Below are 288358 nucleotides of genomic sequence, written 5' to 3'. Positions count from 1 at the left end.
ATATGTATGAATTTTATATGACAACTCTATCTGTAATCCACAACTTCTACTACCCAGGTTATTTGCTAATTTAATTTGTCCAGGAATAATTGTCTAAGGAATAGATGGCCCCATCAAAGAAGTGGAAGCTTCCTTAAATATCTGTTTTGAAGCTTACAAAATTTGTCATCATCTTGACACTACCCAGCTTATCCCAAAATATCCAACAGATTCTTGTCAAATTTTACAAGCTCAAAATAATTCCTTTGCACATTTAAACAAAAAGGTTTGGTAGTACCTCAGTTATTCTTTCAAATAAATTAGATATCTTAACAGATATCTCTGTTTAAAACAAAAACAAAACAAACCCAGTGCCATCGAGTTGATTTCGACTCATAGCGACCCTATAGGACAGAGTAGAACTGCCCCATAGAGTTTCCAAGGAGCGCCTGGCGGATTCAAACTGCCGACCCTTTGGTTAGCAGCCATAGCACTTAACAACTACACCACCAGGGCTTCCCTGTTTAGATGCCTCAAATATTTGTTGTACAACTGCAGATAATAATAATTATAATCACCTCAACTAACACTTGTATAATACTTTAAAAAAAAATTTTTTTAGAGTTTATAAACTGCTGTTTATATTTTCTAATTAGATTGCCTTATTGAACACAATCCACGAAAATTCTATAAAATAGTCATTTATTGCCATCACTTTTATTAAGTGAAATATCTTTGCTATTTTATTTTATCTCTATTATATAAATTCTTGCCTAACAGGAGGAGTTTAGAGACATTAGGTGTCTTGTTCAAGATCAGCACAGCTGGTAAATGAGAAAACTAGGTCTCAGACCAGGATCTCCTGAGACTAAATCCTAGGCTTTTTCATCTCCACAGACGCCTAATTTTAAAAATAAAAAAAGTAGATAATTAATACATAACCATTGCAGAAAATTGGAAAATACGGATTAGGACAAAAAAAAATTTAATGTATATCACCAGACATATTACCTTCAAAAAATAACCATGGTTAAAATGGTAAGAAATACAAAAGAAAACAATCACATGATCATATCAATCAACACAGAAATGGCATTTGACAAAATCCAGTACTCATTCCTGATAAAACTCTCAGCAAAATAGGAATAGAAGAGAAATTCCTTAACATAATAAAGAGCATTTATGCAAAACAGACAGCCAACATCATTCTAAACAGAGAGACTAAAAGCATTCCCTTTGAGAACGGGAGCCAGACAAGGATGCCCTTTATCACCACTCTTATTCAACATCATGTTGGAAGACTTAGCTAGAGCAAATAAGGCAAGAAAAAGAAATAAAGGGCATACAAATTGGCAAGAAGTAAAACTATCCCTATTCACAGATGATATGATCTTATACATAGAAAATCCAAAAAAATCCACAAGAAACCGACTGGAACTAATAGAATATTTCGGCAAAGTAGCAGGATACAAGATTAAAATATGAAAATCGGTTGGACTCCTCTACACCAACGAAGAGGAAATTAGCAAATCAATACCATTTATGACAGCCCCCAAGAAGATAAAATACTTAGGAATAAATCGAACCAGGGATGTAAAAGACCAAACTACAAATCACTACTGCAAGAAACCAAATAAGATTACATAAATGGAAAAATATACCATGCACATGGATAGGAAGACTCAACATTGAAAAAATGTCAATACTACCGAAAGCAATCTACAGATACAATGCACATTCTTCAGATACAATCCAACAGCATTCTTTAATGAGATAGGGAAACAAATCACCAACTTCATATGGAAAGGGAAGTGGCCCTGGATAAGTAAAGTATTATTGAAGAAGAACAAAATGGGAGGCCTCACACTACCTGATCTTAGAATCTTTTATACAGCCATGGTAGTCAAAGCAGCCAGGTAATGGGCAACAACAGACACATAGGCCAATGGAACAGAAGTGAGAGCCCAGACATAAATCTATCCATAGATGAGAAGCTGATATTTTACAAAGGGCCAAATCCATTAAATGAGGAAAAGACAATCTTGCTAACAAATGGATGTTTGCATAACTGGATGTCCAGCTATAAAAAAATAAAACAAGATCCATATCTCACACCATACACAAAAACTAACTCAAATAGATCAAAGGACTAAATATGAAACCTAAAACAATAAAGACCTTGGGAGGAAAAATAGGAACAATGCTAGGGGTCCTAATACATGGCATAAATAGTATGCAAACCATAACTAACAATGCACAAACACCAGAAAAGAAAATAGATAACTGGAAGCTCCTAAAAGTTAAACATTTATGCGCATCAAAAGACTTCACCAAAAGAGTCAAAAAAGAACCTATAGACTGGGGAAAAAAATTGGCTATGACTTATCTGACAAAGGTCTAATCTCTAAAATCTATAAGATATGGCAACACCATAACAATAAAAACACAAATAATCAAAGTAAAAAATGGGCAAAGGATATAAACACACACTTTACCAAAGAAGACATCCAGGCAGCTAACAAACACATGAGGGAACACTCCAGATCATTAGTCATTAAAAAAAAAAAAAACCTGTCGCCATTGAACCAATTCTGAATCATAGTGACTGTATAGGACAGAGTAGAACTGCCCCATAGAGTTTCCAAGAAGCACCTGGTATGTTCGAACTGCTGACCTTTTTTGGTTAGCAGCCATAGCTTTTAACCACTATGCCACCAGGGTTTCCATTAGAGAAATGCAAATTAAAACTGCAATGAGACACCACCTCACCCCAACAATACTGGCACTAATCAAAACAGAAAATAACAAATGTTGGAGAGGTTGTGAGGAGATTGGAACTCTTCTGTACTGCTGGTGGGAATGTAAAATGTTTCAACGACTTTGGAAAACAATATGGCACTTCCTAAAAAGCTTAGAAATAGAAATACCTTAAGATACAGAATCTCACACCTAGGAATATATTCCAGGGAAATAAGAGCCATTGCCGAATAGACACGCACACCCATGTTAATTGCCTCCCTATTCACAATAGCAAAAAGATCAAAACAACCTAAATGCCCATCAACAGATGAATGGATAAACAAGTTATGGTACATGGACACCATGGAATACTATGTAACTATAAGAACAATGATGAATCCAAAAACGTCTCAAAACGTGAATGAATCTAGAGTACATTAAGCTGAGTGAAATAAGTCAGATACAAAAGGGCAAATACTATATGAGAACACTACTATAAGAACTCAAGAAAATGTTTACACACAGAAAAAACATTTTTTGATGATTACAAGGGCAGAGAGGGAGGGGGCAGAGAAATAACTAAATAGATGGTAGACATGTGTCCACTTTGGTGAAGGGAAAGAGAACACACAATATAGGAGATGTCAACATGACTTGACAAAAGCAAAGCTGTAGAAGTTTCCTAGATATAACTAAACACCTTGAGGGACTGAGTTGCTGGGGTGGGAGGGCTGGGGACCATAGTCTCAGTGGAAATCTAGGTCAATTGACATAACATAGTTCATAAAGAAAATGTTCTACATCCCATCTTGGTGAGTAGCATATGGGGTTTAAAGGCTTCAGAGCAGCCATCTAAGATGCATCTATTGGTCCCATCTCATTTGGAGCAAAGGAGAATGAAGAAAACCAAAGACACAAGGAAAATATTAGCCCAAAGGACTAAAGGGCCTCTTGAATGAAAGACTTCACCAGCCTGAGCCCAGAAGAACTAGATAATGCCCAGATACCACCGCCAACCACTCTGACAGGGAACACAACAGAGAGTTCTGGACAAAGCAGGAGAAAAGTGTAGAACGAAATTCAAATTCACAAAAAAGACCAGTCTAACTGGTCTGACAGAGACTGAAGGAAGAAAACTTAAAACTATGACCCCCGGACACTCTGCTGAACTGAACTCACTCCTGAAGCCCACTTTTCAGACAAAAATTAGACAGGCCTGTAAAAAAAAAAAAAAAAAATTTTTTTTTTTTTTTAATAAAACAAAAAAATAACACATGTAAGGAACATGCTTCTCAGTTCAATCAAATATACAAGACCAACTGGGAAACTCTCACCCAAAAGCAAGACCAGAAGGCAGGAAGGGACAGGAACTCTATGAATGGACACAGAACCTGGAGTGGAAAGGGGCAGCATTCTGTCACATTGTGGGGATTGCAGCCAATGTCACAAAACAATATGTGTATACATTTTGAATGAGAAATTAACTTGAGCTATAAACTTTCAACTAAGGCACAATAAAATTTTTTAAAAATGGTAGGGAATAACTGTATTTCCCTCCAGATATTTTCCAATACCAAAGACACAGGGAAAATATTAGCCCAAAGGACTAAAGGACCACATGAACTTTTTTTTTAAAAAGTTACTATCGAGTCATTTCCAACTCAGAGCAACCCTATAAGACAGAGTAGAACTGCCCCATATGGTTTCAGAAGAGGGGCTGGTGGATTCTAACTGCCTTAGCAGCTGAGGCCTTGACCACTGACCCACCAAGGGCTCCCCAACACAGGTAGACAACATATTAACAAGTGTTGTTGTTAGGCGCCATAGAGACGAATCTGACTCATAGCAACCCTATATACAACAGAGCGAAACACTGCCAGATCCTGTGCCATCCTCACAATTGTTATGTTTGAGCCCGTTGTTGCACTGACTCTCTACTTTACCAAGCATGATGTCCTTCTCCAGGGACTGGTCCCTCCTGATAACATCTCCAAAGTAGGTGAGACGAAGTCCTGCCATCCTGGCTTCTAAGGAGCTTTCTGGCTGTACTTTTTCCAAGATAGAGTTGTTCGTTCTTCTGACAGCTCCAGATATATTCAATATTCTTCACCAACGCCATAATTCGAAAGCATCAATTCTGCTTTGGTCTTCTTTATTCATTGTTCAGCTTCCTCATACACATGAAAAAAAAGCAACTGAAAATACTGTGCCTTGAGTCAGGCACACCTTAGTCCTCAAAGTGACATTTGTTTTTTAAAGTCTTTTACAACATATTTGCCAACACAATGCATCATTTGCTTTCTTGACTGATGCTTCCATGGGCATTGATTGTGGATCGAAGTAAAATGAAATCCTCGAGAACTTCAATCTTTTCTTCATTTATCAAGATGTTGCTTATTGGTTCAGTTGTGAGCATTTTTGTTTTCTTTATGTTAAAGCGTAATCCATACTGGAGGCTATAGTTTTTATCTTCATCAATAAGTACTTCAAGTCCTCACTTTCAGCAAGCAAGGTTGTGTCATCTGCATGTCTCAGGTTGTTAATGAGTCTTTCTCCAATCCTGGTGCCCCATTCTTCTTCATATAGTCCAGCTTTTTGGATTATTTGCTCAGCATACAGATTGAATAAGTATGGTGAAAGGATATGACCCTCACATCTTTATGATTTTAAACCATGCAGTATCCCCTTGTTCTGTTCAAACAACTGCCTTTTGGCCTATGTAAGGGTTCCATACGAGCACAATTAAGTGTTTTGCAATTCCCATTCTTTGCAATGTTATCCATAATTGGCTATATGCACGTAACCAATAAAACAGAGGTAAACATCTTTCTAATATTCTCTGCTTTCAGCCATGATCCATCTGACATCAGCAATGATATCCCTCTTCATACATCCTCTTCTGAATCTGGCTTGAATTTCTGGCAGTTTTCTGTCGATGTACTGCTGCAACCATTTTTGAATGATCTTCAGCAAAATTTTACTTGTGTGTGATAGTAATGATACTGTTTGATAATTTCTGCATTCTCTTGGAACACTTTTCTTTGGAGGGGGCACAAATATGGATCTCTTCTAGTCAGTCGGCCAGGAAGCTGTCTTCCAAATTTCCTGGCACAGGTGAGTGGGCACTTCCATGTTTGTTGAAACGTCTCAATTGGTATTCCGTCAATTCCTGGAGCTTTGCATTTTGCCAATGCCTTCAGTGCAACTTGGACTCGGTAGCATCGGTTCTTGAACATCAACCAAGTCTTTTTGGTACAGTGACTCCATATTCCTTCTATCTTCTTTTGATGCTTCCTGCATTAATATTTTATTGCAACTCGAGGCTTGAATTTTTTCTTCAGTTCTTCAGCTTGACAGTTGCCAAGTGTGTTCTTTCCTTTTGGTTTTCTAACTTTAGGTCTTTGCACATTTCACTTGTCTTCTTGAGCTGCCCTTTGAAATCTTCTGTTTAGCTCTTTCATCATTTCTTCATTTTGCTTTAGCCACTCGACATTCAAGAGTAAGTTTCAGAATCTCTTCTGGCATCCATTTTGGTCTCTTCTTTCTTTCCTGTCTTTTTAATGACCTCTTGCTTTATTCATGTATGATGTCCTTGATGTCATTCCATGATTTGTCTGGTCTTCAGTTATTAGTATTTAATAAGTCAAATCTATTCTTGATATGGCCTCTAAATTTAGGTGGAATATACTCAAGGCATACTTTGCCTCTCGTGGACTTGCTCTAATTTTCTTCAGCTTCTACTTGAACTTGCACAGGAGCAATTGATGGTCTGTTCCATAGTCAGCCCATGGCCTTTTTCTGACTGATATTAAGCTTTTCCATCATCTCTTTCCACGGACATAGTTGACTTGATTCTTGTGTATTCAAGGTCCACTGCTATAAAAAAAATATATAGTCATCATTTATGTTGGTGAAAAAAGGTATTTGCAATGAAGAAGCCATCGGTCTTGCAAAATTCTATCATGCAATCTATGGTGTCATTTTCTACCACCAAGCTCATGTTTTCCAACTAATATCCCTTCTTATTTGTTTCCAACTTCTGCATTTTAACCATCAATTATCAATGCACCTTGATTGCAGAAGTTGGTAAAAATCTTCAATTTCCTCATCTTTGACATTGGTGGTTTGTGTATAAATTTGAATAATACTCATATTAACTGGTCTTCCTTGTAGGTGTAGGAATATTTTCCTATCACTGACAGCATTGTACTTTAGGGTAGATCTTATGATTCTACTTTGAGGAGGCAGATTTTCCCCAGTTGTATTTTGAGTGCCTTACAACCTGAGGGGCTCATCTTCCAGCACTATATCAGATAATGTTTTGCTGTTATTCATAAGGTTTTCAATGACTAGTTTTTTCATAAGTATACCACCAGGTCCTTCTTCCTAGTCTTTCCTAGTCTGGAAGCTCAACTGAATTCTGTCCACTCCAGACAGACTAGGAGGGAGGAACCCGCACATCTGTCAATTTGTCATACTGTGGTGACTTGCCTGTTGCTGTGATGCTGGAAGGAAACCCTGGTGGCATAGTGGTTAAGCGCTACAGCTGCTAACCAGAAGGTCAGCAGTTCTAATCTGCCAGGTGCTCTTTGGAAACCCCGTGTGGCAGCTCTACTCTGTCCTGTAGGGTTGCTGTGAGTCAGAATTGACCCAACAGCAATGGGTTTGGTTTTGGTTTTTATGCCACTGGTATTTCAAATTTTATTCGTATATATGTACGCAAATATATAACTGATCTTTCTGCATACTCTGGCCTATTCACCACACCTTGTACTTTTCAAAATTTCAATCTTATCATGTAATTACCCCAATTAAAACTCTTCAAAGATTTCACCTTTTTTAGAGATAAAAACTAAAATTCGTATCATGACTTACATGGCCATGGACTGGCCGAAGCCTATCTCTCCAGGCTCATCTTGATCCAATCTTCTCAGAGACATGTCTCCAGACACATCAACCTTCTTTCACTTTGCTAATCTAACAAAAATGGCATTCATTTGTGTCTTTATTTATACTTAAACAATTATTGGAACCCTGGTGGTACAGTGGTTAAGAGCTCAGCTGCTAACCAAAAGGTCAGCCATTCGAATCTGCCAGCTGCTCCTTGGAAACACTACGGGACTATGAGGGTCACTATGAGTCAGAATCAATTTGATGGCAACAGGTTTGAGGGTTTTTTTTTTTTTTTTTGGTTATACAATTATTACTAAACCAAAAACCAAACCCATTGCCATCAAGTCAATTCCGACTCATAGCAACCATATAGGTCAGAGTAGAACTGCCCCATAGAGTTTCCAAGGAGCACCTGGAGGATTCGAACTGCCAACGTTTTGGTTAGCAGACGTAGTTCTTAACCACTATGCCACCAGAGTTTCCCATACAATTATTAGTGAGCTTTATATTTTTTTACATGATGGTTGGCAATTTTTATTTTTGCATGTATATGAATTTTCTATTCTTCTTCCACTCAGTTTTTTACTAGTGCCTTATCTTGTTCTTATTGATTTGTGAGAGCTTTTTATATATTAAAGATGCCAACTCTTTGACATTTAAATTGCAAATAACTTTCCCCATAGTAATCTTCTGTCATACCAACGTTTTAAATTTTAATCTAGTTAAATTTACAATATTTTCCTTTATAGTTTCTACCTTTGGTGTCATGCATAGAATAGTCTTTTTTACCCTAAGACTATATATATATATGGAAACCCTGATGGCATAACAGTTAAGTGCTACAGCTGCTAATCAAAGAGTCAGCAGTTCGAATCTGCCAGGTACTTCTTGGAAACTCTAAGGGGGAGTTCTACTCTGTCCTATAGGGTCACTATGAGTCAGAATCAACTTGGCAGCAATGGGTTTTTTTTGGTTGTATATGTATATAGAGAGAGAGAGAGAGAAAACTTTTATTATTTTCATGTATGTGTGTGTGTGTGTGTGTGTGTGTGTGTGCGCAAAAATATGGGTATATACAACAGATTTTCCTTCTCTTGAGCTTTCTAAATTACATTTAATGGTTGAAGCAAAATTATAACTGTCTGATGTAGTTCTCAATATATTTAGAGAAAATATTTTTAAAAGATATAAACGGGGAGAGCAAAGGGACATAAAGGAGCCCTGGTGGCACAATGTTTAAGCAGTCAGGTGCTAACCAAAAGGTTAGTGGTTTGAAACCGCCAGTGGTCTGAGGGAGAAAAGACCTAGAATGTGCTCCTGTAGAGATTACAGCCTAGGAAACACTATGGGGCTGTTCTACTCTGTCATACAGGGTAACTATGAGTCATAATTGACTCAATGTCACACAACAACATCAAAAGGAACATAAAGGGAGGTAAGATTTCTATATTTCACTCAAACTGGTAAAACATTTATATCAGCAGATAGCTACAAGTTATGTACATATAATGTAATACCTATAGCATCCACTAAGGTCCCTAGGTGGCTCAAGCAGTTTGTGCCCAACTACTAAACTAAAGGTTGGTGGTTCAAACCCAGCTGATGGTACCAAAGAAGAAAGTCCTGGCAATCTGCTTCTGCAAAGGTTATAGCCAAAAAAAACCCTATGGAGAAGTTCTATTTTGATATACATAGGGTCACCTTGAGTCAAAATCACCTTGACAGCGAAGAGTATAGCATCCACTAAAAGTGTTGTATAAAGAGATGCACTCAAAAACACTACAGATAAAACAAAATGGAATTTTTAAAAATTCCTTAAGTAACCCACAGGAAGGCAGGAAAAAGAGAACAGAGAAATGAAAAACAGAGACAAAAAACAAACAAAAATAAATTAAAAGGCAGACTTAAGTCCTAAGATATCAATAATTACATTAAATGTAACTTATCTCAACATGCCAGTTATTTTTAAAAATGCAAAGCTTGGCATACAAAACCAAACCCGTTGCCCTTGGGTCAATTCTGACTCATAGCAACCCTATAGGACAGAGTAGAACTGCCCTGAAGGGTTTTCAAGGAGCAGCTAGTGGATCTGAACTGCCGACCTTTTGGTTAACAGCTGAACTCTTAACCACAGCCCCACCAGGGCTTCAAGCTTGGCTTAGTGGACTTAAAAAAAATGGTCCAACTATATGCCGCCTAGAAGAAACTCAAAGTTTTAATAACAGGGGTAACCTAAAATACTAAAAGGCTGGAAAAAGATATAACATGCAAACATTAATCAAAAGAGAGCAAGAATGGCTACATTAAGATGAGAAAAAGTTAGACTTCACAGCAGAAAATTACCAGAGATAGACACAATGATAAAAGGAACACTCCACCAGGAAGACATTGTTGTTATATTGTTAGGTGCCATCAAGTCAGTTCCGACTAATAATGACCCTATGTGCCACAGAAGGAAACACTGCCTGGTCTTGCGCCATCCTTAAAATCACTGTTATGCTTGAGCCCATTGTTGCAGGCACTGTGTCAATCCATTTCGTTGAGGGTCTTCTTCTTTTCCGCTGATGCTCTACTTTACCAAGCATGATGTCTTTCTCCAGGGACTGATCCCTCCTGACAACATGTCCAAAGTATGTAAGACGCAGTCTCGCCATCCTTGCTTCTAAGGAGCATTCTGGTTGTACTCCTTCCAAGACAGATTTGTTTGTCCTTTTGACAATCATGGTATATTCAATATTCTTTGCCAACACCACAATTCAAAGGTGTCAATTCTTCTTCAGTCTTCCTTATTCATTATTCAGCTTTCACATGCATGTGAGATGATTGAAAACACCATGGCTTAGGTCAGGCACACCTTAGTCTTCAAGGTGACATCTTTGCTTTTCAACACTTTAAAGAGGTCCTTTGCAGCAGATTTGCCCAATGCAATGCGTCTTTTGATTTCTTGACTGCTGCTTCCATGGGTATTGTTTGTGGATCCAACTGAAATTAAATCCTTGACAACTTTATCATGATGTGGCTTATTGGTCCAGTTGCGGGGATTTTTTGTCTTCTTTATGTTGAGGTGTAATCCATACTGAAGGCTGTGGTCTTTGATCTTCATCAGTAAGTGCTTCAGGTCCTCAGGAAGACATAGCAATCCTAAATGTGCATGCACCAAACAACAGAACTGCAAAATAAATGGAGGAAAAACTGATAGAACTGAAAGGACAGATAGACAAATTTGCAATTATAGTTGAGACTTCAGCACTGCTCTCACAACAATTGAGATAATAGTGAGGCAGAAAATCAGCAAAACTATAGAATACTTCAGCAACACCACTAACCTACAAGTTCTAATCAATATTTATAAAACATTCAACCCAACAACAGCACAATACGCATTCTTTTCAAATGCCCACAGAAACTATACCATAAAACTATGCCATAAAGCAGACCTCAACACATTTAAAAGAACTGAAGTCATACAGAGTATATTCCCCAGCCACAATGGAATCAAACTAGAAATCATAACGGAAAGGTAACTGGAAAATCTATATATACTTGGAAACCAAGCAACACACATCTAAATAATCCATGGTTCAAAGAAGAGGTCTCGAAGGAAATTAAAAAAAAAAAACATTGAAATGAAATGAAAACAAAGGTAGAATACATCAAACTTTGTGGGAAACAACTAAAGCAGTGCTGGAAAGAAAATTTGTAGCACTAAACATTTAAATTAGAAAAGAGGAGATGTCTCAAATCAATCATCTAAACTCCCATCACAAAAAGCCTGGAAAATAATAGCAAAATAAATTCCAAGCAAGCAGAAAGGAAAAAATAATAAAGAGCAGACATCAATAGAAATAATGAGAAATATCAGAAAAAGATATACAAAAATAAGTGAAACAAAAGATGGCTTTTTGGAAAGATTAATAAAACTGACAAAATTCTAGCGAGACTGACAAAAAAAGAGAGAGAGAGAAGACACAAATTACCAATATCAGGAATGAAACAGGGGATATTACTTCAGGCCTTGTATATAATAATAAGATAAAATAATAATATAAGGAAATACTATAAACAACTCTACACATATAAATTTGACAACTTAAATGAAATGGACCAACTCCTTGAAAAGCACAAACTACTACAACTCACATGATATGAACTAGACTATTTGAATTGCCATTATAACCCTTACCCACACCCATTATAAACCTTAAGTAAATTAAATTCATAATAAAAAATTCCCAAAAGAAAACTCCAGGTCTACATGATTTCACTGGATTAGGCTACCAATTGTTTAAAGAAGAAATACCACCAAACCTACACAATCTCTTCCAGAAAGTAAGGGGAGAGGGAACTCTTACCAACTTACAAATTCTTTTTATGAGCATGGTATTATGCCTGATACCAAAAGCAGACTAAGGTAATACCAAAAAAAAGAAAAGCACACTATAGACCTAATAACTCTCATTTATTTAGATGCAAAAGTCATTAACAAAATGCTAGCAAATAGAATACAGTAATATATAAAAATAATTATGTCATGGATTGACTTGCATCCCCCAAAAATATCTGCCAACTTGGCTAGGTCATGATCCCCTTGTATGATTGTATGATTGTCTACCATTTTATCATCTGATGTGATTTCCCTGTGTGTTATAAATCCTATCACTATGATGTAATAAGATGGGATTAGTGGCAGTTATATTGATGAGGTCTATAAGACTAGATTGTGGCATAAGCCAATCTTTTTTGAGATATAAAAGAAAGAAGCAAGCAGAGAGAAATAGGGACCTCACACTACCAAGAAAGCAGTGCCAGGAGCAGAGCATGTCCTTTGGACCTGAGGTTTCTGCACTGAGATGCTCCCAGACCAAGGGAAGACTGATGTATCACAAGGACATTCCTCCAGAGCTGACAGAGAGAGAAAGCATTCCCCTGGAGATAGTGTCCTGAATTCAGACTTCTAGGCTACTGGGCTGTGAGAGAATAATCTTCTCTTCGTTAAAGCCATCCAACTGTGGTATTTCTGTTACAACAGCACTAGATGACTAAGACAAATTATATACCATGAGCTAGTGAGATTTATTCCAGGGATGCAAAGCTAGTTCAATATTGAATATCAATCAATATAATCATGATATTGGAAACCTTGGTGGCGTAGTGGTTAAGTGCTATGTTTTCTAACCAAAAGGTCAGCAGTTTGAATCCACCAGTGCTTCTTGGAAACTCTATGGGGCAGTTCTACTCTGTCCTACAGGGTCACCATGACATTAACAGGCTAAGGAAGAGAGATCACATGATTATATCAAATGATGCAGAAATTCAAAATCCTTTCATGATAAAAACCCTCTGAAAACTAGAAATAGGAATTTTCTTAACTTGATTTAAAAAATGTACCAACAAAATACCTACAGCTAACTATATTTAACGAGGAAAGACTGAATACTTTACTCCTAATATTGGGAACAAAGCAAGGATTTCTACTGTCACCATGGCTAGTCAACATAATACTGGAAATTCTAGCCAAAGCAATAAGGCAAGAAAAGGAAATAATAGAAACAGAGATCAGAAAGAAACAAAACTACCTATTTGCAGATGACATGATCATCTACATAGAAAACACCAGAGAAATCTACAAAAAAAACCCTCCTGGGACTAATAAGTTTAGCAAGGTTGCAGACTACATAGATCAACATTTTAAAATCCATTGTATTTTTATATACTAACAATTCTTAGAAATTTAAAATACATTATAATTTACAATTTCTCAAAAATATTAAATACTTGGTGTAAATCTAACAAATGATATATAGAACTTACATACTGAAAACTACAAAACACTGATGTAAGAAATCAAAGAAGATTGAAATAAATGTAAAGATACAGCATTGTCATGAATTGGAGAATTCAACATTGGTGTAGGAATACACACAAATATCAGTGGAACAGAACAGAAACCCACAATTGCATCTAACTGCAATTGCAAAAGCAGTTCAATAGGGAAGAATAGTCTCTTCAACAAATGGTGCTGAAGCAATGGAATAGTCATGAGCAAAACAAAAAAAACCTTGACCTAAACTTATATCTTATGCAAAATTAACTCAAAATGGATCATAGATTTAAATTTAAACTTAAATTTAAGTCTCCTTTCATTGCTAGGAGAAAATATTCAGAATTTTTTTTAAGGCAGAGCCTAAGGTGACGACTTCATAGAGATGACACCAAAACCACAATCCATAAAAGAAAAATCAATAAATTGTTTTTCCTCAAAGTGATAAAGTTTTGCTCTGCAAATGACTTAAGATGAAAACACAAGCTGTAGGCAGACAGAAAATATTTGCAAACCATATATCCAACAAAGGACTCATATCTAAAATACATTAAGAACTCTCAAAACTCAACAGTAAAAAAGCAAGAAATCCAATTAGAAAACAGGCAAAAGATAAAAAGAGACATTTCACTGAAGAGGACATAGAGATGGCAAATAAGCATATAAAAAGATGTTCAACATCATTAGTCATCAAGAAAATACAAATTAAGACCGTGATGAAATATTACTACACATCTATCGGGTCAGCTAAAATAAAAAATAGTGACAATACCAAATGTTAGCAAAGATGTAAAGAAACCGGACCTATCATCCATTACTGGCAGAATGTAAAATGCCCATTTCTAATCAGATTTCAAATTGAAAAAACATGTGTTTTCAATTAGATGGATTGCCACCGTGGCTGCAAAAATGGGCTCAAACAGCTATAATTGTAAGAATAGCACAGGACTGGGCAAGTTTTATTCTATTATACATAAGGTTGCTATGAGAGCCACTGCCTCCACCAGCCTGAGCCCTGAAGAACTAGATGGTGCCAAGCTACAATCACCGATCACTCTGACAGGGATAACAATAGAGAGTCCCGGGCAGAGCAAGAGAAAAATGTAGAACAAAATTCGAATTCACAAAAACAGACCAGATTTAGTGGTCTGACAGAGACTGGAGGAACTCCCAAGACTGTGGCCCCCAGATACCTTGCTAACTCAGAACTGAAGCCACTCCCAAACCCACTTTTCAGACAAAGATTAGACAGGCTTATAAAACAAACAATAGCACACGTGAGGAATCTGCTTCTTAATTAAATCAAATATACAAGACCAAGTGGGCAAGTCCTGCCCAAAATCGAGGCAAGAACGCAAGAAGGGACAGGAAAACTGGACAAATGGACATGGGGGAACACAAGCTAGAAAGAGAGAAGGTGTTGCCACATTGTGGGGATTGCAACCAATATCAGAAAACAATACGTGCAAAAAGTTTTGAGTGAGCAACTAATTCGAGTGGTAAACTCTCACCAAAATAAAAAAAAAAAAAAAAAGGTTGCTATGAGCTGGAACCCCACTTGAAGGCGCCTAACAACAACAGCAATGCACATATGTATATTTGTTACATTGTTGTTGTTGTTAGCTGCCATCACCTTGGCCCTCAACTCATAAAGACCTCGTATGTCACACATATTTGGGCATATATTTTTGCATGTATATCCATATACAGTCATGCCTCACTTAACATCCATGATATGTTCTGTGAAATAGGATGTTATGTGATTTGGACACTGTGTGAATACCATATTATATCCAGGGCACCCTCAAATTATAAACAAGGTCCGTTCCTAATCTGTCTTTAAGCCAAATTTGTACATAAATCGAAACAGTTAGGTACAGTTCATACCTAATGTCAGTTAGTCAAATATTTGTCTTATTACATAGTTTTTAGTGTACCTTTCTATGCATAAAAAAAAAAATTGAAAAAGCACTGCCAGATACACTAAAATATCTTTAACATAATAATATGGTAATAATAATGTTTCAATCCGAATCACAAAGTAGCTTCTGTTATTATGAACCATTATATGTACTTCAAATTTTTAATAGGCTGGGACCATGGGCGTATGTACAGTCAGACATTGCCTGAAGGGATGTTATGCTGCGTATGACTGTATTTATAATCCTTACAACTGGGCCCATGACAAATGCTGAAGAAATTGACATTGTCGAGAATTTCATTCTGCTTGGATCAACAATCAACGTCCGTGGAAGGAGCAGCCAAGAAATCAAACGATTCATTGCATTGGGCAAATCTGCGGCAACAGGCCTCTTTAAAATCTTAAAAAGCAAAGTTGTCACTTTGATGAGTAAGGTGCACCTGACCCAAACAGTGGTATTTTCAATCGCTTCATATGCGTGCAAAAGTTAGACAATGGAGAAGGAAGACCAAAGAAGAATTGTGGCATTGGCAAAGAATATTGAATATACCATGGACTGCCACATGAACAAAAACATCAATCTTGAAGGAAGTACAGCCATAACATTCCTTAAAAGTTAGGATGGCGAGACTTCTTCTTGCTTACTTTGGACGCGTCATCAGGAGGGACCAATTGGAGACAGATGTCATGCTTGGTAAAGTAGATGGTCAGAGAAAAAGTGGGGAGACCTCAATGAGATGGATTGCCACAGTGGCTGCAACAATGAACTCCAACATAGCTACAATTGTGAGAAAGGCACAGTACTGGCAATTTTCTTTCTGTTATACATAAAGTTGCTGTGAATCAGAGAGAACTTGAAGGCATGTAACAACAACAACATATTTACAAATACATGCAAATCAGTGGTGAATTAGCAACCAAGGAACTTTCCCATGAGTAAAGCCTGTAGAGGAAAGTGTGTCTGTATTGTAATGGGAGTTGTCTTAATTATTTAGTGCTGCTACAACAGAAATACCACAAGTGGATGGCTTTAACAAGCAGAAATTTATTTTCTCACAGTTTAAGAGGCTAGAAGCCCAAATTCAGGGTGCAGGCTCTAGGGGAAGTCTTTCTTTTTCTGTCAGCTCTGGGGGAAATTTCTTGTCTCTTTTAGCTTCTGCTCCTGGGAGATCTTCATGTGGCTTGGCATCTCTCTTCTGCCATCTCTGCTTCTCTGGCTTGCCTGTTTAAATCTCCTTGATCTCTCAAAAGAGATTGACTCAAGACACACGCTACACGCATCTTGCCTCATTAACATGACAAAGACAACCTATTACCAAATGGTATTATAACCACAGACATGGAGGTTAGGACTTACAACACATTTTGGGGGGACACAATTCAATCCATAAAAGGAGTCTTTGCAAGTTACCTCACATTTTAATGGCATAATAAGATATGGATGATGGTCAGGGATGAAAACAATGATTGCACCTTTTTCTTTTTAAAAAAACAGAAAGTCAAAGGAAGGTTTGACAATTTAGAATGATATAAGTTGTTTGTCAACACATAAGAAGAAAGGAGATGCCAATTCAGTCTATTTAATTCTACAAAGTCTCCTCATTTGTACTGGTAAATCAGTCAATAAATAGAATTATGGATTATTTTGCACACGGTCCTGTGTTAGTAATCTTTCAATTGCCAAGTCCTCCCCCCCCCAAAAAAAATCAAGTTAGCTTAATAAAGGTACAGTTGAATCTAGAAGTTCATAACATATCATCAAACTTCTGTCATCCCTCATTACGTGGCAGGCTGTCTCCCATGGGTAGGATCTAATGGCCTTCTGAAGCTCAAGGTTTACATCCTACCAACTTAGGAACCCCAATAGACTTGGTTTTTTCACTATTAGCTCTTGGTAGAGAGTCCCAGGAAAACTCTGAATGGGTCTTTGGATTGGCAAAGTTTGGAACACTTGCTCCAAGGAAATGGGTGCCCCACAGGAAAGAGGATCCTGTCACAAGTAGCGGGATCAACCCTCAAAAAAGTCCTCTGAGACTTAAAACAGAAACTGCAAAATGGTCTCTGCCCCTGAAGACTTTATGTCTCCAGGAGAGAGACAAGATAAACCCAAATATACAATTTATGTATGAACACAAGAGATAGAAGATTATAGATATACACTTATTGAAACTCAACTTTAAGAAAAGACATTGATCTAAGATGTCAGTGAAGTGTGAATAGAGAGATGTTGAACTGATCTCTGAAGTGACTGAAAAGCCTGAAATCATATGATTCTAGTGTGGGGAGGCTGTCGGGAGCAGTTTCAAAGAAGGGAAAGTATGAAAAACATTTGCCCCTCTAACACACAAGGTTGTTGGGAGGATCAAATGAGATAAAAGATGTGAGCACTTTGTAAATTGTAAAATGCCTCACAAATAGTTATTACTGCTTATCAGAAGAGTGGGGAGAACATTCTAAGCTTGAAGAAGAACACAATGAGTATTTCAGAGTTAGCCTGGCACAACAAAGAGACTATAAACGTTGAAGCTAGAAGACCTGAGTTCAAGTCCCTTCTGTAAAATTAGGTAAAAGGATAAGAGATAATTCACACAAAGTGCTCAACGCAGTGCCTGGTACATGGTGAGAGCTCAATGAATGATCTCTATTAATAGCTGAAGTCAACATTCACCAATGTCAGGTGTGCAGAATCAAGAGGAAGCAAGTCTAACTAAGTTGGGGGTGCTATACAGGAAAATCAGTGTAGAATGGGATTGGACTACCAAAACTCTGAGGACCATTCTAACTAGAATGCCTAATATTTTATATAAGAAACTTTCAGTAAATACTTATTAATCAAATTAAATTGAAACCTGGAGTGATAGAAATGTTCTGAATTGGTCGTGCATCCTCTTTAATATGGTAAAAACCATTAAATTGTACACCTTAAAAGGATGAATTTTATTATATGTGAGTTATATCTCAATTTAAAAATAGCTCAATAGGTTTCAGCAGAGAGCATAAGTCAGAACTGGGCAGGAAATGTAGATTTAAGTTAAAGGCTGTCCCAACAGACAATTTGTTTTCAAATTGTCCTCACCTCTGCCCATGCCCCAGGGACATCAGGCTATTCTAGAGTGGATGAGCTCTTCTGAAGACTCAGGTCCAAATACAGTCCCATCCCCACCAGGTGCAGGCCTTCTGGTCCTGAAGGGATATTCTAACTGGCAGAGTCATGTCACAGGGGAAGGAGCTGCCCACCAAGTACAGCACAGCCATGAGCTCCTGGGCCCTGGAGGGGTTCATGAGATGGCCTGCCCACACTTGACTGCAGCTGCCACCGGTTTCCTGACCTGGACACAGGTTGGCCTAGGTGGTCAAAGCAGGGTCACTGAGCTAAGTGCAAGGCTCCTCCCCTGCCCACAGCTAATAATAATAATAGCTAATGGGTTTTTTTTATGTATTTTTTAGCATAGGGTATTATTATATTAAGGATTTCTATGTAACCTCTTTTAACCTTTACAGGAACCCTATGACATAAGTATTATTTTTATTCCCATTTTAAAGATTTGAAAATTGAGGCTTAAAGATGTTAATTTGCTCATACAAGAATAAGAAACATAATTTCTGGAGACTCTTAATTACATGCTCAACATCAAACATTCCAGCAAAGGATGGTCCTTATAAGGGAAGTCAGAATTTAATAGCTCTCTGCTGGGGGGAAGGGCAGATGGTGAGGATGAGTCACTTTTTACCTTCTACTGGACTTTTAATTTAAAAAATGAGTATATAATACTTCTATAATGAAAACTTATAAAAATTGTGTGTGTGTGTGTGTGTGTGTGTGTGTGTAAAGAATAGGAAAAACAGACTTCAGACAGGTGTTCCTCAGGAGGTGTCTCTGCTCCTCTCCTTGGTCTGGATTTTGAGGGATTTTTAGAAAATTCTTCCGACTAGTTTTATTAGCAGTTACATCATCCTTACCATCATTATCATTTCTGGAAGCTTGACCCTCTGGCTCAACAGGACAAGTCTGTGAACATATGAAACAATAAGCTCTTTGCCATGGAAGAGCACACTCACAAGTAGCCAGCACAGCCATTTCTCTAACTCTACACCCAAAGCCCACCTGGTGATTTCTACCAGTCCATGATTCCACCCTCCACCACCCTGGGCAGTCAAAACAGCCACTGCTGCCATCATTTAGAGGCCTGCAGTGCTCCCATCCCTTCCAGGGAAAGCTTGCTCCAGCCTGGGCTCAACCAATAGCACCCTGAGCAAGGCCTCAGAAGAGTGGAGTCTCAGGGTTCTCAAAATACATAAAACCTCTGGAAAGTCTGAAACCATAAGGAATAAAAATGGGATTTTCTGTCCCTTTCAAAAAATTCAGAAAGGTAGAAAGAAATGAAAAGACATGGAGTTTCATTAACACTCCCATGATTGCTTTTTTCTCCTTAATTTAGGAACACAAAAATGTGTTATCTATGACTTGTGTTTTTTCCTTAATATTGGTGGCCTGGGCAATAACATTGTAAGGTGCCCAGATTCTTGTGGTTACCTGCAGAGGACTAAGGCAAAGAGATGTTGGAGCTGAAATTCAAACACGGGTGCTCTGGTTACTGCACTGGGACATCTGAAATTACCCTCTTTTATCTTTTACTACAGACTTGGGTTTTCTCTCTGCTCTGTTCTTATTGAGCTATAACTCATATACCATAAAATTTATCCTCTTAAATGGTTTTTCATATATTCATGAGGTTGCACAGCAATTACCACTATCCATGTTCCACCTTGTTCCCTACTACAAAATCATTCTTCCACAAAACTTCTCAGCAGCCCTTGGATAGTACCCCGAATGGAGTAAGTAGTTGTTGCTGCTCCCAGTCCTTTGCTATTTAGATGGGAGGATGGAGACCCCTTCATCAAATTTTAGATCAAAACTCCCTGTAAGAGGAACCTACCTGGGAACAAATCCCTTCTCCACTGAAAATGACAGTGCCCCCTGGAGACAGAAGACCTGGCCCTGCTTTTGCATCTGTGTGTTATACTGTTCAGCTTATTCCTCAGAATTTTTAATAATCTGACGCCCCAGGGAGTGTTACACTAAAATCTTCCTGTGGAATAGTTTCTGCAAGTCATGTGGCAGGGGAAGGGTGAAAGATAACAATAAATGGACACTTTATTCATCACTTATAAAAATATTCTTAATAAAAATTTTTACATTCTTGACCTTATATTTTCCCCTTTTTCTATTGGGTTTTCATCTCTCTGGTTCCTTTTCCACCATAGATTTGTTTGTTAATATCTGACAATTCACTTAACATTCCTGTTTCAGTTTCCTAGTCTACTACAATTTGGAAGCAAGTAGTAACTTGTCCGTTAACCCCCTCTTTGCAGAGGTTGTTATGTGGATGTAGGGAGACTAAACACTGGAAAATATGTTAAAGCATAAAGGAATTGTTATTCTTCTTAATCTTTAAGAACTGTCTTTGGAAGATTCTGATTCCAAAGGAAAGAACTATCCTGAATAAAGCCAGGCATGAGTGGAGGGGGTGCCCCAGCAGCCCTGTCAAGAGAGATCTGGCTCATTTGTTCCTCAAATCACACCACAGCTGTTGCTTTCAGTACAAGTATGCATGGTGCAGTCCTGCAATCCTGGGTCATTTAGGGGGCAGCAAAGTGTGGTGCCCTGTAGAAGTGTCCATATATGGAATATAGAGCAATGAGCTCCCACCACCAGGAGTGTCCAAATAGAGCATAGATAATCAATCCCTTGCAAGGGATTCCTGTTTTAGGTAGGAAATTGGAATTCTGAGGTCTCTTCTAAGAACCCATTGATTTCTTTATTACTGGATTAGGCATCAGTCAATGTGGAATCCAATAGGGGCTCTACTATTACATGTACGACTTGACCATCAGCATGTTACCTAACCTCTCTACGCTCTGTTTCCTCATCTGACCAGTTGCCATCCAGTTGATTATGACTCCTAGTGACCCCACGAGTGTCATAATAGAACTGTGCTCCATAGGGTTTTCAATAGCTGGTTTTTCGGAAGTAGATAGCCAGGTCTTTCTTCTGAGTGCCTCTGGGTGGACTCAAACCATCAACCTTTCAATTGGCAGCCAAGCACACTAACCATTTGTACCACCTAGGAACCTCCTCGTCTGGGATAATAATATATAAGCTGCCTACCCAATAGGGCTGTTGTGAGAAGCCCAAGAAATAATATATGAGCATGTACTTTGAAAAATCTGTTATTTTATGCTGCCGTACTAGTTGTAGTGATACTGCCATTAGTAGTAGTGGTAGTGCCATTATTACTCTTAGAAGCCAATTGCATGACTTGAGCAAATACCATGAAGCAGTCCTCTCCACTCAACCAGAAATGCAGGACTTGTGTCTGAGAGACTTTGGGGTAGAGAAACCACATGCTGTGACTTCAGCATTTTTCCTTGTGAATTGTGATTTTTTTAGGTTTGATTGACATCATTCCCCGGTCCTTCTGGGTGACCTTTCAAAGCATCTCTGGAACCTCATAAATATTGCCTTTAAAAAAAAAAAATCTGCCCAGAGCTTCATTTCCTAACAGGGTTTCCTTCCACTTCTACACATACCAAAGGGGGGAAAAAAAAAAAAAAAAGACTTGCTGAATTAATGAACCACTTCTCTTATCTACTATTCCTGTTATCTAATTCGAGGGGAAAGCTGGGAGTTCTGAGGGAGTGGGGAGATAGCTCACAAGGCTTCCCTCCACTGGCTGAGAACAGCCTGGAATCACTCAGACTGAGACTGTTCCTGAGCATTTCCCTCACACCAGGCAGAGAGGAGCCACAGGGACACAGCTCACAGTGGGTGAGTCTCCTTCCTGGTCCTCCTGGTGACCCGTGAGTCAGGGCAGAGAGAGGAACATACCAAGGAAGATGGGGAGGAAGGACAGGGGACCAGGAGCAGCAAGCCTCTAGGAAATGGAAGACCCAGTGGGAAGCACACTAAATAGCAGACTGTGGGGAGGGGAGAGGTGGGGGAAAACAGAAGAGGGAAAGGGCTCAGGATGTAGGAGAGACTGAGCCTTTTGAAACAAGAAAAAAAGATAAGGTTCTTCATCTGTTTCAGAACGTGTTGACACAGAGGCAGGGCTTCTTTTTCCACTTTCTTTCTCTGGGTCATTCTCTCTGTTTCTAATTCTTAGAGTTAGGTGGCATTTTAGTTTCTCTATTTCCCAGTTCCACTTCCTGCTCTCACAGTCTAAAGTGGATGGGGATGGTTGGGCTCTCAAGGAAAAATAAACGTGTACCACACAAGAAATCAACCTGATTTGATTAGGTGTCACTGGCCCTCTGATCTTTGCCCCCTCCAACATAACCATATTGCATTACTTTCCCAGAGGTCCCTGCTGTTGTAAGTCTCTGTTTTGAGAACCCTGTTGGAAAGCTTAGGACAAGCCTACTGACCCAGTCATACTTAGAATGGATGAGTTTTTCTGGGTGGTGAGTCTCCAGGACGTTTCCTATTGGCTTCATTAGTCAGTGAATAGGCCTCACTTCAGGATCTGGTATATCTTCTCTGCCTTTTCATAGGCCAAGGGCCAGTCAGACTTAGCTTAGGGTTTAATTTCCATTTCTTCTGGAGCCAGACATGTGGTGGGAAGAAGGTTGTGGGTGTAGGCCTTGCAGGTATACCACAGTGACTATGTTTTGCTTCCCAATGTCCAGCGTGCTTTGACGAGCTTGGTTGCAAATGCTTTTGGACTGCAGAGAGGCTGCATGTGAGTCAAAATTACCTCTGTTTCCTACAAATCCAAATTTGGAGCAAATGAGCTTTGAATCTCACTCACACCTGAGAAGCTGAGAGAAAAGCTAAGTACAAAAGAAAAGGAAAAGGAGGGACAAATGTAGTTAACGTCACTGAACTAATAATAAGAGTAAAAATGGTTGAAATGTTTTGTTGCATACATTTCACCACAATGAAATTTTTTTAAGAAAGAAAAGGAGGGACAAAGGTAAACACAGGAGGACAGCTTTGAGAAGCTACAGGTGGAGAATGAGGAGACCCAGAGTTCAGTAAAATATTGCTGTTCCTACACATCTAAGACTCCAGAAGAGTTTGAAAACTAACGGTTGTCTGTGCCTCCACCTGCTGAAAGGTTACAAACAATGGCATATTTTAACTCTGTAACCTTAGGAGAGAGGAGTACTGGTGGTACAGTGGTTAAGTGCTTGGCTGGTAACAAAACTTAAGTAGTTTGCATCCAGCAGCCATGTGGCAGTCTGCTTCCCTAAGAACTGCCTTGGAAACCCTGTGGGGCAGTTCTACTCTGTCCTATAGGATGCTATGAATAGAATTCATCTTGACAGCAGTGGGTTTGGTTTTTTTGGTTTTAGCCTTAGGAGGAAATGTTCCCCTGGAATTGGACAGGTTTTATCGCAAAGTCTCTTGGCTTCCCACGCACTTACTACCAGTATTAACTCTGCCAAGCAAGAATGGAAAGTTGTTGCCTGCTGATACCTTTCTCTCTCCAGCAGCCACCTTCTCAAAACTTCTCATCTGCTTTACTTATCTTCCTCCTTCCCAACCCTCTTGGCTTTTTTACCCCTGCTAGTTTTCCTGTGGTGCTGATATTCTTATTCCTCTGTATATTCTCCAAAATTGGGGAAAATTGAACAGTTTTTAGCTGGGAAAATCAGGGAAGTGCTGATCTGAATTGAGGGTAAGCCTGACTGTGTAAAGCTGCTAGAATCCCATAACGTATTATCACAAAATTGATTTGGATTTTTGTTTCTTTTCAGTAGTAGCAGTGTTTTTGTTTTGTTTTGTTTTGTTTTTGATAGTCTTATTTGGATAAATTGGCCAGAATAATATGTTTGAGAGTCCCATTTTATGACTTGTTTTTTTAGAGCTCATTAAATTTTAACCACATAGACATTTCCATAAATTTCCTTTTTCTTCTAAAAAATTCATCTCTGAAAGCTATTTTGCATTAGTGACTTCAGTTGGCAGGAAAAAAAAGCTTAAGACAATTTTGTGTGGTTGGTATTGAGGAAATGTTAATAAATTGCTCTTTATCCCTGGCATATTTCTGAAACCCAATAAAATATCGGTTTCAAATGGCTTTCTAATGCTTTGTTACATTCGTGAAATGATTTATTAAAAAAAAAAAAAAAACCTGTGGCCGTTGAGTCTATTCCGACTCATAGCGACACTACAGGACAGAGTAGAACCTCCCCACAGAGTTTCTAAGGAGCGCCTGGTGGATTCAAACTGCCAACTTTTTAAGCCACCAGGGTTTCCCAAGTGATTTATAGGACAGAAAATTATAATTTGCAAGTGTGAAGTACTTTCCTTCTAGTAGTATGGAGATGTTTTAGGGCTGGGAACAGAACACAGGCTTTGTGTGTGAAGAAATTCAAGCGATCCATCTCCAATTGTCTAAACACAGCACGAAGTGGAGATTTGAGACAATTAATCGAATAATTAGGAGGGGTCCACTTTCGCCTGAATTATCTAGATTATAAAATAGGAGAGAACGGGATGAGAAAGGAAAGTTTTCTTTTTAAAAAAGCTTAAAAGGGGCTCTCGTGCCGCTGGGTGGGGGGGGGAGGGGAGGCAGTGCGCCGCGGGGTGCCCCTTGCCGTGTCAGATAATGCTCCAAAGAGGATCGAAGGTCAATAAACTCCACGGCGTCAGGCTCGAGCGTAGGGTCTGAAAAGACAGACGCAGGAGGCGAGGAGAGTAGTGCTTAAGGGTGTCGGCTGCATGAAAAGCAATCGGGAACTGCTGAGTTTCAAATCCGAACATTGGTGTCCCGCGCGCAGGGCCCGAGCCCTGGGCGAGAGAGCCGCAGCGCAGCCTCGGAGGGCTGGCAACGAGAGCGCGCGGGCTGGAGAAGCTGGTGCCGTGGGGCCTCCGGCCCAGCCCGGACCCCAGAAGACGCCGCGGCCACCGTGCTGCCTCGCGGCCTTAAAGAGTCTCCAGGCTAGGCCTCAACGGGCCGGGTCAAGGGCAAACAGTCCTAAGCCCGCTGAAACTTTGGAGACGCGAACCAACAAAAGTAACATTTTTTTAAAGATGGGGGGCAATGGAGACGTAAATAATAGGGACACATAGGTAAGCCTCAGGGACTCCTAAAGAGCAGAGAGTTGTCCCAAAATTAGAAAAACTAGAAAGAAGATGACAGCGTTACCAATTTGTAATCAGTTTTAATCCTCTTTGTATGGCGCTTTAAAGTTTACAGAGTTCTTTTACTTCGGGATTTTGTTTGTTTCTCCCACTCCTCGCAGGACGATAAGAAAGAAAGATTGGGAAAAGTTAATCTGTCCAAAGTCACATCGCTGGTATGTCACACAAGAGGGCTCAAACCAGTTGCTAAATTACGGCACCATGCACAGAAGGTCTTCTCAAAAGAGTTCCTGCATCAAAAGTATGCAGCCCCCGCAGAAAACTGTGCACCATAGCCTAAAAATAAAGGCTGGTTTCTCATCGGGTGCTTTGGGGCGGTTTAACTAGCGAAATCTCTCGGAAGGCGGAGAAGACGGGTCAGGGCGAAACTGAGCCTGATCGGGTGGGGGGCGGAAGAGGGTGGAGGAGAGTTCTTTCTGCAACCCGCGGGCGGTTCGGGGGCCTTCCGAGCGGTCCGCACCAGAAAGCTCTCTAGGCCAGCGGATATTTGCAAACACATATCAGACCCGTTTTTTTTTGTTTGTTTTTTTGGTTCTTTTCCATTTTCCTAGGCTCAGTCCGCAAGGCCACAGAGCCCTCTCTCATTTCCTCTTTATTCCAGGCGAGACCAAGGCTTGTATTTTGTTTGAACGTATTTTGACCATCATGGCTCTCACGTGGCCCAAGGTCACTGCGTACGGAGTGTCGCGCTCGCAGTTACCAGGGTCGTGTCTCCAGGCCCAGAATTCCAGGGGGGAATAGGAGGGCGAGGAAGCCCAGGCTGCAGGCGGTAGGGTCAGTCGCGTGGCCTCGGGTCTGGACCTGGCGGTTAGGAACGAAGCCCGGGCTGCTCTTTGAGCCAGAGATTCTTGCTGACAGAGCAAAGACGGTGGGGCAGCGCCTTACCGCTTGCTGACAGCTGTGCGCCGAGACTACCCAGGATGGAGAGGAGAAAGCAAACAGGGCTTCCTCTCGCCTCCTGCGCACCCTTCTTCGTGTGCCGGGCATTCCCGGAGCCTCGACCAGCTTCTCTTCCTTAGCCAACGGTCGCTACGCCTATGGCTTGGGCTGCGAAGCACACAGCTGAAGTGCCCTTTTTGCCGTTTCTTTCCAGTTGCGACCGCCTACTTGAAGTCCCTAAATAGGCCATGGATCCTAGACTACGTAAGAGGTGTTCCATCAATATGGTTATTATGTCCCTCTGTTAGACTGTTCTGGATCTCAGTATTTCCCAGCGGAGAGCCCCCCCCAACCCCGAAGTAGAGGGTCGCAGCGAACCTCACTCTGGCCCGCAGGACATCGGATCAGACCTCCTTTCTCCGGGCAGATTTGGAGGGTTATTGAGGTGCAAAGCACCCCAAGCTTGCGGGGTGAGTGGCCACTAAAATCGGGTCCAGGGAATCTCAGCTCCATTCAAAGAGCCTTAGGATTTCATAGCGCCCTTAGAATTTCAAGCAGAATCTCAGGCCCCGGCGGGGACTGGAAGTAGAGATTTTGACTGCTTCGGGACTTGGAGATTGTCAAGAAGCGACCGTATTTGCAGGCCTCAGTACCGCTAAGGTTCAGCAGAAAGGCGCTGTCTTTTAACAATTTTTTTCCCCGGGCCCAAACCTCGGCAAATTTCCAGCGCGCGTCCTCCTCGATCTTACAAAAAATCCTGGCAGATTCTTTGAGTATCACATGCTGCTAAACACGCGGCAATAGCTGCAATTTCCACGCAAATGCCCACACCAGGGGCCAGCGTCCGTGGGAGCTCGGTGCGGCGATCGCTGGGATCGTCACCGCTGGTCCCATTCTGCGAATGGTTCCTGCATTTTCTAAAAATTCGATTTCTCCGTTGTCTGCTCCCCAGTTGTTAGGGATTTTCTTTATTCGTTTAGTATTGTCTTTTCTGGATTTCTCTTTTGCTTTGTTCCTCTTTTTTCTTTTCCTTTCTCACCCTCCTTTCCCTAATTGTTTCAGAGTTTCCTTTTCTTGCTTAATCAAAATCCCCTTCCTTCCTTTGATCTTTATCGATATAATTTATTCTTCTTTTTTACCTGTGTGCCTTTCTGTTTTAACCGTCCTTGGCCGGCTGCAGACCTAGCTGATTGAGAGGCTGCGAGATGTTGTCAGACATACGTTCTGCCTTTAAAATTTCCTCTGCGCCTGGCTTCGTCTTTTCTCATCCCCATCCTAGGCCCACTGCTTTCATAATAAATCCGTTTTTTAAAAAATCAATTAGGGTGTACTGTTTGCGTACAGAAGTTACCCGATAAAGATGTCTTGTTTGATTAATCAGCACTGTTTCTGTTGGTGAATTATTTTAATTTCTGAATATTAAACTACACAGTAGCTGTTTTGTTTGCCCTTAGGAATTTCTTAAATTTCCACCTCTAAATAAACAGCCCACTACAGTTCAGCGGCTAGGTGGGAATCTAACGAGATTGATTCACTTAAATAGGCGATGGAAAAAAAATTATTTTTATGATGTGGAAACTTTTTAAAAAGGAGCCAGACGATTTGTCCTGCCAAGCAGTCTATTATGGCTTCCCACCGACTCCAGGGATATAACAGGAAATTGATAAGGTATAAAGAGATAGCTTTCTGTTGTCGACGGCACTGGGTTTCTGTTGTTCACCAGCTGAGGTTTTATTTGCTTTCTGTTAGATCACACTAGTTCTGTCATAATAATGAATAGAACAATTAGTCTTTCCTTGTAGATAATAATGATTTTGAGTGTTTATTAGTTTGTTTATGTAGACTTTGTTGTTATATCATACATAAAATTTTCATTTAACAATAATGCTTATTATTTTGCTCTTAGAAAATAACTGGACACAGAAAGATTAGATACTATGAAAAATAGTGGGTTTTTTTCCAGTTGTTTTCTTTTTTCTTAAACAAGATTATTAACAGGTACAAAATTTGACCATGAGGAATTCAGAATAGAGGTCGTAAAGTCAGTCGTGCTTCCTCTACAGTGACTCAAGAACAACAAAAATCAGGAAAATTACCACCCTAATGGTCGGATGTAGTGGTCCCTGTTTGTGTAAATGCACCTCCCAATTACTTAACTGAGCGTAGCGTGCTCAAAAATGTTCATAACTTCTCAAAGGTTGTCAAGTAGAATCGAAGAGTTTCTGTCTTAAAACTACAGTACTCCCTAGAATACAGCACATAGTAGTTACCGCCCACATCCGGGTACCTGTTTCATAAATGCAGTAAGGAGGAAAGTTAAGATTCAGTGTAGAACTAGGAAGAAGAGCGAAGTGAAAACAACCGTGGGGGTCCTCATTCCGTCTAGATTCCGCAGTCCTTCCCACAGGACTGCCTTAGAAAGCTAGGCATAGCGGTAGTTTGGGTTTGCCGTAGCCCGGATTACGGTGGGGCTCGCTATCTAATCTGGACAGCAGCATGAACAATTCATTAGACCTCAGCATTTGCCCGGGGCGGGGACGGGGGAGTATCTGAGGCTGGAGTGCCCAGAGCAGGCCCTGGGAAGCGCTGAACTGCCCAGTTGGCCTCGGCGGCGCTGCAGTGGGCAGGAGGGGCGGGGGGGAGGCGGTGAAGGGGTCGGATTAATGAAACAGAGCTCTGTGTGGACTCAAAACACATCACTGCATATTATGATTATTGATGTTGGTAAATTATAATTTTACCCATTGTCGGTGTAAGTAAAAATTAGAATCCCTGTGATTTGGGAGGAAACCCTGGTGGCATAGTGGTTAAGAAATATGGCTGCTAACCAAAAGGTTGGCGGTTCAAATCCACCAGGTGCTCCTTGGAAACCCTATGGGGCAGTTCTGCCCTGTTCTATAGGGTTGCTCTGGGTCGGCATCCACTCAATGGCAATGGGTTTAATGAGCTGTGGTCTGGGGAGATCACATGTTCTTTTAAGAAATTCAATATACTTTACATTGTCTTATTCAAACTCCACGACAATCAAAGGGAACTGTAAAATTCCAATTTTCACTAGTATTTCTTGAGACTCTGGGAGACTTAAATACATTCATTCATTCCTCAAACATTTACAAAGCTTTACTTTGCACCAGGCATTGTGCCTTGCACTGACAGGTTAAATTTTATTTGCCCAAGATGAGAACTATGCTGGCGACTGGGGTGGGGCCCTAAATCAATTATTCCCACTTCTTTCCCTCAAGATATATAAATCATAGACTTTTGGAGTTGGAAGGGCCCCAGAGGTTATCTGGTCCAGCTTTCCATTCAATGCAGGAATCCCTCCCCAGAATCTTCTGGAGAGGCCCCTGCTTCTACCTCCTACCTTCTGTGGATGCTCCCAGGATACTGTGCTCCCACCTGAGCTTTTCACTTGAAAGTAGCTCAACAAACTAAAAGGTCTTTCCCTGAGAACTCCGTCTCTGCTTCCCCAACCTCAGCCCCTCCTGCTGCTGTGAATTCCAGGTATAAGCTTTATACTTTAAAAGTAAGGGCTCCACAGCCCAGGAGCCACCCATTTCCTCAAGCTCTGGGGGCAGGCCTCTAACTACACTGATGCTGGTCCCTCTCTTGAGCCTTCCCCTGGAAATGGAGATCCCTGAGTTACTGGACAATAAGCCAGTTGCTGACGAGTCGATCCGTCTCATGGCACCCCAGTTTTTGGAAGTAGATCACCAGGCCTTTTTTCTGAGGTGCCTCTGTGTGGCCTCCAACCTGCCAGCATTTCCTTCGTGGCTGAGCTTGCTAGTTAACAGTTTCCACCACCCAGGATATCCTACTGGACACAAACCCCTTGAACCTTTCAGGGCTTAGTCAAGCTACGGTTCCTCTACTGCACATGGGGGATGTGTGCTGCCAAGTAAGGAAAAATACTATAGGCAGTAGCCAAAGTGTTGCCAAAGCCTGGATTCTAGCCCAATACAGTAATTATCCACAAGCTGGATGACTTTGATCAAGTTATTTCACTTCTATTTCTAGCACATCCTGGAAATAAGATGTATAAATGTACTTCTCAATAATTGAGGATGCCACCTTTTTCAAAGCTAAAATTCCTCCTCATAAATACTCTAAGGTTATTCTCATTTGCCAGTTAAAAATTTTAAAGCCAGAAAAGGCAACTTCTGGATGATAAACTCATCACAAAGAATGTTCTGAGAACTTTTTCATGTCCAATGAGATACTAAGTGCACACTGTTACTGGGTCAGTATAGAGTTTAGATTCTGATGTTAGTGTTAAAATAATGTGGCTTGAAGTTCTTCTCCATTACTTATTAGTCGTGCTATCTTGGGCAAATTAATTAACATTTCTTTGCTTCCCACCAAACCCAGTGCCATCCAGTCAATTCTGACTCATAGCGACCCTGTAGGACAGGGTAGAACTGCCCCATAGAGTTTCCAAGGAGCACCTGGTGGATTCGAACTGTCGACCCTTTGGTTAGCAGCCATAGCACTTAACCACTACGCCACCAGGATTTCCATTTCTTTGCTTAGGTTTCTTATATTTTAAAACCCTTACAATCCTTAGACAGTTATTAGGATTAAGTAAGAAAATGCATACAAAGTGCTTAACACTGTGCTAGTTATAAAGTAAGTACTCACTAAACACAGTAATGTTGCCTCACTTGTTATTATCATCATTTGGGGCAATGTTCTCTTTAAGAATGTAGTTAAAGCTACAAACCTTCTCCCCAGAAAAATATCCACATTTTCATGCCCAGAAATAATTGTAAATAATCTGAAGGTGTCCATAGTCCCTCAACTTCACTGACAAACGCCAGTTTAAAAACGGGTAGCCTTGCTCTTTATGGAGCAGTGCACTAAGGGCAGGCAGGGCTTCTCCACAGTCCCTAAAATAATCTCCACATGTGATGTGCTCACTTAGGCATTATTGTCCCCCTTTCCAACCTTCTTCCTTGCAGGAAGGTTTTGTTTCTTTGTTGTTGTTTGGCTTCCTTTGTTTTGTTTCTTAATTCATGATATCAGCACTCCTTGGAGATTAAAGATTAGATAGGAAATTTAGGGGGCAGTGAGTTTATGTTAATGATGGAGGAACAATTCATAAAAGGAGGGTGAGAACGGTCGAGCAACTTGAAGAATATAATCAGTGTCACTGAATTGTATGTGCAGAAATTGTTGAATTGGTGTATATTCTCAGTCATAACAACAAAAAATAATTTTTTTAAACTTAGAAATTAAATATGTCTGATCAGAGGTAGAAATTTACCTAACAAATCGATAAATATATTTTTAATTATCTTACCCAAAACTGAGTGTCATGGTAGTCTCATGGTCTGTTGGTGGTAGTGGGAATTTAGGGTACAACCTTTCTGAAAGGCAATTTGGCAATAGATACCAAAAATCCTAAAAATGTTCATATTCTATGATCCACTTTTTCCAGTAATAGAAATTTACTGTAAAAAAATAATCAGAGGTTTAAAAGATGTTTTATTTGTCAAAATTTATGTGGATTTAAGGATAATCATAAAACATTTACTTATTGCAGTGAAAACAGAAAATAATCTAAATGTTGAACCATAAGGATCTTCTTACATAAACTATGCTAAATCCATAATATAGCCATTAGTTTTTGCAAACCATTAAATTATGTTTTCTTAAAATATTTTATGACATGGAAAGATCTCAACGTATTTTTTAAAATAAAAAGTAGGCTGTAAAACATTCTATGCAATATGAAATAGGTATTTAGCAAGAGAGAGAACAAATAATACTTCCCATGGTTCTTTGCAGGTGGTAGGGTTAAGGATGATTTTGTTTTCCTTTTATACTTTTCTATATTTTCTGAATTAACTACAATGGGTTTGTGTTTACTGGAAACAAAAAAAAAAATATTTTGAGCGAGATGGGACAGAGGATTTACCAGAGCCAGAACATGTCTCACTTCCTAAGATTTTGTAACTGCTTCACTTTTATGACAAAAGATTATCAGTTTTAAGGAATTCAGTTTTAGAGTTCCCCCCAAAATCAATGAACTCAAACTCCAGTAGTCCAGGACTTCTGATTCGCAGATAGAGATATTCATAATTGGTGGGAGTGATTTTTTCACTAAGAGGTCCTCCCCGCCCCACTTTAAAAAAAAAAAGGTTTGTATAGCCATCTAGATTGTCTCAGAATTTCACTTGCAGCCTTGACAGTTTCTGATATTGAAAACAATAGTCTAAGTTCTTGTAACTTTTTCATCTTCTCAAAACTCCCTTTGCTGGCAGCAGGATGTGGGGAAATATAAGTCCAAGTGCCTGTGTAGCTGCAAATAAAAGCTGCTTCCAGGCACCAGGCCAAAGGAGAAGAGGAGGGATTTGGGCAGGAGAGGGAACACAGACTGTTTAGTGATGGCCAAAAAGCTGAGAAGGGTGCTCAGAAGGAAAGACCTCTGATTGAAGGCCAAAGTGAAGGCTAGGGAGTTAAACGCTAAGAACCTGACCGAAGACCAAATGGATTACAAGACAGCTATTAATAAATTCAGGTGCCATTTTTGAAACTGAAATAAGTTTAGCTTGTAGAGAAATAAGTCCTGGTTTACAGAGACGAGGGCTGCATCCCTTCCACTTTACAAGAACAGTATGGGAATGGGGGGGCGGGGAGAGCTGGTAACAAAAACAAAAGGAAATAAAATCCCTATACACTTATGAGACCTTCAAGACATCCTCTACTGAGATTTTCATTTTAATGCAACACATCTCAGTCAACAGAAGATAAAAGTAGCATGGAGCTAAAGCCTGGTTTCTTTGCCGTTAATTAGCAAATAAACATTTAACAAATAAAAATTTGTGTTCTGAGTACAATAGGGATATGGACTTATAATACCACTTCCATCCTCTTTCTCTGAGCTCTATACTTTTTGTTTTTTTTTTTTTTTTACTTTGAGGTTGGCTTTATCTGGTTAATTAATCAGTTGGTTGTTGGTAAAGGGAAATTAAGAGTATTTTTATGAGTCGGAAGACTCGATGGCAATGGGTTTTGGGTAGTTTTTTGTTTTATTGTAGGCATTAGCCAGCCCCCACCCACCTCAGGTCATCTCTGCCCTTTTCTGGCTACAAGGCAAGCAGGATCCAGTCAGCCTCTTTATTTTTCTTCATGTCACATTCATCAAGCTCCTACACTGTACAAGCATGGTGGCAGAGCCTAGCAAGGCAGGGCAGAGGTAGGCACTTGCCCAAGGCGCAATATCAAGGGTATGCCAGAAAAGGCTTGGTAAGACATCCCGAGGCACCACAAATATGAAAGGCACCTGACTGAGGCAGCTGGACAAGAGGGGGGGAAGGCGTTTCTGCTGATGCATAGCTGCTATCAACATCTATTCATCTTGAAATTGGCGGGGAGGGGGGGAGGGCGCAATTTGGAGATAGCCCCTGGGCACTCATTATCCTCCCTAAGCCCCTGCATAGTAGTAGATGCTGTCTTGAGGAATGATTCTCACAGGACCATGTTCCTAACACCTTTGCTGACTGAATTCTCTACAATAAAAACCACCAGTTTCTATGCATATGCCTCTGAAATGGAACAAAACCCAAAGCTTTAAGCAGACTATATTTACCTGTGGTATTAGAATTATACATCCCAAAGTAAGGGAACTAGAGCTGGAGAAGGTATATATGTCTAATGCCTTTGAAAACACTTTCTTCTCTGCTAGCCAAGAGTTCCTGAGTCTGTGAGTCAGTGTGAAAATAACTTACTTTCTTATTGTGCATTTAGCATTTCCAGAACTGTCTGATCAGACACAGGTTTATATTTATTAAACACCCACAGACCCCAGAAAAGTATCCTAGATATTCAGTCTTTACATAAATTTTTGTAATGTCCACGTGCAATCAAAAATAGAATGAGGAAAGTCAAACTAGATAGCCTTTCCTTGGCCCTGCTGAAAAACAAACAAAAAACTGTTGCTATGTAACCATGTGTGTCAGAGTAGAACTGTAATCCGGAGGGCTTTCTATGACTAATTTTTTGGAAGTAAATCACCAGGCCTTTCTTCTGAGGCACCTCTAGATGGACTCGAATCTCCAGCTTTCAGTTAGCAGTGGAGCACCTTAACGGTTTGCACCCTCAAGGACTCTGGCTCTGCTGCTAACTACTTGACCAAACAGTACCTCTACTCTCTCATCTGTAAAACATGACCATGAATAACATTTATGGTTTATCAAAGTGCTTTCCTATATACATATATATGAACCTCTGGGGTAAACAGTGTGGGTATTATCAGAGTATTACGCCCATTTGATAAAGGAAGAAATCGAGATTCAGAGATGTTGTATCACCAAAGGTCCCATCACTAAAAAGTAACAGAATTAAACTCAAAACGTCCTGTTCTAATTACCAAAGGCTGCTTCCCCCACGCTCCAGGGATATTCCAAGTATAAACGAGATAGTCCATACAAACTATTTGTAATTGCTCTAATAGGTATTATCAGGATCCCTTAATTTAGTCATCTTAAAATCATGGAACCAAAGAATGTTAGAGCTACAACGACCTTAGAGCTGATCTAGTCTCCCCTTTTATTTTACAGGTGAGCTAAAGTGACTTTCCAAAGATCACCCCACAAGTCGGTGGAAAAATGATCAATGTGATTTTTAAAAATTAGTTAAAAGAACTGCCTACCAAGCCCATTTTTATGGCTTATTTTAAGCAGGTTAATAAGTATACCAGATACAGCTTTAAACCCAACTGAGTAAATGCTGACACTAGTTTATAGATTCAGCAGATAAGTAGCAATAAGGAATTCTTCATCTCTCATTTATCATCCAGCCTCTCCAAGGTGCAAGTTATAAAGTGAAGCAAATAGCAGTTTAAGAGCCCCACACACGTGAGATCAAAACAATCTAAAAAAAGTTGTTTACAAGCCATACATTTACAATGTGGCCATGCCCAAGTTTTTCCTAAATGTAAAAAAAAAAGAAAAATATTTGGGAAAATTATTTGCATTTCACAAATAGGCAAACTTCTTATATAGAACTCCTTATTTGTGAAGCACAGCTCTACTCTGACACACATGGGGTCACCGTGAGTCAGAGTCAACTCCACAGCAATTGGTACTGGAGGGGATTATGACATCCAGAACTTCATATTTGGTATCCAGATTTATTCAATCATGAATTCATTCCACTGAGTATATATTGAGCATCTACTGTGTACAGAGGACTATGAGACTTGTTAAATACTATCCCAGCTATCAAGAACTTTTTAAGCTTAATGAAAGGTGACAAAACAAAGTGCACACACACACACATGCACACACACTTCAGTATTGCATACCATGAATCTGGGCCTGTTCCTTCATGATTGAGCCATTTGTACAATACCCAGAGTCAGCAGATGTAAAAGAATGTGTGCATGGGAATAGGAGGACAGGAAAGGGAAGACTGCCTGACAGTTCTGGGATAACCCTAACAAGGAACACACTGAGGAGATGGCCTTGTCACAACCTTGTCCTCAACATTTCTTTAGCATGGGAGTGGAGTTGGGACAGTGAACTGACAGTCCCAATTAAGAACCTAATCCAAAAATCCAGTTTCTTCCATTTAGCTAGATGTTAAATAAAACCTGATGGAGAGATGGAAGGGGGCTCATAGGATGCAAATAGTGGTTGTAATACTTGTAATATATGCCTAATGGCTGCTGGGTGGTGTAAACTGTAAGCATTTAACCACTAAATGAAAGGTTGGTGGTTCAAATCCACCCAGAGGCATCTCAGAAGACAGGCCTGACTATCCGCTTCCAAAAGGTCACAGCCTTGAAAACTCTATGGAGCAGTTCTACTTGGTACACATGGGGTTACCACAAGTCTGAACTGACTTAACGGCAACTAACAATATATGCTTAAAATGTATGCAAGTAATAGATGACTGGCTGATTTGGGAAGTGAGCTCTAATGAATTCTCACGTTATTCAGAATGGTTTGTTTTTTAACCAATCCCAATTTGTCAGTGGTGAACCTGAGGCTCAAAGTTCAGTGTCAATAACAAAGTATTCGCAAATCCTCTAAGTGACTTTTTTCTCAGGTGCCCAGACAAGAAGCTTTAAGGTGCCTCCTGGAGCCTTACATGGGCTGATTCACCTTCCTTCCCCAGGCTTCAGTCAAGTAACCACGCATCTCTGGGCCTCATATTCATAAAATTGAAGTATTTTCCTGTGTAAAACCAACTTAGAAGACATTTGTTCAAAACCCCTCACTTCATAGACTGAGAAACTGAGGTTCAGAGAATTCAAGTGACTTATATACAGGGTAACCATATGACTTATGTGAAAATATGAGAGTGAAGGTGGGCACTACTATGGTGGGTATACAGAACAGTAGGCTTAAACTGGCTGTCCCAGGCAATGCAAGACATATCATCACCCTATCAAACAATGAGAGTCACAACAAGGACCAACTCAGAACCGTGCAAGTTATGCCTCCCACACTTTGTTACTTTATTTTCTTTATCTTGAAGGATGGAATTTTTATGAGTCCACAGGACAGTTGGGAAGATATTCAGTCTAGAAATTTAATGTGTGCTTAGGGCCAATTCCGGCTTGATTTATTTCTAGCCTAAGAAGCGTTTGTAAAGGCTATGACTTTGAATGTTTGTGACTCTTGATCCTTTACCAGCATCCTCATGCCCTCATCCCACACCCACCCCTGGCTGGGCCAAGATCACTGTTTCTACCTCCCTGCAAAGGGCAGAGGAACAGCTCAAACCAGGTTCCCAGACTCCTAGGCTCTAGGACCCAGAGCTCAGACTTGCGTTATCACTAATCCTCTCACCCACCCTAGCGATTGCATCAGGGTGAGGAAAGTTTGGCCTTGGGATTCAGATTTATAGACAGGAGATATTAGTATCTACAGCAGCACGTTGGAGTTGAAGAAAGTAGGGCATGACCAGAGTCTCAGGAAACCTAGTTCTGGCTGTTCCACTAATTAGCTGTGTGTCTCTAGCAAATTTGTAGCCCTTTCTGGGTCCTAATCTCCTCATCTATAAAACGAATGGATTGAACCAGAATCTCCTGGGTTCCCTCCAACTCCAACATTCCACATCAGTGTCAGAGACAGGCCATCCTGTAACTGATAAGTAGGCCAAAGGTACCTGGGGCCATGGTCATCCCACCAAGAGGGGTGCTTGTGCTAAGATGCTGATGAGGCATCATGGCATTTTCTATACAGAAGCCTCTATATGTTTGCACACAGTGGAAGGGACCATGGCACATGTGTTTTTAGGCACATCCCTGATACCACATCTTCAGTAATGAAGGATAGAGATTTACACTGTTTACGGACAAATCAGAAACTCCAATTTTCTAAATTCAACAAGCTGTTTTTCTTTTTAATCTACTACATGTTAGAAACTATGAAAGATACAAAAACATCAAGCAAGGTTTTTGCCCTCAAAGAGCTTGAAATTTAACAGAGAGAAATATATAGACAGGCAGATATGTAGAAAGATTAAACTGAAATACATTATGTTAAGGCTATGGTACCAGAGGAAAAAAGGGAATTGATTCTGGAATTGAGATGGAAAGTTTTCTTTCTTTTTTTTTTTTTTAAAGGAGGATATGTAAGAAAAAAATCCTTAGTTTCTTCATTTTTATATCACAGTACCAATGCTTTGCCCATAGTGGTGGTATTTTGGGTTCTGAAATAGAATTTAAAAACCAATAAACCAAACCTGTCGCCATCAAGTCGATTCCAACTCATGGAATCAAATTACTTGAGTTTAAATCTTAAGCTCCACCACCCATTAAGCTGGGCAAGTTACTTAATTTGTGCCTTCGTTTCCTCATCTGTAAAATGGAGCAAACAGAGTGGTTGTGTAGATAAATGAGATAATCAATCCATGAAAAATACTTGGCACCATTTCTGGCATATACTAAATGCCCAGTGTTAGCTATTACTCAATACATGTTTGCTTAGTAAATGGACTGATGTTTTCTTCTGCAATCCAGGCCTTTCACCATACACATTCAGATAGGCCTCACATTTTGAGTTCCTCGCTGAGCACACTCATTATCTGTGGCTAAGACTGGGTTCAGACTTAGAGGTCCACTCTTCCATTGTACAGGAACAGGAATGAACCCTAGTATAGAACCATTTGAGGCATAGAATGGCATGATTTGTTGATATTCATTTTGGAAGACCTAAAGTCACAGAATGTTCTTTTAGGACCTTGGAGATAATCTAGTTCAGTCTCTTCACCTTACAAGAAGCACTGGTGGTTCAATGGTTAAGGAGCTCGGCTGCTAACCAAAAGGTTGGCAGTTTAAACCCACCCAGTGGCTCTGTAGGAGAAAGATGTGGAAATCTGCTTCCCTAAAGATTATAGCCTAGGGGCGGTTCTACTCTGTCACATGGGGTCACTATGAGTTGGAATTGACTTGAGGTCACCCAACAACAACTTCATCTTACAGACAGGAAACTAAGGCTTAGAGAACTTAAGTGACTTTCCTGTGGTTGTGCAACTCAGTGGCAATGTCAGGGTTAGAACCCAGGACTCCTGACTTCCAAATAAATGAAAGTCCACCATACTCACTTGTTGACTAAGACCCTAACCTTTATGGCCTAAGCTGCATTCCACAATGAGCGTCTTGAATAACAGCAACCTTGGGTCGATTTCCAATCCTTTATACCTTTTCAGGAGCCCTGGTGGTGCAGTGGTTAAGAGCTCAGCTGCTAACCAAAAAGTCAGCAGTTGGAGTCCATCAGCCACTCTTTGACAATCTTGTGGTGCAGTTTGCTCTGTCCTATAGTGTCACTATGAGTCTGAATGGACTCAACAGCAACAGATTTTGCTTTTTAGTTTTATACCTTTTCATGGCACCAGATGAGTCACATCACAGGCTTCACACAGACATGGGAAGAGAATTCCCATCTTAAGAATTTATTCAAATCTTAAATGTCCATTTTCTTTTTTGACATGATGTTTCTGTATGTTTTGGTCTGTATCTTTTTTCTCCTGCCACACTTTCTACTGTGCCACAGAGAAAAGACTGTTTTCCAGTGTCCATGTCTCATCTGAGAACTAGGACCATTACTTGTCCAGGGTAGCTCTTGACTCAAAGGGGGTGGGGGGGAAGGAGACACGACACAAAAACCAAGTTCAGCCCCTTAATGTTCCATGTTAAATTGTATCCAGGGTTGACTTACTCCTTTAATTCTCACGAACTTAAAGTGCTTTCCAAATAATGTTCCTGATCCTTTTACTAGTATCACCAGCAGAGAAGGTGCCCTTGTCGGGCTTTCATTACAAGGGGCAGGTAAGGCAGGGAGGAGCAAAGGCAACCTGTTCGTGCCCTCGGGTCTGCCAGATCCTCAGATAGTAATAGCCTGGCCAACTTTCTTCCCAATCTAAAAAGGCGAAGGGAAGAAAAACAAGGCAAGAACAAGATGGAGGAAGACCGGAACTACAGAAATTAAGCGCAGAGGTTCAGAATGAACGAAATGCAATCCCATCTTTTCAAGCAGAGCAATTTAAAGTGTTTTTCACTATTATAGAAGAATTCTTGCTTAATTAGAAAAATAGAAATCTACAAGAAGACGAAAGAAAAAAACTTTACGTGTAGGTACTTTTACTTACCTATCTTATCTATTACTATACAAAAATTTTAATGAACTCAAATTGAATACCTCATGTGCCCTGATTTTTCACGTATATCGTAATTCCCGTGAAACTATTCTCATTCTAAACTGCTTTGAATTTGATACTTCTGGCCTCAGTCCCCCCCTCCAACGGCGCGGCACCTTCACGGGGGTAAGAAACTCCTCTCCCGGAGAAAGCCGGACAAGGGCCGCGGGCCTTGGAAGCCTCTGGGTCTTGTCAGGAAAGGACGAAGATCCCGGGCGCAGGGAGCGCGAGGGAACCGGACGTTGGCAGCAGGGAGAGTGGACGACTCAGGCTCGCAGGCCCGCAGGGCTGAGGATGACCGCCCAGAAAGGGCGGCGGTGGGAGGGGCACCGGGCTGCTGACTGCAGGAATGGGGTTGCGTCCGCAACACCTAGGGAAGGGGGCACGGGCGGGCAGACCTGCAGGCGGAAGGGTAAGGAGCAGAAAGAGGAGGCCGCAGAGGAGGAAGCGGGACGGGTGCACTGGGGGCCAGGGGACACGGAGGCGCTTCCGGTCTTCGGGGCATTCTCCGCCCCCTCTGCGGAGCCAGGTCCCGAGCCACACAGAAGGGGCTGGGGGAGCCGGGCCAGGGGGCGCTGACCCCGAGCGCCGCAGAGTCTGCGCCTGGCGGGCCGCGCCGCGCCGACGGCTTGGGGCCTAGCCTCCTGCCGCCTCGGGTTACGCAGCTGCCGTCAGCGCGCACCTCATTAATAAGGCCTGACTGGCGCCGGCTCCGCGGCCATCCATCAAGCCGGCTAGCGCGATGCTGCGCGGGGCGGCGGGCAGAAGGGAGGGGAGGCTGCGCTGGGGCCAACGGCGAGCGGAACCCAGGAGCCCACGGCCTCTCGCTGTAAAGATAAGGAGCCTCTTCCTCTCCTGCGTTTGTCTCCGCCTCTACCACACACCAGAAAAAAAAAAATTTTTTTTTTTTTTTTTTTACTCAAAGTGTCCGCAGTAAGCTCCTGTGCGGGTTTGACCAGGCTGATGTTCACTCAGGAGTGGGATCCACTTTATGCCAGCCCTCAACAGACCAGCGTGACTCAGAGGCAGCATTTTTCCATCAATCAACAAATATTTGACTTTATTTCCTCTCTTAAACTTAGCGTCTTTTAAGTACGTGTTCATTTGTTTTTCAAGAGCCGTAAGGAAGCTTACAAATGATCTAACACAACCCTTATGTTTCACAAATGAGGAAACAGAGCGAGCCAGAGTGGGAGCCGGGCATGCCTGAGGTCACACGGCGGGGTGGTAACGGAAACTAGACTAGAGCCCAGATCTCACTAAACTTAACTTCCAGCCCAGCGAGCAGTCCACTCTGGCACTTTATAGGACCCATGCCTGATATACATGTTTGGGATCAAAAATGCGAAATTGAGGGAGTCCTGCATGTTGTGGATTCTAGGTGTGCCTGTCAGTTGCACGAACCTTACGGGGTTTGCATGATTCCTGCCCCCACTCAGCCCACCGTGTGTGTGTGTGTGTGGGTGGGTGGGTGGGTGGGTGGGGGTGTGGGGGTGTGAGTCAGGGGTCAGGAAAGCAGTACAGGAGGTAAACAAACGTACACAAAAATAATACCCGCTGCCATCGAGTGGATTCCGACTCATGACCCTATAGGAGGGAGTAAAACTGCCCCATACCATAGGGTTTCCAAGGAATGCCTGGGGGATTTGAACTACTGACCTTACGGTTAGCAACCATAGCTCTTAACCACTAAGCCGCCAGGGTTCCCAAAATAATGCAGTTCCTTGAATTCATTTACTTGCTCCTCCCACATACCCTATTCCCCCAAGAAGTTAAAATGGTTTGCTTCATGCATTTGTCTGTTCTAGCACTTTCTCCTGCTGCTTGTTTGCAGGACTGGTCTGAACATTTTGATGGTAGAGACTTTTCATCCTTGTATCTCCAATTTTTTCATCGTGTCTAGTACCCAGTAGATGCTCAATAAACATTTGCTATGTGGATTGCAACACTTGTAAGGGAGTTGAAATTAGGTTCAGAAAACATCGAGGCTGAAAGAACTCACAGATCATGCTGCCCAATTTCATTTCATAAGAGGGCATCTGAGGCCTACAGAGTTGCCTTTGATTTCCATTTACCCAAGGCCTCCCAAAAGATGTCCTGGCTCCAAGGGCCCTTTTTCTTGTTTTCAGAACATTGCCCTGTGACCTCGCTCTCCTAGTTGTCCACTTCTGCATCCTTTTCACACCTTTCTTTCCCTTTCCACCTTTGGGTTCTTTTAGGGCTTAGTTAGCAAGTTCTTCAAGGATGGGGATGAGAGTATCAGGGAAATTGACAAAGCCAAGCTGCTTTGTTTCTAGCTGGAGACTCAATGTTTTGGGATATTTTGTTTTGTTTTTGTTGTTGGTGGTGTTTTTGTTGTGTTGCTAAGTTTTTTTTTGTTTTGTTTTTACTTAAATTTGAAGAATGAGACTAAGACCAATGACAAAAATAGAAAACAGTGCTTATCTGGGGGTGTCTATTAACCTTAATTATTTGTTTTTCTTCATTACCACAAAGGTTTAACTGAAGTTAGAAACAATATTGTCAACAGCTCTGGGAAGGTAGAAATGATCATAGATGCACACACACGCACATTCACAACACACACACCACTTGTATTGAAGGAAAAGGGCAGCAAGGCATCCTGTGGCCCCAAGTGCTGTCAACTAGATTATGATTTCCGTAAATACAAGTACACTTTCTTCCTTTTACCATCCACTTGCCTGTTAGCCCATCTGTGTGAACATGATAAACTGCAGCTGAGTGTAACAAAAAGCAGAGACATCAAAGTCAGAGCAACTTACTTTTCCTGAAGAACGACTGTGAGGATTTAATATTTTACCCTTGGCCCACTAGAAAATGTGGGACTACTTTCAGGGACAAACTTTTTCTTTCCAAGTCTAGACCTTGGCTTACACTTGCCTCATGGGACCACCTCGGCAAAATCCAGTCTCAGCTGACTGACTGGGTTCTGGCCAACTGAGTCTCCTTTTACCCCATCGAACTCATCCAGGCAGCCAGCAGGTTGCCTGAGGAGTGGCAAAGTTGTTGAAAGTTGACTTAGCAATTCCCAAGCTTCTGCTGCGTGGCTCCAGGACTCCCAGGAAGAGAGAGCAGGATAACCCTTGTTTGGATATTACCCTCCCCATAGCCTGCTGGGAAATATGGGTGCACATGTGCTTGTGTTTTAGTGTCACGTATGTGGGAGATAGACAGTGGAGCTGTGCCCAGGGTGCATTGCTGTGGCCATTCCTGTGAATCAAGTGGAAAAGATGAGCAATGGGCAGAACTAGCCTTGGAAACTGCATCCTTTAACAAGAAGTGTAAAGCTTTCTTTTGTGTATAAATTATTCTTCTGAAAGTATTTTGTGGGAGTTAAATATGTACTAAGAATTTGTAGGCTAAAGGCTGGGAATAGGAGTGGAGAGAATGGGGGCTGAAGAATATTACCCAAATAATATTCTTTCTCTGCCTTTTTTTTTTTTTGTAAAGTCAGATATAAACCAAAAAAAACCAAACCCAGTGCCGTCGAGTCGATTCTGACTCCTAGTGACCCTATAGGACAGAGTAGAACTGCCCCATAGAGTTTCCAAGGAGCGCCTGGAGGATTCAAACTGCAGACCCTTTGGTTAGCAGCTGGAGCACTTAACCACTATGCCACCCGGGTTTCCAAAGTCAGATATAGAGAGGTATAGTTTGGATATTTATCCTTTTTAATGTACAGTTCTATGAGTCTTGATCAACACACAAATCGTGTAACTGCCACCATAATAAAAATATAAAATAATTCTAGCCTCCCCCCCCACCCCAATTTCCTCCTCCTGATTTGTGATAAACTCTCTTCCTATCTCTAGTACCTGGCAACCTCTGATCTGTTTTCTGTTCTTACGGATTTCCCAGTTTCAGAATATCATATAAATGGATTCAGTCAGCATACAGTCTTTTGAGTCTGGCTTCTTTAACCTAGCCTAACGCATCTGAGATTCATTCATGTCGTTGGGTGCCTCAGTACTCCATTCCTTTTTTGTTGCTGAGTAATATTCTATTAAATAGGTATACACAGTTGAGGACCATTTGTGTGGTCTCCAATGTTCGGCAATTATGAGTAATGCAGGTTTTGAAGATGCCAGAATACTCTTTTATAGATTAAAACACTATTTATTTAGCTTTTTTCATCCTAAGGCATATTGCAAATTGTGCATCTGTTGAGCCATGTTCAAAGAGTTTGGGGTGAGGATGTCACAGTCTCTGACAAAAAGTGGTATATGGAGGTGTGTGTGTGTGTGTGTGTGTGTGTGTGTGTGTGTGTGTAGAGAGAGAGAAAGAGAGAATATGAACTCAGCTTTGAAGTGGGGTAAGACAAATTTCTCACATAGTGATTGAGAAATTGACCACTTTTGACTGATTTGACTATGTCTTTTACTAACCCTGCTCTGAGCCCTCCACCACTATCCCCCAAGCAAAGTATGAGTAACTGAGACTGAGCATCTCCAGAGACTTCATATGGGGTGGGAGGGAGAATTCTGCCTATCATAAGGAAAAGCCCCAGTACCCGTGATGAGGTAACGTGCAACAGAGGAGGAAAGAGAAGTTCAGCAGAGAACCCCACGTTAGCTCTCTCTACATCTTCGTAAGTAAAATCCTGCCAACTATCCTATATGCCATTTATTCCATCTCACTCAGACCCTTTGCCTCTAGGTTTTCCTCCCTTAGTTCTTATCCTCTAGCGATTTGCTGTTCATTAGCACTTCTTCTGAAGATGGAATGGGGCTGTGGAAGAGGTCAAGCTTTAAAGGTAGAGTGCTCTTATCCTTCAATTTAAAAACAACAGCAATACAAATGAAAGTTGAAACCAGCTATAAAGAAACGATGTTCAAGGGATCTTCCTGTCTTTTTAGTCACTCAAATTACAATACAGTAAATACTCTCTTACAGAAAAAGAAGTCTAGCTATTCGAAGCTTCATGCCTCCCCTTTCCTCCTTCAGTGTTTTCATAAGCAATTAATAAATGCTTCCAAGCTTGTCACCTTTTTCCAAGCTTGTCACCCCAGCGAGTATTAGGGAGTGGGCAGCCCACTCTCCTCACACATAGCCTCCCCCAACAGCAGCACCCCAACTGCTGTAGTTGGGGAGGGGGCCTGTGAGGAGAGGTTGCTGTCCCTTGATAAGGAAGCCTGGCCTGCTTTAGAGCGGGACCCTCTCCTGGGTGAGGAACTTCAGGGGCTTCCAGCCCTCAACACTCCCAGACCCGCTCCACTCCTGACTTTCCACCGCCTTCGCAGCCCCAGGTCCCCAACACTTGCTTGGCGAGACACTGTTTTCGCACTTGGGTTTAGCGCTTCCTTGACACTTTCCTGTCTGTCGCTCAGGCCGAGCCAGGTTGCTGCGCCTGCTTGGGCATCTTCCCCAGCTGAAAGTCACCTTGGCCTTCTAGCCTACAGGAAGGGTTCAGAGGTCAGCGGGGCGTTCCCGAGACCTCCGCGCAGGGAGAGGGGGACCTGTGAGGAAATAGCCCCCACCTGCTACTGGGAACACGTCTCTGGAGACCCCACAAGTCCACTGACAGGCGTGTCGGGGTCCAGAGACTTGCCGTGCTCCAGCCATTGCGCTCCCCAGGAGTGGTGGGGGGAGGGGAACCCCTCAACTCTGGCTTGGCCTCGTCCAAGTCTGGTTCCCCTCTTCTCCAACGGCCTGGTCCCTTTTGTTCCCATTTTCTCTCGCTGGCTTTCTCACTTCCTGGGCATCCAGGTCAATCTTCATCCCTGTCTCCAAGTCTCTTGGTTCCTATCTTTTCTTATTTCTCTGAGTCTGTGCATCTATCTCCTTTAGTCTCCTTTGGGGCAGCCTAGATTTTGGCAGGCAATTTGTAGGCATGAAGGTGCCAGCTGGGCAGATGAACCTGCAGTAGGGATTGAGTGACCTGGAACTGGCCACACCCCCTGAATCTAGCTTGAACTTCAGTGTCCTACTCTGAGAAATAGTGGCAATGCTGAACACCTAATGTGTGTTTTATCTTGAACGTTTCGTTCTGCATCTTTCACTGGTGCTCTTAGAAACCTTGAGGGATGGTATTGTTGTTGTTAGCTGCCACCTGGTTGCCCAGATTCATGGCAACCCCAGGCACAAAAAGACTGAAACACTGCTTGGTTCTGGGCCATCCCCACGAGTGATTGCTGGTCAGCTATTGTGATCCACTGGGTTTTCACTGGTTGATTTTCAGAAGCAGATCCCCAGACCTTTCTTCCTAGTCATCTTATTCTGGAAGTTACTCTGAAACCTGTTCAGCATCACAGCAACACACAAGTCCCCACTGACAGTGATTGTGGCTACAAATCAGGGGCTTTGGCAAGGGACCAAACCTGGGTTTCCCACTTGGAAGGTTGGAACACTACCACCAAACCACCACTGCCACCCGAGGGCTGGTATTAGCAACCCCTTCATGTAGTTTCAACAAACATTTATTGAGCACCTAGTTTGTGCTAACCATAGTCGCTGCCCTCATGGGGGGGGTGCGGCTGGAGGGTGGGCAACCAACCACAGATTAATTTATAACTCCAGGGAATGGCGAAACCTATGAACATTGTATATATTCAGAAATATTTGTTTGTGTTCCTGCTCAAATCCCTAACCAGTGAAAGAATGATGCTGGGGGTGGGGTGGGGTGGGGTGAGGTGGGGTGGGGGCTCAACAAGAAAGATCCCAGAAGTGGCAGCTTCAGTTCCAAAGAGAAACCCCCTCCCCCGCCTTCTCCCCTGCCCCTCGCAGCTCAAAGAGCCCGCAGTCCCTGAGCGAGACAGTGGGTACTGGTATTTCCCCAATTGCTGCTGTTCTTGAATAAGGAGAGGGAGAGGGATCCGAGTTGGAACGGGAAAACAGAACCATACTCAGGGACTCTCGGCCTCCGCGCGGCGGCGGTCAGTCCTGTGCCAGCGCTTGCTGACACTAAGGCGACTGTGCCTGGTCTTGCAGAGATGGGTTTCGGTCCTGGCCTCAGCTGCCCTAGGACCTGAGGAGTCCCCTCCCTATTCAAGTATTTGGCATCCTTCTCTAATATTAAAAGATTCCTTTTCCTTCCCAAAGGCCCTTAGATTGTGAGCCACGAAATGTTTTTATATTAAATTGATTTAATTTTTTAAATGTCAGACAAGCTCATTAAAGGAAAATTAGAAATTCTAAAAAAGTAAAACGACCGTTGAAAAAGCAATTCATGTAGAAACCGATATTTTCAAAAGAGGGATGAAAACTAAGACTCAGGAATCTAGATTCAAGATCCACTTCTCGGGGTGCACTGGCTTTGCCACTTCCGACAAGCGGCTTAACCTTTCTGATCTTGTTCCTCTCCCGCGGTAATGTTGTTTCCTAAAGAAAAACGGAATTTGAGTGTTCTGTAATTTGTAAATGACTATAAAATAGGAGGGTATGTGCCACAAACTCCAGTCCACAGGACCAGAAGCACGTCCGTGGGGGAGAGCTTGGATTCGCTTTGCAACATCGAATAGTATTTTTAAAAGCAAGGCAATTTAAAAAGCATTACTCTTCTTTCCACGCTTTTGCCGGCTGGAGCGGAAGATCTTACCCTGGCCCAGAGCTGAGTTCCTCGTAGAAGGGGGCGGGGCCTCAATGCCTACTCGCCCCCCTCCCTAGAAGAATTCCTGGTGTTTGAGGCACTGGCTTAGTTAGGTGGGGAGGAAAGGTTGTGTCATCTTACAGATTAATTAGTTCTCCATTTTCCTATGGCGGGAACTGACCCGGCTCCGCACGTTGGTTCCTGGTGCTCCGGTCTAAGCGAATTGTGCAGAGGGCAGGCCGCGCGGGTCAAGTCAGAGTGTCCGAACGGAAAGGGTGAATTGTGCCCACGACGCCCAGGTTTGGCTGGGGGCGGGGCGGTGGGGGGGAGAAGATTCCAAGGGCGTGTTGCTACAGGACCCGACATTCGTTCAGCGCAGGTCGCTGTGCGCGTCTGTCCTGGAGCCCTTTCGGACATGTCAGCAGAGGCAAGTCTACATCATAGAGAAATTCTTTACACAGGACGAGGGGTGACTTTCGCGGCCCCTTCTCTCGTTCTTTCTCTCTTCGGGTTTCTTGTTCCTGATTACAAGATTTTGACGACCTTTGAGGCCCCGAGTTTTCTTGGGCATCGTTTTCTGGGTGCAGCGACAACAAAGGCTGATTCCTGCGGGGTGCAGAGCAGCACATACCCACAGGAACTTGAAATTGTGGCAACCGACATTGTGCTCTGCTTTAAGCAAATCTGCATTCCACCACGCAATCGCAGGACCAGCGCGGGGATCCCCTGACTTTCTCTTGAACTCCAGTATCCGCCATTTAGTTATCTTTATTTTTTCAGGAAACTAGAATTTAGGTTTCTCTGTACACCGTGTTCACTGGAAACCCTACGAGGCAGTTCTACTCTGTCCTATAGGGTCGCTATGAGTCGGAATAGACTCATGGCAATGGATTTGGTTTTCTGGGTACACGTATTTAGCTGGCAATTGCTTCTCTAAGGTAATGGACAGGCCCAATGGATAAAATCAAGGAAATGCAATCTAATCTCCTATCTTGGAGGGATTAAAAAAGAGAGACTACAGTACATCTAAATAATTCTTAGTTGCCTAAAACGTCAAGAACCGACGTTTCATTAGACACAGGCCCTTAATAAAAACAGATCAAAGAGGTCCACAGTGTTCATTTCTCCCCACAGACTTGGGGAAAGAAGGCGTCAGTGGGGTTGGGCCATGATCCCAGGCCAGACCAGGACCATTCTCCTTAAAAATAGGTAAGAATCAGAACCACCCATCCCCGTTTTCCCAGTGGCCTCCTGAACAAGTGAGAAACTTGGGAACCTAGCTGCAGCAGGTAGACCTCCTTGGTGTGCTGGGCATGTGAGGCCTTGAAATGCTCCTGGCTTCTTGCAACGCTAGATGATGGTGGCAGACCCCTACTCCCCCAAGGGAGGGAGGCAGCCAGCAAAGAAGGGAAGGAGAGACTAGAGTTAGGGAAAATAGAACATGCTAGAAGAGCAGACTCCTGGACAACCACCCCCTGACCTGTCCTTGAGTCTCTTTTGGGGAGAAAGTTGGGGTGCTAGGCTCAGAGAAAAAAAGCCACAGGAAATGGGTACAAACTTCTCTGTCCTGGGCTCCTTCTCAGGGCCATGGGCTCCTACGTTTCAGCCCACCAGGAGAATGCCAGCCAGAGGCTTGGGTAAAAGCTAGCTCCAGAGCCTGGCAAGAGCTGCTGTCCCCGGGGTTCCTCTAACACAAAATTCTTAGAAAGGGGAGGCTCTTCCATGCAGAATTTCACAACTATCACATAGAGCAGGACTTGTTATTGCCCCGCATCAGTCCACAGGGGAGGAAACTGAACTTTGGCAAGGTTTGGGGGGCTCGCGGCAGGTCACCTAGCTGATGAGAAGAGCCCAGGCACACCATCCCTCTCTTGCTGTGGCTCACCCAGTTTGGGAGCTGCCTTTGTCCTTGGCTCTGGTGAGGATGCTCAGATGGCCACTCAGCCAGACACTAAGCCCCAAGATCCTGGCTTGTTGCTAAGAAAATTCGCTGCCATGGGATCGGGGACCTGGAGGGAGTGAGAGAAGATGGTGAGCACCCTGGTGAGCAGGCCTTGCTTCAGTGAGTTGTGAAGAGCTGCCAGTTGTCTTCCTCCAGTTGTCAGCATGGTATTTGCTCTTCAGCCATGCCAAGATCTGAATCAAAAGAGTATTTTTAAATATCCATGATTTCTTCCTGTAATGCAGCCAGCCCTGATGGGTTTGTTAGTACCCATTGCTGGGTCTCCCAAGTGTACTCATCTAGCTAAGTTCCCAGACCTGTTTAAACAAAACCCTATAATGCAGGGAAGCTTCATGGAAACTGCAGTGGATAGAATCAAGAATAGCCAGGACTATCTCTCACAGAGTATCACCCTCTATGCTTAACATTCCATATACCTGTAGAGGCAATCTGTTGAAATAAGAAAAGAAAATTTCATGCACTGATTTAAAACAAACCAAACAAAAAAAAAAAAGAAAAACAGCAACAACAAAAAAATCCCCCCTCTCCTTCCTAGCTGAACAAAAATATGTAGTTAACGCTTGGCACTTGATAATGTAGTAGTGAATGTGGAATAGAGCCTGTCTGTATATCTGGTAGCTTTTTCTTGCTTTGTTTTTTCTTACCAGTATCTTGCTCAACGTTTGCTTCTGTGATATTGCCTAGCAAGCACACCCGTGGTTGTGAAAATAGTATAGCAAAAAAGAAAAAAAATTCCTGGTTAGTGATGTACTAGATTTGTGTATGTCTTTTAAACAGTTCTAGTTTCACCTTACATGGAATAATCCTGAAAAGTATAAAAAATCAAAAGTGAAATAAAAAATTTTATCGGTTTTAAAAAAAGGAAAATTCGGTGCCCAGTCCCCAGGCTCAGAGCTTTTGCTGATGGTCGGGCGTGGAAGGCAGCTTTAGGGCCCTAGGTATCGCTAGATCCACAAATCCCGGTGGAGAAAAAAGAGGTCGGGGCAGCTTCCCATTTGCCTAAGTCCAGACTTTCAATTCTTCAAGAAACCCGTTGTAGAAGCTTTATGCAGGCGATTGGCTTCAAGTTTCGCTCGCCAGGATAGCTAGGCCTGGGTAGCTTCTCTGGTCCACCCCAGGTGAAGAGGTCACCCTTGCTCCTACCAATAATGGTGAGGACCTGTTTCAATCAGGCAGGGGTGGTATCCTTCTGCTCGATTGTGCCTGAAGGTAGGCTGGTTGGAGTGTGCTCCTGAAACCGCCTTTTCCCGGCTCTGGGAATCTAGGAGCCCCTTCCTCTTAATTTCCCAGCCCTTGAATCTGCCGCAACAAATTCTGCGAAGGTGCCGGACGTGGGGGGTCGGAGCTGGAGACAGACCTTATGCACCCTGTTCCAGCTACCCTGGCGCTGCAGGGCCTAGCCCTCAGGGACGAAGGGGGGCGGTGTCGGTGCCTCCAGCCCTCTCGGCGCCCCAAACTGCCGGTTTACTCTTCTCCGCTTGGACCCCTCTGGACCTTCGCACCTCTGGTTCATGGAAGAAAATTCCCCCGCAGACGCGCTCAGACCTCCCTCCAGGATTTTCCTGAGAATCCCCAGGAGTTGGCCATAATTCGATCGGGGGTGGCGTCTCCTTCCCATCAGCCCTGCGTTCTAGCTTCATCCTCAGCGCCCGCGGCCTGGGAATCCACAGCTGATTTCCAACTCCGGAAGCGGGTGTCGTCCCTACTCTTCCTTAGGAGCCACACAGGTTTTGTGCAGGGTGATATCCCGGCCCCCTCCCTGGCCCTCTAATCTGGTAGGAGAAACCTGCTGGAGGAAGCTGTGCCCAAGATGACAAACTCAGCCTTAAAAAAAGAAAAAAAAGTTTAACCAAAAGCGTGAGCGCCACCGGTCAGCTGTTATGGGGGCTGAAGGCTGCGGTAATCGATGGGTTATTTTTACGCAGTAATAGAGCCCTGTGATTGCTCTATTAACCTTTAGACCTGTCTGAAAGACTTTCGGCTCGCAGTCCCGCTGCGCAGGGGCCTCCAGGCACTGACGCCAACTTCAAACTCAAGCCTGTCAAGTCCCCACCTCCATTCCAGGGAGGGGGTGCAGTAACTGGAAGAGCCACCTCCGCGGGAAGCTCCCCAAGACTGGTGAGCTCCCCAAGTCTCTGCCAAGTCCCTGGGATTGATGGTGCGGTCGCCACAGGCTGGCAGAGAAAACAAGAAAAGATGAGAAGGATGGAGGCCGCGGGAGATGCGAAAAGTCTCCAGGAAGGGGTGCAAGTTTTACAAGAATACACACAGTTGAGGGTTGGACCTGGCTGTCTCGGCCCCGGGCTGCTAGGAAGGCGAAAGGAACGCTTCGGTCTCGGCTCTCTAAATTTAGTGGTCCAGCCCCTTTACCTCTTATAAGTCCTAGGCTGGGAGGATCGCCGACTACTACCGCCCTGAAACTTCCAGCCAGCCAGGCACACCGGGTGACCCAGTGCCCCACACGCGATCTGGGGGCGCACCCGAGAGGTCACCTTCCCCTCTATTAGTCCCGCCCCTTGCCCCAGCGTCCTGAGCCGCGGCTAGAAGTGGACTGCCGCGGGACACATCTCATTAATAAAACTAACACTTGGTAAAATTGTAAACAGAATCGACCTCAGGGCGGCGGATAAAGCCATTCGTTTTTGCTGTAGCGCGTTTGCGTTTTCCAAGGAGATCCCTGCGCCTGGACTTTGCCTGTTGGGGGAGATTTTTTTTTTTAACAGTCCTGCGGCCGGGGGCCCAATGGTAGTGGAACCGCTGCAGCGCACCCCCACCCCCCGCCCCTCCACGTGACTCCCAAAGGCCAGTCAGCGCTGGGCGAATAGGGAGCGGTGGAGCGAAGGGAACGAAGCCGCGGACTAAGGGGACTCGGAGGCGCTTGGCGCAGCGGCGGTGAGAAGCTCCGCGTTAGCAGCTCCGGTCCCTGCAGCCGCCGGAGTTCTGGAGGCGGCCAAGGAAGCGCGCCCTTAGCGCGCTCGGCTCTTCGAACGCCCCGGTGCGCCGGCCTTCCAGGAAACTCGGGTCTCGGTCAGGTATGTTTTTTTTTTTTTTTTTTTTTTCTCTCCCTAGCTCACCCTTCGCTTCCTTCGGTCCCAGAAACTCCGAGCCCCTTCGCGATTGTTTGCCTGGGAGTGAGAGGTACCTAGTAGGTGAAATGGAGACATCAGCCACAGTCACAAAATTGGCCAAACTTGGTCTGCTTTTGACTAAGCAACTTCTTTATATTAAATTAAGGTTTGGGCAGAAAACGGAGAGGGATATTCGAAATGTGCTTAAATACTTTTTATGTGAACTTGAACGCTTTTAATCCTTCTTCCCTACCCCCATGCGAATTGTCCAGCCCCTTCTTTGCACCTCGCAGTCCCTGTGATGGTGGTGGCACTGTGAAATGACCGGCTGACCCAGGACAGGCCGCACACGGCTCTCACACGGAGAGGCGCGCACGGATGGGTGTCGTCCACCAGTGACTCGGTGGACGCCGAGTGGCCGCGGGAGGCCTCGCAACTGGGCCTCAGGCTCCCGGGAGGGCCCGAGCTGCCGCTAAGACGCAGGGCTTTTTATTCCCTTTCTAGTCAGCCTCCTCACCTTCCTGCTACCGTCCGGGGAATTTAACAACCCCCCACCCCCGACGAAGCTAACAATCCCACCCCCACCCAAACTGCTTCTTGGTGAAACTAGCCGATGATGCCCGGAACGGTTACGGGGAGCAGTGATGTACCTTACCCTGTGATGTACCCTGCCACTGATAGGTTACCTTATCGTCGGTAGTATGTTACTTGGCTTTGAGTGGGGAATTTTTCCTGGGGATACACGGACACCTGGGTGGTGAACTGCAACCAGGGTTGAGGGAATGAGAGTCCTTTCGGTTAGGGGAAGTGGGTGGAGAGGAACCCGAGACCGGCCGGAGTCCCGGGACAGCACAGCCCCTGGCCGCCAGGAAGACTGGGGTGAAGCGCCTCGGGGAAGTATTTCCCTTGTTTCTCAGAAACCAGACGGTCAGCCAAGAGCAGCTTTGGGCTTTTAAAGAAAGTAAATTATCGCTGGGGCGACGGGCACATGTTCCTCACGCTTCAGAGTCTTCACATCCCCCGGTATCGGTCGATGCAGTATTGCCGGCTAGTCTGTGCTTTGGTGCCGAAAGAGCAAGGATTGCCGGTGAAGGGTAAATGACGGCGAACGTTCGAGCGCTTTCAATCCTCCTACTCCCAGAGATAGATCGGAAAAGAGTTATTGGTTAAATCCTAAAGGAAGAAAGCATTTCCTGTCGGCCTGCAAATTTGGGGTGAACTGGGTTGAACGATCAGGAGAGGGAATACTGGGGTGCTGGTCTGGGCCCCTACCTGGAGGCCAGACCTCATCTCTCCTCTGTCAGTCTCTCAGGAGCTCGCTTGGCTCCCTCTGCAGACCCCTGGACCGAGGTTCGATTATAGGAACAAGGGTCGTTTTAAGGGAATAGTTAATTTCTTGCCTTTCCAGAAATGTAGAGGGGCATTTTCCTCCACCTGTTATTGTTCCAGTAATCCAACTCTAAAGCAATGTATCAGCCATTTAAAAAGGCAGAAAATGTAATAACAAGTGGTAGATCTATAGCATTTTTAGCGTTTACATTTTAAAGCTTGGAAGTTAGCACCTGTATGTACACTGGAAGTTGGATTACAGAATTATAAATCTCCTTTTCCTGCAGTTACATGAGATAAGAAAATTTAGGACATTATTTTTTAGAGCCGCAGGAGTTGGGTATTACAGAAAATCAACGAAATAGTCAACTATTTGGGTTAAAATTAAATAATGGGTATTTTATTAAGGTAAGCCTATGTATTTACTTATTGAGTCCCAGAGATTCCTAAAATGAAAAGAAAAAAAACCAAACCCATTGCCATCTAGTTGATTCTGACTCATAGTGACCCTATAGGATAGAGTAGAACTGCCACATAGAGTTTCCAAGGAGTACCTGATGGATTCAACCTGCCGACCTTTTGGTTAGCAGCCATATAGCACTTAACCACTACACCACCAGAGACTCCTAGGAGGTGTTAATTTTTTGCCTTCATTTTCAAAGGGGAAAGTTGGTGACCTCATATCAAATTGTTTGTATCCACCCTCTAACCAAACTTCTTGCTTAAGGAAAATGTCCACCAAACCAATAATTTATTGTGTATTTTTTAAAGCAAATAATAAACTGTTAGGAGTTACCATGTGACTATATAATACAATGTTATTAGTTTCATTATTATTTCTTTAATTATGTTGCAAAAATGGTAAAAGGCATTGCATAATGTGTATTAGAGATTCCAGTTCTGGAATTTTACAATAAAGATGATCATTTATTGTAGCACATATTACATCTGACACACATTCTTATGATACATTAGAAATCTGTAATAATAATAAGGATAGCCAACAATTATGTAGAACTTTCTTTGTGTGAAACCCATGGGACGGGCAACCAAGAAAGGGGAAAATAAGGTTGTGTTTTACATATATTCATTTATAATTCTCACTCGTAATCTTCACAATGACTCTACAAGATTAAAAAAAATAGGTACCTTTAATATCTGGATTTTACAGATGAGGAAACTGAGGCACAGGGAGGTTAAATAACTTGCCTTAAGTTATTCATTCAGTACATGGCAGACCTGGATTTAGTATATAGTTCAGTTAATATCCTTGTAAGTCTACTGTTGCAATAAACAAAACCCACTGTTAAGAGTAGCTACCTCTGCCTAAGCAGAACAGCAAAGGCAGGTGTAGTGGACAGTTTCATTTCATGCAGATCCATTTCCCACACTCGGCTAATTGTACTTCAATCTTAGACAAGTTTCAGAATTTTCCAGTGCTCCTGTTCCCTCTTTTATAAAATGAGCAGAGACACCTTTATTTAGTGGAGTTGTGGAAAAAAGTGTCTGGAGCAGAGCAGGTGCTTCAGAACTTGGAGCTCTTGTTTTATCTGAGAAATTTCTGGTAAAACCAAAACACTCTTCTTTCCCAAGCAGTTTCATATGTTTTCTGATTCCACAACTCAATCAATTTGAATGGTTCAGTGAGTGTAAAGTGGCCATGTCACTTTTCTGGTCTCAATATCTATTCTGTAAAATCTCTAAAGTAGAACTATTTGCAAGCAATATATCACTTGTCTGATTTGGCATCCACATGGTATGAGGGGTTTCACAATCCTTTTCACAAGATTTAGTAGATAACTACCTGACAGTTAAAAAAAAAATTACAAATCAGGTTTCTTAGGTTGCTGTTTTTTATAAAGTGTGTTGGGCTGTTTCCCAGGCAATCAAGGCCAGAGATTTTTGGGGAGGGATAGAGAAAACAGAGGACATGAGGGAGATTTGGGTGCCAGGCACTCCGTAGACACTGGTGGAATTATAAAATACTGTGGCAAAAAATGCTTGAACAGTAAAGTAAAATTAGTCCTGCCTAACAAGAAATACAAAAATATTTGACCTAGATCACAACCAATAATTCCCATGCTCAAGATCCGAGAAGCCCCACACCCCCGGGACATCCCTCTTTGAGGCTCCCTTCGTGCAGCCTGATGCCAGGGCTTTAGCAAAACAATGGCCTCAGCTTCCCACCGCGCAGCGTGGCCTCCCGAATCTCGCCCAGAGAGTGGCGATTTCGTTTGGTTTGCAGCCTGGGAGAGGCAACCAAACACAGGGAAAATAAGGTCTGAAAACTCCGGATAAACTTCTCTCTCCATTTTTGTCGTTCCTCATTTAGAACCAGCTGCAAGAGCCCTGGGCATTGGGAGTCAGCCTGCAGGACACGGCCGCGGGTTCCCTGGAGGCGGTGCTCAACAACGCGGCCCGACTTGAGGAAAGCCTCGGGGCGTGCGAGTGGGGGACCCGAAGGCCCATTCCCCACACCCTGCGCCTAGGAACTACCGCGGCTGGTGCTGCCAGGACGCTTGGCTGTCTCCTGACACCGTCTCCGCCACTGTAGGACTTTAGGACCTCCAGCGCCGGAGGTGCATTCCGCCCCCTTCGGCCCCACTGTCGGGAAAAAATCAGAAATTTCAATTTAGGATTTTTCCTGAGTGAACAAGAGCCTAGAGTCTTTTGTTCAAGCCTGGATTTAATTCTTTGTTGTGTGCCACGTATATGTTTTTGAGGAATTTGTTTTTTTGCCTTTGATTTCTGATTTTCGTTTTCTTGACAACCCTCACCTGTACATCATCATCATCATCATTATTGTATTATTATTATTTCCTTTCCTCGCATTGAGCTTTGGCCCGCGGGGGAGAGGGAGGACTCAAAAGCGGAGAACACGAAGGAACGATGTACCAGAGCCTGGCCATGGCCGCCAACCACGGCCCCCCTCCCGGGGCCTACGAGACAGGAGGGCCAGGAGCCTTCATGCACAGCGCGGGCGCTGCGTCCTCGCCGGTCTACGTGCCCACGCCGCGGGTGCCCTCCTCTGTGCTGGGTCTGTCTTACCTCCAGGGAGGAGGCAGTGGCTCCACATCCGGAGCCGGCTCGGGAGGCAGTTCCGGAACTGCCCCGTCAGGCGCCGGGCCCGGAACCCAGCAGGGGAGCCCCGGCTGGAGCCAGGCAGGAGCCGAGGGAGCCGCGTACACTCCGCCGCCGGTGTCGCCCCGCTTCTCTTTCCCGGGGACCACCGGGACCCTGGCGGCCGCCGCCGCTGCCGCCGCGGCCCGGGAAGCAGCGGCCTACAGCAGTGGCGGCGGGGCCGCAGGCGCGGGCCTGGCGGGCCGCGAGCAGTATGCGCGCGCCGGCTTCCCGGGCTCCTACTCTAGCCCCTACCCCGCCTACATGGCTGATGTGGGTGCGTCCTGGGCCGCAGCCGCTGCCGCCTCCACCGGCCCCTTTGACAGCCCGGTTCTGCACAGCCTGTCTGGCCGGGCCAACCCCGCAGCCCGCCACCCCAACCTTGGTGAGTACTGAGCGTGGGCTCGCTGGCCTGGGAGCGTTTGCGGGCGGAGCGGAGGCGGGCTCACACCCAGTTTGGAGCGGGTATTTTATTTTTCGCTAGTAGGGTTCAGAAGAACGTTGATGCCATCGAATTTCCAAGGAAGGTAAACTGGAAAAAGAAACTGGCCGCATGGGGTAATTACGGTGGTGAAGGTCATAGCACCTAGGAAACCAGATCTTTGTTGCGTGAGGGAGGGCCTGCTGGTGAGATCTCTTGAAAGCGAGAGAAGGCTGGACGGTGACACAGTCTGAATGACCGCCTTCGCTGTGTGTCGTCCTCCACTGTGCTCCAGATGTTGGGTCTCTCTGGGCCCAACGTGAGCCTGGGCAGTGGCTGATCCCTAGGTGACTCTGGGAGGCCAACGGAGTTCACAGAGAGACATGCGAGATGCGGGCAAGATAGTTGAGTTTCTGTTCCCATTTCCTCCTGGTCCTCCTCAGGGACCTCCACGGGGAACTGACTAAACTAGCTTGGGCTGGAGTTCTTCTGTGCCATTTGTCGGCCCAGTTGGAGGATCCCTTGGGGTGGCAGATAATTTCTCTGTTGGGGATTTCACACTGGGAACAAAGGAGGGTAGGAGCAAAGGAGAACCCACCTGTGAAGTGGGTTGAACTGTGGCTGGCACCATGTGGGTGTCTTGGGGTTGTGCTGCCTGCCACAGGCGGACTCGACACAGGGCACATGTATCAAAAGCCCACTGCTGTCAATGGCCAGAACACAGGAAGCCCAGAGGGCTTCTTTTTAATGCCTGAGGTAAATGAAGACTTAGCTGCATGGATGTGTTGAGTCCTTGTCCTGAGGTCTAGGGTTAGCGATAACAGTAGTGATGGGAGCAACTTAGTATTTCCATCCAATGGCATACCTCGAAATGACTCCAGATATGCCCCCTTTCTCCTCAGTTTACAGGTGAACAAACTGTGAGGTATGAGAAAGGGCCTCTACATTGTAGGCTAAAAGAGAAAGTGAAGAGGCAACCACTAGTTCAAAATAAAGAGGACTTCTAGTCTTCTGGAATTTTAGGGAGGGAGGGGAAAATTGGGTTTAGGCTGAGACTGCTTTTGTGGGGGAGGGAAAACTCAGGCTGGAGAAGCAAACTTAACATTTATTGACTACCTACTAAGTGCTAAAATCTTTTTACATTTGTTCTCACTTTGAAGAGGAAAGCCTATCCCCCTCCCAATTGCCAGTCTTGGGCTGGCTTAAAGGAGGGCTCCAACTTTGAAGAGCTTTTAAATTATCCTCTGACCCTGGGCAGCCATGGAAGGCCCCCAGGACGTCCTTGTCAAATACACATCCCAGGTAAACTGATTAACCATGGAAGTGGCGCCGGGGCTGGGCCTGTGGCTCCCAGTGTGCCCCTCCCTTCACAGGGAGCCAGACGGCATTCCCCAGGGAGGAGGGGCAGTCGGCACCAAGCCTGGTGGGAGGATCTTTGTGAGATAGCAGTAAATAGTGCAGTTCTCCATACAATGGCAGCTGGAGGTGGAAGTGTTGGGGTGGGGACACTTTGCCCCTGCAGCCTTAGAAACTTCTCCCTTGGGCCTCTGATTTAAAATGGGGAGAAGTGGCCCCCATAGTTGTACTTCTTTCAGTTTAGGGGGTTGCTTTGTAACCTCTATAACCCAGAGTGAGAATTTGGTGTCTAGTTAAGGAAAAGAGAAACACAAAATCCAAAGATACAGGATACTTTTTGGTCGTCAGAGTCACAACTGCAATAGTGTAAAAAAGCATAATACTCACTGTGTCATTTAAAAATGTGACCCATAATGGGGTGCGTGCAAGTGCTGAAGTAGTTTCCCGAATTCCAGTGTCAACAAATGGCAAGCTGACTTTGAGGGAGCTCCTTCCTTGCCAGGTGTGGCCTGTCTCTCACCAGTTCATGAAGTCGCACCTGAAGAGAGTCCCTTGGGTCTGGCCCAGCAGTTGGATTTTCTCTTCTGCGCATAACCAAGTGTCTTGAATGGTAAAGTCATGAAGGCTTTATGTCATCCTTGTGAGAAAACACAATGCATGTTGAATTTGTTGGCATTTAGATCTTCAGCATGCTCTCTGTGTGTTACTTACATAAAAGTGACTATAACTGCTTTTTATATGTTCTTATCACACGGACCTTCCTGTAAATGCCTGGTAAGCCTTTGCAAGTACTAATTCCTGCATATTAGCAGACATACGTTGAGTGTTGAAGGATGATAATAAGTGACTACTAATTCTATTATATTTGTGTGCTCATTATATGTTGTTACCACAGGGCCCTAAGACGCAATGTAGTGTGGCAGTACTTTTGGAGTCAGACAAACTATGTTTAATTTCAGGTGCCCCATGTGATCTTGGGCAAGTCACTTAACCTCTCTCAATCTTGCTTCTTTTTCTGTAAAATGAAATAATCAATTTTTTTTTTTTACTTTTAGTGCTGTCTTATATTTTAAAAATAAGGTGCTATCGATGGCATTTTCTTTTTATTGATGAAGTACCTGGTTTTGGCCTCTTGAAAATGACAGCTATTTTATTAAATAGTTCCTTGGGGCACTCCCTGTCATGTTGTGTGACCAATCCTAGTTCTTCTGGGACTGAGGTGTCCCCAAGGACATGGGATTTTTAGTGCTAAAACTGGGACAGGGCCTGGCAAACTGCGATGGTTGGTCACAACATGTGAAAATGGATAAATGACCTAGAGAAGGCAGAAGGAACCACTAGATGTCTAAGGATCTGGAATTCTTCACCAAAGTGGTGACACTCGCATTTGGTCTTGGAGGATGAGTAGGAGTTTGCCAGGAAAAGAGCCTGAAATTAAAGAAGAAAAGATATGTCCTCATTTATCTACAGGCTCTGTAGTACAATGAAATAAATACAACACGGCCTCACTTTTGTTTAAATAAAATATTTATCACCATGGCTAAATCGGCACAGACTGGTTTACCCCCTTAAAGTCAGAAAATGTTTTTACTTTCAGTGAGGAGAACTAAGAGAACACTTTTCTTTTTCTATGAAGTATTAACTGCTTCAGTAATAAAAATAGTTAATATCTTGCTTGAATTGTTATACTGGTTATTGGAATAAGGCAAAAATCAAAGTAATAAAATCTATCAAGGGCATCTATAAAGTCCTGCGTTTAGGTTGGAAGAAATTATTCTGTCTTGGCTATGATGTATGTGGACTTTAACTGATTCCAAGCTCAATGTGAGCTAAGACCGAGAAACGACTGTTAAAATTGCTCATTAGGCTGCATTCATGGAATTATACGATTTTACTGAGGGCAGGTACAGAGTCTTACTCTTATTTAAGTGCCTGGCACATGCTGGGCACTTAGCAAATATTTGAGTAGAGATCTAGGAGGTAATTACCCAGGTACTCTGCCCTGGCCAAACCACATACAATGAGTTGTTTCTGGTACTTAAAGAGGCAAACTGGAGAGCTGTCAGGGAAGAGTGGCTAGGATGGGGGCCAAAGGTTCTGGAAACCTTTGGGAACCACTGAAGGAAGGAGGGCTGTTTAGGCTACAGAGGAAGTAACTAGGTGAATAAGAGAAGGACAGGGTGATTGTGTAAAGATATTTAAAGGAGTAAAGGCTATGACCTTTTAACTTTGTGTTGCTCTAGGTGAGCCGATACTAGATTTGAGAAGAACATTTTCTCATACATAATTGTAGTTGTTTGGAAATGGAATGGCTCGTCTTAACACTGGAAATGTTTAAGTAGAGGCTGCACAGCCATCTGCCAGAATTGCTGTGGAAGGGAGTTCTTGCATTTCAAAGGGGTAGGGTCCATTTCAATTGTGTGCCAGTGAATTATCTATAGCAGGATAATATAGCTGTCTGCTTTTATGGAACCCATTCCCATCAGTTACACAGGCATATAAATTTGTCAATACTCACTGAAATGTACTCTTTAAATGGAAGTATTTACACCTCAATAAAGTTGGTTTAAAAAAAAAACCAATTAATACATGTGAATACTGCTGAAAAGAGACTGAAATGGAAATCATATGTAAATAATACTTTGAAGGAAATAGCATGGTGATGTTTACTGGAAAGACTATGAAAATATATTTTACAGTTGAATAACAATTCTTTTGAGTAATAAAGAGACAAGCAATTACTTAACATTGCTTTTTCAAAGGATCTCAAAAATTTCGAATCATTTAAAGGGTTAATTAAAATAACACAGTAAAATACATATGTGTTACCCAAACAATTTCTTTAAAAAAATTTTGTCTCTTTAGGTGGGGAGGCATTTAGTGTTCTAAGAGTTCTAAGGTATAGGTCAAGGGAAAACTCTGAAGTATTTTCTGAATCCTTGGGAGGACTGCTTATGGACTAAACTAGTTGCTTTCTGAGGCAGTTCATTTACATAGGGAACTTTGTGAGATCAACTTTAAGTAGCTTGTTTGGCTGAAGAATGATTTGTCAGTCTTTGGGACAACCAATGTTGTTTAACTTTCCAGTTACCACCCTGGGTAGGTCAGTCAGAGTTGGACCTGGTTTGTGATGCTAGGTTGAGAACCAATTAAATGGGCAAGGTGTGTTGTTGAGGTGGACAGGGATGTGTCACTGGCTCTGGTGAGATCTGTCACTTGTCCATTGTGTTCCATCAAGTGATTGGGCCACATTTGCTAGGACTTTGTAAGCACTCAGGTGAAATGATACATGGAGACAGTTTTTGATAACATTTTCTTCTGTATCCCTAACCATTTTTGTTCTTATTTAAATGTATTAGGAAAATAAACATACTCAGAGATGTGGAAAATAGAAACTCTGATACGTGTAGGTGAAAGTGTAAATTGGTACAACATTTATGGAGAGCACTTGGTGACATCTGTCAGATTACAAAGTATATACCCTTGACCCATAAGTTTGACTTCTCGGAATTTATTCTAGAAATATACTGACACATTGTTACAGCACTGTTTGTAATCACAAAAGTTGGAAAAAACCTAAGCATCCATAATTAGGAGGCTGTTTGTATACATTATGGTACGTGCGAACAATATTTATGCCTAAAATGTAGGCATAAAAAATTAGGATGTTCATTATGTAGTGGTATGAAATCCTCTCTAGACATTTGCAAGCGCAGGATGTATGTGTTACACTATATGTAAAAAAGGAAGAAAAGATTGTATTTGAAGATTTGTAAATTATCTCTGGAAATATTCACAAGGAGTTTGTAACATTCATTGTCTGTGGGGAGGATAACTGGGTAGGTGAGGGTTAAGAGTGAGAAAAAGACTTTGACCGTATACCCACTGGAACATTTTGAATTTTGAAACATGTGAATGTATTATCTATTTAAAAAAATATTTTAAACCAATTAAAATTTTAAAAACAGATACATAGCATTCATGAATCAACTTCCTGAAATACTCTTTTTTTTTTTTTTTTTAAAGAATTCTGTATTTATTGTTTACGGATGCACAGAAAAAGTGCTTTAAAATATAGTTTATTGAATTTGGCTTTTGAGTCTTGCTTAGCCAATAGATTGCTTTACTGAGGTGGGGTGGCGGGGGATGTGTGAAGGGAGGGACTTATCCTAGCTTCAGTAATGCCTACTTGTAATAGATCTAAGTCAGCAATTGTCAGACTTACAAACTACACAAACGCCCCCACCTCACACTGATGTGGCTTCCTAAGATCCCCTTGTAGGTGTATCTTCTCCTCCATACCTTATAGTCAGCGACCTTCAGTGACTTTTACTGGTGGGCAGTTATCCCTCAGGTTATTTGGGGGCTGGAACCAGATGGAATACCTAGGTCAGTGATGGGATTGTGTATGAAGAACAATTAACCTTCTTCCATTGGCAAGGTGATTCTGTTGTTGTTGTTAGTTGCCATACAGTTGACTCCGGCTGTACTCCTTAGGGTTTTCAAGGCTGTGACCTTTCAGCAGCAGATCACCAGGCTTGTCTTCCCTTGCACCCCTGGGTGGGTTGAAACTGCCAACCTTTTACCTAGCAGTCAGCACTTAACCATTTGCACCATCCAGGAACTCCAGGTGATTCTTTTAAGCCTGTTCTTTTTAGCCAGTTGAGCGGTACTGAATTTAGACTTGAAGCTGGGTTGCAAATTCGGCTTCTATTTGCAAAAGAAAGAGGAAGGACCCATGGTTTTTCCACTACCTTGCTCTAGAAGAGGATGATTATTGCAAGCAGAGGCTGCTGCTTTAAGAACTTGTAGGGCCCTTTTGACATCTTGTGGTAGAGGTCAAGAGCTCGGCTGCTAACTGAAAGGTCAGCAGTTCAAATCCACCAGCTACTCCTTGGGAACCCTATGGGGCAGCTCTATTCTGTCCTGTAGGATTGCAATGACTATGAGTCTGAATTTACTTGACAGAAACGGGTTTGGTTTGGTCTGGTTTTGGTTTTTGACATCTGAGAGGGGCCCTGGTGGTGCAGTGGTTAAGGTCTCAGCTGCTGAAAGAAAGCTTGGTGATTCAAACCCACCAGATATTTCAAGGGAGAAACATGTGGCAGTCTCCTTCCATAAAGACTACAGCTTTGGAAACCTTATGGGGCAGTTCTACTCTGTCCATGGAGTCACTGAGTCAGAATCGACTCTATGGCAATGGTTTTTTTTTTTTTTTTTTGACATCTGAAATTATTTGTCTTTCGGTGTCTTTTTCGGTCTATACATCCTGCAGAACCAGATGATAAGGTGCTCTCAAGGCTTGTAATGGGTATTACCCTATTATACTGACCTTTGATGGACCATGACATGGTCTCATGTAACATAATCTGTAAAAATGGATTTTAAAATATTTTATTGGTTATCTATAGAGCTACTCCTTTGTCTCCTCCTAAAGAAAGTAGATTAGTGGGGTTATAATAGGGATATCTTCTAATCTGTTTTCATTTATACAAAATAAATTCATAAGTTTTGATATCTTAATGTTTGGAAACTAGCTAACAACCTTTTGGGGGTAGTGGCCTGTATCTTGGATGATATCCCTTTGTGAATAATAAGCTGGATACTATAGAAAGGGTCAGTAAGGAAATTGTCAGATGCCCTTCTCTGTTTTGTAGGAGAGGAAACTGGTGCTCAGAAAGATTAAGTAATTTGCCCAAGTTCTCACAGGTAGAAAACAACAGCTCTGGCTTAGATCCCAGGTAAGTCCAACTTCAAGGATAATACTTTTCTCCACTTGCCAAATTTGAGATTAGGGCTCTTAGTGCTTCAGAACCAGAAGGTAGGTTGGTGAAAAGAAAAAAAAAAAAGTTTTTTTTTTTTTGTTGGTGAAAGGCTCCATCAATTCTTAGGATTGCCTATTGTTTCTCCACCAGCTCCCTTACCCAATATAGCTTGTCTTCCATTACCTGGGAAACCCTGGTGGCATTGTGGTTAAGTGCTATGGCTGCTAACCAAGAGGTTAGCAGTTCGAATCTGCCAGGCGCTCCTTGGAAACTCTTTGGGGCAGTTCTCCTCTGTTCTATAGGGTCACTATGAGTTGGAATTGACTCGACAGCAGTGGGTTTGGTTTGGTTTTGGGTCCGTTACCTGCTTTCCACCTTTGTCTTTCCAGGTGTGATGTCTTCCTGAATAACCTTCTATTTCATTCTGATACAGCAAAACTTGCAGTTGCAGAATGCAGTGGTAGAAATCCCTACCTTGCACAAACTTCCTTTTCACTCTCCCAATTCTTTTGTGCAGAGCATTAAATAGAGATTGCCCAGAATTCAAATCTTCCAAACTAGAGGATTCTTCTAACTCCGAGGGAACTATTTGCTGCATAAGAAAAGCAAAACCATATGGCTTTCTCAAAAATCATTTTCCTAGAAGAAATGTATAACTATCTTCTCTGTATTTCCTTCTCTGAAAATTTTAAATGTATTTGTGGTAGAAGAAGGGGGGGGCAGAAGCCCAAGAATTATGGTTTTAATAAAGATGAGAATAGTGGCATGGATCAAGACAATAGTGAGTAAAACCTCAGGTAAGAAGAGCCACATGGAATTAAAGCTGAACACAGAAGCCTGTCAGTGCAAGGCTTCTTGTTTCTGGCAGGTGGCCTGTGGTTTTATCTATTACTGCTCTGTAATCAGAATTGAGCAAGGATAGTCAAGCTTCTTATCTGAACGAAAGGAATTTGGTTTTCTGGCCTTCCACATTTTGCAGGAGCCCCAAATTTGACTTGAAGTTTTTAAATATCTTTTTTCTCCAAAGGAGAAGAAGTAAAACCCAGACAGGTAAGCCACTCCATAGTTTAAAATCATCGAAAAACCTCTGCGAGTAGAATGTGAGGCTCTTTCACTCAGTGTTGAATGGCCACAGATATACTTTACTTTGAAGGATGAGAAATTCAGGAGTGGCCACCAGAACTTGGTGGGAAATCTGAGGATTATTAATTCTTTAGTAACAATTAATTAGATTATTAAACCATGGACTTTGGGGACCCTGCCCTAATCACAGGTGCAGTTTTGCTTCTTAAAATTGAATTCAGTCCTTAAATTATTTTTTTTGTCTTCCTTTTTCCCCCTAGATTAAATCTCCATTTCTACCTCTAGAAATCCAGTCAGATTTTATCACTTCTATTCAGAATAGATCGATAGCAACTGGTGAGTAGGTTAATTATAATCGCAGAATAAACGCTGAAGTCTCAAAGTTCACCACTTTTGCAATGTTTCAAACCCCCTCGGGGGCCATGCCAGGAGGCTCTCATTGACCCATTCAGAGCAGGTGTGGGAGTTTGAACCAGGGGCAGACAATCTGATCTGATTCAAGACTATTCAATTTGGTTTCTTATCTGCAGCTTTTCCTATCTTATAGTGTCTGTCATTTCCGATAAAAATAAGTTCAATCAATTGAACTGGGAAATGGCAAGTTACATTTTCTTCTGATAAAAGTTTACTACTTGTTTTTATCAGATTGGGTTGAAATTGTATGTGATTTTGTCAAGGTCTACAATGACCTTTTAAGATATTTTATCTGATATTAGGTGGGGGAAACCTTGTTTGTTTGTTTGTTTTTTCTTCAACTTAGCAAAGAATGACCTGACTTCCAAGATCATAAATCAAACCAGGTAAAGAGAGGCAGTAATACAAGTTACCCCTCAAAATTGAGTAGACAGGGAAAAACAAACAACAAATAAACCCTTTCCCTAGCATATAGAGAGAACTTAACTTGACCCTAAATAAAGAATGGGGTTCCCATGGGGTGTACAGTTAATAGGAAAATACCCCTTATTTGGGAAAAATAATGTTTTCCAGCTTAAAGATGGTTTCAGAAAAACAAATAGTATCTTTTAAAAGTGGTATTTGTAAAACTTATTCTTATGTTAAACATGTAGGTTTAAGATGCAAAAATAAAAAACTCAGATAAACCAATACTCAAATAATTGTTTATCTTACCACCCAAAGATAAACAGTTTGTCTTCAATTCTTAATGTTTTAGTTACCATACATATACAGACATTTGTATAATTAAATTTTTTTACGTAGTCATAAAAGTTACTGTTTAAAATCTACTTCAGCATTCGTGAATTTTTTTGTAAGATTAGTGACCGAGACTGGCTCCTGAAGACTGATTCCTTAAAGTGAGCAAGATAGGCAAATGACTGAAAGACCTGCCAATAATTAAATAGCCAAGGAAATAGAGAGTTGTGTCTAAAAACATCTTCTCAGCCTTATAGTATATTATTTACAGCCAATTCAAAACTATTTAAATTGGTGCCTCTTGAAGTGAGGTGGCCAGTGGTAGGATTTTTTGGTTTGTGAGGTGAAACGTAAGCAGTAGCTTTCAACTTCTTTTTAGGAGACCCAAGAGTCTGTTGGCCACATAGAGAGGTGAAGCATATCAGTCTGGCCCTTAAGACTCTTGACGCCTGTCTCATGCTTTAAGGTACCTGCTGTATGACTTTGGGCAACTCGCTATGCCCCTCTTAATTTGAGTATCTACATTTGTAAGGTTAAGAAATCAGGCCAGGCTCAGAAATGGTATGACAGGTACTCCAGGGCCCTTTGGGAATATTTAAAATCTAGAGCTCATGGCATCCCACATAATAATAATTCATGTTGGCTTTGTCTTTCTCCATACCTTAGCTACCATGTTAACGTTCAACATCCATAGACTTGCCTAGTCATCAAACTTGAATTCATCTAGTCTGTATAAAGTAGGTTGCAATGGCTACCTGCCTCGTTCTAAGCAATAGTATCTGAAATCTTTGACCTGGTATGTGTCTTAGGCTGGGTTCATTAGAGAAGCAAACAAATGAAGCATATATAAGCAAACCAGTGAAGCATGTGTGTGTGTGTGTGTGTGTGTGTGTGTGTATGTATGGATACATGTACATACGCATATAGCCATATATATATATATCTATATATATGTATGTATGTATATAGAGAGATATTTATCTCATGGAAATGGCTCATGCGGTTGTAGAGGCTGGCAAGTCCCAAGTCAATGGGTCAGGCGTCAGGTTGGAGGCTTCTCCTGACTCACATAGCTATAGGGGCTGATGAGCCCAAGCTTGACAGATCAGGTGGCAGGCCACTGGCTCACAGGCCGCAGAGGTTGATGAATCCCAAGGTCAACAGGCACTACGGAAGGCAGCTGGCTCAAATCCTGAGAACTGAAGGTCAGATGATGATGAACTGGATGCAGGATCCAGAGCAGGCAAGCAAGCTTTGCCAGAATGTTCATATATATATTGGATGCAGGCCACACCTCTGAGGAAACTCTCCTTACCATTGATTGGCTGATCACATGAGATCACATCATGGGGAATGACTACATCATTACATAACTGCCAAATTACATCATTACATAACTTTCAAACTACATCCTTACAGAACTGCCAAACCACTGAGAATTATGGCCCAGCCAAGTTGACAAACAACTTTAACCATCACGGGGGTTAATTTTATTTTTTTCTAATACTTATTAAAATTCTTAACTACTAAAATGTGAAATAGCTTTGGGAAACCACGAGTTAAGTGACAGCTTACCTCAGAGTCAGTTGGTTTATTGTTTCTTTGCTTTGGGTTTTCTGTTATTAATAAATCTATTCAGTGTCTGAGGTTCAGGAAGCCATGGAGATATATAGACAGTAGAGCCACTACTAACACGAGTACCAGCCACATTTTTGCTTCATCAGTCAACCAACAAGTATTTTTACCCATTCCCTGTGAGCTAGGCACTTGTTGTACTTCGGAGATTAAAAAAACAAAAACAAAAGAACAAGATGCTCCTCATCCAAAAAGTTTACAGTTGCTAAGGAAGATAAAATTGAATATGGAATCTCAGTACATTGTACTAAGAGTTGTAATGGGGATAAATTTGGGTTCCACGGGAGCCTTTAGGATACCTAAACTGGCCTTAGTAGAAGCTCAGGCCAGGCTTCTTTTAGAAGGGGACTCCCATGTTAAGACCTAAAGGATAGTTAGGAGTTCACTGCACAGTGGGAGGGACATTACAGGCTGAGGAAGCAGCATGGCTGTTCTGCAGCCTGAAGGGGGAGGATGTGAGGCTTCAAAGCAAGCACGGAGGCATGCTAAAGAGCATGGACTTTGCCTTGACAGTAGAAAACTTAAAGGTAGAGCAGTGGAGTGGGCAGATTAGAATACCATTTTGGATATATCCCTTTGGTTTTAGTGTAGACAGGCTAAAAGTAGTAGCTGTTAGTTTTTTGTCTGGTTGGTTAGTTGGTTTTTGCCTCACCCATGCAGGTTGGATGACTCTTCCCACCATGTTTCTATACCCATTTTCATTAGAGAAAGAACTCTGTGATTGAAATGAAGTGACACACTATTAGCATATATTATGTGTACGTGCTTTAGCAGTAGGGATCACTGTGTAGTTTGTATCCAGGCTAAAGGAGAAAGAGGAGACAAAAACTCAGGCCAAGTTCTAATCCCCAAACTTGGAGCCCTGGCCTGGGAAGGAAGAGGCTGGTCATGGAATCTGACTCTGGAGGCCAAGCCTTTTTGTAGTTCTCCCCTCTTCTTGTTATTTGTCTGAAATTGAGGTAGGTTCCAGGAGTGGCCTTCAATATGAATACATACAATTATGGGATAAAAATATTGTTTATGCAGATGTGCATCGCTAGACCCTATTATGGGATGGATTAACCAGGTCAGAGGGGAAGATGAATGGCTCGGTGTTAATCTGCCTTTCTCACTCATTTTGAACCTGTCTCATTTTGAACCATCATTTTTTCTTCTTCAGTTCCATTCTTGCCTTTTAAAGACTTTTTTATTGTGAAAAATTTCAGACATATGCAAGAGTGAAGAGTAGAATATCCATCCTTCACCCTCAACAAATTGCAACTGGTGGCCAACCATATCTTCCCCCATACCATGTTATTTTGAAGCAAATTCCAGACAACATATTTCATTTATAAATACTTCTGTATAGATCTCTAAGATATAAATACTCTTTTTAAAAACATAGCCCCACTGCCATTATTATCCTGAAACAAATCAATTATGACTTCTTAATATTAAATATTTAGCTAGTGTTCAAATGTCTCTGCTTATCTAATTTAATAGTTTGTTCAAATCAGGTCCTAAATAAGGTCCATGTGTTGCCTCTGTTGATCTACACTGTCTCTCTTAAGCTTGTCTTAATCTATAGGTTCCTCTTCCGCCTTTTTTCTTTTTCTTGCCATATATTTGCTAGAGAAATGTTTGTTTTTCCTGTATAGTTTCTCATAGGCTGGATTTTTAAATTATATTACCTTTATGATAATTAATATGTTCCTCTGCTCACTGTTTTGCATATAAACCTATGATCAAAAAAATACGTGTGGTCAGATTCAGGCCTCTGATGGTAGTGGCCATTGATAGTCATTGCCTAGATCATTATTTCATTGCCTTTGAGCCAATTCTGACTCAGAGAGATCCTTTAGGATAGAGTAGAACTGCCCCCATAGAGTTTCCAAGCCTGCAATCTTTACAGAAGCAGACTGCCAGATCTTTCTCCCTCGAAGCAGCTGGCGGGTTTGAACTGCTGACCTTTCTGTTAGCAGCCAAATGCTAACCATTGCACCACCAGTGCTCTTTCATCAAACCAAAAAAACCCAAACCCATTGCTGTCTAGTCTATTCCAACTCATAGTACCCTATAGGACAGAGTAGAACTGCCCCATAGGGTTTCCAAGGAGCAGCTGGTAGATTTGAACTGCTGGCCTTTTGGTTAATAGCTGAGCTTTTAACCACTGCGCCACTGGGGCTCCCTTATTTCATTCCAAACCAGTTATTGTTAAGTCGGTTCCAACTCATAGTGACCCTAAAGGGCTGAGTAGAACTGCCCTATAGAGTTTCCAACGAGCAGCTGGTAGATTTGAACTGCTAACCTTTTGGTTAGCAGCCATAGCTCTTAACCACTACGCCACCAGGGGGATGCAAAATGATGATACTCTAATGCTGTCATTCCTTCTTCATTTATTAGCTGTGACACTTCTATAAAGAAATTCAGCTTATTAAATACTTGGTTACCCTGAGGTATAAAAAGGCAAGCTAAATGCTTGCTTCTTTCTCTTTCCTTTCCAGTGCTCAAAGTAATGAATTAGCTCCCTAGCATCCTTCAAAGATCACCAATGAAATGATTTTTTTAGTATCATTAAGAACACATGGATTAAAACATATATGAAGTGTTTTAATCCATTGTGGTTGTTATTCTAATTGATACCCAGGTTGTCCCTATTCTTTACCAGTGGGGACATGTTCAGGTTGGCTCCTGAATTCTTTTGACAGTCTTAGTAATTTAATAGCTTCTTATACTACAAAATGTTCCAGACTCTTATGCATTTTCTCCTCCCACACCTGGATTTGATCATTTCTCAAAAAAGCTCTGGCTCCTTTTAGTGGGGAATGGTATTTGAAGACTACTTGCCTGGTACTGTTAGTACCAAGAAACTAACTCTGTTGGTTGTGCTTATTGCTATTGGATTAGTCATTCAGTATACGGAGTTAGGAAATTCTCCCTCCCACCCCCTGCCAAATAAAGTAAGATACATCATGTCTTCATTCCTATACTTCCAATTTAAATGTAGGACTAAAAGGCTTTTACTCACCTTCATACATCTATTAATCCTTTCACTCACACCAAAAATCTTGTTTCTCAACAACCCCAACATAATTCCTTATTTGCTTCATGCCACAATACCTGCAGAGCCTCAGAAAAACAACACCAACATTTTCACCACCAATGATTCCTAAAACTGGTTTTCTTTGTGTCAGTCAGTCCTTGTCTTTTGACATAGGTTTTATTTCTACGCTTCTACCTCTTGGCTTTGGGCTCCTCTTCAGTTGCCTGAACTGGGTTGCCTATGACTGGCTCCCTCTGCTTCTCCCCCTGATGCATATGTTCCACCCCAGATGGCCTCTTGGCCACTCATATCTCAGGCCTCTGTCTACCACTCCAGCAGCTGGGATCTCCTTTAGGGGTGGCAAGGTTGACACAATTGGGGACAAATATGGAGGACCTTGAAAATCAGGCAAGGAGTATGGGGCTTTGTGAATGGAGGGCAAACATAATTGAATCAGTAAATTAGGAATACATACACACAGAGATGTGTGTGGTGTATTAGCTGGATCACTGATATGAAGACTGAAGGCAGGGGATTCGGTACAGAGGCTGCTGGAGGAATCGTCTAGCCTTGAGAGTGAGTGAGTGATGGTAGAGGAAATGAAAGGAAAGGCAAGGAAGGAGAATGGTGAAGAAATTGGTCATTATCTTCTTGAGCCTCTGTAGCCCTATGTGCCTTACTTACATATCTGCAATTTATGGGGGCTGAGGAGTAAGTAATCCTGAAGTTGCTTGCCCAGAGGTGGTATTAGAGTTTGCTTCATTTCCTTTGTAAACCTGGGCTATCTTTCCATGTTATCATGGAAGGAATCACTGTTCCCACTATGTAACCCTCTTGCTTAGCTGATCACTACAGGGCATAGGGGAGGGAAGAGGAGACATACTGTAGTAAATGAGACACTGAATCAAGGCAGGAATCCTAGATGTAAGATTTCACATTACTGACCAGTCATGTGACCCAGGCCAATATCAGTTCTTCACTTATGTGGGATTGTACTTCCCCCTTAGGAACTCATGCCCATTTTTTCCCCCAGTACCTTAATTTGTTAGATTGAAAAAGCCTGGAGTAACTTTTGAGTAAGGAGTTGACTAAGTTTTGAAGGTTGTTGAAGTTACCAAAAAAAAAAGTCTTACCCCACTGTCTTAGTCATCTAGTGCTGCTATAACAGAAATACCACAAGTGCATGGCTCTAACAAAGAGAACTTAATTCCCTCATAGCCTTGTAAGCTACAAGTCCAAATTCAGGGCATCAGCTCCAGGGGAAGGCTTTCTCTGTCGGCTCTGGAGGAAGGTCCATATCATCAATCTTTCCTTAGTCTGGGAGCTTCTCTGTGCAGGAACCTCAGGTCCAAAAGACTTGCTTTGCTCCCGGTGCTGCTTTCTTAGTGGTATGAGGTCCCCATGTCTCTCTGCTTGCTTCTTTCTTTTATATATTAAAAGAGATTGGCTGGGAGGCAGGGCCAAGATGGCAGAGTAGTCAGACGCTTCCGGTGGTCCCTCTTACAACAAAGACCCAAAAAAACAAGTGAATCAATTATACATATGACAGACTAGGAAGCCTGAGCATCAAAGGCAAAGTTAAGAAATCGGACTGAGTGACGGGGGAGGGAGAGAAGGTGCAGAACCAGTGAAGAGTCACCGAGTGTGTGGCAGTGCCCCAGTCCTGATTCCCTGGCGCGACTGTGGCAGGGCTGATGGTAGTTTTCTGGGATGCGGCTGCTTCAGTGAAAGAAGACAAGAGAAGTGGCGCACCCCGACCCTGTGGCGCAACTGCAGCAGGGCTGGCCGTGACATTTAGGATATGGCTGCTTCAGCGAAAGAAGGCAAACACAGGGACGCAGCCCTGACCCCCTGGGGAGATTGTGGTAGGGACCCAGCCAGCGCATACAATACATACATGCCTCCAGAATGTGACATAAAACAGCACTCTTGGCACAAGATAAGTGCTTTTGTCTAATTTACCATCCAGATCTAATAGCTCCTGTTTTTGAAAGAACTCTCCTATCTGTCTGACCCCTCCTCCCTCTGCCCCAGCCAGCTTCATTAATGGTTGATTTCCCTGGGCCTAAGTAGGTCCTACAGTGCTCCCTGAGACATTCTCCTGACCTTGTTTTTTTTTTTTTTTTTTTGAGAAGGAACAAATTAAGAAATGGGGGAAAAACACTCTGCCAACTCCCCTAATCTGGAAACTCAGAGTAGAAGTGGCTCCAGTCCAGGCACAAGCGATCCACAGACTTTGTCTTTCACCCCTGCATGGATCCAGGTGGCTCCATTACACCAGATAGGATCTGGCTGTTATATTGCAGGGATGAATCTGTTTGAGGTCTGACTGTAACTGTTTCAGCTGTGTGGTGGAGAGGGAGTTTTTTGATGTTTAATACCTCTCTACCTATTAAACAGGGCCCTCACCTACCCACAGAAGCCCTGGTGATGTAGTGGTTAAGTGCTATGGCTGCTAACCAAAAGGTCAGCAGTTCAAATACACCAGGTGCTCTTTGGAAACTCTATGGGGCAATTCTACCCTAACCTATACGGTCGCGACAAGTCAGCATCCACTCGATGGCAATGGGTTATTTTTGGTCATCTTTTTTACCCACAGCAGGGGTCTGAGGGCTGGAGGCTACAACCATGCCATCTAGCCACCCACAACAGAGGCCCAAGAATAAGTGGAGCCTACCATTCCTTACAGTTAAAAGCACTGGGTGCCTATGATACGGCTGCAGAGCCCAACCACCAGAGCACTGTAGGGAACAGGGATGTACCTTCCTCACAGACACTCGGGGGAAGGTTGTCAGTCCCTGGGCTTTCTCAGAGTGTGGCTCCCTGCTGCTACCAGAAACCTATGCATACACCAATCACCACTGCACCTCTAAGATAGTAGGTAAGAGCCTGCATCACACACTAGTTGACCGACTACTGGAACACCTAAGCTGAATCTGTACAAGAATAGTGAATGGACTCCTAGGTTCATGTATCAGGTAACAGATCTAGCCATCTGGTAAAAGGACATTAGTGCTTCAAAGGCTCCAATAATCAAGTTAGCGCACTCTAATAGCCTATTTGCGTATATCAAAACAAAACAAAGCAAGAAGCTAGGACACAGCAAACATAAATAAATTAATTGAATAACTTATAGATGACTTGGAGACATCATTCGATATCAAACCACATAAAGAAGCACACTATGATTGCTTCAACAAACTCCCGGAACAAAGAATCAAGGATTCTCCCAGATGAAGATGTATTCCTGGAATTACCAGATGTAGAATACAAAAGATTAACATACAGAACTCTTCAAGAAATCAGGAAGGAGATCAGGCAAAATGCAAAACAAGCCAAGGAGCACACAGGTAAAGCAGTTGAGGAAATTAAGAAGATTATTCAAGAACATACTGAAAAACTTAACAGGCTGCAAGAATCCATAGAGAGACAGCAATCAGAAAGTCAGAAGATTAACAATAAAATTTCAGAATTAGACAACCCAGTAGAAAGTCAGCAGAGCAGAATCGAGGAAATGGAAGTCAGAATTAGGGGACTGAAGATAAAACACTTGGCAACAATATATTCGAAGAAAAATCAGAGAAAAGAATTTAGAAAAATGAAGAAACCCTAAGGATCACATGGGTCTCTATCAAGAAGAATAACTTATGAGTGATTGGAATATCAGAACAGGGAGGGAAAACAGAAAATACAGAGAGATTTGTTGGCAGAAAACTTCCCTGACATCGTAAAAGATGAAAGGATATGCATCCAAGATGCTCATTGAACCCCATACAAGGTAGATCCCAAAAGAAAGTCACCAAGACGTATTACAGTCAAACTTGCCAAAACCAAAGATAAACGTAAAGGGCAGCCAGAGATAAAAGAAAAGTCACCTACAAAGAAGAATCAATAAGAATAAATTTGGACTACTCAGCAGAAACCATACAGGCAAGAAGGCAATCGGATGGCATACATAAAGCACTGAAGGAGAAAATTTATGGACAGAATCATATATCCAGCAAAACTGTCTCCCAAATATGAAGGTGAAATTTGGACATTTCCAGATAAACAGAAGATTATGGAATTTGCAAAAACCAAACCGAAACTACAAGAAATACTAAAAGGAATTCTCTGGTTAGAAAATCAATAATATCAGACATCAACCCAACACTAGAACACAGGACAGAGCAACCAGATATCAATACAGATAAGGAAATCACACAAAATAAATCAAGATTAAAAAAATGCTCAAAACAGGGAATCAGCGATGTCATTATGTAAAAGATGACAACATTAAATCAATAAACCCCAAAAAACCCATTGCTGCTGGGTCGATTCTGACTCATAGCGACCCTAAAGGACAGAGTAGAACTGCCCCATGGGGTTTCCAAGGAGCGCCTTGTGGATTCGAACTGGTGACCTCTCAGCAGCTCTAACTCTTAACCACTGTGCCACCAGGGTTTCCTAAATCAATAAAGAGAGACTAAATCTTCCATATGGAGAGGAAATCAAGACAATATAGGGAGATACAAGTTAGGTTTAAACTTAGAAAAATAGGGGTAAATATTAAAAAAAATATATATACTTATATATATAACCACAAAGAAGACTAACAATCCAACACATCAAAATAAAAACCAAGAAAAACATAAAGACTCAGCAAAAACAAAATCAACTACAATGAAAAAGAGGAACACAATTTACAAAGAAAAACTACTTGGCACAAAAAAAAGTGGGAAAATGAAACAGTCAACACACATAAAAAGACATCGAAATAACAGCACTAAACTCATACCTATCTATACTCATAAAAAAAAATGAATGTAAATGGACTAAATGCACCAATAAAGAGACAGAGAGTTACAGAATGGATGGAAAAAAACAATCCGTCTATATACTGCCTATAAGAGATGCACCTTAAAGACACAAACAAAAACTCAAAGGTTGGAAAAAAATATATCAAGCAAACAACAATCAAAAAAGAACAGGAGCGGCTATACTAGTTTCTGAGAAAACAGACTTCAAACTTAAATCTACCACAGAGGACAAGGAAGGACACTATATAATGATTAAAGGGACAATATACCAGGAGGATATGACCATATTAAATATTTATGCACCCAAAAACAGGGGTTCAAGATGCATAAAACAAACTCTAACAGCATTGAAAAGACAGATAGACAACTCCACAATAATAGTAGGAGACTTCAATACACCATTTTCAGTGAAGAGCAGAACATCCAGAAAGTAGCTCAGTAAAGACATGGAAGAGCTAACTGCCACAATTAACCCACTTGACCTCACGGACATATAGAGAACACTCCGCCCAACAGCATCCAAGCATACTTTCTTTTCCAATGCACATGGAACATTTTCTAGAATGGACCACATATTAGGCCATAAAGCAAGCCTTAACAGAATCCAAAACATAGAAATATTACAAGGCATCTTCTCTGACCATAAAGCCATAAAACTAGAAGTCAATAACAGAAAAATCAGGGAAAAGAAATCAAACACATGGAAACTGAACAACACTTTGCTCAAAATTGATTGCATTATAGAAGAAATTAAGGATGGAATAAAGAGATTCATAGACTCCAATGAGAATGAAAACACTTTGTATCAGAACCTTTGAGACACAGGTAAAACAGTGCTCAGAGGTTGATTTATATCAATAAATGCACACATCCAAAAAGAAGAAAGGGCCAAAATCAAAGAACTATCCCTACAACTTGAACAAATAGAAAGAGAGCAACAAAAGAAACTTTGAGGCACCAGAAGAAAGCAAGTAATAAAAATTAGAGCAGAATTAAATGAAATAGAGAACAGAAAAACAATTGAAAGAGTTAACAAGACCAAACCATGGTTCTTTGAAAAGATAACAAAATTGGTAAACCATTGGCCAGACTGACGAAAGAAAAACAGGAGATGAAGCAAATAACCCATATAAGAAATGAGATGGGCGATATCACAACAGACCAAACTGAAATTAAAAGAGTCATGACAGTCTACTATGAAAAATTCTACTCTAACAAATTTGAAAACCTAGAGGAAATGGACAAATTTCTGGAAACACGCTACCTACCTAAACTAACACAAAAAGAAAGCAGAACAACTAAATAAACCCATAACAGAAGAAGAGATTGAAAAAGTAATTTAAAAAGAACCAACAAAGAAAAGCCCTAACTCTGACAACTTCACTGGAGAATTCTATGAAACTTTCAGAGAATAGTTAACACCACTACTACTAAAGGCTTTTCAGAGCATAGAAAAGGATGGAATAGTCCCAAATGCATTCTGTGAAGCCAGCATAACCCTGATACCAAAACCAGATAAAGACTCCACAAAAAAAAACAAAGTTACAGGCCAACATCCCTCATGAACTTGACGCAAAAACCCTCAACAAAATTCTAGCCAATAGAATTCAACAACATATCAAAAAAATAGTTCACCATGACCATGTGGGATTCATACTAGGAATGCAGGGATGGTTCAACATTGGAAAACAATCAGTGTAATCCATCACATAAATAAAACAAAAGACAAGAACCACATGATGTTATCAACTGATGCAGAAAAGGCATTTGATAAAGTCCAACACCCATTCATGATAAAAACTCTCAGCAAAATAGGAATAGAAGGAAAATTCCTAAACATTATAAAGGGCATTTATACAAAGCCAACAGCCAACATCATCCTAAAAGGAGACTGAAAGCATTCCCCTTGAGAATGGGAACCAGACAAGGATGCCCTTTATCACCACTGTCATTCAACATGGTGCTGGAGGTCCTAGCCAGAGCTATTAGACTACATAAAGAAATAAAGGGCATCCAAATTGGCAAATAAGAATTAAAAGTGTCTCTGTTTGCAGGCGATATGATCTTATACACAGAAAAACCTAAAAAATCCTCAAGAAAACTACTGAAACTAGTAGAAGAGTTCAGCAGAGTATCAGGATACAAGATAAACATACATAAATCAGTTGGATTTCTCTACACCAACAAAGAGAACGTCGAAGAGGAAATCACCAAATCAATACCATTTACAATAGCCCCTAAGAAGATAAAATACTTAGGAAAAAATCTAACCAGGGATGTAAAAGACCTATACAAAGAAGACTATAAGACAGTACTACGAGAAACCAAAAGAGGTCTATCTAAGTGGAAAAACATACCTTGCTTGTGGACAGGAAGACTTGACATTTTTACAAGTCCCAAGGTGATCTGTAGGTACAATGCAATGTCGATCCAGATACCAATGACATTTTTTAATGAGTTGGAGAAACAAATCACTAACTTCATACGGAAGGGAAAGAGGCCCCGGATAAGTAAAGCGTTATTGAAAAAGAAAAACAAAGTGGGAGGTCTCACACTACCTGATTTTAGAACATACACCACCACAGTAGTCAAAACAGCCTGGTACTGGTACAACAACAGATACATAGACCAGTGGAACAGAATTGAGAATCCAGGCATAAATCATCCACATGTGAGCAGCTGATATTTGACAAAGGCCCAAAGTCCATTAAATGGGGAAACGACAGTCTCTTTAACAAATGGTGCCAGCATAACTGGATTCCATCAGCAAAAAAATGAAACAAGACCCATACCTTACACTATGCACAAAAACCAACTCAAAATGCATCGAAGACCTAAATATAAAACCTAAGAACGATAAAGATCATGGAAGAAAAAATAGGGACAATGCTAGGAGCCTTAATACATGGTATAAACGGTATACAAAACATTACTAAAAATGTACAAACACAAGAAGAGAAATTAGGTAACTGGGAGCTCCTAAAAGTCAAGCACCTGTGCTCATCCAAAGACTTTACCAAAAGAGTAAAAAGATTACGTATGGATTGGGAAAAAGTTTTTAACTATGACATTTCCAATCAGCGTCTGACCTCTAAAATCTACGTGATACTGCAAAAACTCAACATCAAAAAGACAACCCAATTAAAAAATGGTCAAAGGATATGAACAGACACTTCACCACAGAAGACATTCAGGCTGCTAACAGATATATGAGAAAATGCTCACAATCTTTAACTATTAGAGAAATCCAAAATCTTCAAAGGTCAGAGTAGCAGGGATGGTGGTCTGGGGATCATGGTTTCAGGGGATATCTGGGTCAATTGACATAACAAAATGCTTTAAGAAAACACTCTGCATTCCACTTTGGTTAGAGGCCTCTGGGGTGTTAAACCCTAGTAAGTGGCCGTCTAAGATGCATCAATTGGCCTCAACCCACCTGGAGCAAAGGAGAATGAAGAACACCAAAGACACGAGGTAAATATGAGCCCAAGAGACAGAAAAGGGCCACATAAACCAGAGACTGCATCAGCCTGAGACCAGAAGAACTAGATGGTGCCTGGCTACCATCAGTCACTGCCCTGACAGAGAACACAACAGAGAATCCCTGATGGAGCAGGAGAACAGTGGGATGCAGATCTTAAATTCTCGTAAAAAGACCAGGCTTAATGGTCTGACTGAGACTGGAGGGACCCTAACTGAGACTGGAGGGACCCTAGCAGTCACGGTCCCCCGACCCTTTGATAGGGCAAGATTGGAACCATTCCCGAAACCAACTCTATACACAGGGATTGGCCTGGACTATAAGATAGACAATGATGCTGGTCAGGAGTGAACTTCGTGGCTCGAGTAGACACATGAGACTATGTGGGCAACTCCTGTGTGGTGGTGAGATTAAAAGGAAGAAGGGGACAGGAACTGGTTGAATGGACTTGGGGAATACAGGGTGGAGAGGTGGCATATGCTGTCTAATTAAGTGGAGACAGCTGGGAGTGCATGGTGATGTGTGTATGGCTTTTTGTATGAGAGATTGACTTGATTTGTTAACTTTCACCTGAAGCACAATAAATAAATAAATAAATAAATAGATTGGCTGAAGGCACTGTCTAATTTTGTAGATCTCATCAATATAACTGCCACTAATCCTTCTCATTACATCATAGTGATAGGATTTTCAACACATAGAGAAATCACATCAGATGACAAAATGATAGGCAATCATACAATACTGGGAATCATAACCTAGCCAAGTTGACAGATATTTTGGGGAGACATAATTAAATCCAAGACACCCACATTCCCATTTAAGCCTCTTCCATTGACCAAAGGCTGAGGAACCTGGTTAACTAGGGGTTAATCACTTCCCCTTTTTGTCAGCCTTGTCTCCTGATTGGAAAAACAAATGGTACTTAAAAGGAGGGGAATATGCAAGAAGTGGTAGGCTCTTATTTCATTGTTTTCCTATTGTGAAAGGAGCAAATTCTATTGTATTTCTGTGGTAGAGCCCTTGGGTATTAGTGTTTAGGCTTTGTTGATCCTTGGTCTTTGCTGAGAAGGCTAAGATAATTGGTACTTCTGAGCCTAGTTCTTGACTTTAGGGGACAGGCTTATTGTTGTCTGTCATGGTGGTTAAGGGCATGGAAGCTGGAGCCCTGGCACATGGTAAGTGCTTGTGATGTTAGCCATAATTATTCGTTAGCCATTATTATTCAGCACCTTTGTAATCCATCTGGTACCTAATGGCCTCTCTATTTTTTTTCCTTCCCTACCCTGATAATTCCATAATGGCTTTTTATGCAGACAACTTTTGTCTCTTGTCCTTTCTCACCTGACTATGGAAAAACTGGAAGCAAACAGAGGAAGAATCAAAGAATTTTTCCTCTTGGTACCAGAGAGGGTGGCAGAAGGTGGATTGATGTTGTGTTAGGAATGCATGAAAGTTGAGACTGATATGGGATGCTTCTCTGAATCTCTGTGTGATCGTGTCTCTGCTGGCAGCCTTTTGGTATGTCTCCAGGCAGAATTCCACATACTCAGCCCATACCTTTGCTTTCACTGTATCTTATGGTGCTATGCTTTGATTTGGATTATATAGTTCACTGGACTGAAGGTTTTCCTCATTCATTTTTGCATCTGTAACACAATTACACGGTTAATGTTCTTGGCTGCTAACCGAAACGTTGGCAATTCAAGTCCACCCAGAGGCACCTTGGAAGAAAGGCCTGGTTATCTACTTCCAAAAAAATCAGGCATTGAAAACCCTATGGAGACCAGTTTTACTCTGGGACATATGAGGTTGCCGTGAATCAGAATCACCTCAGCATCGAACACCTCTACAACACAAATAAATGTTCATTAACTGAGAAAATAAAGTCTGGAATTCATCTTATATGACCCTTTAGCTCACATATTCATACCTGCAGTTTGGCAGGGAGGAGTGAATGTATAAAACAAGCAGAGAGACAGAAGTAAGGATGAGTATGTTCTGATCCATGATCAATTTTATAGGGGGAGGGATCCTGAAAGAGGAGAGGGGAAAAGAGAGAAGAGGAAATTGGGGAGTGTAAGAATCATGCAAAGGTGGCCAAAATCTAGAAGGCCAGGAAGTGAAAGAAGAGCATAGAAAACTGTTGGTGTCCTCTCAAAAGTAAAAACAAACAGGACACCTAGAGGTGGGACCAACACAATGTCTTAGGGTGGGTCTGAGACATGTGGGAGGGACATCCAGGTAAAGACGTCTAGGAAGCAGGTAGTGTGATGTGTTGGAGTCTGAGGGTCCTGGTCTACTAGGATAGCTGTGGGGATCATTGCCTTGTGTTGAAGCCTTGAGAACAGAAGAGAGTCCTTCAGGGCAATGGGGAGAATAAAAAGGAGGCTGAGGAGGAACTCTGCAGAGCTTCTAATGGGATGACAGGGCAGGCCCCAGAGATGCTGGCAAAAAGGAACCAAGAGAGGAAGCTGAAAAAAACGGATAGTTATCCGTCCGTATTGTACCTTGTGAAAAACCAACTGGACTCATTTCTTGATCCCATGGTACTCTGCTGGGCCCTGGCAGTGTCCCCTTGAGTCTCCTAAAGCCCTCCAGTCCTGTCAGTTTTCTGGATCCTGAGCCAGATTTGTTACAATCTTTTCCTGCCAGTTTATAGATTTTTGGAGGTGACTTTCATTAAGTTTGTCCTTTCCCCTTAGTTGAATTCCTAAATCCACTCTATTTTCCCTTCTTCTTACTTTCAGTAGATTCCTTACTACAACCTACCTGAGATCCTTCTTGAAGAGTCACTTGAGGCACAGAGGAGCGTTTTGTATATACTAGTAACTGCTTCTCAATCTCAACCTAGCAAAAGGTGTTAGGAACTCAGAGTCTCTGTAGAAACAAATTCCCTGTCCGACTGTTGAAAGCATGTATGTGCCTGTTGATTTTAGAGGATATTCTCTCCTTGCCTGAAGTGCTTTACAGAAGTGACAAGACACTATCCTTTGGGGAACTTTGATATTAAGTTTCCTGCCCTGTGTAAATGCATCTTCAGGAATGACATTAATAATAGCCACCAGGACAAAGGAGAAAGGGCAATGACAGGAGAAGTAAGTGGAGGGCCAGAACTGTGCTGGGAAGGGATGATATGGTAAAAATGATGATATGATCAGCTGCTTATGGTAAAGCAGGGCCCATCTGCAGACTTTCTGCCCTTTGTTTTCAGGACTTTTGCTTTTATTCCTGATGGGACCTTGTTATGAATTAAATTATCTCTCTCAAAAGTGTGTGTTGTAAATCCTAACCCCTATATGTCTAGATGGACCCCTGGTGGCATAGTAGTTAAGAGCTTACCTAAAGGTCAGTAGTTCTAATCCACCAGCTGCTTCTTGGAAACCCTATAGGGCAGTTCTACTCTGTCCTGTATGGTCACTGTGAGTCAGAATCACCTTGATGGCAATGGGTTTGTTTTTTGTTTTTGTTTGGTATACCTCTGGATACAATCTCATTTAGGAATAAGATTTTCTTTATTATGTCAATGAGGGCATATCAATGTAAGGGGTGTCTTAAACCGGTCACTTTTGAGATATAAAAGAGCAGATTAGGCACAGAAACAAGGAAGCACAATTGGGGGAAGATAGGTGCCATAACACATGAAGATCACCAAGGAACAGAAGCTGAAGAGAGGCAAGGACCTTTCCCCAGAACTGACAGAGAGAGACTTCCCCTAGAGCCAGTATCCTGAATTTGGATTCCTAGCCTCCTAAACTGTGAGAAAATAAATATCTGTTAATTAAGACCACCCATGTGTATTTCTGTTATTACAGTACTATGAATCTAAGACAGACCTCCAACATTTTATTATTTGGTAGCTGATAAAGGAGAGGCAGTAGAACATTGTAGGTAAGGGAGCAGTGTCTGGAGTCAGACACCTGACTCAAAAGTCCATCTGTGCCCTTGCAATGCCCCCCAGTTTTCACATCCATAAAATTGGAATAGAAGCTACTGCATAGGGTTATTGTGAGTTCTAAGAAATAATGCTCTTAAAGCATAGTTCTTGGCATACAGTAGGTATCTGTAAACATTAGTCATTGAAAAAAAAAACAGTCACTCATTAATAAATGTTAGCTATGAGCCCTGGTGGTATAGTGGTTAAGAGCTAGGCTGCTAACCAAAAGGTTGGCAGTTTGAATCCACCAGCTGTTCCTTAGAAACCCTATGGGGCAGTTCTACTCTGCTCCATAGGGTTGCTATGAGTCAGAATTGACTCTACAGTAACAGGTTAAGTTTTTTGGTTTATTATCATTAAAGGAGATATTATTGAAAATAGGATCTTTTTGTTTCTACTAATAAAGGGTTAGGTTGGGCAAGAGGCTGCCAAGTTGAATTAAGTGAGGGTTTTGTATTATTTGGCATTTGCCTTCTTTCTCAGTATTAATCTACATTTAGGGCATAGGCAACACACTGTCTATAATTCCTTCTACACAAGGCTGACACATTTATGTAAACAGATGCTGATTGGAGTTGTAGATGCCTGAACAGTGACTTTTGGCATTGCTGTAGACTGTTTTAAAGATCGTTTTAAGGGAGTTGGGACCGGTGTCTTCAACGAAGTTTGAACAAAAGCGGGGGGAAAAAAAAACACAGAAAGGGAAAAGAATTGTGTGGTACAACTGTGAGGAATGTATTCTAAGAAAGGCAGGGAGGGTCTCTGGCAATTTCTGAGAATAAGTGAGAACCTCTTCCACGTTAAATCGTTTCAAATAGTTTCTGCTAGGGTCTGACTCAAACATCACTGATGGTTAACATTATGGTACTTAACTGTATTTGCTGAAAAGCAAGGGGTGAGTGGACTCTGTGAATTCCTCCCAGGAAATGCATCTGACCCATGGTGGTTGCTGGAAAGGGATGTGAAGAGAGGAGGAATTTATTAGTTTTTATTGATTTTTTCTTAATAACCCAATATATGGCCCTTGCTGAGTGTTCTTACCACTGACTGGTTTTATGGGTTTGAATCAGGATCCGAGTTTCTTTGTGCCTCTGTCTCTACTGAAGGAGTGATATGGACTTGGTGTCCACCTTAGAGGAGATAATCAGACTATGTATTAAGGAGAGTTGTTGGAAACTGCATCATTCCTGTGGTCTTCTCTAGTCTTTAGATTCCTTTATAAAAATGAATGAATTGACCCTCATTCATTGCTGGGGGATTGTAAAATGGTGCAGCTGCTGTGGAGAACTGTGGCAGTTCCTAAAAAAGCTAAACATAGAGCTACTATATGACCCAGCAATTCCACTCCTGTGTATATGCCCAAAAGAAATGAAAGCACGGACTCAAACAGATACTTGTATACCAATGTTCATTTCAGCAGTATTCACAATAGCCAAAAGATGGAAACAACCCAAATGTTCATTAACAGATGAATGCATAAACAAAATGTGGTATATACATGCAATGGAATATTATTCACCCATAAACAGAAAGTTCTGGTAGGTGCTTCAACATGGGTGAACCTTTAAAATACCGTGCTGAGTGAAATAAGTTAGATACAAAAAGACATATTGTATGATTTCACTTAATGAAATATCTAGAACAGACAAATGCATAGGGACCAAAGTTTTTTAGTGGTTACCAGGGCTAAAGGGGAGGAGAAATGGGGATGTATTGCTTAAGGTACTGAGTTTCTGTTAAGGGTGCTGAAAAAAATTGGAAACAGATGATGGTGATGGTTGCACAACATGGTGAACGTAATTAATGTCACTAAATTGTACCCATAAAAATGATTAAGATGGGAAATGTTTTATATATATATGTGTGTGTGTGTGTGTATATAAATAAACCAAAACCAAACCCATTGCCGTCGAGTCAATTATAACTCATACCGACCCTATAGGACAGAGTAGAACTACCCCATAGGGTTTCCAGGGAGCGGCTGGTGGATTTGAACTGCTGACCTTTTGGTTAGCAGCCTGAGCTCTTAACCACTATGCCACCAGGGCTCAATATACATATATATATACATATATATATATATATATATATACATATATATATACATATATATACATATATATATATATAAAACAATAAAAATTTTTTAAAGAAACGAATGAACTGAATCAAATACCTCATATCAATGGGTCCTTCTATGTCTGGCAATATGTGACAGTGAGAATAAATATTTGTGGGGGAACTTTTTTAAAATTGTTGTAAAAATATAACACAATATTTGCCAGTTCAACATTTTTCAGGTGTACAATTTAGTGATATCATTATATTTATTAATCATGTTATGCAGCCATCAACCATAGTTGTTGCTAAATTTCCCATCACCATAAGCAATGATGCTTGGGGGGGCGTGTTTTAATAGTGGTATCAAAACAAGAATAGAATGTGAAAGAAAAAGTGAAGGATGATTATTTGTGGTATTACTATCAAGAGCTACTGCTTCTCGCCCCCACATGAGAATAGCACTCTAGCACAGATACGAGTAGCAAAGATGATGAAGCTTGGCCATGTCCAGCTTGTCCAGCTTAGCAACATACGGTGGTGGCATTGAGGGCCAGGGAATACTCTGAGCATGTATGATATGCCAGCTGTTCTCCTCTGGGATTGTGTTATTTATTCCCAATAACTGTCTCGTGGATAGGAGTTAAAATGTTCATTTGGTGTGAAGCACAGGTTAGAGGGACATACCCAAAGCCACAAAAAGGGTGAAGCTGGAGGCATCCAGGTCGGCCTAGAACAGTTCATTTTTTTTTTCCCTGTATGTCAGCCCTGCTGAGTAATGCACATCCTTCCATTTCGGGGGTTTGTATGTGAGGCAAATTGCACCTTCAGTCCTATCTTTTCTTTTTTCTTCTTAATTTTTCCACCTCTGGTATTTTTACTCTTGTTCAACAAAAACGGAATACTGTAGTTACTTCTATCTATGAGTTTCTTTCTAGATGACCTTGCCACAAAAAGTCTCCCCACCTGGGTTAGCATACAGGAGTCACACTGGTCAAAGTCTGATTGACCGCTTTTGCTGTTCAATGCACATGCATTTGTTCCTACTTTTTATTTGTTTAGATGAATACACTATTGATTAAAAAGAGATTGTAAAAGAATGGCAAGTAGAGCATACCAGTAAAAACCTCTCTCCTTCACCCCATTCTATTTCTCTCCCCGAAGGTATAAAAAAAAAAAAAGCAGTATTAATGTAAGTTAGTAGTGCTATACTTCCAGAATTTGTTTTATAAGATTTTTTTCTGTCACAGCTTCACACTTTTCCTAAGATGTCTGTCAAGTACGTGAAGGTTATTTGTAAAGGAAAGATTGAATTACTAGACTGTTTCTCATCAAATGATGCTCCAGGTCCCCTGGGATTCAGCTGAGGTGCTTCATGTGGGAGGAGGAAAGGCCGAGGTTTAGGCTTTGTGCTGCCCCAGTCCAGCGATGCTTCACCTCATCTGATTTAGATTTGATTTATAAATGTTTGCTTTGCTAAAGATTTCTGAGGATAGAAGGAAAAAAAGAGAAAGAAAACTAATGCAATAAATAATATATAAACTATAGGAACAGGAACCCAAGGTAGAAAAAGGCTGGCATTTAAGCATTGGTTGCTTTCAAATATCAAAGTACAGCTAAACAACTGCGGGAATTGTGAAATAGAATGTAAATGTTATGTACCTTTACAATGTAAAACTAATAAATACTCTTAAGAGAGTGAAATATTCCACATACTGTATGAAAAATCTCCAAATATATATGTTTACGCAAAGAAGCTAAGCTACAGGAGAGTATGTGTAGTAAGATCCCACTTGTGTTCAGGACAGGTTGTACTATTCTTCTAGGGACCCCTTCCTGGGGCAGGTTATATCCCCCACCCTGATGACGTAAGCTTGGCTAGGAGACTTGCTTTGGTCAATGACATGTGAATAGAAGACACTTATGCAACTTCCAAAAAGAGGCTTTAAAAGTCATTATGTTGCTTTGCCATTACTTTTTGCCATTGCCACAAGGTTGTCATGACCCAGATAGAGGTTGTACCTGCTTCACTCCAGCATCCAGGCTGAAGGCACAACCTCTCTTTAGATAGCAGAACTTCAGCCAACTAGTTTCTGACATGTAATGTGAACAGAAAAAACAAACAAGCAAGCAAATAAACATCTTTAACGTAGTAAGCCAGTGAGATTTTGTGGTTGTCTGTTACCTAGAAAAAGCTGACTGATGCAGTGTTAAACCAAAAAAAATAAATGTTTTATGAATATAGTTTTGTACATGGTTATAGGATGTCTACTGTGTCCTAGAGAAACTTTTGTCATGTGTATAAGGAGATATGTACGAGAATGCCTATTGCAACATTGCATGTTACAGCAAAAATTGAAAACAACCTGAATATACTTCAGCAAGGAAGTGATAAATAAAATGTGATATATTAATATAATGGAAAACTGTAAAGCAACTAAAAGTAGAACCACATGTGTCAACTAAAACTTAAAAGTATAATAATATGCTAAAAAAAACTTACAGGATACATATAGTATGTTATTATTTCTGTGAAATTTAAAACATGCAAAATATTATATATGTATATATATATTTTTTAAATATACACATATATTTCAAGAGTAAAAAAACATTCACCTGAACCATAAGCATCAAATTCAGGATAGTGGTTATTTCTGTGGAAGGAGAATGGAATGATGTGATATACAGGGGAATCAACAGTATCTGCAATGTTTTATTTCTTTAAAATATCTAAAGCAAGTATGGTAAAATGTTAAGATTTGACAAAGTTGGGTGGTGAGTTCAAGAGTATTATATATGTTTTTTCTCTATGATTGAAATACTTCATATTTTTTAAAAAGTTGGTAAATACTATATACAGTGAGAGGACATTCATGTGAATTAAAAAAAAAACACAAAACAATCCTTATACTGTTCAGAGGTATGCGTATATGTATGTAAAAGTATAATAATGAATTGGAAGGGTATACGCTAAATTTAAAATAGTCTTTGCCATTTGGGAAGGGGGAAGATATAAGATAGGAAATGGTGAAGGAGAATAAAAGGGATTGTTAAATTATTCTTTGTACTTTTCTGTAATATTTAAAGTTTTTAAAAATTATAGTTAATATAATAGAAAATACCTGGAAAATAGAAAAACTGTTAACTACTGTTGCCTCTGGGGAGTGGATAATGGTGATGGTGGAGACTGTCATTTTTCATGTAGTATTTTTCTATTTTTATAGCAACGGTGAATTATATACGTTAAAACTTAAAAAAAAAATGTATATAAATGAGGAGAGGTACAGTGTAGAGCCAAGTCTGATGATTCTAAAAGTAGAGAGCTAGAAATCATCTTTTCTAAAAACTTCACTTTAGAGTTGTGGAGACTAAAACAAAAAAGACAAAATTACCATTGCTAAAAATTTCTACCTCCAATTGCTTCTGGAATTAGTTTCCATTGCCCCCTATCTTTAAAGCCTGGTAAGTGTAGTTTCTGATATTGTTTGGACCACATTCACATTATTGATAGAGTCCTGTGTAACACTCCTGCAGCTATGCTCATGGAACCCTCTAGGTGTTGGAGCCAGGACCTGCACTGGACTTTGTCCATAGGGTGTGTAGAGAGGAATGTCGAGTGGGGTGGGGGGAGGGGTGGGAGAGGGTGGAGGGGTGTTGTCTGGCCTCCTGGGCCATCCTTTCACCCTACCAGCTGTACTTCTCTGCCTTACGTTGTTTAGGTGCCATCGAGTCGATTCTGACTCATAGCAACCCTACGTACAACAGAACGAAACTATGTCCAGTTCTGTGCCATCCTTAACAATTGTTGTTATGCTTAAGCCTATTGTTGCAGCCACTGTGTCAATCCATCTTATTGAGGGTCTTCCTCCTTTTCGCTGACCCTCTATTTTACGAAGCATGATGTCCTTCTCAAGGGACTGATCCCTCCTGACAACATGTCCAAAGTATGTGAGGCATAGTCTCGCCATCCTTGCTTCTGAGGAGCATTCAGGTCGTACTTCCTCCAAGACAGATTTGTTTGTTCTTTTGGCAGTCCATGGTGTATTCAATATTCTTCTCCAACACCATGATTTGAAGGCATCAATTCTTCTCTGGTCTTCTTTATTCATTGTTTAGCTTTCATATGCGTATCAGGCACACCTTAGTCTTCAAGGTGACATCTTTGTTTTTCAACACTTTAAAGAGGTCATTTGCAGCATATTTCCCCAATGCAATGTTTCTTTTGATTTCTTGATTGCTGCTTCCACGGGTGTTGATTGTGGATCCAAGTAAAATGAAATTCTTAACAACTTCAGTCTTTTCCTTGTTTATCGTGATGTTGCGTATAATCCATACTGAAGGCTGTTGTCTTTGATCTTCATTAGTAAGTGCTTCAAGTCCTCTTCACTTTCAGCAAGCAAGATTGTGTCATCTGCAAATCGAAGGTTGTTAATGAGCCTTCCTCTAATCTCGATGCCCCATTGTTCTTCATATAGTCCAGCTTCTAGGATTGTTTGCTCAGCATACAGATTGAATAGGTATGGTGAAAGGATACAACCCTGACACACACCTTTCCCGACTTTAAGTCACGCAGTGTCTCCTTGTTCTGTTTGAACGACTGCCTCATGAGCACAATTAAGTGTTCTGGAATTCCCATTCTTCACAATGTTATCCATAATTTGTTATGATCTACACAGTTGAATGCCTTTGCATAGTTGATAAAACATAGGTAAACATCTTTCTGGTATTCTCTGCTTTCAGCCAGGATCTATCTGACTTCAGCAATGATATCCCTTGGTCTACATCCTCTTCTGAATACAGCTTGAATTTCTGGCAGTTCCCTGTCGATATACTGCTGCAGCCACTTTTGAATGATCTTCAGCAAAATTTACTTGCATTTGTTATTAATGATATTGTTTGATAATTTCTGCATTCGGTGGGATCACCTTTTTTGGGAATAGGTATAAATATAGATCTCTTCCAGTCAGTTGGCCAGGTAGCTGTCTTCCAAATTTCTTGGCATACATGAGTGAGTATTTCCAGTGCTGCATCCATTTGTTGAAACATCTCAGTTGGTATTCTGTTAATTCCTGGAGCCTTGTTTTTCACCAGTGCCTTCAGGGCAGCTTGGACTTCTTCCTTCAGTACCATTGGTTCCTGCTCCTGTGGTACCTCCTGAAATGGGTGAACACCGACCAATTCTTTTTGGTATAGTGACTCTCTGTATTCCTTCCATCTTCTTTTGATGCTTCCTAAGTTGGTTAATATTTTCCCCATAGAATCCTTCAATACTGCAACTTGAGGCTTGCAGTTTTTCAGTTCTTTCAGCTTGAGAAATGGAGAGTGTGTTCTTTTACAAAGAATGTCGCTGATGAGTTAACTCCAAATTTACGGCAACGAGGTGAAATGTGTACTGCCCAGGGTCCATTGCTAAGGAGGGACATAGTCTCCTGGGTCTGCTGTTTTGTTTTGTTTTGTGTTAACCATCCATCTTAGTTAATGCTGCTGTAACACAAATACCACAAGTGGGTGGCTTTAAAGAATGGAAATTTATTTTCTCACAGTTCTTGAGGCTAAAAATCCAAATCAGGCCTCCACCCTCAATTCCCCCCTCGTCAGCCCTGGGTGTTCCTTGGTCTGTAGACAATACTCACATGAAGTCTGTCTTTCCCCATGTGCACATGCACCCGTTTCTGTGTCTATTCTGTTTTTTTTTTTTTTTTATATAACTCAGAACTGATTACGTTTAGGGTCCAGCCTATACTAATACAACCTCAGTAACATAACAAAAGAAAAACGTTATTTCCAAACAGGATCACCTCCACAGGTACAAGGGCCAGAATTTAATACATATTTTCGGGGGACACAATTCAGCCCGTACACACCATCCTTGAAAGCTAAACAGCTCCCCTGCCTTAGACTCCATTTAAACAACTTTTGCAAAGTAGGTGATTAGCAGAAGAAGATGTAAAGTGCTGGCGATTGGAGCTTAACCTTGAGTTGATTAAGTAACCCCCAAGAAACCCTCAAGAGGGGAAGATAGTCCCCAGATATGTTTCTATACCCGTGCTGCCCTCCCCTCCTAAAAGGCGTAAATCTCCCCTGAAATGCCTCCTTAACATTCAGGGCAATAAAGAGGTCACCTTATATCTCTATAAATCTCTGAGCTGGCTGGCTAGCTGCTGCCATTCCTCCAGGTGAAAGGGAAATAATTTCCTCTTGACAGCTACTGGGCTGGGAGGAAAAGCCTTTTTCTCTCCTGATCCATTGTCTCTGTCCCTGGGGAGCTGTTCTGGCAATTTGTTAGGTATTTCCTCTCCTGTTTCCAGCTTGTAAGAAGCTGGAGAGGGTTGCATAGTCAAATAGGCTCAGATTGGCCTGGTTTAAATCTCCTCAAATGGCCCGAGAACAGCAAGAGCGTTTGATAGAGGACCTTGCCAAAGCTCCTTTTGAGTCTTCCTAATTAATAGAAGGAAACCCTGGTGGCGTAGCAGTTAGGTGCTACAGCTGCTAACCAAGAGGTGGCAGTTGAAATCCGCCAGGCGCTCCTTGGAAACTCTGTAGGACAGTTCTACTATGTCCTATGGGGTCGCTATGAGTTGGAATCGACTCTGGCAGTGGTTTTGGTTTTGGTAATTAATAAAAGGGGCAAGGACTAAACTGGCTGTATGCATGTACATAACTGAGCAACAGAAGCCAAACCAGAGCCATCTGAGTCTGCCTGTGGAGACAGGGCTAGGCTGCGACTTGTGCCAGCTGGGTGGCTCCCTAGGACAAAGATGTAAAAAATGAGAGCCGAGAACTTCTCGGCAACTTTAGGAACACAAGGAGACTGAGGACTACTTTGAGAAATAGTCACAGATGAGTTGGTTTTATGGGAAAATCAGAAAATGAAGTTTGCCAGGCTTTGAATTAAAAAAAGAAAAAAAGTATTACTATGTGAAGCGGTGGTACATTGGCACACTTGCTGGTCCTGCACACTTGTGGGAGGGGCTTTCTCGGTCCCTTTGTGGAATGGGAAGAATTATCAGTGCCATAGTGGATGCCTGAGCCCAGATAGAAGTGCCCCTCTAGGAGAGGAGGCACCTGGGCCCAAGGTGGAAAAGGCACTTTATTATTTTTTTTTAATAATTTTTATTGAGCTTTAAGTGAACGTTTACAAGTCAAGTCAGTCTGTCACATATAAGCTTATATACACCTTACTCCACACTCCTACCCACTCTCCCCCTAATGAGTCAGCCCTTCCAGTCTCTCCTTTCGTGACAATTTTGCCAGTTTCCAACACTCTCCACCCTTCTATCTCCCTTCCAGACAGGAGATGCCAACACAGTCCCAAGTGTCCACCTGATACAAGTAGCTCACTCTTCATCAGCATCTCTCTCCAACCCATTGTCCAGTCCCTTCCATGTCTGATGAGTTGTCTTCGGGAATGGTTCCTGTCCTGGGCCAACAGAAGGTTTGGGGACCATGACCGCCAGGATTCCTCTAGTCTCAGTCAGACCATTAAGTATGGTCTTTTTATGAGAATTTGGGGTCTGCATCCTGCTATTCTCCTGCTCCCTCAGGGGTTCTCTGTTGTGCGCCCTGTCAGGGCACCATCTAGTTCTTCTGGTCTCAGGATGATGTACGTTTCTGGTTGATGTGGCCCTTTCTGTCTCTTGGGCTCATAGTTATCGTGTGACCTTGGTGTTCTTCATTCTCCTTTGATCCAGGTGGGTTGAGACCAATTGATGCATCTTAGATGGCCGCTTGTTAGCATTTAAGACCCCAGACGCCACATTTCAAAGTGGGATGCAGAATGTTTTCATAATAGAATTATTTTGCCAATTGACTTAGAAGTCCCCTTAAACCATGGTCCCCAAACCCCTGCCCTTGCTCCACTGACCTTTGAAGCATTCAGTTTATCCCAGAAACTTCTTTGCTTTTGGTCCAGTCCAGTTGAGCTGACCTTCCATGTATTGAGTATTGTCCTTCCCTTCACCTAAAGTAGTTCTTATCTACTAACTGATCAGTAAATAACCCTCTCCCACTCTCCCTCCCTCCCTGCCTCATAACCACAAAAGTATATGTTCTTCTCAGTTTACACTATTTCTCAAGATCTTATAACAGTGGTCGCATACAATATTTGTCCGTTTGCCTCTGACTAATTTCGCTCAGCATAATGCCTTCCAGGTTCCTCCATGCTATGAAATGTTCCACACATTCGTCACTGTTCTTTATCGATGTGTAGTATTCCATTGTGTGAATATAACACAATTTATTTAACCATTCATCCGTTGATGGACACCTTGGTTGCTTCCAGCTTTTTGCCGTTGTAAACAGAGCTACAATAAACATGGGTTGTGCATGTATCTGTTCACGTGAAGGCTCTTATTTCTCTAGGGTATATTCCGAGGAGTGGGATTTCTGGGTTGTATGGTAGTTCTATTTCTAGCTTTTTAAGAAAACGCCAGATAGATTTCCAAAGTGGTTGTACCATTTTACATTCCCACCAGCAGTGTATAAGAGTTCCAGTCTCTCCGCAGCCTCTGCAACATTTATTATTTTGTGTTTTTTGGATTAGTGCCAGCCTTGTTGGAGTGAGATGGAATCTCATCGCAGTTTTAATTTGCATATCTCTAATGGCTAATGATCGAGAGCATTTTCTCATGTATCTGTTAGCTGCCTGAATATCTTCTTTAGTGAAGTATGTGTTCATATCCTTTGCCCACTTCTTGATTGGGTTGTTTGTCTTTTTGTGGTTGAGTTTTAACAAAATCATATAGACTTTAGAGATCAGGTGCTGGTCGGAGATGTCATAGCTGAAAATTCTTTCCCAATCTGTAGGTGTTTTTTTTACTCTTTTGGTGAAGTCTTTAGATGAGCATAGGTGTTTGATTTTTAGGAGCTCCCAGTTATCGGGTTTCTCTTCGTCATTTTTGGTAATATTTTTTATTCTGTTTATGCCTTGTATTAGGGTTCTTAACGTTGTCCCTATTTTTTCTTCCATGATCTTTATCGTTTTAGTCTTTATGTTTAGGTCTTTGATCCACTTGGAGTTAGTTTTTGTGCATGGTGTGAAGTATGGGTCCTGTTTCATTTTTTTGCAAATGAATATCCAGTTATGCCAGCACCATTTGTTAAAAAGACTGTCTTTTCCCCAATTAACTGACACTGGGCCTTTGTCAAATATCAGCTGCTCATATGTGGATGGATTTATATCTGGGTTCTCAATTCTGTTCCATTGGTCTATGTGCCTGTTGTTGTACCAGTACCAGGCTGTTTTGACTACTGTGGCTGTATAATAGCTTCTAAAATCAGGTAGAATGAGGCCTCCTCCCACTTTCTTCTTCTTTTTCAGTAATGCTTTACTTATCTGAGGCTTCTTTCCCTTCCATATGAATTTGGTGATTTGTTTCTCCATCACATTAAAAAATGTCATTGGAATTTGGATCGGAAGTGCATTGTATGTATAGATGGCTTTTGGGAGAATAGATATTTTTACTATGTTAAGTCTTCCTGTCCATGAGCAAGGTATGTTTTTCCACTTAAGTAGGTCCTTTTTAGTTTCTTGCAGTAGTACTTTGCAGTTTTCTTTGTATAGGTCTTTTACATCTTTGGTAAGATTTATTCCTAAGTATTTTATATTCTTGGGGGCAACTGTGAATGGTCTTGATGGAAAAGGCACTTTAATTAATTTATTTTTTTAAATTCATTATTTGGTGAATTCAAATAGTGTTTTTAAGGAAAAAAAGCCTAAGAACATAATCTGTATAGTTGTTTTTGAAAAAATTAACGTGATACCAAAACCAGGCAAAGACAACACACAAAAAAAGAAAACTGCAGACCAATATCCCTTATGAATATAGATGCAAAAATTCTCAACAAAATTCTAGCTAATAGAATTCAACAGCATTTCCAAAAATAATACATCATGACCAAGTGGGACTCATAACAGATATGCAAGAATGGTTCAACATTAGAAAATCAATGAACATGATCCAGCACTGTGATGGTTAAGATTGTGTGTCAACTTGGCTGGGCCGTGATTCTCAGTGCTTTGGCAGTTGTGATGTTGTCATCATTTTCTTGTTGAAATTTCATATGTGATCACCGCCATAATGGAATCTGCTTTGTGGTACCCGCAGGGGCAGGGCCTGTGGTGGCTCACCACCCCCTCAGCCTTCACTTCTCCACCCTCTGCCTCCTACTTCCTTCCTGCTCACCTTGCCAAGGCTTTTGGCTGGTTCTGAACCTGGAAGCTGCCTCTTATCTTCTGACCTCTGGTTCTTGGGACTTGAGCTAGTAGCTTACCTGTTGATATTGGGACTCGTCGATCTTCACAGCCTGCAAGCAAAAGTCCTGCTCCCCAGTCTGCCAGTGTTGGGTTTGCCAGCCTCTGCAGCTATGTGAATCAGGAGAAACCCTGCTTTGACCTTCACAGCCTGTGAGCGGGAGCCCTGCTTTCCAATCCGCCAACCTTGGATTTGCCAGCTTCTGCGGCTGCGTGAGTTGGGAGAGCCCTCTAATCCTCATCCATGGACTCAGGATATTCCAGCCTTTACAATCGCATGAGCTGTTTCCTTGATATAAATCTCTCTCTATATATATTTGGAAACCCTGGTGGCATAGCAGTTAAGAGCTACGGCTGCTAACCAAAAGGTCAGCAGTTTGAATCCACTAGGCACTCCTTGGAAACTGTATAGAGCAGTTCTACTCTGTCCTATGGGGTCGCTGTGAGTCGCAATTGGCTCGATGGCAACGGGTTTTTTTTTGCTTTATATATATATTTATACACTTTACTGGTTTTGCTTCTCTAGAGAACCCAGCCTAAAGCAACCACATAAATAAAACAAAAGAATCAAATCACATGATCATCTCAATCAACACAGAAAAGGTATTTGATAAAGTACAACACCCATCCCTGATAAAAACTCTCAACAAAATTGGAATAGAAAGGAAATTCCTTAGCATAAAAAAGGCTATTTATACAAAACCAACAACCAGTATCATTCTCAATGGAGAGAGACTGAACGCATTCCCCTTGAGAACAGGAGCTATGCTCTTTATCAACATTCTTCAACATGGTGCTGGAAGTCCTAGCTAGAGGAATAAAGCAAGAAAAAGAAATAAAAGACCTCCAAATTGGTAAGGAAAGAGGTAGAACTATCCCTATTTGCAGATGATATGATCCTATACATAGAAAACCCCAAAGAATCCACAAGGAAGCTACTGAAGCTAATAGAAGATTTTAGCAAAGTAGCAGGATACAAGGTTAACATACAAAAATCAGTTGGATTCATCCTCAACAACAAAGAGAACCTCAAAAAGGAAATCAATACCATTTACAATAGCCCCTAAGAAGATAAAATACTTAGAAATAAATCGAACCAGGGAGGTAAAAGACCTATACAAAGAAAACTACAGAATACCATAGCAAGAAACCAAAAGAGAGGTACATAAATGGAAAACATACCATGCTCATGGTTAGGCAGGCTCAACATTATGAAAACGTCAATACTACCCAAAACAATCTACAGATATAATGCAATCCCAATCCAACCAAATTCCAACAGTATTCTTTAACAAGATGGAGAAACTAATCATCAACTTTATATGGAAAGCAAAGAGGCCTCAGATAAGCAAAGCATTATTAAAGAAGAAGAACAAAGTGGGAGGCCTCATACTACCTGATCTTAGAAACTAGTATACAGCCACGGTAGTCAAAACAGCCCGGTAATGGTACAACAACAGACACATAGACCGATGGAACAGAATTGAGGGCCCAGACATAAACCCATCCGTCTATGAGCAGCTGATATTTGACAAAGGGCCAAAGTCTGTCAAATGGGGAAAAGATAGTCTCTCTAACAAATGATGCTTGCATAACTGGATGTCCATCTGTGAAAAAATGAAACAGGATTCACACCTCACACCATACACAAAAACTAACTCAAAATGGATCAAAGACCTAAATATAAAATCTAAAATGATAAAGATCATGGAAGAAAAAATAGGAACAATGCTAAGGGCCCTAATACATGGCACAAATAGAATACAAACCATAATTAACAATGCAGAAACATCAGCAGAGAAACTAGGTTAACTGGGAGCTCTTAAAAATTAAACACTTATGTTCATCAAAAAACTTCACCAAAAGAGCGAAAAGAGAACCTACAGACCGGGAAAAAAATTTTGGCTACGACATATCTAACAAGGGTCTAATCTCTAAAATCTACAAAATGCTCCATACCTCAACAACAAAAAGACAAATAATCCAATTAAAAAATGGGCAAAGGATATGAACAGACACTTCACCAAAGAAGACATTCAGGTAGCTAGCAGAAATATGAAGAAATGTTCACAATCATTAGCCGTTAGAGAAATGCAAATCAAAACCACAATGAGATACCATCTCATCCTGGCAATACTGGCACTAATTAAAAAAAAGAGAGAGAGGTTGTGGGGAGATTGGAACTCTAATGCTCTGCTAGTGGAAATGTAAAATAGTACAACTACTATGAAAAACAATATGGCGCCTCCTTAAAAAGCTAGAAATACAAATACCATACGATCCAGCAATCCCACTCCTAGGAATATATCCTGGAAAAATAAGAGCTGTCATACAAATAGACACATGCACACCAATGTTGATTGCAGCATTATTCACAATAGTAAAAAGAGGGAAACAACCTAAGTGACCATCAACAGAGGAATGGATAAACAAACTTTGGTACGTACACACAGTGGAATACTATGCAACAATAAAGAACAATGAGAAATCTGCAAAACATCTCACAACATGGGTGAAATCTGGAGAGCATTATGCTGAGTGAAATAAGTCAATCACAAAAGGACGAATGGTGCGTGAGACCACTATTAAAAAAACTTAAGAAAAGGTTTACACACAGAAAGAAACCATCTTTGATAGTCATGAAGGAGGGGAAGGGTGGGGAGGAAAAAACACTAACTAGACAATAGATAGTGGTAACTTTGGTGAATGGTAAGACAGGACACAATACTGCGGAAGTCAGCACAACTTTACTAAGGCAAGGTCATGGAAGCTTCATAGATACATCCAGACTCCCTGAGGGATGGAATTACTGGGCTGAGGGCTGGGGACCATAGTCTCAGGGGACATCTACTTCAATTGGCATAATGTAGTTCATGAAGAAAATGTTCTATATCCTGCTTTGGGGGGTTATGTCTGGGGGTCTTAAAGGCTTGCAAGCAGCCATCTAAGACACATTATTGGTTCTATCCTGTCTGCAGTAAAGGAGAATGAAGAAAACCAAAGATCAAGGAAAATATTAGCCCAAAGAGCTAAAGGACCACATGAACCACAGCCTCCACCAGCCTAAGTCCAGACCAATTAGATGGTGCCTGGCTACCACCATTGACAGCTCTGACAGGGATCACAGAAGAAAGTCCCAGACAGAGCTGGAGAAAAATGTAGAACAAAATTCAAATTCACACACACAAAAAAAGACCAGACTTACCGGCCTGACAGAGACTAGCAGAAACCCTGAGACTATGGCCCCCAGACACTCAGAACTAAAGCCACTCCTGAAGTCCATTTTCATATGAAGATTAGACAGGCCTAGAAAACAAAACAATAACACATGGAAGAACATGTTTCTCAGTTCAAGCAAATATATGAGACCGAATGAGCAACTCCTGCCCAAAAGCAGGCAGAAAGGGACAGGGAAAATGGAAGAATGAACATGGGGGTCCCAGGGTAGAAAGGAGGAGAGTACTCTCACATTACAGGAATTGCAACTGATGCCACAAAACAATACGTGTATAAATTTTTCAATGAGAAATTAAGTTGAGCTGTAAACTTTTACCTAAATCACAATAAAATTAAAAAATAATCATCTTAAATTTCCATATGTGTATATATATATATATATTTTTTACTGGGGCTTAGTTGTATTAATCATTCCCTTATCATTCACCATTTAGGTGGTTTCCAGTATGTTGCCATGAACATTTTAATAATGAACATTCCCTCCTTCCTTTTTCTGGGATCTTTTAATTTGTTTCAATTAATTATTAGAGCAGTTTTATGGCAAGCAAGAAATTTTATAGAAAGAGTGGGCTGGTTTTGAATGCAATATGGCATACTTTTCCATATATATGCATATGTAATTATATATATACATGTGTAATTATATGTACACGTATGTAATTATATATATGTGTGGGTATATATATATATACACACACACATTCTATTTGTGGATATACACACACACCCCACAGGCCCTGCATAGACAACACTCAGCCAAATTATTATGTGTGTCCAGAAACGGAATCAGGTAGACAACTAGGCATAGTGCTCAGATTTAAACCATCCTACTGGCATTATTGCTGTCTCACCAGATACTTTAGGACACTGGGTTTTGTTAAAATCTGATCAGAAAATATGTATTGAGTTTCTACAGATGGGATGCTATAGCTGGAGAGGCAATGTGGTGGCTGCAAAGGGTCACCTAATGTTTGTAGGACCTTAGGTGAGTCACTTACCATCTCTGGACCTTGGTTTCCTCCTCTGAAAGCACACATAATTCACTAAAATATCACTTACAGGATTTAAAACTGTGTGACATGTGCTACCTGCCCTCTAGAAGCCTTGTAGTCTTCATTGAGACAAGCTAACATAGATGGATGGTTCAGTGCAAACTGAACAAGGCAGGAATAAGAAGGGAGGGTGCAATTTGGGCTTAGTGCCTGTCTTAGTCATCTAGTGCTGCTATAACAGAAATACCACAAGTGGATGGCTTTAAGAAAGAGTTTATTTCCTCATAGTAAAGTAGGCTAAAAGTCCAAATTCAGGGTTATCAGGCCAGGAGAAGATTTTCTCTGTCAGCCTTCTCATCAATCTTCCCCCAGACTAGAAGCTTCTCTGTGCAGGGACTCCAAGTCCAAAGGACACACTCTGCTCCTGGCACTGCTTTCCTGGTGGTATAAAAAAAAAAAAAAAAAAAAAAAATTTTTTTTTTTTTTTTATGAGGTCTACCTGTCTCTCTGCTTGCTTCTGCCTTTTATATCTCAAGAGATTGACTCAAGACACAATCCAATCTTGTAGGCTGAGTCCTGTCTCACTAACACAACTGCCACCCATTCTCCCTCATTAACATCATAGAGGCAGGATTTACAGCATACAGGAAAATCACACAATACTGGGAATCATGGCCCAGCCCAAATGATACACTCATTTTTTGGGGAGACATAATTCAATCCATGACAGCACCCAAAGTCCAGTAAGGGTCAAACATTTCCAACTGGCCATAAGTGACCATAAAGCTGTCAGCCTAAAGTCCAGGGAGCTGTGAGATGTCAATGGCCAACTTCTGAGCCCAGCATTTAGTGCAATTTTGTGCACCTCTCTGGTGACAGGATTCTCTTCCTCCCCTCCACAGAGGTTCCTTGCATTCTGTTTGTGCCTTGTCTGTTGTTGTTATTGTTCTTAGGTGCTGTCCAGTCGTCTCTGACTTATAACAACCCTATGTACAACAGAAGGAGACACTGCCCAGTTCTGCGCCATCCTCGCAATTGTTGTTATGTTTGAGCCCAGTGTTGCAGCCACTGTGTCATTCCATCTTGTTGAGGGTCTTCTTTTTTGCTGATCCTCTACTTTACCAAGCGTGATGTCCTTCTCCAGGGACTGGTCCCTCATGATAATCTGTCCAAAGTTCTTGAGACGAAGACTTATCATCTTTGCTTCCAAGGAGCACTCTGGCTGTATTTCTTCCAAGATAGCCCATGGTACATTCAGTATTCTTCACCAGCACCATAATTCAAAGGCATCAACTCTTCATTGGTCTTCCTTACTCATTGCCCAGCTTTTGCATGCTTATGAGACAACTGAAAATCACGGCTTCGGTGAGGCACACCTTAGTCCCTAAAGTGACATCCTTGCTTTTTAATAGTTTAAAGAGGTCTTTTGCAGCAGATTTGCACATGCAATATGTCGTTTGATTTCCTGACTGCTGCTTCCATGGGTGTTGATTGTAGATCCAAGTAAAATGAAATCCTTAGACAACGTCAGCCTTTTCTCTGTTTATTATGATGTTGCTTACAGGTCCAGTTGTGAGGATTTTTGTTTTCTTTATGTTGATGTATGATCTATATTGAAGTCTTGTCTAGGAGTTGGTAAGTCAGCCTGACTGTATGTCACATGGTGACACTGGGGAGAAAAGTGGGAGTGCCGTCAACTGCAAAGAGAGCAAGTTTGTAGGAATGTAGGTCTCACGTTCAGAGGCCAATCCGAGGGCAACCACATATCTCAGGTTTAAGCCCATTGTACCAGAATAATTAGTAATATGCTATGCCCCCTTCACCAGAAGTGTTCCATTTTGGATGATAAATTATTTGGTCATCCTAATCAGTCCCAAATGGTGGGCAAAAAAACCCCCCAAAACAGCTAATTGTTCCCAGGTGAAGGGGCCTGGGGTCTGGAGGACAGGGGATCTGGTTGACACAGCAACCTGTAGTGACCCTAGCTCCCTCTGCGTGACTATTCTTAGGTCCCACACTGCAGGGTACTTGACGATTTGGGGTAGGAAGAAGGAAGAGGGCAGGGGCCCAGGAATGGTCCTCCCTGAACACCAAGGGAACTGAAAAGATGATGAAGAAACAACTAGGCAAAACAATGTTTGTCAAAAACTCATTATTATAAGGGCAAAACATCAACATTACAGAAAGTTTAAAAAATAGAACTTTAAAACACAACAGAATCTTTGCGTATTCCTAATTTTTTTTTTTAATTTTTATTGAGCTTCAAGTGAACGTTTACAAATCAAGTCAGTCTGTCACATATAAGTTTATATACACCTTACTCCATACTCCCACTTTCTCTCCCACTAATAAGTCAGCCCTTCTAGTCTCTCCTTTCGTGACAATTTTGCCAGCTTCCAACCCTCTCTACCCTCCCATCCCCCCTCCAGACATGAGATGCCAACACAGTCTCAAGTGTCCACCTGATACAAATAGCTCACTCTTCATCAGCATCCCTCTCCTACCCACTGTCCAGTCCCCTCCATGTCTGATGAGTTGTCTTCGGGAATGGTTCCTGTCCTGGGCCAACAGAAGGTTTGGGGACCATGACCACCGGGATTCCTCTAGTCTCAGTCAGACCATTAAGTCTGGTCTTTTTATGAGAATTTGGGGTCTGCATCCCACTGATCTCCTGCTCCCTCAGGGGTTCTCTGTTGTGCTCCCTGTCAGGGCAGTCATCAGTTGTGGCTGGGCACCAACTAGTTCTTCTGGTCTCAGGATGACGTAAGTCTCTGGTTGATGTGGCCCTTTCTGTCTCTTGGGCTTATAGTTATCGTGTGACCTTGGTGTTCTTCATTCTCCTTTGATCCAGGTGGGTTGAGACCAATTGATGCATCTTAGATGGCCGCTTGTTAGCATTTAAGACCCCAGACGCCACATTTCAAAGTGGGATGCAGAATGTTTTCATAATAGAATTATTTTGCCAATTGACTTAGAAGTCCCCTTAAACCATGGTCCCCAAACCCCTGCCCTTGCTCCACTGACCTTGGAAGCATTCAGCTTATCCCGGAAACTTCTTTGCTTTTGGTCCAGTCCAGTTGAGCTGACCTTCCATGTATTGAGTATTGTCCTTCCCTTCACCTAAAGTAGTTCTTATCTACTAACTGATCAGTAAATAATCCTCTCCCACTCTCCCTCCCTCCCTGCCTCATAACCACAAAAGTATGTGTTCTTCTCAGTTTACACTATTTCTCAAGATCTTATAATCGTGGTCGCATGCAATATTTGTCCGTTTGCCTCTGACTAATTTCGCTCAGCATAATGCCTTCCAGGTTCCTCCATGTTATGAAATGTTCCACACATTCGTCACTGTTCTTTATCGCTGTGTAGTATTCCATTGTGTGAATATAACACAATTTATTTAACCATTCATCCGTTGATGGACACCTTGGTTGCTTCCAGCTTTTTGCCGTTGTAAACAGAGCTACAATAAACATGGGTTGTGCATGTATCTGTTCACGTGAAGGCTCTTATTTCTCTAGGGTATATTCCGAGGAGTGGGATTTCTGGGTTGTATGGTAGTTCTATTTCTAGCTTTTTAAGAAAACGCCAGATAGATTTCCAAAGTGGTTGTACCATTTGAATTCCCACCAGCAGTGTATAAGAGTTCCAATCTCTCCGCAGCCTCTCCAACATTTATTATTTTGTGTTTTTTGGATTAATGCCAGCCTTGTTGGAGTGAGATGGAATCTCATCGTAGTTTTAATTTGCATTTCTCTAATGGCTAATGATCGAGAGCATTTTCTCATGTATCGGTTAGCTGCCTGAGTATCTTCTTTAGTGAAGTGCGTGTTCATATCCTTTGCCCACTTCTTGATTGGGTTGTTTGTCTTTTTGTGGTTGAGTTTTGACAGAATCATATAGATTTTAGAGATCAGGCACTGGTCTGAGATGTCATAGCTGAAAATTCTTTCCCAATCTGTAGGTGGTCTTCTTACTCTTTTGATGAAGTCTTTAGATGAGCATAGGTGTTTGATTTTAATTTTTCTTTTAAAACTGGTATCTTACCCCTTGGATCACAGGTGGGAAGGGGCCATGATGACTATCTTCTGGGGGTCCACATGTGTTTAATTTCCATATGCAGCAAAGGCAGTACATATTTTGTAGTGCTTTTAATAGAAATACAGCAGTCTCATGGACTTGACTGTACACAAAACAGAAGGTCCATGATATAATCATTGCTGACAAACAAATGAGAAATTTCTTCTGGAGTTAGTGAGCCTGCATTTTATGGAGAAACATTTATGCTGTAATTTTATCCCTAATTGTGGGGATTCTGAAAGGTCTCAAAACCTCGTCTTCAAAAAGATAAAGTCTACAAAGCATTTTTGCAAACTGGTGTTCTGAAGCTGTGCCTCAAAAAGTTTTCTGTGATTAAATGAGGTAGGAAAACAGCATATATGTGGCCCTGGACTTCTTATAGCCCCTGCAGGTAGCATGTTATATTGTGACCCAAACTATCTTTTTTGTACTGATTTTTAAACTACTCATGTTGACACGGCCTGCTATTGTCACTGGGGTAAAGGAAAGGGCCCCCACCAAGATGGTGAAGGCATCTACAGCCAGGTGCTTGTGGGGCTCTGGGCCAGCTCAGCTGTTTACGAGCTGTGTGGCCTGGCCAAGACCTAGCTTTGCTAAACCATGTTAACATTCCATCTATTGCTACTACTCTCTCCTCTTGCTCTGACCCTACTGAGCACAGACCAGTTACCTAATCATGCAGGTGGGTGCCGAGGTAGAAAATTTGGAGCTTTTAGAATTTCAAGGGAATAATGATTGATCTGTGGAAAGGAAAGATTGACTCTTCCACAGTTCTTTTGATGACAGAGAGATTGTTGCCTATGGGAATGTTCATTCCATCTCTCTCTTTGTAATTTCTAAAATCTCTCTTCATATAAAACAAAACAGTTTCCGTCAGTGAATTCTAACTCATGCCAACCCCATGTGTGTCAGAGTAGAGCTGTGCTCCATAGGCTTTTCAATGGCTATTACCTTTCATAAGTAAGTAAGGCCTTTCTTCCAAGGCACCTTTGGGGAGATTTGAACAGCCAACCTTTTGGTTAGTAGCCAAGGGTTTAGCCATTTGTGTCCCCCAGGGACAACTTTGCTTATTAGAGATCATTAACTCTTTACAATGTGCTATAAGTATTTTTCTCCAGTTTATCATTTGTTCCTCAACATCATCGTTGGACAGGTTTTCTTTCCTTTATCTTCCTCCCTCTCTCTCTCTCTCCTCTTTCTTTTTTTATGGTTTTTTATGCTCTTTTTATTCCTTTCAGAATGCCCTTGCTTGTTTGTGAATTTTTTTTTTTTTTTTAAACCTGAGTCATTCTTTCTCACCTAAGGTCTAAAGCCAGACTGCTAGGTAAATGTCACTGTTCCTTTTTTCAGCACTCAGAAGCCAAGTTCCCTGGACTCCCCAGGGCAGTTCTAGCAAGGCCTGTCAGTACGCTTCTGATCAACAGCTGCAGGAATTACAGAATAGGTGCTTTAATCCACGCCAGTCTGAAGATTGCTTGAGCTTTCTGCCCTCCCCTCAGCAGCCTCCCATCTCAGGCGTCTGTCCAACCCTGACAAAGCCCAGAAGACCAAAGCCTCAAGAGCTGCCAGGAAAACCTCAGGATTTGTTTGCAACTCAGAGCCCCAGATCTAGGCGCCAGCCCACTGACGGATCAGGCCCAGCCCAGTCCATCAAGAAATCCATGCACAGTTTCTGGTGAAGTTTGGCTGGGATGTGGGCCTGGGGTTTAGCAGGGGACATTTGGATGGGGCTAGGGATTTGTTCCTGATGTTCCTTTGATTCCATTTTGGTCCTTTGGGTGTTTATTTCTCCTGCCCAGCAGGCCCTCTCTCTCCTCATTGCCCTTTTGTCTAAGCTCAAGTCTTGCCTTTTCTATGAAATTTTCCCTCTTGGGTCACCTTGGCCTCTCATTTGTGGCATCAAATAACTACTCTGGGCATGGGGCCTTTCTTAGTTTTTGTTGGTAATTTTCATTGCATGTATGTGTCTTCTCTTCCCAAATAGAATGTAGAGTGATCTAGACAGCTAAAGATATGTGGCTGGGAGTAAGGGGTGGGGGCTACTGATAGAAGCCCAGGCACCATCACAACTTGTCACTTTATAATTCTTTGTTTTGTAACCCTAGCTAAACCAAAGCAACTTTGGGCAGAGATTTTGCCCCAATCTTGCCTAATATATCTCTATGTCCAGCACTTGCTACAAGGGCAGGTATAGCAGATTCATGGCAAAAGTCAGGGGTGCAGTGCTTTCCACAGAAACAATGGCATAAGATTGGATAAACTGTATCTGGGGGTGAAGGGTAGGGTCTCTCCACTATGGGCTCAGTTTAAGACCCAGGTCTCCCTAGTGAAGTGGAAGCCCCTCAAGAGAGTGGAGACCTGAGGGGTTTTTCTGTGGCAGGGCTGATGCTGCCCTGGTAGGACCAGGCTCCATGGCACCCACCGGGCAGGCTGGCACAGAAAGTGGCAGTGTCTGTCAGCCTTAGCGGCCACATGGAGATCTTTTGATTCAGTTCGCTTTCTCTCTAGCAGGTGGGACAAATCCAACTTTAGGGCTGTGCCCAGAGAATGTTGCCAACCATGACCCTGGTGTCTTGTCTCCTGTTTCTCTTGATAATCTTCCCTTCCTACTTCTTTCCCCGCTCCCTTCCTCTTCCATTTTTCCATCTCCCAGACCTGACTTGCTTACCTCTACTGATGTCCCTCAGGCAGACAGTGGGTGGATTTCCCAAGATGGATGGAGCAGGTCAGGGGAGAGGTCAGAGTCTTTGACTCTTGATTGTAGCAGTTCTCTGTGGGGAAGTCAGGGTTGGGATCCTTCAACCTCCTGGCCTACATTTTTCTTTCAGGCACTTGGGTGGGAGTAGTTTGTCTTAATTCCAAGGAATATGCATACTAAATTGGATACCTAGAAAATCACGTTGAATTTGTTTCCATTTTCACTTTTTTTTTTTTTTAAAGTAGGGCATGGATGAAAGGGAGGCATTAAATCCCCATTCTTGGGATTAGGACAAAATTAGCTTTGTGTATTTGATTGCTAAAGTTGTCATTAATTAATATTTCCCATTGAGACATCAGAAGTTCCCTGGCTCGTTCTGAAAGCTATATGCAATTCTGATCTTGGCCCCAGTTGTTTGAGAAAAGGTCAGATTCCCAAATCTCCTAGTTCTTTTATCTAACCCCCTCCCCATAACCCAGCACAAAGGTTTGTCCCTGGTCTTCTCCACTCCCTCCCAACCCCTCCAGCCCCTGCCTCCTAACAATAATCCATCATGGTTATCTCATTTGGTGTTTGCAAAGCACTTTACAGCCATTGTTGTAAGTTTTTCCTCTTATTTGCAAAGTCCTTTACAACTAATATTAGAGTCTTTCCTCAAAATGTAGGGTAATGCTAACCCACTTCCGAGAGTTAGATCCCCACTGCCAACTAAGTGGTTGGACCAATTCCCATGATACCCAGCTCTGGGTGGAACTTTCATAAATCAGACGTCAGGGCGGCACCCTCTGCCCTGCTCCTGCCCACTTGACAGCCAGGAAGCTCAGCCCAATGTATTTCTAGTGAAGAAATCAGAGGTGGTTGTTCACGCGAGGTCCACACAGGATGTTATTGCTGGTAGGTGCTAAGCAGAAGCTTTAAACTTTGTGCTCTCCATTCTTCAGTCCAAGGGAAGAAAAATACACACGTCAGGTGGAAGAAGACAAAACAGTCCCGTCCTCATTATGGTTTTGCAGCTGCATGGGTGATCAGATTTTGGTTTTTTATCAGATTTTTCTTTAAAGTAGGCAATTATGACATTACAGAATGTTTTGTTTTGTTTTGTTTTTAAAAGTCCACTGAATTTAACTAGCCTAACAATGATTTTTCCTGATAGTCTTAGCTACTACCACAGTGTTTTTGCCATTTTGTGTGCCGCATTTTTCATATAACATTGTGGGGTTGGGGATAAGCATTTTCCTCTACTGTTATGCCGTTTCGTAATAATCATTTAAAATTTTTATGTAACATTTCATTGAGCAGATCAGGTGACAAGATTTTGTGGTAGAAAATACAGAAATGTCTACACATTAGAGGTGGTAGTGGGTTGCAGGTAGACATGGCTGTGTCTGTCTGGATGTCTTTATGAAGCATGGCCTTTACCTCTTGTCCAGATTCTTCCTTCGGATACTATTAAAACACTTGATCATTCTATCTAGCTCAAGGCCTAGGTCAGACTTCTGCACTCCAGTCAAGAAGTGTCTGGCACCCAAGTCTCCAACTCAGTTAAGGGTGTGTTCTGAAAATGAATCAAATAATATTGTTACTCATTTTTGTTATTCAGGCCCAGTTCACCCAAGCAGATCATTAGCATTCTGAGAGCAAGGCTCCCTTTTAGCTCATACGGCATCTGTTGGAGTGCTTAAGTAGCAGATGCTCAGTAAATATTTGTTGCTGATAAATACATATTTGCCAACCTCCAATTCCTTTACCTGGATAGTAAGAGAATTGCTTGAATATGTAATCCATTCTTTGAGGAAGCATGAAGGAGTTTCTCAAGGCACTGTGAGGTGAGTAATTAGAGAGGAAGCCCTAAAGAATTGTTGAGGTGGCTTATTTAAAATGAGATTCTGTCCCCACATATAAAACAATAAGAAGGGAAAAGGGAATCATCCCTTCAAAAATGAGGAATGAATTATGAGATTATGTCTGTGGGAGAGTTCTTTATATAAATCTGAACGTAACAACAACAAAAAAACCCAAACCCAGTGCCATTGAGTCGATTCCGACTCATAGTGGCCCTATAGGATAGAGTAGAACTGCCCCACAGAGTCAAATCTGAACATAGACAATAAAATTGTTTGCTTATCTCTAAGAGGAGAAAATTGTGAGTCTTTATCTTTTAGAGCTACATACTGAAATATTTATGAATGAAATGATAGAATGACTGAGATTTTTCTGAATAACTCAGCATAAGGGAAAGTGGATGAAGGTATAAAAAGAAAAAAAAGTGAGACAAAATGGGCCACAAACTGTTGGAAGGTGGTTTATGGGTAATTAAGAGTTCATTTTTATATTCTGTGTACTTTTGAATATATGTAAATTTTTTCCAAAATAAGGAAAAAAAGAGTAAGAGGGTTACACCAGGTTTGGACTGGGAAAAAACAAAAAAACCAAACCTGATGCTGTCGAGTTGATTCTGACTCATAGTGACCCTATAGGACATAGTAGAACTGCCCTTATAAGGTTTCCAAGGAGTGGCTGGTGGATTCAAACCACTGACCTTTTGGTTTAAAAAAAACAAAAACAAAAACAAAAACTTTTGCCATCGTTTCGGTTAAAACTGAAAAGTTCTCTAGATAGTATCTTGGTTCACTTTTGGCGTTGTAGTGCCATCTAGTGTTTATTACAAAAACCCAAAAAATAACTATATTGCTAGCGCTTCCAAGAGGGAAGATGTAGAGGTGAAGGGGGGACTTTGTCTAATGAGGTCCTTTGAACCTCACTGTGAACTCCACTTGCCTTTCTAGTTCCCTTATGGTAGAGTCTGGGGTTGAGGGGAGACGGGCTGACCGGTCACACACAGGATGGCATATGGTTGTTGAGGTGGTTTCCATCCTGGTGTTCCAGATAATTGCTCACTTCACGCTTCCCAGGCTGGAGGAGCAAACTGTGCACAGGAGTCACCATTTTGTTGCAGCTCTGAAGGCAGCTGACCTTGGTGACAGGGATCTTAGTATGACCCAGGTGCAAAAATAGCCTCTCTTGTGACTGGTGTGTGCTCAGCTCCCTGGCATGAGCAAACAGCCCCTCACACCTGCACATTATTTACTTGGTGTAGACACACAGCTACTTGTTTGCAGGTGCAAATGACTATTTATGTACCCAGAGTTGGGGGTAGGGCTCCCTTGCCTATCTTTTTCTCAACCTGGTCCACAGGACACTCAAAATATGCAACCTTAAACCTCAGGGCTGGGTCCTGATAGATGAGGACCTTTTAAAGACATCACTACCACCCCTTCACTGAAGAAGAAATCACCCTTGCCTCTGGCAGCAGGACAAGAAAGATACAAGACCAGGAGAGCTATGCTTAGTTACAGAAGATGCAGGGATTGCAACTAATGTAATAAAACAATTTGTATATAAAATTTTTGAATGAAAAACAAATTTGTGCTGTAAACTTTGACTTAAAACACAATAAAATTAACAAAAAAGAAAAAAATTCAGGAGTCAGAGAGAGCTCTTGCAGTCCGTTAGCCAGGCTGTATATAAAGCACAGGGAATAAGAAAACTGGCCCAGCTTGTCTCACAAGGGCAACTAAAATGGATGCGAATGGAATTTTCAATTGTAAAATTCTATAGAAATGGAAGATGAAGATAATGATGGCGAGGATATTTAACTGAGTGCAGTATAGTGACAAATGATAACTTTTTTCTGATAGAAGTATAAATTATCATACTTAATTGGCTTTAAGATGTCATTGCTTATCACTTATAATATGTACCTTTATTTTGTGTAACGATAAGCAAAATGTCGTGCCAGTTAAACTATGATGCAGCATAAGGTACATCCCTATTTCAGATACATTAAAATAGGAAAAATAAATTAATGAAATACACTGGTATAGCTTTTTTGCAGAGCAGTTTAAAAATTATTAAGAGCTTTAAAAAAAATTAGTTTCTGACTCAGTAATCCTATTTCTAGGAGAATAACCTAAAGAATAATTAGAAATGCAAAAATTTGTGTGCAAAATCAACAGTATTTATAAAACAAATTAGAAATAGTTAAATGATAAAAGTTCAATGATAGCACATTTATATAATGGAATATTATACTGCCTTAAAATGAATTTATGAGAGATTTCTAACATGGTAAAATGCTTTGGTACTACGTGAAAAACACAGGCTCAAAATTATATATCGCTTGACCTCAACGAGGAAAAAACATGCCAATATAGAAAGCATTGCAAGGAATGTAACAGAATGAAATGCTGACACTGGTGATCTTTGGTTTTAGATGATCTATAATTTCTTCACACATTTCAGTATTTTCTAGTTTTCCTATATATGCTATTTTTAATCAAAGGGGAAAACAATCTCAATTTTGAAAGAGAAAAAGAAGCTCTGAGCAGACCTCAGTGTTAGGAGAGAGCCTCAAGGCTTTAGGCTCTGAAAGAGAACCTGGGACTAAAATCCAGATGTCTGGCCCCTGGCCCCTAGCCCCTGGCCCCTGGTCCCTGATGATTGCTACCAACTCTCTTCCTTTTCTTGTGATTGGAAGATCCCTGCTGTATCTGGGGTGCCCGAAAGTAAAAATGTTCACTTCCATCACAGCCTGCTGAGCTACTCCTCTAGGAGTTGAGGCCAGGGTAAGGAAATGTGAGGGCAGGCCAAGGTGATCTTGCATTCCTGGAAGGAAATGTTCCTTCCAAGAAAAAGGCATTATTTCTTTGGTCTCTAGATTCTCAGACATGAGATTTCTTGGCATAATCACAAAGTTAATCCTCTGTGTTTTTCTCCTGTTATTTTTCACCCAGTAGATATGTTTGATGACTTCTCAGAAGGCAGAGAGTGTGTCAACTGTGGGGCCATGTCCACCCCACTCTGGAGGCGGGATGGGACAGGGCACTACCTGTGCAACGCCTGTGGCCTCTATCACAAGATGAATGGCATCAACCGGCCCCTCATCAAGCCCCAGCGCCGGCTGGTAAGAAAGTCCCTCAAATTCCTTAAGTCCGGCAGCTTGCAGAATGGCCGCACGTCTCTGGCTCCTTCTCAGGACATGGTTCAGGACTCTTGCCTCAGTGGGTTATCTGGTACTTCTCTGGTTTTGAATTTTGGGATTCAAGCTACCTACACTTTAAAAATGAGGGCAGTAGTGATTCAGTGGTAGAATTCTTGCCTTCCACGTAGGAGCCCTGGTTTTGATTTCCAGCCAGTGCATCTCATGCACAGCCAGCACCCTTCTGTCAGTGGAGGCTTGCATGTTGCTATGATGCCGAACATATGTCGGTGGAGCTTCCAGACTAAGACTGACTAAGAAGAAAGGCCTAGTGATTTATTTCCATATATCAGCCAGTGAAAACCCTATGAATCACTATAGTCAGATCTACAATGAATCACGAGGATGGCACAGGACCAGGCAGTGATTCCTTCTGTTGTGCACGGAGTCGCCATGAGTCAGGAGCAGACTCAATGACAGCTAACAATACAATACTTTTTAAAAGAAAAGTGTGGGTCAAGGGTTTAGGTGGGTGGATAGGGAGAAACACAGTAATTTTTCACACCTTAAGAGTGAGCTTGAGCTACAAGGATTTTCCAGACCATTTAGTTCAACCCCTTAAATACACAGAAGTGAAAACTGAGGATCAGGAAAGCTAAGCGGCTTGCCCACAGTAACACGATGTCTCAAATCTGGAACCAGAATTCAGGCTTCCTGGTTCCCAACCCAGTATTGTCTTTTGTGTCTCATATTATACTCATATCAACTGTAAGAGGAAGGTTAACCCAGAGGCTGTTATTTACCTTGTTTTCAGATGATAAAACTCAAAGCCCAGGGAGGCTGAGCAGGTTGTGTAGGGCCCTGTAGCTGGTGAAGAGTCTGGAATTGGGACTGGGACCCAGGTTTTTCACTCCTGGTTCAGTGCTCTTTTCTATTGAAATCTGATTTTGATCAACACCAACTAGCTTATGTATATATAAGGGAGGGAAGAACATAACCCTGATGTTTCCCTTTCTTGTGATCCCAAGGCCCGTCCTAGACCTTGATGACACTTGGATACAATAATTCCCTGCCCACCACCTTGAAGCACCTCCTCTGAAGCCAAAATTAATTCTACTTTTGGGAGAAGATTTTCTTCTAACAGCACCGCATTTGCTTGGTTGTTCATTTGAAGTCAAATGACTAACAAGTGCCACAGTTAGGACTGGAAACCAGGTTTTCAGTGCCCAAATTCACTCTTTTTCTCTTGCAGCAGAAGTCTCTGTTCTTATTCACATCTAGGAGTGGCTTACGTAACAGGAGAATCTGGCCCTATAACTGGTCTGATTCTCACACAGGGCCATTATGACTAACCCTGCTGCCCATTTCAGGAGGGCCTAGCTCCCTGGCATTCCATGTGAAATAGCAAAGTAGGAGAGCCTGCCTTTGACTTGTACTTGAAGGGTTTGTTTCCTGTGTTGCAGTCGGCCTCCCGCCGAGTGGGTCTTTCCTGTGCCAACTGCCAGACCACCACTACCACTCTGTGGCGCCGCAATGCCGAGGGCGAGCCCGTGTGCAATGCCTGTGGCCTCTACATGAAGCTCCATGGGGTAAGTATATCCCACTCCTCCTCCCACAGCCTCCCAGGTCCTGCCAGGCAGGGTGACTACCTTGATCTTTTCCAGTCACTCAATTCTCACTTTTACCTTTTTTCCTCAGACTATAATTCATATTTTTTTTTAACAAAGATACTTACATTTGGAAAGGACCTAAAGCATTCTTGCTGGTCTCTTTGATCTCTAACATTGCTTAAGTCTTAATTCACATTTTACAAATGAGGAGACTCAGAAATAGTCTATATATGGTAACATGATACAACAAAGGTAACATTTAATTAAATGGATAAAAGGATAGTTTAAGAATAATAAAACCCATTGCCATCGAGTCGATTCTGACTCATAGCGACCCTATAGGACAGAGTAGAACTGTCCCATATGGTTTCCAAGGAGCAGATGGTGGGTTCAAACTGCTGACCTTTTGGTTAGTTGCCAATCTCTTAACCACTGCACCACGAGGGCTCCATTTAAGAAAAATAGTATTGACATAATTGAATATTCATGTGGAAAAAAAAAACAAAGCTTAACTTTGATCTCCTACCATACACAAAAGTAAATTTAGATGAATTAAAGATAATAAATGTAAAAAAAACCTTTAAATAGTTAACATAAAATACTAGAAGAAAATGTGGGAGGGGGAGAAGGAGCAGTAGTTATATAACCTTGGGGATGTGCAGAGAACTTAAGTAAATTTTAAAAACCCTTAAGCCATAAAAGAGAAGTTAGATGTATTGGATTACATAAATTTTTATTATTAGCATATAGAAAAAGATACCTAAAGAAAGTAAAAACCAATACACATATATATCAGGAAAAGGATTAGTATTTCTGGTATATAAAGAGCTTCTTTTTTAAGCTCTAAGCTCCTTAGAAGCTCATTATGTTCTCATTTGGAACAATCTTTATTATATAGTGATAAAAAAAAAAAAGTGAAGAACAGTTTACATAGTATGGTGCCATTTTTATAAAGAAAGGGGAAAAGAATAATTTATACGTAGTTGCTCATATATATACACAGAATATCTCTGGAAGAATACATGAGAAAAATTGGTAACACAGGATACCTCTAGGAAAAGGAACAGGGTGAGTGGGGAGAAAGGATTGGAAGGAAACCTTTATCATGCTGTACCCTCTTTGTACCTTTTAGATGGTCCATGAGCAAGTCTTACTTCTTCAAATATAAATTATATTAAAACAAAACAAGCAAAACAAAACCAAAGAGATTCATAGACTAATAAGAAAATGCCAATCCATTTTCCCTCCACCTCCCAAAAGGCACAAAAAATATGAACAGACAACTCACAGAAGTCCAGATAGCCATTAAACATATGCTGAAATGCTGGACTTCACTGAAAATCAGGGAAATGTAAACTAAAACAACCACGATATACTCTATTTCGCCTATACGTTTGGCAAAAATTAAAATGTGTGATGATACCTAGTGCTGTGTGGATTTGGGGAGTATTATGGATTGAATTATGTCCCCCAAAAAATATGTGTATCAATTTGGTTAGGCCATGATTCCCAGTATTGTGTGGTTGTCCTCCATTTTGTGATTGTAATTTTATGTTGAGAGGATTAGGGTGGGATTGTAACACCACCCTTACTGAGGTCACCTCCCTGATCCAAGAAGGGAGTTTCCCTGGGGTATGGCCTGCGCCACCTTTTATCTCTCAAGAGATAAAAGGAAAGGGAAGCAAGCAGAGAGTTGGGAACCTCATACCACCAAGAAAGCACCACCCGGAGCAGAGTGTGTCCTTTGGACCTGGGGTCCCTGTGCCTGAGAAGCCCCTTGACCATGGGAAGATTGAGGACAAGGACCTTCTTCCAGAGACGACATAGAGAGAGAAAGCCTTCCTCTGGAGCTGATGCCTTAATTTGGACTTTTAGCCTACTTTACCGTGAGGAAATAAATTTCTCTTTGTTAAAGCCATCCACTTGTGGTATTTCTGTTATGGCAGCACTAGATAACTAAGATAGGAAGTAATATGGTCTCCTACATTGCTGATTTGTATGTGAATTACTACCTTAACTTCAAGAAATTAACCTGGAAGTACACAGTAAAGATAAAAACACATACTTTCTCACTTAAAAAAAAAAAATTGTTTATTGTACTTTAGATGAAGTTTTACAGAACAAACTAGTTTCTCATTAAACAGCCAGTATACACATTGTTCTATGACAAAAACACATACTTTTTGATCTAGCAGCTCTATTTTTGGGAAACTGGCTTATAAAAAAATAGAAGAGCCAGTACATTACAAAATACATTTAAGTTGTTTATTGCTGCAGAGTTTGTAGTGGCAAAAACTAGAAATAAACTTAATGTCTGTCTTAGTTATCTAGTGCTGTTATAACAGAAATACCACAAATGGATGGTTTTAACAAAGAAAAATTTATTTCTTCACAGTAAAGTAAACTTAAAAGTCCAAATTCAAGGCGTCAGCTCCAGGGGAGGGCTTTCTGTCTCTGTCGGCCTACTCATCAGTCTTCGCCTGGACTAGGAGCTTCTCTGCGCCAGAACCCCAGGTCCAAAAGACAGGCTCTACTTCTGGTACTGCTTTCTCGGTGGTATGAGGTCCCCCTGTCTCTCTGATCTCTTCTCTCTTTTATGTCTTAAGAGATTGCCTCAAGACACAATTCCGTTTTGTAGGTTGAGTTCTGCCTCACTAACACAACTGCTGCCCATCCTCCGTCATTAACATCATTGAGGCAGGATTTACAACATACAGGAAAATCACACAATACCAGGAAGGAAATCATGGCCCAGGCCAACTGATAACACACATTTTTGGGGGGACAAAATTCAACCCATGACAATGTCTAATAAGGGAATTGAATAAATATGGCATATCCCATTATATGGACCATTATGCAGAAATTTGAAAATAATAAGTTAAAGCTGTCTTGAGTTGGAGTAATAAAAAGTCACATTTCAAAGTAGTAGGTATAGTATAACCCAATCTGGGAATGAGGGGTGCATTAAGCACACACACACACACACACACACACAAATATAGATGGATGGATGGATGCATATATACATACATACAGGTATAGACATGTATGTATACACACGTTTGAGAATAAAGGAATATGTAAGCATACATACCAGACTGTTAACACCAATGGCCTCTTAGGGATAGGATTGGTGGTAATGGGGTGAGGTAGAAGTTGTTATTAATATTCAAGCATCTTTTTATTGGTTTCTTATTATAATAAAAAAGGCTAAAAATATAATGAAAAATGCTTATAAGAAATACACTTATATCTGCAAAGAGTTGTATATAAGTATGTTTGCTGAATCATTGTAACAGTGAAAAAGAAGGAAAAAAACCTTTGAAAGGGAAATGGTTAAAGAAGCTATTGTTTTCATTGCTGCACCACCAGGGCTCCATTTTTCAGTACCAAAAAAAAAACCCCAAACCCGTTGCCATCGAGTTGATTCTGACTCATAGCAACTCTATAAGACAGAGTAGAACCGCCCCACAGGGTTTCCAAGGAGCACCTGGTGGATTCAAACTGCTGACCTTTTGGTTAGCAGCCATAGCTCTTAACCACTATGCCACCAGGGTTTCCTGTTTTTTCAGTAGGAGAATGGTAAAAGAAACTAATAGGGAACTATTAAAAAGAATGAGATAGATCTACAAGTACTAAAATGGGACTTTCTCCATTGAATGAAAAAACCCAGACCCAGAACACAAGTGTAGTCTGGTTCCCATTTAGGTTACAAAGGAAAGATCTTCATTTGTATGCATGGAAATTTATATACTTTAAAAAAAAAAAAAAAAAAAGATTTAAAAAGTTGGAAAAGACAGTGCAAGGTAAGGGATTGGAAATGAAGGATCACATCATGCTTTTATACTTCAGTATGTTTAAATCTTTTATAATAAGAATGATTTCATGAACTATTACTGTGATTTAAAAAATTAAAAGTAAAAAAAGTACTTCATGTATAAAGAGGATCAAAAGGTTTAGAGTTAACCAGTCATGAGAATGCTTGGAAGGAGGTACATGAAGAGGAGAAAGAAGGAATGTAGAAGATGGTGTCAAGAGGAGTCATTTGATATGGGGACTCAAGAAGGAGGGAGTCAGCAATGTTTGGAGGTAGTAGAGGTGCCCTTGTACACAGCAGTAGCAGAAGGAGAGCAATGGAAGCAGGAGGGGGCCTAGCACTTGTTGAGGAGAAGTTTCTAAATGAAAGGTACAAGGACAGTAGGATTTGGCTAAGAAGCAGGGGTCTAAAAAATATTTTTAAGGTAGGCATGACCTACACACATGTGAAGTTCTAGCAGGAGAACTAGGAGGAGTCTGAAAGCACACTGAGATGGACGGGAATAAGCATGAAGGCAAGATTCCTCTGGAGTCAGGATGGGCTTCAAGTGGGTCCAGTTAGGCCTGCAAGGCGTTAAGGGAGGACACCTTCCTCCAAAGGTGGGAAAGGATAGGAGGGTATTGGTACAGCCACAGTGAGATGACGAGGGTGGGAAGTGGGAATGCTACCTCAATCTAACCCTTCAACAGAGTAGTACCAATCACCATGAAGTTGAGTCAACTCATGGTGAACCCCTGCGCATCAGAGTAGAACTGTGCTCCATAGGGTTTTCAGTGGCTGATTTTTCAGAAGTAGATTACCAGGTGCCTCTGGGTAGACTTGAACCACCAACCTTCTGGCTAGCAGCTGAGCACATTAACTCTTTGCACAACTCAGAGACTCCCTACTAAGAGTAGGAGGCAAGCTCACTTATACTAGTGCATTTCTCTTAACCATTCCATGTTCATATCTTTGATGAAGTATTGCTTTTCTTTAGTATTTGCAGATGTGGCCTTTATTAGTCTCACACAATAAACAAGCATAGACCAGGGTCTAAAAGATTTGGCCTGGCTTAAAAGAAACCAGAAATAGGTAAAGAAAAGTATTTTAAAATATTGGAAAGATGACCTGCGGTCCTACTCCCTGAATACTTGTTTAGGCATCTTTGAAAGGACCTAAAAGCATGACTCGTGACAGTCACTTCTTGATTATGAATGATCAGATGTGATAAAGTATTGTCCATGGACCGTATTTCAGGATCTGGCCCTGGGGCAGTCTCTCTAATATTATCCCTTGCCACTCACCCATGGAAACACCATTATTTGCTCCAAACAGACTCCATGCTGTGCAGAGCTGCTGTAAGTAAGACAACTTAACATCCTGACTCACCCAAGACTGTCCCAGTTTATGCCTGTTTTCCTGGCATATCGTGCTCCCTTTTCACTTTCACAGTTTGCTGGTTTGGATGGTAAATTAAACACTTTTGCACATACTATTGCAACTGTCTGAAATCCTTCATCTACTTTCGAACCACCTACAACTCAGGTGTCACCTCCTCAGAGAATGCTCCCTTGATAGCCTCATGTGCTATTCCCCTTCTTCCCCAGTCCAGACCAGAGTTCAGTGTTTCTTCTTTGTTCTCCCCTATCACCTACTAGAGTCTGGTTATTTTCTACTTGTCTGTCTTTCCCACTAACCTGCAAACCTCTTGAGGAAAGGAACTATGTGTTTAATTCCCTATTTCTTCAAGGTGTAGTATAATATCCAGCATATAATACAGGTGCACAATACATTTTTTCAAATAGCATTGACTTCTTTCTCAGCAGCAGTGTTCCAAGGGCCTATTCATGTAGCCTGAGGCCCAAAGTTTGTAGAGTGATTGCTTAGATATTGCCTTCTCATAGCGTATGTATGTGTGTGTATGCTTAAATACTGTAGCAGATTATATACAAATGGAAAACCATATATATACATATATTGTCTTGTGATCTCCTAGGTCCCCAGGCCTCTTGCAATGCGGAAAGAGGGAATTCAAACCAGAAAACGGAAGCCCAAGAACCTTAATAAATCTAAGACACCAGCAGGTGAGGGAAAGATACATGTGTGATTATATGAATAATTCAGTAGTTCTCAGTGTGTGAGAATACTGTATTCTTGGCTAGATGGGCCACCTCAGGCTGCCATAGGACAGAATAACTTCGTTCATCCTAGGCTTTTCAGGACAGAATAACAAAAAAATAACAACACTATGTGACATACTGTGAGCTTTTGAATTAGGCTCAACTCACACTGTGGCCTGATTATTGCCAGTTGCAAAGACTGCAGTGGGCCAGCTGGGCTAGCTGAGGGCCTTAAGGAAAGAGTAACACTGCTTGTTCTCTCCATCTATAGTGCCACAGGCTCTCTCTCTCCTGAGAACTCAATTCCTTTCAGTTCTCCTTAAGTTAATTCGGGTCTAGAAGGACAGGGTCACACTAATTATGTTCACAACAGATTTGTGATCCAAAGTATATAGCATTATGTATTTGTACTTTGCATCAACTCAATGGCAATGGTTTTGATGTTTTGGTTTTTATTTGTACTTTAGGAGTCCCTGGGTGGCTCGAATGGTTAAGTACTGAACTATGAACAGAAAGGTTGGTATTTTGAAGCCACCCAGAGGTGCCTCAGCAGACAGTCTTCATGATCCTGCTTCTAAAAGTCACAGCCTTGAAAACCCTAATGAGCAGTTCTACTCTGAACACATGGGGTCACCAGCAGTTGGAACTGACTCAACAGAAGCTAACAACAATTTTTACTTTAGGAAGCCTCTTCATAAACATTATCTCAATGATCTCACAAAAGCACCATGAGACCCAATTTAATAATGCTCATTTTACTAAGCAAACTGAGGCTCAGAAAGGGCAAATGACTTAACCAGAATCACACAGCTATTTATGGGTAGGTCTGGAATTAAACCCAAGTATTTAGACTTCAGAATCAATAATGTGTTCAAAACACCGCTCTACTTTCTTAATTTCTAGACTGAGAATGAGAACTGCTCATGTCCCCAATCAAGAGCATTACTTACTTAGTACTGCTACCAAATTAAACATTTGACTGGTAAATGCCACAGTAACAGAGAAAATAAATTAGCTGATCTGATGGGAAGTTTATCTTCTAATCTAAAGCATGACAAAGTCAGATAAATTGCCCTTTTACACTGCTGAGAACATGACCAAAGTTTTACTTTTCTAGGCTTCACAACGACCTACTCCTTATGGCAGTCATATTTCTTACTAGAACTTTCAGGGTCTTCCTGCTTCCTCCATCCTTGGGTAATCGCATTTTCTCAGATGTAGTAATCACAGGGAGAACATTCTTCAGGTCCACAATCCCCTCTCCAAAATTCCAAAGCCAGAAAGCTAGATTCAGCAGCAACGCCTAATCTGGACAGATAGGAAGCTATTTATAGTTTTTTTAATCCCACTTAGGGTAAAAAAAAAAAAAAAAAAATTTTTTTTTTTTTTTAGGGTAAGTATTCACATGTTTTGCTGGAGAAATATTAATATATCAATTACAGGGTGTTCTCTTATATTCCGCTGGGGGTATTATATAATATACAGTATTTGCGCTTTTTAAAATGGAAAAAGTTTTGAATCCTGAAATAGGTATAGCCTCAAGGGTTTGGGATAAGGTTTGGTGAGGCTGCCATTTGAAAAAATCCCCTTGAAATTCTAATACTTCTGCCCCATTTTGAGAACTGTTGCCCTACACTGATGAAGGACCCCTGCTTCTCTCCCCAGCAAATGTAAATAAAGCCATTAGCACAGACCTATCCAGGCTGTCTCAAAGGACCGCCATCTATTTGTCCCTGCCCCTGGTCTGGGTGTCCTGACTCTGCCTTGTTCCAGGTCCTTCAGGCAGTGAGAGCCTTCCTCCCACCAGCAGCGCTTCCAGCAACTCCAACAACGCAACCAGCAGTAGCAGTGAAGAGATGCGCCCTATCAAGACAGAGCCTGGGCTGTCAGCTCACTACGGGCATACCAGCCCCATGTCCCAGGTATGCCCAGTAGGCAGCGGTGGCAGGACTTCGAGTGAGGCAGTAGACTCAGTACAGGTACCCTCGCACCATGCAACTCTGCCAGGCCTCCAGTAGGTGGCAGGCTCTGAGCTGTACCAGCTGGACTGAAAATCCCCAGATACAGAGCTACTCAGTTACCTTAGTGTTCCACCTGAGGCCATGGGCTGTCTGCACAAGGGTATTTTATCAAGCGACAGTGATTTTGGACACACAACTTCAATACACATTTTCAGCAGCTACCCAAGACCTTTGGGGATACAGGACATGGATGTCAGGGTGACACACAATATGAGGGGTAGGAAGAGAGCACACTACAGCCTGAATCATACTGTGAGTGCTGGGGCTAGGGGAGACTGGCTGTAGGAGGAAGAGGAGAGGGATCTCTAGGTAAGTCTATTCTCCTAAGTGAGAGGTGGTTTGATTTTGGCCTAGAGTTTTAACAGGATGAGGTAGGGAAGGAGGACCCTCCTGGCAAGGGTAGAGGCTTGGAAACCTGCAGAGGGCAGCATGGGTGGGTAAGTCAGGGGATTGATGAAGACGTTACAGGTAGAATGCCATTGTTTTTGTTTTTTTATAATTTTTTTACTTTTGTTGTTGCTGTTGAGAATATACTCAGCAAAACATATACCAATTCAACAGTTTCTATATGTACAATTCAGTGACATTCATTACATTCTTCCAGTTGTGTAACCAGTCTCACCCTCTCTTTCCAAGTTGTTCTTCCCCCATTAACATAAACTCACTGCCCCCTAAGTTTCATACCTAATCTTTTGAGTTAGTGTTGTCAATTTGATCCCCTATAGATAGATCTTAAAAGAGCACAATGCTTAAGGCAGACATCCTTTACTAGTTAAGCTAAACTATTGTTGGGTTTTAAGAAGACTGCAGGGGATATTTTTGGTTTAAGTTTTAAAGATTATCTTATTTAAAGGTTCATCTCCCCTCCATGACTCCAAAATGTCTGGATTCCATGAGAATTTGAAATTCTGTTCTGCGTTTCCTCCCTTTTGGTCAGGATTTTTCTACAGCATGTTTGATCAAAATTTTCAGTAATGGTAGTCAGGCACCATCCAGTTCTTCTGGTCTCATGGCAAAGGAGGCAGGATGCCATTTTAATGAGGGATGAAGGTTGGTCCACTTTCCTATGTAGGTCCAGAGGATGGATCAGCAGTACCCTCATTATCTCTTGCAGATGATATGGTGGCATCCCTGCTACCCTACCCCCTTCCCTCTGTAGTTCCTCTCATTTGGGATCAGGATATTCCCAATCTTTGTCATGGTCTCTCATTATCAACCCACTCTCTGATCTCTTCTTCACTCACTTGAGGGAGGTCCAATGTCCTAATGAGGTTTTTGCTGTCAGGATGAATAGGAAGCTGATCCCACAGAATCAGGAGAGCCAGGAGCCCCCTCTGGGTGAGGAGAAAGCCCTCTCCATTTCGAAGAGGAGAATTGATGGTAATAAGATTGTACAAAATGTTTCACGTACCTATCAAACCCTTCAGAGAAACCAGAGTATTCACTTGGTGGCTCATACCTACTGGATCATAGCTATTTGTGCATTGTGCATCAGAAATAGCTGATGAGTCATCCAGACCCTTGCCTCCAAGATTACAGGGAGTTGAGAAAAACAGAGAGAAATGATCTTTGGTCTCTTAAGGCGACTGGTTATCCCTTTCTAGGGGTTAGAGCCACGTGTAATGGGGCTCCCCTCTTCGGTGATACCCTGAGCCCTCAAGAGTAACTTACTTCATCTCTTGCTTTTTGCTTTCAGACGTTCTCAGTCAGTGCGATGTCTGGCCACGGGCCCTCCATCCACCCGGTCCTCTCAGCTCTGAAGCTCTCCCCACAAGGCTATGCTTCTGTTAGCCAGTCGCCGCAGGCCAGCTCCAAGCAGGACTCTTGGAACAGCCTGGTCTTGGCTGATAGTCACGGGGACATAATCACTGCCTAATCACACCTCCTTCCCTCCTCAAATTCCTGCACAGACTTGGGACTTGGAGGACAGCCGAGATCAAGGCTCTGGGCTCTCTGTGGCCAGCCTCCTCTGTCTGAGAATGACTCCAAAAGAACAATTGGGAAGAAACTTGAAGTCTATGATTTGGTTAGGGGTAAGGGATTTTGAATTTTATCAGATACCTTCTCAAGGTAGGGGAACTGGAAAGAGCCTGGACTCTGATACAAAAGAGCCACACCTTAACCAAGAGCACGCTAAGTCTCTTCCGTGTAGTTAGAGACTTTCCTTTCTCATTCTCCTCTCTGGCCAGTCCCCAAAAGAGACAAGTTGTTCTCCCCTACCTTTCTTCCACTGTGGCCTAAGATTGTTGTGGTGTGCTGTCGAGTCAATTCTGACTCACAGTGATTCTGTAGGACAGAGTAGAACTGCCCCATAGGGTTTTCAAGGAGCAGCTGGTAGGTTCGAACTGCCGACCTTTTTTGGTTAGCAGCCGAGCTCTTTAACCACTGGGGCAGTTCTACTCTGTCCTATAGGGTCACTATGAGTCAGAACTGACTCAATGGCAATGGGTTTTTAAAAAAATCTTTATGAAAGCAGATTGCCAGATCTTTTCTCCTGAGGAGCTGCTGGTAGGTTCAAACTGCTGACCTTCTGGTTAGCAGCCAAGTGCTTAACCGCTGCGCTACCAGGGCTCCTTGTGGCCCAAGATAGTGGTTTTTAAATTGTGCTCCTGGCACTGGGATCTGAGGGAGGGTTGAGGGGGCAGGGCCCTGGGAAGCCTGCTCCAGCCTGAACTAGAGCATCTGTTTTGCATGTATCTTAGATGCAACAGACCCCTTTGGGCAGCCCCTTCCCTTGCCCAACCGCCCCCTTGAGGCTTGGCACATCCTTGCAGCCCCAGTACCAAATCCAACTAAAAAAATATTGGGTGTAATGCAGATGTTACTGAATGTTTCTTAGAGAAATGGAGGAGAGGGTTTTTCACCCACCACACAGTATAAAAAAAAAAAATAGCTTCATCAAAATCACAACTTCGCAACTTTGCCTCCCCAAAAGTCCTTTCCCCTGCTAACAGCCTCATCCCTTTGCTCCTTCTTCTCACTCCCAAGGCTTCTTTAATAAAAACCCTTCCTATTTTTCTGACTGACTGAGCACTGTTTTCAGCTTGTGCATGTCTCTCCCTTAGCAAAACAGCTCAGTAGTTAGCCTAACAGCAACCAACTCAAACCTACCCACCCCTAAAAAAGACTTCATTTATCGCATCACACACAGAGGGGTTCTGAGTAAGAACAAAAATGTTCTGCTGCTAACGCAAGTTTGATGAACACTCATGTAAGACTTGAGACTTTTCTGGAGAGAATGTCTGGTGTATGTGGTCCCCCTGGCTGGGGCCAGCACAGTTTTGGGGGCCCGGGATTTTCAGTGGACTCTAGATCTCCTGATCTCTGATCTTGCTGGTGCTGCCATTTTTTTCTGAAGATGTGCCTCTTGGTCAGAAAAAGGGTGCAGAACACCTGGATCTGCATCTTTTCCCCAGTGAAAATCATTTGTCCAGAAGGTGAAGAGCCAGAGATTTTGCAACATAAACTAGAAACAAAGCAAAACAAAACTTATGGAAAGAAAGAAGATGAGCCATAAGAAAAAACACTGAGGGTGCACCTTGAGGGAATGTCCTGCTCCGAGCTGTTCTGGAATTGGCCTACTTCTCTCCATGTTGCTCAGTTTCCACCAGTGACTCCGGGACTCATGAAGACTCCTTCTTCCTTGTTATCAACAAAGTTGTAGCTGACTGTGGCATTACTATGTCCTACCCCAGGGCACCCAGCCCCTCACCCAAAAATCCTACTGGCTGTAGCAGTGAATATCTTTAAGACAAGATGTTGTTTCAATCATTTGTGTTGTTTTCTTCCATGAAAGCCACCCTAATATACTTGCCCTAATCCACAAACCTGTTAACATGGTCTTACGGTGAAATGGCTGTAAAATCAGTATTTAACAAATAAATTTATCTGTATTCCTGTTTGCATTCTTCTCCTACCACAGAGTTCTTTACTGGGATGTTTGCTGCTGCCCTTTGCAACGAAATCTGAGCTCCTTTGTTGATGCACTCGCAAGCTGCTTTTAAAATTATTTTCGGCAGTTGACCAAGGCTTCTTGTCTGTGTATGATGCTGACTGGTGAAAAAAACACTCCTCCCAGCCCTGCAACTGACTAATGGGCAGCCTTGGACAGGCTACTTCTGGGCTTTAGATTCCTAGGAGAGGGTTGGACCAATTGTTAACTAAAGCTTCTTGTTACCCAACAGATACCGCTAAATGAAGGGAGAGGATATTTTTAGATCTGCCCCCCAGGCTGCCAGGAGTTGGAACATGAGTCAGAGGTCTGGGGTGAATGGTCCAAGATGTGTGCTAGAGGGTCACCCTGAGGAGCTCTTTCTGCCTTCTGCTTTTCCTTTATGGTTTGATCGAAACAAGCCCCTGAAGGGGCAAATGATGCTTCACACCAATGGGAGAGGGAACCAAAATATTCTCTCCTTTATTAATTTCGTCTTAACTTTTTTAGGCTATCGGATTGCTTAACTGCTTCGACTTAAAAGGCATGTTTGAGGGTGGGGAGTTCTTAGGCCACCCTCTGATTCAGTACCTGTGCAATGGAATCCAGATAGTGCAAGTCGGCCTCATTCAGAACTGGTCATGGTGGTTTTCTGACTCTCTCAACTAGATTATGCCAAACTCATTTGGCAACTGGGGTCATTTAACTTTATACAACACCCCTATAATTTTTGAGCAGGTAAGAAAATGTTAACAACCATGTTTTGAGGTAACACCAGAAAAGCTTTTAAATTTGCTAAGGAACAGCCAACCTATTAAATATAACTACCATTGAGAAGGGTAAGTAGTTGATAACTCTTAAAGTAATAGATTTTTAAAAAAGAACAAAAAACAAAGCCTATCAGGACTTTTCTTTTCCTTAGGAAGTACATGTTTTCTGATGATGAAGTCTGTTTAAAACATTTTTGCCACTTCTCTTTAGTAACTGCTTTCAGAATAAAATTGTATACAATATGAGAAGACTGATCCATTCTTTATATAGCCATAATTTGTACACTACCCAAATGGTATAATCCTCCTTGATTCAGCCTCCTTCCTCACCAGACTTGGTTGCTTTCCAAAATTAAATCTATCTGCAGAGGAGGTTGATTTGCTACTAATTGGTTGTTGTTAGCTGCCTATGAGTTTGTTCCAACTCATAGTGATCCTATGTACAACGGAACAAAACACTGCCTGGTCCTGTGCCATCCTCACAAACATTGCAATGTTTCGGCCCATTGCTGCAGCCACTGTGTCAGTCCATCTCATTGAGGGTCCTCTTTTTCTCTGCTCCTCTACTTTACTGAGCATGATGTCCTTTTCCAGGGAGTGATCCTTCCTGGTAACATGTCTAAAGTACATAAGACAAAGTCTCACCATCCTCACTTCTAAGGAGTATTCTGGCTGTACTTCTTCCAAGACAGATGGGTTTGGTCTTCTGGCAATCCATGGTATATTCAGTACTCTTTGCCAAAACCATAATTCAAAGGCATCAATCCTTCTTTGGTCTTCCTTATTCATTGTCCAGCTTTCATATGCATATGAGAAAATTAAAAATACCATGGCTTGGGTCAGGCGTACCTTAGTTTTCAAGGTGACATCTTTGCTCTTCAACACTTTAAAGAGGTCCTTTGCAGCAGATTTACCCAATGCAATGTGTCTTTTGATTTCTTGACTGCTGCTTCCCATGGCTGTTGATTGTGGATCCAAGTAAAATGAAATCCTTGACAACTTCAGTATTTTCTCCATTTTTTATAATGTTACTTATTGGTCCAGTTGTGAGAATCTTTGTTTTCTTTATGTTGAGGTGTAATCCATACTGAAGGCTGAAGTCTTTGATCTTCATCAGTAAGTGCTTCAAGTCCTCTTCACTTTCAGCAAGCAAGGCTGTGTCATCTGCATATCGCAGGTTGTTAATGAGTTTTCCTCCAATCCTGATGCCCCATTCTTCTTCATATAGTCCAGCTTCTAGGGTTATTTGCTCAGCATACAGATTAAGTGTGAAAGTATACAGCCCTGATGCACACCTTTCCTGATTTTAAATCACGCAGTATTCCCTTGTTCTGTTTGAACTGCCTCTTGGCTTATGTACAGATTCCACATGAACGCAATTAAGTGTTCTGGAATTCCCATTCTTTGCAATGTTATCCGTAATTTGAGCCACTGATTAGGGTATTGGAGCTCTGGTGGCACAGTATGTAAGAGCTTGGCTGCTAACCAGAATGTCAGCAGTTTGAATCCACCAGTTGCTCCTTGGAAACTCTCTGGGCAGTTCTACTCTGTCCTGTAGAGTTGCTATGAGTCAGGATCAACTCAACAGCAATGTAGTTTGGCTTTTTTTGTTTGTTTAATGAGGGTATTATAAAAGATGCAACTCACAGAGAGGTGTTCCAAGATGGTTGGGAAGTGGCTGGGGGAATGGCGGGAGTAGAGGTAGCAAGAAGGGTGCTGTTAGAATACATGTCTGGTCTCCTAATATGGTAAGTGAAGGGGTCAGCATGCCTGTGTCTGTGTAAAGAAATCACACTACGGTATAGTTACCCATCTGGCTATGACAAAACTCTTTGAAGCCCACGCCAAATCATTTAATAATTGGAGAGGATTCATCCTCAGTATTTGATTCTTGGATGCCTTTGGAAGGGGGTGAGAAGTAGCAGATTTGGCTGTAATTATGTTTTGCTTTGGTTGATAGTGATAAAAATAAGTTTATATTCACTGAACATGTACCAAATGGAATTGGAGGTGGGACTTATTTGGATGAATCCACCAGAGTCCCCAGAACTTCATATTCTGATTTAGATACTGAGTGCTTAAAACACAGCCATCTGGAAAAGCTTATAGAGTAGGGTGGTGGTTTTATCATTTCATAGCATTAAAAACTACTCTTCCAAATTGTACACGGGCCTTGCTTGAAGCTAAAACACAAGTGTGCCACCATCCCAAAATAACCCAAATATGCATCATCCCATAACCAAGGGCCATCCTCTCAAAGCTTCAATGTGTAGCTTTGGAAGCGGAATAGCTAAGAATCTTTCTGTGGTCCATCTTCCCCATGACACTTTTGTTTCAGTTACTGAGGCCTCTATACCCTTGGCCTTGGGAGTGGTGCTGCCCTCTAAAGCTCTAGCTTCCATGTGATTAAAGCTCCTCATCCTCCGCTCCCCGGCCCCCCCGCCAGCCCCAATAGCTGAGGCAGCAGAATTTTTAAAAAGACTGTAACAATGGAGAACAAAAAAAAAAATTGAATGACATTGAAACAGACTTAATTTTTCAAAGTCCAATTTTTTTCTGGTGTTGGCTTTCCTAGCTTACTCCTCTGGCTGAAACCTATTAGGGCTTAGTTTTACAGAGAGTGGTGACCATACAGATGTGCTGAGTTAAAAAGAACACAGAGGAATCAGAAAACGCCTGCAAGGCAGCAAGTACTCTTGGGTCTAGGCTGCAAAAGTGGTGACAGGTGCTCCATGGAGAGATCATGGGCACAAAGAGGGACACTTCTCTCCTAAGCAGGGGTGAATTACCCAGTAAGCAAGGTAAGCACAGCCTTACTTGTGCTTACTCACTGATCTGCGTGAACAGTTTCACATGCTTTTTGGATGTGGTGAAAACCATATGAAATTATTCACATATTAGTAAGTAAGCACAAGTAAGACTGTGTTTACCTTGCTTACTGGGTAATCCACCCCATCAGGGATTGTAAATTTGAAAAGAGGCTTTGATTCTGTAGGAAGGTGCTGTGGGGTTGGAGTAGAGACACACCAGCCATACCTAGAACCAGACTTTTTGATGAGGTGAAAAAATGTGAAATTCTTTACTACAGATTAATAAGTAAGCATAAGTAAGCCCGTGCTTACCTTGCTTATTGGGTAATCTGCCCCTGCTTCCAAGTAAAGGATGATAAATTAAGACATGTACACTCCACTCCTCCCCGCTCTTGGCTCCATTCTGGTCTGGTGATTGCCTTCTGTCATACATCTGTGGCAAGCATGCCTCACCTAAGAAACAACATGTGCTCCCTACTGAATTTCAAATAGGCTTTTAAATGGTATGGCTGCAGTCCTAATCACTTTTGGAGTCACCTGGGCAGGTTGCTACTCAGTAAATCTGACTGCAAGGAGTTAATTCAGAAGGAGTACAGTACTAACAGACTACTCTTAAGTAACAAACATACTGTAAGTCTCTTGTGCTGCCTTTTCTTTAATATGCATTTGCTCAGATGAAATGGTTTGTAATTAAAGATGTAAAAAAAGTTGAGATTTATCGCTCCTCTGTCTCTTTAAAAAACAAAACAAACCTGTTGCCGTCGAGTCAATTCCGACTCATAGCAAACCTATAGAACAGAGTAGAACTGCCCCATAAGGTTTCCAGTGAGTGGCTGGTGGATTCAAACTGGCCACCTTTTGGTTAGCAGCCAAGCTCTTAACCACTGTGCCACCAGGACTCCACCTTTCCTATAGAACGCAAGAAAATAAAAATGTTAAATATTCATTATTTCTGTGATTTCTTGATTATCTGAGACCCTGGTGGTGTAGTGGTTAAGAGTTTGGCTGCTAACAAAAAGGTCGGCAGTTTGAATCTACCAGGTGCTCCTTGGAAACCCCAGGGGGCAGTTCTACCCTGTCCTATAGGGTCACTATGAGTTGGAATCGACTCAACGGCAACAGGTTTGGGTGTTTTTGGTTTTGGAGGGCAGATGTGGTTATAAAAAGACTGAAATAACAGAGTCCTAGACAGTGGTTAAGAGCTGTGGCTGCTAACCAAAAGGTCGGCTGTTCAAATCCATCAGCTGCTCCTTGGAAAATCCTTTGGGGCAGTTCTACTCTGTCCTATAGGGTTGCTATTAGTTGGAAAGGACTCAGCAGCAACAGGTTTGTTTGTTTGTTTGTTTGTTTTTAGATAGGCCTCAGACTAGGATTCACTGCTGAACAGAAGCAATAGGTAACACCATTTAACACTTGTAATTCTAAATTTAAAGCAGTTACTGTATTAGTCAAAGAATTCCCTAGGCATTGCTGTATTATTTTGTGTTGGAAACACTTTTAGGAAGTCAGCCCAGTTATTGCTGGGTCTGTTACATCCTCAACAGTATTAACCTACACCTTACCTTGGAGATTTACTTAAAGATTTCCTTATCACAGCCAAGGTTCCCTACATCCTACTCCCCACCCTCCCCCTGGGCAAGGTTCCCTCCCATGTTTTGAAATAGTTTTAACTAATAATAATGAAATAACTTATCACAGATCAAAAACTTGACTGTGTGTAAATTATAGCTCAATTTTAAAAAGAATAAAACCCAACAAACTCAGCAAACAAGTAAAAACTGACCAGTTGCCATCAAGTAGATTCTGACTCATGATCCCTCCGGCTAGACTCAAACTGCTAGCTTTTTGGTTAACAGCCCATCTCATTAACCATTTGTACCACCCAGAGACTTACAGCTAAGTTGTGTTGCTGCAGTCTGTCTTACGTCTGGAAACTCCGGTGACACCTGTTCACCATCATAGCAGCACACAAGCCTCCACTGACAGACGGGTGGTGGCTATGCATAGGATACAATGGCAGGGAATCAAACCTGGGTCTTCCACATGGAAGGGGAGGATTCTACCACTGAACCACCAGTATCCTCCACTAGCGAGCACCATATAGTTAACGGTCTAAGCAGATTAGTTCTTGCCTAAGGCAAAAGCATTTGCCCTACAGTCTTGTTATGGATACTAGATGCATGGCTCTTTGGGGGCTTTTTGACTATCTGAAGATAGCTTGCGGGTTCCTAGTGGATGAAACTTTGGGGCTCTGAAAGCTCCAGAAGGGGACCACTGCCATATACACACTTCCTGGAATGTATTCAGTATCCACCAGTGTTCCCACTGCCTCAAAAAAAATGGGGGAGGGGCATCTGAAAGAGCAAAACCCTGGGAATTCTGAGGCCTATCTTCTAGTCTGAGTTTGGCCATGGTCTAGCTGTGTGACTGGTCAGTTCACCACATTGCTCTTCACCTCAGCATCCTCATCTGTAAAATGTTTTGGAACAGAGGATGTTTAAAGTCCCTTTGAGCTCTAAGTATGTCGGAGCCCCTGTGGCGCAGTGTTAAGAGCTACGGCCACTAACCGAAAGGTTTGCAGTTTGAATCCACCAGCCTTTCCTTGGAAACCCTATGGAGCAGTTCTGCCCTGTCCTAGAGGGTCAGTATAAATCGAAACTGACGCGACGGCAACAGGTTTTTGTTTTTGTTTTTCAGCTCTGAGCAGTCTGCGACAGCTGAAATTATCCTTGCCATATGTGATATTGTACAAGGTCTACATGCCACCTTTCATTTTTGGTACTCTGCCCTGTTATGGTCAGAAAAGACATAAATTATTCCTCAAAGTTGCACTGAATCAGATCTACTGTCCTGGACTCTGGACCGGCAGTCTGTGAAATCATAAGTGGGAGGGAAAGTAACTCCCTCTCTCAGTCTCACAGAGTCCTCTAGGTAAATATGAAACCTCAGGGCACCAAGAAGTTGAAAATGCTCTTCTGTAAGCTCCAGATTGATGCTCTCCACGGGAAAGCAGTACCTTTATTGCAACCCAAGTAATGAGGTTTAAAAATGTATCAGAAATTATACATCCAAATGAGCACTGTCCCTCAATGGGAACTGAACTTATTCCAATGTTGCAGTCATTCCAAAAATAGATACTGGAACTCCCTTTAGACATTATCCAGAACCTGTGCCTATATAGCCTACGAAAACTAGGCTTATTGCTTCTTAGTCACACTAAGTTTGAGACCCCAAGCAGAATTACATCACTTGACCAATCTTTGTCACTAGACTTGATCCTAAATGCTCCTTCAGGGAAGACAAATTTGTCATTAATAAGGAGCTGGTGAAGAGTTGCCTATAGGCTTTAAAGCTAATTCCAGTGAAGCAGCCTTATGGGGAGCATACACAGGTCTTTCATGACTGCTACATCGAAAAGGACAGCACGCTATGCTTTAAATTTGGTGTATCTTCTTACCTTGCTCAAATAACCTTACTGTCTTCCCTCACTACCTGCCTGTTAATGAGGTTTGAGAGGAGCTGCAGGGTATGGAACTAAAACAACTCTTAAGTTGGCTGCAGGGTTCTGCCGAAAATGCTCAGAGTAAATTGATTCTGCTTTATTGGGCTATATTTTATTTTAATGTTTGGGGGTCACAGATCTCTCTGAAAACGTAACAAGTTGTGGCCACTTTCCCAGAAGGACATACATAGCCTGAGATTTTGCGTGCCACTCACCATTTTATGGGTTTTATGAATTCTAGAAGCTTCTCCATATGCCTCAGGTTAAGAGCACCTCCTCTAAGGCTCTGGTTTAGTCCAAGGCTGCACGGCTATGTTTGTCAAACTGTCCAGGTCAGCTTAATCTAGGGTGTCCTGGCCCTGGCATTTGGTAGAACAAGTTGGACCCCGAACACACCTTCCTCTTTAGCTATGAAGTCAAGCAGTCGAACAAGCCACAGGGCAGTTGTCAAGGCCACTGAAGCTGCTTGGCTCCAGGGAAGTCCTGCAGTCTAGAAATCTAGCTGCCTACAATCATCCAAGGTTGGAGCTGGGGAGTCTTAGGTAGCCTCACAGAATCTGGTAGTCCTTCCTTACAGTAAGGTACAGGTCTAGGCTCTATGTGACTACAATGGGGTTATAGAGGGGAAGCAGCTAAGGATTTAGGTAAGTAGGTATTGCTAAGGTTTCCAATAGCTGGCGTGGGAGAACTGAATGGAACAGAAAGAAAACTGAACCCCACTAGGAAAAAGGAAGCCTGGATTGGGAGACCATTCGTGACTCATTTACAGATCATGAGGGGTCCCAGAGATCATCTGGGCCAAACCTTCTTGTTCTGCCACTGAGGAAGCTAGCCTAAAGCCACAGAGATGGCAAAAGGAAGAGCAGGACTACCAGTCATTTGATAAACACTTTGCTGAGTACTTACTCTTGCTCCAAAAACCAAACCCATTGCCGTCGAGTTGATTCCAACTCATAGCGATCCTACAAGACAGAGTGGAACTGCCCCATAAGGTTTCCAAGCAGCAGCCGGTGAATTCAAACTGCCAACCTTTTGGACAGCAACTGGAGCTCTTAACCATTGTGCCACCAGGGCTCCCACCCTTGCTAACATTCAAATATAAAGGCACTGTTCTTGCAGTTAATGCACTCACCATGTGGGGGTGCCAGTGTTCTCCTACTCCCCTTCTACTTCCAGAATTTAATAGCCTGATTTTCAAGCAGTCAATAATATCAGCCCAGAAATTCTGTTCACAAAAAATATCTACTGCTTATCAAACACATGTGCATGTTAGACACTGCTAGTAATTCTATATACACTCAGAAAAATTTTATATATCCTCACAACCACATTTTACAATGAAGAAAACACAGCCCATGAATTAAAGTAACTCGGAAATCACAAAAGTCATTAAGTGCAGAATCGTGTCTATTTGGGTCCAGAATCGGCTTTTACACTCCTCACCCTGCCTCTCCTGAAAAGTAGAAACCTAAAAGCTAGGGAAGCCCTGTAACTACTGGGTCTAAGCCCCAGAACACAGATGAAAAGCCTTCTGATGTCTTTCTAAAAGTTGGGGAGAATCCTCGGTTCCAATCTCTCCTAATTTATATATGGCGAAACAAGGACCTAGAGCGATTGGGGAATTGGGATTACTGTCCACAGTCACTGTGAAGGGTTAAATTTGTCCTTCCAGAATATACTTGGGAAGGTAATCCTGTTTGAAAATGGGGTTTTCTTTGTTATGTTAATTCAACAATAATCCAGAAGGGTGGGTTCTAAATCTAACCACTGAGTTATAAAAAGAACAGATTAGATACAGAGATATGCACCCATGGGCAGAAGACAGACACCATGTAAGCATCTTATACAAGTTGAAGAGCCAAGGAATGCCAGGACGACCAACAAGGAAGGAATTAATAACGCTGAGACTGTGATTTGGACTTTTAGCTGCCAGAATTGTAAGAAAATAAATAAATTTCTGCTCTTTAAAGCCACCCACTTGTGGTATTTGTGTTATAGCAGCACTAGGTAACAAAGACAGTAGCATACCAACAAGAGAGGGTAACAAGAACAGACCTAGGAGTCTCCCTCTCAGCTTTCACATGCTCCCCAGGTGCCTCTAGAGACATGTGAAACCCCCAAAATGTGGCTCAGAATCCCCAAAAACTTTCACTGGCAATTTGATTCCTTACTGGATCCTACTGTTTTTCTCCTTCAGTTTCTTTCTCAGTGTCTTAAAGCAACTGTATTTTCATGTACATTGTAATTTTAACCCCACTGGAGAAATCAAGGGGACAAAGGAGGAGGAAGAATTTGACTCCACCGTTCTTAGAGAGCTGGGCACTGACTCTTATGGTGCTGAGGGCTGGGATCCTGTGGGATTTGATCTGGGGCTGCTCTCAAATCTATTAGACAAAATAACAACAATTAAAGTATGTTAAGCTTTTGCTCTATGCCAGGCCCAGTGCTAAGAGCTTTATGCAAATCATCTCAATAAATCCTCACAGTAATCCAATGACGTAGGCATTTCACTCCATTTTACAGATGAAAAAACTAAGGTAGAGGAAGGTTAATTTACTTGCCTAAGGTCTCCCAACTAAATGGTGGGATGTGAAGGAGAAAAGGCAGACTGATGAGGAAGCAGTGTTCTAAACCACTATAGTGTTACTCTTCCAGCCATTTGTCCTTTTCCAGGCAGATGACTTAGCCTTACTGTCTTAGAATGATGATTACATATACTTGTACAGTATTTAACAATTTATAGGAGCCCTAGTGACGCAGTGGTTAAAGCACTGGGCTGCTAACTGAAAGGTCAGCCATTCCAACCCACCAGCAGCTCCTAGGGAGAAAGTGTGGCAACCTGCTTCCATAAAGATTACAGCCTTGGAAACCCTATGGGGCAATTCTACTCTGTCCTATAGGGTCACTCTGAGTCGGAATTGACTCGACGGCAATGGATTTGGTTTTGGTTACAGTTTATCAGTGTTTCGTATCTAATATCTCATTTACTCATTCATTCAACAAATATTGAGTAGTTCAGCAGTAGAATTCTCTCCTTCCATGCAACCACCACCCATCTGCCTTCACCTGTCTGTCATTGGAGGCTTGTGTGTTACTATGATGCTGAACAGGTTTCAGCACAGCTTCCAAACTAAGATGGACTAGGAAGGAAGGCCTGGTGATCTACTTCGGAAAATCAGCCAATGAAAACCCCAACCAATCACAGAGATGGCATAGGACTGCAAGTTTAGTTCCATTGTGTGTGGAGTCGCCACAAGTCAGGTGCTAACTAAATGGAAGCTAGCAACAACCACCACCAAGCACCAACTGTGTTCTAAGTTCTTGCTACTGAAAGGGTGGCTCCTGGACCAGCAGCCTCAGTATAAAATGGGAGTTTGTTAGAAAGGCAAAACCTTGGGCCCTCTTACAGATCTACTGAGTCAGAATCTTCATTTAAACAAGAGTCCCAGGTGATTCATACGCACATTGAAGTTTGAGAAGGGCCGCTTTATAACATCTCTATAGATATCCTATTTAATAAATGAACAGACTCAGAGATATCGCAACTTGCTTGTATTCCCATGGCTAATAATGAGGCAGTATATGTAAAGAGCTTAGAACACTGTCTTGCACATAGTGCTCAAAAAATGATAGCTATTATTTCCATCTGTCAGTTTGTCATACTGTGGAGGCTTGTGTGTTACTGTAAGGTTGGCAGTTATACCACTGGTATTTCATATGCAAGCAGGGTCATCCATGGTGAACAAGTTTCAGCAGAGCTTCCAGGCTAAGACAAAACTAGAAAGAAAAGCCTGGCTATCTATTTCCAGAAATTAGCCAGTGAAAACCTATGGATACCATGTACCTGATAATAATCTAATAACTGAGAACATATAGACAAATAACCCAATCATAAAATGGGCAACGGGTCTGAATAGACATTTCAGCAAAGAAGACATTCAAATGGCCATGAAACACATGAAAAGATGATCAGCATCATTAGCCATCAGAGATGTAAATCAAAACCACAATGAGAAACCATTCCACTCCATCAGGATGACTAGTGGCACAGTGGCTAAGAGCTCAGCTGCTAATCAAAAGGTTGGCAGTTTGAATCAACCAGCTGCTCCTTGGAAACTATACAGGGCAATTCTACTCTGCCCTATAGGGTCACTATGAGTTGGAACCGACTCAACGGCAATGGATATTGGAGGAGGGTTATGATAAAAAATAAAGAAAAATAGAAAATAACAAATGTTGGGGAGGATGTGGGGAAATTGGAACTCTTATTCATTGCTGGTGGGAATGCGAAACGGTAAAGCTGTTGTGGAAAACAGTGTGGCGGTTCCTCCGATAACTAAAAATAGAATTACCGTAAGACCCAGCAATTCTACTCCTAGGTAGATACCCAAAAGACTTGAAAGCAGAGACTCAAACAGAGACTTATACACCAATTTCATTGCAGCACTATTCACAATAGCCAAAAAGTGGAAATAACCTAAATGGCCATCAACAGATGAATGGATAAACATAACGTGTTACATGCATACAATGGAATACTACTCAGCCAGTAAGAGAAGAAAAGTCTGATACATGCTACAATATGGATGGAGCTTGAAGACAAATTACGCTGAGTGAAATTAAGTCAATCACAAAAGGACAAATATTGTATGACCTCACATACATAAAAAAAACAAAGACAAGCAAAAGAAAGAAAAACCTATGGATCACAACAGAACACTCTCTGACTTGCTTGCTTTGGACATGTCGTCAGGAGGGATCAGTCACTGGAGGAGGACATCATGTTAGGTGAAGTAGCAGGTCAGCAAGGGAGACCCTCGGTCAGACAGATTGGCATAATAGCCACAATGATGGAGTAGAACATGCTGGCAATCACGACGATGACACAGGACCAGGCAATGGTTCATTCTGTTATATGTAAGTTCGCCATGAGTTGGCATCAACTAAACAGCAACTATCTATTGTTATAAATGAGCACCAACCTGTGAACCATTTGGTTTCTCAACTGCTTAACACTTTGGCCTCGGCAGAGACCCCTTAGGCACCTCACCAAGAGGTGAGGAAAGGAACATGGCTGTGGCTTTTCCTCCCAACTCAGCCATAGTCTACAGAAAGAAGAGTTAGGGGATCTAGAAGCTGCTGTTGGGAGCCTGATCCTATAGCACGAGTTATTCCGTGGTGAAGATGTAGTTCTCCAGAAGATACCAGATATAGAAAGAAAGACATAAAGAAGCTAAGGATCCCTCCTGCAAACCGTTTGTTTCCAGGGATCCTCTCCATGCTGAGGACCCCAAGCACCCTGGGCCTTCCCCAGGCCTTCCTTTCTTCATTTCTTGCTCTAGCCCCTTCATAAACTGAGCATGGTGGCAAGGCTGCCTGTACAGCTCCCGCCCAATTGGCAGAACACACTAAGTTTCTGAGGAAGAGCCTCACACACACCTTTCCTGACCTTAAACCATGCAGTATCTCCCGTTCCATTCAAACGACTCCTTCTTGGTCTATGTACAGGTTCCGCAAGAGCACCATTAAGTGTTCTGGGATTCCCATTCTTTGCAATTTTATCCATTCCCTAGGCCCCCTCAGCTAGGGTCCATGGTGCCCTTCTGTCAAGGCCAATTTCCTGAATACCTGCTTGGGTAGTTCCCCAAACATACCCGCTAACTTCCTGGAAAGTGCTGACTCCCCATCCTCCTCGGACAGCTAACAATTGTTGTTGTTAGGTGCCACAGACTCAGTTCCATCTCACAGTGACCCTGTGGGCAAAAGAAACACTACCCAGTCCAGTGCCATCCTCACAAGTATTGTTACACTTGAGACCATTGTTGCAGCTACCGTGTCATCTTTTTTGCTGACCCACTACTTTACCAAGAATGATGTTCTTCTCCCTCCTGATAACATGTCCGAAGGATGTGAGATAAAGTCTTGCCATCCTTGCTTCCAAGGAGCATTCTGGCTGTACTTCTTCCAAGACAGATGTGTTTGTTCTTCTGGCAGTCCATGGTATAGTCAATATTCTCGACCAACACCATAATTCAAAGGCATCAATTCTTCTTTGGCCTTCATAATCATCATCCAACTTTCACATGCGTATGAGGCAAATGAAAATACCATGGCTTGGTCAGGACCACATTAGTCCTCAAAGTCACATCTTTGCTTTTTAACACTTCAAAGAGGTCTTTTGCAGCAGATTTGCCCAATGCAATGCATCTTTTGATTTCTTGACTGCTGCTTCCATGGATGTTGATTGTGGATCCAAGTAAAATGAAACCTTAACAACCTCAACCTTTTCTCCATTTATCATGATGTTGCTTGATAGATGTTGATTGGTCCAGTTTGAGGATTTTTGTTTTTACGTTGAGATGTAATCTATACTGAAGGCTGTGGTCTTTGATCTTCATCAGTAAGTGCTTCAAGACCTCTTCACTTTCAGCAAGCAAGGTTGTGTCATCTGCATATTGAAGGTTGTTAATGAGTCTTCCTCCAATCCTGATGCCCCATTCTTCTTCATATAGTCCAGCTTCTAGGGTTATTTGCTCAGCATACAAAGTATGGTGAGAGGGTACAACCCTAATGCACACCTTTCCTGACATTAACCCATGCAGTATCCCCTGTTCCATTCAAATGACTGCTTCTTGGTCTACGTACAGGTTCCGCATGACCATCATTAAGTGTTTTGGGATTCCCATTCTTTGCAATTTTATCCATAATTTGTTATGATCCACACAGTCAAATGCCTTTGCACAGTCAATTAAACACAGGTAAACATCTTTCTGGTATTGTCTGCTTTCAGCCATGATCCATCAGACATCAGCAGTGATCTCCCTTGTTCCATATCCTCTTGAATTCGGCTTGATTTTCTGGCAGTCCCCTGTCAATGTACTGAATGATTTTCAGTATAATTTTATGTGTATGATATTAATGATACTGGTGATATTGTTCAATAATTTCCACATTCTATTGGGTCACCTCTCTTTGGAATGGGCACAAATATGGATCTCTTCAAATTGGTTGGCCAAGCAGCTGTCCTCCAGTTTTCTTGGCATAGGTGAGTAAGCACCTCCAGTCCTACATCCATTCATTGAAACATCTCAACTGGTATTCTGCCAATTCCTGGAGCCTTGTTTTTCACCAATGCCTTCAGTGCAGCTTGGACTTTTTCCTTCAGTACCATCGGTTCTTGATCATATGCTACCTCCTGAAACGGGTGAAAGTCGACCAATTCTTTTTGGTAAAGTGACTCTGTGTATTCCCTCTATCTTCTTTTGATGCTTCCAGCATCGTTTAATATCTTCCCTGTAGAATCCTTCAATATTGCAACTCAAGGGTTGAATTTTTTCTTCATTTCTTTCAGCTTGAGAAATGCTGAGCATGTTCTACCATTTGGGTTTTCTAACTCCAGGTCTTTGCATTTTCATTATAATACTTTACTTTGTCCTATGGAGCTGCCCTTTGTAATCTGTTCAGCTCTTTTACTTCATCATTTCTTCCATTTGTTATAGCTACTCTACATTCAAGAGCAAGGTTTAGAGTCTCTTCTGACATCCATTTTGGTCTTTTCTTTTTTTCCTGTCTTTTTAATGACTTCCTGCTTTCTTCATGTATGATGTCCTTGATGTCATTCCATGACTCATCTGGTCGTCTGTCATTAGTGTTTAATGTGCCAAATCTATTCCTGAGATGGTCTCTAAATTCAGGTGGGATATACTCAAGGTCGTATTTTACCTTTCACGGACTTGCTCTAATTTTCTTCAGCTTTAACTTGAATTTGCATGGTCTGTTCCAAAGTCGGCCCCTGGCCTCGTTCTGTCTGATTGATGATATTGAGCTTCTCCATCATCTCTTTCCACAGATGTAGTTGATTTGATTTCTGTGTATTCCATCTGGTGAGGTCCACATGTATAGTTGCTATTTATGTTTTCCAGCCACTGATCTTTCTGGTTTCCAACTTTTGCATTCCAATCATCAATAATTATCAATGCAACTTGACTGCATGTTTGATCAATTTCAGACTGTAGAAGTTGGTAAAAATGTTCAGTTTCTTCATCTTTGGCCTTAGTGGTTGGTGCATAAATTTGAATAATAGTCATATTAACTGGTCTTCCTTATAGCTGTATGGATATTAACCTATCACTGACAGCATTGTACTTCAGGATAGATCTTGAAACATTCCAGATTCCAGACTAAGAAAGACTAGGAAGGACGACCCCGCAGTCTACTTCTGAAAAAATTGACCAGTGAAAACCTTATGAATAGCAGTGGAACACTGTCTGATACAGTGCCGGAAAATGAGCCCCTTAAGTTGGAAGGCACTTAAAAGATGACTGGGAAAGACCTACTACCTCAAAGTAGGGTTGACCTTAATGATGTGGATGGAGTCAAGCTTTTGGGACCTTGGTTTGCTATGAACTTTTGGAAGCAGATCACCAGGCCTGTCTTCTGAGGTGCCTCTGGGTGGATTCAAATGGCCAACCTTTCTGCTAGCAGTCCAGCACCTAAACATTTGTGCCATAGCTGAGAGCATAGCCAAGAGCAAACCCTTTGTGCTGCCCAGGGTCCTCACTGAGAGCCACCTGAAGGATTAATTAGGAGAAAGGAAGAACAGTTAAACCAATACTGCCACAGGGCAGGGAGAGCGTGCTCCAGGCCTCAAACTTGGGCAAGGAGAGGAAGGATACAACCTTTCATTTTTTCCTCCGTGTTGCCTCAATTTCTTCCAAGAGCATCCTGCTTCTTCAGCGTCTGTTCAGCCTCAGTCTCTTTACCACACCAGTCTCATGTTCCTCACCGTGCACGACGGTCCCACCACGAGCGCTCAACTGAAGGGCAGAGCCCCACACCCCCTCCAAGGGAAGATGCCGCATGGCGGCCAGAGATCCCTCCGCGCCTTAGTCCCGGAGACAGCGTGCAGGCTCCTCCCCTGGGGCGGATAAAGTGGCCGCCATCACTGAGCACGTGTGTTTGCCGGCCACCCTTTTTTTGGCTGTCTTGGTTCCTGCGCGGCCAGAAGCACCACCAGGCAGGCCCATCCCTGAGCCCCGCGGCTCCCCCTTCTCCACGTTAGGGGGCAGAAAAGAAGAGCGGCGGTGGTGGGCCCGGGGCCTGCATTTTCCCTGGGAGGTGCCCCCAGTGACCCTGGGCTGTTCCTCCTCTTCCCCCGCCCCCCCCAAAGAACTGAGAGTAGCAGCTATTTTAGCTAATGCCTTTGGAGAGGGCAACAATTCTCTGCCCCGCTGTTTTTAGTGTGGTCTACTAGCAAGAGCATTAACCAGCCGACGACCTTACAAGACACATTTAACCACTTGGGGTGAGGTGGGTAGGCCATGGGAATGGTCATGATTTCCTCTCGAATCTACAATGCTCCGGGTTATAATATATTACGGCTATTATGGCGGCCCACCACGCACTATTATGGCGGCAGCTTTCAGCCGAGCTCTTCATCTCCATGAATATACCTGAAAGAAACATGCCATGTGTCTCTAGAGAATTTATGCATTAGGTGGATTTCAGAGGGAGGCTTTTCCAGAAGCTTCCTCGGTTGGAGATGATCTAGGCACACAGAACTAGTTCAGGACCCCGTGGTCTCCCAGGGCTCCTTCCAGCCCAGCAGTTTTATCCCGGTACTTTCTAGGGTGTCTTGAAGATCTAGTTAGGGGAAATAATACTATATTTCAGTGAATCTAAAGCACCATCAGATTTAATGTCTTGGTGGTGCAAATGGTTTGCACTCAGCGACTGACCTAAAGGTCAATGGTTGGAACCCACCCAGCTGCATGAGAGAAGAAAGGCCTCGTGATCTGCTTCTGTAAAGATTACCCACTGCCATCAAGTTGATTCTGACTCATAGTGACCCTGTAGGAGAAAGTAGAACAACACCACAGGGTTTCCAGGGTGTAATCTTCACAGAAGCAGACTGCCACATGTTTCTCCTGTGGAGGGGGCTGATGGGTTCAAACTGCCACACCCTGCCACAGCTCTGTCCTTCTCTGTATCTGACCCCACCTCTTTTTCCTGATGATATATACTTTCTAAGTTGGTGGCAAAAAAAAAAAAAAAAAAAGGCAACTTAAAAGCTTGGGCCTTGGCACCTGTCAGAAATGCTAGAGAAAAACTAAGTCAGTTACCTTCACCCCTCCCCCCACCCATTTCTGCCCTCAGGGATGCCAGAAGGGCCCTCTGTGAGGAAATTTCACCATTTGGTCTCCCCTTTTGTGGGGCAGCAGGTGGTCAAGACGGGGGGTAGCAGTAAGAAGCTAAACCCTGCTGACCTGCAGTCCCTGTGGCTCCAGGACACCAAGGTGAGTTGATTGTCGTTAGTGGGCATGTTCCAATATTTCACACAGTTGGGGCAGCTCCATCAGCATGTCCTAAGCCTCCCCTGGAATTTGTCCCAGGACTTCTTATGATGCCACTTCCATGTGCTCAAGACAACTACACTAGGACTCCAGGCAGCTCTTCTTTCAGTCTGATGTTTCTCAGCCAGAAGTGGGCATCACTGAAGCCTGTGAAACTATAAAAAACACACAGACATAAGCTGGAGATGCTGATCACTCCAGGTGATTCTAATGTGCACCTTTGCCTGGAAACCACTGTTGAATCCCATGTGGTCAGCACGAAGTCAAAGAAAGCATAACTTTCCATTCTGTCTTCAAACCCAGGGCTTATCTTTGCCCTGAGCATAATTTAAAGTTCTGTAAAGGCGCTCACAGAGCTTTGTGATCTGATTCCTGCCTTCCTCTCTAAACTTATTTTTGTTGTTAGATGACGTTAAATTGATTCCGACTCTTAGTAACCCCATATGACAGAGTAGCACTGCCTCATAGAGTTTTCTTGGCTGTAATCTTTATGGTCCTTCTTCAGAGGAAGAAGGGCCTAGCGGTCTACTTCTGAAAAGAATTAGCCAGTGAAAACCTTATGAATAGCAGTAGAACATTGTCTGATATAATGCTGGAAGTTGAGCCCCTCAGGTCGGAAGGCACTCAAAAGATGACTGGGGAGGAGCTGCCTCCTCAAAGTAGAGTTGACCTTAATGATGTGGGTGGAGTCAAACTTTTGGGACCTTCATTTGCTGATGAGCCATGACTCAAAATGAGAGGAAACAGCTGCAAGCATCCATTAATAATCAGAACCTGGAAAGTACAAAATACGAATCCGGGAAAATTGGAAATCGTCAAAAATGAAATCGAATACATAAAGATCAATATGCTAGGCATTAGTGAGCTGAAATGGACTGGTATTGGCTGTTTTGAATCAGACAATCATATGTCATTCCAGGAATGACAACTTGAAGAAGAATGGCGCTACATTCATCATCAAAATGAGCATTTCAAGATCCTGAAATACAATGCTGTCAGTGATAGGATAATATCCACACACTTACAAGGAAGACCAGTTAATATGACTATTACTCAAATTTACACACAAACCACTAAGGCTAAAAATGAAGAAATTAAAGATTTTTACCAACTTTTGCAGTCTGAAATGGATCAAACATTCAATCAGGATGCATTGGTAATTACTGGTGATTGAAACATGAAAGTTGGAAACAAGAAGGCTCAGTAGTAGGAAAATATGGCCCTGGTGATAGAAACGATGCTGGAGATCACATGATAGGATTTTGCAAGACCAACGATTTCTTCATTGCAAATACCTGTTTTCAACAACATAAACGGCAGTTATCCACGTGGACCTCACTGGTTGGAATACACAGGAATCACATGGACTACATCTGTGGAAAGAGATGATGAAAACACTCAATATCATCAGAATAAGGCCAAGGGCCAGCTGTGGAACAGAACATCAACTGCTCATATACAGGTTCAAGTTGAACCTGAAGAAAATTGGAACAAGTCCACGAGAGCCAGGCATGACCTTGAGTATATCCCACTTGAATTTAGAGACCATCTCAAGAGTAGATTTGACATGTTGAACACTGAGGACCGAAGACCAAAGGAGTGATGGAATGACATCAAGGATACCACACGTGAAGAAAGCAAGAAATCATTAAAAAGGCAGGAAAGAGAAAAGACCAAAATGGTTGTCAGAAGAGACTCTGAAACTTGCTCTTGAACGTTGAGTAGCTAAAGCAAATGGAAGAAATGATGAAGTAAAAGAGCCGAACAAAAGATTTCAAAGGTTGACTTCAGAAGACAAAGTATTATAATAAAATGTGCAAAGAACTGGAGTTAGGAAATCAAAAGGGAAGAACATGGTGGGCCTTTCTCAAGGTTAAAGAACTGTGAAGATGACACAGGACGGGGCAGTGTTTCATTCTATTGTACATAGGGTTGCTATGAGTTGGAGTTGACTCAGTGGCACCTAACAACAACACTCTTTACAGGAGCGGATCGCCGGGTCTTTCTTTCGTAGAACCGTTGGGTGAGTTCAAACCACCAGCCTTTGCTTAGCAGCCAAGCACTTAACCGTTTTGCCACCAGAGATTCTTAGCTTTATTCTTACCTGCCCCAAATACATTGTCTTCCAAATATATTGAACTATCCGCAGTTTCTTAACAATCTGTCTTGTCCTTGACTTTGGAATGCGTTTCCACTACTTGGGAAGACCTTCATTTTTCTCCCAACTCTGATCCCACCCCTGTCCCCCTCAGTTTACCATGGTAACTCCTAGTTTTTCTTTTGGATTAGACATTGCAGAGCCTGCCCTGCCTGCTTCAGACTGGGTGAGAGACAATGCTTTTGTGCTTTCAGAGCACCCTGCATTTACTCCTGGTGGTCTCTTTCTACTGAATTTGGCCTAATTGTTGAGTAGGGGAGACAGATAAACAGGGTAGGGGCTGTATCACCATCGGTATTGTTTCCTTAGTACTTAGCTGACTGCTTCAGACTGGGTGAGAGACAATGCTTTTGTGCTTTCAGAGCACCCTGCATTTACTCCTGGTGGTCTCTTTCTACTGAATTTGGCCTAATTGTTGAGTAGGGGAGACAGATAAACAGGGTAGGGGCTGTATCACCATCGGTATTGTTTCCTTAGTACTTAGCTGACTGCCCCACACATAGGAGGCCAGGGTAAATGTTCATAGAATAAACACATGAACTGCTGCTGCTTAGCGGTGTGACCCTAAGCAAGTTACTTAAATCATCTTGGCTCTAGTTACTTCAGCTATAAAATGGAATAACCCACCTACCTGTTAAGATTATTCAATAAGTATTAATTCTCTTTTGCTATCTCGGAAACCCTGGTGGTTAAGAGCTATGGCTGCTAACCAAAAGGTCAGCAGTTTGAATCTACCAGGTGCTCTTTGGAAACACTATGGGGCAGTTCTGTGCTGTCCTATAGGGTCACTATGAGTCGGAATCGACTGGACAGCAATGGATTTGGTTTTGGTTTTTTTGCTATCTTGCCCTTCTCACCCACATATACACTAAAGGTTATAAAACCAGTCTTAGCTAGAAATGGAAGAGTTCTTTTAGGTCATCACTCATGTTTTACATATTTGAAGACTGAGGCTCAGAGAAAGGGAGTAGTTAACCCAAGTTGACGTAGCTAGTAAGCGGCAGAGACTGGAGGCCAGGCCTCCTGACTTCAAGGTTTATGCTCTTTTCATGTAGCATTTGGCCGCTTTGAACAGACTGTTCCAAAATATTTGCGGGAGCAAGGATTATGTCCTCTTTGTCGTTGGATACCCAGCACTTAGCACACTGCCTGTCTCGGCGCTGGCTTTCAGAAAATATTTAACAAATGTGTGAGTGGACAAATGAATGTGTGGCCAAAGGAGACTTCAGATGGTATTGTGAGCTGGTTACCAGTAAACAAAGGCAGAGGTCATTGTTGTAGGGAGCCCAGGAGAAGTCTGAATGAGTGAATGAGGTGGCCATTTGGCAACTGCTTGCCATGTGGGTGATAAATACTGGTCAGTCCCTATTGTTGTTGGTTGCCATTGAGTTGGCTTCCACTTATGGCAGCCTTATGTATAACAGAAAGAAATATTGCCAAGCCCTGCACCAAGCCTGTACCTACCCCTAAGGAATTTAGAATTGAATTGGGAAAGTAAGATCTTTATCTACACAGGCAAAACTGTTGTTATGTTGTTGGGTGCCATCGAGGGGCTTCTGACTCATAGCGGCCCTGTGTACAACAGAACGAAGCACTGATCAGTCCTGACCATCATTGCTGTGTTTGAACCCATTGTTCTAGCCACTGTGTCACTCCATCTCATTGAGGGTGTTCTTTTTTTTCACTGAGTTTCTACTTTACCAAACATGATGTCCTTGATAACATGTCCAAAGCACATAAGACAGTCTCGCCATCCACCCTTCTAAGGGGCATTCTGCCCTTAATTCTTCCAAGACAGATGTGTTCATTTTTCTGCCAGACCATGGTATATTCAGTATTCTTTACCAACATCATAATGCAAAGGCGTCAATTCTTTTTTAATCTTCCTTATTCACTGTCCAGCTTTTGCATGCATATGAGGTGATTGAAAATACCATGGCTTGGGACAGGTGCACCTTAGTCCTCGAGGTGACATTTTTGCTTTTTGACACTTTAAAGAAGTCTTTGCAGCAGATTTGCCCAATACAATATGTCGTTTCATTTCTTGATTGCTGCTTCCGTGGCTATTGATTGTGGATCCAAGTAAAATGAAATCTTTGACAGCTTCAATCTTTTCTCCATTTATCATGTGTTACTTATTGGTCCAGTTATGAGGTGTCATGTATTGAATTGTGTCCCTCCTAAAATATGTGTCAGCTTGGCTAGGCTATGATTCCTGATACTGTGTGGTTGTCCTCCATTTTGTGATCTGATGTGATTATACTATATGTTGTAAATCCTAATCTTTATGATGCTAATGAGGCAGCCTTAGAGGTAGCTGTGTTAATGAGGCAGGACTCAATCTACAGGATTAGCTTGTATCTTTAGTCATTCTCTTTTGTGATGTGAAAGAGAGAATCAAGCAGAGAGGAGAGGGACCTCCTGCCATCAAGAAAGAAGAGCCAGGAGCAGAGCATGTCTTTTGGACCAGGGGTTCCTGTGCTGAGAAACTTCTAGATCCAGGGGAAGATTGATGACAAGGATCATCCCCCAAAGCTGACAGAGAAAGCCTTCCCTTGGAGTGGGCACCTTGAATTCAGACTTCTAGCCTTCTAGACTGTGGGAGAATAAATTTCTGTTTGTTAAAGCCATCCACTTGTAGTATTTCTGTTATTGTGACACTAGATAACTAATACATGAGGATTTTTGTTTTCTTTATGTTGAGGTGCAATCCATACTGAAGGCTGTGGTCTTTGCTCTTCATTAGTAAGTGCTTCAAATCCTTTTCACTTTCCATAAGCAAAATCGTGGTGTCTGCATAATGCGGGTTGTTAATGAGTCTTCCTCCAATCCTGATGCCCCATTCTTCTTCATAGAGTCCAGCTTCTTGGATTATTTGCTCAGCGTACAGATTGAATAGGTATGGTTAAAGAATACAGCCCTGACGCACACCTTTCCTGACTTTAAACCAGTCAGTATCCCCTTGTTCTGTCCGAACAACTGCCTCTTGATCTATATATACAGGTTCCTCATGAGCACAATTAAGTGTTCTGGAATTCCATTCTTTGCAATTTTATCCATAATTTGTTTGATCCACACAGTCGAATGCCTTTGCATAGTCAATAAAACACAGGTAAACATCCTTCTGGTATTCTCTGCTTTCAGCCAGGATCCATCTGACATCATCAGCAATGATATCCTTGGTTCCACGTCCTCTTCTGAAACCAGCCTGAGTTTCTGGCAGTTCCCTGTCGATATCCTGCTGCAGCCGTTTTTGAATGATCTTCAGCAAAATTTTGCTTGCATGTGATATTAATGATATTGTTCTATAATTTCCACATGCAGTTGGATCACCTTTTTTGGGAATAGGCATAAGTATGGATCTCTTCCAGTCAGTTGGCCAGGAAGCCGTCTTCCATATTTCTTGGCGTAGATGAGTGAGCACCTCCAGCGCTGCATCCATTTGTTGAAACATCTCATTTGATATTCTGTCAGTTCCTGGAGCCTTGTTTTTTGCCAGTGTCTTCAGAGCAGCTTGGATTTCTTCCTTCAGTACCATTGGTTCCTGATCATATGCTGCCTCTTGAAATGGTTCAACATTGACTAATTCTTTTTGGTATATGACTCTGTGTATTCCTTCCGTCTTCTTTTGATGCTTCCTGTGTTGTTTAATATCTTCCCCGTAGAATCCTTCACTGTTGCAACTCGAGGCTTGAATTTTTTCTTCAGTTCTTTCAGCTTGAGAAACACTGAGTGTCTTCTTCCCTTTTGGTTTTCTATCTCCAGCACATGTCATTATAATACTTTACTTTGTCTTCTCAAGCCACCCTTTGAAGTCTTCTGTTCAGTCGTCTACTTCATCATGTCTTCCTTTTGCTTTAGCTGGTTGACATTCATGAGCAAGTTTCAGAGTCTCTTCTGACATCCATCTTGGTCTTTTCTTTCTCTCCTGTCTTTTCAGTGACCTCTTGCTTTCTTCATGGATGATGTCCTTGATGTCATTCCACAGCTCGTCTGGTCTTTGGTCACTAGTGTTCAATGCGGCAAATCTGTTCTTGAGATGGTCTCTAAATGCAGGTGTGATATACTCAAGGTCATGTTTTGGTTCTTTTGGACTTGCTCTGATTTTCTTCAGTTTCAGCTTGAACTTGCATATGAGCAATTGATGGTCTGTTCCACAGTTGGCCCCTGGCCCTGTTCTGACTGATGATATTGAGCTTTTCCGTCGTCTCTTTCCACAGATGTAGTTGTTTTGATTCCTGTGTGTTCCATCTGGCAAGGTCCATGTGTGTAGTTGCTGTTTACATTAATGAAAGACGGTATTTACAATAAAGAAGTCGTTGGTCTTAAAAAATTCTGTGATTTGATCTCCGGCATTGTTTCTACCACCAAGGCCATATTTTTCAACTGCTGATCCGTGTTCTTTGTTTCCAACTTCTGCATTCCAATCACCAGTAATTATCAATGCATCTTGATTGCATGTTTGATCCATTTCAGACTGCGGCAGCTGATAAAAATCTATTTCTTCATCTTTGGCCCTAGTGGTTGGTGCGTAAATTTGAGTAATAGTCGTATTAACTGGTCTTTCTTGTAGGCATATGGGTATTATCCTATCACTGACAGCCTTGTACTTAGGGATAGATTTTGAAATGTTCTTTTTTGACGATAAATGCAACACCATTCCTCTTCAAGTTGTCATTCCCAGCATAGTAGACTATATATGTCTGATTCAGAACGGCCGATACCAGCCCATTTCAGCTCACTAATGCCTGGGATATCAGTGTTCATGCGCTCCATTTCATTTTTTATGATTTCCATTAGATTCATACTTCATACATTCCAGGTTCTGACTATTAATGGATATTTGCAGCTGTTTCTTCTCATTTTGAGTTGTGCCACATCAGCAAATGAAGGTCCCAAAAGCTGTACTCTATCCATGTCATTAAGGGCAACTCTACTTTGAGGAGGCAGCTCTTCCCCAGTCATCTTTTGAATGTCTTCCAAACTGGGGGGCTCATCTTCCAGCACTGTATCAGACAATGTTCCACTGCTAATCATAAGGTATCTGTCAGTTGGTCGTACTATGGGGCTTGCGTGTTGCTGTGATATTGGAAGCTATGCCACTGGTATTCAGATACCAACAGGGTCACCCATGGAAGACAGGTTTCAGCTGAGCTTCCAAACTAAGACAGACTAGGAGGAAGGGCCCGGCAGTCTACTTCTCAAAAGTGTTAGCCAGTGAAGACCTTACGAATAGCAGTGGAACATTGTCAGAAGTGATTAGGTTGAGGATATACTGTATCCTGATAAGGCATCATAACAAAGAAAGCCTGATTTTCAAACAGGATTACATCTACAGGTATAGGGGTTAGGATTCCAACACTTGCTATGGAGGACACAGTTTAATCCATAACATTTACCTTCCCCCTCAGGTTGTTAATGACTCTCTTTTTCCTATGTGCTACTTCTGCATTTTATTGATACTTGATGCTTTTATAGTACTGTCTTCCACTCATCTCCCTTTTAAATATTGAATTCCTAAAGGGAAGGAGTGGAGACTTATGGCCTGTTTGCCCCTCAGAGCCTACCTAGCACATTATGTAAGCTCAGTTAATGAGTAAGTGAGTGAATTGAAGTGAGCCACAGTGTCACAGGAATTTAAAAGAGGCACAGTAGATATTGCCATAGTTGAAAAGGGTTCAAAGCCATCCTGACCCTGTCATTTTGACCCTGAGGGCAGTTGACGGATATTTTCATCAGAATTATACCAGCCTTGGTGAATCTGCATCAAAAAAAGTATTTTCTAGAGCAAATTCTATTTAGCTTAATTCCTTGCTTATTTGTTAATGTAGCTCAGTTAAGCAGTTATTAGTATATGGCAGGAAACAGTCTGTGCTCAGATGTGCAGATAAATTATTCTGGGATTATTTAGAAAGGTAATGCTCTCTTTTGGTGAGAGGATTTCAAAAAGTAGCTATAGTTTGGAATTTTTGTACTGATGGACAAGTTGAAGATCAGATCAGCAGAACTGTGGTTTTGTGTAATTCCAGTGATCAGAGAAGTAACACAGGCATTTCCAGTATTGATGCCAAATGTTTTGGTTTTAATTATTTGAAAGACTGCGTGAATTTCAGATCATGCAGTACAGACTCATCCTGGAATCTGGCCAGATAGAAATTACATACCAGGTTCTAAGCAATATAAAAATAGGATACAAAGCAGCCAGAAAAATGATTTTACAATTATTTCCTGTTTTCATTTTTATTTTACCGAAATCATTTTCATTGCACAGAAGTGAATTTTTTTCCTTACACATTTTATAATAGTGGTTTGATTCATTGATCAATTTTTGTGTCAATGTTCAGTTCTTACTGATTTTTCAAAATTGAAGGTTCTGTTGGTGCCATTATTTCTATCAAGTCCAGCTTTCAGGGGGGTGGTAAGGGATGTGAGATTTTACAGTTTGTTACATTTAGCTGCTTTTACATTTCATGTGTGTTACAGCTGATTATTTCTAGCAAAAGAAAATTTATGAATCGAATAAAAGAATGGCAATTTGTATTTAGTTCTTAACCTAATAATGAGAAAATCAGGAATAATTTTCTTCAGACATTTTAGGATGCCTCTACTACCTACCATGGGTTTATTGCTAATATAATTCTTCCACTTCTAATTGTTTTGAAAACCCTGTGCTGACCGTCTATACTACAAAAAGCAAAAGGCAGGACCGCAATACTCAATTTGATGTACTCTGGGAAAGTTTCATGGGCGAGGCAAGAAGGGAGAAATCTGCATTAGGATAAGTGTCTGGGTAGACTTCATCTAGTCTTCACCTTTCTTGGTCTGCAAGACTTAAATTCATGTTCATTTTTTCTAGGTTCATGGAAAGAAGTTATTCCTTAGATTTCATCCAGATGAAGAAGTGAGGCCTCCTGGAAACAATCCACTGTCAGAGCCTCTACGAAAAGGAGCTAGGAAGGAAGAGGCCACAGACCAAAAACAGACCTTGGGACCCGATGGACCGAAAATCTCTGACCAGTCTTTAAGGTCCACAGAGCTTGCTCCCAATGGAGAAGATAGTTCCCACTGTTCGGGGGGAAGTGCTCCTGCAGGAGATGTTGAGAGATGGCTGCATGTCAGCTTTGGTTTGTTTGGCAGCATTTGGGCGAACGAATTCTCCAGAGCCAAGAAAGCAAACAAGAGGGGTGACTGGAGGGATCCCGTCCCAAGGTAATGGCATGGTTGAACATGTGGTGAGGCTCTGAATGTCTAGGTCTTCATAGGGTCTGTAGTATTTAACATTTGTTAGGCACCCGCCATGGTGGGATTTCGGGCTAGGCTGTGGGACCACAACTCAAGTGGATATAGACCCCACTATCAAGTTTATCAAGTCGGAGAAGAGCCCTAGTGCTGTAGTGGTTAAAGCGCTTGGCTGCTAACCAAGAGGTTGGGGATTCAAACCTACCAGCCACTTTGTGGGAGAAAGATGTGGCAGTCTGATTCTGTAAAGGTTTACAGCCTTGGCATCTGGGCTCTTAAATGCTAGCAAGTCGCCATCTAAGATGCATCAATTGGTCTCAAACCACCTGGAGCAAAGGAGAATGAAGAACACCAAAGACACAAGGTACTTATGAGCCCAAGAGACAGAAAGGGCCACATAAACCAGAGACTATATCAGCCTGAGACCAGAAGAACTAGACGGTGCCCCGCTATAACCAATGACTGCCTTGACAGGGAACACAACAGAGAACCCCTGAGGGAGCAGGAGAGCAGTGGAATGCAGACCTCTAATTCTCATAAAAAGACCAGACTTAACGGTCTGACTGAGACTAGAAGGACCGCAGAGGTCATGGTCCCCACACCTTCTCTTAGCCCAGTAGAGGAGCCATTCCCAAAGCCAACTCTGCAGACAGGGATTAGACTGGACTATGGAATAGAAAATGATACTGGTGAAGAGTGAGCTTCTTGGATCAAGTACATAGCATGAGACTATGTGGGCAGCTCCTGTCTGGATGGAAGATGAGAGGGCAGAGGGGGTCAGAAGCTGGCCAAATGGACATGAAAATAGAGAGTGGAGGGAAGGAGTGTGCCTCATTAGGGGGAGAGCAGGTAGGAGTATACAGCAACGTGTATATAAATTTTTGTATGAGGGACTGACTTGATTTGTAAACCTTGACTTAAAGCACAATAAAAATTAAAAATATTAAAAAAAAAAAAAAAGATTTACAACCTTGGAAACTATGGGGCAGTCTTACTTTGTCCTGTAGGATTGCTGTGAGTTGGAGTCCACTCAATCGCAGTGGGCTTGGTTGGTTTTGGGTTTTCAAGGAGCTTGCTTTCTGGGAAAGAGAGGAAATATCTATATCTACCCATAATAGAAAGTAGGCTGTAATCTACTCCAAGAGAAGAATGATAAAATTGTGTGTAGCTTAGAAAAAGAGAAGGACTTTTTCAACAAAGGTGGCACTTAAGGGCAGGAAGGCCTTGAAGGACATTTTATGGTCTGACTAGTGCACTCTGAATTTAGGGACATGATTTTTCCAGCTTTTAATCCATTACGTTGAGAAAATATCTTTGTGCTTTAAGCTGACTATATTTAGAATTATTTTCTTAGTGTAGATTCCCGAAAGAGTAATTCCTGGTCAAAGAAAATGAATATTCTTAAAGCTGAACATTTTTATTGCCTTCAAAAGTACTAGCTTAGCTGAATTCTCCTAGCCTTGAGTTGATTGTCTTCTTTTTATTAATTTGTAGATGCTTTTGAATATCAAATCTATTACCCTTTGTGATACGTGTATCACGTGAACTTTCATTTGTTTCTGGTGCCTTTACCATTCAGGATTCTTAATTTTTATGTAATCAATGGTCAGTATTTTTCTTGATGGCTTTCAGTTTCTCTCTTTTTTTTTTTTGTTAATTTTTACTATAAGGGAAAGTTTACAAATCAAGTCAGTCTCTTGTACAAAAATTTATATACACCTTGCTATATACTTCTAATTGCTCTCCCCCTAATGAGACAGCCCCCTCCTTCCCTCCATTTTCTTTTTTAGTGTCCATTCCGCCAGCTTCTAATCCCCTCTTCCCTCTCATCTCTTCTCCAGATGGGAGATGCCAACATAGTCTCAAGTGTCTACTTGATCCAAGAAGCTCATTCTTCACGAGCATCTTTTTCTATCCCATTTCCCAGTCCAATCCCTGTCTGAAGAGTTGGCTTTGGGAATGGTTCCTCCTAACAGAAGGTCTGGGGACCATGACCACCGGGGTCCTTCAAGTCTCAGTCAGACCATTAAGTCTGGTCTTTTTACGAGAATTTGGGGTCTGTATCCCACTGCTCTCCTGCTCCCTCAGGGGTTCTCTGCTGTGTTCCCTGTCAGGGCTGTCATTGGTTGTAGCAGGGCACCATCTAGTTCTTCTGGTCTCAGGCTGATGTAGTCTCTGGTTTATGTGGCCCTTTCTGTCTCTTGGGCTTGTAATTACCTTCTGTCTTTTTTTTTTTAATTAATTTTTATTGTGCTTTAAGTGAAAGTTTACAAATTAGGTCAGTCTCATCCAAAAATTTATATACACCTTACCATACACTCCTAATTGCTCTCCCTCTAACGAGATAGCACAGCACTTACTTCCACTCTCTGTCCTCGTGTCCATTCAGGTAGCCTCTGGCCCCTTCTGCCCTCTTATCTTCCCTCCAGACAGAAGATGCCAACATAGTCTCATGTGTCCACTTGATCCAAGAAGCTTGTTCTTTACCAGTATCATTTTCCATCCCCTATTCCAGTCCAATCCCTGTCTGAAGAGTTAGCTTTAGGAATGGTTCCTGTCTTGGGCTAACAAAAGGTCTGGGGACCATGGCCTCGGGATCCCTCCAGTCCCAGTCTGACCATTAAGTCTGCTCTTTTTTCAAGAATTTAGGGTCTGCATTTTTTTTTATCCCACTGCTCTCCTGCCCCCGCAGGGTTTCTCTGTTGAGTTCCCTGTCAGGAAAGTCATTGGTTATGGCCGGGCACCATCTGGCTCTTCTGGTCTCAGGCTGATGTAGTCTCTGGTTTATGTGGTTCTTTATGTCTCTTAGGTTCATGGTTACCTTGTATCTTTGGTGTTCTTCATTCTTCCTTGCTCCAGGTGGGTTGAGAATAACTGATGCATCTTAGATGGCTGCTTGCTAGCATTTAAGACCCCAGACCCTGCTCTCCAAAGTGGGACAAAGAATGTTTTCTTAATAGATTTTATTATGCCAATTGACTTAGATGTCCCCTGAAACCATGGTCCCCAAACCCCTGCCCCTGCTCCGCTGGGCAGGGGTTTATTCAGGAAACTTCTTCACTTTTGGTTTAGTCCAGTTGTGCTGACCTTCCCTGTATTGTGTGTTGTCTTTCCCTTCACCTAAAGTAGTTCTTATTTACTATCTAATTAGTGAATACACCTCTCCCTCACTCTGTCCCTCTCTCCCCGCTGCCTCGTAACCATCAAAGAATATTTTCTTCTCTGTTTAAACTATTTCTCGAGTTCTTATAATAGTGGTCTTATACAATATTTGTCCTTTTGCAACTTCTCCATGTTATGGAATGTTTCACAGATTCATCACTGTTCTTTATCGATGCATAGTACTCCATTGTGTGAATATACCATAATTTATCCATTCATCCGTTGATGGGCACCTTGGTTGCTTCCATCTTTTTGCTATTGTAAACAGTGCTGCAGTGAGCATCGTCGTGCATATATCTGTTCGTGTAAAGGCTCTTATTTCTCTAGGATATATTCCAAGGAGTGGGATTGCTCAATCCTATGGTAGTTCTATTTCTAGCTTTTTAAAGAAGCGCCAAATCAATTTCTAAAGTGGTTGTACCATTTTACATTCCCACCAGCAGTGTGTAAGTGTTCCAGTCTCTTCACAACCTCTCCAACATTTGTTTTGTGTTTTTTGGATTAATGCCACCCTTGTTGGAGTGAGATGAAATCTCATTGTAGTTTGGATTTGCATTTCTCTAATGGCTAATGATCGTGAGCATTTCTTCATGTATCAATTAGCTACCTGAATGTCTTCTTTAATGAAGTGTCTGTTCATATCTTTTGCCCATTTTTTAATTGGGTTATTTGTCTTTTTCCAGTTGTGTTTTTGCAGTGTCATGTAGATTTTAGAGATTGGACGCTGATCGGAAATGTCGTAGCTAAAAACTTTTTCCCAGTCTGTAGGTAAAGTCTTTGGATAAGCATAGGTGTTTGATTTTTAGGAGCTCCTAGTTACCTAGTTTTTATTCTGCATTATTAATATTGTTTTGTATACTGTTTATGTATTAGGGCTTCTGACATTGTCCCTATTTTTTCTTCCATGATCTTTATCATTTTAGATACTACATTTAGGTTTTTGATCCCTTTTGAGCTCGTTTTTGGCATGGGGTGAGGTATGGGTCTTGTTTCATTTTTTTGTACATGGATATCCAGTTATGCCAGCACCATTTGTAAAAAAGACTGTCTTTTCCCCATTTAACTGTTTTGGGGTTTTTGTAAAATATCAACCGTTCATATGTGGATGGATTTATGTCTGGATTCTCAATTCTGTTCCATTGTTCTATGTATCTGTTGTTGTACCAGTACCAGGATGTTTTGACTACTGTGGCGGTATAAATAGGTTCTAAAATCAGGTAGAGTAAGGCCTCCCACTTTGTTCTTCTTTTTCAGTAATGCTGTACTTATCTGGGGCCCCTTTCCCTTCCATGTGAAGTTGGTGATTTGTCTCTCCATCTCATTAAAGAATGTCATTGGAATTCGGATCGGAATTGTATTAAATCTGTAGATCGCTTTTGGTAGAATAGACATTTTTATAATGTTAAGTCTTCCTATCCATGAGCAAGGCATGTTTTTCCACTTATGTAGGTCTTTTTTGGTTTCTTGCACAAGTGTTTTGTAGTTTTCTTTGTATAAGTCTTTTACATCTGTGTTAAGATTTATCCCTAAGTATTTTATCTTCTTGGGGACTGCTGTAAATGGTATTGATTTGATGATTTCCTCTTGGATGTTCTTTGTTGGTGTAGAGGAATCCAACTGATTTTTGTATGTTTATCTTGTATCACGATACTCTGCTGAACTCTTCTATTCGTTTCAGTAGTTTTCTTGAGGATTCCTTAGGGTTTTCTGTGTATAAGATCATGTTATCTGCAACTGTAGATAATTTTACTTCTTCCTTGCCAATCTGGATGCCCTTTATTTCTTTATCTAGCCTAATTGCTCTGGCTAGGACCTCCAGCACAATGTTGAATAAGAGCGGTGATAAAGGGCATCCTTGTCTGGTTCCCGATCTCAAGGGGAATGTTTTCAGTCTCTCTCCATTTAGGATGATGTTGGCTATTTACTTTGTATAAATGCCCTTTATTATATTGAGGAATTTTTCCTTCTGTTCCTATTTTACGGAGAGTTTTTATCATGAATGGGTGTTGAACTTTGTCAAATGCCTTTTCTGCATCGATTGAGAAAATCATGTGATTCTTTTCTTCTTTTTTATTTGTATGATGGATTACAGTAATTGTTTTTGTAATGTTGAACCATCCCTGCATACCTGGTATGAATCCCACTTGGTCACGGTGAATTATCTTTTTGATATGTTGTTGAATTCTGTTGGCTAGAATTTTGTTGAAGATTTTTGCATCTTAAGTTCATGAGGGATATAGGTCTGTAATTTTCTTTTTTTGTGGTGGCTTTACCTGGTTTTGGTATCAGGGATATGGTTGCTTCATGGAATGTGTTTGGGAGTATTCTGTCATTTTCTATGCTCTGAAATACCTTTAGTAGTAGTGGCGTTAATTGTTCTCTGAAAGTTTGGTAGAACTCTGTAGTGAAGCCATCTGGGCCAGGGCTTTTTTTTGTTGGGAGTTTTTTGATTACCTTTTCAATCTCTTCTTTTGTTATGGGTCTTTTTAGTTGTTCTGCCTCTGTTTGTTTTAGTTTAGGTAGGTAGTATGTTTCTAGGAATTCATCCGTTCCTTCTAGGTTTTCAAATTTGTTAAGAGTACAATTTTTCATAGTAATCTGATGTGATTCTTTTAATTTCAATTGGGTCTATTGTAATACCACCCATCTCATTTCTTATCCTGGTTATTTCCTTCCTCTCCTGTTTTTCTTTTGTCAGTTTGGCCAGTGGTTTATCAATGTTGTTGAGTTTTTCAAAGAACCAGCTTTGGTCTTGTTAATTCTTTCAGTTGTTTTTCTCTTTTCTGTTTCATTTAGTTCTGCTCCAATTTTTATTATTTGTTTTCTTCTGGTGCCTGAGAGTTTCTTTTGTTGCTCTCTTTCTATTTGTTCAAGTTGTAGGGATAATTCTTTGATTTTGGCCCTTTCTTATTTTTGGATGTGTGCATTTATTGATATAAACTGACCTCTGAGCACTGCTTTCGCTGTGTCAAAAAGGTTCTGATAGGAAGTGTTTTCATTCTCATTGGATTCTATGAATTTCTTTGTTCCATCCTTAATGTCTTCTGTAATCCAGTCTTTTTTGAGGAGGGTATATTTTTTTATTGATCAGTTTCCAAGTGTTTGATTTCTTTTCCTTGCTTTTTCTATTACTGATTTCCACTTTTATGGCCTCATGGTCAAAGAAGATTTTTTTTAATATTTCAGTCTTATGTATTCTGCTGAGGCTTGCTTTATGACCTAATATGTGGTCTATTCTAGAGAATGTTCTCTATTCACTAGAGAAGAAAGCGTACTTGGTTATTGTTGGGTGGAGTGTTCTGTATATATCTATGAGGTCAAGTTGGTTGTGGCATTTAGAGCTTCCGAGTCTTTATTGAGCTGCTTTCTGGATGTCCTGTCCTTCACTGAAAGTGGTGTATTGAAGTCTTCTAGTATTATTTGGAGCTGTCTGTCTCACTTTTCAGTTCTGATAGAGTTTGTTTTATGCATCTTGCTGCCTTGTCATTGGGCACATAAATATTTAATATGGTTGTATCTTTTTGGTATAGTGTTTCTTTAATCATTATATAGTGTTTTTCCTAATCCTTTATGATGGATTTAATTTAAAATCTGCTTGTCAGAAATTAATATTGCCACTCCTGTTCTTTTTTGATTGTTGTTGATATATTTTTTCCATCCGTTGAGTTTTTGTTTGTGTCTCTGAGTCTAATGTGTGTCTCTTGTAGGCAGCATATAGACAGATCACGTTTTTTAATCCATTCTGCCACTCTATTTCTCTTTATTGATGCATTTAGTCCATGTACATTCAGTGTAATTATGGATATGTATGAATTTAATGCTGTCATTTTGATGTCTTTTTTTTGTGTGTTGCTGACAGTTTCTTTTTCCACTTAATTTTATGTGCTGAGGAGATTATATATTGTCCTTTCCTCATATTCGTTGTTGTTGATTTTGTTTCTGCTGAGTCTCTATACTTTTCTTGTATTTTATTTTGATGTGTAGGATAGTTTTTCTCCTTTTTGGTTACCTTATTATTTATCCCTATTTTTCTAAATTTAAACCTAAATTTTATTTCTTTGTGTTGCCTTAATTTCCTCTCCGTATGGAAGATCTATGACTACATTTCTTAGTCCCTCTTTATTGTATTAATGTTGTCTTCTTTTACATAATACCAGTGTTTTCCTGTTTTGAGCATTTTTTTAATCTTGATTTATTTTCATCATTTCCCTGTTTGGGTTGACTTCTGATTGCTCTGCCCAGTGTTCTAGTCTTGGGTTGATACCTGATACTATTGATTTTCTAACCAAAGAACTCCCTTTAGTATTTCTTGTAGTTTTGGTTCAGTTTTTATGAATTGGGGCAGTTCTACTCTGTCCTATAGGGTCGCTATGAGTCGGAATCAACTCGACAGCACTGGGTGGGTCGGTTCATCTGGAAATGTCCTAATTTCAGCTTCATATTTGAGAGACAGTTATGCTGGATATAAGATTCTTGGCTGGCAATTTTTTTCCTTCAATTTTTTATATAAATCATCCAATTGCCTTCTTGCCTGCATGATTTCTGTTGAGTAGTCCAAGCTTATTCTTATTGACTCTCCTTTGTAGGTGACTTTTCATTTATCCCTAGCTGCTCTTAAAATTCTCTCTTTATCTTTGGTTTTGGCAAGTTCGATTGTAATATGTCTTGGTGACTTTCTTTTAAAATCTACCTTATGGGGAGTTTGATGAGCATCTTGGATAGCTATCTTCTCATCTTTCACGATATCAAGGAAGTTTTGTGCCAACAAATCTTCAACAGTTCTCTCTTCATTTTCTGTTATCCCTCCCTGTTTTGGTACTACAATCACTCGTAGGTTATTTCTGTTGATAGAGTTCCACAGATTCTTAAGGTTTCTTCATTTTTTTAAATTCTTTTATCTGAGTTTTCGTCAAATATATTAGTGCCAAGCACTTTATCTTCAGGTTCAGAAATTCTGCTTTCTACTTGCTGAATTCTGCTCCTCTGATTTTCTACTGACTTGCCTACTTCTGTAATTTTATTGCTAATCATGTGAATTTCTGATTGCTGTCTGTCTGTGATTTTTTCCAGCTTATTAAATTTTTCATTATGTTCCTGAATAACCTTTTTAATTTCTTCAGCTGCTTTATCTGTGTGTTCTTTGACTTGTTTTGTGTATTGCCTGATTTCCTTTCTGTTGTCTTGAAGGGTTCTGTATATTAATCTTTTGTATTCTGCCTCTGGTGATTCCAGGAAGGCACTTTCATCTAGAAGATCCCTTGATTCTTTGTTTTGAGAGCTTGTTGAGGTGGTCATGGTCTGTTTCTTTATGTGACTTGATTTTGACTATTGTCTTCGAGCCATCTATAAGTTATTGTATTAGTTTATTTTATTTTTGCTTATTGTATCATAGCTTCTTGCTTTGTTTTGTTTTGATATGCCCAGATGGATTGCTTGAGTGAGATAGCTTGATTATTTTTGCCTTTGGAGCTGTGACGTCCTGTCCCCAGATGGCTAGATGTGTTATCAGGTATATCAGTGTAGGAGTCCATTCACTTTTGTTGAATGAATTCAGCTCAGGTGTCCAGGTAGCTCATCATCAAGTATGTGGTACAGGTTCTGTCTACAGTCTTAGAGGGGCAGGGGTGGTTGGTGTAGGTACCGGTATCTGATTGCAGCAGGGGGTCACAGTCTGAACAAGGTAGGGGGCTGAGAATCATCCCGCATGTGTCTCTGAGGAGAGCATGTCTCTGTTCCTTAGAGTGTACAGGTGGGTGCGTTCTGCAGATGGACAATGGGCACCCAGTATTTTTGGTGTAAGGACTGGGAGGTACCAGTTTTCCCTGGACCCCTGTAGTGGGTGGCTGGGTGACGTGAGTGGAGCCACCAGTCCATAGGCCCCTGATGTGGGTAGGTGAGGACCCTGTTTAATAGGCAAAGTGGTGTCAAACATCAAACACCCACCTCTCCACTGCACAGCTGAAACAGTTGTAGTCTGCCAACAAGGGCCTGTTCTCCTGAAATAGGCCCACACAGGTCCATGCACGGGGGAAAACACCCAATGTCCACAGACCGATTATGCCTCTACAGGAGTAGCTTCTGTCCTGAGCTCCTTCAGCTAGTGAAGCTGGCAAATTATCTTTTCCCCCGATTGCAAATTTATTCCTTCTCCAGGGCCTGGAGGATGGCTCTAGGTGCTCAACAGGGCCTATCTCAGGGCCAGGGAAATGAACAGTGGCTGAAACCAGCTTGGGGGCAGGGGTTGCAGTAAAATATACGCATGTACTTAGCTTTTGCCCAGAGCGCTATTTTTCTCTTATTCTGGAAGTGTGAGTAGGCTGTGTGGCTGGCTTCTCCCCGCTGAGTAAGCTAGGGCCAAACGCTAGCAGCAGCCCACCTCAGCTGCTCCCGGGAATGGTTCCTGAGGGCTTCCAGCGAGTCAGGCCCAGTAACTCCTGTCCACTTCTGGATTGTCTCTTCCTCCCCCTGCCCCTCAATTCGTGTTCTAACTTTTGATGTTCAGGGCTCCTAGCTTGTCATAAATATACTCGTTTCAGTTGTTTTTTCAGGTCTTTGTTGTAAGAGGGCTCGCAGGAAGCATCTGCTATTCAGCCGTCTTGGCCCCACCTTCCTTAAGTTTCTCGTCTTAATAAAGAAGGCCTTTTCACACAAACACTTTTCCAGTTTTTAGAATTTTATATTTAATTTTATTTATGTTTGGATTTGTAATCTTTCTTTATGGTTTAAAATGGGAAAGTAGGATGCTTTGGGCTATAAAAATAACTCACAGTAGCTTACATGATGAGAAGATCCTTTTTTGGCTCATGTAATTAGAAGTATGGAGGGAGGGTAGGCTTTTGAGTTGATTCAGTTCCAAGGTTCTGGCTCATTTTTTTGCGGTTCTCTTGACTTCATGTTTTCTTATATGTTGGTTATAGCCTCAGACCAGCAGCAAGATGGCTATTGGAGTTCTGTGCCTTAAATCCACACAAGCAAATATCCAGAGAAAAAGGAAGGGTTATTTCTAGAAGTTTTGATGAGCAAGGCTTTCTCAGAAACTTCTCTGCCTCAGATTGAGTGATGTGCTGATTCCTGAATTAATCACCAGCCCCCAGTACCAGTTGCCATCGAGTCAGATCCAATTCATGGTGACCCTGTGTGTGTCAGAGTAAAACTGTGCTCCTTAGGGCTTTCAGTGGCTAATTTTTCAGAAGTTGGTCACCAGGCCTTTTTTCCAAGGTGCTTCTGAATGAACTTGAACCTCCAGCCTTTCAGTTAGCAGCTGAGTGCTTTAACTATACCATCCAGGGACTCCAGTCACCAGCTGTTTTTGTTGCTGGGTGCCATCTAGTCAATTTCAACCCATAGCATCACCATGTAACAGAGTGCCCCATAGGTTTTCTAGGCTGTAATTTTTACAGGAAGGAATCTTTATAGAAAGATCGAAAAATTGACGCCTTTGAATTATGGTGTTGGTGAAGAATATTGAACATATTCTGCCAAAAGACTGCCAAAAGAACAAACAGATCTGTCTTGGAAGAAATACAGCCAGAATGCTCCTTAAAAGCAAGGATGGCGAGACTGCATGTCACATACGTTGGACATGTTGTCAGGAGGGATCGGACCCTGGAAAAGGACATCATGCTTGGTAAAGTAGAAGGTCAGTAAAAAAGAGGAAGACCCTCAACAAGATGGATTGACAAACAGTGACTGCAAAAGTGGGCTCAAGCATGACGACGATTGTGAGGATGGCGCAGGACAGGACAGTGTTTCATTCTGTTGTACTATGAGTTGGAACAGACTCAACGGCACCTAAAAATGATGACAAAAATCTTTGTAGAATCAGATCACCTGGACTTTCCTCCCCAGAGCCATAGAGTGGGTTTAAACCAGCAATTGAAATGCCTGTAGACTAAACAGGCTCACCTCTAGGTTTTTAAATTTACTAACAGAGTTAACACATACCATTCCATTACCTTTTATTGTCTTTTCATCAAGTTGCAACTTCTTTCACTTTCTTAATATTTTATATATTGCTTTCTCTTCTATTCCACCCTCCCTTTTTTTTCCCTCCCATAGGCTTGCCAGAGCTTTATCTACTATGTTGGTCTTTCAAAGAATTAGTATTTAGTGTTACAAACTTTTTGTATATGGGAGAGTATTTCCTAATTTCCAAATGTTTTGAGTGTTGGGGTCATCTTTTTTTGTCGTTTTAAAAATTTTATTGGATTATCGTCAGAGAATTTAGCCCATACACTTTTTCTACTTTTGGCATCTATTAAGATGCGTGGTCAAATACCTAAGTGATCTTTGCTTGTATTTTATGCTCATGAAAGAAAATTATGTATATTCATTAGAGTCAAACATTTTATAAGTATCTGTTAAGTACAGGTTATTGATTTGATAACTCATATTCTCTCTATTCTTGGCTTTTTTGTTGTTAATTTGTCAAACTCTGGAAGAGGTGTATTAAAATCCCCCAGTATAGTTGTGGTTTTATAAAAGTTTCTCCTTATATTTCTCATCAATTTTCTTTTACGTATTTTGCCGTATATATGCTGTTCTGTCCGTAATGGTTCATGACTCTCACAAGTATTTTGTGGATTGCAACTTTATTACTATGCAAATAGTGTTCCTCTTTGCCTTTGGTCTTGAATTTTCCTTTCCTGGATGACAGTACTGCCACTCTGTATTCAGTTTGTCCACCCCTTTATTTTTAGCCTTTTTCACTTGGCTTTAGGTATGTCTCTTATAAACACAAATGGCTGGATTTTGTGTCTTTTTAAATTCAAACTGAAACTCTTTGTTTTGAAATGTAATAACAGTGGTATTTGAATTTTCTTCCATTTGATATTTTCCATTTGTTATATCTCCTTTTCTTCTGTTGGAGTAATCAGAGTTCTTCTTTTCTTTACCTCTGCTAGTTTGGAAGTACTGTTGTTCATCTTTGTTCTGCTGGTAATTACTTTTCTTAAAAATTTTGTTCTTGTTAGCTGCCACTGGGTTGGCTCCTACTCACAGTGACTATGTATAAAAGAGCCAAATATTGCCTAGTCTTGCACCACCTTCATGATTGTTGGCATGTTTCAGTCTAGTTGTACAATGTTCTGTTCTGATCATTAAGGTTTTCGTTGGCTAATTTTCAGAAGTAGATCACCAGGCCTTTCTTCCTAGTCTGTCTTAGTCTTGAAGCTCTACTGAAAGTTGTGCACCATAGGTGACCTTGCTGGTATTTGACATACCAATGGCATAGCTTCAAGCATCACAGTATCATGCAAGGCACCGCAGTATGACAGACTGACAGACGGGTGGTGGTTCTTCAAATTAAACCAGTGTTTTTTCTATTAGTAACTATCAAATTTTTAATAACACCAAAATTAATAACTCTTATCTCTTATCGTTAAGACTTTTTATTTGGTTACTGTCACCCCTCTGAGACTGGACCTTTAAAATATTTCTGCTTCGCTGCCTCTTTTGCCTATCATATTCACCCCAACTCATGAGTTTGCTGAAATAGTTCAGGATTTTAGTTTCAGACTGTTATTCAATGACTACATGTATCTTTGATTTCAAGAATTCTTTCCTAACACTTGTATTATAATTCTGAGTTAAACTGTCATGATCATATCCAGCTTGGTTTCACAATAAGTACTGCAGAAATTCAATGCTGCCCACTCTGTCTTGTCTTTTCCATTTTCCCCTATCTTGAGATTGTTGGTTTCATTTTAATTGAGTATGCATTGACCACTTCTCAGTCAGTTTATCATACTGTGGTGGCTTATGTGCTGAGTTGCGGTGATGCTAGAAGCTATTTCAAATACCACCTGCAAAGCTTCCAGCCTAACACTGACTAGGAACCTGCTGATCTGCTTCTTTAAAAAAAAAGTCGGCCAGCCAAAACCTTATTAATAGCAGGGAACATTATCTGATATAATGGTGGAAGATGAGCCCCTCAGGTTGGAAAGCACTGAAAATATGACTGGGGGGAGCTGCCCCCTCAAAATAGAATCTACCTTAATGGGTGGAGTAAAGCTTTCAGGACCTTCATTTGCTGATGTGGGAGAACTCAAAATGAGGAGAAGCAGCTGCAAACATCCATTAATAATCAGAATGTGGAGTATACGAAGTATGAATCTAGAAAAATTGGAAGGTGTCAGAAATGAATGTCCTAACAAAGAGAAATTTGAAAAGGGAACCAGGAAAACAATACTGTTTATAAAAGCCCCTAAAAAGATAAGATACTTAGGAATAAAGCTAACCAGGGACATAAAAGACCTGTACAAAGAAAACTACAGAACACTATTGTAAAAAACCAAAAGAGACCTACATAAACAGGAAATACACCATGCTTAAGGATAGGAAGACTCAACATTGTGAAAATGTCAATTCTAACCTAATCAATCTACAGATATAATGCAATCCTGATCCAAATACCAAGGGCATTCTCTAACAACATGGAAAAGCTAATCACCAACTTTATATGGAAAGGAAAGAGGCCACAGATAAGTAAAGCGTTATTGAAGAAAACTGAAAAAGTAGGAGGCCTCACACTACCTGATCTCAGAACCTACTATACGGCTATGGTAGTCAAACCAGTCTGGTACTAGTACAAGACAGGCACTTACACCAATGGAACAGAATCGAGAACCCCGATATAAATCCATCCACCCATGGTCAGCTGACTAAAGTCCATTAAATAGGGGGAAAGACAGCCTTTTTAATAAATGATGCTGGCATAACTGTATGTCCATTTGTTAAATGAAACAATCCTTATGTCACACCACACACAAAAACTGACTCAAAATAGATCAACAACCTAAATTTAAGAACTAAAACGAAACAGATCATGGGAGAAAAAATAGGGACAATGCCAGGAGCCCTAATACATGGCATAAATAGAACACAAAGTGTAACTGCACAAATGCCAGAAGATAAATTAGAGTTGGAATCGACTCAACAGCAGTGGGTTCGGGGAGCTCCTAAACATTAAACACACTCATCAAAAAACTTCACCAAAAAAGCAAAAAGAGAACCTACAGTCTGGGAAATTTTTTTTAGCTATGATACGTCTGACAAGGGTCAAATCTCTAAAATCTGTAATATACTAAACACCTCAATCACAAAAACGCAAATAATCCTCTTAAAAAATGGGCAAAGAATATGAACAGATACTTCACCAGAGAAAACATTTAGGCAACTAAAAGACACATGAGGAAATGCGATCATTAGCTATTAGAGAAATGCAAATCAAAACTATGAGATAGCATCTCACCCTCACATTACTGGTACTAATCAAAAAACAGAAAATAACAAATGTTGGAGAATTTGTGGGGAAATCAGAACTTTTATGCACTGCTAATGGGAATCTAAAACAGTATAATCAATATGGAAAATGATATGGTGCCTTCTTAAAAACCTAGATATAGAAATATCATACATTCCAGCAATCCCACTCATAGAAATACATCCTAGAGAAGTAAGAGCCATCACATGAATATACATATACACACATGTGTTCATTGCAGTATTACTCACAATAGCAAAAAGATGGAAACAACCTAAGTGCCCAACAACAGATGAATGGATAAACATTGTGGTACATACAGTGGAATACTATGCAAGCATAACGAACAATGACTAATCCCCAAAACATCTCACAACATGGATGAACCTAGAGGGCACAATGCTGAGTGAAATAAGTCAATCACAAAAGGACAAATACTGTATGAGACCACTATTATTAAAACTCAGGAAAAGGTTTACACACACACACACACACAAAATTCTTTGATGGTTACGAGGGAGGAGAGGGATGTGGAGAGAAGATCGCTAACTAGATAGTAGACAAGCATTTGGTAAAGGGAAAGACAACACACAGTATAGGGGAAATAAGCACAACTTCCAAGGCAAAGCTGTGAAAGCTTCCTAGACACATCCAGACACCTTGAGGGACTGAGTTACTGGGGCTAAGGGCAAGGGACCATTGTCTTGAGGAACATCTAGGTCAGTTGGCATAACAGTTCATAAAGAAAATATTCTGCATCCTACTTTGGTGAATAGTGTCTGGGGTCTTAAAAACTCATGAGTGGCCGTCTAAAATCTATTGGTTCCATCATGTTTAGAGCAAAAGAGAAGGAAAAGCAAAGACGCAAGAAAAATATTAGTCCAAAGGACTAATGGACCAATGAACCAGAGCCTCCACCAACCTGAGCCCAGAACAACTAGATGGTGCGGGCTACCACTACTCACTGCTCTGACAGGGATCACAATAGAGGGTTGTGAACAGAGTGGGAGAGCAATGTAGAACAAAATTCAAATTCATACACATACACACACAAAAAACACCAAATTTACTGGTCTGACAGAGACTGGAGGAACCCCCCAAAACTATGGCGTCTGGACACCCTGCTAACTCAGAACTGAATCCACTCCTGAAGTCCACCTTTCAGCTGAAGATTAGACAGGCCTATAAAACAAACCCCTCACGCGTCTGTCAGTTTGTCATATTGTTGGGGCTTACATGTTGCTGTGATGCTGTATGCTATGCCACTGGTATGCAGGTACCAGTAGAGTCACCCAAAGCAGACAGGTTTAAGCTGAGCTTCCAGACTAAGACAGACTAGGAAGAAGGACCTGGCAGCCTACTTCTGAGAAGAATTAGCCAGTGAAAACCTTATGAATAGCAGCAGAATATTGTCTGATGCAGCGCTGGAAGATGAGCCCCTCAGACTGGAGGGCACTCAAAAGACAGCTGAGGAAGAGCTGCTTCTTCAAAACCAAGTTGACATTAATGATGTGGTAGAATCAAGCTTGTGGGACCATCATTTGCTGATGTGGCATGACTCAAAATGACAAGAAAGAGCTGCAAACATCCATTAATAATGGGAATGTGGAACGTATGAAATACAAATCTAGGAAAAATTGGAAGTTGTCAAAATGAAATGGAACACATAAAGATCAATATGCTAGGCTTTAGTGAGCTGAAATGGACTGATATTGGCCAGTTTCAATCAAACAATCATGTCATGCCAGGAGTGACAACTTGAAGAGGGATGGCTTCACATTCATCAAAATGAGCATTTCAAGATCTATCCTGAAACACAGCACTGTCAGTGATAGGATAATATTCATATGCCTACAAGGATGACCAGTTAATATGACTATTAATCAAATTTGCACACCAACCACTAAGTGCAAAGAAAAAGTAATTGAAGATTTTTACCAACTTCTGTAATCTGAAATTGATCAGATGCCCAATCCGGATGCATTGGTGATTGTAATTCGAAAGTTGGAAAGAAGAAGAAGGATTGGTAATTGGAAAACATGGCCTTGGTGATAGAAATGATGCCAGAGATTGCGTGATAGAATTTTGCAAGACCAACAACTTCTTCATTAAAAATACCTTTCTTCAACAGCAACTATACATATGGACCTCAACAGATGGAATACACAGGAATCAAATCGATTGCATCTGTGGAAAGATGATGAAAAAGCTCAATATCATCAGTCCAAACGAGGCCAGGGGCCAACTGCAGAAGAGACGATCAATTGCTCATATGCAAGTTCAAGTCGAAGCTGAAGAAAATTAGAACAGGTCCATGAGAGCCAAAGTATGAACTTGAGTATATCCCACCTGAATTTAAAGAACATCTCAAGAATAGATTTGACATGTTGAACAGTAATCACTGAAGACCAGACGTGGTGGAATGACTTCAAGGACATCATACATGAAGAAAGCAAGAAGTCGTTAAAAAGACAGGAAAGAAAGAAAAGACTAAAATGGATGTCAGAAGAAACTCTGTAACTTGCACTTGAGCATCGAGTAGCTAAACCAAAAGGAAAAAGTGATGAGGTAAAAGAGCTGAACAGAAAATTTCAAAGGGTGGCTCAAGAAGACAAGTATTATAATAACATGTGCAAAGGCCTGGTGTTAGAAAACCGAAAGGGAAGAACACACTCGGCATTTCCCAAGCTGAAGGAACTGAAGAAAAGATTCAACCCTCGAGTTGCAATATCGGATTCTACAGGGAAAATACTAAATGAAACAGGAAGCATCAAAAGAAGATGGAAGGAATATACAGAGTCATTACACCAAAAAGAATTGGTTGACATTCAGCCATTTCAGGAGAGAGCATATGATCAGGAACTGATGGTATTGAAGGATGAAGTCGAAACTGCACTGAATATATTGGCGAAAAACAAGGCTCCAGGAATTGATGGAATACCAGTTAAGATGTTTCAACAAGCAGATGTAGTGCTGGAAGTGCTCACTCATCTATGCCAAGAAATTTGGAAGACAGCTACCTGGCCAACTCAGTGGAAGGGATCCGTATTTATGCCCATTCCAATGAAAAGTGATCCAGCGGAATGTGGTAATTATCAAACAATATCTTTAATAGCACATCCAAGTAAAATTTTGCTGAAGGTAATTCAAAAGTGGATGCAGCAGTACATTGATAGGGAACTGGAAGAAATCAAGCCAGATTCAGAAGAGGACATGGAACCAGGGATATCATTGCTGATGTCAGTTGGCTCCTGGCTGAAAGCAGTGACTATCAGAAAGATGTTTACCTGTGTTTTATTGACTGTGCAAAGACATTCGACTATGTGTGGATCATAACAAAGTATGGAAAACATTGCAAATAATGGGAATTCCACTCCTGTTGATCCTCAGCTGAGCTTATGAGGAACCTGTACATAGATCAAGAGGCAGTTGTTCAGACAGAACAAGGGGATACCACATTGTTTGAAGTCAGGAAGGATGTGCATTAGGGTTGTATCCTATCACCGTACCTAGTCTGTATGCTGAGCAAATAATCCGAGAAGCTGGACTATATAAAGAATGGGACATCAGGATTGGAGGAAGACTCAGTAACTGCCTGTGTTATTCAGATCACACAACCTTGTTTGCTGAAAGTGAAGAGGACTTGAAGCACTTACTAATGAAAATCAAAGATGACAGCCTTCAGTATGGATTACACCTCAACATGAAGAAAACAAAAATCCTCACAACTGAACCAATAAGCGACATCATAATAAATGGAGAAAAGATTGCAGTTGTCAAGGATTTCATTTTACTTGGATACACAATCAACACCCATGTTGTTCTTAGGTGCCATGAAGTCAGTTATGACTCATAGCGACCCTATGCACAACAGAAAGAAACACCGCCCCCACCCTGAGCCATCCCTACAATCGTTGTTATGCTTGAGCTCATTGTTGCAGCCACTGTGCCAGTCCACCTCGTTGAGGGTCTTCCTCTTTTCCGCTGACCCTGTACTTTGCCAAGCATGATGTCTTTCTCCAGGGACTGATCCCTCCTGACAACATGTCCAAAGTATGTAAGACGCAGTCTCGCCATCCTTGCTTCTAAGGAGCATTCTGGTTGTACTTCTTCTAAGACAGATTTGTTTGTTCTTTTGGCAGTCCATGGTATATTCAATATTCTTCACCAACACCACAATTCAGAGGCGTCAGTTCTTCAGTCTTCCTTATTCATTGTCCAGCTTTCACATGCATAGGATGCAACTGAAAATACCATGGCTTGGGTCAGGCACACCTTAGTCTTCAAGGTTACATCTTTGCTCTTCAACACTTTAAAGAGGTCCTTTGCAGCAGATTTGCCCAATGCAATGCGTCTTTTGATTTCTTGACTGCTTCTTCCATGGCTGTTGATTGTGGATCCAAGTAAAATGAAATCCTTGACAACTTCAGTCTTCTCTCCATCCGTCATGATGTTGCTCATTGGTCCAGTTGTGAGGATTTTTGTTTTATGTTGAGGTGCAATCCATACTGAAAGCTGTGGTCTTCGAGCTTCATTAGTAAGTGCTTCAAGTCCTCTTCACTTTGAGCAAGTGGGTTAAGGTTGTGTCATCTGCATAACGCAGGTTGTCAATGAGTTTTCCTCCAATCCTGATGCCCCGTTCTTCTTCATAGAGTCCAGCTTTTCGTAGCATTTGCTCAGCATACAGATTGAATAGGTATGGTGAAAGAATACAACCCTGACGCACACCTTTCCTGACTTTAAACCAGTCAGTATCCCCTTGTTCTGTCTGAACAACTGCTTCTTGATCTATGTAAAGGTTCCTCATGAGCACAATTAAGTGTTCTGGAATTCCATTCTTCTCAACGTTATCCATAATTTGTTATGATCCACACAGTTGAATGCCTTTGCATAGTCAATAAAACACAGGTAAACATCCTTCTGATATTGTGTGGTTTCAGCCAGGATCCATCTGACATCAGCAGTGATATCCTTGGTTCCACATCCTCTTCTGAAACCAGCCTGAGTTTCTGGCAATTCCCTGTTGATATCCTGCTGCCGCCATTTTTGAATGATCTTCAGCAAAATTTTGCTTGCATGTGCTATTAATGATACTGTTCTATAATTTCCATGTTCAGTTGGATCGCCTTTCTTGGGAATAGGCATAAATATGGATCTCTTCCAGTCAGTTGGCCAGGAAGCTGCCTTCCATATTTCTTGGTGTAGACAAGCGAGCACCTCCAGCGCCACGTCTGTTTGTTGAAACATCTCAGTTGATACTCCAGCAATTCCTGGAGCCTTGTTTTTCACCAGTGCCTTCAGAGCAGCTTGGCCTTCTTCCTTCAGTACCATCGGTTCCTGATCATATGACACCTCTTGAAATGGTGAACATCGACTACTTCTTTTTGGTATAATGACTGTATGTATTCCTTCCATCTTCTTTTGATGTTTCCTGCATTGTTTAATATTTTCCCCACAGAATATTTCACTGTTCCAACTTGAGGCTTGAATTTTTTCTTCAGTTCTTTCAGCTTGAGAATTGCTGAATGTGTTCTTCCCTTTTGGTTTTCCATCTCCAGCTCTTTGTACATGTCATTGTAATACTTTGTCTTTTCGAGACGCCCTTTGAAATCTTCTGTTCAGTTCTTTTACTTCATCAGATCTTCCTTTTGCTTTAGCTGCTTGACATTCGAGATCAAGTTTCAGAGTCTCCTCTGACATCCACCTTGGTCTTTTCTTTCTTTCCTGTCTTTTCAATGACCTCTTGCTTCCTTCATGTATGATGTACTTGATGTCATTCCACAACTTGTCTGGTCTTCAGTCACTAGTGTTCAATGCGTCAAATCTATTCTTGAGATGTTCTCTAAATTCAGGATCATATTTTGGCTCTCGTGGACTTGCTCTGATTTTCTTCATTTTCAGTTTGAACTTGTTCCGCAGTCAGCCCCTGGCCTTGTTCTGACTGATGATATTGTGCTTTTCCATCGTCTCTTTCCACAGATGTAGTCAGTTTGATTTCTTTGTGTTCCATCTGGTGAGGTCCATGTGTATAGTCGCTGTTTATGTTGGTGAAAGAAGGTATTTGCAATGAAGAAGTCGCTGGTCTTGCAAAATTCTATCATTTGATCTCCGGCATTGTTTCTGTCACCAAGGCCATATTTTCCAACTACTGATCCTTCTTGTTTGTTTCCAACTTCCGCATTGCAATGACCAGTAATTACCAATGCATCTTGATTGCATGTTCGATCCATTTCAGACTGCCGATGCTGATAAAAATCTTCTCTTTCTTCATCTTTGGCCCTAGTGGTTGGTGCATAAATTTGAATAGTAGTCGTATTAACTGGTTTTCCTTGTAGGCGTGTGGATATTGTCCTATCACCGACAGCATTGTACTTCAGGATGGATCTTGAAATGTTCTTTTTGATGATGAATGCAACACCATTCCTCTTCAAATTGTCATTCCGAGCATAGTAGACTATATGATTGTCTGATTCAAAATGGCCAATACCAGTCCATTTCAGCTCACTAATGCCTAGGATATCAATGTTTATGTGTTCCATTTCATTTTTGATGATTTCCAATTTTCCTAGATTCATACTTTGTACATCCCAAGTTCTGATTATCAATGGATGTTTGCAGCTGTTTCTCATTTTGAGTCATGCCACATCAGCAAATGAAGGTCTTGAAAGCTTTACTCCATGCACATCATTAAGGGCAACTCTACTTTGAGGAGGCAGCTTTACCCCAGAAGAAAGCAGACGATGCATTGCATTGGTAATCTGCTGCAAAAGACCTCTTTAAAGTGTTGAAAAGCAAAGATGTTACCTTGAAGACTAAGGTGCGCCTGAGCCAAGCCATGTTGTTTTCAATCATCTCATATACATGTGAAAGCTGTGCAGTGAATAAGGAGGATCGAAGAATTGACACCTTTGAATTATGGTGTTCCTGAAGAATATTGAATATACTATGGACTGCCAAAAGAACAAACAAATGTGTCTTGGAAGAAGTATAATCAGAATGCTCCTTAGAAGCAAGGATGGCAGGACTTTGTCTCACATAAATTTGGACATGTTATCCAGAGGAATCGGTCTCTGGAGGAGGATATCACGCTCAGCGAAGTAGAGGATCAGGGAAAAAGAGGAAGACCTTCAAGAAGATGGTTTGACACAGTGGCTACAACAATGGGCTGAAGCATAATGATTGTGAGGATGGCACAGGGCTAGGCTGTGTTTTGTTCTGTTGTACATGGGTTCAGTATGAGTTAAAACCAACTTGACAGCACCTAACAACAACAACATAAAATAAACAACATGCAATAACACATGTAAGGAACATGCTTCTTAGCTCAATCAAGTATGCAAGACCAAATGGGCAACTCCTGCCCAAAAGAAAAGATGAGAAGGCAGGAAGGGACAGTTAAACTGGATGAATGGACCCGGAGAACCTAGGGTGGAAAGGGAAAGGCGAGAGTGCTGACACATTGCAGGGATTGCACCCAATGTCACAGAACAATTTGTATATAAATTTTTGAGTGAGAAAATAATTTGCGTTGGAAACTTGCACCTAAAACACAATTTAAAAAAAAAAAGGTGACATGGAATGCTTGATGATAGATATCCTAGGCATTAATGAGCTGAAATGGAGTGGTATTGGCCATTTTGAATCGAACATTCATATGGTCTACTATGCCAGGAATGACAAATTGAAGAGGAATGGCACCACGTTGATTGTCAAAAAGAACATTTCAAGACCTGTCCTGAAATACAATGCTATCAATGATAAGATAATGTCTTAGGCTGGATTCTCTAGAGAAGCAAAACCAGTGAAGTGTGTGTGTGTATGTGTATACATGTATAAATATGTAGACACAGTGGCTGCAACAATGGGCTCAAGCATAACAATAATTGTGAAGATGGTGCAGGAATGGACAGTATTTTGTTCTGTTGTACATAGGGTCGCTATGAGTTAGAGCTAACTCAGCGGCACCTAACAACAACAACAACACACACACACATATAGAGAGAGAGAGATTGATTTCTAGGAAGTGCGTCACATGGTTGTAGAGGCTGGTAAGTCCCAAGTCTGTGGGTCAGGCATTAGGCTGGAGGCTTCTCCTGACTCATGTAGCTGCAGAGGCTGACAAATCCAGGATCTACAGGTCAGAGGGCAGGCTGCTGGCTCACGGATGTGAAAGCTGACAAATGCAAGATGTGCAGGTAAGAAGGCAGGCTGCTCACCCAAGGCGCAAGAATTGGAGGTCAGTTGCTAACAAGCTGAATGCAGGATCCAGAGCTGAGCAATAGCCAGGAAGCTTTGCCAGAAAGTCCACATATATTAGCTGGAGACCACACCCCTAAGGAAACTCCCTTTCAACTGAGTAGCTACTCATAACAGATCTAATCATGGAAGTTTTTACATTATATCAGATCTCATCATGGGGATAATTACATCATTATACAACTGCCAAACTACATCATAACTGCCAAATCGCTGAGAACATGGCCCAGCCAAGTTGATACACAACGTTGAAGATCACAGATAGTACTGATACACCTGCAAGGAAGACCAGTTCATACAAATATTTTTCACACTTATGCACCAACGACAAATGCCAAAGATGAAAAAATGGAAGATTTTTACCAACTTCTGCATTCTGAAGGTGATCAAATGTGCATTCAAGATGGATTGATAATTACTGGTGATTGGAATGTGAAAGTTGGAAACGAAGAAGGATCGGTAGTTGTAAAATAGGGCCTTGGTGATAGAGTTAATGTCGGAGATTGCAGAACAGAGTGTTGTAAGACCAGCAACCTATTCACTGGAAATACCCTTTTTCAACAACATAAACAGTGACTGTACATGTGCACCTCGACAGATGGAATACACAGGAATCAAATCGACTACTTCTGTGGAAAGAGATGATGGAGAAGCTCAGTATTATCAGTCAGAACCAAGCCAGGCACCAACTGTGGAACAGACCATCAATTGCTCATATCCAAATTCGAATTGAAGTTGAGGAAAATTAGAACAAGTCCATGAGAGCAAAAGTATGACCTTGAGTATATCCCACCTGAATTTAGAGACCATCTGAAGAACAGATTTGACACATTGAACACTAAGACCAAAGACCAGATGAGTTGTGGGATGACATCAAGGACATCATACATAAGGAAAGCAAAAGGTCATCAAAAAGACAGGAAGGAAAGAAAAGACCAAAATGAATGTCAGAAGGGACTCAGTTGTGTGTGCAAAGACCTGGAGTTAGAAAACCAAAAGTGAAAAGCATGCTTGGCATTTCTCAAGCTTAAAGACTTGAAGAAAGAATTCAAGCTTCATTTTAACATATTGAAGAATTCTATGAGCAAAAAATTTCAACAGTGCAGGAAACATCAAAAAGAATATGGAAGGAATACACAGAGTCACTGTACCAAAAAGAATCATTTGATGTTCAGCCTTTTCATTGGTGGCATATAATCAAGAACCGATGGTATTGCAGAAAGAAGTCCAAGCTGCACTGAAGGCATTGGCAAAAAACAAGGCTTCAGGAGTAGACGGTATACCAGTTGAGATGTTTCAACAGATGCACCAGTGAAAGTACTCACTTGTCTATGTCAAGAAATTTGGAAGACAGCTACCTGGCCACCGACTGGAAGAGATCCATGTATGTGCACATTCCAAAGAAAGGCTATCCAGCAGAATGTGGAAGTTATCAAATAATATCAGTAATATACACAAGTAACATTTTGCTGAAGATAATTCAGAAACGGTTGCAGCAGTAAGTAGACAGGGAACTGCCAGAAATCCAAGCTGGATTCAGAAGAGGACGTGGACGGGGGGATATCATTGCTTCATATGAGATGGATCTTGGCTGAAAGCAAAGAATGCCAGAAGGATGTTCACCTGTGTTTTATTGACTATGCAAAAGCAAATTATGGATAACATTGCAAGGAATGGAAATTCCAGAACACTTAATTGACAGAACAAGGGGATACTGCATGGTTTAAGATCAGAAAAGGTATGCGTCAGGGTTGTATCCTTTCACCAAACTTATTCTTTCAGTATACTAAGTAACCTGAGAAGCTGAACTATATGAAGAAGAACATGGTATCAGGATTGGAGGAAGATTCACTAACAACTGGTGATACACAGAGGACACAACCTTGCTTGCTAAAAGTGAAGAGGACTTGAAGTACTTGCTGATGAAGATCAAAGACGGCAGTCTTCAGCATGGATTGCACCTCAGTGGAGAAAACACTGAAGTTGTGAAGGATTAGTTTTACTTGGATCCACATTGAATGCCCATGGAAGCAGCAGTCAAGAAATCAAACGACATATTGCACTGGACAAATCAGCTGCAAAAGACCTCTTTAAAGTGTTAAAAAGCAAAGATGTCACTTTGAGGACTAAGGCGTGCCTGACCCAAGGCGTGCTATTTTCAGTCAGCCTCATATGCATGAGAAAGCTGGACAATGAATAAGGAAGACTGAAAAAGAATTGATGCCTTTGAATTATGGTGCTGGTGAAGAATATCGAGTATACTGTGGACTGCCAAAAGAAGAAACACATCTGTCTTGAAAGAAGTACAGCCAGAATGCTCCTTGGAAGCAAGGGTGGTGAGACTTCATCTTAGGTATTTGTACATGTTATCAGGAGGGACCAGTCCCTGGAGAAGGACATCATGCTTGGTAAAGTGAGGGTCAGAGAAAAATTGGAAGACTGTCAATGAGATGGATTAACACAGTGGCTGCAGCAGTGGGCTCAGACAGCAGTGAATGTGAGGATGACACATGACCGGGCAGTGTTTGCTTCTGTTGTACGTAAGTCAGAACCGACTGGACGTTACCTAACAACAGCAACAACATGTGTTTTTCCTTAAGTAGTTACTTCAGATAATATGTGTCTTAGTCATTTAGCGCTGCCATAACAGAAATACCACAAATGGGTGGCTTTAACAAATAAATTCACTTTCTCACAGTTCAGGAGGCTAGAAGCCCGAATTCAGGGGAAGGCTTTCTCTATCTGTCAGTTCTGGGGAAGGTCCTTGTCTGTTTTGAGCTGCTGTTCTTGGGCAATGATCATTCGGGTTTGGCAATTCTCTCCACCCTACTCTGCTTCTTGTTTGTTTGTTTAATCTCTTTTATATCACAAAGGAAATTGACTTAAGACACATCCTGCACTAAAACTATCTTGTTACTGCAACAACAACAAAAAAAGCCCATTCCCATATGGGATTACAGCCACCACTGGGGTTAGGATTTACAACACATGTTTTGGGAGACACAATTCAATCTCTAGCAGTATTTGTAGATATTTTTCTGAGTCTTTGGTTGTCTAAAATTGTTCTTTTACTTTTTCATAATAATATCTAGGTTAGATGCATGAATCTGAGGGAGTCTTCTTCAGATGTATAGGTCAATTCCAGTTCTGATTATCTTTCCTTACAAAGTACTTGATTATTTCTTTATCAGCATTTGTTGGTTTTGCTTTGTCCTTGGAATATAGGAAACTCAAGAGAGTGTGTGTAGGGATGTTTTTTGTTGTTGTTTTGGTTTGGTTTTGGTAAATCTTCTTGGGACTGGGTGTGGTGTCTCCCTACCATCCATTTCTTCTCCCTCTTTCCTTAGGAGCCCTGTTTTTATTCAGGGAACCACATCTCCAACATGTTTTGGTACAATCAGAAAAATGGACATATGCATATGTGTGTGGGTGTCTTTTTTAAGCCACTCCACTTAGCCCTGAGATTTTTAATGATCTCTTTTCTCTTATGGAACCTTTTTGTTAGCTACTGTCAAGCCAGTTCTGACTCATGATGACCCCATGCACAACGGAATGAAATGTTGCCCAGTTCTGTGCCATCACCATGATCAGTTGTAGATCAGACCATTGTTACCGATAGGGTTTTTACCGACTGATTTTCAGAAGTAAATTGCTAGGCCTTTCTTCCTAGTCCATCTTAGACTAGAAACTCTGCTGAAGTCTGTTCAGCATCACAGCAACACGCAAGTCTCCACTGACAGACTGCACGTGAGGTGCACTGGCTGGGACTTGAGCCCTGGTCTCCCACATGGAAGGAGAGAATTGTAATACTGAACCACCAATGCCCTCTTTGGGATTGTCTTAGGCTGGGTTCTCTAGAGAAGCAAAACCAGTAAAGTGTATAAATATATATACAGAGAGATTTATATCAAGGAACGCCTCACGCAGTTGTAGAGGCTGGAACGTCCCAAGTCCGTGGATGAGGATAGAGCCTTCTCTCGATTCACGTAGCTGAAGGGACTGGTGAACCCAAGATCAGCAGGTTGGAGAGCAGGGCTCCCGCTCTCAGACTGTGAAGTTCAACAAATCCCAAGGTCTACAGATAAGCTTGTAGCTTAAGTCCCAAGAGCCAGACGTCAGACGAACAGGAGGTGGGATCCAGAGTGAGCAAAAAAGCCAGAATGTCTGCTTATATTCGGATGCAGGCCACACCTCCAAGGAAACCCTCTTTCAACTGATTGGCTACTCATAGCAGATTCAATCACGGGAGCGATCACATATAAATACTGAGAATCATGGCCCAGGCAAGTTAACACACAATCATCACAGGAATCTTAGTTTTCCCAAATTAATCCTGTACTGTGGAAAATGTATGTAGTTATGATCTGACTATGCTGTGGAAGCTATATGTTTGTATGATGTGACTTTATTTTGGTGGTTTATGTACATATAATCCTTTCTTTCTTTCCAGATTAGTTCTGAACTTTGGTGGCGGTGGCTTCCTGGCATTTTATAATTGTCAGATGTCTTGGAGCTCTTCCTCAGTGGTCACACCCAACTCTGACATCTTGTCTGAAAAGTTTCATCGAGGACAAGCCTTGGAAGCTCTGGGCCAGGCTCAGCCTGTCTGCTATATACTACTGGACCAAAGATACTTTTCAGGCTTAGGTATGACTGATGAGAAAAGGATGAGACTCACAGAGTTGTTTAATAGAAAAGTCACCTGTCTATGAGTCATAGGAGCCTCGGATGGTGCAAACGGTTAATGCATTTGGCTTCTAACCAAAAGGTTGGAGGTTCAAGTCCACCAGAGGTGCCTTGGAAGAAAGGCCTAGTGATCTACTTCTGAAAAATCAGCCATTGCAAACTCTATGAAGTGTTGTTCTACTCTTACACACATGGGGTCATCATGAGTTGGAATCAGCTTAACAGCAGCTGGTTGTGAGCTACTAGACCTGAGACCCAGCCCCAAGTGTACCCGTACTACTTGGCCTTAAGAAGATCACTTAATTGCTTTAGCTTCACTTTTTCACAGTTGGAATAAATAGTTTCCAACTTTTTTCTTGGCTTCAGGAAGCCCTGGTGGTGTAGTAGTTAAGAGCTACAGCTTCTAACCAAAAGTTTGGCAGTTCAAATCCTCCAGGCTGTCCTTGGAAACCCTATGGGGCAGTTCTCCTCTGTCCTATAAGGTCGCTATGAGTCGGAACTGACTAGATGGCAACAGGTTTGGTTTTCTTTTGGTTTCCTGGCTTCAGAATTCTTATTCAGATTATATTATTAGTAGAAAACCTGTCTGACTGCCACATTAGAACATAACTTCCTAAAGGGCAGGGCCCTATCTCATGCCTCCTTTTGACCCTCACTACCAAGCACTGGCCTAGAAGTGTCTGCTAGGAATGGAAAGTAGTGAATTTGCTAATGGATACCACTCTTGGACAGATAGGGTTCCTGCTGGTCAAAGCACAGCTATGTCCCAGATCTACATCAGGATCTTATAACACGTAAGTAAAGAAACAGGCTCCCTCCCTCTGTTTAAGTGCCGTGAGCATGAAACAGCATTTTGACTGCTTCTGGGAGGTGGAGAGAAGAGCTGAGGAATTTGAAAAATATACAGGTTAATTAGATTAATTAGTCAGACTATAGAACAGGCCATTCTCTTTATCTACGCAGGGGAATAAGTGCAACCATAATTGGCAGCTAAAGCCATTAGGTGAGTTGATGATAATAAACTCACCTCCATATCCAAGGCATAATTTTGCCTGCTGCAGGCACAGCTCATCTCAACAGCTCACTAGACCTTGACCTTATATTTTCATGTTAAGACCACATAGCCCCTGTGCCCTGAGGAACAAAGAGGCTCCCATAGTGTCATTTCGTGCATATATAACAAGAGCTATGTACCGCATAATAACAAAATAATGACAGCCAGCATTTGTCAAGTGAGTCAAATGTGTTAGGTACATAGTTTCAGGCTTAGTGCTATTCTGTAGGGTTATTACTTATTGTTGATGTTGTTGGGTGCTATTGAGTTGATTCCAACTCATAGTGACCCCATGTGACAGAGAAGAACTGCCCCATAGGGTTTCCTTGGCTGTAATCTTTGTGGAAGCAGATCATCAGGTCTTTCTCCCGCAGAATGGCTGAGTAGGTCTGAACCACCACCCTTTCATTTAGCAGCTGAGTGCTTAACCATTGCATCAGGGCTAATCGCTAATTACTTATTAGCTTCCCCTTTATTCAGATGAGGAAACTGAAGTACAGGATGCAGTGCTAACAAGTGGTACAGCTGAGATATAAATTCAGGTAGTCAATGAATTTTAGAGATAAATTTTGTGTAACCATGAGTGTGATTATAAAGTTCTTAGAAAGGATAATAACTTCATTCATCTATTCACTCTAGACATACTGAATGCTTGCCCTCTATAGAAGTGTCGCTGCTAAGCTCACCTTCCCTCCTTAAGGAGATCATTGTTTAACGATACAGAAGACATGTACCCCATTAGCCATAATTTATAATTTATCACAAGCTAGATTGTAATAAATGCATAATAGAGAGGTTAAGGAAAAAGCACTGTTGGAATATTTTGAAGAGAGTGATTGATTCTAGTAGGAGGGATCAATGTTGGCTTCATAGAGAATAAGGCAGTAGAAAAATAATAAAATAATACTAAATGTTTTCCATATCTTAGGCATTATGCTTAATATTTTAAATAATAATAACAGCTAATATAGAGTACTCTCGGTATACCAGCCACTGTACTCAGCATTTTTTTGTGAATTCCCATTTTACTACTTAAAACCAGATAAGCCATCCATATTTTACAGACAAGGAAAGGGAGGCTTAAAGAAGCTAAGGAACTTGCCAAGGACGCATAGCTAGAATCTTGTTGAGCTGAAATTCAAATCCTGCAGTCAGATTCCAGAGCATTTTTTTATAACCACTTTACTATAACATGGGGTCTGAGTATTATTTCATCTTCACAACCACCTTCAAGGTAACTATTATTGAACCTATTTTACAGACTGGGGCGTTAACTCAGAGATTAAATGACTTGCCCAAGATCCCATAGTAAGTGGCCGAGCTGATTCCAGGGTTTTGCTAATACAATGCTCTGTTGCCATCATACACACTTGAGTTTATTAATCTTTTTGACTGGTTCCATTATGGTGTGTGTCCTTTTCCCTTTCTTTATTTCAGGAAACATCATTAAGAATGAAGTCTTGTACAGAGCGGGGATCCATCCCCTTTCTCTTGGTTCTCTTTTAAGCCCTTCGAGTCTTGAGTCCCTTGTGGATCATGTTGTGGAGTTCAGTACCAACTGGCTTCAGGACAAGTTCCAGGACAAACGGCAGCACGCTCAGATCTACCAGAAGGAGCAGTGCCCTGTTGGGCACCAGATCATGAAGGATATGTTTGGGCCTCCAGGTGGATTCCAGAGGCTCACCTGGTGGTGCCCACAGTGCCAGCCCAGGCTGCCTCCAAAGGAGCCAGAGCAGCTCCAACTCTAAGGCACTTGGGACCCTTCTTCGTGAAACCTGGCCCTTTAAAAGCCAAAGTGTCTAGAAAGGAGGGTGTGGGCAGGGATTGGGGCTGGGCACAAGATTTAGAGTGCAGGGTGAGTGAGAGGGCTGCCAGTATTGTTGATATTCATCTCACTGGAGTTATGGCTAAGGCAGAATTTTCATAGTGTTAGATTTTTTTTTTTTTTTCAGTTTGGTTACTAACTCTGCTATTGTGAGAGATGAGAAACATCATGGTGATGGTTAAAGGAACAATCTCCCAGAACTATAATGGAGTAATGCAAATGAAAGCATATGGAAAACAGCTGTGCTTCCAGCATTGCTTTGCTTGCGTTTGAATGTTCTTCTTTCCCCTACAGAAATCCAAGGATGAGGATAGAGTAGCATAAGAGTAGTACACTGATTTAGCCACCTGCCTGGATCCTCTCCCATTGGATGGAGACATCAAGATAAGAGAAGGGGTGGAAGGAAAGGAGGACCAGGGAGCTTTCCTTGGTGTGCCTGGTGGGCTTTAGAAAAAAGCAACTTGTTTACTTCTTATGACAATATATTTGTGACTATGGATATGTTGCTCCTTGGAAAGCACATGGGACAGTTCTACTCTGTCCTGTAGGGTAGCTATGAGTTGGAATCAACTCAACAGCAACATGTTTTTTTTTTTTGGTTTATGGATATGTCAGACAATTCTGGAATCAAAGGTTGTAGAGAAGCACTGTCAGATTCTGTTAGCTATAGCTAAATGAAACTAGGGCTAAAAAAAAGGGCAGTGACATGAAAATAAAGCTCTTTATTATTTTCTATTGTCTTTATTTGGCAGTAAAAGTTCTTAAACTGTAAATAACTGAGCTCTTCATGAAAATAAAGCTTGCAAAAATTGGCCTGAAGAATCTACTTAAAGAGGACATAGCAGGGATAGGAGGTGAAATGCAAACCTGTTTCTCTGATAATAGGTGTGTTACCAAACACAGTGGGTTCACTGCCTGTGCTCTTGTTAAGAATAACTAAGAGTCAAGAAGATTTAAAGCAGGCATAGTTTATTACATCCAGCGAGCAAGGAGACAGGGAGATCGGTTTCAAAGCACTGTCTCTCTGAACAAAGGGCTGGAGGAGGTTTTATACCTGCGGCAAATGGAAAGTCATGCATATTCATTAAGTTCCTGGGAAGTGGCCTGTATGTTTATTGTGCGGCCAGGCTAGGAAATTAGCACAGAAGTAGCTAATGGATCCCTGCTTCTGAAATGGGCTCGGCTGCTGCAGCTGATGTAGGTCCAGTGATTTTTAGTTCCTTGGCATGAGTCTTTTGGTTCCTTGACATGAGTTTCAGAGCTCGGGTTCAACTTCAGGTCACTGATTGTCTCACAGCACATGCGTGAGGGTCTGGTTTCAGCTGATTTGCCTGAAAGACATTTGCAAGCAGGGAGATTAGAAGGAAACGGGATGAGGGGTTTTGTAATCTTCACCTTAATCTGCTGTTTAAAGTTGTTTTGTAAAAATCCTTCACTGGCACAGCTTTCAGCTCAGGGCCTGCCTGTTTCCTAATTGGTCTCAGGTATGCAACCCTGGCATGCTATCTGAGAGCTCAAGAGTAAGCACAGACTGTCCTTACCTCTGTTACCCTAGCCTCTGGCATGTAGATAATACTGATTTGTGTGAGTGAAATAGAAAATAGTGGCTGATATTTCTAGTTTTTCTTGTGCTCTTGTCTGTCTTAAGTCATTGAGAGTTGTCAACTGTGAGGAAAGCCATTTTATGCCAAACGTATTATCTGTATTAAGTGCTTATCATGTAAAGCACTTAGCTTAGTTCTTAGCGTATAATCTACAAAACAACCCATGAAGATCAGTACTCACTTTTATTATCCTTGTTTTATAGATAAGGAAACTAAGGTCTAGAAAGGTTAAGGAACTTGCTTAAAATCACACAGTTAACAAGAACCAGAGCCATGTGTTCCTTACCCATTACATACTCAATCTTGGGCTCCTGACAGCTGCATCACGGGAGTTGGCCAAGTCCAGGATGGTATCAGCCTGAAACATATAGGGCTGTGTCCCTCAGAGTAGCCAAGTTTCCTTTGATCCTTCAGCTCTCAAAATGTGATCCAGGGAGGAATAGTCATTCACAATGTCTCATAGAAAAGGAGTTCTGTGATCAAACAGGTTTGAGAAACACCCTCTTCTAGATGCTTTATCCCTCTCCTTGGAGTTTCACAGAACTCAAAAAGCTCTAAGAAATCCCAGAGTAAACCAAACTTGTTTAACTTTGTTCCACCCATTGTTTCTCAAACTTATTTTTTAACCATGAAGCCCATTTAACCTTTACTATTCCTTTTTATTCCTTAGAATACAGTGTAGAAAATGCTACTATAATCCATTAGGATCCCAAAATTTTGCAGTCATCAGTTGAATCCAGATGCTTCAGTCACTGTTCAGATGTGGTTCTTCCCCATGTTTTCTTTTTAGAATATTGCTGGAGGCCAGCATCAAAACCTCCTTTTAATCACAACATTCTTCTGTCTAAATCCTTTATGCTTCCTTATTTCATCTAAATCCAGCCTGCTTTCCTCATACTTCCTTTGTGCCACATATTTACATATTTTCACAAAATAGTGCCTTAGACATCTCTTTTACTTGTTAACCTGTCAATTGTTTTGGCTTTAGGCAAAAGAGGGACTTTGGAGAAAATCTTCAACTCTTCATAGGCCATCTACCCTCCCCCCTTTTTTAAACTTAGTTTGTAAACCCCACTTCCAGACCAGGTTCCTTGAAAATGTTATTTGAGTAATAGATGGTTATTTGTATATAGAGGAATATATTTATGCACACAAATATGTAACACATGTATGTATGCGTGTATATGTGTGTGCATACATATTTTTAATCCAAATTCACCTTTCTAACTTATCAGATGATGTAAGAGTAAAATGTCAAGCATGAGCTGGTGACAGAGATAGTGCCCAGACAGACCGTTTCCTGTAAGTCAATATCAGCTATCAATATAGTGGGTCCAGGATACAAAAGAAGATGGGATGGGGAAGCTCTACAGGCATGGGGAGAACTGGGCTCCACACCCTGCATGTGGGTCTATACCAGTTGAGAGTGGTAGAAAAGAAAAATGCTGTTGGAGTTGTTGAGACAAAATGTGATGAGACTAAATACAGCAGTTAAAGTGGAGAGGAAGAAAGATGCAAAGATCATCATAGTGATGGGGTCCATAGGTGTCAGCTAAGTAGAAATGGAGACTATGGGAGAGAAGTAAAGAGCTGGAGATGACTCAGAAGCCTGGAACCTGAGATCCTAGAAAGGCCATTCCCTGAATGATACTGAAAACCAGGAGGGTGATGAGCCTGTTCTGTGGGGAAAGATGATCGGACCTCAGGTTGTCTGAACTTGAGGTGTCTGTGTACTGCCTGAACTGTGGGGACAAAATAATTAGAAAAATAGGCCCAGCAGGCCATAAACAGGCTGGGTGTAGAGGCACAGATGTGGGAGTTTTCCTAATAGGAAAAAAACCCCAGTGCTGTCAAGTCAATTCCAACTTATCGCGACCCTACAGGACATTCCTCATAGGAGTGATGGTCAATTAGATGCAGTTACAAGGGTAGTCATGTAGCATGAGGAAAGATGACGACCACAATGGAATCTTAAAGAAAGTCTTGTCTTTAAGGAACAAGAGAAAGAAAAGCTAGTCAGATAAAATCTTAAGGGGGGGAAAAAAAGAACGTCAAGTAGAAGTTGATAGTAATGTTGAATTATGCTAAGATAAAGGAGGAGAAAGATTGAGAAGAAGCCCTTTGAATTTGACAGCTGATTAAATTTGAGGTCATGATAACCTTCAGTGAGCATTTTGTGCAGAATGGTAGTCTAAAACCAAAAAACCCATTGCCGTTGAGTTGATTTTGACTCATAGCAACCCGTGTTGTTGTTGTTAGGTGCTGTTGAGTCAGTTCCGATTCATAGCGACCCTATGCACAACAATACGAAACACTGCCCGGTCCTGCGCCATCCTTACAATTGTTCTTATGCCTGAGTTCATTGTTGTAGCCACTGTGTCAGTCCACCTCATTGAGGGTCTTCCTCCTTTCCGCTGACCCTGTACTCTGCCAAGCATGATGTCTTTCTCCAGGGACTGATCCCTCCTGACAACATGTCCAAAGTATGTAAGACACAGTCTCGCCATCCTTGCTTCTAAGAAGCATTCTGGTTGTACTTCTTCTAAGACAGATTTGTTCGTTCTTTTGACAGTCCATGGTATATTCAATAACTTTGCCAACACCACAATTCAAAGGCGTTAGTTCTTCATCGGTCTTCCTTATTCATTGTCCAGCTTTCACATGCATAGGATGCAACTGAAAATACCATGGCTTGGGTCAGGCACACCTTAGTCTTCAAGGTGACATCTTTGCTTTTCAACACTTTAAAGAGGTCCTTTGCAGCAGATTTGCTCAATGCAATGCCTCTTTTGATTTCTTGACTGCTTCTTCCATGGCTGTTGATCGTGGATCCAAGTAAAATGAAATCCTTGACAACTCCATTCTTTTCTCCATTTATCAGGATGTTGCTTATTGGTCCAGTTGTGAGGATTTTTGTTTTCTTTATGCTGAGGTGCAATCCATACTGAAGGCTGTGGTCTTTGATCTTCATAAGTAAGTGCTTCAAGTCCTTTTCACTTTCAGCAAGCAAGGTTGTGTCATCTTCATAATGCAGGTTGTTAACAAGTGTTCCTCCAATCCTGATGCCCCATTCTTCTTCATATAGTCCAGCTTCTTGTATTATTTACTCAGCACACAGATTGAATAGGTATGGTGAAAGAATACGACTCTGACACACACCTTTCCTGACTTTAAACCAGTCAGTGTCCCCTTGTTCTGTCCGAACAGCTCCCTCTTGATCTATGTAAAGGCTCTTCATGAGCACAATTAAGTGTTCTGGAATTTCCATTCTTCACAATGTTATCCATGATTTGTTATGATCCATACAGTCGAATGCCTTTGCATAGTCAATAAAACACAGGTAAACATCCTTCTGATATTGTGTGGTTTCAGCCAGGATCCATCTGACATCAGCAATGATATCCCTGGTTCCACATCCTCTTCTGAAACCAGCCTGAATTTCTGTTGATATACTGCTGCAGATGCTTTTAAATGATCTTCAGCAAAATTTTGCTTGCATGTGATATTAATGATATTGTTCTATAATTTCCATGTTCAGTTGGATCACCTTTCTTGGGAATAGGTATAAATATGGATCTCAAAAAAAAAAAAAATTTTTTTTTTTTTTTTCCATCAGTCAGTTTGCCAGGAAGCTGTCTTCCGTATTTCTTGGCATAGACGAGTGAGCATCTCCAGTGCTGCATCTGTTTGTTGAAACATCTCAATTGATATTCCATCAGTTCCTGGAGCCTTGTTTTTCACCAATGCCTTCAGAGCAGCTTGGACTTCTTCCTTCAGTACCATCAGTTCCTGATCATATGCCACCTCTTGAAATGGTTGAGCATCGACTAATTCTTTTTGGTATAATGACTCTGTGTATTCTTTCCATCTTCTTTTGATGCTTCCTGCATCGTTTAATATTTTCCCCATAGCATCCTTCACTATTGTAATTCAAGGCTTGAATTTTTTCTTCAGTTCTTTCAGCTTGAGAAACGCTGATCGTGTTCTTCCCTTTTGGTTTTCCATCTCCAGCTCTTTGCACATGTCATTACAATACTTTACTTTGTCTTCTTGAGAGGCCCTTTGAAATCTTCTGTTCAGTTCTTTTACTTCATCAGTTCTTCCTTTTGCTTTAGCTGCTCGATGTTGGAGAGCAAGTTTCAGAGTCTCCTCTGACATCTATCTTGGTCTTTTCTTTCTTTCCTGTCTTTTCAGTGACCTCTTGCTTTCTTCGTGTATGATACCGTTGAAGTCATTCCACAACTCGTCTGGTCTTCGGTCACTAGTGTTCAATGTGTCAAATCTGTTCTTGAAATGGTCTCTAAATTCAGGTGTGGTATACTCAAGGTCGTATTTTGGCTCTCATGGACTTGCTCTGATTTTCTTCAGTTTCAGCTCGAACCTGCATATGAGCAATTGATGGTCTGTTCCACAGTCGGTCCCTGGCCTTGTTCTGACTGATGATATTGAGCTTTTCCATCATCTCTTTCCACAGATGTAATCAGTTTGATTTCTTTGTGTTCCATCTGGTGAGGTCCATGTGTATAGTCGCTGTTTATGTTGGTGAAAGAAGGTATTTGCAATGAAGAAGTCGTTGGTCTTGCAAAATTCTATCATTTGATCTCCGGCATTGTTTCTGTCACCAAGGCCATATTTTCCAACTACTGATCCTTCTCGTTTGTTTCTAACTTTTGCATTGCAATGACCAGTAATTACCAATGCATCTTGATTACATGTTCTATCAATTTTAGACCGCAGCAGCTGATAAAAATCTTCTCTTTCTTCATCTTTGGCTCTAGTGGTTGGTGTGTAAATTTGAATAATAGTCGTATTAACTGGTCTTCCTTGTAGGCGTATGGATATTATCCTGTCACTGACAGCATTGTACTTGAGGAAAGATCTTGAAATGTTCTTTTTGACAATGAATGCAACAGCATTCCTATTCAAGTTGTCATTCCCAGCATGTAGACTATATGATTGTCCGATTCAAAATGGCCAATACCACTCCATTTCAGCTCACTAATGCCTAAGATATTGATGTTTATGCATTCCATTTCATTTTTGATGATTTCTGATTTTCCTAGATTCATACTTCTTACATTCCAGGTTCTGATTTTTAATGGATGCTTGCAGCTGTTTCTTCTCGTTTTGAGTCATGCCACATCAGTAAATGAAGGTCCCAAAAGCTTTACTCCATCCACGTCATTAAGGTCAACTCTACTTTGAGGAGGCGGCTCTTCCCCAGTCATCTTTTGAGTGCCTTCCAACCTGGGGGGCTCATCTTCCAGCACTATATCAGACAATGTTCTGCTGCTATTCATAAGATTTTCACTGGCTAATGTTTTTTAGAAGTAGACTGCCAGGTCCTTCTTTCTAGTCTGTCTTAGCTTGGAAGCTCAGCTGAAACCTGTCTTCCATGGGTGACCCTGCTGGTATCTGAATACCAGTGGCATAGTGTCCAGCATCACAGCAACATGCAAGCCCCCACAGTACGACAAACTGACAGACATGTGGGGGATAGCAACCTATAGGACAGAGTAAAAAGTCAGTCTAAAGGGACTAGTAACTGGATGGAAGGGGTGGAAGTGGAAGCAATGAGACTGGTTTACTCTTTCAGGAACTTTGGCCTTGAAGACAATGAGAGAAGGTCAAGGAGATTTATTTTTTAAAAGATGGATGAAATGTGAGGATGTGTACACGATCAGTTAAGGGGAAAAGCCAGCAAAGAGAGATCACCAGCACCAGTGCTTGAAGACGACCAAGCTAGGGTGGGAAGAGAAATTTTACTGAAAATGTGGTCTTTTGAGGTACAAAAGAAGTGTGTGTGCGTGGGGGGCTTGGGGGGTGAGGTGTTATAACAACTATTATGGAAGTTTTAGAGTCTTTTAGGTTAAGAGCTTGGGTGCTAACAAAAAGGTCACAGTTCAAATTCACCAGCTGCTCCTTGGAAACCCTATGGGGCAGTTCTCCTTGACTTGATGGCAATAGGTTTGATTTTTAGGGTTAAAGGGAAGGTTGCAGAGCCATGCTGAGGGCCCACTGTAGTTGAATGTAGCTGTGCTCCATTACCTGACCTTCTCCAGTAGTTTAGGATCAAAAACAAAATAGATGGCTAGATTAACCCACAGTTGCCAGTTGTCAGGGTGAGAATGGTGGAAGGCCAAGAGGGCAAAGGAGAATCCTTTTTACTATTTTGTAAATTACAGACATCAAAATATTCAAGCAATACAAATGTTTCTGGAGCAAAATGAATATATGAAGAACATCTTTCATGCCTACCTTATCCTCCGCCTTAGTAGAATTTCAGGTGCTTACTTGCTTTTAATTGCTCTAGGCACCCTGGAAGACTGGCTAGGACAAGAAGGGCTGACAGTTTGAGATGATAGGGAAGACTGGAGATTATGAAAGAATTTGAGAATAAAGGAGTGAGTTGTGGAATTGGTCAAGGATGAAAGGTTGTGCTAAGAGAGGGATCACTACATTCAAGGTTTAAAGCAATTCAGGACAAAGGCTAACATGGAGGTTTTCATTAAGTAAGGGGGTTGGGTATGGTATAGGGAATGAAGGTAGAAGGCCACGCTCCAATACTTACTAGCCACCTGACTTTAGTGGCCTACCTACATTCTGTAAAATGGGGATAATAATAGTTGTGTGAGTTGTTGTCGTTTATGTCAGAACTACATAGAATGGGTTCTGCACAGAAGAAATGGAGAAAGGGAAATGTGAACTGGATGAAAAAACACAGCTATCATCATGGCCCTCTACAACATTGAATTCATGATAACAGGAATACCCAAATTATACAGGCTTTCAGCAGAAAGGTTCAAGTTCTAAAAGGAGGTAGGGAAGGAATGGTATAATGGACTGAATGTGGGTCAGGAGTTGTAGAATGTGTAAAAAATGTGTAAGTTTTGCATTAGGAAAACAAAAATTTGTCTTATGACACTGAAGTTCTTGTTATATGTTAAAAATCTGTGTACTCTTATAAATAATCTTTTAGCTATGCTATAAACTAATCTTTAAAAGTAGCTGGGTAACTAGGTCCACTGAAACCAGAAAGGCTGATTTCATTATTCATTAACTTTCACTTAAACTTATTCCTCCAGAAAACAATTGAAGATTAATAAACATATCTTGTTTTCCAGATTAATGAATATATCCTGTTTTTAAAACTTTAGGGGTCTTATAACCAAGACTCACTGATCTTGTGATTGTCTTGTAACTGTTAAGCAGTTACATAAATGTCAATCAATCAAAAATTTTGTTCAAAAGTTCCCGATAACTTTGTATATAAGCACTTTAAGAACCTTGATTAGTTTAGGTCGCTCATTTACTAGGTAAATGATGTGCTGCCCAACTTTAAAATTGTATATTAAGTCTGCATAGCAATCTATTAATGTTGTTCTGTATTGTTTATTTTCTGACAATGTTAGTAGGAAACAGCACTCATGGGGCGAGTACTTGTATTGTCCAGGGGCCTATTAAGTGTGAGGAGAGGTTTTGTTTAACAGGACTGCAGAAGAGGAGATGGGATACACAGAAGGTGAATCAAGGTTTAACAAAATAAGGAGAGGTGGAATACTTGTACTCAACACATTCTAGGGGAAAGATTTACTCATCCCATGAGTTGGATTTTCACGATAATTGACATTCTGAAAATTTTGGAATTTAATGTTAGGCTTCAGTGGTGCTAGCCATTCAATAAATATTTCTAAAATGCCTAAATGCTAGCATTTGGGAATACGAGGATAAACAAAACACCCTGCAGATGTGTAAATACTTAATACAGCTGAGTGTTATAAAGTATTTCAATTTTAAATGGGTTAATGGAAAAGTACTAAGTGAGGAAGGGGGAGAAATAGTGACTGCTTGTAATCTGGTGGTGTCTGAAGTTGCCTAACTTCAGGCGAAGGGGTGAGAATCAAGATCAGCACAAAGCTGATCCCTGTGAAGTGGAGGTCAGACATACCTCCACTCTCCTACTTTTTCACCTTTTCAGACACAAACTGTCCTCTGCACAGCACTTTCTACTTCTCTACTTCTCTACTAGGTATGGTAATTTAGTGCAGTGGCCACCCAGAACTCAAAGACCATACTCAGGTTGTGGTTTATCAGGGAAGTAACAGGCTACAACTTAGAATCAGGATCAACTTGGAAGTAACAGGGTACAACTCAGGAGACAAGATACAGTCTTCAATCAAGACCCCACCCCCCCCCCCCCAAAAAAACAAAACCAAACCCTTTGCCGCTGAGTTGATTCCAACCCTATGGGACAGAGTAGAACTGCCCCCATAGAGTTTCCAAGGAGCGCCTGGCGGACTCGAACTGCTCACCCTTTGGTTAGCAGCCAAAGCACTTAACCACTACACCACCAGGGTTTCCTTTTAATCAGGACAGCTTCCAGCAAATAAGTTCTCAGCTTATTTGGGGCCATGCCTGCCACTGGGCCTTCTCTTGGCCTCAGCCCTGCAAGTGTTACAGCTCTTTAGCTCTGCTAATAAATGCCCAGGAGGAACCCCACTCTGCCAGCAAGCCTCCTGCCGAAAGGTGCTCAGCAATCTCTTGCTCCATACGTGGGCAAGCCCGCTGCAGCTGCCTGGTGCAGGTCTCCTGGTTCCCGTTGCTCATACTGCTGCTGCTATTTCTCTGCCCCCGGGCTTTGCTGTGGTTGCCGTCAGTGTCTCACGCTGTCTTGCACTGTCTCCAGTGTTATAGTCTCTCTCTCCTGTGTCTAGGAGGTTCTTAGCACAGAGACCCTGGATCTAAAGGACCTGCTCAGTTCCAGGCTCTTCTTGATAGTAGTGAGGTCCCTTTCAGCCTCTAAGGGATTGGCCTTTATAAGCCTAGCAGGATGGCAAAACTGACCAGTCCCCTCAGTAGACCACAGTCACTTAATTTGCATAGTGATTGACCAATTCCCACAAGGTCACTTAATCCTATTGGACAGTTTTATGAACCCTGTTTGCATAGTAGAATGACCAATCCCTTTGCAAGATTGTGGCTAGGAGGCTGTCTTAGTTTCTCAGTGCTGCTGTAACAGAAATACCACAAATGGGTGGCTTTAATGAAGATAAATTAATTTTGTTACAGTTTAGGAGACTAGAAGTCCAAATTCAGGACATCAGCCCTAGGGGAAGGCGTTCTCTCTCTCTTGGCTCTCAGGGAAGGTCCTTGTCTCTTTTCAGCTTCTGTTCCTTTGTTCTTGGCCATCTTCACATGGCTTTGCACCTATCTTCCCCCATCTGCAGTTGCTGTCTCCTGATTTGCTCTTTTACATCTCAAGTGATTGGTTTAAGACACGTATTAAACAGACATGGCCTCACTAACATAACAAAGACGCCCGTATTTCCAAATGAGATTACATCCACAGGAATAAGAGTGAGAATTTACAACACATAATTTTGAGGGGACACTATTCAATCCGTAAATGATGAAGGATTTTTTTTTATTCTGTGGCAGATTCCTTGACTTTATCTTGAAAAGCATCTCCTTTGAGGAATTTTAAATTGAAGGATTTTAAGGAAGGAGGTAACATAATCAGGTGTCTGTTTTAGAAAAATTAGCTGCTATATAGAGAACAGAGGAAGGGAAGGAGGGATATGGTTTGGGAGAGAAGATGTAGCTTAAATCAAGGATGGAGAGGGGAGATTCAAGATGAGAAATATTTCTTATCTATAGGATTTGATGAATGATTTTGAAGAAGGTCTAGGGTGAGAAGGGAGGAGTTAGGGATGACATCTGAATTTTAGGATTAGGCAGCCGGGAGGCTGATAGTGCCATTCATGGGAGGATCAGGATCAGTGGGAGAGAGATTTCAGTTATGGACAAGTTAAGTTTGCAGAGAAGGGGTAGACTGGAGGTAGCTCAATTCAATATTCTAGTTGCTTGGGGTACATTAGTGAACAAAAAGACCTCTATTGTCATTGACCTTACAACAGACCATCACAAGTAAATTGTGCATTAGATTAGAATACAAGTTGTTTATGAATGGAGCCCTGATGGTGCAGCGTAGCCAAGTAGAGCTTGGCTGCTAACCAGAAGGTCGGCAATTCAAATCCACCAGTCTGATTTGACTCGATGGCCATGGATCTGATTTTGGTTTTGGTTGGTATGGGAAAGAATTAGAGCAGGATAGGAAGACTAGCAGTAGTGGAGGTTGGACAGCAAGTTGCAGTATAAAATAGAGTCATCAGTTTGGGGACCATGGTTTAAGGGGACTTCTAAGTCAATTGGCAAAATAATTCTATTATGAAAACATTCTGCATCCCACTTTGAAATGTGGCGTCTGGGGTCTTAAATGCTAAAAAGCGGCCATCTAAGATGCATCCATTGGTCTCAACCCACCTGGAGCAAAGGAGAATGAAGAACACCAAGGTCACACGACAACTAAGAGCCCAAGAGACAGAAAGGGCCACATGAACCAGAGACCTACATCATCCTGAGACCAGAAAAACTAGTTGCTGCCTGGCCACAATCGATGACTGCCCTGACAGGGAGCACAACAGAGAACCCCTGAGGGAGCAGGAGATCAGTGGGATGCAGACCCCAAATTCTCATAAAAAGACCATACTTAGTGGTCTGACTGAGACTAGAGGAATCCCGGCAGTCATGGTCCCCAAACCTTCTGTTGGCACAGGACAGGAACCATCCCCGAAGACAACTCATCAGACATGAAAGGGACTGGACAGTGGGTGGGAGAGAGATGCTGATGAAGAGCGAGCTAATTATATCAGGTGGACACTTGAGACTGTGTTGGCATCTCCTGTCTGGAGGGGGGATGGGAGGATAGAGAGAGTTGGAAGCTGGCAAAAATGTCATGAAAGGAGAGACTGGAAGGGCTGACTCATTAGGGGGAGAGCAAGTGGGTGTACAGAGTAAGATGTATATAAACTTACATGTGACAGTCTGACTTGATTTGTAAACGTTCACTTGAAGCTCAATAAAAGTTAATAAAAAAAATAGAGTCATCAGGGTGGGTCTAAATGAGAACATGAGATTTCAGCAGACTTGAAGGAGTTGAGGGAGTTAGCAAAGTGAATATCTGAGGGAAAGAGTGCAGGAAGAGTGAACACCTCAAGAACAGAGAGAAGCAAAAGATGGAGGCCAAAGAGGTATAAGGGGTAGAAGGCTAATCATGCAGAACTTTGTCGACCCTTGTAGAGACTTTGGGTTTTACTCTGAGTGAAATGGAGGTATTGCAGAGTGTGGGGCACTGAGCTGATCCGATTTATATTTTAAGAGGATCACTGACTTTTATATAGGAATTAAAATTGGGACCAGTATTCTCTGTCCTTGAGTATAAAGTATGTGACCCAGCTGGGGCTGGACTCACAAAGACACATCAACTTGGCCCTGAGGTATAAAAACAATAGCTGGGTCAATCTTGGAAAACACCTTTTAGGGAACCTTTCACATAAATATTAGAGTACAAAATACCCACATATTTTCTGCTCTTGATTAGCTGATAAAGGGTTAACCTAATCACAGCAGGTCATAACCACAAAATTCCAACTTGTTTGTCAGGATCTAGGGACTTCAAACAGTAAGAAACTACATCAAAGGAGTGGGACAGAATGCTCTAACTGGTTCAATGGACTGCGGAGGTACATACCAAAACTAAATAACAATTTACCCCAGGAAATGGGTTAAATGAGTTAAAGGTCTACCCAATATCATGCACAGCCAACGTAACATAAAAAAACAACCATCATATGAGAGACCGCGGACTCTTGAGCCAAGAGACCAAATTGTTAGAAAAGAAAAACATGAAAAGGTCACCCAATCATAATCTTAGCCCTTTGTCTTTAACCAATCATAGTCTGTAATTTCGACGGCACTGGGTTTTTTGTTAGTCTGTAATTTACTCATAATGAATTAGCACCTGTCAAAACTGTATAATTTACAAGAAGCACTTATAAATTGTACTTCTTTGGATTTGGGTCTGTTTACAGCCTGAGTGCTTGCAGCCAGTTTCCCATTTTGTTTTCTGATTTGTCACAATAAAATTCTCTTTGTTGCAGAAGGCTTTGGTGAAAATTGTTTCACTGTAACATAGCATTTAGTATATAGTAAAATTTGTTGGACCAATAAAGACCCTCCTGACTGTTGTCACTGGAACTTGTACCAATGATTACTAAGAAAGATAATTCAAAATGTTGATTCACAGTGTTTTGGCAGTTTTTAGCCAATCTGTGAAAGGATGAAGCTTTTAATGATTTTATCCATTTGTAATGTTTACAGAATACTGATGATTCTGTAAAATTCTTTGGACTCAGGCAGACATACTTCTGGCAGCATGCTTGTCTGTTAAACACTTTTGCCTCTTTGAAAACATGCAGAATAAAACCTTTCTTTTTGCTTTACTGGAACCCCTTGTGGCATAGTGGTTAAAAGCTACAGCTGCTAACCAAAAGGTCAGCAGTTTGAATCCACATTGGAAACCCTCTGGGGCAGTTCTACCCTGTCCTTTAGAGTCACTATGAGTAGGAATTGACTCAGTGGCAATGGGTTTGGTTTTTTAGTTTTTTTGGTTTACTATAAATTTGTGATGATTTTACCCAAGGACAGTTGCTGTGTTAAAATAGATTGTAGGGGAGCTGGGTAGCAAGTAGTTTTTAAGTCTTGAGAAAGATTTAGCATTTCCACATCATCCTTGTATCGGTGGTAGTAACACTTGCAGTCCTTTTTTGGAACTAAGTGAGATCTAACATAATTTTAAAGAAAGTATTGAAACTATAGGAGTGTTTGGCACCATTCAGAGAGAAATGAAATGCTTTGCAGACAGTAAAGCTGGACAAAAAGAGGGGGGCATTGGAGGCCAGAGCAACATGGCGCTATAGACAGAAGCACCTTACAGTCCGCCTGCAGGAAACACCTGAAAATCTAAGTAAAACGGATACAGTCGTCAATGCTGGAACCCTAAGCATTAAATGAAGAAATAAAGTACTCAATCAAGCACCAAATGGAGTAAGAAACTGAACGGAGAACAGAGAATGAGGAGAGCTATGAAGTGGAGGTCCCCTACCAGCTAACATGGCCAGATTCACCATCTTGGACTACAGCCACCAAGGAATGCAGACAGGGAGTGTGGGAAGGCACCTTTGTGGAGCTCCAAATAGGAGACAGGACATCGGGTTACCAAGGACACACGCTTTCCCACCCCCTACCCTTCTTCCTTGTATGAGGACTCCACTGGTTTCCCAAGGGCCATGGTTGCCCAGCCGGAGAGACATCAGTTCATTGCCACCCGGATTCACCATCTTGGATCTCAGACACCAAGGACCACAGACAGGGAGCACAGGAAGGCAACTTCAAGGAGATCCCAACAGGAGACAGAGCACCTGGTAACCAGGGATACATGCTTTCCCACCCCCGATGCTTCTTCCTTGTACGTGGCCTCTGCTGCTTTCCAGTGGGCCATGATTACTCAGCCGTAGACACTGGTTCACTGCTGCCCAGGTCAGCCTCACCCCACTGGCTGGCCCCTTCAGCACCATTTTTGTTTGTTATTGTTTCTTTGGCTAAGTTTGTTTGTTTCTTTGTTTCTTTTCTCTCTTTCTCTTCCTTTCCTTTCTCCTACCCACCTAGCCCTGTGTGCTGTCCTCTCCCCTCCTTGATGGGCTGTGATTTTTTGGTTTGTTTACTTTGTTCTTCGTCGTCGTCTTTTTTTTTTCTTCTCTCTCCTTTCCTACTTTCCTTTCTCCTGTCCACTCAGCCCTGTGCACCACCCCAGCCCCTTCTGGAGGGGCCATGCCACACCGCTTAGCTGGAGGGTTATTGCATGTCTTCTCCCTGGGTCTGTGCCACAGTCACCTGCCAACTCCCTCAACATCATTTTATTTTTCGATTGTTTATTTTTTTCTTGTTCTTATTGTTTCTTTCCTCTCTGTCTACCTTCCTTTCCTTTCCCACACCCACCTAGCCCTGTATGCTGCACCCCCCTCTTCTTGGGGGGCTGTGCTGTACCACTTGGCTGGAGAGCCTCTGGCACATGGCCCCCCCTGGTCTGCACCGCCCCCACAGGTCAGCTTCCTCAATGCCATATTTTTTACTTGTATTTTTCCTTTCTCCCTTTTCCTTCTCTCTCCCACCTAGGCCCTGCACTGCCTTCACCCCTTCCAGACAGGCCATACTGTGCCACCCAGCAAGAGAAACATCAGCTTGCCACCACCTCGATTTCACCCTGCCTGCAAAGGCTGGCTCCCCCACCACTGCATTTGTTCTTATTGTTCATAATTTATTTGTAGATTTCTTCTTGCTCTTCCCCCTCTTTCCTTCCCTTTCTCCCGCCCACCTAGCCTTGTGTGCCACCCACGCACCTTCTTGACAGGCCAAGCCCCAAGCACTCAGCTGGAGAGCCACCAGTACACAGCCTCACTGGGTCTGCTCTGCCCCACCCACATCAAATCCTACCACGCCGTCATTTTATTTACTTAATTTTTTCTTTTTTCGTTCTTTTTTTTTGCTTTTGTTCCTCTCTCCTCTTTCTCTTCCTTTCCTCACTCACTTAGCTCCACACATGACATCCTCGCCCTCTCCCTTTGTTCCTGTCTATGTGCATCATGCCCTAAGTGCTGTGCCCTGAGCAGCACCGATGCTGTCCCCTGGGCCCCATTCTTGCACTGCCTCCTGTCCCTGCCCTGTCAACTTAGTTTGTGCTGCAAACTGCCCAGTCCCACCCCTCCGCCCTAGTTGGACCCGTCTGCTGCACCGTAGCTGAGTGATTAGCTCTGCCCACCTGGACGAGGTGGTAAGAAGTATTGTGTTCACAAGTGACAAAGCAACAAAACACACGTAGCCTTCCTCCCCAGACATAACCAAATAAAAAAGGGGGATGAAACAAATAAATCTACAATCAATAAATGAAGAAAATAATTCCTTAGTGTCCCAGAGACAGCAGACAATATAAAAACATTAAAAAAAAAAGGACAGCATGCTGCAGAAAGTGACCAAAATAAAACACCAGTTGACCTTCTAGTAGAAGAAAAGGCACTGGAACTATCTGATAGTGAATTCAAAACTCTAATATTTACGGCTTTTGAAGAGATGAAGAAAAATGCAGACAACAATAAGGAAAAAATAGAACCATGGAAAGTACAGGCAAAAACCAGGGAAAACACAGACAAAGCAGTGGAAGTATTCAGGAAAATAATACAGGAACAAAATGTCAAAATAAACAAACAACTAGAAGTCATACAAAAAGAGCAATTAGAAACCCAAGAGATAAACAATATTTTAGAAATGGGCACTGCAATAGAATGTTTTAAAAGCAAATTTGAAACAATAGAAGACAGAATCAGTGAAATTGAAGAGAAATCCTTGGATACCAATTTGAGAAAAAATCAGAAAAAAGAATGAAGAAAAATTAAGAAGCCCTGAGAACAACGTGTGATACAATCAAAAGCAAAAATTTGTGTGCAATTGGAGTTCCAGAACAGGGGGAGAAGACGGAAAACACAGAAATCATTGAAGATTTGCTGACAAAAAACTTCCCTAATATCATGAAAGATGAAAAGCTCAACAAACCCCATATAGGATAAAAAAAAAATACGGCCCCCCCAAAAATGACGAAGACATATCATCATACTCACTAAAACCAAAGACAAAGAAAAAATCCTGAGAAAAACAAAAAGTTAATATAAAGGGGAAACAATAAGACTAAGCTCTGATTATTCAGCAGAAATCATGCAGGGAAGAAGGCAATGAGATGACATATATAAAACCTTGAAAGAAAAAATCTGCCAGTCAAGAATAAATAAATCCTGCAAAACTCTTGCTCAAATATGATGGCAAAATTAGAACATTTCCAGATAAACAGAAATTAAGGTACTATGTAAAAACCAAACTTAGAAGAATTATTAAAGGGAGTCCCTCAGAGAACCAATAGCATCAGACAACCACCTGAATCTAGGGCACAAGACAGCATCAGCCAGATACCAACTTAGTCATGTTCTCTCGAAGATAAAACAAAACTAAAAGATTTACAACAGGGAACCAGAGAGGTCAATTTGTAAATGACAACATCAGAACGATAAAAGAGGGAATAAACGGTGTAGGTATAGAAATTTCAAATGGAGAGGAAGTCAAGGTGATATCAAGTAGTAAAAGACTGGTTTAAACTTAGGGAGACAGGAGTAAATTTCAAGGTAACCAGAAAGAAAATGAACAAACCTACTCATCAAAATAAAGAAGAAAAACTTAAAGTCTCGGTAAATATAAAATCTACAAAAACAAATGAAAAAAAAATCCACAAACAAAAGGAATTCATCGCAGGAGAATAAGAACAAAGAAAACATCAGCACCACAAAAAAAAAAAAAAAAAAAACACTACAAAATGACAGCAACAAACTCACACCTATCAATAATCACACTGAACATAAATAGCTTAAATGCACCCATAGACAGAGAGTGACAGAATAGATTTTAAAAAACAGGACCCATCAGTGTGCTGTCTATAAGAGACACACCTTAGAAACAAAGGCATAAATAGATTAAAAATCAAAGAATGGTTGGGGCCTGGGAACCATGGTTTTGGGGGACATCTAGGTCAATTGGCATAACAAAGTTTATTAAAATAATGTTCTGCATCCCACTTTGGTGAGTGGCGTCTAGGGTCTTAAAAGCTTGCATCAATCTAAGATGCATCAGTTGGTCACAACCCACTTTGAGCAAAGGAGAATGCAGAACATTGAAGGCACAAGGAAGATATTAGAGAGACAAAAGGTCAACATAAACTAAAGACTCCATCAGCCTGAGACCAGAAGATCTAGATGGTGCCTGGCTACCACCAACGACCACCCTGACAGGGAAACAACAGATAGTCCCAGACAGAGTTTCCAAGCCTCACAGGCACATCCAGACTCCCTGATGGACCAAATTACTGGGCTGAAACCTGGCGACCATGGTCTTGGGAGACATCTAGGTCAACTGGCATAACATAGGTTATAAAGAAAATGTTCTACATCCTACTTTGGTGAGTAGCATTTGTGGTCTTAAAAGCTTGTGAGTGGCCATCTAAGAAATCCCACTGGTTCCACCCCATCTGAAGCAAAGGAGAATGAAGAAAACCAAAGGCACAAGGGAAACATTAGTCCAAAGGGCTAATGGACCACAGCTACCATAGCCTCCACCAGACTGAGTCTAGCACAACTAGATGGTGCCTGGCTATCACCATGGATTGCTCTGACAGGTATCAAAATAGAGGGTCCTGGACAGAGCTGTAGAAAAATGTAGAACAAAATTCTAACTCACACAAAAAGACCAGCCTTACTGGTCTGACAGTGACTGAAGAAACTTGGAGAGTATGGCCCCCAGACTCCCTTTTAACTCAGTACGGATTTAGGATCATTATTCCCTGTCCTTGAGCATAGAGAATGTGACCCAGCTGGAGCTGGGCTTACAAGAGCTCACAAGGACACATCAACTGGGCCCTGAGATAAAGATGATAGAATAATCTTGGAAAATATCTTTTAGGGAATCTTTCACCTAAGCCAGAACACAAAAGACTTTCCACTCTTATCTTTTTCTATTAACATTTAGTGAATAGGAATTTGTTGGACCAGTGCAGATGCTCTTGACTGTTGTTATTGAAACCTGCACCAATGATTGTTAAGAAAGGCAGTTCAAAATGTAGGATCACAGTTTCTAGCCAATCTGTGAAAAGGTGAAGCTTTCAATGGTTTTGCCCATTTGTAATGTTAATACATACTGTTGACTGTGTAATATTTCCTTGTACTCCTGCAGACATGGCTGTGGTAACATGCTTGTCCGTTTTCCCATTGTTTATTCTATAACATTCTTTGGACTAGGGCAGACATGGCTGTAGCAGCATGCTTGTCCATTTTCCCATTCTTGCTTATTCTGTAATATTTCCTTGGACTCGGGGAGACATGGCTCTAGCAACACGCTTATCCGCTTCCCACTTTTGTCTCTTTGAATGTATGCCGAATAAAACTTTCTTTTTGCTTTACTAAACTTTGTGATGTTTTTTCCTCTACAACAGTACTGAAGGCACTCCTGAGGTTCACCCTTCAGGCAAAGATTAGACAGAACCATAAAACAAAGCAAGACTAAATGGGTTCATCAGCCCAGGGGGAAGGAGGGGAAGGCAGGAGCGGACAGGAAGGCCGGTAATGTGCGGGGAGAGGTGGGGACCCCAAGGTCAACAAAGGGAGACTGTTGACATGCCGTGGGGTTGAAAGCCTATGTCACAAATCAATGTGTATTGTTTAATGAGAAACTAATTTGCTCTGTAAACCTTTACCTAAAGTACAAAAATAAAAAAGAGGGGAGCATTATTGCTGGGCAGCGTGCCCAGGTGTTCTGAGGCTGTATGTGGCGTGGGAGGTAGGTGAACGCAGGGGTGTGCTCAGGGTGACTCGGCCAAGCTTTTATTTTCCTTGTTGGCAATAAAAACTGCACAACTTACTGCTAGACCCGACTTTTAAATATTTTCTGCTCTAGTCTCAGAAGCCTCGCGCGTATCTAAAAAGGTAACTCGGCAGGAACAAGCAAAACTAAACACCACTGCCGCTTTACTGACAAACTCTTAGAATGTTGCCGGCGAGGATCTTCTGCGCTGGGCTCACACGGTGCACTCGGTGCACACAAAGCACACTTTGCTGCCCCTTGAGCTGACTCCTGCTTCAGGGTTCGGCTCGTGTCCCCAGCAAAGAAAAACAAACGCCCAGCCCTATTTAGAGCTCCAATCCCGATAGCCTGCCTCTTTATCGTCATCCAGTTAAGTTCTAGGATGTGGTCGTCACGCCAGGTTTCTTCCGCTCCCGATTGGCGGACGTCTTCCTGGTGCGAGCGGCCCTGACCAATCAGCGCCTGTCAGTCCACTTGCTAGCCCGCCGGCAGCAGCGCGAGCGCCGGAGGCCGGTTGGAGGTAGGCGGAAAGCAGGCGGAGCGCGGCGGAGCTGGGTTTTCCTTCCCATCACATCCCGCCCCGCCCCGCCCCGCCGGGTCCGCCCCGCCCCGCCGGGTCCGCCCCGCGCTTTTACTTCCACCGGTGCCAGGCGGCTGCGAAACCGGAGGTACCCGAGAAGTGAACACTGTGGCCCGACCCAACAGCCACCCGTCTCTAGGATGGAGTTCGTGAAGTGCCTGGGACGGCCGGAGGAGTTCTACAACCTACTGCGGTTCCAGATGGGGGGCATCCGGAAGGTGATACCGAAGATGGACCAGGTGCGCCGGGCATCCCTGAATCCCAGCCGTGGCGGGAGGCTGCGCGAGGAGGCAGGGCCGAGGCGGAGGGCTAGGCGGGCGCGGGCCGGAGGGTGCTGAACGCCGCAGGCTCCACATTGACTCCGGGAGCAGACCCCGGCCCCCAGGGGGCCCCATTGGCGGAACGCAGCCCGACCCCTTTCTTCCTAACCCGGCCTCGGCCGAGGGGACTCCCTGAAGGACTGGGTGGATTTAATCCCACCGCCCCCACCCGCAACTGTTTTGGCGTTCATGATGTTACTGCTCACTCGAGACATTCGTTTTCAGATAGTTATATTTCACATTTCGTTCTGTCTGTGTGGGTTGATATTTGTTACTTGTTTGTAAATGGATCGCAGGAGAAAGATGTGACAGTCTGCTTCTGTAAAGATTACGGTCTTGGAAACCCTGTGGGGAACTTCTACTCTGCGCTGTAGGGTCGGAAGCGACTCCACGGCAACCAGTAAACAGATAACAAATTTGACCTTATGGGTAGTTTAAGTGGGAGGGTACATGTGAGAGAATTTTGTGGCCATAACGAACTATGCAAATGTTACAATACTGTCATGCGAATACCTTTTCTGAAATGAAATCTTACTCATCCTTCCAGCTCTGTTACCTCACCTCGTCTGTAAACCTCCTCCAACTCCCTGCCACCTGATCAATCCCTTCTTCCTCAGCGCTGAGTTTTTAATAGCACACATCCATTTTTCCACGTAAATATTTGTTATCTGTGTGTCTGTCGATTAACTAGATTGTTGGCTGCTTGAAGTAAAAACCTTGTTTTATTTATATTTCATCTGCCTCATTCCTGTACCCATAGTTAAATGAATGCTTATAAAGGTATTCATGCCAACATGAAAATTATTATTCCTAAGTGACTGTTGACTGAACAGATAGCCTAGTTAGTGGGTGATAGCACAAGCTTTTAATTTTTTTCCCCCAGTGGGAATATGACAAAGTCAAATACCATTCTTTGTACTTTTAGTTTCCATTATTAATAATCTTTAGTTTTCCTTCAGAAAAAATTATCTTTTATAGCCCAGAGTCCTTATCCTTCAAGGCCTAGCTCCAGTGCCACCTCTCTTGTCCAAAAAAACCAAAATCCCATTGCCATCAAGTCGATTCCGACTCATAGTGACCCTACGACATGTATTAAACACCTGTTTTTTTTTTTTTTTAAGTGGTAGACATTATCCTGGGAGTAGCATATCAGGGTGGTTTATATAAAGAGACAAGACACTCAAAGAGCTTACCATCTAGTTAGGGCAATAAAATGTTATAAAATTGTTCATAGAAAATTTAGGAAGGCACCATAACAAGAAGCCTTTTCTCATTACCCATTAACCTTCTACAACTGTGTTCTCTAGCTTATGGTATCAGTTCCATAGCTTCGTATTGTGGTTATGTATGTACTGGTTTATTTCGCAAAGCTTCCTTCAGATTTAAGATTCTACATTTGATTCTGGATTTTAAGCTATTTGAAAATAGGAATCTACTTTGATGCATCTTTAGCACTTTAAACACAATAGCTTGTCAATACATGTGAAAATGAATGAAAGGTGGATGTGTTACCCTCAAGAAGCTTTTTTTTTTTTCCTTTAATATTTTCTTGTTTTTAAGGTGAAAGTTTACAACAGCAAATTAGGTTCCCATTTAACAATTTTTACACAAATTATTGATAATTGGTTAACATTTTCACAATATGTCATCGTTCTCATTCATTCTGCTCTGGTTGTACCATTTCCAGTACTCTAGTTACCCTGCTCCCTTACCTTCTCATCTTTGCTCTAGAGTAATTTTTGACCATTTGGTCTCATATATATGATTTTTTAAAGGAGCTCATTACACACAGGTGATATTCTTTATTTTATGAGCCAATCTGTTATTTAGCTAAAAGATGACCTCAAGTGATAATTTCGGTTTAAGATTTAAAGAGTATCTCAGGGCTAGTCTCAACCAGTCCAGTAAGTCTGGACTTTTTAAGAATTTGAATTCTGTTTCACATTTTTCTCCCATTCTATCAGGATCCATCTGCTGTGGCCCTGATCAGAACCATTGGTAGTGGTAAGCTTTTAAACAAGATAAACTTAACCAAACATGGAAGAATGTAGTAAATGCCATTAAAAAAAAAAAAAAAATTCATGGAAGAGAGAAATCGATTCTGGCTGGAATATGGGATTAGCCTTTTGAGAGTGCCTTAAAGGAAACAGAGGTATAAATTTCTCCTGTGCTTTGCTCAATAAATATATGTTTAGTAAGAGATTTCTTATTAATATTTCTTACCTGGGACCATCCTGAAGTTATTTGCAAATGTTTATGTTATTGAACATTTTTGCATTTTTCTGAGAGGAGAAAAGGTGTCCACTATTATAGATTCTCAATGGCACTGGGTTATTACAGATTCTTACAGGCATCCATCTGTGACCAAAATCAAAGAATCACTGCTTTATAATCTCAGATGTGTGATTGTGCAGTCTCATTTTGAACATCTCCAGTGACAGGTAATTCAGTCCATTTCTAGACTGTTCTGGTTTTTAGGAAGTATTAATTTACACTAAACTGAACGTTCCTGCAACTTTCCGTTTCTGCATCTACAGAGTCTAATCCTTGCTTTATAACACAACACAGAAGTATATTAAGAAAACACTCATATTCTATCTAAGAATACTGATATACAACCCAAATGTTCTGGGTTCTTCGTTTTAAGTATTCATCTTACGTTACTCTTTCCAGATCATTTACCAGTCTGGTCTCTCCTTTTAAAGCCCAGTGTCCAAAATTTAATGCAGTACTTAGGTGTGGTCTGGTTGTTTCAGAACTTTAGATTTCTTTCTACTGGATGCTGTATTTCTAATTAACATAGCGTTTATTTTTTTTTTTTAAGATATGGCACTGGGTTTTTTTTTGTTTTTAAGATTACTTTAACTTAAAAAAAAAAAATTTTATAATTACCAGATATTTCAAGCAAATAGGAAAGTACTGAAAGTAATATAACAAACTACTCTGTCTACCTCTCTGAGATTAGTTATTAGCTTTTTGCCATATTTGCTTCATTCCCTCCCCTCCAAGAAATGAACTATCCAGGCACAACTAAAGTCCTTTTCCCCATCTCACCTCCCATATCACAGTGCTTATCGATTCCCCCCCCACCCCCCCCAGGCCATCTTATCATGTTGTGGACTTCAAATTGTGGTCAGTCCAGGTCCTTAATTGCACCTGTTCAGGACCTGTTTTCCTATCATAATGCCCTGCTGAAAGACTATCTGCCAGTTTTAACACCTAGATCTTTACCTTTTAGGAGTCCTTGTGGCACAGTGGTTAAAGCACTTGGCTGCTAACCAAAAAAGGTATGCGGTTCGAACCCACCATCTGTTCTGTGGGAAAAAGATGTGGTAGTCTGCATCTGTAAAGATTATAGCCTTAGAAACCCTATGGAGCAGTTCTACTCTGTTTTACAGGGTTGCTATGAGTCACAATTGACTTGACAGCAATGGATTTGGTTTGGGCTTTACCTTTTAGTTACAGGGTGTCATAATAATAATGGCTAACATTTATTGAGCTTTTAATGTGCCAGGTGCAATTTTAAATACATCTATTATTATTTAGGAAACCCTGGTGACATAGTGGTTAAGTGCTACGGCTGCTAACCAAGAAGTCGGCAGTTTGAATCCACCAGGCTCTCCTTGGAAACTCTATGGGGCAGTTCTACTCTGTCCTGTAGGGTCGCTATGAGTCGGAATCGACTCAACGGCAGTGGGATTATTATTTAAACTTTCCAGTAACCCTATGAGGAAGCTACTATTATTTTTCCTATTTTATAGATGAGGAAGCAGAACCACAGAGAAATTAATTGGTCAAGGTCCAACAACTAGTAAGTGATGGACTTGGTTTTGACCCTTGCAGGGTGACTCCAAAGCTCACTCTCTTAGCCCCACTGTATTGCTTATAGTTCAAGTAATGGGCCATGAAGATACATTAAACAGAGGATTGTCCAGATTCAGTTAAAAGTTGAACACACTTTTGGAAAGTGTACACAAAGTGAAAAAGCCAACCCTAAACATGTTCACATTGAACAGAAGTATAAAAGTAAGATAACCTATGCAATGACAGGTAAAGCTTAAGTTTTATTGAGGTGGAAATGTTTTAAGGGAAAGGTTTTTAGAAAACATGACAGAAGTGCTTCGTAAGGTATAGGACTTAGAACGGTAATTAGATTTAGATTAATGGGGAAAGGCTAGTATGGGCTCAATCATGTAGTTAAGACTGAACATGCATTGTACGTGGAAGCCCACCTGGCTGAAATTGAAGAATGTAGGTTAGAGATACAGTTTGGCAGGATGTGTGGGGGATGGTGTTTGTTAATGGAGTCCAAAAGCTTAGCTGTATTCAGCATACTAGATGATAGTTAAAAGCAGAGATGACATGATGAAAGCAATATTTTTGGAATATTAATTTGGCAGCTGAATGAGAAGAGACTATACTGAGAGTTATACTGAGAGTTGGCACTAACTAAATTCTAAATCATCAATTATGAGATGCTACTCTATACAGACTGGGCCTGTGTATACATTCCCCCCCCCGCCCCTCCCCGCCCCGTGATGGTAATCTTACGGAAGTAGCTCCCTGGGTGGATTTGAACTACCAAACTTTTGGTTAGTAGCCAAGCAGAGTACAAGCCATTAGTGCCACCCAGGGACCTATTCTGTATATACATTTTATACCTTTCTGAAACACTGAAAGTTCTGAATTCTACACATGTCTTTTTTTTTTTTTTTTTTTTGTCTTAGTCATCTACTGCTGCTATAACAGAAGTACCACAAGTGGATGGCTTTAACAAAGAGAGATTTATTCTCTCACTGTCTCGTAGGCTACAAGTCCAAATTCAGGGCATCAGCTCCAGGAGAAGGCTTTCTCTGTAAGCTCTAGAGGAAGGTTCTTGTCATCAGTCTTCCCTTGGTCTGGGAGCATCTCAACACAGGAACCTCAGGTCCAAAGGATGCGATCTCTCTTGGTGGTATGAGGTTCCCATGTCTCTCTGCTTGCTTCTCTTTTTTATATCTCAAAAGAAATTGGCTTAAGACACTACCTAATCTTGTAACCTTGTCAATATAATTGCTGCTAATCTAACTGGGTTTTTTAAAATCTATTTTATTACATCATAGTGATAGGATTTACAGCATATAAGAAAATCATGTCAGAAGATAAAATGGTAGACAATCATAAAAGGGAATCATGACCTAGCCAAGTTGACAGATACTTTTGGGGGACACAGTTCAATTCATGACAGCATCTATCTGGCCAAGGTTTCAGGTAGATTGTGAGGCTCTAGTACCTTTCTTAAAGGATTTTGTTAGGATTTAAGGTAATGTATGTATTGTGCTTGGCTCTTAGTATGTGCCAGATAAATGGTAGTTATTAATCTTGTTACATTAGTTCAGTTCTCAAGTTTGTCTCTGCCCCGCTCCTGTTCAGTGGTAATCTGTTTTTTTTTTTTTAATCTTCTAGGATGGCTGGGGGGAGGGTTGGTAGCTATTGTGGAAATGTCTTTCAGCTTAAGGCCTGGAGCCCCCAGTCCTGGGAGTTCAGATTTGCACGTCTAACGACAGCATACCCTTTCTCTAAATGACCTTCACTCTTCTTTCTCTCACTTGAGATTTCCTTGGGAGTATACTTAATCTCAGACAGCAATAGAAAACACCAGCAATCTCTAAGGAGAGACAGTAGTAGCTGTACCTTTTCCCTCCCCCCAGTCCCCACCCCCCGCCACCAGCTCATGGAAAGCAAGCAGTGGAAATCATTTAGAGTGAGTTGTGTCCTGGTGGCGTAGTGGTTAAGTGCTATGGCAGCTAACCAAAGGGTCGGTAGTTCAAATCCACCAGGCGCTCCTTGGAAACTGTGGGGGCAGTTCTACTCTGTCCTGTAGGGTCGCTATGAGTCGGAATCAACTCGATGGCACTGGGGTGGGGTAGTGTCTTCCATAGTGTGTTTAATAGTTACATCTTCCTGCATTCTTGGTAATTTGGAGGAAATTGTTATAAGGTGAAGTACTAAGATAAATAGGTTACAGGAAAAAGAATGATGGGGAGGGAGATGGGATAAGTAGTGTTTTTGAAGATTGTTGCTCTTCAAAACCAGTGTTAGGATACACCATGACTGCCTCTTTGCATTTATTGAAACTCATGGTTAGACATTATCCAGGAAACCATTAGTTGTAGCTGTGGGTCGGCTTTGGCTATACAGCGAGAGGAATAATTGTGGCCTGACGACAGTTTATATGAAGAACTGCCTTGGATCTCAGTAAATAGCTGTTATTCTCTTATTTTACTGTGAACTCTTGCCCCTCCACATTGTGAGAAAGGAGTTAGTGAATTGGCTTAACATACTCTATGAATATATTCATTAAATATTTGCTGAGTATTTTTATTTACCAGACACTACTAAATAATTTTACTAATATATAGTACCCAGTAAATATTAATTTTTATTACTAGTTTTTTTGTTTATTGGACATGGTAATAGAAATGAAGTTCTCATGGTGTCATAATTTTTTCAAAGACTTTTTGACCAAATAATATGCAGCCATGCTAGGAAATTTAGGGAATATACCCCAAAGAACATAGTTCACCTGGGTGCCTCCAGGGTTCACTGTTAACATTCTGAAATGACTCTATGGAATTTCCTACCAGTGGATATGCCATATTTCTTTTTTTAACCATTCCTCTACTGTAGATTTCACTTTTCTCTCTTAAAGGCAGTCAGCAGTTCTTTCTGATATGCTTGCATTGAAAATATGGCTTTTTTTTAACCCCCTGGAACAACACAATCCTTTTTTTCCTCAGGGAAGTGTAAAGTTTAGGAAATGGCTCTTCACGCTCTACTATAATTTCAACGGAAAGGACAAGAAATCTTAAAAGGAATAGCAAGCTAGCTTTCAAGAGGATAACAGAGGTTTAAACGGAGGAATAATAAAACGAAAAAAACCCGTTGCTGCGGACTCTGACTCATAGTGACCCTATACGACAGAGCAGAATTGCCCCATAGGGTTTCCGAGGAGCGGCTGGTGGATTCAGACTGCCGGTTCTCTTGGTTAGCAGCAAAGCTCTTAACTGCTGCGCCTGCAGGGCTCCTTATCAAGAACGGCCAGGGTTATTTTAGCAGCTTGTTGGTTCCAGCGTGCAAGGAGAAAGACGGAGGGCGCCAACGTGGGGCCGGGCCGGGGCGGGGCTGGGCCGGGCGGCCCTCCACGTGCGCAGGCGGGGCCGCGGGGCAGGCCATAGGAGCAGATCTTGTGTTTGTACGGGGGAGAGTCGGTCCTGACCTGGGTGGGCGCCTCCCAGCTCCACTCAGGTCTATGGACGAAGAACTCCGTGCTGAACCCGAGATTCCCATGGCTGCAGCTGCCTGCAGTACCAAGGCCGTGTCCCTCTTCAAGCGGACCTTTGCACTGAGTCCCGCCGCGGTGCCTCGAGGCGCAGGCGCGGGGACACCGCCGCGGGGCTGCCCCTTCCCTCCCTCCGCCTGGCCCTCTAAGGACTGGCAGCGGGGAGAGGGAGCCTGTGGCCGGCTCTGGAGCCCGACAACGGCCGGACGCCTGCCCCTGTGCAGTTCCTGCTGCTCCACTTCTCCCACCTCCATGTGTCTGCTCTGCCCGCAGGACTCGCTCAGCAGCAGCTTGAAAACTTGCTACAAATATCTGAATCAGACCAGTCGCAGTTTCGCAGCTGTCATCCAGGGGCTGGATGGGGAAATGTGGTGAGTGTCAGAGGCAGTTCCATAGGACTTGAGGGAAGGAAAGCTTGTCCCAGCGCTATTTTTTGACATACCATGGAGTGTTGCAGTCCTTTGCTTGTGGATTGACCAAAACTTAGCCCCACCTGAATGAAGGGAGTGTTTGGGGTTGAAATGCCTGTTTGTTTACTTTAGAATGTCCTCCCAGGCACCTTGCCATCTAATAGTGTCAGGAAAGGGGGGGGTGGGTGGGGAGGTGTTGATTAACTTTTTTTTAGTCCAGGCAGCTGAACCTGTCTTTGAGCAGATCAGGCATTTTTCTTGGCTTCATTTAAGCTACTTTGCATCTGTAGAATACTGGATTAATTTTTCTAAAGCTGTCTTTGTAGATTACACACATGAACTCGCACCAGTTGCCTTTGTGCATGAGAATAGTTGTGTGTTTTGGCTTTCTTTTCTATCTGCAGAATATTAGTTCAGTTTAAACATTTGGTCTTCTGTTTTTCTGTATAGTTTGTTCTCCATTAGTTAAATGTAACCCATCCTGGGAGTATTAGTGACATCAAATTGTTAGGTTTTTGTTTTATATAAATAAACTATAGAAGTTCATTACTTCTATCTAAGTAAGAAAACTAATAAAAGATGTGATAAGTTCAGTGGAAACATTAGGTGGACTGGCTAGTATGATATTTTAATAATGTTGGAAGTCACTAGGAAGTTGCCATGTGCAATGACGTTGATCTGAATGTAAGTTTATCATTTTGTTGGCATTTATTACTCTAATCGGAAGCATAGTAAATGGAATGATGTGTGGTGGTTTGCACATTTAAACATGGGTCACTTTTTTTGAGAGGGATGATATACTTTGTTGAGGCAGAATTTAACTGCTTTTTAAAGGTGGGTCTTAGTTTTAATGAAATAGCTTCTCAGAAACATAATTAGTGAATACTGTACTTAATATTGGAGTCCTGGTGGCTCAGTGGAAACTCTGGTGGCATAGTGGTTAGCAGCTACGGCTCCTAACCAAAAGGTTGGCAGTTTGAATCCACCGGTACTATTTGGAAACCCTTTGGGGCAGTTCTACCCTGTCCTATAGGGTCACTCGGAGTCAGAATCAAGTCAACAGCAACAGATTTGGTATGGTGGCTCAGTGATTAAGAACTTGGCTGTTAACCAAAAGGTCAGCAGTTCAAATCCACCAGCTACTCCTTGGAAACCCTGTGGGGCAGTCCTACTCTGTCCTGTAGGGTCACTTTGAGTCTGAATCAACTTGACAGCAATTTTTTTTTTGTACTTAATATTAACATACATCATAATTGATGAACTCTAGAATAGTGAATAGATTTTGTATACTTTAAATTGAGAAATCAAGACTGTTTTTAATTGTATTGACTATAACTTAATATTTGATTTAAAAATTCTTCAGAATTTTGCCTTGCCTCAAGGCTTTGGATATCATTTTATAGTTCTGTAGAGTTAAGGGTATAGGAGGTTTTAGAAAAATGGTCTGGCATAAATTAAATGTAATTTTAAAATAAGTATCTTTGGGTACTTGTTCCAATATATTAATAGTTCTTTTCCTTTTTTTTTTTTATAGCCATGCAGTATGCATATTTTATTTGGTTCTCAGAGCTTTGGACACTGTTGAAGATGACATGACCATCAGTGTGGAAAAAAAGGTCCCAATGTTACACAACTTTCACTCTTACCTTTATGAACCAGACTGGCGGTTCATGGAGAGCAAGCAGAAGGATCGACAAGTGCTGGAGGATTTTCCAACGGTAGTGAAATTAAAAATATCCTCTGTATATAGTTAAGTTTATAATGGATTATATAGTTATCTGCTAGCCCACATACCTATAAAAAAGAGAAAGGTAAAATAAGCAGTCTGAGGCAGCATAATATGATAATTACGAGCCATGGTATTAGGTTCTGAAGCCTAACTGCCTAGGTTGGAATCTTAACTCTCAAACTTATTAATTAGTGGTTAGTTACATATTTTCTCTGTGCTTCAGTTTCCTTATCTGTGAAATAGTGGTAATAATAGTACTTACTTTATAGTATTGTTGTGAGGATTAAAAGGAGTAATATGGGTTAAGCTCTTAGAACAGTATTAGCCACTATTATTAATACCAGTATGTTGTTTGGAAGTTCGATGTTTGTTTCTGTGGAAAGGTGCATTCAGATCTCAGGCTAGTTGATGACCTAGCTAACTATATATATATACTACCGGCTTCTTGAGGACCCTGAGTCTGGTAGCCTGGGATTGCTGTGCAAGATGGGGTGACTGTGGGATAGGGAGCAGGTTTGTTTTTTTTTTAGCAGCTGAGGTGAGGACTAAGAAGCAGGATGATCCTCTGCCACTTAACAGCTATGTGATCCTGGACAAGTTATCTAACTTCTTTGTGCCACAGTTTCCTCATCTATAAAATTAGAGCTGTGAGGATTAAATAAATCTATAAAATAAATTACTTAGAACAACACCTGGTATGTGAGGGTTGTAGATGAAGCTTGGACCTTCGAGTATCTATACACACTTGTGTGATATCCTCTCCGCAGTGCTGGACAGAGCTAGGGGTAGGAAGGGAAGGATGGCAGGCTGGGGACTGGGAATCAGCATTCTCTGCCCTGGAACAAAACTCTGAGGGACTAGGAATTTTAAGTTTGAACCTGAATCTTCTAGGTTGTTATGAAGATACATTTGTCAAGGCAAGAGGATAGAGTATATTTAACAATTTGTTATATTACTTGATAATTTTTAAATTTTTAGACATATGGTGTATGGGCCTCCATTTGTACTCTGGTCCCAGGCCCCATAGAATCTAGAGATAAGCCTAGGGATACAGTGTTTTAACCAAATGAACTACACCGAGGTGTGTAGTCAGTCTGTGCGTTAAGATTGAACATGGTGCTTTATACTTTAGGGATACAGTGTTTTAACCAAATGAACTACACCGAGGTGTGTAGTCAGTCTGTGCATTAAGATTGAACGTGGTGCTTTATACTTTAGTTATTAGTCGATATCATTTAGTCATGTCTTCTAGAAATTTCATTGCATATTGGGTTAGAATAGAGTAGCTCTTTTTCTACTTTCAAACCAGCATTAGTGGAAAGCTAGGTCTACCTCTGAACACAGCTTGAGGAATAACACAGGGTTATTTTAAAATCATAATAGCAATGATAAAAAAAAAAACCAAACCCAGTGCCATCGAGCCGATTCTGACTCACAGTGACCCTATAGGTCAGAGTGGAACTGCCCCATAGAGTTTCCAAGGAGCGCCTGGCGGATTCAAACTGCCAACCCTTTGGTTAGCAGCCATAGTGCTTAACTACTATGCCACCAGGGTTTCCAATAGCAATAATAAAAAAAAAAGCATTTATTCAGCAATTTACTATGAATCAGTGACTAATACAGAAACATGGCAGAGTTTTTTGATATTTCAAGTATTAATTTACTATTTGTATTTATATGTAATATAGTTTTAACAGGCAAACTTTTTAATATATTTTTATGTATAAGAAATATTTTTATATATAAAAATTTATATATAAAATATATATGTAAATTATATATATATATGTATTTTTTATAGTTTTAACAGGCAAACTACCAGTATGTGATAGGCCGATATTGTCCACATTTTGTATAGAGGAGGAAACAGGCACAGAGAGATTAAGTACTTTGCCTAAGGTCACTCAAGAAGTGGCAGAACCTGAATTCAAATCCAAAAAATCTAACTCAGAAACATTGAGCTTAATCATTGGCATACTTTACTGCCTCTTTAAAATTGTCAAAGCAAACAAACAAACCACTTTAAATTTAGGTGAAGGTGGAATCACCCAATGTTTTGATCATAATACTTCTCAGGTTTATAATAAGGGAATTTTAATTTACAAATCAATGGAAGTGTCATGGCACTCTTCCTACTACCTGGTATTTGGCCTTTTTAAGGTGTCCTTCCTTCATGTTCTCGAAATTACCAGAAAGTGACCTAAGGACCTAGAAATCTACTGTAGTTGTGGAACAGAATTACTTGGAGGAAGGGAAAAAAAGCCAGAAAAGGGCTCACTTTATTTGGAAGAGCTTGTTATTGTTCCTGAAACCCTGGTGGCATAGTGGTTAAGTGCTATGGCCGCTAACCAAAAAATCAGAGTTTTGAATCCACCAGGTGTTCTTGGAAACTCTATGAGGCAGTTCTACTCTGTCCTGTAGGGTCGTTATGAGTTTGATTTTGTTGTTGTTGTTATTGTTCCTACAGAATATATGAAACTGGGCATTGAGTGTGGGAAGAGTTGGCAGGCATAGCTCAAAAGCTATGTATATTATATCCCGTCTCCCTCAGGTTCCTGGGAAAAACATCAAGCTCTTATTGTCACTCTTTCTTGAATATTTTTGTTTTAATTTTTTGTATTATGTAATAAGTACTAAAAAGTTGTTGAAGAGTATAGTTCACTGCAGAAGTTAAAGTGTTTGTTTTGGAATATTTGTAACCTCCTCCTCTGCCACCTTCACTGGCCTTTCTTATAAATAGATCTGGTCTAGTTAAGGGTCTGTTAAAAGAATAGGCTTCTAGGAAGATTCAGGGATTCAGGTAACCTTTGGCAGAGTTGCTAGTTTATTTCAATCCAACAAACTAGTTTGGGCTTGGAAAAGCTGTCACTGAGGAGTTCTGGAAAGACTGAATTGATTTTATGATTTTCTTTGGATTTAACAGTTGATGTTTGTCAAAGTAATCCTAAAGTATCTCAGGCTTCTGAATCCCGATGGTGCTCTGGAACTAACCTGTTTTCCTTTAGGTCCTTAAATTAGATGTTTCCTGAGAAAGTTTTTCTAACCTTTCTGTAAGCATAGACCAAGTAAATCTCACACTTTTGGTCTTTAACAGCCTGTTCACTTGCTTCAATATTGTATGTTGGTTCCATTAATATTGTATAGCATATTATTTAAGAGGTTTCATGGTGTTTGTATGTTGTGTTTTGATAACCTATAAACACTTCTTTGAACCTAAGATATTTGTGCAGTAGTAATAAATTGACAAAAAAGCAGCAAAATTACTTTTCTGCATTATAGTAGGAAAAAAATATTGGGTTGCATGCTTCATATTGAGCTATATTGAGTTGTTAAAGTAGTTGAAAGGTGTAGTCTGTAGTGGGGAGACACCATATCTTTGTGTTACATATTTGGGAACTGATGATAGAAAATGGTTGGCTGATCTCCTCACTAGAATGCAAGCCTGCAGGGATATGAGTTTCTGTTTGTTTCACTGTTGTATATCCTCATTGCCTACAACAATGCCCGTTACACAGGAAGTGCTCTGTAAATATTTGCATGAATGAATCTTTGCTATCCTGAAGTTTATCTGAAATGAGACATTCTCCTTCCCTAAAAGTCTTACTTTTCTGCCCAGCTTTATCCATTTATTATGTATTGGAAAGATGAGTATATGGTGAGACTTTGAATCTTCTTTCGAGTCTAGAAATTTTAGAATTTTTTAGACCCTTCTATTTTAATATTTATAAAAATCGTTGAGTTTCTTATTCAAGTATGTAGAAAATTAGTATAACCTAGATGTTAGGCTTCTAGATAAATCAGTTGGGAGTCATAAGTAATGAGTTGTACCATTGCTTTGCTTTGCGACCTTTAGGTACCATATTGGTTCACAGTGTAAATATATATTTTATATTTTCTGTGTTTTGTGGCCTCCATTTCAGATCTCCCTTGAGTTTAGAAAGCTGGCTGAAAAATATCAAACAGTGATTGTTGACATTTGCCGGAAGATGGGATTTGGGATGGCAGAGTTTTTGGATAAGCATGTGACCTCTGAACGGGAGTGGGACAAGGTTAGTGCCTCTGTAAGACAATCTCAATCTGTGGTTCATAAGACAGAACTGGTAGCACTCATTGTGAAGTTCAGAACAAGGAAAAAGTTGTCTATCACTTCCAGGCTTCCTGGTTTTACAGCTGATTTGTTTAGATTGAATGTCTCATCTTAAGCACTTAATAGGGGCTTACTATTTAATAATACCCTACTGATGGAAATATCCATGCCCTATAGAGCTTACCATTAAATTTGTCCAAGATAGACAGAACTTGTCTCAGAGGTACAGATACTAAGTTGAAAAAACTATCTCCGACTAGCTAGTCATTTTAGGTAAATGACTGTCTTAGTCATCTAGTGATGCTATAACAGAAATACCACAAGTGGATGGCTTCAACAAACAGAAGTTTATTCTCTCACAGCCTAGTAGGCTACAAGTCCAAATTCAGGGCGTCAGCCCCAGGAGAAGGCTTTCTTTCTCTGTTGACTCTGGAGGAAGGTCCTTTTCATCAATCTTCCCCTGGACTAGGAGCTTCTCAGCATAGGGACCCTGGGTCCAAAGGATGTGCTCTTCTCCTGGCACTACTTTCTTGGTGATATGAGGGCCCCGTGTCTCTGCTTGCTTCTCTCTTTTATATCTCAGAAGAGATTGGCTCAAGACACAACCCAATCTTGTAGATGCCTCATTAACATAACTCCCGCTAATCCCATCTCAGCAACATCTTAGAGATAGGATTTACAACACGTAGTAAAATCACATCAGATGACAAAATGATGGGCCATCACACAATACTGGGAATCATGGCCCAGCCAAGTTGACAGATATTTTTGGGGGACACAGTTCAAACCATGACCTTCCACTCTTTGGCCCCCCAAAAACCAGGTCCTTGCCAGATGTAAAACACATTTACTCCATCATATCATAGCAAAAATCTTAAATCAAATCCAAGTTTGAAATCCATCCTGGGGCAAAATTCATCTTCATATGTGAAATCTAGAATATATGTTACCTGTTTCCAAAGTACAGTGGTACAGAGCAGGCACAAGCTAGACATTTCCATTACAAATGGGAGAAATTGAAGGGAAAGAAGGGATAATAGGCACCAAGCAAGGCAGCAGAACACGTTGCATTAGCCCTTAAGGCTTGAAAAAAAAGTCTTCTGTTCTCTGAGACCATTTACACAATGGCCCTGCGTTCCAGACTGTAGGTGTTGGCCACACTCTCTGAATTCTCACTGGAGGTCCCAGGGCCCTAAGGCTTTAACTCTGCCTTCCAGGCTCACTGAAACGGCAGCTTTATTCCCTCTGCTTTAGGTGTACCATTCTCTTAGTCCGAGTGTTGACTCCACCCTTAGAAACTCCCAAGGCCAGGGCTCTGCCCTTGGAGACCCCAGAGGTCATGGCCATACCCTTTGAGACTGAGGCGGCTTGGTTTCCTGTGTTTCTTGTCTCTTCAGCTTCAGCTTCCTTGTTCCTTGGCTTCTTAGCCCCTCGGGCCTTACCATCCACATCTGCCCTGCTAGAGCAAGTGTTCCAAAGCTCTGTAGCTCCACCGATAAGTGTCTGGAGGCACCCCGCTCCACCAGTAAACTTCGGCCTGAAGGCACTCAGCTCTCTTGCTCCATGGGTCAGCGAGCCTAGCTCCACTGATAAGTGCCCAGAGGCATCACACTCGCCCAGAAGACTCACTGCGCAAAGGCACTTAGCTGTCTCGCTCTGTGGGTTGACTCCAGCACTGTCTAGCACCAGTCTCCTGGTTCTGCTACTGCCATTTCTCTCCTCACTTCCTTGTGAGTCCTTAGCAGAACTGTCTGATGTCCATAATTCTACCAACAGTCTCTTCAAGGCAACCACTTCCACATTTTAGATAACTATTAGAGCAGCATCCCACTCCTGGTACCAAATTCTGTTTTAGTAATCTAGTGCTGCTATGACAGAAATACCACAAATGGATGTCTTCGACAAGCAGAAGTTTATTCTCACAAGCGGCAAGAAGTCCAAATTCAGGGCATCAGCTCCAGGGAAAGGTATTCTCTGTCATCTCTGGAGTAAGGTCCTTGTCATCAATCTTTCCTTGGACTAGGAGCTTCTCAGTGCAGAGACCCTGGGTTCAAAGGATGCACTCTTCTCCTGGCACTACTTTCTTGGTGGTATGAGATTTCCATGTCTCTCTGCTTGCTTTTCTCTTTTATATCTCAAAAGAGATTGGCTCACGACACAACCCAATCTTGTAGATTGAGTCCTGCTTCATTAATATAACTGCCGCTGATCCCATCTCATCAACTTCTTAGAGATAGGATATACAACACATAGGAAAATCACATCAGATGACAAAGTGGTGGACAATCACACAATACTGGGAATTGTGGCCTAGCCAAGTTGACAGATATTTTTGGGGGACAATTCGATCCATGACAATGACCAAATTACTTCACATAATAGATTGCCAGTAGTTTTCATACTTAAAAAATATGTTTTTATTATTTTCTTCTTTCCCATTGCAGGTCTGTATGGGACCATCTTAACACAAGATTACTTTTAAATGCAGCGCCAGCATTGACATCAGGCACTGCCATAAAAATGACCCCATTTCTTTATGAGAAACAAGTGTCAGTTAAGCTGCTAAATTATGTGTCTGTTTCCTTAGAAACAAAGAATAACAATTCATGAGAATCCAAAGATGTTACCATTCAGATAATAGGTGTACTATGATGTGGAATGTAAGGAGCCCTGGTGGCGCAATAGTTAAGCGCTTGGCTGCTGACTAGAAAGGTCAGCGGTTCGAACCCACCAGCTGCTGCTCCAGAGAAAAGACCTGGAGATCTGCTTCCGTTAAGATTACAGCCTAGGAAACCTCATGGGGCAGCTCTACTCTGGCCTATAGGGTTGCTATGAGTCGGAATCGACTTGACGGCACAGAACAGCAACATACTGGGGCATGAACACCTTTCTAATGCCTTATTGTTTTCCCATGATCTCCTTCTAAAAATAAGAATATGAGATTATAGGTTGTTAAAGAGATGCTCTGGTCATATAAAATTGGATATATTTAAGGAATTTTTTTCTTAAACTTTGAAGATGAATTATATAGATCTTCATTCTAGGAGTATTTCTACCCAAGGAATTATCTTAAAATAATAAAATATACTTTCCCTTGGACTATGGATATACTAATATTTTTGAATTCTGGTAATTCTTTTTGGATTTTCTGTAGCTGTACACAGCTAATTTCTCTCTGCCTAATTTCACCATATCTTTACTCTTTCTCTGTTTTTCCTCACCTAGAACATATTTCATGCAGACATTGCACTTTACTCTTTGGTCTTTGCCTACTTTTTACCCTTAGTTTCTGTTCCAGGGTGTATCTTCATTCACTGCTCTTTCCTTAAATTGTCTAATGGACATTTGTTTTATAAGAGTATTGCATCAAGTTGTCTTGGAATATCAGGGGAAGATATCTTTTGGAGGATAACAAACTAATTTTATGGAAAAAAAAATTGCTTTGACAATTAAGAATTACATTTACTATTTTTACTCTGTTGAGAGAGGCGGTTTTACGCAATGATCTAGACAACTGGTTTTGAATCCCTGTGTTCTGACTTCCGAGATGAGTGATCTAAGATGAGTTAATTGACCTCTCTCTACCTCAGTTCACTCATCTGTAAAAGGAGAATAATAGTACTTTCCTTATAGGATGTTTGTGAGGACTGAATATACAGAGTGCTGAAATGTCTTCAGATGGGTCAAAGAGATTAAACTATACTTAAAATTTGTTTTTTTTTTTTAATTTTTAAAAAGAAATTTTGTTTTAAAATTGTTTTAGTTTCTATTAATTGGAATATTCCATCTTCCCTCATTGCCTCCACTCTGGATATTGGATATCAAAAAATTTACTGTTGTTTCAGTAACCTTTTAATATTGTAAAAGTGGCATATGTACATTGTAGAAATTTAGAAAATACAAGTGAAATTTCCATCACATTTCCATCAGACAGAGAGCAGTGTTGTTAAATTCTTGGTTCATGTCTGTTTGAGATGTTTTTAATCTATACTTAAAATGAGATCATGTACATTCTCTTTGGAACCTGTTATTTTTGTAGTTAATGATATCTTAACATTCCATTTTAATAAAATATTCATCATTAAAGTAATATAAAAATAATCTTTTACAGTACTGTCACTATGTCGCTGGACTGGTGGGAATTGGCCTTTCCCGTTTGTTCTCAGCTTCAGAGTTAGAAGACTCTGTGGTTGGTGAAGATACAGAGCTTGCCAACTCTATGGGCCTGTTTCTGCAGAAAACAAACATCATTCGTGATTATCTGGAAGACCAACAAGAAGGAAGAGAGTTTTGGCCTCAAGAGGTAACAGGTTTAGGAAATTTGGGGGAAAATAATTCTGAACACTTTCTCCAAACAAGTCGTTAAACCCTTTTGGTTTCAGTGGACAGAAACAAGCCATACAACCTTAGGCAACAAAAAAAGAATATATAAAGCAGGTTAAAATTTAGCTTGCTTCTTTTCTTTCTTTTTCTTGGACACGTTTTCTCCAAGTGGTGGATATAAAAACCCATGACCTACAATACCCTGGCTTAACAAAAATGTCCTCAGGAATGTCTTAATTGGTAGGGCTGGTTCATACGCCCATTCGTGAATCAGTTTCTGTAGTCAAGGGAATGATTGCTCTGATTGGTCAGACCTGTATTATGTCTGCCCAAAATACATGGACTGGATTCCCTCTAAGAAAGAAGGGTTCTGTGGTGAGAAGGGTGAAAGGATAGGCAAAAACTACTGATGTCCATTTTAAGAGACAGCAGTTAATCTTTGACTTAATTAAAAATTGGACAGGGAAAAGAAAAACATTGATGTTGATTTTATTCAAAAGGAAAGCTAGAAAATTCTGTGACTATTTCCTGAATTTACTCTAGCACTTAATTTTTGTTTCCATAAAATAGTTACCTAAAATCAAGTGCTTTTAAAGTAAAAAAAAAAAAAAAATAGCAATACATAGGGAAAAAATATTTGCAATTTATATTGCAGATAATTGATTAATATTCCTGACATAAAAAAGAACTTCTAAAAATTGAGAAGAAAAAGACCAACTGCTGTATAGAAAAATGGGCAGAGATAAGAAAGTGCATTCACAGAAAGATATGTAAATGATCCTTAGATATTTGAAAAGATGCTCAACCTAATTCCTAATTTTAAAAAGTCACATTAAAACTACACTGAGCAGTTCTACTCTGCCTTATAGGATCGCTATGAGTCAGAATCGAGTTGATGGGAATGGGCTCACTGGCCAAATTCGGAAAACGAAAAGAATAACAACTGCGATGGAATGAAACACCTCAAATGTGTTTTAATCCAAATAAAAAATGAGCAAAACCTGGGCATTATAATACCTTTTGATGAAGGAAGTGGTGTGTTCTTTTATCAAGAGGTACATGATGTCTGATTTTTGCTTATTTTTGATATTGGCGGTCATTGATGCTTAATGCTTAGTTCTAATAGTTTATTGGGGTCACAAAATAATAATTTTTACAGTTTTATTGAGATATAATTGACATCCATATTGTTCACCCATTTAAAGTATAAAATTCAATGATTTTTAGTATATTCACAGAGTTGTGCAGTTACCACCACAATCAGTTTTACAACATTTTTGTCACCCTAAAAAGGAACCCACTAACCATTTGTCAGATGAGTAAGGGGGGTTTCCTGGGGGAAAACCAGAGGGGCCTGCTGTTGGCACAAGGTAGGGATGGACCAAAGAAAGGCAGATCACTTCAGGTTGAATAAGTGGTCTAAGATTTATTATGGGGAAAACTTACATACAACTTGAGGTCCTGGGTGGCAGCAGGACAGGTAGATTTCTGCGCTACTGCCCCAAGCTCCAGAGATTATATAAACGCACTGCTGTTGAGTCGATTCTGACTCATAGCGACCCTATAGGTCAGAGCAGAACTGCACCATAGAGTTTCCAAGGAGCACCTGGTGGATTCAAACTGCTCACCTCTTGGTTAGCAGCTGTAGCACCTAACCACTATGCCACCAGGGTTTCCAGAGATTATATATAGAGAAGCTAATATGGGATTGTCATGCAGACCCCCTTTCTTCAAGCCCACAATGTCCAGGTATTATTGTTCGGGTTAGGGCTTCTTCAAGGTTGTTATGTTTCTTGTGTCAAGAATGTTATATTCCTTGCCTTCTTACTCGTTTCTGGGAATGGAGTATTTGCCAGGACGTTATTTGTCCTCCCAGCACCATTAACAGTCTTGCAGTCTTTCCCCTCACTCCCCAGCACTAGGCAGCCAGTGATGTACTTTCTGTCTGTATAGATTTGCCTATTTTGGACATTTCATAAAAATAGAATCATATAACTTAGTTTTTTCTGACTGGCTTCTTTAACTTAGCATAACTTTTTCAAGGTCCATCCATATTACAGCATGTATCAATACTTCATTTCTTTTTTTTTTAGTGAAAATATATACAACAAAACATACACCAACTCAACAGTTTTTATGTAGTACTTCATTTTATTTTGTTGCCAAATAATATTCTGTTGTATGGATATACCATTCATCAATTGATGGACATTTGGACTGTTTCCACTTTTTGGTTATTATGAATAATGCTGCTATGAACATTTGTGTATAAGTTTTTGTTGGACACAGTTTTTCAAGACTGGAATTGCTTTTTACATGGCAACTCTAGTAAAAATGGCTGTATCATTTTACATTCCAACCAGCAGTGTATGAGAGTTCCAATTTTTGTACATCCTCACCACACTTGTTATTATCTCTCTTTTTGATTGCAGCCATCCTACTGGGTGTGATACCCAGTGGTATCTCAGTGTGGTTTTGATTTGCGTTTCCCCGAAGGCTAATGAAGGAGACCTGATGGCACAGTGGTTACAGTATTCAACTGCTAACTGAAAGGTTGGTGGTTTGAAACCGCCAGTGGCTTCATAGGGGAAAGATGCAGCAGTCTGCTTCTGTAAAGATTTATAGCCTTGGAAACCCTATGGGGGTCACTATGAGTCAGAATAGACTAGATGGCAGTGGGTTTAGTTTTGGTTTAGATGGCTGATGATGTGGATCATCTTTTCATGTGTTTATTGGCCATTCGTGTATCTTCTTTGGAGAAATGTCTATTCAAATCCTTTGCTAATATTTTTACTGAGTTATTTGTCTTTGTATTCTGGAATTGTGAGGGTTCTTTATATGCTCAAGCTATAAGCACCTTATCAGACAAATGATTTGCAAAGATTTTCTTCCATTTCATGGGTTGTCTTTTCCATTTCTGAGGTGTTTTTGAAGCACAAAGAAATATTTAATTTTGATTAGTTTATCTATTTTTCTTTTGTTGCATGTGCTTTTAATGTCACATCTAAGAAACCGTTGCCTGATCTTAAAGTAGTGAAGATTTAAGCCTATGTTTTCTTCTAAGAGTTTTATCGTTTTAGCTCCTTATATTTAGGCCCGTGATCCATTTTGAGTTAGTTTTTGTATATGAGGTGAGGTAGGGGTCCAGCTTAGTTTTTTTTTTTTTGGCTAAGGATATCCAGTTTTCCCAGTACCATTTGTTGAAAAGACTAGTCTTTCCTCACTGCATTACTTCTGCACCCTTGTTGTTAAAAATTCAGTTTCTCAGAATTTCAAATTCTCATGAACTGTAGGCTTCTTGGAGCCATGAAGGTTGGATAAACGCCTGAAACTATGACTCTGAGACATTCTTTAAACTTTAAAACTAAAAATATCACTTGAAGTCTTCATAAAATCAAACAATAGTTTAGCTTAACTAGTAAAAAATGTCTACTTTGAGCATTATGCTCTTTAAAGGATCAAATTGGGATCAAATTGGCAATGGCAGCTTGAAAGATTAGATAAAAAAACTTAGAGGGCAGTGTATTTACCTTAATGGACGAGGAGCAACTCAGAAAAGGAGGGTGAGAATGGATACACAACTCGAATGTAATCATTTTCACTAAATGGTACATGCAGAAAACATTGAATTGGTGTATGTTTTGCTCTGTATATTGTCAACAACAACAATAAAATAATATTAAAAAAATCAGTTCCTCATTTGCACTAGCTGTATTTCAAGGGTTCAATAATCACATGTGTCTACTAGAAACATTCCTCGTCTTTGGAATTCGTAGTGAAGTGTTTATGGATAATAATACAATTTCATGGCTTTAAAATAATTCATGAATGGGAGTATAGATGGAACAGATTATCCATATGTCAGTTATTACTGAAGCTGGGTGATGGGTACATGGGGCTCATTAATGTTTTCTCCAGGTTCTGTAGAATAAATCTAGTACCATCAGTATGAGTGGGTTTAGGTACAAATTAAGAATGGATAACAAATTTGACTTTTCATACAATCTGCTAGTTCTTTGAGGCCTACTCATTTTTTTTGAAAAGTTATATAAAGTTACAATATGTATTATTCTTTAGGAAACTTACATCAAGTTACATTATTGGAGTTCAGGATGATATTTTATTTTCAAGTTACTAAAATCCGGGGAGGTACTGTTCTTACAGTATAAACCTAGCTCATTTTCCCCAAATATGCTTGTTCAGCAACATTCTTTTCAGGATTGGGAATGTCATGTTAATCATTAATTATTCTGAGTTCTAGTCATCTTGAGAATGTTTAATGTTTAGCATGCAGTGTTGTTGTAGGAGTCCTGGTGGCTCAGTGGTTAAGAGCTTGGTTGCTAACCAAAAGGTTGGCAGTTCGAATCCACTAGCTGATCCTTGGAAACCCTATGGGAAAGTTCTACTCTGTCCTATAGGATCTCTATGAGTCGGAATCAACCTGACGGCAGCTGGTATTGTTGTAGCTGATTTTGTATATATCTGATTTTTCACGGGTAGTCTACAGTACTTTTATGCAGATAGTGCCCGAGTTCTACAAACATTTTTTGCCAACTGTACCCTCCTCTTCCAGGTATTTTCCTAATTAAAAAAAAAAAAAACTGTGCTAATTCTTTAATTAGGAAACCCTAGTGGTGTAGTGGTTAAGTGCTACGGCTGCTAGCCAAAGGGTCGGCAGTTCGAATCCATCAGATGCTCCTTTGGAAACTCTGTGGGGCAGTTCTACTCTGTCCTGTAGCGTCGCTATGAGTTGGAATCGAATCGACGGCACTGAATTTTGGAATTCTTAAATTAGCATAGCTCCCTTAGGAAAATACCTCCCTGGAGGAGGCACAGTTGGCAAAAAAATGTATGTAAAACTCAAATGTTATTTGAATAACAGGAGGCCTCTTTTGTCTGTGGTCATCAAGGTATTGCTTAGTACATGCTGCACTAATTTTCCCAAAGGGGCACTTCCATGAATACTTAACTTACTCTTAGGTTTTGATTCAACCCTGACTGGTAGTCATAAATAGTCATTGCATGGAGCTTGAGATGGACTTAATCTTTATTTATTTATTTATTTTTATTTTTATTGTGCTTTAAGTGAAAGTTTACAAATAAGTCAGTCTCTGATACAGAAATTTATGTACACCTTGCTATGTACTCCTAGTTGCCCTCCCCCTAATGAGACAACACACTCCTTCTCTCTACCCTCTGTTTTCATGTCCCTTTACCCAGCTTCTGTCCCCCTCCAGACAGAAGCTGCCCACATAGTCTCATGTGTTTACTTGAGCCAAGAAGCTCACATCTCACCAGTATCATTTTCTATCTTACACTCTAGCCCAATCCCTATCTGAAGAGGAGGCTTTGGGAATGGTTCCAGTCTTGGGCTAACAGAAGGTCTGGGGACCGTGACCTCCGGGCTCTTCCTAGCCTCAGTCAGGCCATTAAGTGTGGTCTTTTTATGAGAATTTGAGGCCTGCCTGCCACTGCTCTCCTGCTCCATCAGGGATTCTCTGTTGTATTCCCTGTCAGGGCAGTCATCGGTTGTAGCTGGGCACCATCTAGTTCTGGTTTCAGGCTGATGTAGTCTCTGATTTAGGTGCTTTTTTCTGTCTCTTGGGCTTGTAATTACCTTGTGTCTTTGGTGTTCTTCATTCTCCTTTGCTCTAGGTGGGTTGAGATCAATTGATGCATCTTAGATGGCCGCTTGCTAGCATTTAAGACCCTGGTTGCTACTCACCAAAGTGTGATGCAGGATGTTTTCTTAATAGATTTTATTATGCCAATTGATGTAGATGTCCCCTGAAACCATGGTCCCTAAACCCTCTGCCCCTGCGACTCTGGCCTTCAAAGCATTCATTTTATTCAGAAAATGTCTTTGCTTTTGGTTTAGTCCAGTTGTGCTGACCTCTCCTGTACTGTGTGTTGTATTTCCCTTCATCTGCAATAGTTCTTGCCTACCATCTAATTAGTGAATACCCCTTTCCCTCCCTCCCCCTCTACTCTCATAACCATCAAAGAATATTTTCTTCTCTGTTTAAACTATATGCTGAGTTCTTATAATAGTGGTCTTATACATTATTTGTCCTTTTGCAGTTGACTAATTTCACTCAGCATAATGCCTTCCAGATTGCTCCATGTTATGAAATGTTTCAAGGATTCATCATTGTTCTTTATCAATGCGTAGTATTCCATTGTGTGACTATACCATAATTATTTATCCATTCACCTGTTGATGGGCGCCTTGGATGCTTCCATCTTTTTGCTATTGTAAACAGTGCTGCAGCAAATGTGGGTGTGGATATATCTGTTTGTGTAAAGGCTCTTATTTCTGTAGCATATATTCCAAGGAGTGGAATTGCTGGATTGTATGGTAGTTCTACTGCTAGCTTTTTAAGGACGCGCCAAATTGATTTCCAAAGTGGTTGTACCATTTTATATTCCTACCAGCAGTGTATAAGTGTTCCAGTGTCTCCATAACCTCTCCAACATTTATTTTATGTTTTTTGGATTAATGCCAGCCTTGTTGGAGTGAGATGGAACCTCATTGTAATTTTGATTTGCATTTCTCTAATGGCTAATGCCCTGGTGGCATAGTGGTTAAGTGCTACGGCTGCTAACCAAAGGGTCAGCAGTTTGAATCCCCCAGGTGCTCCTTGGAAACTCTACGGGGCAGTTCTACCCTGTCCTGTAGGGTCGCTATGAGTCGGAATCGACTCAGCAGCACTGGGTTTGGTTTTGGTTTTTTGTTAATGGCTAATGATCGTGAGCATTTGCTCGTGTATCTGTTAGCTACCTGAATGTCTTCTTTAGTGAAGTGCCTGTTCATATCCTTCGCTCATTTTTTAATTGAGTAATTTGTTTTTTTGTTACTGATTTTTGCAGTATCATATAGATTTTAGAGATCAGATGCTGATCAAAATTGTCATAGCTAAAAACTTTTCCCAGCCTGTAGGTAATCTTTTTACTCTTTTGGTGAAGTCTTTGGATGAGCATAGGATTTTTAGGAGATTTTTAGGAGATCCCTGTTATCTAGTTTCTCTTCTGATGTTTGTGAATTATTAGTAATGTTTTGTATGTTGTTTATGCCATGTATTAGGGCTCCTAGCATTGTCCCTATTTCTTCTTCCATGATCTTTATCGTTTTAGATTTTATATTTAGGTCTTTGATCCGTTTTGAGTTAGTTTTTGTGCATGGTGTAAGGTATGGGTCTTGTTACATTTTTTTGCAGATGGCTAGCCACTTGTTGCTAGCACCATTTGTTAAAGAGATTGTGTTTTCCCCATTTCATGGACTTTGGGCCTTTGTCAAATATCAGCTGCTCATATGTGGGTGGATTTATGTCTGGATTCTCAGTTCTGTTCCATTGGTCCATGTATCTGTTATTATACCATTACCAGGCTGTTTTGACTACTGTAGTGGTATAATATGTTCTAAAATCAGGTAGTGTGAGGTCTCCCACTTTGTTTTTCTTTTTCAGTAATGCTTTACTTATTCGGGGCCCCTTTCCCTTCCATATGAAATTGGTGATTTGTTTCTCCATCTCACTGAAAAATGTCGTTGGAATTTGGATCGGAATTGCATTGTGTCTGTAGATCACTTTGGGTAGAATAGACACTTTTACAATGTTGAGTCTTCCTATCCAGGAGCAAGGTATGTTTTCCCACTTACGTAGGTCTCTTTTGGTTTCTTGCAGTAGTGTCTCGTAGTTTTCTTTGTATTGGTCTTTTATGTCTCTGTTTAGATATATTCCTAAGTATTTTATCTTCTTGGGAGCTACTGTAGATGGTGTTGATTTGGTGATTTCCTTTTCGATGTTCTCTTTGTTGGTGTAGAGGAATCCAACTGATTTTTGTATGTGTATCTTGTACAGATGGACCTAATCTTTTTTTTTTTTTTGATTGTGCTTTAAGTGAAAGTTTACAAATTGAGTCAGTCTCTTACAAAAATTTATATACACCTTGCTGTATACTCCTAGTTGCTCTCCCGCTAATGAGACAGCATGCTCCTTCTCTCTACCCTCTGCTTTTGTGTCTGTTCAGCCAGCTTCTGACCCCTTCTACCTTCTCATCTCCCCTTCAGACAGGAGCTGCCCACATAGTCTCATGTGTCTGCTTGATCCAAGAAAGTCACACCTCACCAGCATCATTTTCCATCCTATAGTCCAGTCCAATCCCTGTCTGAAGAGTTGGCTTTGGGAATGGTTCCAGTCTTGGGCTAACAGAAGGCCTGGGGACCATGACCTCTGGTGTCCTTCTAGTCTCAGTCAGACCATTAAGTCTGGTCTTTTTATGAGAATTTGAGGTCTGCATCCCACTGTTCTCCGGCTCCATCAGGGGTTCTCTGTTGTGTTCCCTGTCAGGGCAGTCATTGGTTGTAGTGGGGCACCATCTAGTTCTTCTGGTCTCAGGCTGTTGTAGTCTCTGGTTTATATGGCCCTTTCTGTCTCCTGGGCTCGTAATTACCTTGTGTCTTTGGTGTTCTTCATTCTCCTTTGCTCCAGGTGGGTTGAGAGCAATTGATGCCTCTTAGGTGGCCACTTGCTAGCTTTTAAGACCCCAGACACTACTCTCCATAGTGGGATGTGCAGTGTTTTTTAATAGATTTTATTATGCCAGTTGACCTAGATATCCCCTAAAACCATGGTCCCCAAATCCCCACCCCTGCTATGGTGCCTTCGAAGTGTTCAGTTTATTCAGGAAACTTCTTTGCTTTTGGTTTAGTCCAGTTGTCTTGACCTCTCTTGTATTGTGTGTTGTCTTTCCCTTCCCCGAACATAGTTCTCGTCTACTATCCACTCTCGTAACCATCAAAGAATATTTTCTTCTCTGTTTAAACTATTTCTCGAGTTCTTAAAATAGTGGTCTCATACAATATTTGGAAATGGACTTAATCTTGATGAAAGATGTCAGTAGCTAAGAAAGCTTAGCGTCTTATTCACAAAAGTTCTTTAATATTGTTTGTAAATTTTTCCCCTATTCACATGTTGACTTGTTTTTTAATCCTATTATCTGCCTAGGTTTGGAGCAGGTATGTTAAGAAACTAAGTGATTTTGCTAAACCAGAGAATATTGACTTCGCTGTCCAGTGCTTGAATGAACTTATAACCAATGCATTACACCACATCCCAGATGTCATCACCTACCTTTCAAGACTTAGAAACCAAAGTGTGTTTAACTTCTGTGCTGTTCCACAGGTATGGAATGGGCCTATTCTTCTAGTAAATGGGAAGTAGAGGATAAAGGGAAGTGGATAGAATATATTTATTATTTTGGTCTGCTGAATTCAGAAATAAGATTCTTTTCAAAGATAACTCTAGTTTATTTTCTTTTGATGTTTGAAGTTTCACAACACTTCTCCTTTGCTTCCCAACCATTACACTCAGCTTATCCTCAAGATTAAGCCTAATTCTTTATCCAGACTGTTCCGGATTTGCTTTATTTGATTATTTGCGTTGATTATTATAAACTAGTTATATCCTTTTCTTCACAAATCTAAGGCTTCAGCCTAGCTTTTCAGGGAGCACTGAGTAAAACTTGGGTGAAGCTGTTACCATTTAAAAAGTCTTTATTAAGCACCTAATTATTGTACTTTTATCGTGACTCTGGAAAAAAGTATTGATCCTATAAACCTACAAAAAAGAAGCAAAACTCATCGTTGTTGAGTCGGTTCTAACTCATAGCAACCCTATAGGACAGAGTAAAACTGCCCCATAGGGCTTCCAAGGCTGTCATCTTTATGGAAGCAGACTGTCCTTTCTCCCAGGGAGCAACTGGTAGGTTTAAACCAATGACCTTTTGGTTTGCAGCTGAGCGCTTGACCACTGTACCACCAGAGCTCCTTCCATTGATATTCTAGGAGCTTACATTCTTTAATTCCCTTTACCAATTATTTCAGATATTAACTAAAATAAGTGAATAAAGTCATAGGATTTAATTGATTTGGAAATTTGGTTTGATCTTGTTCTAATGATCAACCTTGACTGGTGGTTGGAACTAAAATCTGTATGTCTGTCTTAGGTTTCGATTTATCCTAGAAATAATTTTTTATTTACCTTTGTACATAGGAAATGCTCCCTTTCTTTTTCTGATCTTTTTTGCCCCATGTTATTTGTTTTTAATATATAATGATTATGTTCATTATAATAATCATAATCATTGTGGGAAAAAGAAGAAGAAAAACAATTAAAATCAGAAGTTCTCCCCAGATATTATTGTGAAATCTCTTTTTCAGATCTAATAACTTATTGTTCTAGCATGGAAAATGTTGGATTTCTTGTTTGTTTTTCTGTATAAAATGAAACTTATGTGACAAAACTGCAGACTGAAAAGATGACTTGATTCTGTCTGTTGTTGAGAAAGGGAGAAGTAGGAAAGATAAAAATCTTGACGTACTTTCTTCATGGGACTTATTATCTCCTAAACCCTTTGTTAATTTCTCATTCCACCTTTTTGTGATGGTGATCACTTAATTTTTCATGAAATGAAATGCATTAGTGTTTTTTCTTTCTCTCTCCTTGGTGTTTATAGGTAATGGCCATTGCTACTTTGGCAGCTTGTTATAACAATCAACAGGTATTCAAAGGCGTCGTGAAAATTCGAAAAGGGCAAGCAGTAACACTAATGATGGATGCCACCAATATGCCAGCCGTCAAAGCTATAATATACCAGTATATGGAGGAGGTGAGTTTTTATTTTAACTACCTGGATAATTTGTAGCTATTTTTATATGATTTAAATAATGTCACTATTGAAATATTTCATATTTGGATTGCAAATGATCCTAACAATTTACTATGCTGTGGCATAGAAGAGGTAGGAATTTTGTATACTTCATTAGGAGAAAATAAATGTACAAGGAAGTGATTATTCAGAGCTGCATAGCACCCTGATGAAAGGAGATAAAGCAAGGATATAGGATGGAGCTCCTAAATAGAATCATATTTTTTGAGCTAGAATATAATGTTGGAGGCCAAGCAGTCTTCTTGTTTGGCATAAGAAATGTGAAGTTGAGGCTGTGTATGCTCATGCCATGAGTGACTGAGTAGATCTAGGACCCCAACCCACATTTCCTGACACCTGATCCACTACTTTCCATTGTATCACATGCCTAACATGAGAAACCACAATAGGACATTTAGGCGAAGGAAAACCATCAAGTTGCAATTATTTCTCAGTTTTCTTCCTTAAAAATCTCCCTTTAAATGCCATAACCATCCAATAAAACTAAATGAACGTGCTGAAGAAAATCTCCAACTTTGGAGGGTATAGTATATGACTAGATTCAAAATAACTTTTTCTTAGACAATTTTCTAGAAAGAACTTTGTCTAGTAAACACTCTAATCTCTAGCCTCTAGAGCAGTGGTTTTCAAATGGAGGCGATTTTGCCCTCATGGGACATTTATTTGGCAATATTGGGAGACATTTTTGGTTGTCTCAACTGGAGTGGGGTTTGCTATTGGCATCTAGTGGGTAAGGGGAGGGATGTTACGATCCTTAGGCATGTTCTTGTTGAAAATTGAAATAGTGTAGAAGTATATGCAAACATAATACACTCTTTTCATTCCTACTTACCCTCCCCAGAGTTAACTACTGTCAGTAGTTTTGTACACCCTTCCAGTCCCCTGGTTATGCATTTACAGAGAGTTACGCATATAACAGAGAGTTATATCCGCTGATTTCTGTTACATATTATTCATTCTCTTTTTTTTTTTTAATTGCTCGTTCTCTTTGTACTTTTTACCTTTTATTTGACAAATTTTGGAAATAGCATTTCTACCAGAGGCAACTGTAGATGGTTAGAGAATGCCAAAATTTTTAAAAATCCTAAAATTCTTGTAGTAACTAGATGAAAGAGCTCAGCTGTTGGCCCGAAAATTGCTAACAGCTGGACTCTTGGGACAATCCAGTTTACCATATAGCCAGCATGTGTCTTGAACTTGCTATATGCCTGGCATAGCAACCAAATACGTGGATGCTATTAATATCAAGGAAACTTAAGGCCCCAGCCCATGGCTGGTTAATAGTGGAGCCATAATTTGGACCAATTTCTACCTGACTTCAAAGCTTATGTTATTAATCATGACCCTGAGGAGTACTTCAACTGAATATTGTCATATTAGGCACTGTTTCCTCATTTTATATAAATTAGACACATATTTTGTGTAGTATGTAGTTCAGAGAATATTTTAGTTTTATAGTTTTATTGTAATCAGTGATTTTAGAAAATTGTTTTTAAAATTTTGGGGGGGTAGTTACACTATTTAAATTTGAATTTTATTCAGTGGTTTATTTGATTAGTAGAATTAAATCCTAGTTGTGATTCACAACTAGGTCATAGGTCCCCTAAACTACGTCTGGCTGTTTTATAAACAAAGTTTCTTGGAACACAGCGATACCCATTTGTTTATGACTGGCTGCTTTTTGAGCCCTGGTGGTACAGTGGTTAAGCATTTAGCTGCTAACCAAAAGGTTGGCAGCTTGAATCCACCAGCTGCTCCTTGGAAACCCTATGGGGCAGTTCTTCTCTGCCCTTTGGGGTCCCTGTGACTTGGAATCAACTCGACAGCAACAGGTTTGGTTTTTGGTTTGGAAGGTGCTTTTGTAATACAATGGCAGAGTTAAATCTGAGGTTTTGCTTTCTGAGATTTCAGTTACCCGTAGTCAGCTACGGTCCAAAAGTGTTAAATGAGTATGCGGTGTGTTGAAATCTCACGCTGTCCCGCTCCATCATTCACATAAATTTTATTATAGTATATTGTTATAATTGTTCTATTTTATTAATAGTTACTATTGTTAATCTTTTATGGGCTTAATTTATAAATGAAACTTTATCATAGATGCGTATGTATAGGACAAAACATTATATATAGGGTTCAGTACTATCTGCAGTTTTAGGCATCCACGGGGGTCTTGGAATGTATCCCCCACAGATAAAGGGGAGATTACTGTAACTGCAACAAAAGGGTGACCTGCAAAGCTGGAAATATTTTATGGCCCTTTAAAAAAAAGTTTGCTGACCTCTGGTTTAGGGTGTCAGTTATTTTGTTTAAAGTCACTATAGTTGAACTCAAGTTATTTGGAGGAAATGTTAATACTTAAGGTGATTTGATTCAGAAAAATCTCTGAAGATTTCTTGCATTTCTTAAGTATTGAGTCTATACACCTTTAAGTCTCAAGCAATGATAATGGTTTTAAAGTTGGCATTAGGGACATTTTGTAAATAAAGTTTTAAATTTTAACTTTTTGTGTAAAGTCCAGAAATTGCCTGGCTCTTTGCTAGTGTCCCAATATTAACACTGATTCTATTTCTCCTCACTGACAAAGTGTGTCTTCTCCAGTAGGAAAGGAAGACACATTTATTCTGTCAGGTCTCTGGATTTGCTGGTTATAGCAATAATGCACCTGGAAGGGACTTTAAAGATGACCTACTCATGCCACTCTAATGTTTAAATTAAGACTTGCAGTGAAGCCCCGTATCCTGCTGAACAGGTGGACTCTCTATAGGGCCCGCTATACTCCTAGCAGCCTCAGCCTAAAACCTACCTGGAAAACTATCAGCTGTGAGAAAATCAACTAGCTATTTTGGGATATAAATAAACACTTTAGGCAAACAGAAACTTCTGTTCCCTCTCTGCCAAAGTTAATTTCTTGGCGAGGGCAACCTTTTCATGTCTGTAGTAAAAATCACGTTTCACTCCCCACTGTGGTTAATCTAAATCATCGTCATGTTCTTCAAGCCTGATTTTTCCTTGCTACTCACTGTGGTCCTTGGATCTGCAGCGTCTGCATCACTTGGGAGCTTGTTAGAACTGTAGAATCTCAGTCCCTATCCAACCTATTGAATCAGAATCTGCCTTTTACAAGATTCCTATGAACATGAAGTTTGAAAAGCACTGCTATATGTTAACATTTTCTTCATTCCCAGCAGACTTTTTAACCATGAGAGAAAGTAATATAGACTCTGTGTTGCAAACTCTTTCAACTTTTGTCTCTGGTCCTCTCTCCTGTGTAAGCCTAACCCCTCTACTTGTCCAGTGTTATTCCCTGCCGCCTGTCTCCTTCAGTCCTGGGGCCCTCACTTGTCATCTCACCTCTCTTGTACCTAAACCCTTTCTTTTCACTTGGTCGTTCCTCTTTGTATATGCCCAGGTCACTCACTTCAGGAAGTGAACAAAACATGACTCTCGACCTTCTTCTCACTCTCTTCCCTCTCTTTTCCTCCACAGCTAGCTTCTCAAAAGAACATGTGTACTTAATGTTATTTACTCCCATTTTTTTCTCAAACCCCTTTATTCTAGCTCTTGTTCCTATGCTGTCGTTAGAACTTTTCTTGCTGAAGTGATTGGATGACCTCCTAATTTACAGATTTAGTGATTTTATTTTAATCTTCTTTGATTCTACTGTATCATTTGACACTGGAGATCTTTCACTCCTTGAAGTCCTTTACTTTTTTGACTTCTGTCACACAGTTATTATCCACTTAACCTCTTATCTCTTTGTCTGCTCCCTTGTCTTTCTGGCTCCTTTTCTTCCGTGTGCTTCATTATGATGGTATTTTCTTGAATTCTATCTTGATTTTCATTTCTTCTCACACAAATGCTTCCCAGGTACTCTCAGCTATGTATGTCCATGGCTTCTACTGCCACCATGTACTTATCACTCTTAATTTTATTACTCAAGCCCAGATGTTGGTCTTAAACTCTAGCTCTGTGTTTCTGACTGCCATCCAGACAGCTTTGTTAGATTGTCCAATGTCATGAGAGGCCATTGAATTGGTTCCAATTCACAGCGACTCTGTGTACAACAGAATGAAATGCTGCCCAGTCTTGTGCCATCCTCACAGTCATTGCTGTTTGAGCCCATTTTTGCAGCCACTGTGTCATTCCATCTCATTGAAGGTCTTCCTCTTTTTTGCTGACCCTCTACTTTACCAAGCCTGACGTCCTTCTCCAGGGACTGGTTCCTCCTGATAACATGCCATTCTCCCTTCTAAGGAGCATTCTGGCTGTACTTCTTCGAAAACAGATTGTTCGTTCTTCTTGCAGTCCATGGTATATTCAGTATTCTCCACCAGCAACGTAATTCAAATGCATCAATTCTTTTTCAGTCTTCCTTACTCATTGTCCAGCTTTTGCATGCATATGAGGCGATTGAAAATATGGTCAGGCGCAGCATAATCCTCAAAGTGACATCTTTGCTTTTTAACACTTTAAAGAGGTCTTTTGCAGTGGATTTGCCCAGTGCAATATGTTGTTTGATTTCTTAACTGCTGCTTCCATGGGCATTGATTGTGGATCCAAGTAAAATGAAACCCTTGACAACTTGAATATTTTCTCAGTTTATCATGATGTTGCTTATTAGTTCAGTTGTGAAGATTTTTTTTTTCTATATGTTGAGGTGTAATCCATACTGAGGGCTGTAGTCTTCAATTTTCATCAATAAGTGCTTCAAACCCTCTTTACTTTCCGCAAACAAGGTTGTGTCATCTGCATATTGCAGGTTGTTGATTAGTCTTCCTCCAATCCTGATGCTGCATTATTCTTCATATTGTCCAGCTTCTTGGATTATTTGCTCATGTAGAGATTGAATAAGTATGGTGAAAGGATATGACCGATACATACCCTTCCTAATTTTAAACCATGCAATGTCCCCTTGGTCTGTTCAATTGTCCAACAAGCCCCTCAAACACAGTATTTCCCAAACTTAATTCAATACACTGCTCCCCTAAATCAAAGTAAAGCCATTCCTGCGTTCTTCTTTTTTTTGGTTAATGACATTACCCTCCACTTAATCATAGGATCCAATAATGTGGGAAAGTTCCTAGTGTCCTCCTTTATGCTCCCTAACCCTACGTGTAGGCAGCCTCTGTGTTCTTTTGTGTTATGTGGTTTCATACCCACCAAAATTTTCTGTACATACCCTCTGCCCAAGCAATTCTCAGACATTATCCTACAAAAATAATTGGAAAATGTGCAAGGATGCTTATTGTAGCATTTTTGTCTTCAATCTTCATTGGGAGAGAATTTATTAAATTATAATACATTTATGTTAAGCAGCTTGTATTAGGTTTAGGTTTTTGTAGGTTTTAGCATTTGGAAATACTGAAAAAATTATATCAGTGAAAAAAATCAAATTACAGAATAGATTTATAGCTTATTTTAAAAATAAAATTATGTACATATTGTAATATAGATTCACATATATTTTATACATGATTATATATAATACATTCACATATATATTATATACGTGACATTTTGTTTGTACATATAGGCTTATACATAGCAAGAGGTCTAAAAGGAATTATACCAGCCTGTGGCTGAGGGGTAGTAGTCACAGGGAATTTTGACTTTACTTTTATATTGCTTGTTTTTACATGCATAATTTCAACATCTCACCTCTGTTGTTCTCTTTATAACTGTGTCTTGTAGCATATTAGATGTCATTAGGATAGTGTTGTATGCATATTTTTTTATTAAATTTTATTAAATTGCAGTTTGTTTTTAGGGAGAGCAATGGCAAGAATAAAATAAATGTGGAAATAATATCCATTACCTAAAGAAATTTTGAAAAGAAATTTACAAAATGTCTGCTCTGTCTTCCTTATCCTGTTTTGCCTCAGTCTTGACTCAGATCACCATTCAAATAACCTCTTAGCTGGTATGCCACTTCAATTCAGTAAACATTTAATGAGGGTCTGCTGTGTGCCAGGCACAGTTCTAGGCTGGAGATAAATAAGATGAATAAGACATGGTGCTTTTGAAACTTGCATTCTAGTTAGGGAGACATACAAACAGATAATTTTCAGTATAAGTGATAAGGTGCGTACAGGAGAGTGGCACTTGGTTCCACCTAGAGGTTCAGGCAGGTTTTTGTAGGAAGATGAGAAGGGGCATAGGTAAGAATTAGCCAGGTAAAGAAATGAGGGAGGAGCATTCCAGGCTGAGGGAATGATGTGAGCAAAGAAAGGTGAATGCTATTTCAGAACCATGAAATAGCATCATAAGTGTAAAACAACTCTAGGCAGTTTGTTATTAGAGTTTAAGAGGGAGTTAGCAATGGCAGAGGAAGCTGGAGATGTACACTGAGTCCAGGTCATGGGAAGGCTTTGTGTTCCACATTAAGGAGCTCAGACTTTATTCTGTAGGTGATAGGGAACCACTGAGGGTATTAAGCAGAGGTTTTAAATCTCTTTGGTGACAGTGTAGAGAATAGATGAATGGATTTTAGGGTTGAGGCATAGAGGCAGGGAACTCAGTTTGGAGGCTGGTGTAGTTCAGAGAAGAGGCACTAAGGGCCTAAACTAGGACAGTAATTGTAGGGATGTAGAGAAAGAAAGAGATGGATTCAGCAAATATTTAGGTTTGTGGAGAAGTGGTGGGTAGGGAAGTATGGAAATACAGAGAGGAATCTAGATGATTCTTAGGTTTCCCTGCTTCTACTCTTGCCTTCTTTTATCTAGCTTTGCCAGTCTTGCCTTTCCATTATTGCTTCCCCTTTTCCATGTTACTGTACTTCAGCTTATTCAAACTATGCCAACATTTATTGAGCATCTGCTATGTGCCTGGTACTGTTAGGTATCGGGGGATATGAAGATAAGTGAGGCACAGACAACCACTTTTGAGGTTCTCCGTAGTTCCCTAAGTGTAACATGCTCTTTCATGCCTCTTTTCCTGCTTGATAGGATAGACTTTGTGATTAGACAGTCCAGGGTTGATCCCTGCCTTATTAGTGGAGTGACTTCGGGTAAGTTACTAGAACACTCTCTGAACCTCCATTTCCTCATTGAAAAAATGAGTATAAAAATACCTACCTTTTAGAAGTAAACAAGAAAAATGTTTATAAAATATATAGTATTCAATAGTACTTACTATTTTTTCTTCTTTCTTTAACAGATTTATCATAGAATCCCTAAATCAGACCCATCTTCTAATAAAACAAGGCAGATCATCTCCACCATCAGGCAACAGAATCTTCCTACTTGTCAGCTCATCTCCCGAAGCCACTATTCTCCAATTTACCTGTCATTTGTCATGCTCTTGGCTGCCCTGAGCTGGCAGTATCTGAGCACCCTATCCCAGGTCACAGAAGACTATGTTCAGACTGGAGAACATTGATTTGGAATTTGCTTGGAAGCTAAAGTTCGTCATGCAACAGATTTACCTTTTCTTCAGGGATGGATATTGGCTTCTTTTCCCCTCCTGTTTTAATCCCTAAAAGAACTTTGTGTGGCTTAGACCTTTAGAAACTGAAGTGCAGTTGAGAAGAATATAAAAATAAAAAAGAAGGATACATTGCCCTCAGCAACCTGGTACTTCTGGATAGTGGTTACCTTTGCTTACTAGCTTGTGGCTGATGGTAGAACATTCATTGCTGCAGTTTAGTTAAAATGGTTACAATGGAACTGTCAAGAGATTTTAGTGTGAATTCCGGGAAATGAATAGTTTTTTTTATAAGGATCAGCACAAAGCTGGTTCCTATGAGGCAGAAGATGTCCCAAATATCCAACTTTTAACCAAACTACTGCACCACTCCAACATCTCTCACATCAGCTACTACCCCACCCCTCGCTAATTCTGTAATTCACTGCCACGTCTCTCAGAATTCACGAACTGTACTTACAGTTAAATGGTTTATTAGGGAGGTAATAGGGTACAACTCAGGATTGGGATCAACTTGGTAGTAATAGGAAATTCGGACACGGTTCCTTGATCAGGACAGTTTCTCGCCCTCTGCTGCCAGGCCCTGCTGGAGGCCTTCTGCTGCTGGGGCCTTCTCAGGCAAGTGTTAAACCTTTTAACTCTGTGGCTCGGCAAGCCCCACTGTAGCCATCTTGCACTATCTCTTGCTGTCTTTTGTGTTACAGCCCCTCTTTCTCTCCATGTTTCTCTTTAAGCCTAGTGAGATGGCAAAATTGACCTATCACTTCGTTAGGGTTCCAAACACCTTATTTGTATGCTCCCACCCCAAAACCCCTTCAAGGGTGCCATCCACCTTATTTACATTATTAGCAAGCTGTCCAATCCGCTTAGACTACAAGCACCTCATTGGCATAGTCCCACCCAGCCATTTGGTGGGAGTTAAAAACCATGGTGAGAAATGCAATATAAAAGCCGTGCATCACACTGCAATTAGCTGGAATTTAAACATATTTGAAGCAACCTTTGAATTCCACCACTCGTCTGTCAGTTTGTCATACTATGCAGATTTTGTCTTATGTACTTTGGACATGTTATCAGAAGGGACCAGTCCCTGGAGAAGGACTTTATGCATGGTAAAGTACAGGGTCAGTGAAAGAGAAAGACCCTCGATGAGATGGATTGACACAGCGGCTACAATAGTGGGCTTAAACATAGCAATGTTGTGAGAATGATGCAGGACTAGGCAGTGTTTTGTTCTGTTGTACGTAGGGTTGCTATGAGTCAGAACCAACTTGACAGCACCTAGCAAAATCAACCTTTGAATACCTGTCCTACTAGAAGATGAATTTTCTTTGTTTGGTTCCTATTTTTCTCATCACTTTGTTTCTTTTTATTGGTTTGAATGTAGTAGATATGAATTTTTATTAATATTTCCATGCTTCTAAGAATGCAAACTGTTTCCTGCACATGAAGGCTAACAAATTGTGGCTGGGTGTCCTGGCATTCTCTTTTAAAGGGGGTTTTGTGGCTGGGTGTCCTGGCATTCTCTTTTAAAGGGGGTTTAACTTTCAGAGAAAATTGCCCTTGTCCCCATTTGAGAAGATGGCCTCCAGTAAAAGCTGAAATTTTTGAAAAGATTTTTATAATAAAAAACTTACTCTGCATTGGTGCAGTGCAGTTCACTTTAAAACCAGGATGACAGTGAGACATGTGGAACTCAATAATAGAGTTAGTGATTGAGGAAGGGGTAGTAATTTGCCACCTTGATGCCTGTCAAAGGACCAACACCAAGGAGCCCAACCAACTGGCTGCTGCATCCCAGTGCCTGCTGGGAAATGCTGCTGCAGCATTGCCTTCACTGCTGTATCTTTTAGCCCTCGTTAACTCAGCCATCCTACCCTAGCTTTCAGTTTTTTTCCCCACACAGCTGAGGTCTCATATACTCACCAGTAGTAGCTCACTGAGATTTGCAGTTTGGGCACGGGAAGAGATGGTCCCCTTGTATGGGCAATGTTTGAAAAAGTCCCTCAGGGCATTAAAATACTTAATGGTTCCTAGAAAGTCCATTAATGCTTTAGGTATATATTTAGGTATTGATATGTATGTTCCACTCTTGCTGCAGTCCTTTGTACACACTGAATCATTGAATTTTCCCAGCACATAATGTGCGACTTACATTGTTACACATTAGCTGCTCTTGAATCTGTGTGACTTGCATTGTTACACATTAGCTGCTATTGAATCAGCCGCCTGACTCATGGCAACCCCATGCATAACAGAACAAAATGTTGCTGGGCCTGTCTTAGTCTGGATTTTTTGTGAAACCTGTGCAACATCATAGTAACACACAAGCCTCCACTGACAGGTAGTGGCTGCACATGAGGTGCACTGGCCGAAAATCAAACCTGGGTCTCCCACCTGGAAGGCAAGGATTCTGTCACAGAATCACACACACACACACACAGATTTTCCTCTTGTGACCCCCTAACACCATTTGAGAGAATTGCCTTAGTTTGGGTCCATGGGAGACGTAGGTCATTTGACAGTTCTGGGCAAACTTATCAACAGTATTTTTCAAAGTAATTTAAGCATCAAAACATAGTTTGAGATTTCAAAATAGGGTGTTAGAAATCTTTGTGTTCTAAGGGTTAGTTGTGCCAAAGTTCAGTTCACTTACTACATGGTACAACATAGTGGTGATCTCTTAGGTCCCTTCCAGTATAAAGCTGTGTTTATTGTTACTGACTTAGGCAAAGGTTTTAGCTTTTGTTCTCACTCTTGAACTGTTTGAAAGATTGTTTTCCCTGTACCCTACCTCATTTACCAAGGTTGCCAGATAACATACAGGATGTACGGTTAAATTTGAATTTTAGATAAATAACAAAAATTTTTTAAAGTGTCTCAAATGGAGCCCTGGTAGCGCAGAGGTTAAGAGCTATGGCTGTTAACCAAAAAGTCGGCAGTTCCAATCCACCAGCCGCTCCTTGGAAACCATATGGGGCAGTTCTACGTAGTCCTGTAGGGGTCGCTGAATTGGAATTGACTTGATGGGAATGTTTTTTTTTCTTTAATGTCCCAAATATTGCACAGGGCACACTCATACTAAGATTACCTATCTGAAATTTAACTGGGCATCCAGTTTTTATTTTTTATTTGCTAAATATTGCAACTTTACCCTCTACTTTGCTCTTAATAATTTATAGCATTCCCTGCATAGTCTGTTTGATTTCTACTGATAGAAAACAAGTATTTTTCTAAGTTTTCCTCAGAGGAGTGTCTAACCCAACTGAATCTAGGGCTTTAAGATAAGTAATTATAACAGATAAGAGCAAGAGTGTGATCTCCATTTCCACATTTTGGGGGCTCCTGGCAACTAGTTGGAACTTGCACATGCAGCACACCCTTTTTCCTTTGAGTAAGGGTCTGAACCAACTAGAAACTTGAGATTCCAGGGGCGGTTAAGTTCAAACTTAAGCTTGTCCGTGTCACCTGGAGGGAGGTGATGAGACTTGGGTTAATAATAAATGGGTTAATTTGAGGTTTACTAAATTTTTTTTTTTTTTTTAAAGCATTAAAATCTGTCCCAGTCATAAACATTGCAAGATGGTTTTTCTAACAAAGCCTCCTTAAGCGAAGTGTGAAGACACCCAACAATTCATTTTGGTATTTCGGGGTGAGGATAAAATTTCAGGTGGGCACGTGATAGAGATGGGGGAAAGTAGAATAGAAATGGAATTATTCAACTTAGTGTTGGGAGCAGGTAGAACTGTCAGAACTTCACTGAGGTTATTTAGTCTAGTTGAAAACTGTAAGATTAAAGTGGTTACAAATTTGCAGCTTTGGTAACTGTTAAGTATTTCCTAAGTACTGTGGTAACTTTCAAGGAGACCTGGTGTCACAGTGCTTGGCTGCTAACTGAAAGGTTGGCAGTTCAAACCTACCAGCTGCTCCACGGGAGAAAGATATGGCAGTCTGCATCTGTACAGATTACAGTCCTGGAAACCTATGGGGCAATTCTACTCTGTCCTACAGGGTTGCTATGAGTTCGAATCAATTTGATGGCAATGGGTTTGGTCTTTTTTTTTAATGACTTCCACACATTTTTCCTACAAATGTTCACCAGGTATTTAGAGCTTATTTGAAACTTCTGATTCCTGTGACTCACATATGAAGCCAAACTTTTGCTTTTCGAAAGAGCTAGCCCAACTCTGGGCAGTAGAATGAGTGCTGATTCTTCTAGTTTCCTCTATCTCCTCAAGTTACAACTGGTGTACTTCATTATTTAAAATTCCTAACTAGGGCTATACAAGGTAATAGTTTTTAACCAGCAATGTAAATCGAAGTGAAATAAGACACTCTGCAAATACTGTATACAGACTGTGGCTCCACTCCTGTACCAACACTTGAGAGCACCCAGGGAAATCTGGTCCTCTAATAGAATGACATCTTTGATACGTGGAAATTTTGTAAGCAGAATCCTTGGGTGAATTGTTCCTGCTTTATGGCTGGTAAGAAAACAAGCACAACTGTGTTCTTAATCTCTTTAAATCAAGCAGGGGCAGAACTCATCAAGGCTTGGGCACAGTTCAAGGGATGGATTTACAGAGAAGCATTGATGAGAACACAGGGAACTAAGAGCCATGGTTTGAAAATATTGTTGGGGCAGAGAGAAGTTAAAATTAGGTATTTGCTCCACTCAGTTGAGACAAGACATCCCTGAAAGTAGTTGGAAGAGTCCCTAGATCTAGGAGAACACGTTTCCTTCTTGTTGTTGCTGTTAGGTGCTGTTGAGTTGGTTCCGACTCATAGCGATGCTACGTACCACAGAACGAAACACTGCCCGGTCCTGCACCATCCTTAATAGTCGTTGTTATGCTTGAGCCCACTGTTGCAGCCACTGTCAATCCATCTCACTGAGGGTCTTTCTCTTTTCTGCTGACCCTGTACTTTACCAAGCCTGATGTCCTTCTCCAGGGACTGATCCCTCCTGACAACATGTCCAAAGTACGTAAGATGAAGTCTTGCCATTCTCCCTTCTAAGGAGCATTCAGGCTGTACTTCCAAGACAGATTTGTTCATTTCTCTGGCAGTCCGTGGTATATTCAATATTCTCCGCCAACACCATAATTCAAATGCATTGATTCTTCTTCCGTCTTCCATATTCACTGTCCAGCTTTTGCATGCATATGAGGTGACCAAAAATACCATGGCTTGGGTCAGGCACACCTTAGTCTTCAATGTGACATCTTTGCTTTTCAACACTTTAAAGAGGTCCTTTACAGCTGATTTGCCCAATGCAATGTGTCTTTTTATTTCCTGACTGCTGCTTCCATGGGTGTTGACTGTGCATCCAAATAAAATGAAATCCTTGACAACTTCAGTCTTTTCTCCATTTATCATGATGTTGCTTATTTGTCCAGTTGTGAGGATTTTTGTTTTATGCTGAGGTGTAATCCATACTGAAGGCTGTGGTCTTTGATCTTCATCAGTATGTACGCCTCAAGTCCTCTTCACTTTCAGCAAGCAAGGTTGCATCACCTGCATAACGCAGGTTGTTAATGACTCTTCCTCCAATCTTGATGCCCTGTTCTTCTTCATTAGTCCAGCTTCTCAGATTATTTGCTAAGCATACAGATTGAATAGTTATGGTGAAAGGATACAACCCTGACGTACACCTTTTCTGACTTTAAACCACTGAGTATCCCCTTGTTCTGTCTGAACAACTATGATCTATGTACAGGTTCCTCATGAGCACAATTAAGTATTCTGGAATTCCCATTCTTCCAATGTTATCCATAATTTGTTATGATCCACACAGTTGAATGCCTTTGCATAGTCAATAGAACACAGGTAAATATCCTTCTGGTATTGTCTGCTTTCAGCCAGGATCCATCTGACATCAGCAGTGATATCCGTGGTTCCACATCCTCTTCTGCATCTGGCCTGAATTTCTGGTAGTTCCCTGTTGATATACTGCTACAGCCGCTTTTGAATGGTCTTCAGCAAAATTTTGCTTGTGTGTGATACTGTTCTGTAATTTTCGCTTTCAGTTGGATCACTTTTCTTGGGAATAGGCATAAATATGGACCTCTTCCAGTCAGTTGGCCAGGGAGCTGTCTTCCAAATTTCTTAGCATAGACGAGTGAGCACTTCCAGCGCTGCATCCGTCTATTGAAGCAGTTCAATTGATATTCCATCAATTCCTGGAGCCTTGTTTTTCTCCAGTGCCTTCAGTGCAGCTTGGACTTCTTCCTTTGGAAAACGTCGACTAATTCTTTTTGGTATAATGACTCTGTGTATTCTTTCTTCTTTTGATGCTTCCTGCATTGTTTAATATTTTCCCCATAGAATCCTTCACTATTGCAACTTGAGGCTTGAATTTTTTCTTCCGTTCTTTCGGCTTAAGAAATGCTGAGTGTATTCTTCCCTTTTGGTTTTCTAGCTCTAGCTCTTTGCACATGTCATTATAATACTTTGTCTTCTTGAGCTGCCCTTTGAACTCTTCCATTTCTTTACTTTATCATTTCTTCCTTTTGCTTTAGCTGCATAATGTTCAAGAGCAAGTTTCAGAGTCTCCTCTGACATCCATCATGGTCTTTTCTTTCTTTTCTGCCTTTTTAATGACCTCTTGCTTTCTTCATGTATGATGTCCTTGATGTCATTCCACAACTTGTCTTCAGTCATTAGTGTTCAATGCATCAAATCTATTCTTGAGATGGTCTCTAAATTCAGGTGGGATATACTCAAAGTCATACTTTGGCTCTCATGGAGTTGCCACCAGTATGCAAATACCAGCAGGGTCACCCATGGAGGACAGGTTTCAGCTAAGCTTCTAAACTAAGACAGACTAGGAAGAGGATCTGGCAGTCTACTTCTGAAAAGAATTAGCCAGTGAAAACCTTATGAATAGCAGTGGAACACTGTCTGATATAGTGGCAAAAGATGAGCCCCCCCAGGGTTGGAAAGCACTCAAAAGACTACTGGGGAAGAGCTGCCTCCTCAAAGTAGAGTCAACCTTAATGACGTGAATGGAGTAATGCTTTTGGGACCCTCTTTTGCTGATGTGGCATGACTCAAAATGAGGAGAAATAGCTGCAAAGATCCATTAATAATTGGAATATGGATCGTACAAAGTATGAATCTTGGAAAATTGGAAATTGTCAAAAATGAAATGGAACGCATAAACCAATCTCCTAGGCATTAGTGAGCTGAAATGGACTGGTATTGGCTGTTTTGAATCAAACAATCATATGGGCTACTATGCTGGGAATGACAACTTGAAGAGGAATGGTGTTGCAATTCATCGTCAAAAAGAACATTTCAAAATCTATCCTGAAGTACAAGGCTGTCAGTGATAGGATAATATCCATACTCCTACAAGGAAGACCAGTTAATACGACTATTATTCAAATTTACACACCAACCACTAAGGCCAAAGATGAAGAAATGGAAGATTTTTATCAGCTTCTGTAATCTGAAATTGAACATGCAATCAGGATGCACTGATAATTACTGGTGATTGGAATGCAGAAGTTGGAAAGGAAGAATGATCCGTAGTTGGAAAATATGGCCTTGGTGACAGAAATAATACTGGAGATCGAATGACAGAACTTTGCAAGACCAACGACTTCTTCATTGCAAATACCTTTTTTCACCGATATAAATGTTGACTATACCGATGGACCTTGCCAGATGAAACACACAGGAATCAAATCAACTACATCTGTGGAAAGAGATAATGGAAAAGCTCAATATCATCAGTCAGAACAAGGCCAGGGGCCAGCTGTGGAACAGACCATCAACTGCTCATATGTAAGTTCAACTTGAAACTGAAGAAAATCAGAGCAAGTCAGGAGAGCCAAAGTATGACCTTGTGTATATCCCACCAGAATTTAGAGACCATCTGAAGAACAGATTTTCCTTCTTGGAGAGAAGGACAGGCAGCAGTTACGAGTGTACAGGTAGTGATGAATTATCTTTCAGATACCAAACCAAAACCAAACCCATTGCCGTCGGGTTGATTCCGACTCATAGCGACCTTATAGGACAGAGCAGAACTGCCCCATAGTTTCAAAGGAGTGCCTGGTGGATTCGAACTGCAGACCTTTTGGTTAACAGCTGTAGCACTTAACCACTACGCCACCAGCGTTTCCCTTCAGATACCACCAGGAAGCAAACTTCAATTTGAAGTAGAAACCTTTTATTGGCACAGTTATTCCATTCCTTGTTAAACTGATAGGGTTAGCAGTGATTTAAAAAAAAAGTAAACACTGGTTTCTCTGAAACTAGTTTCACCATGGTATTAGAGGTATCAGTCAGTCAAATCATGACCACCCAGTTTTACACCACACCACCAGGAGACAGTCTATAAAACTAGCACAGCTCCTTTAACTTAAAACTGTTCATTCACATGATCAGTTGAGGTGCATTAAAAATAAAATTTCTATTAAAGAAGAATCATGCCACAGAAAAAACCAGAGAAATTTTGTAACACTGCAAAGCTCAATAGATACAGAACCCGTGCGAGAATATGGCTTCAAATGGCTGCCCCCACCACCTCTCCTCTCAACCTATTCTAGAAAGATACTTGCTTAGAAATTACACTTTCCATTCCTTTGGAAAACCAGAAGTCAAACCCTTTAGGTCCTCACTGTCTTGCTCCCTGGAAATGCGCTGGAGGGGAGAGGGTGGAGGGTCACTGCAGCAAGAGTTGGAACATCAAGAGGTGGAACAGCAGGCACTACCTACAGCACTAGTCTATGGGGAAAGGGCCCACTTTGCTTTCAGCAGTGGTCTGTTTGCATTGTGAGGATCAGTCCACTGAACAGGCTGGGAGGTAGCCAGGATTTGGATTTGTCTTCCACGGAAGACAGCTCTGTCTACTCCAGAAAAGATCAGCTCCAATAGTAGACACAAGGTTGACCCAATCCAGTCCTTCAGGCCCTGAAGCATACCTGCCACTGTCTAAAACCTCTTATATCTTATCTGAACTCAAAAGACATTCCCACTCCCTTGCCTCCCATTCCCAGCCCAGATGGCTATATTTAGGGGGAAACTCCCCCAGGGCTGGTTGGGTAGGGCCACGGCCGATTAGATCTTTTTCCAGTATTGGTCAGTACGTGGGATTCCTGCCACGATTTCTGATTCGATTCCACAGTGATCCTGTCCTCTGAGGATTTTAAAGAAGCCTAGAAAAGAAAAAAGGTGCTTTTAAAGTGTATCTTGGGTTTTGACCTTTGTCAACATATTCAGATTCATCTGTAAGAGATCTAGCGGAGTAAGTAACCAATCCCAGCCCCAGGGAGTTCTGTCAATTTCTCTTGTTCATTCATTAAGCCAGCCCTCAGCAAAACGACAAGACAGCCACACAGACACTGTTTCTATTCTACCCCAAGTCACTCTCCATGGCAGTAGTCTCATCTGGTGTGGATGATGAATTGTAGTAGACAAGCTATGTAAGGTTGCGTCTTGGCCCCATACCACCCTCTCTCAGGATCAGGGACTGTCTTTTTGGCAAAGGGAAACCCCAACTATCACCTAAGCCGTAGGCCCAGGGCTTGTAGCTATGCAGCAGGTAGGGAAGGGAAGACCAAAATGGCCACTATGTTCTGGCTCATAAAAAGCTAGAAAGGGTTAAGAAATCTTAATGTATTCTTAGCAGGAAGGGAGCTACCACTCACCATTGTCACCCCAGTCAGTATTCCAGGAGTTGGCAGCCAGCCAGTAGGGTGTGCCATTCTCCACTCCCCAACCCAGGATGCGGATGGCATGGCCTCCCACCTCTTCTCCAGTTACATGCTGGTACACTCCTGAGAAAGGAAAAACTGCGTTCAGACAGAGTCACGGCAACTGCCTATCTCCTACAGCATCATCCAACTCATGTGTCCACCCTTCAGTTAGGAGAAACGAGTTCCAATAGGGACTAATAGGCCTTGTACATGAAAAGCACTAGACCAGTTGTTTGCAAACTGGGTCCTATAGAACTCTGTGGTTCCATGAGAAGGCTCTCGGGCTACTCACAAACATTAGATCCGTATTTCTATTATTTAGATATATTTTTAAAAGCCCAGGACACCCAAATGTGTTGAGTAAATATTTAAATGGAGTCCAGCAAAATGTGTGCTCACTGGCTAATTTTAAACAAATTTGTAAATTCTAATTTAAGAAATAAATTTAATATTAATAAATTGTCAATTATCTGTTTTATACACTGGGATTCCATGTAAGATTGTATTTGTTAGAAGGGTTCTATAGCTTAAAAAGTTTTTTAATTTCTGCTCCAGGGAACAAACTGGAGAAATGAATTAAGGGAAAGGCTCAGTTAGCAGCAGCCAATATTAACTGATAGAGAAAGAGACTGGCTAACGTGCTTAGAGGGCTGGTTAATCAGGCTGTCCCCTGGTTGACTTTATCACTTTAAGAACTGTCATCCTTATAATATTTTTTCTTCCTTTGTTCAATCCTTGTTTCATAAGAGTTGAGAGCTTTAGATTTTTCAACATAGCAGAATGTCTATGAGATAAAGTCAGTTAATATGAAATAAGGGATTCAGTTCTATTCTGTCCTATAGGGTTGCTGTGAGTCAGAAATTGACTCAATGGCAACAGGTTTGGTTTTTGAAGACAGCGCTACAGGAGCTCTAGCTGGCATAATGGTTAAGCAGTTGGCTGCTAACCAAAAGGTTGGCAGTTCAAACCCACTCAGTGGTTCCACGGGAGAAAGACCTGGCGATCTGCTCCCGTAAAGACTACAGCCTAGAGTTCTACTGTCATATGGGGTTACTGTGGGTTGAAATTGACTCGATAGCACCTAACAAGACAGCTCTAGCGGACAGGGACTGTACAATTTCTTAGGTTTGAATCCCTACAGCATCACACACAGCAAGGTTCTCCATGTTTATTCATCCACTATTTTTTTATGTGTTAGGCATGATGCTAGGCTGTCAAAGACAAAGATGAATAAAGACACATCAAACCAACAGTTATAATGTAAACATGCTGATAAAGTAATGGAGGCAGAGGCAGGAGTAACCAAATGCCAGGGAAGTCAGAAAAGGCTCCACGGAGAAGATATTTGAGCTGGGTTTTAAGGGATGAGTAGGACTTGGCCAAGTAGAAAAAGTACAGGCATAGTATGTGGAATAGCATGTGCAGAAGGTATGAATGAGAGCAACAGGGCATAGCAGGTAGAAAAGTTGCTGAGAGCAATGACTATAAAGATTGTCAGGGGTCAGATTCTGACTGATGTTCAAAGGAACGATGAGACCCACGTGAAAAGCCCCTTTTTCCCCTTCCCCCAAAGAAAGGGCCTGATGAAGGTTCTTGTTGGCCCACCTGCATCCATCTCGGTACTGAGCCCAGTCCTCCCCAACAGGCACCATCAGGCATCAATACATACCAGACTTATACACCAGGAAGTCTGTATACACAGAGAAGGCTCCCTCTACTGGGCCATTTTTGTAGATCTCAGCCATGATCTCCTGCTCAGAAGAAGGGACACCGTAGGAACTATATCCTGGAAAATTAAATAGGCCAGGCTGGGGTGAGTCATGGCTCCTGCAGTTCTATCATTCACTGAGTCACTGTGGGCCTCTAGGAAAAGATCATGCACACAAGAGGCTGTGCCCAGCCAGGGGAGCCAGGGGAGTCAGGGAAGTCTTCCCTGAAAACCAGTGACTGAGCTAGCTCTGGAGGATGATTAGAAGTGGGCAGCATATGCAAAAGCTCTGCAGTACGGAGCATAGTGAGTATGAGGTGCTGGAAATAGGCCAGAGTGGTACCCCAGAAATATTCTAGGACAGATTACTCCCTTGTAAAATGAGGGATTTGGTCTTCCAGCTCTGAAGTTCTATGGTTCTAAGACAACATTCCTGAGGCTGAATTCAGAGTGGGGACAGGCCTCTGGCAAGAGAAGCATTACCCCTCCTTTCTCTATCCTGGTGTTCATTGACTATAAGATTTAACTGTCCTGCTCTCTTCTTTCGTTTGGCCTAAGGAACAACGCCATCAGATTCATGGGTCTCGGTGTACTTGTAGCCAGGGTCCCATCTTACCGTAGTGCTTGTCTTCTTTGTAGGATGGGGAATAGCCAGGCTCACAGGTCTTGCTACACTTGGGAGTCTCTCCTCCTTCTCCCTTGCATGGGGGCCGGGAGCCATTGACATGGTGTTCACATGGAGGAATGGAGTAGGGTCTGCAGCCTATTTGGGACCAAAAAGAAAGGTGGCGGTCAGCCTACAGCCCCTACAGAGAGGCCTCCATAGGCCAGGCTGAAGAACTGGGGCAAGAGATAGTATGAACGTTAATTACCCTTTGATCTGTAACACTGACACTTTTCTTCCACCTGTTGCAACTTCTGCTATAGGAAAGACTGGGTTGTCTTTCTGCCCTATTTTTTAGCTCAGTATTCTTGCCCTCAACCCTTAACCTTCACTGTATAAAGCTATGTTAAAGGAAAATGAAACCAGTATTACACACTGCTTATAAAACCCATCTGTTCAGATATGGACAGACAGCAGATACTCACCTACATGGGAGTCATAGAGGCCACCAGAAACCAGGCCTTTCTTGGTCCAAAAGTTCCAAGCTCCAGCAGGAAAGCCTCCATTGCAGCTAAGAAAAGAGCCATTCATTAAATTCACTGTGAGAGAAGCTCTAGAGGCTCCCCAGAGCTGGTACCCAAGGCCCTATGGTGGCTCCAAGATCCACCACTGCCTTCAGTAATAGTACTCTCAAACCCCAATAAACCTTCCCAAACCCCGATGAACCCCAGTTTATCCTCCCCTGGATATTCTCACTTCTTCCAGGGAATCAGCTAAGCCACCCCCACCTACTGAGATCCTCAAGAAGACAGAAGGGCTCACATATTCACTCACGTTTACACTATGTGTCCATCTTTCTAGAACCGGGTGGCATAATGGAATTCCCTGGGTAATGCTAATGATTTTGATTTAGTTTGTTTAGGGGTAATGGCCCCAAGCATCATATTTTTAAAAAAAAAAAACACCCAGGTATTTCTAATCTGCACTAAGATTGAGAACCACTGTTCTATCTATAATCAATGACAGACATTAGCAGAGGCAGACAGATACATGAGGTAGGGATTCAGTTCTGTATGACCAATCTGGAGACCCACCATGCTTAACTGCAGAAAACCAAACCAGTGATTTCAGAAACCAGGCAGGGATCAGAAATTTAACCAAATTTTCTGAGACTACCTGTTTTCCCAGGACCCTATTGCCCACCTACAGCTCTGTGGGGCCAGCCTGGCTTCAGGTATCTCCCAGAAAGCAACAGCCACACTAGGGCCTGCTTCCAAACGCCCCAGGTCTCCATGCCGTCTCAGATAAGAAAGATACATCTTCCAACCTGAAAAGGTGTTTAGGCTCTCAAAGGGAGAGTACCACTCTTCTTCCAAGGTAGCCCTCAATGTCATTTTCCACAAATTCTCCAACTATGGAGGCCTGGGCCTAACAGCCTCCAAGTGCCATTCCTAGGGGTCTCTGGACCTCCTTGGTGGAAGGTGCTGCCTCAAACTCACCCATCCCCACACTCCATGTGACAGCAGGTAAGCAGGTCCTCCGCAGACACCTCCACATTGACATTCCCATTGGTGTGAATGCAGACCCGGTCAGAAATGGCCTCCACAGCCCCAAATGCCTGCAGGAACAACCCCCACCCAGGTAAGAAACCACCATTTCTCAACTGTGGACCTCATGAGAAGACGGACAACACATACTGCAGCTATCACCTTAGAGGACCACAGTGGGCACGTTCCTGGTGGCTAGTTTTTCCCAATATGAGGTTAGGGAGGGTAAGGGGCTCAAGCTTAGGCAAGAGACCAATCTACCCCAAACCTCTACCTGGTTACTTGGATCATTTCTGAAACATGCAGTTTTTTTTTTAAATATAAAAAGACAGTTTGTTGATACAGATGGAACACTTCCGCATGGAGCAGAATGGTATTCACTGCTGGACTAGGAGATGGTGTCAAATAGAGAACTGAAAACAGCTTAACAACTAATATACACGAGGCTTACAATCTACAAGGTTCTTTTCACATCTATTATTCCTCGTAATCCTTACAATAACTTCATGACCATAGGGTTCATGATTATTTTCACACTGATAGAAACTGAGACTCAGAAAGTTTATGTAACTTGCCTAGTCACAGCTGATCCCACCCCAAATCCCATGATTACTCCCCAGTGTGTTCCCACCAGCTGCCCTCCTCAGCTAGCAAGCCTTACCCAACAAGAGCCACAGGAACCCTGGTCTCTGATCTCTTTAATGGTTGGACAGTTTGGCCAGTTTTCACGGGCATCAAAGTTTTCAGGAAGATCCATTTCCTCAGCCAAGTGAACTCTGGATAAAGGACAGTCTTCATTATAAGCTCTTATAACTCACTCCCCTCATCCCAGCAAAGTTCACTTAGTTTAAGAACAGCTGACTGTGGGCTGGGCCACCACTAAGAAAGGAAGTGAGGCACAAAAAAGGAATGCAGAAGAACAGTTCTGCAGGGATATTATTCGCCTTGGAACATAATGCTGCTGCTCAGTATAACTTATCATTTTATGTATATCTTTCTAGACTTATTTTATGTATATTTTCTAAGAGTTTTAGCCACAGGGTACAGATAATAATGTTTCTTGCTTCCCCTTCCTCACCCCCCATTCATAAACATCTTCCCAGGTTCTTCACATAATTTTTAATGTCTTTATCATAGTGTATATAGCAATGTGCCATAACTAAGCTATTCTATCTGCACTGCTGGACATTTCAAATACTTCCTGAGAAAGTTATATCTGCATGAAAATGCCCACTACAGAGCTTCCTATAAAAATAAAACACTAATGATAGATCATATGGGTTTTCTTCAATTAAAAAAAAAATTATTTCAGATGGAGTCCATCCAGATCTCGCAGAGCCAGACCCAGTCTTTCATACCTGGGGCCCTTCCCACCAGGCTTCTAAATTAACCTGAAGAAGTTCAACAGAAAACACTGGCATTGAGGCTGAGCTCTATACCTCAAGTAGTGTCTCTACAGCTTTGGGGGAAGTGAGACCTACGAATGCCCAGGGAGGCCTTCTCTCTTTCCCACTCTCCAAAAAACATGTCACAGTGGCTCAGGCAGAGCAGCGCATCCTCCCCAGGGAGCAAGCACTCACCTCTGGGGCAGCTTGGGTCCATTCAGCAGGGTGCCACACAGTCTCTTCACATAGCTCATATCCACATCGTAGAAGTTGTGTCCAGCCTGAAAAAGAGCCCTGTGGCAGTTAACCACCAATAGGAGGAAGTGTTTTCTAAGGAAAGGAGTAAATGACTGTGTACATGTTGCCCACAGACAAGGACTGACTCAGTCAAGTCCAGAGGCCCTGTCCAGCCCAGCAGGGCAAATGGGATAAGGCTACCCCACAGAGCAGGCCCATAGACTGAGGTCAAGCAGCCCTTACTCAGGCCGGCTTAGAGCCCTTGTTGGGAGAGTTCAGCTCTCAGACCAGTAGGTGTCTTCTCTAACCTGCTACCATTTGCTAACTATAAGAGAAACCCTCCCCCAATGCTGAGCACATCTTATTTATCATTTCTTGGTTCCCACAATCCCAGGTCTCAGTGCTGGGCAGAATCGAGGACTGATTATATATATAAACTATACTTTTCATGTTGGTGTGGTACTTTACAGGATCTACCAGGTTGTGAACACTTCTGAAGTTTTTTATTCCCCCACAGACAGACAGACAGATGCGCATATACATACAGAGTGGAGGAGACAGGAGCAGTGGTGGGCATGGTCCTGAGCCTCTGTGAGTCTGAATCAGGGCCATTTTCCAAATATGCAGGAGGAATGTCCTGTGGGCCACAGCTGCAGCCAACTCACTCAGGAGTCAAGAGTGGACAGACCAGCCTGTAGGTAGGGCTTACACAGGGAGAAACACCCCACAACCCACCTGCCATGTAGTGTTAAGTTTGTTGACATGGTTGACCAGCTCATCGGACAGGGGCTTGAAATACAGTCTGCTCTGGGCACTGGTCAGCACCACCAGGCAGCAGAGGGTGGCCAAGAGCTGCCACATTTTGGAAGCTGGGTCTTGGATTTACCTAGGAAAAAAAAGGACATAGGACATCAGGACATTTCTCCTTCACTTGGTTAAAGTGCTCAATATCAAGGCACCATCTTAGAGGCATATGGTTCTGATGCCAGGAACAATCACATGACCAGCAATCAGAAGACCATGTTCTTGTCTAGGCTCTGCCACCCGCTCCCTTGTGCAAGTCCGTTAGCCCTCCCGTTCCTCACTGTCCTGAGCTATGGCCCTGGCACATCTGGCTGTGTGCAGCTTTTCCTCCACACAAAGGGGGCCGTGGGCCAGCAGAGGGAAATCCAAGTAGCTGTGTTGCAAGCACTGAAGCCCCACTCTAGCTTCAGGCCAGTGGAGCATGAAGCTGGAGTCTCCAGGGTATCACTCCTGGCTGCTCAGCCCCTCCCAGGCAGCCGAAAATTCCATTAGGCAGCACATTCATCTTCCAGAGTTTGAAAACATAACGTGATCTGAAGCCTACAGCAGGGAGGCTGTAGACTCTGTGAGAGCCACATGGTGTGTGGCACACCCAGGGTGGCGGCAGCTAACCCCTTGGGTCAGGTCAGGCTCCAACCTTTGTGTCCCTCAACACGGAAAGCAGTCAGGTGCTGATCAGGCCAGAGAAGCAGCAGCCACCTCATTCATTCAGCTGATGAGGGGCACCAGCCCTCACCCAAACTTGGCTTCCTTGAACTGTAGTTTCGGGGCCTAAGGGATCACAGTGTGAACCTGAGGCTGATCCCTGGTTCTGAAGCCCAGACCCTGACCACTTTTTGTAGAGGTCGGCCTCCTCTGGGTTGCCTTTACTTCACCGTAGCAAACCAGCCCACACTGTCACAACAGGATAAAGCCTCAAAATAATAACAACAGGAGAAGCTGGTTTACATTTACTATGTATCAGGCACCATGCCAACTCAGTACATATTATCATCTCATTTGACCCTCATAATATCCTGACAAGTACAGTACCCCCATTTTATATAGATGGGGAAACAGGACAGAGAGGTTGAGTGATCTGCCCAAGAACAAACTACTAGTAAGCGTGGAGCCAGGATTCAGGCCTAGGCAGGCCCATTTTAAACCCCTACTCTGCACTGTAAAGCAGCAGACTCCCACTTCTGCAGGCCCCAATTTGTGACAGGCCATAACTAGTCATAGCCATTAATGGGGCCCTGAGTCCTTCTGATGCAGATTCCCACACCTGGCAGGTACAGACTAGCCCATTTCACAGCTGAGAAAACTTTTAAGGTACTAAGAGGGCATAATGTTTCTTATGTTAAAAACAAGAAATCCAGGACCTCAAAAAAAAAAAAAAAAAAAAAAAACAAGATTTAGGACAAGTCACATAAGCTTTCCTACATTCACCTTCTGCCAGGTAAACTCAAAAGGCCAGAGGCCTGGGATTTCCCTGAGTAATGAGCAGTAAAAAAAAAAGCAACTGGTTTGTCTGAGGGTCCCTTTTGATAAGTCTTTCAGTGAGCACTGTCTGGTATGTTAAGCATTATACTAAGTATTGTGGCTAGCATAGCTAATATTATTCCTTGCAATAACTCTAAATTTTAAATTATTTCTTTAAAATATTCTTTATTACTTATTATTTTTATCACTCCCATTTTTTGCAGAGTGAGACTTTGAGGTAAAATAACTTGCCTTAGGCCATAAGACTACCACAGTCACTAGACGGTTTGTTGCCCAGCTATCTAGTGCGCTCTGTGAGGACCATAGCTATCTTGCTATTATCTGCCATAAACCCAGGGCCTACCAAAGAGTAGATATCAGTAAATATATCCTGAATAAGACCAGATCTTCAGACTAAATTAAATCCAATGTCCTTTTCACTGTTTTAAAACTGCCTTTCCATGGCTTTATAGAACAAAGTTTTAGAGATTTTTCCTAAATTAGTGCTCCCAATGAGTAAATAGTCTGTCAGTGTGACTAAGTCCTAAGTCGATGCCCAATTGGATAGGAAAAATGTAAAAGAAAGAACAAACTTCAAGTACTACATTTTCGATACAAAGTAAGCAAAACCAAACCAACATAAACTAAGGGCGTGCTAACTACAATAGAGACCAGGGAAGAGAAACTGATTTGTCTAGCGGCACAAGTCTTCCAGAATTTTCTCCTGGCTTTTCCAGTTAGCCAAAAGTTCTGCTTCTACTTCAGGATGAGGCATGGGAGAAGTGAAACCATCACACCAAAACCATGGCCTTTTGATCTTCGACTGCCTTGAAGTCAGGAGACCAGTGGTTTCCAGTTCAGCCTCTGAATCACCCTTCTAATAAAGCAACTCTGACCAAAGGGTTGGCAGTTCGAATCCACCAGGCACTCCTTGGAACTCTGTGGGGCAGTTCTACTCAGTCCTATAGGGTCGCTATGAGTCGGAATCGACTCGACGGCACTGGGTTTTGGTTTTAACAGAAGCAAGGAATGTTTATTGTTTATTGGTGGCCATACCCATAGGGCCAAGTGAGATACCCACAGGGTGGGAAAGGGCATGGGCAGGAATATCCTGTCCAAGAATATGCTATCCTTGACCTCCAGGTACTCACACCAACACTGAAATGGGGCTATCTCCTCAAAGGGCTGCTGGGAGGGTTCAAGGAAGGTGATATATACACCAGTGCTTAGTACAATGTCTTGTACTTAGTGAACTACATTTGAGGAAAATTTTAAACAAAAGGCTTAAGCAACAATTCACTTGGAAGAATAAATGTGTGACAATAGCAAGACAATTCTTGAACAGAGCACTAAAAGAATCCTGGCTCTCTGGGATAGCAAAGTATGTTATAAAACCCCAAGGAGATGCTGGCCCAGGAACAGTCAGACCATTCTCAGAAACATATCCCATGTGCAGAGATTCCGTGTATGTGGTAAAGGCAATAGGGAAATGACCAGATTTTTTCAATAGATGGTGCCAGGACAACTGGGTATCAATTTGGGGGTGGTGGGGGGGAAGTAAGGCTGCAGCTTTGCATTTGACTCCTTGCATACAAAAGGCACCACGTGGATCAAACATCTAGGTAAAAACTAAAGTCTTATGAAGAAAATAAATGTACTTTCTAAAACATAATATTGAAGTGAGGAAAGCATAAAATCAACATAAAGCAAAGCCTTAAGGGAAAAAAGTTTGATTACAATCATATTCATTAAAAATAGATTAAAAAAAAAAGACAAACTGAAAAAAAGCAATACATTTAAGATTTAGTTTCTTTAACATAAAAAGGGCTCTTAAAAAACAAAAAAATAAAAACAGTATACTAGAAAAATGGCAAAAAGTTATATGTAGTGAATTTATGGAAAAATAACTATAAATGGTCCACATAGATTAAAGATATGAAACCTCAGGGAAATGCAGATAAAGGGAGATATTTATCTTATATCAGATTGACAAAGGCTGGGCAGTTTGATATTTCTCGGTGGTGGTTAGGATGTTGGGAAACAGATACCTGGGTACCAGTGATGAGTACCTAGTGGTAGGTACAGCCCTAAAAAAAAAAATAGAGAGGCCTTTTTTGGCAATCTCTTACCAATTTTTAAATATTCATGCCCTTTGACTCAGCAATCTAAAATTTAGAAATTTATCCTAAAGATATAAAAAAAAAAATGCTACCCCCAAAATGCAAAGATACAGGCACAAGAATGTTCGCTAAAAATTTCTTTATATTATAAAAGACAGGAAACAAAGCTAGTGCCTAATATCACAGTAATTGTTAAGATATGGTAAATGGTTATATAAAAGAATACAATACCAAAAAAAAAAAAAAACCCAGTGCCATCGAGTCAATGCCGACTCATAGCGACCCTGTAGAACTGCCCCCTTAAAAATGAAGTAGTTGAGGTAAACCATATTGTATTGGTAAAGTAAAAATGCCCAAGATTACTGTTAAGTGGAAAAATAGCAAGTTGCAGATGAATAATGGAAAATGTATGAGCCTATTAAGCAATATACATGTAGATTTGTTTCTGTCACTACATGCAAAACAGCAAGAAAAATACACAAAAGTAGCAACTGAGGCTGAGAGACTTTTTTACTGTATACTATTTCTTTTTTAAAACAATGAACATGTTATTATATTTCAAAGTTTTCTGTTAGGAAAAATAGTAGCTAGTGCTACCAAACAACTTGAGTCACCAAGTTGATAAAATAACATTTGTTTTAACATTTTCCCAAATTCATTTCTAATCTTTTCCCTAGCCACCAAGAGTCTTCCCTGATGTCTTTCTGCTTAAAAAAAAATTAACCTTTCTATTCTCACTGATTCATCCCAGAGGCTGTGACTCACATGTCCATGTGTCAGCTGACTCACAGGGCCTCCAAGTGTTATATAAACTTGTCTTCTGGGCAAATAAGCACTCAGTTTGCCTGTCTTATTTTTAGCAACACCACTCACTTAAACTTTGCATTTGCTAATTTTTCCAAGGAAGGAGGGACTAGTATGGAAACACTGGCATGTTCATTTCCCTGTGCCATTAACAAGCCAGTCCTTAACCATGAAACAGGAACTAGCTTTCGCTTCCCCTTGTCTGGGTAAACACTTCCTTTTTATTTCTCAATTCTGTACGTTATTCTTTAAGTACAGGAGAGAATGAACAGAAAGTCCTTATTTCATGAGGAAAGAAAGCCCAGTGCCGTCGAGTCGGGAGGAGGGGTCCAAAAAGGATAAGAATACTTGCAAGTCACCAGACCGCCTTTCGGGTGTGGGCTGGTGGAAAGAACAAGCTGTAGGCAGATGCTACTTCCAGTCCTTGGTTAACTGGGCTTCCCAGGAGACCTGAGTTCCACCATACCCCTCTGGTCCTTTTCCAAACTAATCTCTAGCTAAAAAATACGCTCTCTTCACCTCCCTCTTTTCTAAACTCTGACAGGACTTAATGATTTATATTTGTTTTTCTAAAAGCATGTTCCATTGAAATTCTTCTACAGTGTTGTCATTGTATGTCAACCAAGATAAAGATTCTGTGGCCCGGTGATACTATTAACTAAAACACCCTACCCTCAAAGCAGAACTGTTTCCCAAGCTACCTTGAAGTCATTCTGGGGACAAATGTGGACCTTGAAACACTGGAAGAAGATGGAATGAGCAAAGTAGTAGAATTAATGCCAAGCCCACCAGAGGCTTTGAGTCCTGGCATCCTTAATGACACAGAATTGGTATTGGCTGCCACTAAGCTAGATAAGGAGCCCTGGTGGTGCAGGGGTTAAGTGATATGGCTGCTAACCAAAAGGTTGGCAGTTCCAATCCACCAGTTGCTCCTTTGGAAACCCTATGGGGCAGTTCTACTCTGTCCTACAGGATTGCTATTGTGTGACTGTCAACCATTTTGTGATCTGATGTGATTTTCCTATGTGTTGTAAATCCTACCTCTATGATGTTAATGAGGTTTAGTGGTAGTTATGTTAATGACTCAATCTACAAGATTAGGCTGTGTTTTAAATCAACCTCTGTTGAGATATAAAAGAGAGAAGCCAGCAGAGAGACATAGGGACCTCATATCACCAAGAAACAAGAGCCAGGAGAATAGCGCATCCTTTGGACCCAGGGTCCCTGCACTGAGAAGCTCCTCAACCAGGGAAGATTGATGGTGAGGACCTTCCCCACAGAGCCTACAAAGAAAGCCTTCCTCTGGAGCTGGCACCCTGAATTCGCACCTCCAGCTTACTAGACTGTGAGAGAATAAATTTTTGTGTTAAAGTCATCCACTTGTGGTATTTCTGTTATAGCAGCACTAGATGACTAAGATGGGGTCTTTGTAGATGTTATCAGTTAAACTCACAAGAAGTCATACCAGAGTAGGGTGGGTCCTAATCTGAGTGCTGTCCTTGTAAAAGATAAGAGATACGGAGTTAGACAGAAAGGGCTGTCATGTGCAGATCCATCTACAAACCAAGGAAAGCCCAGGGCTACCAGAAGCTAGAAGAAGGCTCTTCCCCTAGAGTGAACAGAGAAAGCACGTCTGCTAATGCTCTGAATTCAAACTCCTAGCTTCCAGAACTGTGAGACAATAAATTTCTGTTCTTATAAGCTATCCAATTTGTGGTACTTTCCGTTATAGCAGCATTAGGAAACTAACAGAGTCCTGGGGTGGTACAAATTGCTGTTAACTGAAAGGTTGGAGGCCAAGTCCACCCAGAAAAAAAAACCAAACCCAACCCAGTGCCGTCATGTCCATTCTGACTCATAGCGACCCTATAGGACAGACCAGAGGCACCTTGAAAGATAGGCCTGGCAATCTACTTCCGAAAAATCAGCTACTGAAAACACTACGGAGCACGTGGGGTCACCATGAGTCAAGGTCTACTGCATGGCAACTGGTTAGAACACTAATACAAAGGATATTCTTGATTTTTTTTTTTTTTGTATAATAAACCAAGTTTATAACCTGAGAATTAAAACAACAACAACAAAACAGGTTCTCAGTCATTAGCCTCATCTGTCTCCTTAAAGCTATAAGGATGGCTATCAATCCCCTGGAGCCAGGCTCCTTGCGGCTGACTACCCCCAAGAAACCATTGCATGACGTAGAAAAAGCACTCGGAGGCCAGCACTCAGAGGCCAACACTGCAGCTCCAAGGGAACCAGAAGAAGGAGTGAGAAAGTCCCAGGCCACTTTACCTTTTTAGGCTAGTCACAGGTACTTCCGGTGTTACCCACCTGCCAATCATCTGTCCAAAAGAAACCAGTAAGTTCACCACATTGAGCGCAACTGGCCTACTAGACTTAAAGTCCCACACTGCCTGGGAACTGTAGAGCTACAACACCCACAAACAGAACATTGCTTACATTGCCACAGCAACCCCATATGCTACAAACAGAAGGAAATTACTATGTTAGGCTTAAAAGAACAGGCCCTAGGAAAGCTTTCGACAGTTGAAAAAATTTGTATTGTTGGTGAGATAGAAGACAATTTGGACTGACAGTCCAAAATTCTGGAAGCTTTTGCTCACCAACTTTGCTCACTAGTTGTGATACCGACTTATTGTGATGCTGGAAGGGGGCAATACACCTCTATGTCTGGGTTTCTAAAATGGGTTTATTGCCAGGATACTAAAGAGCCTTGGGCCTACTGTATAAAAGCTTTTAGAGATCCTCTGAGGCTTAATGAGATGATTGTTTCATGCCTCTCAGTTTGCAGGGGCACACAAGCTTCCTAATTCCATTGCAGGCTAGATTACACCTCCCTGCTGCCTTAGTAATGGGGCAGCCAAGGCATTAGAAAACACAAAAGTAAGTGACAGAAAGGCCTCATGTTTCGAGCCTAGTCCAATTTTCCTCTCTTGGGGAACAAGGCTGTGTGAAGATAGGATGAGATGTTCTTTCAGGTGGCCTGGCTCAGAACTGGCACCACTTACCAATGAGCCACCATCAGGAAAACCACTTCTCACTGACTGGGAAGGTGGATGTCCATCTCAGCATGCACAGGATGGTACCGGTTCACTGCTGCTCTCCCAGAGTGATTATTATATTTATTCTCAAAACTATCCCAGTTTGGGTGAAAAATCATGGTCACCCTACTATTAGTGACAAGGCCTCAAATAATTTATTCTGCTATCTTCACTGCCAAAACAAAGCACTTCTTAAACATCTGTAGGGTTAGATCTAGAATGGGTGGCAGGTGGCCCTCAGCACCCTGATGCAGTTTAACAGAAGCCCCAAAACCTACAGTGGCAGAAGCTCTGGGCTGGCACCACCCTCCTCAGGGCTTGAAAAGCCAGGAACCAATGTGACCAGTCTCCATGTGAGCACACTCTGACCACATCCAGGCTTGCAGGTCAGAGGGTCATGGGAGAAGAGCAGGCTCAGCAGGGTCTCCTGGCACAGAATATCTAATTGTTCACAGTGCTGTATGCTAGGTCAGTTTACCATCTTGGTGTTATCTGTTCCCATCCTCCTCCCCCCATGCTTGCTGCTACTCTAGGTTATCTTGATATATAAACTGAGCCAAGACTGCAGGCCATGTGTCCTTCCCACCGCCAAGCATTCATAAAACATTCATGGTGGAATGGACCTTATCAACCAAATCAAAACAACTCATAGCAATCCTATAGAGGACAAAGTAGAACTGCCCCATGGAGCTTCCAAGGCTGTAATCTTCAGGGAAGCAGACTGCCACACCTTTCTCCAGGGGAGCGGCTGGAGGGTTGGGAGTGACTGGTAAGTTTGAACGTATCTGTTAACAGCCACCAGGACTCCTTGGAATGGACCTTAGGTCTTAAAACATAAAGCTTCTGTTTTATAAGCGAGGGAAACTAAAGCTTGAGAAGAAACCAAGGGCAAGCCCTGAATGCACACACCTGAAGAGGGGTGGGTAACTGTGAGGAGATCAAATTCTAGGAGAAATTCCACTAAAATTACCTGAGTACTTCAACAATGTCATACAGTTGCAGATGCCTCAGTTTTCTCATCTGTAAAGTGGAAGATTGAAACTACCAGAACCTATATCTCACAAAAACCAAAAAAAAAAAAAAAAAACCAAACCCAGTGCCTTCAAGTCGATTCCGACTCATAGCGACCCTATAGGACAGAGTAGAACTGCCCCATAGAGTTTCCAAGGAGCGCCTGGCGGGTTTGAACTGCCGACCCTTTGGTTAGCAGCCATAGCACTTAACCAGTACGCTACCAGGGTTTCCTATATCTCACAAGCATTCTGAAATTTAGAAAATTACAAATTACATATTGTTAAAGAGTAGTACAGATACCTAGATTAGGCTCTAAAGAACTCTTTGTGGAGTTATAGCTATTTATAAACACATTGAAATGCACAAACACTAACGCTGACCATCAACAAAAACAAACAGAAAAGAACTGAATTTGAATTCCTGATCATGAAATGAAAATTAAAACAGATATACAATTTCAACTCATCACACTGGCAAAAACTAAAGTTTGAGAATATCTAGTGTTGGTACATATGAGGAACAGGAACACTCATATGCTGGAGTATAAACTGGTACAACCACGTTGGAGAGCACTTTGTCAATACCTAGTTCTACTTCTGCTTTTTCCCTACAGAAACTCTTTTGAATGTCTGAAAAATACAAGGATATTTACTGCAGCGCTGTGAGAAGTAGAAAAAAAAGCATAAGGTACCTGTCTCTCACTGGATAAATACATTGTGCATGCAAGATGAGTGAACTCTATGTACCAATATAAAGTTCTAAAACACAAGTGAAAAAGGGTAAGTGCAGTATGATGCAAGTTATATAATTTCTTAAACATTTAAACATTAAATAAGTTTATGGATTGATACAAAGTAATAAAAAGTACAAAACTACACAGGAGAATTAACAAAGACAAGAGGGGTAGACAGGAGACACCAGTGCCCCTCAGGAAGACAAAAAGCAGGCACAGGAGTGGTACCTGACATAGTAGAGCAGAGGAAGTGAAATCTGATGCCTGCAGACAGGCGCCACCATGAAGAGTGAGCCCAATCACCCTGCAAACCCCAGACAAGCCTAAGACTTAGAGGCACCTGGTGAAGTGGAAGCTGGGGATGAGCTGTGAGGCTAAACACATGAGGATTGTTTAAAAGTCTAAAAATGTAATAGAATTTGGTTCCTATACCTCCTAAAAAAAAAAAAAAAAAAAACTCCACTCAAAGTAGGGTGGGTTACAGCCATGCAAGGACTTAACATTCACCTCCCATGCCCCCTTTCTTAGGGGGTCATGGAGTGTGCAAAACGAGGGCATAAACCAAGAGAAGATAAGCTATAAAAATTCTAATTTCATATAGTTCAACCTCATATATTTCTAATCCTGTTCTTGCGCCAAATTCTCAAAAACAGGCGACAGACATTGTGACTCCTCACCTCTAAATATATCAGTCCATTATATAACATTTCCCCAGGACAAGGGATATTCTACACAACCATGCAATTTGACCGTTCTATCTCTTTTATCTTCCCCATTCTTTGCCAGTCCTGCCCCTGTTCCCTCCACTCTTAAAGAGGTTGAATCCTTTCAAAGGTCCAGGCTAGTTTTCCTGCAGAATGTTCTACATCCCGGATTCATCTAACTTTTATTCTCACGACTAGAGTTGGGTCAAACATTTTGGCAAGACCACTCCATAGGTGATGTTAGGTAAATTCACCATACCTCGTCTAAAGGCATATAATGTCAGGACTTGATGCCAAGCTTGACCTCTTTGTTGTTTAAGATGGCAACTGCCAGATCTCTTCATTACTGTTTGCAACTCTTTCCTTTTTGTAATTTGTAAGTAATCTATGGGATAATACTTCAATTTGATACCATGTGACTATCCTCTTCACCAATACCCTTTCACCCATGGGTTTTAGTTAGAATCGCTGATGATCCAAGGATGACTGAGCACCCTTCATGATGTCATCATGTATCAGTTATCACAGTGGAGTTACATCATGGTCAATTTATAATTCTATTCATTTTTTTCTACATCAATTAGCTGGAGTTACTTTATAAAAAGCAGCCAAGGGTGTTAACCATTTGTACCACCCAGGGTCTCCACAAAGACAAAAGGGAGCCCCTACTTATTCGGCCAGGAAGTAACTTCCAACTTCCCCATAGAGTTTCCAAGGAGCGCCTAGCGGATTCCAACTTCCAACCCTTTGATTAGCAGCTGTAGCACTTAACCACTACGTCACTGGGGTTTCCAATCCTTTAGATGGGACCCTATTAGTCTTCAAGGATTTCCTTGCTCTGTGATGCAAGATGCTCCAGGTGTACTTCTATACTTTCCCTACCCCAGACCTGGAAACAGCCATTTCTTCAAGGAGCTCTGATTTTAGTGAGAAGTGGCATTCAGAAATCAAAATCAAGGTGATAGGTCTGTCTGTTGCTTCTGGAGCAACGCTGGTTCTAGAACCTTTTGGTGGACAAAGCTGGAGTGGGGGGATATATACTGATTTCCTAATTTTGTCATCCATTGCCTATCTCCCCTTCTTTCTCTTCCAGCTCTATGATTTGCAAACACCATCTACAATGAATGTATAGTTTCTAAACGCATAGCCAGCACCGCAAAACAGAAACCTTCCTAGTAAAAGTATTCAAAGAACAGATATTGTTCCTTCTCTGAGTCAGATTCACCAACCATGAGTCGGTGCCATACTTCCCTTCTGGGAAATGGAGTCAAGGCAGCCTCTGCCAATTAGTCGATGGTTCTGAATGCATGTAAAATTTTGGTCGAAAATCTCTTTGCTTCTTAAAAGTGAGGTGAGATTGTGGAGATACATATTCTACTTGCGAATAGAAAAGGTGTTTTCCCTTTTGACCACTACCCTAGGCCCAGAAAGGCTGAGCTGCAAGGGCTCTGCACCTCCCTGATTAACCAAGCCATTTTAGAGGAGGCTCTAGTGATGTCCTGAAGATTCTGTAACTTCAAAAGACAAAAACTAGTCCAGGCGTCGAGTTGATTTCAACTCATGGTGACCCATGCGTATGAGAGTAGAACTGTGTGCCACAGGGTATTCAAGGACTGATTTTTTCAGAGTAGATCACCAGGCCTGTCTTCCGAGGCACCTCTAAGTGGACTCGAACTTCTAAGCTTTTGGTTAGCAGCGAAGGGTGTTAACCATTTGCACCACCCAGGGTCTCTAGAAAGGCAAAGGTTGCCCCTACTTATTTGACCAGGAAGTAACTTCCAACTTTCTACAATACAGGATACCCATGCCATTTAAGGACCCAAGGCTCCCCTGAAACTTGGTCTCTGTTCCACTTAATCCAACTGCCAATAGTAATATAAAACATCCTTCACCCCTAAAATGTGTATAACTTCTTATTCTAACTCACAGGTACAGCGGCTGGGGAAGGAAAAAAAGAACTTGTCTACAAAGGGAAAAAGGAGCTTGGCCTCTGCCCAAGCTGCTGAACCAGCACCAGATAGGCAGTTTCCCTCCTGGAGCCAAAGGGCTTCTACTCCTTATCACCTGACCAGTTTGAAAACAGCGTTGTCCTAACAACATCAAGGGGAGTCAGGGCTGTGTCTGCCCTGTGTCACCTCCACCAAGCCTGTGATGCACCAAGATATGCGATCTGCATCTTTCCACCCAAGAGTGCCCCCAGCTCTAGATCAAGTGCCCAAAAAGGTTAGGGTGGAAATCACTTTTCTCCAGTACACCTCAAACTCTCTCTTTGGGAAAGCCCCTTTCTTCTCAAGGCTCAAGGGCCCTAGGTCAATCATCACCAGTACAAATAGGGAACAATTATCTATTAAAGGAAATGAAGTTGTGAAGAATAAGAAAGTGTCCTTTACTGAACCAGGCACCCTTCCAGGCCTCTCCACCTTCTTTCTGAATCTACTGATCCACCTAGATGCAGTCATATAGAATATAGAATGTGTTTCAGCTGCATTCTCCTTTGGTAGTGGGCACTTAGGGATCAAAAGGTGCTAGGTCTCTCTCTGAGCCCCACAACCTCCCCTTCCCAGTGGATATGCAGATCTCCATTGGGTCAGCTGGAGGGATGTGGGGCCTGGGCTATGGTCCTTTTCCCAGTGCCAGTCTACTGACCTTCCTAGTGCCTGGGGAAGGGGTTGAGCTTGGCCCACTAAGCAAAGTTCAATTCACATCCATCTGGTCTATTCATCCCATGTTCCCTGAAGAACCCCCAAATCACTCATCTCCCACTGGTCTCTAGCTACTCCCTCTCAGGCCTCCAGGGTCCTTAACTGAGGGACTCACTCTCCCACACTACCCTGGGCCTGGAGGCACTGTCTTCCTTCTACTGGAGTCCAGGAGTAGGGAGCAGCATTTTCCTCCTCCCTCCTACGTCCCCAGGGAGAGTGGGGTCTAAGGTTTCCACACCCCCTATACAGTCTCCAAGAAGCCCCGGTGCACAATGGTCAAGCACTCAGCTTTCTCCATGGGAGAAAGAGCTAGTAGCAATTTGCTCCCTTAAAAGATTACAGCCTATGAAACCCTATGGGGCAGTTCTACTCTGTCACATGGGGCCACTAACAGTCGGAATCCACGGAGGGAACACAACAACAGTCTCCTATCCTTCTGCTCTGCTTAGTCTCCCCTCTGCTGTCTATGGATTTAACTCACTTGTGTTCCATCCTACTCCACCCAGTTTTTAGGTTCCTGTTTTTAATAGACCCTGTCCTCTGGGGTCCCTGGAATTGTGTGGGATTGTGTGCAGAAAGCTGCACTGGCAAACCCTTTGAAATAAGGAGGAAAAATACAAAAATAGATTTAGGTCAATAATATTAACTCAGCTATTTGCTCTGAGGAAACTGAGGCCCAAAAGTAAGCTGTGCAAGGTCACGCGGCTGGCAAAGGGCTTGGGTAGGGAGCCAGATTCTGGCCAAGTCACCGGATACGGCCATACTCTTTCTCGAAGGATCCTCCCTTGGAGTTCCCCGCAAACTCCCGGGCTCGGCGTGTAGCGGCCTCTGGGACCGGGCTATGGATTTGGGCTGATCGTGGTGTCACTGGGCTGACTGGACTGGAGAGCTCACCGGAACACAACCCTGGGGGGCAAGCGGCCGGGGAGCCGAAGCTTCCCGGCCGGAGTGGGGGGACGGGTGTCTGGCTGCCTGCATATTTTGTTTTTGTTTTTCTCACTACGGCGACTTTTAGGGGTCCACTGGGTGCCACTTCTGCTCGCCCTGGCAACGACAGCCCCCAGGGTCCCCGCTTACCGCCAGCCGCGACCCCCTCCCCACCCTGCCAATTCCCAGGGACACAGCCAGGCGGCACCTGGGCCTGGCGTGGGCACTTGTGGCGGGGGCGCAGCCAGCCACCCAGGTCTCGGTGCGGCCCCGCCAGGCGCTCCCATCCCCCTCCCTAGGTCACTTCCGTCACGGCCGCAAGCACCCAGAACCCACCCTAGCTCGCGGAGATGCCGCGCCGCCAGCCCCGGCCCTTCCGCCTGCACCCACCGAATTTCGCCGCCGAAAGCCCAAGCCTACAGCCGCCGAGCGTACTCCGCCGGATCCCGGTGCCGCCGCGGTATCCTCCCGGAGACCGCCCGGCGCGCCTATTTCTCCCGGCCCAGCCCCGCCCCGCCCCGCTCGGCTGACTCTCCCACGTGACCGCTGCGGGGCCCGGACGCCCAGGCTTGGGCTCCGCACCCGCCGCGCACGAGGCCTCCCGGCCTTGGCGCCAGCGGCCCCGCATTGGCCTAAGTCCTGCGAGAGGCCGCGCCGCTGGGGTCGCCAGCCCAAGGAAGGGGGCATCCGGAACCCCAGGCCGGGCTCCAGAAGTGGCGGCTCCGACCGAAGCCTGCAGCCACCCAGCTTCTGCCGTAGGACAGGGGAAAATCTGCGGGATTGGGGCCTGGGGGAGGCATAAAGAAGGACTCCCTAGGTTTGGTAGCGGAAGGTGGTCCTAAGGAACTCGGGACTCCACCCCCAAAAGACTCCACCCAGCATAGTGAAATTCCCCAGGCCACTGCGGCCTAAACGCGGCTGTATTCAAGCCGGCTGAATCCCTGCATTGGAAGGACTCGCTGTCGCTTCTTCCGTTCAGAATCCACTGCCAGTGTTGGGGATATAAAGACAGCCGGCCTCCGGGAGCTCACAGAATAGCCTTTTAACGTTAGCCTTTAGCGTTGATATCTTGAGATATCTATAGGATACTCCAGCAATGTAATAATGAAAGGAATAGCTATTACCATCGAGTACCAACTCCAGGAGCTGCGTCAGAATTTCTATAGAGGAGGGGGCATTTAGGGGTCAAAATCTGGTTAGAAGAAGGGCGTCAGAAGACCTGTCTTGAAGTCATGCATGCACAGCAAGTACATTGCTTTTACTTAGTTTATTTGGGTGAGTGGCTTGGAGAGGCTGATAGAGTAGAAACAGTTTGCTTTATCATCTCTTTTTTTCTGTAAAAAGGTGATTTTTTTGAAGAAATGTCTGATTTATTTTCCCCTTATTTTACAAACTCTTGTAAATCTGGCTTCCACAGACATCCTTCTGACAGCTTCCAAATCCCAGGGAATTAGATTCCTTGGTCGAATGATTTTTAATTAGTGTTTTCTGTTGATATTCAGCGAGTTCTTTAATAGCTGACAGTGGAGTCAGATTTGGTATTGGCCAGTTCTTACTCCCAGGTATTATTACCCATAGGGTGACTCCTGATGTAGTGTCTGGGTGGAGCAAACGGTTAATGACTTGGCTACTAACCGAAAGATTGGAAGTTTGAGTCTACACAGAGGTGCCTTGGAAGAAAGGCTTGGCAATCTACTTCTGAAAAATCAGCCATTGAAAACCCTGTGGAGCCCAATTTTACTGTGACACACATGGGGACACCATCAGTTGAAATTAATTCAGCTAGTAATGAGTTTGGTTTTGGGTATTATGAATAGACTCTTGTCATCTTTTTAAGAAAATTTTAAACAACCGTATCATATAGGAAAGATTTCCCCATTATACAGATGAAGAAAAAGGCACTCAGATAAGTTCTAGATTGAGTGAATCTGAGGCCCCTGCCTCTTTTCTGCTTCATCAGGCAACAGGAGTTGCCACATAGAGCATGCCTCACTCATGAATGCCATGGGCCAGAGAGTCTGTGATGGAACTTTAGGATGTAACAAAGAGTGACTTGTTTTTTTGGTCAAGGTGTTTTGTCCTCAGGAGATTGTTGTTAAAATGCAAGTAAGTAACCTGGAAAAGTACCACAGGGTCCCATTGGCACACTTCCTGTGGAAGCTCTACACTGGGAACTCTCCCAGGCTTTCCCTATGCATTGTCTCTTCATTTGCATCCTTTTTTTATGTAATAACAGTGTAATAGTAAGTAGGAGCCCTGGTGGTACCGTGGTTAAGAGCTTGACTGCTAACCAAAAGGTCAGCAGTTTGAATCTACTAGCTGCTCCTTGGAAACCCTATGGGGCAGTTCTACTCTGTCCTATAGGGTATCAACTCGACAGCAATGGGTTAATAGTACGTATAGCCCTTTCCTGAGTTCCCTAGTCATTCTAGCAAACTATCAAACCTGAGGGAGTAGTGGAAGCCAGCAGATCAGAAGTGAGGGGGCCCAGGGACTACCAAGCTTGCAGGGTAGCATCTGAAGACTTGGCAGTCTAGAGGACTGTGCCCTTTAACTTATGAGGTCTGACCTAGCTCCAGGTGGTTAGGGTCAGAGGAAGAAGTATTGTATTGCCTTTGCAATTAGGAATAGATTGGAATTGGTTTGATTATATTCCTTATCTCGGTTTCAGAGAAGTGGGATTTGATTTCATAACAGTTGTTTCCTATTGTTGTTGAGTCAGTCCCGACTCATGACAACCCCATGTGTGCAGAGTAGAACTGCTCTATAGAGTTTTCAAGGCTATGACCTTTCGGAAGCAATTCTCCAGGCCTATCTTTTGAGGCCGCTTTGGCTGGGTGGGAACTGACTAGGGGACTCCTAGTCGTTCCTAAGGACAGAATGTTATCTTGGGTCAGACCATGGTTACAGGCTATTTTGAGGATATCATTTAAGCCCAAACCAAATCAAACCAGTTGTCTTCTAGTAGATTCTGACTCATGGTGATTTATAATTGGAGTTTTAGTTGCAGTCAGTACCATTCAGTCCCAGAGTTATCTTTCCTCAGAGGCCTAGGGCAGCATACAAACCTATTAAAGGTATTCTTAGGCCCCTAATTTCACTTTCAGGCTCTTTAGGAGACTGAACGCCTTGAACCGCAAGCAGGTAGAAGGAAGCAGGTCTTGGAAGACGATTTCTTTCCTTCCTCACGATTCCCGATCCCAAGTCATCCAAGCTCTCAGGGCCAGAAACACCATATTCTACCATGAGCCAAAATTTCCTGAGCTTCCAGTAGGGCTCTAATCAACGGAAAAAGGTTGACAACAATTCCTTGCACAGGGATCTCCCTTCTTAACAGCCTGTTACTTCACTAGTCCCAGTCAATGTGGGGGAAGAAAAGAAAAAAGAAATAAAAAATGGAGCCAGAAGAACCTGTATATGAATCCTCATTCTGCAGTTACTTCCTTTCTCCCAGCCTCTAAACGGGGAAGAATAGCTATGTCACAGGTTGTTGGGAGGACTAAAATTAGATTCCACGTAAAGCATCAACTACAGTGCCCCACAAATACAGAGTTAAGTGATGGTACATCCCCTCCCATTTTCTAATGCCCATATCCAGATATATAAAAGTTTTGGTCTTACTAAAAAGACCAACAACACCAAATGTCAAGGATATAGAGCAACAGGGCTTCTCGTATATTGTTGGTGAGAAAGTAAGATGGTATAGGCACTTTGTTGTCTTAAGAAACACTCTAGCAGTTTTTTAAAAACAAAACCCTAAATATATCTTTACCTAATGACCCAGCCATTTCAATTTTATGTATTTACCCAAGAGAAATGAAAACACATGCCCACAAAATGACTTGTACGGGAGTGTTCATAGCTGCTTTATTCATAATAGTCAAAAACTGGAAACAGTCCAGGTATCCACCTATAGGAGAATGGATAAACAAGCTGCAGGATATTCAACAATACCACCCAGGATATTCAATAAAAAAGGATCTATTTATGTTATATACAACAACATACATACCATACCAATTGCCATAGAGTAGATTCTGACTCATAACAACCCATAAGACAGAGTGGAACTGCCCCATAAAGTTTCCAAGGAGTGCCTGGTGGATTCAAACTACCGACCTTTTGGTTAGCAGCTGTGGCACTTACCCACTACACCACCGGGGTTTCCATATGTTACTGTAATTTTGTGGCTCAGAGCCGCCTGCCGCAGATGTCCAATTCCTGAGACAGGGCGAGGTGAGTAGCAAGAGCTTTAATGTGTATTAATCACAGGAAACAGAGGGGAATGATCTCCTCCAAAGCCTGTCTCCCCCAAATGGAGACTGGCTCAAAAATTTATAGGGCAAAATCATGAGTTTCAGGAACTTGTGGAATGTAATTCTCTCCTGGGGTGGTTCTGGTGATCGTGGTCCCAAGGTATCATCTCATCTGCCCAGGGGGTGACTGGTCTCCTGAGGTGATTTTGATGGTTATGGTCCCAAGGTATCATCTGCCCAGGGGGTGATGGGTCTCCTGGGGTGATTTCAGTGGTCATAAGACTTCCTTAGATCATATCATTTGTTTCTACAGTCTGAAAAGGACATTAGTCATTAGTAAAAACTTAACAAGGAAAAAGGAACTGAGCAGTCAAGAATAAGTTTAGAAGAGAGAAAAATGGCTTAGATCCTGTTCATGTCATGGCCGAGCAGCCTGTTCCACATGCAACAACATAGATGAGTTTTAAAAACATTATGCTGAATGACAGAAACCTTACACAAAAGAGTACATACTGTATGATTCCTTTTATATGAAGTTTTAGAACAGGCAAAAGTAATCTATGGTGGAGCAAAAGTCTTAACAGTAGTTGCCTCTGGGGATAGTGCAGGTGGGAATTGACTGGGAGGGGGCCTGAGAGAACTTTGGAGTGATGACCATCTTCTTGATAGAGTTTTGGGTTACACAGGTGTATGTATTTTTCAGCACACTCAGAATATTCACTTAAGATTTGTGCATTTTGGCATTGTACTGCATGTCTGCTTTATATCAAAAGAAAATACTGTTAAACAAATCCCGTACTCTAGTTAATGATATGGATTCTGAAAGAGGGAAGTTACAGGTATCTGCAATTTACTTTGAAATGCATTAAAAAGGATGGATTGATGGATGGAGGGAGGCTCAGATAGATGGATAATCTATGATAAAAAAGCAAATGCAGTAAAATGTTAATGGTAGTGAGGCAGACAGCCTCAGAGCCCACCCCTTCTAGGAGACACCTTCTCTGGCTTATTCTCCTATAAAGAGCAGAATAAGCTGCGCATCCTTCTTAAGTTGTCCTTGACGAGATATCCATAGCAGAGATCATAGATGGCCTCACCCCACCCCTGGGTGAAGATTTAACATGCTAATAAAGGGAAATCAACCTCTTCTTCCATCCTGAGGGATCGAACATTTGTCTAGAAAAAATGCATAGTCATCCCAAAGCCCTGAGTGCCTGCATGAAGGTCAGTCTCAATCCAGAATATTCGTGATGAATTCGCATGTCCTTGTCTGCTCTCTGTAAAAGCCCACCTCCTTAAGCTTCCTGTGACCAGTCTTGGAGCCAGCAGCCCTGATTGTTCCTTTCCTTTGACAACGAAATAAAGGTGCCTTTCTTCTCCTACCTCAGCTTCTTCTTTATTGTCTGTAACAAGTCATGCTGAGCAGAACCTGGGGTTTCCACCCGGGAACAGTAGAATCTAGGTGGTGGGTATATCAGTATTCATTGTAAAATACACTGTAAAATTCTTTCAGTCTGAAAATTTTCATTAGAACATGTTGGATCAAAAGTTCTGGTCTTATAAGCATACAAAACAAAAACAAAATTTAAAATGAAAACAACCCCTTAAAAACTATTTACACTAATAAATGGGCAAGGTGAGCAGATCCCACTTTTATTGCTAATTGCGTGGTAAGGGTCAGCATGAATCCAATTCCCGCGTGGAAGTGGATCCAGTCCTCACCTTCCCATGTCTCTTTCCTCCTTGCTAGCTGCCTGAATGAATGGCACACTCTCCCTCCAACCAGCTAGAACTGTATTGGAACTCACAAGTTAGAGGGACTCTGCCCTTCTTATTGACTACCTGTGCAGCTCTTCTCCAATCCTAGCCACACTGAGCCAGGTCAGGACACATAAGTTTGAAGGACTCTGTCCAAATCGACTGCTCGCACAGCTTTTCTCTGACCTAGCTATCCTGAGCTAAGTTAGAGCACACAAGTTAGAAGGACTCAGTCATTCCTATTGCCAAATAGGTAAATGCCTATTTGGCTTTCATTGCCTTCTGTGGGTTTGTTAATTCCTTGGAACGGCTCACAAAATTTACAAAAGAATATCTATACTTGGAGCTGCCATTTATTATAACCAGAAAGGATACAAATGAAGAGTTGCATAGGGCTCGATCTGGGAGGGGTCCTCATTCAATACTTCCATTGTCCTCAGGGACCTGCTATCTTCCCAAAAGCACATGTTCCTGGCAGTTCAAGATGCCCCTGAACCCCTGTGTTCAAAGCCTTTTAATGACTTCATTGCATAGTCAAGATTGGGGCCTCAATGCATAGTCATGAGCTAGCAAATCAATGAATATGCGTGATTGATTGCATCATTCCCCCTTCCCTTCTTGAGATTGGCTGACCAGAAGTGGTCTTTGGGACTCCCACTTACTTACACACATGTAAGTGTTGCTTTTCTGTTTTAGAAAAAAAGTGACCTCAATTGCTCAATAAATTCCATGAGCTATCTTTCAAGAAAGGAGCCCTGGTGGTGCAATGTTTAAGAGCCTGGCTGCTAACCAGGCTGGCAGTTTGAATCTACCCAGCGGCTTCATGGGAGAAAGACCTGGCTATCCGCTTCCATAAAGATTACAGCCAAGGAAACTCTATGGGGCAGTTCTCTGTCACATGGGGTAGCTATGAGTTGAATGGACTCCGTGGGATCTAACAAAAACATCTTTCAGGAACTAAAGAACCAAAGTCCAAGTTGAAGTCTTTGTCTTATACTATTCTTCAAGGGTGCACTCAAGTATCACTTCCAGGAAGTTGACCTCATATTTACCTAATTAAAAATATTTATTCCTTCTCCCATATTCCTACTGAACTCTGTACTCCAATTATACAGTCCCATGCACACAGTAGGTGCTCACTGTTGTTTGCCATTGTTATTATTATTAAGAGCAATGCTTATAGCAGAAACAATCACCTATTTTCTCACTATATGTTCCATTTTCTGCAACACACCTTTCCAGGTTATCTGATTCTGACTTTATGGAAGCTATGTTATAACGTTATAATTTGCAAATACCTGGTAGCAATAAAAAAAAAAAAAGAAAAGAAAAAATTTCCAATGGAAGTTCAATTGATTTCCGTTTCCTACAATGGAAGAGGCAGTTTTGCCTCTCATGTAGACATTCCTTTCAATATTTCACACTATAAATGTGTTTATTCTTTGGAGTCTCCTTTGAACTAGTTACAACATTTTACCAGTTCCCTCATTAGTAAGTTAAATAAATAAAATCTGTAACACATGCTCATGTTTATAGCTATATGAGCATTGTGATTTTACACACCACTGTACCTAAATCATAGTGCCGAACTTAATCGGGTTTTTTTTGTTGACTGTGACTGTTTTCAGTATTTTCAGAAATATGTTTTCTTTTCCCATCTAAGCTTTAGGTTGGCTTGGGTAGGGCATTGTCTTATTCATTTGTATTTCTTCTTTCTTCCTTTTTTATTACTTTTACTTCCTTCTTTCCCCTCTGTCCAGCAAGGAGGTATGGGCTGTGCATCAGGACACCACCTTCTTTCTATTGACAGCTCCTTTTCTTTGGTGTGACAGTTACCAGAGAGAGGGAAAACAACAGTGCCCTCATTCCAGAGAGCTTCTGAGTTTCTGGGTAGAGTCCTTTGTGAGGACTGGTTGCATTTTTTTCTATTGGTTTCCAGAAGATACCTCTTTATTCTCATACCAATGTCACCTTTGTTGGTTATATTAATTTAAGTACCATTTTGTTAGCCATAAAAACTCATTGCTGTCAACTCAATTCTAACTCATAGAGACCCTATAGGACAGAATAGAAATGCCCCATAGAGTTTCCAAGGCTGTAGTCTTTATGGAAGCAGACCGACCACAGGGCGGCTGGTGGGTTCGAACTGCCAACTTTTCGGTTAGCAGCCAAGTGCTTAACCACTGTGAAACCAGGCTCCTTGCTATTTTGTTACTTGCAATCAAAAGAGATCGAGTCTCCTTTGCAACAGGCTCAGCCATCAGACCTCACGTGTGCTCTTCTAGGCTGAAAGGAAAGTGTGCAGTCAAATGTCTGAGCAAATACCTAAGCCCCTTCAGCTTTGCTTCCCGAGGCTACTATTTAAGCCATTTCTGTTTACAGTAGGGCTTCTTTAATCCTAAACATGGGCTTCTCACTATGAAAAAGGAAGACTTAACTCATTCTCTCTCTTCAACACCTCCTTTCTTCACCATTTCCTATATTGGATAAATATGTTATTTCCTCAGCTTTTCAATTAGTTACCTTTGTAACTTTAAATAATATACTTAAACCTCTATTTCTTGTTTTAGTGACTTTTGACAGTTTGACTCTGGAGAGCATTTAAAAACAGATTCCTGTGCAGGTCTAGGAATCTGTATTTTTAAAAAACCGTTTTTGGGTGGTTCTGATACCCTCTTGGTTTTGGGAATTGCTATTCTAAAATGGCACTGGAGGTGGAGCCAAGACAGCGGAATAGACAGATGCTTCTGGTGAGCCCTCTTTACAACAAAGACCCCAAAAAACAAGTGAAATGAGTATATTTATGACAAGCTATGAGCCCCAATCATCAAAGGCAAGCTTAGAAAACAAACTGAGGGGCAGGGGGAGGAAGAGATGGTTCAGAAGTGGAGAGGAGTTCCTGGACCTGAATCGTGGGAAGCCCTCAGGCACCATTCCCGGAGCGGCAGGGGTGGACTGGTACTAGCGTTCAGCTGCAGTTTCCTCAGGGAGAAGCAGCCAGCCACACAGCCTACTCACACCTCCGGAACCAGAGAAGAAGGGCACTTTAAGCAAAAGCTAAGTACCTGCATATATTTTACCCACTCCCCCCCTCCCCCCGCCACCCCGCTCCCAAGCCAGCTTCAGTGGCTGATTTCCCTGGGCCTAAGATAGATCCTGTTCAGGACCTAGAGCCATCCTCCCGGCCTTGGAGAGGGAATAAGTTTGCAATTGGGGGAGTAGATAATTTGCCATCTCCACTAACTGAGGGAGCTCAGGAGAGAAGCAGCTCCCATACAGGCATAAACAGTCTGTGGACTTTGAGTACTTTTCCTCTCTGCATGGACCTGTGTGGGCCTATTTCAGGAGAATAGGCTCTTGTTGACAGACTCCAACCATTTCAGCTGTTTGGTGGAGAGATGAGTGTTTGATGTTTGACATTGCTTTGCCTATTAAACATGGCCCTCAACTACCCACATCAGGGGCCTAAGGACAGGTGGCTCCACTCAGGTCACACAGCCACCCACTACAGGGGTCCAAGGATAACTGGTACCTCCCAGTCCTTACAACCAAAAACATTGGATGCCCATGGTCCCTCTGCAGAACCCACCCACCTGTACACTCTAGGGAACAGGGACACGCTTTCCTCAGAGACATGTGGGGGATGATTCTTAGCCCCCTGCCTTGTTCAGAGTGTGGCCCCCTGCTGCAGCCAGATACTAGTACCTACACCAATCACCCCTGTCCCTCTAAGGCTGTAGTACAGGGCCTGTACCACACACTTGATGATCAGCTACCTGGACACCTGAGCCGAATTCATAAAAGAAAAGTGAATGGGCTCCTAGACTGATATACCCGATAAGAGCTCTAGCCATCTGGGGACAGGACGTCACAGCTCCAAAGGCAAAAACAATCAAGCTAGCTCACTCAAGCAACCCATGTGGGCATATCAAAACAAAACAAAGCAAGAAGCTATGACACAGTAAGCAAACATAAAATAAACTAATACAATAACTTATAGGTGGCTCAGAGACAACAGTCAATATCAAGTCACATAAAGAAACAGGCCATGATCGCCTCAACAAGCTCTCAGAACAAAGAGTCAAGGGGTCTTCTAGATGAGAGTGCCTTCCTGGAATTACCAGAGGCAGAATACATAAGATTAATGTACAGAACCTTTCAAGGAAATAAGGCAATACGCAGAACAAGCCAAGGAATACACAGATAAAGCAATGAAGAAATTAAAAAGATTATTCATGAACATAATGAAAAATTTAATAAGCTGGAAAAATTCATAGACAGCAATCAGAAATTCAGAAGATTAACAATAAAATTACAGAAGTAGGCAACTCAGTAGAAAGTCAGAGGAGCAGAATTGAACAAGTGCAAGGCAGAATTTCTGAACTTGAAGAAAAAGTACTTGGTACTAATACATTTGATGAAAAATCAGATAAAAGAATTAAAAAAAATGAAGAAACCTTAATAATCATGTGGAACTCTATCAAGAGAAATAACCTATGAGTGATTGGAGTACCAGAACAGGGAGGGATAACAGAAAATGCAGGGAGAACTGTTGAAGATTTGTTGGCACAAAACTTCCCTGATATCTTGAAAGATGAGAAGATAGCCATCAAAGGTGTTCATCAAACTCCACATAAGGTAGATTTTAAAAGAAAGTCACCAAAGCATGTTATAATCAAACTTGCCAAAACCAAAAATAAAGAGAGAATTTTAAGAGCAGCTACAGATAAATGAAAAGTCACCTACAAAGGAGAGTCAATAAGAATAAACTCGGACTACTCGACAGAAGTCATGCAGGCAAGAAGGCAATTGGGTGATTTGAAGGAAAAAAATTGCCAGCCAAGAATCTTATATCCAGCATAACTGTCTCTCAAATATGAAGGTAAAATCAGGATATTTCCAGATAAACAGAAGCTTAGGGAATTCATAAAAACCAAACCAAAACTACAAGAAATACTAAAGGGAGTTCTTTGGTTAGAAAATCAATAATATCAGGTATCAACCCAAGACTAGAATACTGGGCAAAGCAATCAGAAATCAACCCAGACAGGGAAATCACAAAAATAAATCAAGATTAAAAAAATGCTCAAAACAGGGAAACAGAGAAGACAACATTAAAACAATAAAGAGGGACTAAGAAATGTAGTCATAGATCTTCCATATGGAGAGGAAGACAAGGCAATATTAAAATGGCATATTTAGTGAAATAGCTACGAGTTTAGGCTTGTGCATAGAAAGGAGCCTCTCAGCACTCACAAGCTGGACTGTTTATAATGGGGTGTGTGGAACTTTATGTACCTTCCTAGCCCATGCAAATCCAGCACAGGCTTCGTTGTGACAGGGAAGTGGTTTTGTTCTGCAGGCTGTGCTGCTCTTCAGGGGCCAGAGATTGGCCAGGGCGTCAAGACTACTGGCTTCACTGTGTGCAGAGATAATGCACAATTTAGGCCATCACGAGGCACTGGTCCAGCCTCAGAGTTACTGGCTGGTGATCCAGATCCAGATGGCTGGTGAGTCCATCTCCAAGGAACACCTATTTCCAGCACTATGAAGTGACTCAACAAGGGGTGCTTTTGATGGAAGAAAAACACAATAAAAATTTAGCCCCAGGAAGGCCTGAAGTGCTTACTTTGTTTTTAGAGACTGTATGCATCATGGATTACATGTCAATTATCTTGGGTGATGTTATTCCAGAATGGGTGACGTAAGAATTTACCAAGAGACTCAAAAACAAAGACATCCCTGCTCTTCATTAAGTTGAAAATGTGATCTACTTCAATGAGTAGGACTGAAGTCTTAAAATATTTTCATGTTGAAATCATTAATTGCTGATACCGTCAAAATCAAGAAGTCATTAAGGAAAGACAGGTGGAAGGAAGGTAACTAATGTTTATGATGCAAAAGACACTATGTTAACATGTCTTTTTATATCTTAATTAGTCCTTATAACAATGCTGTGGAATAGGTATTATTGTTGTTGATCGACTTCAAGTTGACCTTATGCAAAATAGAAGAAAATGTTGCTTGGTCCTGCACCATCTTTTATGATCATTGATATGTTCGGGCTTATCTTCCAGCACTATATCACTATTCTGAGATCCATAAGGTTTTCACTGGCTAATGTTCAGAAGTAGATTGAGAGGCCTTTCTTCTTAGTCTGTCTTAGTCTGGAAGGTGCTTTAAAACCTGTCCACCATGAATGACCCTACTGGTATTTGAAATACCGATGACATAGTTTCCAGCATTGTAGCAACGTGCAAGCCACCACAGTATGACAAACTGACAGACAGGTGGTATTACTACCCCCATTTAAAATCATTTCACTGAAGTTCAGATAGGTTAAATAGCCCTTCTCTAGAAAATGCTGTGTCAAGACCTGCTTGAGTGAAGAGTACAGAGCGGGAGGCCTGCTCCAGCAAGAAGAGCCAACAAAGGAAAATTCTGTCCTAAAAGGGGGCTGTCTCAGACTTCTAGAAGAGGCAGGTTGTTTGGAGAACCCAGAGAAAAAACTGACGGAGGACTTTCCTGACCGTACACATACATGTGTGCTTGTGCATATGTGTGCATTCATGTGTCCGCAGAGTACTATGCAGAAAACAATGAGGGGGTGAAGGTCAACCATTTCCTCAACAAATGTTGTTTAAGATACTATTATATGAGAAGCACTATGCTAGGTAAGTGAGCCCTGGTGGTACAGTGGTTGAGCACTAGGCTGCTAACTGAAAGGTCAGTTGTTTGAACCCACCAGTTGCTCTGCAGGAGAAAGATGCTGCTCCAAAGGAGAAAGATGTGCCAATCAGTTTCTATAAAGATTTACAGCCTTGGAAACCCTATGGGGCAGTTTTACTCTGTCCTATAGCGTCGCTATGAGTCAGAATCAACTCGAAGGCAATGAGTTTGGTTTTTGTTTTTTATGCTAGGTACTGAAAGATAAAAGGGAACTTTGCTAAAAACCACATACTGTATGGATAGGTTGCATATGTATTAGTATTCAAAGTAAATTTGCTTTAAGTGCAATAGCAAATGATTTTTCCTATATTCATTTTTTACATCTTTATGTTGTTTCCTGGTTTATAATTACAGGTAGTGTCTTAGTTATCTAGTGCTGCTATAACAGAAATACCACAAGTGGGTTGATTTAACAAACAAATTTATTTTCTCACAGTTTAGGGGGCTAGAAGTCCAAATTCTGGGCACCATTTCTACGGGAAGGCTTTCTCTCTGTGTTGGAAGGTCCTTGTCTCTTTCCAGCTTCTGTTCCTTGGTTCCTTGGTTCCTTGGTGATTTCCTTGTGGCATGGCATCTACCTTCCCCCATCTGTGTTTTCTTGCTTAATCTGCTTTTTTATATCTCAAAAGGGATTGATTTAAAATACACCCTATACTAATGCTCATACTCTTAGTGACTTATAATGACCCTATACCACAGAGTAGAACTGCCCCATAGGGTTTCCAAGGAGCGCCTGGTGGAGTCACACTGCTAAACTTTTTGGTTAGCAGCCATAGCATTTAACAGCTACGCCACCAGGGTTTCCTATAGGGTCACCATGAGTCTGAATCGACTCGATGGCAACGGGTTTGGTTTTTGGTTTTCAACATTAACGTTGTTCATTAACATAGCAAAGAAAGCTCATTCCCAGCTGGAATTATAACCACAGATGTAGGGATTAGGATTTACAACACAAATTCTGGGGGGACATAATTCAATTGGTAACAGGTATTATTCATTTGGGTTTTTAATATTATAAATAAACATTCACCTTTTTTATATATGCTAAGGTGTCTAGAACTGACTTTATACTGCTGAAAAAAACAAACAAACCCAGTGCCGTTGAGTCCGACTCATAGCGACACTATAAGACAGAGTAGAACTGCCCCATAGAGTTTCCAAGGAGCGCCTGCCGACCCTTTGGTTAACAGCCGTAGCTCTTAACCACTACACCACCAGGGTTTCCTTATACTGCTAGACCATCCTAAATGTTAGTACCTACTTGCTGCTTGTTTCTAGAGTCAAGAGGGCCCAGTAATTCCTGTTAAGAAGGACTGTAGAACTTGACTGTATTAGACCTATTGCCCTTGAGTTGATCCCAACTCATAGTGACCCTATAGGACAGGGTAGAACTGCCCCAAGTTTCCAAGGCTGTAAATATTTATGGAAGCAGGCTGCCACATCTTTCTACCACGGAGCAGCTGGTAGGTTTGAACTGCCAACCTTTTCGTTAGCAGCTGAGTGCTTAACCACTGCACCACCAGGGCTCCTTCTGGCCATACTTAAAAAAAAATTGCCATCGAGTTGATTCCAACTCGTAGTGACCCCATAGGACAGAGTAGACTGCCCCATAGGGCTTCCAAGGAGCACCTAATGGATTTGAACTGCCAACCTTTTGGTTAGTAGCCATAGCTCTTAACTACTATGCTATCTGGCCATACTAAAAAAAAAAAAAAAGGCCATACTAGTCAGGGTAAATAATGCTAGCTGCTATAACAAAGGGGCCAAAACCATCAGGCTTGTTAGACAAGAATTTATTTCTTATTCAAGAGTTGATTGGTGGGGAGGTGCTCTGGTTCACGATGTCGTCGAGGGGCTCAGGCTGCTCCCATCTTGTACTACCATCTCCTACATACGGACTTCAGGGCCCCTGACAAAGGAGGAGGAAGAGAATGTGGAAAACTCACATGGCCTCTTAAACGCTCAAGCATGTAAGAGGTATATGTCACTCACACACATGATCCATTGATGAAAACTATCTGGATACAATGGGACTACGAAATGTAGGTTAGTTGCATGCCCAGGAAGAAGAAATTTTTTTTTAACTTATTTATTGTGCTTTAGGTGAAAGTTTACAAATCAAGTCAGTCTCTCATGCAAAAAGTTATACACACCTTGCTGTGTACTCCTAGCTGCTCTCCTCTTAATGAGACAGCACATTCCTCCTTTCCACCCTGTATTCCTCGCGTCCATTCAACCAGCTCTTGTCCCCTTACTTCCCATCTCACCACCCGAGAGGAGTCGCCCACACAGTCTCATGTGTCTACTTGAGCCATGAAGTTCACTCTTCACCAGCATCATTGTCTATCTTATAGTCCAGGCCAATCCCTGTCTGTACAGTTGGTTTCAGCAATGGTCCAATTCTGGGCTATCAAAGGGTCCGGGGACCATGACCGTCATGGTCCCTCCTGTCTCAGTGAGACCACTAAGCCTGGTGTTTTTATGAGAATTTGAGATCTGCATCCCCCCGTTCTCCTTCTCCATCAGGGATTCTCTGTTGTGTTCCCTGTAAGGGCAGTGATCCGTGGTAGCCGGGCACCATCTAGTTCTTCTGGTCTCAGGCTGATGGTTTATGTGGCCCTTTCTGTCTCTTTGGGGTCATAATTACCTTGCATCTTTGGTGTTCTTCATTCTCTTTTGGTCCAGGTGGGTTGAGACCAATTGATGCATCCTAGATGGCTGCTTGCTAGCTTTTAAGACCCGAGACGCCTCTCACCAAAGAGGAATGCAGAACGTTTTAACACATTTTGTTATGCCAATTGACCTAGATGTCCCCTGAAAGCATAGTCCCCAGACCCCCTTCCCTGCTACTCTGGCCTTCGAAGCATTTGTTTGTATTCAGGAAACTTCATTGCTTTTGGTTTAGTCCAGTTGTGCTGGCTATCCCTGTGTTATGTGTTGCCTGTCCCTTCACCTAAAAATTTTTTAGTCTACTATCTAGTTAGCAAAATCCCCCTCCCTCCCTTCCCACCCTCGTAACCATCAAAGAATATTTTCTTCTGTGTTTAAACTTTATCTAGAGTTCTTATAATAATGGTCTCATACAATATTTGTCCTTTTGCAATTGACTAATTTCACTTAGCATAATGTCTTCCAGATTCCTCCATGTTATGAAATGTTTCACAAATTCATCGTTGTTCTTAATTGTTGCGTAGTACTCCATTGTGTGAATATACCATAATTTGTTTATCCATTCATCCGTTGATGGACACCTTGGTTGCTTCGAGCTTTTTGCTATTGTAAACAGTGCTGCAATGAACATGGGTGTGCATATATCTGTTCGTGTGAAGGCTCTTATTTCTTTAGGGTATATTCCAAGGAGTGGAATTGCTGGGTTGTACAGTAGTTCTATTTCTAGCTTTTTAAGGAAGTGCCAAATTGATTTCCAAAGTGGTTTTACGTTCCCACCAGCAGTGTATAAGCATTCCAGTCTCTCCACAACCTCTCCAACATTTATTATTTTGTGTTTTTTGGATAAATGCCATAGTAGTTTTGATTTGCATTTCTCTAATAGCTAATGATCATGAGCATTTCCTCTTGTATCTGTTAGCAACCTGAATGTCTTCTTTAGTGAAGTGCCTGTTTATAGCCTTTGCTTATTTTTTAATTGGGTTATTTGTCTTTTTGTTGTTGAGTTTTGCAGTATCATGCAGATTTTAGAGACCAGACCCTGACTAGAAATGTCATAGCTAAAAACTTTTTCCCAATCTGTAGGTAATCTTTTTACTCTTTTAGTGAAGTCTTTGGATGACCATAGATGTTTGACTTTTAGGACCTCCCAGTTATCTAATTTCTCTTCTGGTGTTAGTACATTGTTAGTGATGTATACTGTTTATGCCTTGTATTAGGGCTCCTTGCATTGTCCCTGTTTTTTCTTCTATGATCTTTATCATTTTAGATTTTATATTTAGGTCTTTGGTCCATTTTGAGTTAGTTTTTGTGCATGGTGTGAGGTATGGGTCCTGCTTCATTTTTTTGCAGATGGATAGGCCAGTACAATTTATTAAAGAGACTATCTCTTCCCTAATTAACAGACTTTGGGCCTTTGTCAAATATCAGCTGCTCACTATTGAAAAAGAAGAATAAAGTAGAAGAACTTACACTACCTGACCTCAGAACCTACTATATAGCTACAGTAGTCAAAACAGCCTGGTACTGGTACAATTTCAGATACATTGACAAATGGAACAGAATTGAGAACTCAGATGTAAACTCATCGATCTATGGTCACATGATCTTTTACAATAGCCCAAAGTCCATCAAATGGGGAAAAGACAGTCCCTTTAGCAAATTTTGCTGGCAAAACTGGGTGTTCATCTGCAAAAAAAAAAAAAAAAAAAAAGAAACAGGACCTATACCTCACACCATGCACAAAAACCAACTCGAAATGAATGAAAGACCTAAATATAAAATCTAAAACAAGAAAAAATGGTTTTGGTGAGCTCTAGCTAGTCTCTGCTACAAGATTCGTAATTCAGGTTTCACCACTTACCAGCTGGTGGCCTTGGGAAAGTTCACGAAACTCTCTTTGCTCCTTTTGTCTCATTTGTAAAATGGTAGTAGTGATGTTACAGAGATATGGTGAGATTATAGGAGTTAATACTTGTAAAGCCTGTGCCTGTTATTAAGCCTCGCTCCAAATCAAAGATACTGATAATATATGTAATATCGTTTACATTTATATAGCTCCTTACAGTTTACAGCAGCCTCATAGCCTTTTCTAATTTGAGCCTTGTAGCAACTTTGCGAGATAGGTATTTTACGGATGAGAAAACTGAGGAGAGACTGGGTGACTTGGTACTTAAGCAGCTAAACCTCCTGACTCAGTCCAGTGGTTTTCTGGTCTCTTTTTCTGTGCTCACTATCCTCATCTTTAGAACGATGTAGTTCCCTGAACATACTCCATGGACGATTAGAAGCTCGCAAAGAAAGCCTGAGTTATAGAGAACCGAATTCTTCAAGTCCCATGTTTTGTGACCTCAAATATTTCAGAGTATTTTTGCCCTAGGTACTAAGTTTCCCCTAGGGACAGATCTACCTACTTAGCTGTCTGCTGTTAGTAGCAAATACCAGGTATCCACTGAGCAAAGTTATCAGTTCAGTTTCTTGGCATATGAAACTGCCTTCTGTGGCAAAGAATGAGTGACAACAGGGAAGTATTCTAATTCAGGGTTTCTCAATCATTCTCTGGCCCAGCCTATAACCCAAATGAGAGAGAAGTTTCATTACCACAGGTCAGCGTAGTTTCTGAATATGAAATCCCTTTTGCTAAGAATTTTTTTAGCTAAGAAGCTAAAGAATAATTGTTCCTGTTTGAATGTGTCATTGTTCGATCTCATGTTAAATACCAGTGAGATTGGCCATGGACCATGGACTAATTTCTTTATCAATTTTAGAACATTGGCACCTTTGCCGTAGGTGGCAAATAGCTAACTTTCAAAAATTAAGTGATCCTTGAGGAAGTATTTTATTTTTCATGAATTCTCATTTTGCTTGAGGGTATCTTCAGATTTTGGAAATTAATATTGAGATATGGAATTCTTTGTTTTGCCCAGATGTCTCCCAGTCTAAGCTTTTCATCCTTGATTGTTTACCTAGGGTTCTGTGTAGGTGAGAGGACCTCTTTTTAGGGGCATGTGTTCTGTGACTGGATAGATGGAAAGCATTTTTCTATTGCTAACCATCTCATTTGTATGTGTGTATGGAAGTGGTGTATCAGTCATCAGGTAATAAGTGGGAGAGTTGGTGAATTTTGCAATAAGAACTGGGAAGGGCTTGAACATTCAAAGGACACAGGATACATCCTTAATCTTGGTTCAGTTTACTTAATATCAGCCCCGGTTTACTGTCTTTCAGTCAGCCAGAGGTGTCCTTCAGTATTGGAATGGAAGTTTCATGGGAGGCCTGCTGGGGCATGGGCTACTGAATGGTGTTTCCTGCTCCAAGAGAGGGAAGCCAACGTGTGATGGAACCTGTTGTCAGAGTCTGCTGGTAGGACTGGGCTCAGATGCAGGTGTGGAAGCAGACAGGGAAGAAGCTGGGCTTTGTCCAAGCGTGGAGCAAATCTTAGTAATGAATCAACAAATTAGCTCAAGACCGGGGCAGGAATGGAACCAGTATCTGTGTGTCTAGGACAAGCCTGAGTTAATTAAGGTGGGAAAAAAAACTGTGTTCTGTAACTTGCTTCTTTATATGCTTTTCTGTTTTCTTGCTTGGGGTGTAGTTTTTTAGCTGGAGCCTTTCCTCCTCTCTTTGTCGCTGTTGTTAGTTGCCTTGAGTCTGTTTTGACTTACGGTGACACTGTTCGTGCAGAGTAGAACTGCTCCCTAAAGTTTTCAAGGCTGTAGATTGCCAGGTTTGTCTTCCGAGGTACCCCTGGGTGTGTTTGAGTGGCCAGTATTTTGATTAGTAGTCAAGCCTTTAACAGTTTAGCCACCCAAGGATTGGATCCTCCCTTTCTTTAGATTATGTAAAATAGATGGAAATCTTCCACTTCCATGGTCTTTGGACATGTAAAGCTGTCCCTAAGATGTTCACAACCCCCCAGGGGAAGGACGAGCACTGGTGGAAGGGTTTGGGTGCTTCCTGAAGACATCGTTTGCCTCCAGAGTACTTGT

General features: G+C 41.6%; 3 protein-coding genes across 8 annotated transcripts; 2 read left to right on the top strand and 1 right to left on the bottom strand.

Moving 5' to 3' along the window:
- Nucleotides 1-56325: 56325 nt before the first annotated feature.
- Nucleotides 56326-197588, top strand: GATA4 (GATA binding protein 4). 5 transcript variants are annotated; one of them, XM_049866422.1, is made up of 8 exons: nucleotides 56326-57446; nucleotides 111829-111995; nucleotides 113474-113599; nucleotides 119416-119503; nucleotides 121313-121461; nucleotides 151940-152292; nucleotides 179454-179650; nucleotides 182181-197588. In XM_049866422.1, exons 1-8 carry the CDS (start codon nucleotides 56831-56833, stop codon nucleotides 182489-182491), a joined length of 2007 nt encoding a protein of 668 aa, XP_049722379.1. In that variant the 5' UTR covers nucleotides 56326-56830; the 3' UTR covers nucleotides 182492-197588. The 5 variants fall into 5 exon arrangements, with proteins under 5 accessions (XP_049722379.1, XP_049722378.1, XP_049722382.1 ...); XM_049866421.1 differs by having other exon boundaries at nucleotides 111826-111995; XM_049866425.1 differs by lacking the exons at nucleotides 151940-152292; nucleotides 179454-179650; nucleotides 182181-197588 and adding an exon at nucleotides 123257-139964.
- Nucleotides 197589-203127: 5539 nt separating this feature from the next.
- On the top strand, nucleotides 203128-242058 carry FDFT1 (farnesyl-diphosphate farnesyltransferase 1). 2 transcript variants are annotated; one of them, XM_049866435.1, is made up of 8 exons: nucleotides 203128-203339; nucleotides 211015-211112; nucleotides 212686-212869; nucleotides 216801-216929; nucleotides 221079-221270; nucleotides 230296-230472; nucleotides 231806-231958; nucleotides 239174-242058. In XM_049866435.1, exons 1-8 carry the CDS (start codon nucleotides 203241-203243, stop codon nucleotides 239393-239395), a joined length of 1254 nt encoding a protein of 417 aa, XP_049722392.1. In that variant the 5' UTR covers nucleotides 203128-203240; the 3' UTR covers nucleotides 239396-242058. The 2 variants fall into 2 exon arrangements, with proteins under 2 accessions (XP_049722392.1, XP_049722391.1); XM_049866434.1 differs by lacking the exon at nucleotides 203128-203339 and having other exon boundaries at nucleotides 206531-211112.
- Nucleotides 242059-247597: 5539 nt separating this feature from the next.
- CTSB (cathepsin B) lies at nucleotides 247598-269437 on the bottom strand. Its single transcript, XM_049866436.1, has 10 exons — nucleotides 269350-269437; nucleotides 255364-255514; nucleotides 254587-254672; nucleotides 253668-253782; nucleotides 252959-253077; nucleotides 251945-252030; nucleotides 251472-251618; nucleotides 250817-250933; nucleotides 249100-249228; nucleotides 247598-248607 (listed from the first exon to the last, which is right to left on the bottom strand). The coding sequence occupies exons 2-10, from the start codon at nucleotides 255487-255489 to the stop codon at nucleotides 248510-248512; spliced, it is 1023 nt and encodes a 340-aa protein (XP_049722393.1). The 5' UTR covers nucleotides 255490-255514; nucleotides 269350-269437; the 3' UTR covers nucleotides 247598-248509.
- Nucleotides 269438-288358: the final 18921 nt, after the last annotated feature.

Source organism: Elephas maximus, chromosome 22 (assembly GCF_024166365.1).
Source record: "Elephas maximus indicus isolate mEleMax1 chromosome 22, mEleMax1 primary haplotype, whole genome shotgun sequence".
Lineage (NCBI taxonomy): Eukaryota > Metazoa > Chordata > Mammalia > Proboscidea > Elephantidae > Elephas > Elephas maximus.
Note: the sequence above shows the minus strand (reverse complement) of the source record. Positions and strands in the feature narration are given on the sequence as shown.

Coding starts and splice junctions, on each gene's coding strand:
- GATA4 (XM_049866421.1), top strand. CDS start 56,831: ATGTACCAGAGCCTGGCCATGGCCGCCAACCACGGCCCCCCTCCCGGG. Junction 57,447..111,825: donor AGCCCGCCACCCCAACCTTG/GTGAGTACTGAG, acceptor TTTTTCACCCAG/TAGATATGTTTGATGACTTC. Junction 119,504..121,312: donor TAAATCTAAGACACCAGCAG/GTGAGGGAAAGA, acceptor GCCTTGTTCCAG/GTCCTTCAGGCAGTGAGAGC.
- FDFT1 (XM_049866434.1), top strand. CDS start 210,712: ATGGACGAAGAACTCCGTGCTGAACCCGAGATTCCCATGGCTGCAGCT. Junction 212,870..216,800: donor TGCTGGAGGATTTTCCAACG/GTAGTGAAATTA, acceptor CCTCCATTTCAG/ATCTCCCTTGAGTTTAGAAA. Junction 216,930..221,078: donor CTGAACGGGAGTGGGACAAG/GTTAGTGCCTCT, acceptor AATCTTTTACAG/TACTGTCACTATGTCGCTGG.
- CTSB (XM_049866436.1), bottom strand. CDS start 255,489: ATGTGGCAGCTCTTGGCCACCCTCTGCTGCCTGGTGGTGCTGACCAGT. Junction 253,783..254,586: donor GGACCCAAGCTGCCCCAGAG/GTGAGTGCTTGC, acceptor TCCTTTATCCAG/AGTTCACTTGGCTGAGGAAA. Junction 250,934..251,471: donor CAAAGAAGACAAGCACTACG/GTAAGATGGGAC, acceptor TTAATTTTCCAG/GATATAGTTCCTACGGTGTC.